The 266904-nt window shown below is 46.9% G+C and overlaps 1 protein-coding gene across 2 annotated transcripts; it reads right to left on the reverse strand.

Moving 5' to 3' along the window:
• Window positions 1–13609: 13609 nt before the first annotated feature.
• On the reverse strand, window positions 13610–211704 carry MICOS10 (mitochondrial contact site and cristae organizing system subunit 10). Of its 2 annotated transcripts, XM_069610385.1 has the most exons (5): window positions 211473–211647; window positions 59030–59116; window positions 39978–40025; window positions 36126–36235; window positions 13610–13807 (listed from the first exon to the last, which is right to left on the reverse strand). In XM_069610385.1, exons 1-5 carry the CDS (start codon window positions 211567–211569, stop codon window positions 13769–13771), a joined length of 381 nt encoding a protein of 126 aa, XP_069466486.1. In that variant the 5' UTR covers window positions 211570–211647; the 3' UTR covers window positions 13610–13768. The 2 variants fall into 2 exon arrangements, with proteins under 2 accessions (XP_069466486.1, XP_069466487.1); XM_069610386.1 differs by lacking the exon at window positions 59030–59116 and having other exon boundaries at window positions 211473–211704.
• Window positions 211705–266904: the final 55200 nt, after the last annotated feature.

Here is a 266904-nt window from a genome sequence, read left to right on the forward strand (position 1 = left end):
ATATATATATATATATATATATATATATATATATATATATATATATATAAAATGTCCTTTGTCAGAATGAGTTCAAATACTTCCCTCGATAAGCGTTTCCCCAAGTTCATTGGTTCATCAGGAGGGTAATCAATTCATTTTATAAACAAGATAGCTTGTTTCAATTGTATTGTTTTTCATACATTTAAACAGATCCCTGTTGAGCATAAAGAAACAAAAAAGTATAAATTCTCCTTAAAATAGGATTGTCAACACATTGGTCGACATAAAGTAAGTCTTGGATGGTTCTTGCACAAAAATTGCTGGCTTGCTTGACAGTGAGAACAAGGCAGTTAATAGTTTATGCTATTGTGTTAGGTCTTCTACATGCACAGCATGTCATTCTTGCCTATGTGTAGTACCACTTTTTAATGTTTGCGTTTGTAAACGGAACGCAGCAAAAGAAACCATTGGTAGCAAATATTGGTGAACAAAGTTTAAGTCTCAATTAGTTTTCACTCAAAAGTTACTGGCTTACTTAACAGTGAGAACAAAGCAGTCTATAGTTTACACTATTGTGGCGAGTTCTTCCAAAATACACAATGAGTCCTTGTGCTTATATTAAATACCACTATTTTGTTTTCTTAAATGAAACAATGAAAAGAAAATAATTCCTGGGCTCACCTTGCTAGTTTGGAAAGTATCCTAAATTTTGTTGATACGGCCCTTCTTGTGCTCAGTGATACCTCGTAAATTTATGGTAATGGTTTGTTGTCTTAACCTTTACACATATGCGCGTCCGGTCGCGCAGAAATCTAAATAAGTGACGGGAAATAATATTTCATGTAGCGTGCTCCCGTTAGTTGCTTATTAAGGTGTTTAATTGGATTCAAAACAGAAAGTTAGGAGTCCTTACCTCTTTGTAGTTAGCGGGCTTCTTTTCCGACAAACGCCAAGTATTCTTTCGGAAAAGGTTTTGCGGGGCCATGACTGACTCTAAAATGGCCGCCTATTTAAATAATTGTATAACATATGTTAATTACGCATTCATTACGTTACATACGTAATGTATCTAGGGCGTTCCAATGGAAAAGTCCTTATACATTGGACGGTTGATAAAAATAAAGGATGACCAAATGATTCAATATAATGAGACAGTTCTCATTTCACAATAGTATTTCGGACTCGAAGAGTCAAAAAGTCCATGTTATTATTTAAAACATTGTTTTGAATTGTTTCTAAAGAATTATGATACAAATCTTACAAAGAAATAATTTTTAGTTAAATCACTTGGTTGAGCATCAGTTAGGTGCATGTTAAGTGGTAGTAACATTATAATAGGTAATTCAAAAATGGCTGCCACTTTTGCTTCAGCATTTCATTCGGTTGAATAGGTTTAGCGTCGGGCTCCATTTTGGATAGGGATAAGTAGAAGCAAAGTATAACGTTACGTGTAGATTAATGTTAAATTAAATATTTCTTAAGTTAGACCATTAATTATGGAAAACAATGTTTATAAAAAACTAAGATCCATACGAGAAAGATGAAATGTATATATTCCAAAAGTAACAATTGAAAATATTGAATGCAAAGCTCAATACTTATCCGTACAGACGGACACTTGATCGGACATAATAGTGCACTTAACATGCACCCAACAACTGATGCTCAACTAAGTGATTTAACTAAACATTCTTCTAGGTTCATTTGAAGAAGACCTCACAAACATCCTATCAAATAATCTAAAGAACTCCTCACAAAGCATCCTATTAGAAGACTTTAACCTTGGCTTTAGTGACCCTTCAGATGACAATGCCATAATAATTAATAACACCTTAGAGGAACTGGGCTTTACCCAGAAGATCACTGAGCCTACTCATACCAAAGTATGAACTCTGGATTGGTTAGCTGTGCATAATTGCCCAGTCCTGATCTCATCTATACTTCCACAACTCTTGACAGACCACTACTTGATCTCACTCACATTAGAGGCGACTCTGGCGCAAACTGATAGTATAGCTCCAGCTGTCCAGACCAGGAACAAAAAGAACACCCCTAATAACTTGATCCCACTGATTGTACCGACCCTGAATGCCATTCCGGATCACACAGATCCATTCACAATGGTAGATCTATATAACAGAATCATGCTCTCATCCCTCGATGACATAGCTTCAATGAAGTTGAAAAAGAGCAAACCTTGAAAACATATCAACTCTTGGTTCTCTCCTCATCTTAAAGCCCTCAGACAGGAAAAGTGACGCTCTGAAAAAACCTGGCAATCACATCCCTCAGAAAAAAATACGAAAAACCTGAGCATACTAGCCTCCCAATATAAAAAAGAAATTATCCTGGCCAAACAAATGTCCTACATCACTCGAATATCACAAGCTAAATCCAACACTAGAGAGCTCTTTACAATTCTAAGAGGTAGAATCTCCTATCCAAGTTCCTGACTCCTGCCTCAAGGATAGAAATTGGTGCACGGGCATTCAAAATGCCTTAGCTAATAAAATCTCTTCTCTCAAGACGAAGATGAGCATTAAAAAAGATTCCCTTCTCTCTTCCACTAAACCTAGCACTCCTTCCACTAAAAAGACTCACCCCACTCGGACACACCCCCATTTTAACTTCCACAAAGTATCTACCAAAGAGGTTGGAAATGTCATTCTCACCCTCAAACCATCGAACTGCCACGGGGATCTATGCCCTGCACAATTGATAAGGGATGCGGCCCGTGATCTCGCACCATTTATTACCAAACTAATAAATGCGTCATTCACATCAGGCACCGTACCTGACAACTTGAAGCAATCATGGGTCCTCCCCCTCTTCAAAAAAGCAAGTCTAGACCCCTCTACTCCCACTAATTACAGCCCCATCACTACAGTACCGTTCCTTCTTAAAATCCTTTATAAAATAGCATACCAACAAATCCAACACTACCTTGAGCATTTACATCTCTTAGGAGTCCGACAATTGGTCTTCAGGCCTCAAAATGGTACCAAAACCGCACTCCTAGATCTTAAGGTACAGCTAGATGAACTGAGAGATCAGGGCAAGACTGCACTACTGCTACTTCTCGATCTTTCAGCTGCCTTCGAGCTGGTCGGCTACGAGATCCTATGGGACGACCTACAAAAAGCAGCCAATTTCTCACAAGAGGCAACTGACTGGATCCAATCCTTTCTAAACAACCACACGATGAGTCTTCTCCCTATCAGCAGCGGCCGAACCAAGGCCCATCACCTGTGGCGTGCCTTTGGGATCTTGCGTCTCCCCCGACCCTGTACAACATTTTCACAAAGCCCTTTTTTGATCTAGATGGTCTGGGTATCACCTACACTAATTATGCCGATGATACCCAGATCCTCAACCCGTTGACGGGGAATTACGACAAGGCCTTCGTCAACAAAGTACCTCATCATCCAGGCATGGATGGCCTCACATGGCCTATGCCTGAATGATGACAAAACATAACTCCCCTTTCTAGGGTCCTCACATAACTAACAAATTAGACCAAAACTACTCCTCCCTCGTAACTGATAACAATAAAATCACGGTAGCCAAGGAAGTCAAAACCCTCGGTTTCTACCTAGACTCTACTATTACCTTCAAAAAACAAGTTAATGCTATGGCATCCGCTACATCCTATACATGCAAGCTCATTAGAGCAGCCAAACCTTTCCTCTCATAATCCAATTGCATCACCCTAGCCAGGGCTCTGATCTTGTCCAAGCTGGACTATTGCAATGCGTTATATGTAGGTTGCAACAAATATATCATGAATAAAATTCAAATCCTACAAAACAAGGCCTTAAGAACGGCACTCAGTATCCCGAAGAAAGCCCACATTTCTGAGACTAGAAGATCCCTCAATTGGCTATCTACTAAAGATAAAATATTCCTCAAATCTGTGTCTTTGATTCACAAATGCCTCCACCAAGCAGCCCCCCCCCCAATATCTTATAACTAGATTTACCAGACCAGCCTATTCTCGCCCCTCTAGAATAGCCAACTCCAATCTCCTCCTGGTGCCTAGATTTAAACATACAATGTCTGGAGGAAACAGCTTTCCTGTAAAAGCAGCACAGTTCTGGAACTCCCTTCCACCTCCTTGCAGGGAGGACCTCCCCTACTGCCAATTCAGAGCTAAAACCATTAATTGGCTGAAGGACCACGATACATAAAGTCCTCCTGCTGCTCCTCACAACGACTGTAAATGTGTACACTTAGGCTGTCAACTGTTCTGTGTAGTTAAATTTCATTAGATAACCTGCATTTTGTATATAGTATTACTTATATTGTATATTTTTATAACCAATTCCTCATTGGCCTTCATTGTTTTCTTGATGCTTCAAGCACTGTAACCACAGCTGGACCTCACTGTTCTGTATTTAACTAAGCTTTGCAATCCTCTTGATGCCTCTGCGCCTCGCTACCCCTGGGTTAGGTGCGCACTACAAATAAAATACAATTAAACACCTTAATAAGCAACTAACAGGAGCATGCTACGTGAAATATTTCCTGTCACTTTTTTAGATTTCTGCGCGACCGGACGCATACAAGTCTAAAGGTTAAGACAACAAACCATAAACATAAATTTACGAGGTATCACTGAGCACAAGAAGGGGCATATCAACAAAACTTAGGATACTTTCCAAACTAGCAAGGTGAGCCCAGGAATGATTTCCTTTTCATCGTTTCATTTAAGAAAACAAAATAGTGATATTTTATATAAGCACAAGGACTCATTGTGTTATTTTAGAAGAACTCCCCACAATAGTGTAAACCATGGATGAACAACATACGGCCCGCGGGCCAGTTGCGGCCCGCCATGCTCTTTTGTCAGGCCTGCGAGGCACAAAGACTTTCCTAATGGAGGGCGGCCCGCAAGCAGCATCAGCCGCCCTCCATTAGGAAAGTCTTTGTTGTCTTCCGGGCTGGACAAAACACTGGCCCTCATTGGCTCAGCACACGTACCACGTCGCTCCCACGAGCCACGTAGTGTGTGTGTGCTGCACCAATGGAGGGCCAGCACTACGGCTGGCGTGGCCAGTAAGGCTTGATGCCGGAAGGCATTTCAGCCTTGCTTGCCACGCCAGCCGTAGTACGATTCCACCTACCTCGCCAGCGTTCCAGCTTACCTGCCTTCCAGCACGTCTCCGGTAAGTGGTCTGTGTGTCGGGTCTGTTCTGCTGTATGTTTGTGTGGTGTATGTTGAGATAGGGGGGTGGTGGGGGGCGTGTCGGATGTATATGAATGTGTGTTTTTGAGTGTTTGTGTTGTGTAGGTTGAGATAGGGGGGTGGTGGGGGGCGTGTCGGATGTGTATGAATGTGCGTTTTTGAGTGTTTGTGTTGTGTATGTTGAGATGGGGGTGGGGGGTGTCGGATGTCCATGAATGTTTGTTTTTGAATGTTCGTGTTGTGTATGTTGAGATGCATGTATGGGTGCATGCTTCAGAGTTTGTGTGCTGAGTTGGGGGTGGGGGGGTTGCGGTCTGTATGGGTTCATGGTGTATGCTTGAGTGTGTGCTGAGTTGGGGGTGGGGGTTCGGGTCTGTATGGGTGCATGTTTCAGAGTGTGCCGATTTGGGGGGTGGGGGGTTCGGGTCTGTATGGGTGCATGTTTCAGAGTGTGCCGATTTGGGGGGTGGGAGGTTCGGGTCTGTATGGGTGCATGTTTCAGAGTGTGCCGATTTGGGGGGTGGGAGGTTCGGGTCTGTATGGGTGCATGTTTGATAGTGTGCTGATTTGGGGGTTCGGGTCTATGGGTGCATGTTTGAGAGAGTGTGCTGAGTTGGGGGTGGGGGTTCGGGTGTGCATGAATGTTTATGTACGTTTGTGTTGTGTATGTTGAGATGCATGTATGGGTGCATGCTTCAGAGTTTGTGTGCTGATTTGGGGGTTCGGGTCTGTATGGGTGCGCGCTTGAGTGTGTTTGGGGCATAGTGTTTGGTTGGGGGTGAGGGGGCCATGGGGCATAGTGTTTGCTTGGGGTGAGGGGGCCATGGGGCATAGTGTTTGCTTGGGGGTGAGGGGGCCATGGGGCATAGTGTTTGCTTGGGGGTGAAGGGGCCATGGGGCATAGTGTTTGCTTGGGGGTGAGGGGGCCATGGGGCATAGTGTTTGCTTGGGGGTGAGGGGGCCATGGGGCATAGTGTTTGCTTGGGGGTGAGGGGGCCATGGGGCATAGTGTTTGCTGGGGGGGGTGAGGGACAGGGGGCATAGTGTTTGCTTGGGGGGTTAGGGACAGGGGGCATAGTGTTTGCTTGGGGGGGTGAGGGACAGGGGGCATAGTGTTTGCTTGGGGGGGTGAGGGACAGGGGGCATAGTGTTTGCTTGGGGGGTGAGGGACAGGGGGCATAGTGTTTGGTTGGGGGGTGAGGGACAGGGGGCATAGTGTTTGGTTGGGTGTTAGGGGGGCCATGGGGCATAGTGTTTGGTTGGGGGCGAGGGGGCCATGGGGCATAGTGTTTGCTCAGGGGGTGAGGGACAGGGGGCATAGTGTTTGCTCGGGGGGGGTGAGGGACAGGGGGCATAATGTTTGGTTGGGGGTGAGGGAGCCATGGGCATAGTGTTTGGTTGGGGATGAGGGGGCCATGGGGCATAGTGTTTGGTTGGGGATGAGGGGGCCATGGGGCATAGTGTTTGGTTGGGGGTGAGGGGGCCATGGGGCATAGTGTTTGCTCGGGGGGTGAGGGACAGGGGGCATAGTGTTTGGTTGGGGGCGAGGGAGCCATGGGCATATTGTTTGGTTGGGAGTGAGGGGGCCATGGGCATAGTGTTTGGTTGGGGGTGAGGGGGCCATGGGGCATATTGTTTGGGGGTGAGGGGGCCATGGGGCATAGTGTTTGGTTGGGGGTGAGGGAGCCATGGGGCATAGTGTTTGGTTGGGGGTGAGGGAGCCATGGGGCATATTGTTTGGTTGGGGGTGAGGGAGCCATGGGGCATATTGTTTGGTTGGGGGTGAGGGAGCCATGGGCATAGTGTTTGGTTGGGGGTGAGGGAGCCATGGGCATAGTGTTTGGTTGGGGATGAGGGGCCATGGGGCATAGTGTTTGGTTGGGGGCCATGGGGCATAGTGTTTGGTTGGGGGTGAGGGGGCCATGGGGCATAATGTTTGCTTGGGGGTGGGAGCCATGGGGGATAGTGTTTGCTTGGGGGTGGGAGCCATGGGGCATAGTGTTTGGTTGGGGGTGGGAGCCATGGGGCATAGTGTTGAACTCCAAGAGTGAAGCCAATAATAAAGCTAAAACAGGCACAGTTAGGAGATGTACATCCTTTGCTTTTTGAGGAAACCCGACTCAATGAAGGCCATACTCCTCTTGGGCAACCCAAACAGCAAACTATAGCAGTCCAAAATAACAATGTCCAATCAAGGGTCAATAAAATATATATAATTTAAACAGATATACAATAACTACATTGAAATAAATGATAATGGAAAATGTGTAGTACAAAATGTAAGTTTGAAATGCAATAAAAATCGTTACCCCTCAAAAACATTCTTTTTCCATGTGTTTATTACAAATTGGGGGTTGAAAAAGCCTCCCGACATGTCCCGCCTACCTCCCCGCCCACTTTTACTTTTCGGACCACTATAGCCCTCATGCAAGGTACTTTCGGCCCTCTGTCAATCAGTTGTGCACCCCTTGTGTAAACTATAGGCTGCTTTGTTCTCACTGTTAAGTAAGCCAGTAACTTTTGAGTGAAAACTAATTGAGGCTTACCCTTTGTTCACCAATATTTGCTACCAATGGTTTATTGCTGCGTTTCGTTTACAAACACAAAAATTAAAAAGTGGTACTACACATAGGCAAGAATGACATACTGTACATGTAGAAGACCTAACACAATAGCATAAACTATTAACTGCCGTGTTCCCACTGTCAAGCAAGCCAGCAATTTTTGTGCAAGAACCATCCAAGACTTACTTTATGTTCACCAATGTGTGTTGACAATCCCATTTTAAGGATAATTTACACTTTTTCTTTATGCTCAACAGGGATCTGTTTAAATGTATGAAAAACAATACAATTGAAACAAGCTATCATGTTTATGAAATGAATGGATTACCCTCCTGATGAACCAATGAACTTGGGGAAACACGTATCGAGGGAAGTATTTGAACTCATTCTGACAAAGGACATTCTATATATATATATAAAAAAAATACTAAAAAATAAAAAGACTAGTGTGTCAAAAACGACTTCGATTCTCAAGTATTTTACTAGGTGCGCAGGCTGAATGGCTAAAAACATTGATTTCTTAATACTGGCATCACGGATTCTGAAATTCATACTCAATCTCACCTGTTATAGGTGTATTCTCAGTAATTATCTATGCTGCTGTAATCTTGATTTCAACCAGCTGACTCTGCTACCCATCTGGGCACCAGTTGTATTCTAGATAAAGCATAGGGAGGGACTATAGATCAATGGACAGTTCTCCAAATTGCATTTTTTTGCATGTCTCTTTGGATTTCCATGTCTCCCATCAATTACCCTTTTGAGTTCCTCAGAGCTACGCTCGTTTCTAAGCTATATCACTCAGTTTTCCACATCCTTCATTATACATTTCTCAGAGATGGTCTTGCCCTCTTGTTTTTAGAAAGCACTCCTTTTATAATTATTTGCTCCATCTCTCAGTCTACGTGTGAATATTGTGCATAATTTAGTTAGCATCCAGACCCCGTTTTCCTTAGATATACAGTTGGCGCCGGCATTGTTCTTCAGACCTTGACTTATGTTCTACCATTATTTGGGAACCAAGATATCCCACCAGGTATCAAGAAAGGTGCTTTTAAGGAACGGAAGGAGGCGGGGTGTCTTAAGAGTCAGGATATGTTTCAGGGCCAGGACCTACCAATGTTTGAGAAATGTATTCGGGAATTTGAGGTGTGGAAAAGAGCTAGATTTAAATATAACCAATTAAAACCCTGGCTAAATGACCAGAGCATTAAAATAGCGGCCACACAGCAACTGACACCCTTTGAACTATATATAGTAACTCGTACAGGAACAAAAATGTTAGTGTCCATACTGTAAGGATTTCTCAACGACAATACCCCCAAGGTGTCAGTGGAGATATATGAAGAAAATGGGAAAAGGCACTGGGGCATGATATCTCAGAAGATCATTGGCCAGGTTTGTGGGGCTTGGTTCAGAGACAAACACGCTAGATCCAACTGAGGGAGATGTGGTACAAAAATCATATTTCAATGTCACTACCCTACAGAATGAATGCATGCAACATATCCCTCAGTGTCATCCCAGTGCTGGAGGCTGTGAGGCAGTAAGAGATTGGGCACATATATGGACTGTCCCGTTCTACAACCTTTTTGAGGAGAATTGAAATCACATGAGGAAAAATGGTTCAGGGGACGGAATTGCTTGGCAAAGAGGTGTGGATGTTTTTTCTGCGAGGGATCGAACAAACCAAACTCACAAAAATTCAGAAAAGAGCTTCATATGATATGACTGATTATTTATAACAAGCATAATACCCAGAGGTTTCGAAGCACAGACCGGGGAATCGAACCTGTATTGCTCCATGTCGTCTTGCTTCCAAGGCGAGCCCATTGCCCCCCGAGCTATCCTCCCTCATGGTCCTTGTAATAGCAGCATGGCTGGCAATCTCACAACAATGGAAACATCGCCAGCCTCCGACAAGTCAGGAGTGGATCTGGTAAGTATTGGACTGGTCTTGTTGGAATGGGTAACATACACGATTCAAGGTACCCAGGAAGCATTCATACAAGACTATAGCATGATACTATTGTATCTGAAGTGACTACATGGTGCAATGATGCCCCATAAGTTAAGGATTCTGGATATTTTGTGAAATTATGAATAGACCTACCAATAATAAGAGGAATGGTATCCCTGGCGGTGAGGTAAGGGGAAGGAGAGTTCAACACTGTTGTATTGTATTCGACTGAAAAATATTAAAATACATATACACATCACGCAGGAGAAGATGAAGCATGCCATTCCTTAGTTGGTAGTAAAGTATCCATTTGTTCCATATTTTGAAAGCGCATACACATCTTGAAGTCCTCTGGGTTTTCTAATTTTGATTCCGACTGGTGCAATAGAATTCAAGACACCCCATTGGGTAAAGTTCTTGAGTTGCAGCCTGACATGGCAAATCGTACATAACCGTGCATACTATAGCTATTCCATTTTCTTCCAATGTCTCTAGTGAGTCTTTCACTTTCTCCCCAGTGACGTTGGAGGAACTCGGATGCTAGCTGTGCTTAAACCTACTGCATTGTAAATGAGACGGCTGTCCAGCAGCAATTGGTAAAGTCTGTGCCCTGCTCTTATACCACTGCTGACCACCTTAGTTAATTCTTCCTTTAGCGCAGCGAATGTCCCATGCTGGATTAAGGGGGCTTGGATAATGCCCTTGAAGAAGCCATCTTTTGAATTCTTCAGTACCTACGAATTAAAAGACCAATACTAGTGTGCCGTTTCTGCTTACGTTCTTGGATAGAGTATCTTATTTGCAGTTACAGAAACACCTGGACAACTGTGGCTTGCTAGGTAAATGACAGTCCAGCTTCAGATCTGCACATGGGCCTGAAACTGCACTGCTAGATTTGAAATCCATCCCACTTAAAATCATGGATAAATGGGGAGTTGCGCCTCTTCTTGACATCTCGGCTGCTTTTCATTTGGTGGATGATTTATTGGTTGAGGCTCTAGAAAGGTGCCAATTTCTCTCCCGAGGCAGCAGCTTGGACTTGTTCCTTCTTTCAGGTCGGTTGGCCAGCGTTTTCAGCAATGAGCGTACTGCGGACCCGGTGAATGGCGATAGAGATATAGGACATCGTCCCGTTTGACCAAACTGGGCCTGGATTAGAAAACATTTGATTGACCTTGCTGGTACTTGCAAATCTAGAAAAACCGGGAGTATACTTTGATGCACATTGGAATATGAAGCATTATTTCCGTAGCATTGTTCACAGCCGCTCATACTATCTTACACTGCTTGGACAGATTTGTCCTTTTCTATCCAAGTAGAGCTGTACCAGGATTGCCCATGCAATTGTCTCTAAAATGGACTATGGTTGTAGCCGTTTGTAAAAAGTCAGTCAAGAAATAGTAACTGGATTGCAGGCCAAAGGAACTGTTCAAGTCATACAGGGACTGGCTCGCAAGGACCATGACTGAGTCACTGAAACTGCTCCATTTGGCTCCTTGTTAGATCTCGTATTCCTTTTTTGATGACTCACAAATGCCTTTATGGTGCCAAAGTACTTGAAGGACATTGTGTGGTGGCTACCAGAACCCAGGACTCTAAAGCGAGGAGCACGCAACTGACAGGAATTATTCGACCTCCGTTTGCAGCAGGTTGCCACATGACCTTTGATTATTCAGCCCTGTCTCTTAAAACGCACCAAATTGCTAGATCAGTTTAAACGCTTGCTGAAAGCACACTTTTTTTCCTAAAGTTCTGTCTTCTTCGGCTGCATATGCTTCGTCCAACTGACCACGGTTGTTCGTCCCGTCTTCATTGAATCAGGTCTTTGTGTTTGTGCGCCCCTATGCTCTGGGCTGTTGGGTGAGTTCTAAATTAAAAAATGGATGTTGTACCTCTGAATCCAACCTTGAAGAAACCCAGATGGGTGATACCAAATCTGCTGTTTAGTTGTCTCAAGGCTGGTCCGGCAGTTGCATTCGATACATCTTGTGCTATAAAATAGTCGATGGCCATTAGATATTAGTTGTTGGACCATCTTTATGCAATATGTACTGGACTGAAGTTGAATACTCCGAAAATAAGCGTTCTGAAGTGACTTAAGGGAGGAAGTCAGGGGTCCAATTCTATGAGCTCTTTGGATATTTAATATTCTAGTTTTAAGCAGTGCTAATAATTTAGGAATCGGATTCTCTAGGAACAAAATCGGATCCTCTCCCTCGGATAAATCGACGTGTAGGTTATTGCGACTTTTCTATTTTACACATTCAGATTGTTATTTTAGAGTTTTTACTGCATTTTCCAATTGAACAACACTATTGGATACATCTTCCTAATTTTCAATTCGCCTTTCAACTTCTTCAATGCTTGATTCAACTGACAACCATCTATTATCTAGCTGTAGAAATTTTTAATTAGTGGTCTCCCTTAAGGGTTTTAGTGCCCTCAATTCTGATCACATGGACTGCATAGTTGCATCAACAGCCACATCTTTGGAGCATGTAGAATCACAGTTTGGTGGCTTATGTGCGTTGGCAGACACCTGTGATGATTCTTTACTAGAGTTCCCCCCTCGAGGAGGCCATAGCATAGCCCCCAGGTCAGCAGAGAAGTCTTTATGATGCAAGTCTATGTGATATGATTAACCTCACGCTTTGATGATCATTATGTTCCAGGCTACAATTAGGTTAGAAAATCTCCCCTATCCTTTAGCATATAATTTCTGCTGGTATTTCATGTAGCACCAAATATGGGAAATATACTAGACAAATGCAGGATTATTAAATGAGCCTTTACAATGTACAACTCCCCCTCTTCAACTTGCGCCAATTTCTAACTCCTTAATCGAGTGTCTTTCCTACATACGTTACGCCACTCATCCCATTCAATTGGTACATGTAGCCTTTCTTACTTCATAAGAAGTATTTGCAGGTTGCATTTAATTGTATAGTCCCACACGCAGGAGTAGATCAGTATTACTGATCTTCGCAGAGGAACGTATGAGAGTGAATGAATGCAGTATTATTAACTGTCACCTGACATTTTGCTCTCCAAATGCAACTTGTGCGCCAATTATCAGTCGACAGTGTGAGAATCTCACAAATGAAAACATGGTACTTCTTAAATGTACTTGATAGAGGCAGTCTCTGACAAGAAGTTCCAGGTAATACTGTCCACATTTAACCAGTTTTCAAAATAATGTAATATAAATGTGGCTAAGGTGCCACATGGTTTAGATATATGAAATTAATGTAGCTTGTTTTTACAAGTCACCTTGTCTTATTTCTTCATTCCTCTTATGGAGCCATCATTTTATATTTACCGGTCCAGAACACCACATGCGGCATGTCTTCTCAGGGGCTGAATGAGCACCACACAGCACGGAGCCCAGCTGAGCATCAAAACTCTTCACACCAGCAAAATGAAATGTTTGGTGGAATCCTCACAAAGCCACTGTTCAAGTACCCTGCCACGGTACATGCAAATATTTCTAATTACTCAAACCTTCTTGTTAGTTTGAAGCAGCGTGTCGAGATTAGGCGGAAATGTGCAATGGTGCCAAGACACACCCCTCACTACTTGCAATTTGTAACGTGACACTATTGTTCACTGTTTCCATTACCTATGCCCATCTCTGCCTAAAGCTACTCTCCCAATCCATTTCCTTCACTCCCATCCCTTCAGGCCTCTGGTGTTCTCCCCCACCCAAAAATGTTTAACCACACCTCTGAACTCAACATCTATCCCTAGCTTTTCACCCCAAACTTCACAGAACCCTCCAATGGCTCAATTCACACTTCGCTGCATGCACTCATTCTAATCCCCCATACTAGCAGCATAATTCCCATCTATCACCATTCACGTCTTTTACGCACTGCTCTTCAGTGTATGTGGAACACAGGCCAGATGCAGACAATGGAATATTGCAGTGTCATTTTTTTTATTTCTTAGCTCTTACATAAAACAAATATTTAACAAAAATGCCAACAGGTGGTCGCCTCCAATGTGATCTTGCTGCAAGACTTATCAGCTCTGGTCAGGTAGTCATCCACTTTATGCCGGGCAGAGAACGAAATCCAGTCAATCTTTGAGGCACTGTTCCTTTTTACAGCACTGTTCCTATAGAGAAAAATGTGGAGATCCAAAAATCAGAATGATTACATTTTATTTCAAAGAGCGTGGAGAGGAGATAGATGGGTGAAAGTGAAGAAAAGCTATGAATGAGGAAAAGGATCATGCATATTTCGAGCAGTGATGAGGGATCCCTCATGGCCCATTGTGCCAGATACAGTAGTATTAGAGGGAGAGGGGAAGGGGATTGGAACGGGTGACCGTGAATAAAAGCGATTCGGACAAGAAGAATGTTAGTAGTATAATTATTTATAAGCGAAGAGGAATGGAGTGAACTGAGCTTGGAAAAGAGAAAGGACAATAAGATCCAAAGAGGAAGCATAGAAGCATGGAGTCAAATGTAAGCAAATTCTTAATGCATTTCCTTTTCATTTCCCTAACAGGAACACATGAAGACCAACATAAGCACCCGAAGGAGAGTGACGGTCCATCAAGAACAGGGAAACATAATGACAACCAATGGAAGGGAGGATCCATCACGAAAGGACAAAAGAGAACACGACACATTCGAACCAACAAGATTAGACAGGAGTGTGCGAGCAAGTACAGCACAAAGATGTGAGAGCAGGGAACACAGTTTATGATTTGTGTAAATATTTCTTTAAATGAAAAACATCATTGAAGAAATAGAACCAGGCGATGAGTAAGCGGATGTTTTTCTGGGACTTGGCTTCTTGGAAGCTAAAGCCCTCGAGGAGGAAGAACATTCTCAAACTATGAATTCCTGCTCCCCTCCCAGCAGCAGCGAGACGCTAATAGTTTCCACACTGCGTACCAGCAGAAATTAAATAATTAGACAGTTAACAGCCCTGCAGCCATTAGCCATGACAACGCATTTGGAGGCAATTACTGAAATTAGGCATTAAAAGGCAGATTCTGGGCCGCTCCCTCCTTGCTGCGCACACATCATAGCCAGTGTTGCTGCCAGTTAAAGCAATGCTACACCAGCACCTTCCTAAGCCCGCTTTTAACCAGTGCCCGCCATGCCAGCTACACAGCAGGGAAAGCTCCAGAGTCTTGAGCTCTAGGCCGGGAGAAGCTTAGACTGCATAAGCATTTACAGGCCACAGTCTCTCCAAGTGAAGGGCAGTGTGTTATGAATGAAAATACACGACGAAGCACTGGGGCCTGGGCCTCAAGTAACAGTGCATGCAAGCTAAATGCCGTAAGGTGGGCCTGTAGCTGGTACTCCAGGAGGTACAGAAAGGGATACGTTCAGCAATTATTTTTTCACCACCTTTAAGGTTAGTACAGTTCCTCAGGATAGGCCCTTCAGGTGAGCCAACTGACTCCATGTTTGCTGCACAGGAAGAAGCGTGCTCAAACATTTGGAAAACGCCAGCAAAAGCAGAAAAGTCACTAGCAAGGGCACAAGCTTCCGAGAGCAGCTTAATAGTTATAGGTAACATTTTCGAACAATCGTAAAATGAAAATGTTGTAAGGCATAGGTTTCCAACAGACCCTTTCATACGAGCAATGAATGGAAACACATTCGACTTTAAAACATACATCGCATATAATTAATGGGCTGTTTCGACCAAAATGAATATAGCGAAATATAAAATTGCACATCAACTCAAAATAGGTCTGCGTACCATACTGCCCCACAATGATTTTTATGGACTATTTAAATTCATGGTCATAACAATACTTCAACACAATGGGTTCCAAAAATCAAACAATGCCTTCTCTTCTAATTTACCATTTGTTTAAGAACAAACCCACTAAAAATGTCTTTGATTGTCATTTTAAACATTGCTGATCGTTGCAAATACTGAAGGGCGAGCCCTGGCCCACTTAAAGCGCTGGGTCAGCCATATGGCACCCTAAAAGGTCAAGCCGTCTCATGTAGTCCCTTGGACGCCAGCAGTTGAAGTTGGGAACAGTTACTGTGTCCTTTAATGGGGGTCTGCATTAAAGGTGTGCAAGTCCACCAGGACCCAGGTGCTGCCCTCCCAGAGGGCAATCAATCCTAGATGTGGTCTTAGATAACAGGCTTGGCTGTCCCCATGACCTTGGATATGAAGGGGGTGGGGGACACAGCAATCCATCATAGACTCACAAAATGATTGTCTTCAACTTGGTTCCTTTGAGGAGAAGAAAATCCTAGCACCAATATGGTGAAGTCAAGTTACACAAGGATAGAGAAAGGTCAGCCAAGGGTGAGGGAGGAGCGATTGTATGGCACACAATTAGTGTTCTAAATCCCTGCACACGACTAACCGCCCAGAAAGCAAGTGGCTACCAGCAGCGTACTCCAACATTAAGTGCCCTGCGTGAAGACCTCATCAGGGGCCGACGCCAATAGGATTTTGATGACAAGGTTTTAAGAGACTAAGAAAAGAGTCCATGTGCAGAAACTCTGAAGGGTCCAGATTAGCACAGCCCATTGGATGGTTCAAGTTACTTACCTGTAACTATTGCTCTCCAGCATTGATTCACATGCTCCTGACTATTTGTCAGGCTGGGATCCTCGGTAAAAGAAAAACCAGTTTCATTAAACTGTATTTCTCCTCTAAACCAATCACTGTCCTCTGGTTCATTCTGCCCCAACCAATGACTGTCCTCTCCCTAAGCCCCTCCTCTGGCAGCCATCTTCAGATTTGCTAAGCACTTAAACTGGCAGCATGAGTATGACCAAGAGGAGCCGCTGAGTGGTAGGAGGGACAGTTCGCATGTGAATCCATGCCACACCTATTCTGGAGAACAATAGTTACAGGTAAGTAACTAGTTCCTTCTCCAGCATGAGGTCTGGCATGGAGTCACATGCTCATGATTAACGAAAACAGCAGTACAACATTACACAACCACAGGAGGTGGCAAGGCTCAACAGAAGCAAATACTCTTACCGCCGGAACAGACTCACCTCAAAAGAAATGGTTGTATAGCACTGCTTGGTCAACTCTCGACTCCTCTCTGGAATCCCTGTCGATGCAGTACAACCTCGAGCGTGTGCGTGTCTCAACGTACCAGCTCTGCAGATGTCCAGCAGGGGCACCTAAGTCAGGAACGCCATCGCAGCGACCGCTCTGGTGGAGGAGGCTCGGACAGCCGAGCAGCAGTCTGTTCGCCAACCGATGACCTTGAAATGGAAGCCTTGGACATGGCCTTCCCATGGTTCACAGGATCAAAGTTCACAAATAGTTGTGAAGTTTTCAGAAAACTTTGTGCATGTCACATAGACCTTCAGGGAATGAGCAACGTCCAGCGAGTGCAATCTGTCGGCGACAAAGGTTTTGGGAAGAAATCAGGTAACAAAGGTTCATTGAGGTGGAATTCTGACAGAACCTTCAGCATGAAAGAGGGGTGCATATGCAGTACCACCCTGGATTTGTGGAAAGTCAGTTATGGTTGCTTGCATGATAAGGCCTGGATCTCACCTACCCTACTGGCAGAGGTGATGGCCACAAGGAAAGCCATTTTCCATGAGAGGAACTGGAGTGGGGCCTGATTCATAGGCTTGAAGCCCCCCCCCCCTCCCTGAGCCTCGTCAGAACCACATTGAGTTCCCACACCAGGGCAAGAGCCTTCACCGGCAGGAAAGATTGAAAAAGTCCTTTAAGAAACTCATTGACGAGACGGTGGGATCAAAGTGAAGATCTTCCAGGAGTCCTGGTGTAGTGAGAGATAGCCGCCAGATGTAACTTGGAGGCACGCGTCATTCCAGCCTTGGCCAAGGATACAAAGTATGGAAGGATCTGCGGGGCTGTGACCCTCAGAGGGAGTTTTGGGGGGGGTAATCTTCGGAGACAGGCACCACGCAACGAAGCGCTTCCACTTGTGACCGTAGCACTTCAAAGTAAACACCCTGGCCATGGCGAGGACCTCCCTGCAGTCCGCATATAACCAATATCCTCCAAGCTCTAGTGCTGTAGGGGCCAAGCCCTCAGGTTCACATATCCTGGGTCGTGAAGGACTGAGCCGCCTCCTGTGGCGAGACAATACAGAACCGGAGGAGACGCCGACAGGCTGAGAAGGTCCGGATACCAGATCTGCCTCAGCCACACCGTGGCGATGGAACAAGTTACTTACCTGTAACTGTTGTTCTCCAGCATGGGTCTGGCATGGATTCACATGCTCATGAATATTCCCCGTCGTCAGGCTGGGAATCCTCGGTAAAGAAAAAACCAGTATCAGTTTCGTTTCTGATCTGTCTTTCGTAGTAATAACCAATCACTGGTCTCTGCGTCATACTGACCACAGCCAATGACTGCCCTCTACCTAAGCACCGCCTCTGGCAGCCATCTTCAGATTTGGAAGCACGTGAAGTGGCAGTATGACCAAGTGAAGAGCCGTAGAGGGGTAGGCGGGAGGGTTTGCATGTGTATCCATGCCAGACCCATGCTGGAGAACAACAGTTACAGGTAAGTAACTTGTTCCTTCTCCAGCATGGGGTCTGGCATGGATTCACATGCTCATGAATAAAGAATACATAGCAGTACACACATGCACAACCACGGGAGGTGGCAAAGGCTCAACATTAAGCATTACATCAAACTCAACATTAAGCATCTTACCTCCTCACCAGGCTCACCTCAGGCGAACAGGTTGCGCAGCACTGCTTGGCCGACCCTGGACTCCTCCCTGGAATCCCGATCGACGCAGTAGAACTTCGTGAAGGTGTGAGTCGACCTCCACGTAGCAGCCCTGCATATGTCCAGCAGGGGCACACCAGAAAGGAACGCCGTGGTAGCTGCGATCGCTCTGGTGGAATGGGCTCTCGGACGGCCAGGCAGCGGTCGGTTTGCCAACCGATGACAGTACATGATACAGCCGGAGAGCCATCTGGAAATGGAAGCCTTCGAGAGAGCCTTCCCCTGATTGACAGGTCCAAAGTTCACAAAGAGTTGTGACGTCTTCCGAAAACACTTTGTGCGGTCCACGTAGAACTTCAGCGCTCTAGCCACATCCAGCGAGTGCAAAGTCCTCTCAGCCGGCGACGAAGGCGACGGGAAGAATACAGGCAACACCAAGGGTTCGTTGAGATGGAAGTCCGACGGTACCTTGGGCATGAAGGAGGGGTGCATCTTGAGCACTACCCTCGTGTCGTTAAAAAGTCAAGTACGGGGCCTTGCAGGAAAGGGCCTGGATCTCTCCCACCCGTCGTGCGGAGGTGATGGCCACAAGAAACGCTGTTTTCCACGACAGAAACTTCAACGGGGCCGAGTGCAGAGGCTCGAACGGAGGTCCCATGAGCTTGGTCAGCACCACGTTGAGCTCCCACGCCGGGGCCGGTGCCTTCACCGGCGGGAACGATCTGAACAGTCCCTTCATGAACTCTTTCACCAGACGATGAGACCACAGGGACGACCGGCCCGTGGTTCTGGTGTATCGGGAGATCGCAGCAAGATGAATCTTGATGGACGCGTGTGCCAGTCCAGCTTTGGCCAGCGTCAGCAGGTACGGCAGTACCTGGGGAGCCGTAATCCGTAGAGGGTTAATCTTCTGTGCGTGGCACCAGACAGAGAACCTCTTCCATTTGTGTCCGTAGCATTTAAGAGTCGAGGACGCCCTGGCCTTTGCAAGAACCTCTCTGCAGTCGGCCGGTATGTCGTATCCTCCAAACTCTAGCGCTGCAGGAGCCAGGCCTGCAAGTTCAGCGATTTCGGGTCGTGGTGGAGGATGGCGCCTCCTTCCCTGGAGAGCAGATCCGCGTCCACCGGCAGCTTGATTGGCGGGGACGCTGACAAGTCCAGAAGGTCCGGGAACCATATCTGCCTCGGCCACGCAGGTGCGACGAGGATCATCCTGCACCGTGACCTCTTGAGCTGGTTGACGAGCCGGATTAGCAGTGGCAGAGGAGGGAACGCGTAGAGGAACAGGCCCTCCCAGGGGAACGAGAAAGCATCGCCCATGCTCCTCGCCTGGGGAAACCTGCTGGCGAACCTCCGGCACTTGGAGTTCGTCGCTGTCGCGAACAGGTCGATCTGGGGTGAGCCCCACCGTCGGAAAAGGCGATCCACTAGATCCTGCCGTAGTTCCCACTCGTGGCACGAGCGCAACTCCCTGCTGAGTGAGTCGGAGATGGTGTTTTTTATCCCTGCCAGATGAAACGGCACCAGAAACATCCCTTGGGCGACTGCCCAATGCCACAGGTCCTGCGCCTCCTTAGACAGTGCTGGGGACCTGGTTCCGCCCTGTTTCCTGATGTAAAACATGGTGGTGGTGTTGTCGGTGAAGATCCTCACCACCTTGCCCTTGAGGGACGGAAGGAAGGACCTGAGGGCCCAAAACACTGCACGGAGCTCCAGGACGTTGATATGTAGGGATTTCTCCGTCGGGAGCCAAAGGCCTCTTGCGTGCAGATTTTCGGTGTGCGCTCCCCACCCTTCCAGGGAGGCATCCGTGGTCACTGTCTCCTGGTGGGCTGGGGTCTGGAAGTCCATGCCCGCCGTCAGATGCGCGCGGGTGCCCCACCACCGGATCGCTCGCCGGAAACTATCGTCGAGTGTGATCCTTTCCTCGAAGCTGCCCGTCGTTTGGATCCAGCGCGCGTCCAGGTCCCAAGTCCGTGAGAAGTTGGACGGTCCTTGCCGTGTGAACCACGGCCAGCTCCCTCGTCTTGGCTCGGATGAGCCAGTCGTCCAGGTAGGGGTAGACGTGAATCCCTTCGCGGCGCAGCTGCGCCGCCACCGGTGCGAGGCACTTGGTGAACACCCTGGGTGCCAACCGTAGTCCGAAGGGGAGGGCTTTGAACTGGTAATGACGCCCTTGGACCACAAACCTGAGGAATTTTCGGTGCCCCTTCAGGATGGGAATATGGAAGTAGGCATCCTCCAAATCCAACGACGACAGGAAGTCTCCTTCCTCCAGCTGACCCAGGACGTGCTGGAGGGTGACCATCCGGAACTTCTGCGCCTTGATGAACTTGTTCAGACGTCGCAGGTCCAGGATGGGGCGCCATCCCCCTGTCTTCTTCTTCACGAGGAAGTATCTCGAGTAAACTCCGGAGCCCCGAAGCCTCTTTGGGACGAGTTCGATGGCGCCCTTCCTGAGCATCGCCTTTACCTCCAGGAGAAGTTGAGGGACGTGAAGTTCTTTCCTGGCCACGGGGGGGGGGGGGACGCGCGGACACTTTCTTTGAAACTCGAGCGCGTGGCCCCGGGCCATGGCGTCCAGCACCCAACGGTCGGTGGAGATGGACTCCCACACGCTGACGAAGCTCGCCAGCCGGCCTCCCACCGGGGTGCTTCGGTGGGGGCCCGACCCCACGGCCGGTTCAATCCTGCTTCGACGAGGCTTTGCCACCTTGACGACGACGGCGGGGTCCGCCAGACTTGCCTCGTCCTCTGTAGGCCTCCTGAGACGACGAGCGGGCCGCTCGACGGTAGGAGGAGAAACCGCCGCCGGAACCTTTGGAGGCGCCCTTGCCTCCGCTGCTCCGAAAGGGCGTCCGTCGTTGTTGCAGAACTCCAAGGGCCCGGGCCGTCTCGGTGTCCGCTTTAATGGCCTGAAGGGAATCGTCCACTGTTTTCCCAAACAGGTTGTTCCCATCGAAGGGCATGTCCAGGACTCTGGTCTGAACGTCTTGACGGAAGTCCGTAGCCTTGAGCCATCCACGCCGCCTAAGGCAAACGCCGTTGCCCAACTGGCGGAACCCAGTGTCGGCGATGTCCGTCGCAACGGTAATGGCGTGGTCCGAAGCCATCTCACCTTCCTGCAGGATCTCCAGGGCCTCTGCCCTCTTGTCGTCCGGCAAGAAGTCCAGCAGGGGAGCCAGTTTGTACCAGAGCTCCCTGTCGTATCGGGCCACGATAGCCAAGGCGTTGGCAGCTTTAATCGTCGTCGCTGCAGACGAGATGACTCTGCGTCCCATAGCGTCCAATTTCTTTCCCTCGCCGTCCGGTGGGGAAGTCGATGTGGAGGCTGCACCCCCCCCCCCCCCCCCGCTTTTTTCCTGGCCGCCGCGGAGACGACGGAGTCCGGGGTAGGCTGCGCCCGGAGGCACAGGGGGGCCGTGTCCGGTACCCGGTACTTTTTCTCGTACCGGTCTCTTCTAGCTGGCGTCGTGGAAGGGTTCTTGAGGAGGGTGAGGCCCTCATCCCAAATGTCGTCCAATAGAGGCACTGCGAGGACCGTCTTCCTCTTGGCCTCGCGCCGCTGATAAAGGAAACCTTCCTTCTCCTCAGGGCAGAGTTGGAAAAGCTCGGATGCCCTGGTGATCATGGAGTGGAACGATCCAATCTCGTCGGGCGGAGAAGCCCTGGTGGGAGGCGACGACGGTACATCCTCGTTGTATACCTAGTCGTCCGTACCCGTCGCTGCCGTGTCAGTCCCCGTATCATCCCTCGGGTGGACGGGGAGGAGGGCTGGAGGGGGTACGACGGCTGAAAAGGAGGCGGAGGGTGGATCCTTCTTTTCTTGGTAGGGGGAACCCCAGAAGGTCCCGGTTCTGGGTCCCCCGACGGGAGAGGTTCCGTCGGCAACGGTAGTCTCGTCCTTATCTCTGAGCATAAGGACTGTATAGCCAACAAAATGGCCGCCGAGTTGTCTCGCGGCGCTGGCAGAGGGGAATCCGACGGGCGATCAGGGGCGTCATCTGCGTCGAGATCCATCCCGACGGGCCGGTCTTCTTCCACGCCGAGGCCGTGGCTTAAGACCTCGACCAGCTCCTCATGAGGCCGAATCTACGACGACGCCCTGCCCCCCCTTTTTCTTCCCCACGGGGGATTTCACGGGGGTCCTATTGATGGGCACAAAAGAGGACTCCCTCCGAGGTGGCAGGGAGACTGAGCCCCGAGGTCGCCACCACTGGTGTAGCCTCCACAGGCTGAGCCAGGGCCGCCGCGACAGTTTCGATAGAGGGCTTGGCCGGATGGATTAAGGCCTTCACCACCTTAGGTGCGCTCACCGCCTTATCCTTGAGGGGGGGCACTGCCTCGCTCCCCCTCCGTCTTCGAGCTCGACCGGGGCCTCTCCAGGAGCTTCGCCGGGTGCTCGGCCTTCCTCTTACCCGACCCAGAGCGTTGGCTCGTGGTTGATGGTGCCGGGGAGGGTGCGCCCTGCCTGGCGCCCGTCGAGCCCGACCGTTCGGCGCTCCCGGTGCCAGCGGACTCGCGGTGCTTGGCCTTATGTTGGACCCCCGTCGCCGGGGCGTCCTCAAAGGTCTTAGAAGACCGCTCGGATTTCTTCCTCTTCTTCTCGCCGGACGGGCTTTTCCCTTCTAGCCAGTTGGCGAGACGTTGATGGCGGTCCTTCATGGTACGCTCCGACATGTTGCCGCAAAACGCACAGTCCTTCTCCACGTGCGTTTTGTCCTCATGTAGGCAGTAAAGACAAAAAGAGTGTTTGTCCTCCTTGAAGACGTTCTGCAGCTGGCATCCAGGGCAGACCCTGAACAGCTTTCCGGGCGTCGAGCTTCCCTTCTCCTGGGCCATGGCCGGGCCTGAGAAAACTTCTGGAGTCCCCCAAAAACGTAGCTCGACAAAATCTTCACCCTTGAGGGGCGCAGACGAATCCGACACGGGTCCCCGTTGATCGAATGGAGAGTCGGTGGAGCTTGAGGCTCTTTTGACCGAAAAAACAAAGTTTTTGAGAAAAAACGTGAAAAAATAGCACTAACGCTCGAGAGCAATAGCACGAGGATCCCAACACATGAACGTGCGGTAAAAATCTGAAGATGGCTGCCAGAGGCGGTGCTTAGGTAGAGGGCAGTCATTGGCTGTGGTCAGTATGACGCAGAGACCAGTGATTGGTTATTACTACGAAAGACAGATCAGAAACGAAACTGATACTGGTTTTTTCTTTACCGAGGATTCCCAGCCTGACGACAGGGAATATTCATGAGCATGTGAATCCATGCCAGACCCCATGCTGGAGAAGATTATCTTGCATGGGCACTGTCAGAGTATGTGGATGACTCTTAGCAGGAGAGGGAACGGAGGCAACACAAACGAACAGCCCTTCCCACGGGAAGGATAACTTCTGGCACTTTTGAGTTTGCCACTGTCGCAAACAGATCTATCTGGGACCTGCCCCATTTGACAAACAGGTGGTCCACCTGATCCAGACGAAGCTCTCACTCGTGGCAGGAGCGAAGTTCCATGCTGAGGGAGCCTGCGATGGTGCTCCACTCCCACCAGGTGGAGAGGGATGAGGCACATCCCCCCTGTCAGAAGGCCCAGCACCACAAGTCCTGCGCTTCTTTGGAGAGCGCTGGGGGAAGAGAGTGCCCCCCCCCGCTTCCTGATGTAGAACATAGCAGTGGTGTGGTCAGTAAAGATACTCCCAACTGTGCCTTTCAGAGACGGTAGGAGGAATGACTTGAGGGCCCAGAATACTGCCCGTAGATCCAGGATGGCGAAATGAATATCCTTCTCCGGCAGCCACAGGCCTCTGGCATGTAGCTATCCATGTGCACTCCCATCGTTCTAAGGCAGCGTCCATGGTGACAGTCTCCTGGTATGGCAGGCTTTGAAATCCTGTGCCTTGGGCAATGTTGGAGCGGTCGCCCCACCATTCTATCGCCCAAACTCTTTGCGAGATCTTGTCCATTAAGCTTCCGGATACCTGTATCCAGCAGGTATCCAGGAATTCCTGAAGGGGTCACATCTGCAACATGCAGAGGGGTAGATGCAGGACGACATGCCCAGTAATGACTTGATGGCCGGCACGGTTGCTGTATTCTCCGTCGACAGCCATTGCATCTTTCCCTAAATGGCTGCTATCCTCTCCTCCGAGGGTGAAGCCAGGCAAGACACTATTGAGTCTGGCGCCTAGGAACCGTGCATTCTGTGATGGCATTAAGCAGGACTTTGGAAAGTTGACAGAGAATCCCAGATCCATAGTTATTTGGACGGGCGACTCCATCGGCCAGCACCCGCAAGCAGACACTAATCTGCCAGTCATCCAGGTATGGGTATATGTGTATGCCCTGTAGACGTAGATGGGCCGCCATGGGTGCCAGGCATTTCATGAACACTCTCGAGGCCGACTTCCAGCCGAAAGGTAGAACCTTGAAATGGTAGTGCTGTCCTTGCATGACGAAATGTAGACATTTCCAATCTTTCTCGTGAATGGAGACGTGGAAGTAGGTGTCCTCCAAGTCCAATAACGTCCATTCTCCTCTTTCCAGTTGGCCGAGCACATGTTGCAACATGACCATCCTGAATTTGTTTTGGAATTTAGCTATTTGTTCAGATATCGTAGGTCCAGGCTGGGCCTCCAGCCCAACCCTAACCGCGCCCCCCCCCCCCCCCCCCCCCCGCCCGTAGGCTTCCTGAGTTGTGGATCTGGAAGGTTGCCGGTACGATGTGGAGAATCCTTTTGGTGACCTGCTGAACTTACCCCCGGAGGAGCGAAAGGAAGAGCTGTGCTGCTGGAGAGTGCCCAGGGATGGGGCCATCTCAGTTTTGATGGCCTGGAGGGACTTGACGACCTTCCAAAATAGGTTCTCTGTCTAATGGCATGTCCGACACCTTTGCTTGGACTACCCAATGGAAATTTGTGGCTTTCATACAACCTTGGTGACGAAGGCAGACATTGTTCCCCATTTACCAGAAGCACATGTCAGCGACGTCCAATGCCAATGTGATGGCGTGATCAAACGCCCCTACCTGGAAGACAGCAATTGCCTCCTTATCGTCGGGGAGGAACTCCAGAATCGGCCCCAGCTTTGATCACAACTACATGTTGTACCTTGCCAGAATCACCAGAGCATTGGCCACCTTGATAGTGGACCCTGTGGTTTAAATCTTCACCTTCGATCCTCTGCGTCAATCCTTTTATGCCCCCACGCCACCCTCCCAGACTCTGTCGCTGTCCAGAGGGACAGAAGGACGACGGGTTGGCTGACCGTTTCCTTGCCTAAGGTCGCCGCCATCGCCAGATTCGGTGGCGACCTTAGGCACTTGGGTGTGGAGTCCAGCACCCTATATTTCTTCTCCAGCCTATCCAGTTTGGCTGGAGCCGTTCATGAGGTCCGTAGTTTGGGCAACGGCCCAGGAGAGCCGTTTCAGGGCCTCCTCACTCCACCTTTTTTCGCCCCGAGGACCTTGAACTGGGGTCTGAGCCAGTTTCTCCCCTTCTGGCATGCCTGCAGACTTTGCCAAAGTCACAGGGTGATTGGGGGGGTGGACCAGAGCTTTGGGGAGGGCGCAGAGGGGCGGGGAACACCCTCACAGGGTCAGAGTCCTTCGCTGTCGTGCCAGTAATCTACCAGGGGGTGTGGGGGGTGTCTGTGCCGATTACTTCCTCCTCGAAGAGGCGCTTGATTGCTGGCAATGAAGGTGGAAGGTGATGTCGATCGTGCCCTATCCACTTTCAGACCAGCTTCCACGGCGCACCTGGTGGACTCGAACGTGCGGCTCTTGACCTCATCTTTGGCCCCCACAGATGAGGTGCCCGCAAAGGACTTAGAAAGCCGGATCCTCAGAACGTCCGGTCCTGGGTGACGCGTGACCCTGCTCGGAGCACGTGTCAGCAGTCCTTGGCGTTAAGCCATGCCGCCAGTCTCCTACACCTGTCCCTCGTCATCTTCTTGGAGAAACTGAGGAAGATCTTGCACTCTACCTCCTTGTGGTCTGGGTGCAGGCAGTAGAGGCCTTGTAGGTGCTTGCCCTCCACTAACATTCCGTAGCCTGCATTTGGTGCAGGGCCTGAAGAGAGACCTTTGCCCTCCGACCATGACAGAGGAGGGAAGTAGGCCCAAGGGTCTTGTAGAATCTTAGACGATCTTCGCCCTTGAGGGGCCGAGCACTTCAACAACGGATCTCTGCTGTCGGCAGATTAAGAAAAGAGCACACTGGCCTCTTTGAAACAAAAATAGAACTTTTCCCATCAAAAACACGAAAAAACTAACAAATAGCTTGGAGAGCAAACTCGAGGACTCTTAACACTGAAGCGTTCGGTAAAAATCTGAAGGTGGCTACCAAGGGAAGGGCTTAAGGAGAGGACGGTCATTGGATGGGGCAGTATGACCCCAGAGGACAGTGATTGGTTTAGAGGAGTAATACAGTTTTGAAGTTAAATTGAAACTTTTTCTATTACCGAGGATTCACAGCCTTGCGACTAGGAATATTCATGAGCATGTGAATCCATGCCAGACCCCATGAATAGTTACAAAACACATCCATTCCATAACCAAGGCAGGACACAAGTACTAAAAACAAGTGAGGGAACTTGACATATTGCATGCACCCCACCACAAGAGGGAAGACATGAAGTGACTGCAAGGCTAAGGCAGGCCTTTTTAGTAAAGGAAGCTGTAACTAGCCCATTGAATTTAATTGACCCGATTGTGGCAGAGGCGAAAGTGTTCTACTCACACAGCATGGAAAGTAATTGCTGAGGTGAAAATGTTAAATTACAATTCAAGTACAAATGCCACCAACTACTGCCTACTTCTCGCTTAATATGTCTGCAATCATACATACAAACATACAGGGCCAGCGTGAAGAGCAACTGTGAACCAGCACACGCACAAAAAAATGTGGCATGTGCAGCACTGGTGTAGGGGACTGGAAAGCAACGCAGGCTTGTACCAGCAGACAGTGCAAGCCCACCTTGCTATTCTCCCAATTGGCTAGCTACACTGCCCTAGGTGCATACAAGTACCCCAACGCAACGTGATAGAACTATAACTTTCAACAGCTTTTTAATATTTAGTTGCTGGCTTCTTCAATGCAGGTAACTATGGAGTCATCAATTGGGGAGCACGTGGGGTTCTCAAAGGCAAAGTGGTAGGACATGCCACATACATATGTGACTCAAAAGAAGCAGCAAGATTCCCAGGTGGCCACCGTTTACCGAGGACACGGCCGTTCGAACTCCGTCCCTCACTGAAGCAGAACCCGGCGGAGAAGCAATAAAACAGAAAAAAGAATTGCACACTCACATGGAGCAAGAGTAAGAGCCTGGAGCGGCTGGGAGAAGCCTCAATCTGCAACGAACACAGAAACAGCGTGGCCAAACAGACCCCGCGGGCCGGGGGTATGGACTGAGGCAGCAGGGGAGTGAGTGACCGGAACGCAGTGCAGCCCAGGGGACACCAGCACAGGGCACTATACGGACACAGCACCCTCCCCCCACCTCCGAGAGCACGATAACCCGCCCCGGCTGAACATAAGGAGCAGACTGCAGTGAGTGATAGCCCCTACCCAACCCTGAGACGCAAATCAAGGCCCAGGGGGCCAATACAGAGGACCGGGAGGGCGTGGACCCAACCTAACAAACAGGCAAGTGCGGCCAGGGGGGCAGTGCCAGTTCTAGGAGCCCCAAGGCAGGTTAAATTAACCCTCACCCCTACACGCTCCAACAGAAGCACCACAACAGAACGGTGGGGGCCACCTGACGCAAGGTCGTCTGAAGAGCAGAATACGCTCATAACCGCCTCTGTACTCCAGAGCCAGGTCCCCGCCTATCCCCTTAACCCACCCAATCACAAAGACATCAAGGCAAAGATTCTGAGGTTGTCTAAACCGGTGGGCCTAGGAGGGAGAAAGGAAGATCAGTATAACCACAGGCCTGGTGGAGGAACCTCCCCGCCACTCCCTATACAAGGTCCTTCTAGCACATCTATCAACCCGGGCTCTGGAAAATCCTAAATCCTCTCGGAACCCCAGGCAGACTCAACACACAGGTCTATTGACTCCCTCTCCCACTCCCTCCCCCTCCCTCCCTCCCCCTCCCTCCCTCCCCCTCCCTCGGGTCATACAACCTAGGGAAGCACCCAATCGTCAACAGCATCATGGTGGACCGGTGACTAAAATAACGCAGCATGAACACACACCCATAAGGGCCAACAGGGACCTCCCAAGCAAAGTCTACAGTCAATGCCAGGCACCAAAGGGAGGAAACCGACGCGCAAGACTATGCAACAGAATACCTCCGAAGACAATCCAATCTGCAGCTGCTGGCTACGGTCTGAGATGGCACGGTCAGAGTACACAACATCCCCTTTGAGTCTACAACAAGCACTACAGATAACGCAATGGCAGCCTCTAGGAATCGGCGTTCTGTCTTCTTTAGAGTACCAGGAGAAATTTACCACCTCCCTTCAGGCTCAATTCAATACCTTTACCGCAAAATTTAAATCTGCATTAAGCTAAATAAGGAAAGATGTAGTATCTCAAGGCAAGGACTGACACAAATGAAAAAGCATTACAAGATCTGGCAGCAGATAATATGAAAGTGGACGAGCTGCTAGGACAGCTGGCCACAACTACACACATCGAAATACAATGTGAAGACCTGGAAAACAGGACGAGGAGAACCAATATCCGCCCCAGGAATATGCCAGAGTCAGTTCTAGACAAAGACTTGAAAGAAGTATCCGGCATCTTCAGAGACCTTATCAATGCAAAAGGAGAGGTGGAGATCCCAACTGACAGGATCCACAGAGCAGGCTTGAAAAATCACAACAAGATACCCGCCCATGCAACATCTTGGCGGCATTGCCAATATACCCACAAATGTATCACATACAGCGGCAAAGAAATTCAATTCTTCCAAGATCTCTCTAAATGTACGCTTCAGAAAATAAGGCATGCATGAGCTACTTGATCACTTAAAACCAAGAATTTTACTTCGAGGGACCTTCCCCTTCGGCCTCTGTTCAGTTGGGAGGGCAAACAATACAGGGTAACGCCCAAAGAGGGGGTGTGGGGGGGCCGGACTCTGCGTATTGACTTGGACAACCACACAGAAACCAACAAAAACTGGCAGCGCGCTCCAAGGGGACTCCAATCTTGGAAATGGACAGGTCGAAAGTGGTCGTAAGAGGAACCTTGATGGGCTCCCTACGTGGTGCTGCCCTGCACACAGAGAAAGCTGGTTTATCTACCGAGAAGGACTGATGCGGCTAAAGCAGGTAATAAATCGCTGCGCTGAGAACCGGACAGAGGATTAACTATGCTAAGGCGGCGCTCACCTTGGAATCCATAGAGGACCTTAGTGGGGGTTTTAGGATACCCCGCACTTACCCCTGGTAATATTTGTTGCCAAATGGAGGTTGAGCACTTGGCAGGAAAAGCAAGGGTGGTCTACGCCAGGGGGAAGAGAGGAGGAGAGATGTTAAGTTGGGAGAGGGAAAGTAAGTAGGGGTTGGGGAGGGAGTTGCGGCTTCAAGGGAGGGGGGGGGGAACAGTAAAATACACAGGAAAATGCACATAGTATCCATAGTGAACCTGGGTCAGTCAGAGAAAGTCTCAAGCTAGAATCCCACACCAAAGCAACGCCTTCGGATGCCCAACCCTTAATATCAAGGGGCTGAATACCCTGGCTAATAGAAGGAAACTAGAACGCCTCCTCACAGCGCATCAAGACGACCTTATCGCCCCACAAGAAACACATTTGGCTCCAACACATAGTTAAGCTGAAAATCAGACAGACAATCCAAAAAATACAAGCCAACACCAACGGGAAAAAGATGGGCGTTCTCATTGCATTTAAAGCAGGCACCCAAATGACAATTTCACACAAACTTTAATATGGGTCGCTATCTATTTATAGTCATACATATGGGCAGGAAGACCCTAATGGTAGCTGCAATATACGCTCCAAATACTGGCTATGAGGGGTCCTGAAAACAGTCCTCACCGAATTAGAACAATTTAGCGTAGGGGAAACTCTTCTGATGGGGGACCTACACATCGTGTGGGACCCGCTCCGAGAAAGAAGCTCTAGAACCAAATATATCCAACCTTCTCCCTCATGCTCTTAAATCAAAATTTGAGCTACTTACACAGATGTGTAGACAACCCTCAAAAGGCAAAGAAACAGCGTATACACACTACTCCCATGTGCCCAGGTCTTTCTCCAGAAGAGAAGATATATGGAGCACATCCACACTAAAAGGAAGAGTATTGCATATAGAAACACTATTGCGATCTCGGACCACGCTCCAATAACCATCGATATTGACCTCCCCAGTGCACAGCCCAAACTTTAAGGCTGAAAATTCTGGATCGCACAGATATCAGACCCGGTGCGTTGAGACGACAAAATACAAAAGCAAGGAATACTTTGAGTTAAACATAAATGTGGAAACAGACAGGACGTGATACGGGATGCCTGCAAGGCAAATCTGCCAGGGGCAGGGGGGAATCATTGCAGCAGAAGCACACAGGGCTGGACTCAAAAAGGAAATAGAACCGGACCTAGAAGCAGAATCGAAGGACTAACTGAAAAGGTTGGAAACAGACAGTAGCCCAAAGCTCCATAGGGCTTACAGAAACGCAAAAGGTAAATTAGACCTCATACACACTAAACAAGCCGAAAAAGCCTGATCTACATGAGAAAAGTATTGTTAAAGCCAATACGGCCAACAGACTTCTGGCGAGACAGTTGCGACAACAGAATGCAGCCCAACTATATTAGGGGTAGAAGACCAAACTGAGAATAAGGTGACGACTGACGATATCACTACAATTGCATACTTTTTATGTAACCCTATACAAGTCAGACAATCCAGACCAAGAGGCCCAGCACAATTACCTACAGACAACCCCACTAAACAAAATTACCATCCACGATAGGGTTAAATAAGAAAGCAACATGACTCGGGAGGAGGTCCTTCATGTGATAAAGACTGCCAGTGAATAAATCAGACCAGATGGCTACCCCAACATTGTATAAAAAATGCTGTACGACCCAAGCTCCCAAGTTAACATTTATTTAACCTATGTGCCTGCTTCAATGCCAGAAGCCAAAATTTCCCAAATTGGAGGGGAAGGATCAAGAGAACTGTGGATCTGACAGATAGCCCTCAACAACTTATACACGAAGATCTACGCAAAGATCCTCGCAAATTGACTAGAGAATCTGATGCCCATGCTAATTCACCCCGACCAAACTGGGTTCATAAAAAACCGCCAAACCCATGACTATTTAAGAAGAGTATGCCACCTTCTGGAAAAAGTAGCCACAAAAGGGGACGCTGCAGTAATGGTCTCGCTAGATGCAGAAGAAGCGTTTGACAGTCGGATGGACATCGACACCTTGTGCACAATGGGCTTCGGTCCGAAAATCACCATGATCCAAGCGAACTACAACAATCCCACAGCCACACAACCCCAAAGCCAGACTACTAATAAACGGGTGCCTGTCACCCCTGCTGTCGCTACAAAGGGGCACAGAACAGGGCTGTCCACTTTCTCCGCTCCAATACGCATTACATCTGGAGCCGCTACCATCCCAAATTCACCAAGCGGACACAATTAAGGGCATTACATTTGGGGGCGACACCCATAAGGTAATGGCATGTGGAGACGACATGCTTCTCACAATCTCGCACCCAGTTACCATGCTTCCTGCAGCACTACAGGAACTTGAAAGATTCGGCAAGGTGGCAGGCTTAAAAATTAATATTGTTAAATCTGAATTCCTGAACGTATCTCTAAAACAGGCCGATTTGACAAGAGCGAAAGAAGCAACTCAATTTCACCGAGTGACCAAAGGACTCAGTCCTTGGGGTGACGATCACATGTCCCATCCGCCTTCTTTTGCACCCTTCATAAGACTATCTTTAACTTAATTTGGAAATGCAAACCCCTCGCACTCAAAATCTTAATGCTTGCTACACACAGAGGGGGTTGGGACTCCCAAACTTTTGAGAGTACTATGGAGCTGGAAAAATGCAAGTAATAAAAGAATGGTTTGGGGAAAACACTGAAAGGAAATCGGGGCAGATGGAAAAAGCAATAGTGGGTCCAAGAATGGGAAAAAAAAGCTCTGGCTGCCAAAAGCAGATCACCCACGAAACATACATCCAAGTCAGATTACGAAACTAGTCGAGGACGTGTGGGACCAGGCAGTACAAAGGCATAAATTCACGACGTTTCCATCCCCCTTTACAACACTATTCACCAAACCGGCAATTCACACTGGGCCTAGACCCCAATTCATTCTCACATTGGAAAAGGGTGTGCGGTACAAAATACAGAGATGTTCCAAGGCCAATCTATTAAACCTTCACTACCTGTAAGCAGCAGCTGGGCCTACAGGAAAACCAAAGATTCCAATATTTCCAGGTGTGACATTGGTTGATGGCCCCACCCAATAGATCTGCAGCACTGGGACCCCCTTACACCATGTAAGAAATTTCTTACCACCAACCCGGGAGATAGACAACTGATATCACAGCTATACACATTTCTAACAGACGAACCTTCACTGAAACAACTACCATACCAAACTAGATGAGAAACCATTAGGGACAATGCCATCAGAGGAAGCCAGGGTAAACCTGTGATCGGACCCCCCCCCCCCCGTATGACTAGATCGATACAGATCAAGGAATTCTGGCTTAAAGTAATGTTGCAGTGGCATTATACCGCAAAACACCTACACAGGGTAGTAGACCAGATACATGTTAGAGTGTGGCGGGAAGGGGTATTGGCTACATATCTGGTGGTCCTGTCAATCTCCAATCCTTCGCGGATGAGGTCAAAAGTAATATGAAAACAATGTTGGAGGTATTGGGAGGAGAGATCGCTGGAGGAGCGTCTTCTGGGCATGGCAGAACAAGACGACAGTGGCCAAAACAAGAAAAGCATATATCATTCAGATGGCGGCACTATGTGTGGTGGCAGAAATGGAAAACCAGAGACCTCCCCCCACACACCAAGGAATGATTCTATAAACTATGGACTTTTGTCTCCTTGGAATGGGTCACATACGCAATTCAGGAGGATGGGTCGAAATTCTCTACAGAATGGGCAGCAATCCTTGACTTCCATCATGGAGCATACTACTAAATTTTACCCACAAAACCTTCGGATACTTGATATATGTTGAAACCCACAAAAGCGGACAAAGATAACAGTGTATGGGTTGGGGGGTAATAAATGTTTGGCTGGGTTATCTTGTACTGTACTTGAAAAACAAACTTTTTTTTTTAAACACAAGCAGAAACAGGGTAACTAGTTGGATCCCAGCACGAGACACTGCTGGGGTGATTCCACTACACAGGCTCACTCATGCATGACTATGCAAATGGGAGGAGCATACTCGTCCTCAGCATAACAGTCCAGCAGTTAAGGAGTTAAAAGGGGACAACATCCCTTCCTCCCTCAGTGAGCATAAAGTGGTCCTAGTTCTGCAAAAATAGTGGGCAGGAGAGATTTACCTCGACATCTACCCTGCATCTAGGATACTGGCTCATGTTTGCTACTAATAAACAATTGAATATAATTAATCGAGTCAGTCATTCACAGAGATGAGTAAGGGAATAGTTTCTTACCTGTAACTCTATTTCTCCAGCATTGGTATCTTTCATGGATTCACATGCTTAGAATATTCCCCCTCATCAGACTGGGAACCCTCGGTTGAGGGTTCCCATTCTGACGACTGGGAATATTCTAAGCATGTGAATCCATGAAAGATACCAATGCTGGAGAAATAGGGTGAATTACTCGCGTGACATACATCCCAGATTTGGGCTAACTAACTATTCCAGGCTACTGAAGCTAATGTGCAATTAAGCAAAACATGCACATCCCAATTTTAAAGAGAGATTCGACAAACATATGCAGCAGGCTTTAAATACTGCGCATGCTCACACTTCAATTGGATGGCCGAGTCTCGTGATGTTCTCATAACCAAAGCATTATTTAAACTAACAACTTCAGAGCTGTGTCACTTAACAGGCAGGCACTAGACTCGGTTGTCAGGAGAGGCCTGCTGTGGAAGCTCGAGAGGGATTCTGACACGAAGCTACTCAGGAGAAGGATCTTACATAACTTTGCTGTTAAAAGCTCCGAGGTTGTCCCAGGGACTCCAAACAGGACTGGTGTATTTTTGGGACTGTGGTACTGATAGTTTTGTGTTCTCCATTTGAAAGTCTTGACAGTATCAGAACGCAAATTAAAAACAGGTCAGGGTGCGCTAGTCACATAAGCAGTGATAACTTGAGAGCTGTTGTCAGATGGAGCTCAAAAGACTGTGCTCCTGGGAGGTGATATCAACAGGCATGCACTAATGGGTTTTGCCTGGGCTCAAGCCAGGGGCGTGTATGAAGTACGCAATGGGAAGCGAGGTCACAATAAATGAACATATCCTAAAGTGAAATATGCAAATTACATTTGTCTTTCCCACTTTAAGAAAGCACAGAACAAAAAAATAAGCATTTGCCAAGAGAACCGAATCCCTTGCAATATTGCTGGCCAAGTATACAAGGCGCACACCCCTTTATATATAACAATCTGCAGCAACATCAAAAATATCCTTTATGTCGTTACATTTTACAACTTCCTAATTAGAGATTCCTTTGGTCAAGTGGTTTAATGTCTGCGCTCAAAGCCGCAAGACCTGGGTACAAATCCCAGCCGGGGCACTGTTTACATCAAGTGCACACAGCAAATTATCTTTTGAATTCCTTTAACACACACACAGGCTGGGGCTGGGGGCTTTGCCTGCTCTGCATGTTCCCAGCTTGTGCTCCTGGTGCTGCTGTTTTTTAAATTTTTGCCATGTACATACAGTACTCGAAAATGAAACCTCCTGGGGTATGAGCCGAGGGGCAGCACAGCATTGAACCAAGGCTTTGGCCTGGCGATTTGCATAAAAGTTAAGAGCTGTTGGGAACCTAAGAATGACTACAATTTTTTATTTGAAACCATTCTGATCGTGATTTAGGAAGAAACCCTTTTGAGCAAGTAATGAAAGTTGGACTCTGCTCTTTTCAATGGTCACAAGACTCACCGCAACAACAAAAAAAGTCTAAATTGGAAGACATACCAAGCTGGACAGCTTAACAGGATGTAAGGCCTTGGCCGTTTCTGTATTCAATCTCCCATGCAGAGTCTTCTGAAGCAACGGCTGCCTGTGCACGAGAGCTCAGCATGGGAACAGATCAGGGGGGTGGTTTCCTAGGTCAGCATCTGGACCTCGGCAGAAGGCCTGCAAGACCAAACTTTGCAGCAGCACTGCTCAGTCTTGTTCCAGCCCAATTCCTACCCGGTGTACATGGTAGGTCCGAAATCAGTCCTACTTCAATTCCAGCGGCCACATGTCCTTGTTTTTAGTTTACAAAATCTGGTCACCACGGGTCACGGTTCTGCTACCTGCGTCTCCCCAGATGCCTTTCACCAAGACCACCACGATTCCTCACCATTGACTTTCTTGGCTAAAACGGAAGGTGAATTTTAGTCAAAAACTTCCATAGAGGCAAAGCTTGCAGAGCCCTCCGGTAGATGTAGACAGCTTAAGCAAGCTTTCCAATGCCTGGGCGTTTAGATCGATTGGCCTGCGCAGAACTGACCTTTTGTCTGCGTCCCCCTATTCCCCCCTCACCCACCCCTGCCATACGTGCCATGCATCCACAAGAAAGTGAGGAAGGTGGAGCAGCATAGTGGTAAACAATACTTACTTTCACAAACTTTCCATGGAGCAGGTAAGGAGCCTTGAAATCATTCTGACAGTTGGAATATGCCATGCCTAATCCAATCCCTGAGGCAAAGACAACAGGCCAAGTCTTCCCTGCAAGTATGGTGGGAGAAAAAAAAAGTTACTGAGAAAAATGTTTAGAAAAGGTGCTAGAGCATCAGGAGCATAAGGGAGTGCAAACAATGCCTTCCTCGGTAACTTACACACAAATCCGCTCCTCCATGTGCATGAATAACCAAGCTCCGCCCCCATTCCTCTACCCTAATGCACTACACAGAAATATCGGGGATCATGTCAGTAAGGGAGCAGACTCCCATTGCAAATAAACTGGAGTCAGAAGGAGCATATATAACTTTAGGAATACAGGTGAAGACAAGGAAGCCAGGGAGAAGGTGGTGAGAGACTAAGCGCAGACGAGAGGGACGAGGCGTTTTAAAGATGCCAGTAAATAAAAAGCCACAGCAGCTCAGGAAAAGGCTAGGAGTTAAGAAGTTAATACAGGAGGAAGGATTGTGCTTGCATCTCTAGGTTGACTAAAAGGACTCTTGACAGTGCAGTCAAATGGAAAGGTGTACAGACCCATGAATATTGATTTGTATCACCTTTGTCTATTAAAGCATGGTGAGGCAATGAAGGGTGGGGGTGTTCGCAAAATTTAAAATAAACATTTCACATACACATTTTGAAAAACAGTGGCAAACCAATCCATGTCCTCAACAGGGATTTTGCGCAAAATCGAAGAATTTTCCTAAAAAAAAGTGCCAAAAAACAGTGACACTGTGCTGTTGTCCCTCAAACAGTTACATTGTTTTCTTCTTCTAAACGTTTAAAGTCTTTATAACTTAATGGCATTAAACCACAAAAAATAAAATAAAATAGAAAATAAGGCAAGAAACTTAGTATCCTGAACTTTGAACTAATTTGGGGGATGTCCTAGTCCTTTAATTAGAAAGGACAGGAACATGGTGGCACTACTGTGCTGCATGACGTTTCTGCAAGTCTATGTTCTTGCAGCAGTCCACACCAGAAGCCAAAATTGGCAGAATGGCTATCTTTTCAACAGATTGGCCTAACTGATCCACCATACAATAGATCTAAATGTCAGCCACCTCCTCACTAGTATGCAGCAGGAATCTGCATGTTTCCTGGAAATTCACACCTTTCGCAGAACTCGACGCACAAAGAACACTACCCCCAGGAACACCAAAAAACCCTATCTCCATATGTTTTTCTCATCACTACCTACTGTTAACTGTGAAATACAAATAACTGATGCTGGATTGCAAGAGACATCCACAGACCATTTGGAATGACGTATATGCATACCACAGGCATGTTTATACTATTGCACACCCAGTACAGCACAGTCTCCGATCCATGCTATACAAGAGCCAACATAACATGTACTCATGCACATGGTCATGTGTCACTTCAAACAATGTTTAGCAGTGTTATGGGGTGCTATGTTGTACTGTGACCCAGTGTGAGATGTGTCCCTATTGTGTTTTTAAAAACAAACCTTGTACCCTAACCGACACCTGCCGAGACACTGAACCGCTTAAACTTTTTTTGTTGTTAATAGTTAATCAAGTTTACGTCCTTGTCCTTCACACTACATGTTGACCAACACCCCAAAGGCTAACCATGCAGCTCGCGATCTCTCCGGCAGCTTAATGGCATCATGCATCCAGACAGCCTGGCGATTTAACACGTCAACACAAATAGCAAAGCATTTTTCTTGAATCAGAGTTGAATCACTGACACTTAGCAAAAACAGCCATGCACGCCCACTATTATCAAGTCACCATACCACTCGCTCTCTTACTTAACTCAAAGACCCAATAATTCATGAAAATATCAGACGACAAATGTAGATCTTGTAGCACATGTGAAGATAGCCACAGGTAATGTCGATATCAAACACAACGGAGAGCAGTGGCTCTGCATGGACCACTGTATACCCCACTCAACCATATTGGTGGAATCAGAAAAAGGTCAGAAGCCGTAAGGGTCAGCATCCTATGGTGCACATCAATGACGGCGTTCCACACAAGGGCCTACCTAAAGCGGGAGACTGGTCTGTAAAGCTCCCAATCACCTGCTGTAAAATCTTCTGTCTCTAAAGCTCTACCACCATTGAAAGGTTATCCCTAGTCAAATGTACAGCAGAAATATGATAAAAATTGAAAATTTGAAGGGGATGGTAGCTTTGAGCAAAACGGCAGCAGGTCAAGGGGATAGCAAGGCTTCAAAAATGTATGTTGCATGCCAGAGACATTTTTTCAAATATGTTAAGACATATAGCCCCCTCCTCCCACGCACTACAAGCAGCACCTTTGCGGACAAACTCTGGCTGCTGTCCACCCAAAGGGCCTAGTCATTAACTGGTAGTGTGTCTGGTCTAGCACAAAGGACAAGCATCTTATGCACTGGGATATGGATATGATCCTCCAAGGACCCCAACAAACGCTCTTCCTCTATGGCGGTGTCAGGTATCTGGGCGATTGGGACCACTTTGAATTTTTGCTTTCAGAAAGCTTTGCCCAGACAGTAATAGGATGGGCCTTGCTCTGATGCTACCCTTTAATTTCCTGGAGACTAAGTATCGCCCGAAATACCATGCATAACCCCCACCTTAAAGAGACAAGTACCTTTACAAATAGGTTGAAGCAATTGGACACCAAAGGCATTTAGCCCTCATAAAAAACCTTAAGTAAAAGGTTTTTTAAAAAAAATACAGCTTCATTGGCCATAAGTTGGGTAACCTCACCACGGTTGTGGGTGTCGCGGTGGGGATGAGGGAGAGGGGATGTTTGTCCAGAAGAGGTAACAGGGGTGAATTGAAAAGGGACGCTCTGCAGAAACTGAAGTTAATGGCCAGGGGAGAGTATCTGCAAAAAAGGGTTGTTCCACTTCTCCCACTTCAGTTTTCGACAGTGGACAAATTGAAATGTTTCGGTGCAGGTATGGAAGAGGTATAGTAGGTAGGCTCTTCCACTCACTGAGCCCTTGCCTCTGGAAGTTTCAAAGTACCGGCAAACATGAAGTTGGTCTTTACTAGAATGGAGTTCTGGCTCTATGCTGCCGACCTGCAAAGCGGTAAGGGCAAAAGGAGTTCACGTTCCGATAGAAATAGGCAAAAGGGGAGGGGTTTTAATTAACTTTCTCAGATCCCGGAAACTTCCTGCTTGGAGTGAAAAAGTATACCGTAGCTAGTTACTGGGAACCAAGATGATATTCTCCCTTACTTGCGGACTCTGCAGTGGTACGAAAGTCAAACTACCTACAGTAAATACTCGAGTTTGGAAAGACTAGAACATCCGTGGGTTCCATGTGTTAAAATCGCAGCAAAAAGGCTGTGGTTTTGCTGCTGCAATCCATGTAAAGGATGCAGGGGTCATCCCCGCAACCCCAAGACCCATTACATCATTTAAGGGGGGCAGGGAACACCCCCCTGCTCCCCTTACATGGTATAATGGTTTACACCTTTAACGGGTCAAACCACAGCATTTTTCTGCTATTATTTTGTACTGCTGACATTTCTGCCATGATTTTATCACTGCGTACCCATCTGTGGCCATATTGCGGCTTAGTGGACTTCTGCAGATTCTGACACTAGCGAGACTCACTTCTCCATGGGCGTAGATTCTGAAACCAGAGTGGACGCATGCCTCTGCCAACAGCCGAACCAAGGGAAAAAGTAATGTGCTCCTACTGGAGCCAGATTGAATAACAATGGGGATACACTAAAGGCTGGCAAGATGACACCTTTGCTGAAGAGGTGGGCTTACATCGAAGGTATGAGGTTAAATAATTGAGCATTGATTGTACTTACTTTTAAAGAAGATAACTGAAAACACTACTCCCAATCCAAGGCCAGCACCTGTAAAGAAAGGAAAGACTGGTCACAAAACAGCTACAAACATTTTGCTTACCTTTCATGAGCAGAAACTATAACGTTACTATTTGTACAAAGCTACATTTCAACAAGCCCCCGATCAGTATTAATAGACCATTCCAGAAATCCTTGAACATTTGGTATCTCCCAACTAGTCACTAGTGGCGGCATGGAATTTAAAGTCTGACCAAACGATGGCATAGTGGTTAAAGGCTTAATTTTCTTGTGAATAAACCCATCCATCTCTAACTGGAGGTGGTTTCCCTACCTCAGACTAAAATCTCAGGCAGCCCGGAAGTCTAGTCCAAATCAAATGTTCACCGTCCTAGTCCAAACTCCTAGTCTATCCTCCAGTTGGGGCTAGAAGAATAACTCCCTTCTCCTGGCATACTCACCAGGGCTTCTCAACGGAGTCTTTGCTTGCCGGGTTCTCCTGTCAGATTCAGAACAAAGTCCTTCTTTGCGGTTTCGTTTAAATAGCTGGGACTGCCCCAGCGTATGTCAGTTCGATGGTCGAGCAGTATTCCTACTCGATTGTAACATGCTAGAGTTCTTCTTCCCTGTACTCATTACAGCGAGATGGTCTGACAATTTACAATAAAACATGGTTTCAAACTGTAGCCTAGGACGTTATTACCCTGTGGGGTCGGCATTTTTAAAGGGCACCAGCTGACCAGGTATGGAATCCTATCTTTACACAGATTCTAAAGGAGAATGGATAAATGTGAAAATGTACCAATCTTCAACAATAGGTGTGTGTATTTGCAGTTGCAATGCTCCCTTTGCTGGCAGGCAGTGGCAACATTCAGAAACCATCACTAACAGTTTTCTGAAAAGTGACAATAGCAATCAGAAATGTTGGTTGGGACTAGATGTTTCAAAGATCCCATAAATACTTTCTTCCTAGCATCTCCAGTTCAGTTTAGATTTTTTTTTTTTTTAAGTAGGAATGCGTTATGTATCCATAGTATTTTACAGTGGTCCCCATGGGATACCAGATAGGCATTATTGAAAATATGGCTCTGCCCAATAAGCTTTACAGGAGTGCAAGTAGAATTACACACCATAGTTACAAGAGTAAGGCAGACACTGAGAAATGTTCATAAGCAGATTTGGGAGGTCAACTTTACGCCATGATGGTTATATTTAAAAAGGCTTGGGTGCAATACTTAAGGATTTCAAGAAAAGCCCCTTTGAAAATCAGTGACTCGTCAACTGAAGGATCATGTAGAATTCTTACTGTACAATAATCACAACAAGAAATGCAAACTTCCGTGTGAAATTAAACATTTGTTATGTTTTCATGGGTCAAAAGCAGTAACCATCAGTTGAGTCTGAGCCAGATGGCGTGCAAACAGTCAATTGGTCTCGGATCTATCCCGCCCCTTTGAAATAATCATTGGCTCATACAGCCTTTTCGCGTAAGCAGTGATGCACCTGATGTGTGTTGCAATGGTACAGCGTGACAACTGCTCAACATAGCGGTAACAGCAGAGCTATTTGGATGGATACATAGGGATACCATACATGGCTCTTAACACGAGCCTGTGCCCCCAATTCTGTCTCCAAACATGGTGCGGTTCTGTACATGGCACTTCTTTAGCAGTGCTAAGGTGCCATGCCTCATGTTACCAGAGCACAGGGCTGAAAGATGTTAGACGAGTCACCCTGCGCGACCTACGAAGCGGCAGAGGCCTGCGTTCTCGTAATGGCTACCTCGGAGGTACAGGCCACTCACTTAGCCACCCGGCAACCCCCTTCCCCCACCACAAACACCCGGTGTTCCAGAACTGCGATTTCTGAAACAGAGCACTCGGTACACACATCTTTGCAAAGGATTCTTTTGGGAAGGATACATACAGATGTATTTACTTATGAAGCGGTTCATTTGATCCAGCACATATTTCAGAACTTAAATCTATGTCAGACTTTCCACTGAAATGTTTATCTCTTGCTCAGTGTTTACATCCCCTCATATCCTGAGTCAAATCCATTACAAGCAAATTGTTTAAATGAGAAACCTGGGTGGTGACCTTGGACGCCAGAAGACGATTCCACGGGATCTTGGCAGCGGGTGTTGACCCCCGGAAGCGCCTGCTGAAGTCGGTGACTGTAAAGCGGGTCCGAAGAACTAGGATTGTAGTGCACATGAGGAGAACACGGGTGTCAAAAGGCTCCCAGCAAAAGTCAGGCGAGTTTATAAACACTTGTAAAGGAAAGCTAAGTAGTGTGCTTCCTAACCCAACACTGAGGACTCTCCATGACCTCACAGCCTAATCCCACAAAGCTGAGTTTTCGATCCCATAAGCAGTAGGGGATACTCCTGGGGTCTGAGCCCAGCAAGATCACGACAAAGTAAAGTTGGGACCAGTTCCCACTCTTCCCCACCCTCCTCAAATACGTAATCTGTTGAATTTTGCAGAAAAATATTCAGAGTTTGGTGACAAAATTCTGCAGGTCATATTTGTGGTGGCAGCCAGTCCCATACCCCCACTACTCCATAAAAACCAAAGAATATTTGACACTTTCCAGCGCTCCACTCCAATGCACGATCCCTGTATTGCAGCGGCACTTGGAGGGCCTTGTGCAGGGCAGCGTGGGCGGAGTAGCATGCACCTTCTTCTAATTCCAGATCCATCATTATTCACTGAATGCCCATTGAGACCAATTAGGAGCATGTTAGTGTATATAAACAATCTATTTTACAGAATCTTCACAACGAAGGGCTCAAATTAGTGTAGATGCCCCTTAACCTTGGTACCAATTTGGTCTGGCAAAAGGGTTATGCTGTAACGCGAAATACATATGTCAGAAACACTAGGTTTAGCATTACTTGGATCACTTTACAGCCATCCCTGAGGTAAGCCATATTCCAGTAAACCACTTCAGACTCAGACGGATTATGGCTTAATACCAGCAGTGGAATTCCAAACATGTAACTAGTACCTTTACAATCAAACTACAGTTTCTTAGGATATCACACACTGAAAAATACTTGTTACCATAAGCAAGCCAAAGGATGTAGTAAACAAAAAAATGCAACTAAAAATCACCACTGGTCATGAAAAGGGAGGGGGGTAAAGCCAGGAGTCTGCAGTGTACACAGGACAGGGGAGCCAGCAATTAACTCTACCCATTAAACTGTCCAACCCATCTACATGAGACTATCAAATTGGTGGGTCTTGCTATGTACATAGGGTCCCATAGCCATATCCTACATCTAGGCAGCTTGTGCCCCTTATATTGTGCCATATCTTGCATCCAGACAGACTGTTAGGCTAGCCAAAAAAAAGGTAAAAAAAATAAAACCCACCTGCTAACCCAATTCTAAAACCTCAACTTTCCGCATACACCGATACAGAAACTCACAACCACCACTCTGCACAGCAATCTGCACGTATTTCACCATGTTGCAACAGACTACAGGTACTTCTTGTGCTTGGGATGGATCGGCACATGGAAGTAAGCATCCTTGAGGTCGAGAGACACCAACCAGTCCTGAAGCTGAAGGGCCTGGAGGACTTGAGAGAGAGTAACCATCTTGAACTTGTCCTTCCTGAGGAGTTTGTTCAAACCGCGCAAGTCCATGATGGTTCTCAATCTCCCGTCTTTCTTCGAAATCAACAAGTAAGGGGAATACCATCCCTTGTTCTTCTCCGCTACAGGCAACAGTTCTATGGCGCCTTTCTCCAGCAGGGCTTGAATTTCCTGCGCAAGGAGCGGATCCGGACTCTGCAAAGAGGTTCCCCGGTGGATTGTCGCGAGGCCTGTGCCGAAAGGGAAGACAGTAGCCGTGGGTTATGATCTCCAGAACCCACACATCTGAAGTAATGGCTTGCCACTCTACAAGATGCTGCGCCAGCCTTCCCCCAACAGGCGAACCATGGGACATGGCCTCATGACTGAGTGGGAGCGGCTGCGGCGTTACCTGAGGGCAAAGAGGCAATTGCCTGAGCCGCCTTGGCACCACGGGTACCCTGTCGTCCACCTCTGGTACCCCTGCGTTGGCCTCTTTGACTGCCAGCTCCTCTCGCTTTACTGAAGGACGAGTAATAGCGAAAGGAACCACCCCTCCACTGCTGTCCCCTAGGACGAAAAGGCAGAGGTTGGCGAACTGCAGCGCCCAACGACTTTGCTGCAGCTTTTGAGGTCTGCAACCTCTCAAGGCTCTCGTCAGCCTTGCTGCCAAAAAGGTGTTCACAGTCAAAGGGCATGTTGAGAAGCCGGGACTGCACATCAGGAGCAAACCCCGACTTCCGCAACCAGGCAAACCTGCGTATCACGGTGCTCGCCGCCATGGACCTACTGACGCATTCAGCTAAGTCCAAACCCGACTGAACGGACTCACATGGCATCCTTACCATCCTGGACCATACCAAGGAAACCATCCCGTTCGCCCCCTTCGGGAATATGTTCAGCCGCTAACGCAACACAGTTCCACAGAGTGCGTGAAACGAGACAAGGCACAAATGGAGTTGGCCGCCTGAAGCGCCATACCACCAGAAGAAAACACTTTCTTCGCCCAGCCATCAAAACGTTTGTCGTCCCCATCAGGAGGGATGGTAGGGTACGACGCCTGCTTTGCCGGGGCCGTGGCCACCTGCACCACCAAACTCTCCGGAGTGGGGTGCCTGGTCAAGTAGCAGGGGTCGCTACTGGCTGGACAGTATTTTCGCAACAAGGATCTGCCCACCGCCGGGAGACTCTCCGGAGCAGTCCAAGCCGCCGCCACCCTTCTCTGTAAAGCCATATGGAACGGCAGTACCGGGTCAGATGGGGGACCAACATCAAGGATGTACGTTAGATCATCCTGCACAAACTCCCCTGGGGGAGCAGACCATCCCAAGTACTCAAACCCTAGCCATAAGGCGCCTGTACGAGGAATCGGCATGAGAGCCAGGCTCAGGCCTGCAAAACTCCACCTCCGGAGAGGTGTCCAGTCCACTGGCATCATGCAGTGACTGCCTCAAATCGTCAAACTGACTATGGCCCGAGACAATTTCATCTGGAACCTGACTAGGAACCAGGCCATCAGAATCCTCATCCGCCTCTGAAATATATTCCAGTTGGCGAAAAGAAGGCAACCGAGAGTGTTTGCTCTTAACCAGAGCCTTCCTAGGGGGTTCTCCCGTGCCATGGGGTACCTCCGACACGAAAGGCGTCGAGCGAATCGGCGTCGAGGAAATCGGCGTCGAGGAAATCGGCGTCGAGGAAATCGGCGTCGAGGAAATCGGCGTCGAGGAAATCGGCGTCGAGGAAATCGGCGTCGAGGAAATCGGCGTCGAGGAAATCGGCGTCGAGGAAATCGGCGTCGAGGAAATCGGCGTCGAGGAAATCGGCGTCGAGGAAATCGGCGTCGAGGAAATCGGCGTCGACGTCAGATGCAGCGCCTCCAGCATCGGCGGCGTCGACACAGCCCTCTAAGCCGGAGCCCCGAGCGTGTCCCTCGACGACCTGAGCGTCGACGGCCTCGACGACTTCCTCGGAGCCGGAGCCTCGAGAAAGCCCGTCGACTCCCTCGACCCCTCAGACGTCGATGTCTTCCTCGAAGACCTCACAGGTGCACACGGTCTCGAACGCGTCGAGGACCTGGACCTGGAACGGGTACGTCGAGAACGAGTCTCCTTGTCCGAACGGGACCTCTCCCGTGACTCGTGCCGACCACTCTTGCGAGCGGTGTCTCTCGACCTCTCACGGCCAACCCCACTCGGGGGCGCGGACGGCTTAGTACCCTGCGACTCGAGAATCGCCAGCATTTTCTTCCCGAAGGAAGCCCATTCCTCCGGCGTCGCACGGTTGGTGGGGTAAGCGACGTGCCGGGCAGAGTCCTCCGAAGAGGACCTGGAAGACAACCGGTGTCGGCGCTTCCGAGAATGCCTCGAAGAGGCGGAGGAGTGGCGAGACCGACTCCTAGAAGGAGACCCACGAGACTTCCGACGATGACGCGGAGAGTCACCCCTCGAATCATCCGTCGAAAGCCCCACAGACTTCGACTTCCGGGGCTTGGACACCCGACCTACCGACAACTTCTTACGTTCGCGTAAGGCTTTGGACGTGAGCGACTGGCAGTCGATACAGTCATCCGTGTATTGGGCCTCCCCGAGGCACCAGAGGCAGGCGTAGTGCGAGTCCGTCACCGACATCTTGGACCCACACTCCCCGCACTTCTTGAAGCCCGGACGCGGGGTCGAAGACGAAGTAGAAGACATCTTCACACAAAGGATTTTCACAAAAACGAACAGGTTCGAAGAACCGAGAAGAACATAACTCCAAAGAGTCGAGGCGTTAACCGAGAATCACGAAGCAACACGTTCGCGGAAAAACGGAACTGAGGCTACGGGCGTCGTGCGTCCTACTTATCACCTCGGATGACGTCGGACGAGGTCCTCGACGACGGCGCATCGACGCAGGAAAAAGTTTCCGAAGCATCACAGCTGTGGTGATTACATGTCATAGATATGGAATATGTCGGAGAACCCAATCCCCTCGAATTCTTTTTTTATTTTCATAGTTTCCCCTCTGCCAGAACAAACACGGCAAAATGACCTGCTCTTTGGGAAGGTACCCATTCGAGAATCTGCAGCCACACTTCAGCTCACTGTACCTTTCACAGAAGGGAAATATCCATTTGCATATCAGTCTGTGTCCTGCCCACATGGGCAGTCCAGCACCGAAATGCTATGGCAATTCTCTTCTGAAAAACAGTACCAACAGCAACCAGACACGTGTTTAAGCCTTGCTGCACCCCATCATTGCGGTGGAGCCGAGCATCTCTGGGAACAGTGTGCAAGGAAATTTTGTCACCAGCAGGATATTGAAATATGAATATTCTGACGAGCGCTTAACGATGGTTAGTGCCGGCAAATAGCCCTTAATTGAACCAACCTGGAGTCCCCGATTAGCTAAGGATAGTAGAAAAGAACACTTCAGGTGTGCGGCATAGAAAAGGGTCTACATTCTTGCCCTTGCACCAGCTTCAGAATGTGTTCCAATGACAACAGTACAAGGACGTTGTGGCTGGCCTTCTGGCCGAACACAAAATCTCCATTACGTCATCCGGGAAGGCCCCGATTCTTGCATCTCAGCCTCTTAGAAACCATGCATGATGGAGGAGTGTCTTGACCTCTGGATGGAGAACCCGACCCTGTCGCAAGAGAAGGTCCTCTTAGTGAAATACGTCCATCCGGCAGATAGACCTGTCCAGAAGGTCTGGGTAACACGTCCTGCTGGCCCCAATCCAGGGCAATTAGGGTCATGTGTTCCCCGAACTTTCTCAACCTCCTGATCACGCCAGTACAGGAGTGGAAACTCCCAGTCCACCACAAATGCATCCCCTAGAGCTCCTCTTGGAGGAAATTCCCTGGAGCAGTACAGTTCGCACTTCCGGTTGACAATGGTTGTGAAGAGATCCACTTGAGGGGTTCCCCAAAGGGTGACAATCTCTTTAAGGACTTCCTGAGATAGTTCCCACTCATGGGTGACTCTGCTCTGCCTGCCCAGAGCGGTCGTGTTCTCTCCGGCTAGGTGAACTGCTGATCAAGATATTCCTTCTTGAATTGCCAATTACCAGAGCTGCATTGCCTCTCTGCACAGTATTAGTGACCCCCTAAACCACCTCTTGTTGAGGTAGTACATGGCTACTGTGTTGTCGGTCATTATCAGGACATTCTTTCCCCGTACAGAGGGCAGAAAAGCCTTCCACGCAAGTCAGATTGCCCTCAGCTCCAAAATATTGATGTGTAGTTTGGACTCCGATGGAGACCAACGTCCGCAGATTATCAGATCATTGGAGTGGGCGCCCCACCCAACAAGTGAGGCGTCCATCATTACGGTTATCTCCAGCCATGGTTGCCAAAAAAGTTCTCCCTTCAGAATGCAGTCCTCGCATGCCCACCACAGGCGATCCTGTGTGACCCTGCTTGGAACCTGAAGAAGGTCCGACATGTTTCCTGAGAACTGGGACCATTGTGTCCCGATGGCCCATTGAGAGATCTCATTCTCAGGCGAACCTCTGGCACCAGAAAAATGCAGGAAGCCATGAGGCAGAGCAACCTAAAAAAAACCTACGGCCGGGAGACAGTGGGCACACTGAAATTTAGAGACCATCTGTAGAATGTCTTCAGCCTTCACCTCGGGTGGCACGCTCTTTCCCCAAGGATGTATCCAGTACTGCCCCGATGAATTGGAGCTCCTTGTAATTGAGGGAGAAGCCCAGTCTGAAAAGAGTGGCAGGTTCTTTGAGATGATCGAGAATATATGTTCGGGAGAATGCGCCCTGATCAGCCAATCGTCCAGGTAGGGGTAGACATGAATCATCCTCCCCCTGCTCCCCCTCTCCTGAGACTCGCTGCCACCATGGACATCTGTTTGGTGAAAATCTTTGGGGCGCAGGTCATCCTGAATGGCAGAAATCAGAACTGATCATGAGAACCACCAACGGCAAACTTCAGGTATTCTCTGTGCTCAAGATGGATTGGCACATGAAACAAAGCATCCTGAAGGTCCAATGACACCATCCAATCCTGGAGTTGGAGGGCCTGAAGGAGCCGAGAAAGTGTAACCATCTTGAATTTGTCCTTCCTGAGGAACTTGTTCAAGTATCTCAAATCCAAGATGGGCCTCAGTCCTCTGTCCTTTTTGGAAATTAGGAAATAAGCAGAATGATTCGGAGGAATTTATTACATGCACCAGACAGATTAAACCATATTCAGGCGCAGATTACCACTAACCGCGAGACCATAAGGAAAAGCAGGAGTCTAAGGTGAGAAATTCAATTTACTTAAACGTTTTCAACCTCTTCCTAAAGAGGTCCAGTGTCACACATTCTAATCTCCAGTGGAAGTTTATTCCAGACCTTGGACCCAAAGACAACAAATCTCTCCCCTCTGGAGACACATTTGGTTCGTGAACACAGGTCAAGAGTTTAACTTCCAAACGCCAATTTCTTCTTAGGTGGTATAGCCTGATCTTCTCGGCGAGGTAGTCCGTTCAAGCCCTCTCAGGCATTCTACCTAGACAGGCCATTTTAAATTTAATTCTCTCCTCCACCCTCGACCAGTGGCGGAATCTCTGCACTGATGACACATGGTCCAGTTTCCTGAGCTGTTTTATAACTGACTGCTGCGTTCTAAGCTCTCTGGAGTCTAGCCACTTGTTTTAATGGGATTCCTGCTAGCAAGCTGTTACAGTAATCCAAGTGGGGGTTGATCATTGCCCCACCACTACTGCCCAGTCTTCCATTGGAATCAACGCGAGCACATATTCTAGAGAACGCACCTTTGCCTCCACCAGGAAATCCCTTTACAGGTGAAAATTTTTTTTAAAAAAAGTACTGCAGTTGTTCCACCAAAATCAATTGTGGGAGCTTTATTGCTAACAATTTGTCCTTTGGGCCGATCAGTACAATCTGTGTCTTGGCAGCATTCAACTGTAGATTGTCGGCCATCCACTTATTAAGCTCTTCCATACACAGATTAACTCAGACATCCTCAATGTTCTGGATCTCGATGTAGAACTGCTTATCATCTGCGTATGAATGGAATCGCAGGCCATACACTTCTCAAATATCGTAAAGACTGGGCGAAAGTACAGATTGAAGAACAGGGAGGGGGGGGACAAGGCAGAGCCCTGGGGCACCCCACATTACAGCTCCAACATTTCTGAGATGAAACCATCCAGTATTGCCATCTGAAATCTGTCTAAGGAAAGATTCGAACCATTTTACCACCTGCTCAATGCTTTTCCAACGTGCCAAATACATTGTAACGTAATCCACAAACTGGATCAAATCTTTCCTCGCAGAGATGACCTCAAGGGTGGCCATAGGTAAAAAAGCAGCCGATACCCTTCCAGTCCCGTAAGGCGTCCCATAAGGCTCCTGCCTATCCCTCACCCTTTACAATGCCTACACCAAGTTACTCTTTGCAGCACTGGACGCTATAGGGGTCAGCTACACCAATTTCGCAGATGGCACGCAGATCCTTATCCCCCTAACAGGGATTCATGAGCAGGACACTCATTAATAAAATCTACTCACTAATACAAAACTGGATGGCCAAAAATAGCCTTGTCTCAACGATGACAAAACAGTTACTCATACTAGGTTCTGCATCCAAAATCACCTCCCTACAGCAGGTCTACTCATCCCTTATCATTGATGGTACCACAATCCCAGTACTTAAACAAGTGAAGACACTGTATACCTAGATGCCACCTTAACCATGACCAAACTAATCAACACCCTAGCCTCCTCCACCTCATATATAGCCAAACTCGCCTCCCTCAGCTGTAAATTCCTCTCTGCCAATAACTATCACACTAGCAAGAGCACTCCTACTCAAAACTGGACTACTGTAACATCCTCTTCCTAGGCACATCCAATACCAATCTAGCCAAACTCCAACTTATGCAGAACAAAGCCCTTCGAGCGGCATTAGGTATAAAAAAAAACTCTGATCACATTACTAATATCAGGAGAACTAATAACTGGATCCCCATTCAAGCCAGAAAATGGTTCAAACCCCTTAGCATCACCCACAAATTTATCACCAACAAAGTACCAAAATATCTCCTTAACGCAGTTACCAAGAAACACCACACCAGACTCCCCAGATCGAACTATAAGCGAAAATATTGACATCCACGAAACAAAAAAAAAAAGCAGGTGGAATCCACTTCAAATTTCTCGCCCCCAGGCACTGGAATGCCCTTCCCACTAATATCAAGAATGAAACCTCCTACCCACTATTCAAATAGTCACTAAAAACTGGCTTTTCAATCAATTCTTACTACATGAATACAGAACCTAACTAGCTCAAATGCCATGTGTATATAACCGTTATAAAGTGTCCTGTATTTCCGTATTCTAAGCTTGTATATTGCCATGGTCTAACTACGCTGTGCTACCTCAGCGTCTGGGCATATAACAAATGTAATAAAGAAAATAATAAATAAATCGGGTGGTTAAGTGCTAAAGGCTGTGAATAGGTCCAGCATCAACAAAATGGTTGATCCTCCCCTATCCGCAGCCTCTAGCAGGTCGTGTACAGCCAGGAGGGCTGTCTCCGTACCATGATAGGGACGGAACCCCAACTGTAAGCTGTCCAGTCTGTCCATGAACACCTCAAATTGATTACACACGACCTTTGCTAAAATTTGAGTCGGCCATATTAAATTAGCCACCGGCTGGTAATTCTTCATTCCTTCCGAATCCAAGTAAAATTTCTTAAGCAGTGGCTTCACCAACGCTTTTTTTCTTTAGAGCTCTAGAGACTTGACACTTGTAGTCACTTATTCACAAAGGTGGTAATAAATGATGAAGTTACTTTCTTACCTGGTAACGTTCTTTCGATGGGATGGTCCGACGACGTATTCCATATCTATGACAGGTAATGTCCACAGCTGTGCTGCTTCGGAAAATCTTTGGCGTCTGCACCTGCGTCGATGACGTCGATGCGCCGTCCCCGAGGACCTCCGACGTCACCCGATGTGATAAGTAGGACGCACGACGCCCATACCCTCTGTTAGTTTTTTCCCCAGAACGTGTGCCACCAGTTTTCTGCCAGTCAGACACACAAGGCCTTGCGGAACGCAAGCTGCAATCGCAAAAGAAATTCTGCAGCGGGGAAGGCAGGGAGGGAGCGATATGGAATAAGTTGTCGGACCATCCCATCCAAAGAACGTTACCAGGTAAGAAAGTAACTTGTTCTTCGAGGGGATTGGGTCCTCCGACGTATTCCATATCTATGACAGACTCCCAAAGCAGTACCAAGCAAGGAGGTGGGAAAGAATTTAGAATACAAATTTAGCATGCCCAATCAAATTGCGGAATAGAGAACTGCCTTGCCAAAGGCCAGATCTTGCCCTCTGATAGAATCGAGGGAATAGTGACGTACAAAAGTATGTACTGAAGCCCAGGTGGCTGCATCACAGATGTGACTAATAGGAACTCCCCTCTGCAGGGCAGTAGACGCAGCCACTACTCTGGTAGAATGGGCCCGCAAGCCAGCTGGAGGGTCCTTACCCGCTAAGCGGTAACACTCGGAGATAGCTAAAATAATCTTACGAGACAGTCTGTTTCGTCACAGCTTGTCCCAAACGCTTTCCAGCGTAACCAATGAAAAGTTGATTGTCCACTCTGACCCGGGACATGCGCGAAATATAAAAGCTCAACGCTCTCCGAGGATCAAGCCTATGGAGACTCTCCTCTTCCTTACCAGGATGTGGAGGAGGATAGAACGCTGGAAGAACAACCTTCTGGCTCAAATGAAATTCCGAAACCAACCTTCGGAAGAAAAGAAGGACGAACTCTAAGGGCAACCCTGTCCTTATGAAACAGTGAATGGTGGCTTAACTGAAAGTGCCTGTAACTCACTCAGCGAGCGGAAGTAACCGCAACCAAAAACAGTTTTCAGAGTTAACAGCCTCAAGGGGCAAGAATGTAAAGGCTCAAACGGAGCACCCATAAGAAACTTAAGAATAAGGTTCAAATCCCAGCCTGGCACCAGAAAAGGTGACAGAGGGAACACATTAGTGAGTCTTTTCAAAAACTGCGAAATTAAAGGAATTTTTTTGAAATAGGAACACTCTTCAGACGAGTGCTTAAATATGGACATGGATAAAAGCAGTGGCTGCGAACTCTCAAGTGGTTAATAACCACTGAACAGGTTATCAAGTCTGTTCTTTCGAGAGAGGGGCGCCCGCTACCTTTGTAGAACCATGGGAATGTCACATTGAAAAGGATCCACATTCTGAACTTTGCACCAGTCGCAGAACTTTCTCCAACGGTACAGAGACTTTGTTTCCGGCTGCCTGGCCGAGAGCAACACCTCCATCACGTCTTCAGGGAGGTCCCAATCCTTATACCTCAACCTTTCAGAAGCCAAGCGTGAAGATTGAGGGATCTGACCTCTGGATGGAGAACCTGAACCCCCCCCCCCTCCCGTGAGAGCAGATCGTCTTGGTAGGGAAGACGACGTGGAGGGCAGATGGACAAGTCGAGAAGGTCCGGGTACCACGTCCTCCAGGCCCACGCCGGAGCAATGAGGATCATCCGGGAACCGAACCTCCATAACCTCCGCAGCACTTGCGGGATGACGGGGACTATAGGAAACGCGTACAGCAGTGGGAACGACCACTCCACCACGAACGCGTCTCCTAAGGCTCCTTTTGGAGGAAATTCCCGCGAGCAAAACCTTTCGCACTTCCGGTTGACACTGAAGGCGAAGAGATCGACTTGAGGGGTCCCCCAAAGGGCGAAGATCTCCAGGAGAATCTCCTGAGCCAGCTCCCACTCGTGAGAGATCATGCTCTGCCTGCTCAGAGCGTCCGCCGTCTCGTTGTCGTCTCCGGCCAGATGAACAGCCGAGATCGAAACTTCCTGCTGGATGACGCAGAACTCGAGCTGCATCGCCTCCCTGCACAGCGGAAGTGACCCTGCCCCCCCCTTTTTGTTGAGGTAGTGCATGGCCACCGTGTTGTCCGTTAGAATCAGGACACTCTTTCCACGCACAGTCGGCAGAAAAGCCTTCAGGGCTAGCCTGATGGCCCTCGGCTCCAACAGATTGATCGAGTCTGGACTCTCGCTGACTGTCAACTCGTTGGCATGAGCTCCCCATCCCGTGAGGGATGCGTCCGTCACGATCGTCACCTCCGGCCAGGGCAGCCAAAATGGGGCCCCCCTTCATCAGATTGCCCTCGACGGCCCACCAAAGAAGGTCGCGGGCTACCGAGGACGGCACCTGAACAGGGTCCGACAGCCTGCCGGAGGACTGAGACCACTGGAGCTTGAGTGCCCACTGCAAAGATCTCATCCGCAGATGAGCCTCTGGCACCAGAAAAATGCAGGATGCCATGAGGCCGAGCAGTCTCAAGAACTCGGACGCTGGGAGATTCTGGGCAAACTGAAACTTTTGCACCATCTGCTGAATGTGAAGAGCCCTCACCCGAGGAGGAAAACACTGCCCCAGGGACGTGTCGAGCACTGCTCCGATGTACTGGAGCCTCTGCGTTGGTGTCAAATGGGACTTCTTTAAATTGAGGGAGAAGCCCAGCCTGTGAAGGGAGTGGCAGGTGACAGACAGATGATCCAGGACTTGCTCGGGAGAGCTCCCCCTGATCAACCAATCGTCCAGGTAGGGGTAGACGTGAATCCCCCTTTCCTGAGATGTGCTGCCACCACCACGAGCTTGGCGAGAACCCTCGGGGCAGAGGTCAATCCGAACGGCAGGACCCGAAACTGAAAGTGCGAGTCGCCAACCGCGAACCTCAGGTACTTCTTGTGCTTGGGATGGATCAGCACATGAAAGTAAGCATCCTTGAGGTCGAGAGACACCAACCAGTCCTGAAGTTGAAGGGCCTGGAGGACTTGAGAAAGAGTCACCATCTTGAACTTGTCCTTCCTGAGGAGTTTGTTCAAACCGCGCAAGTCCATGATGGGTCTCAATCCCCCGCCTTTCTTCGATATCAAAAAATAAGGGGAATACCATCCTTTGTTCCTCTCCGCTACAGGCACCAGTTCTATGGCGCCTTTCTCCAGCAGGGCTTGAATTTCCTGCGCAAGGAGCGGATCCGAACTCTGCAAAGAGAGGTTCCCTGGTGGATTGTCGTGAGGCCTCTGCCGAAAAGGAAGACAGTAGCCGTGGGTTATGATCTCCAGAACCCACACATCCGAATTAATGGCTTCCCACTCTACAAGATGCTGCGCCAGCCTTCCCCCAACCAGCAAACCATGGGACCTGGCCTCATGACTGAGTGGTAGCGGCTGGGACGTAGCCTGAGGGCAAAGAGGCAACTGCCCGAGCGGCCTTGGCACCTCGAGTACCTTTGTTTCCACCTCTGGCACTCTTACGATGGCCTCTGACTGCTAGCTCCTCTCGCTTTACTGAAGGACGAGTAATAGCGAAAGTAACCTCCCCTCCATTGTTGTCCCCTAGGACGAAAAGGCGGAGGTTGGCGAACTGCAGCGCCCAACGACTTCGCTGCAGCTTTGGAAGTCTGCAACCTCTCAAGGCTCTCGTAAACCTTGCTGCCAAAAAGGTGTTCACCGTCAAAGGGCATGTTGAGGAGCCGGGACTGCACATCAGGAGCGGACCCAGACTTCTGCAACCACGCAAACCTGCGCATTATGGTGCTCGCCGCCATGGACCGGCTGACACAATCCGCCAAGTCCAAACCCGACTGAACGGCATCCTTGCCATCCTGAACCATAGCAAGGAAACCATCACGTTCATCCCCTTCGGGAAGATGTTCAGCCGCTAATGCAACAGTTCCACAGATTGTGTGTGAAATGAGACAAGGCACATATGGAGTTGGCCGCCTGAAGCGCCATACCCCCAGAAGAAAACACTTTCTTCGCCCAGCCGTCAAAACGTTTGTCGTCCGTATCCAGAGGGATGGTAGGATACGACGCCTGCTTTGCCGGGGCCGTAGCCGCCTGCACCACCAAACTCTCCGGAGTGGGGTGCCTAGACAAGTAGCAGGGGTCGCTAATGGCTGGACGGTATTTACGCGACAAAGACTAGCCCACTGCCGGGAGACTCTCCGGAGCAGTCCAAGCCGCCGCCACCCTTCTCTGCAGAGCCATATGAAAAGGCAAAACCGGGTCAGTGGGTGGACCGAGATCAAGGATGTCTGAGATCATCCTGAACGAACTCCCTGGGGGAGCTGACCAACCCAAGTACTCTGTAACCCGAGACATAAGGCGCCGATATGAAGATTCCGCATGAGTGCCAGGCTCCGGCCGACAAAACTCCACCTCCGGAGAGGTGTCCAGACAACTGGCATCATGCAGCGACTGCCTCAGGTCATCAAACTGGCTATGGCCCGAGATAAGGTAATCTGGAACCGTAACCGGAACCAGGCCACCATCAGAGCCTTCATCACCCTCTTAAATGTACTCCAGGCGAGGAGAGGAAGACCTCTGTGGACCCAAGCAGTGCCGGACCTTAGCCATAGCCTTTTTAGGGGCAAACCCCGTGCCACGGGGCCCCTCCGACACCACCGCCTCTAAAGGCAGTCGAGGGCGCTGAACGAAACGGCACCGGCAGCAAAGGCGTCGAGCGAATCGGCATCGACATCAGCTGCAGCGCCACCAGCATCGGAGGTGTCGACACAGTCCTCTAAGCCGGAGCTCCGAGCGCGTCTCTCAACAACCTAGGCACAGACGGCATCGACCCCCCCCCCCCCTCGGAGGCAAAGCCTCGAGAGAAATCGTCAACAACCTCGGCGCCACAGGCGTAGACGCCTTCTTTGAAGACGGCACAGGATCACACGGTCTCGAGCGCGTCGAGGACCGGGACCTGGCACGGGCATGGCGAGAACAGCTACCCTTGTCCGAGCGGGACCTCTCCCGCGAACCGTGCCGACCACTCGTGCCCAAAGGCGTACAAGCGGAGTCTCTCGACCGGTGCCGACCGACCCCACTTGGAGTCGGAGACAGACCGGTGCCGTGCGATTCCAGAATCGCTAGCATCTGCTTCCCGAAGGAAGCACATTCCTCCAGTGTCGCTTGCAAGGAGGGATAAGCGACCCGCCGACGGGCGGAGTCCTCGGAAGAGGACGGGGAAGGCGACCTATGCCGGCACTTCCTGAAATGCCTCGAAGAGGCGGAGGAATGGCGAGAGACTCCTGGAAGGAGACCCACCGGACTTCCGACACGGAGAGTCACCCCTCGAGACATCTGTCGAAAGCCCCGCAGACCTCGACTTCCGGGGCTTAGACACCCGGCCTACCGACCGCTGCTTCTTCTTGCATTCCCGCAAGGCCTTTGCAGTGAGCGACTGGCAGTCGACAGTCATCCGTATCGTGGGCCTCCCCAAGGCACCAGAGGCAGGCGTCGTGCGACTCCGTGACCGACATCTTGGACCCACAGTCCCCGCAGTTCTTGAAGCCCGGACGCGGGGTTGAAGACGAGAAAGATATTGCCACGAACAGGTCTTCACAACAAACGGAACAGGCTCAACGAACCGAGAATAGAGAACAGCAAACTCCAACGAGTCGAGGCGTACCAAGATTCACGAAGCGAACACGTTCGCGGAAAAAACGGAACTGAGGCTATGGGCGTCGTGCGTCCTACTTATCACATCGGGTGACGTCGGCCGAGGTCCTCAGGGACGGCGCATCGACGCAGGCGCCAAAGATTTTCCGAAGCAGCACAGCTGTGGACATTACCTGTCAGATATGGAATACGTCGGAGGACCCAATCCCCTCGAAAAAAATATTACTCGCCAGACGTTTGGCTGTACATGAGTACCATCCCTTGTTCCTTTCTGCTGCAGGCACTGGTTCTATAGCGCCTTTCTCTAGCAGGGTCAACATTTCCGGCACAAGGAGAAGATTTGGAACCTTCAAAGAGTGGCTCCCCGGTGGATGGTTCTGAGGTCTCTGAATGAAAGGAAGGCAGGCAGTAACTGTGGGCTATGGTTTCCAATGCCCAAGCATCCGAAGTAATGTCTGGCCATTCTTTCAGATGCTGGAACAGCCTGCCTCCCACTGGTGTTTTGGGACTCAAGACCTCGGAGGTTTTAAAGCGGCTGATGGTAAGGATGCCCCTTGCTTGAGCTGGCTTCGCACCTCTGCCTCATCCACCACGAGGGAATCTACTTTGGCCTCTTTGACCAGACATTCCTCTCACTCTTCCAACTGAGGAGTAGCGGAAAGATCTACCCCTCCAAGGCGGTCCAGTGAGGTGAAAATGCTGAGGCTGTCTAATAGCACCACCAAGGATTTGGCTGCCGCCTTTGAGGTCTGCAACTTCAAGGCTCTCGTCAGCCTTGTTGCCAAAAAGGTGAGACCAGTCAAAACAGCATATTGAGGAGTCTGGATTGTACATCCAGCGCAAATCCAGACAACCACGCAAATCTGCATATTACGGTTTTCCAAAAAGTTCTTGGCTATGGCGGTTGGGTCTAACTTGGCGACATTTTTCTAATAGTTGTATCCTTATATTCAAAGGCAGTTATGTTGTATACCAACGGTCGCGTCTCACTGGGTAACATAATCTCACCAGGAAAGAACAAGAAGCCCTACGCAAATTGGAGACCGACCACTCCATAGTAATCAAAGAAGCGGATAAGGGGGGCAATATTGTTATTATGGATAGAGAACATTACATTAATATGGCTATGAAACACCTAAATATCCCGGGTTGCTATGAAATACTGTCTGGAAATCCGATTAAAGAAATTACACAGAATTTGGAATTGAAAATCTATGATTGGCACCGTAAAGGTCTTCTTACGGATAATGAAAGGAGCTATCTCCTAGTCAAAAACCCTACCACACCAATTATGTATTTCTTACCGAAGGTTCATAAGGATTACGACCTTATACCGGAAGGCAGACCGATCCTTAATGGAATTGGCTGGGCAACGGAAAACATTTCACAATATTTAGATAACATCCTAAGACCGAGAGCCATGAAATTGAAAGCGTATCTTAAGGATACAACTGATGTACTCATCAAGCTTAAATCTTGGAGTTGGGAAAAGGATTGTCTACTAGCAACATTGGATGTAAAGGCACTGTACACATCGATTCAACACACATGGGCACTAAAAGCAATTGACCATACCTTTAAGGAGGACTCTGCATCAATGTATCACCAGATTCAAATGTTAAAGGAAATGTTGAAATCTTCTTTTGAATACAATATCTTCAACTTTAATAATACATACTTTAAACAAATAAAGGGAGTTGCAATGGGCACCAAATATGCCCCTGCCCTAGCTAACATTTTTATGGGCTTCTTTGAAGATACAATTATCTATCAGGACAAAGCATACCGAAGAGAACTTGTGCATTGGTTCAGATATATAGATGATGTTCTAATATTATGGAAAGGAACAGAAGTGTTGTTCAGAGAATTCCTGAACAGGATCAACCACAACGATATGGGAATTGAATTTACAGGTGCATGTGATGCAAAAAGTATTAACTTTCTAGACCTTACAATCTATATAGAACAAAACCAAATCAGAACATGTACATACAGGAAGCCCACGGAAGTGAACTCCACGTTACACGCAGCAAGCTGCCACCATAGACCGACCATCCGGAATATACCGTCAGGGGAATTCCTAAGAGCAAGAAGAAATTGTCAAAAAAATGAACACTTTGAAGAAGAATGTAAGTTACTAAAAGCAAGATTCTTGGATAGAGGATATTCGGAGCAATGTGTCAGTAAAGCCCTGAACAAAAGCTTATCGATAACACAAGAGCAAACGCTACTACCAAAGAACAAGGAACCAGACCAATCTACCATTGCATTTATAACTAAATACAGTAGTGACCAAAGGACCTTAAAAAGAATTCTGGCCAAACATTGGTATCTTCTAAAATTGGATGACAATATTGCTAACTATGTGGATGATAAACCTAGGATCATTTTCAAAAGAGCGCAAACTTTGAAAAATAAATTAAGCCCTTCAAACTTACCGGAAAAACCAGATAGGGAGGGAACATCCAATTGGATGAAAATAACAACTAACGGTTTCAGAAAATGTGGGACATGCACAATGTGCAAATATGCACACCCAAAAACGGATGAATTTTGCAGCACCAACAATAAGACCTTGAAGATAAGACAATCCATCAATTGTAGGACAAAATATGTGGTCTATGGTATCATTTGTGTGTGTAATTTGATCTACATTGGAAGCACGATCAGAGAACTTAGAACCCGAATTAGAGAACACCTGGCGAAGATTGGGAGTCAAGATCCAAAACTACCGTTGGCATGTCATTGGCAAGAGAAGCATCAAATGGACAATAAAGCAGACATCAAGTTTATTGGTCTACAAAAAGTGACACTAGGAAGACGAGGAGGAGACAGGGAGAAGAAACTAAGACAAACAGAGGCAAAAATAATTTGCAAACTGAATACCACGAACTTTGGTCTTAACACAGACAATGAAATGGTGTCTTTTCTGTAGTAACTTGTCTCACTTTGTACATGCAGATATGATTTGAAACTATGACATTGTTATCGTGAACATTATCAAAGGAAAAAAGGATTAGAGATTTGCCCACTATATAATGTTAGTTGCCATTAGCATACACTACAGAAAGGGAAATAGTAACTGGGAAGGAATAAGGTCCCAGACCCGCCCTTTAATATTGGGCATTACTAATCATAATAGCCTCCAGACTGTGGTTGAACAAGCATTAGAAATACTAAGCACAATAATATATTAAAACTGAAATAACACTAAGAAGGCAATCATGTATGCTGATAATACATCCGGCCTCCTCACAAATCAAGTGTAATATGCCTAAGGAAACAGGCATGGAGGCTTGACAATCTATTTTGAAGTACGCATAATAGAAGCGAAGTACTTATCTTTTACTTCGAACTTTTCTTAAAAAAATAAAAAAATATTATAAGACGTTTAACTTATTTTTGAGATAAAATGTACATTTAGTGCCAATAACCTCAAATAAGAGAAGTGAACAGTGTAAACTGTGCTAGAATTCATGGTTAGTGGGGAAGGACATTACCATAGGTCAGCTACCATAGCAACACTGGGCTAATTACTATATACAGAGAGGACGCCAACATGGCGCCCCCTCGAGATTTTTTGCAGACGCGATCAGACGCGGAGACTGAGCCAAGGTAAGAGACCATCTAAAAATTCAAGATTTATATAAGAACAAGTTAAAACGGGTACGCGATACGGGTACACGCACAGCTGTCATCTGGAGGAGTCCGCACTCCGATATGACGCATTTTTGAAAACCGATTATATTGGTAGTGACAATAATACGTAACAGTTTACCTAGGTACAGAAGTATCTTCGACGTATTATTACATTCCACAGTCTGATGGGATAAATGTGATGATAACATATATATTGTCTTGAATTCATGAATGGGTCAAAGGAATGACACTTAGAAAAATTTTTCTCCTATTCATAGGGATCTAACCCATCAAAATGATACAGGGGCATTATAGAACTCTGAAGGTAAAATACTTAACATTACCTATGGCCTTAATGGATGCATAATAATTAGCACAATTCTAACTAACTGTTTACGTATATTTTTGTATTCCTTACTTATCCATCCCCTATCCCCACCCTCTTTGTGTCTGGCTTTTTATTTCTATTTTTTATTTCTATTTTTTTCTTTTATTTAAATCCGATTAACTTCAAAATGGATTGTATTTGAAATATAAAAATGTGAACTTTTGTATATAATGTTTTTTCATATATATTTTTCATATATATTTATCTATTTTTATTAACATATGGTGCTATGATAGGATAATAGCCCTGATTTGAAAAAGGTCTGAAGGCAGACCGAAACACGTGTCATCTTTAAAGGGCACTCTGTACGAAAATAAATATATTTCAGTATTGAATATTGGGCGCAGTCTCCTTCTGGGTTACCTTACCTTACCTGCATATTACGGTGCTAGTTGCCAATGCTCTGCTGATGCGGTCAGCAGAATCCAGACCCGATTGAAGACTCACATGGCTTCCTTGTAATAGCCAAGAACCAGGGTCTTTCCTCCCCCTCGGGAATAGGCTCTGCCGCCATCAAAATACAGTCCCATAGAGAATAAGAATTTTGCTAGGGCACATGTGGAGTTGCCTCAAGAGTCATGCTCCCTGCAGAAATGAAATTCCTTGCCAATGCATCTACTCTGTCGTCATCCCCATCTGGAGGGATAGCTGGATAAACTGCCAGCTTGGAATTAGCCAGTTGCCTGTACCACCAAACTCTCTGTAGTGGGGTGTTTTGATAACTAGTCGGGGTCACTACTGGAAGGGCAGTATTTTTTTGGTCAGGTTTCCGTTTATTGCCGGATTAGTCTCAGACGTCTCCCAATTTGCTGCCACCCTTTTTTGGAGAGCGATATGAAATGGTAAAATAGGATCCATTTGCAGACCCTCATCAAGGATGTCCGTCAGATCATCCTGTTCAATGGGGAGGGTAGGCCTACCCCAACCCATAACTTTAGACATTAGTGGTCTATATGAAGCATGTGCATGCTCACCAGCTTCAGTTCTACCAAAATTCAGCTCTGGTGAGGGGTCTATGATAATTTACAATTGGCCAATGGGGTAAACACCTTTCAAACTAGAATCTTCCGAAATAAGCCTGTACCAAATCAAAAGGTGCATAATTGTCTGATGGCTCATTTTTCTCAATTTGAGGTGAGATTTGAAATACTCTTTCCTTGGTAAAGGGATATACGTCTTGTCTGTGATAGGCATCGATGGCTTAAGAAGCTGAACTTGGCGGTCTAAGTGTCGTCAAAACGTTTTTCAGCTTCAATGACGTGGAGGTCGACAACCTCCACTCATGTTTGGATTTATGGCTCGAAAGATCCTTCGGTAACTTGTCGAGGCCTCAGCAGCTATCGTGAGGATCTGGCCTTTGTCCCTCCCGGGCATGCAGGATTTGGTTTGATCCCTTTCCTTAACGGCTTCTTTGGAAGTCGCAGTAAGAGCATGACTTGCCAAGGGTTGTTGCTTTTCAAATATTTTTAGCAGTTCAGATCTAAATGCTTCCCATTCGGCAGGTGTGGAGCTTTTCATGGGACAAGATACCCTCTCTGGGGAGGTGTCAGATGACGAAATAAGCAACCTGTGGGGCCCCTCTTTCCAGGAGTGGTCGTAGCCACTCCTCAACCTTGATCTTTCAACCTTTTTTCAGGGAGACTCGGCTCATCGGACAAAGTTTTTGTCAACAGGGTAGTTGATGGGGATTTCTACCTACCACAAATTTCCCCTTTTGCTCCTTCAGAGCCTTTCCTGTCATTGATGGCATTTGGAGCAGGCACAGGTCCTATGCTCCACCCTGAGACACCACAGACAAACTGTGGGTCGGTTAACGACATCTTAGAATCGCAGTCCAGGCACTTCTAAGCCGGTCTTCGGGGTATTAGGGGTTGAGGAAGAAGACATTGTGAAGATTTTTAGAACAAACAAGCATGCCGTAGTTTCCAAGAGGTTGCTTACTCGGATAAACTGAAGCCAACGGGCGCTGCGCGTGCCATATATACCTTTGATGTCATTGTACACGAGACAGAGGCCCTCAAGGGACATTGAGTCGACCGCATCAATGCACAGCGCCCTCTGCCGAAATTCTTTTCCCAAGCAGCTGAAGCTGGATATCGATTATCAAAGATGAGGAATATATGTGGGAGGACACTCCATTCGAAGGGGTGGGCTGAGGGTCTGTTTGGGGGGGTGGGGGGGGTCACCTGTGCTTATAATTGCTCTCACAATTTACTGTGCTTGGTCCTGTGCACTTGTCAATATGTTGGTAGTGCATGCCCACACTAGGATATTACATGGATGGGCATATGAAACATTGCATAAGGCTGGAACTGAGCATGGGAAGGTTGTACTGGTGTGCATCTGGTGGCAGCACTCGGCACAGGAATTTGTAGCTCAGTTTATGCCACTTGCTGGGTGAAGGGTTGAGGTTACTTACAACCATATAACGACCGAGAATAGTCCAATGGTGCTGCTGAGCCCTCCAGTTTACTAAATACAGTGATGGGTACAAGTGGTCCGCCTGTGCAGATATGACAAAAAAACAAGATAGCCAGACGAGTGGAAGTATTAGGTCACCTCAGAGGACGTACCTCTTGACTACCCTTCCCAGTTCGCAATGGGTCCCGATTTGTTTTCAGGGTAATTACGTATCCCTTTGGTGTCAGGCTAGTAACAGCACAGGCAGCTAAATCGAACTCTTAACTAGGACCTGCACGGGCAAGGCCCCGAAGGTAGAGGTCACTGAGCCATAGGCAGGGAAGTGGCCATGCAGCAAAAAAATATCCTTCCCCACAACAAAGAAAAGGGTGCTAACAGATGCAACCATTTCCTTCACACCAACACATGCAGGGAGGTGGCTAGGCTGGTACAAAGGAGGCAGCAGACTTCCAGGCACCCGGACCTGGATTGGTTAGGAAGTACCTGTCGGATGGTAATATGTACACAGGGAGACCCAAGCATGGCCACCAACTGTAGAGGTTGGGGGCCTCCGGTCACCAAAAGGTAACACATGAGGTGTCTTCCTGCCCTCAGGGATCATTTTGCCTATAAGAATGGCAGACAAGATGCAGCCTCAGCATATTGCTCCTGCCTCTCAGCACTGAGTGGTAAAGCATGGAAGAATAGGGCAAAAACACCCACCCGACCAAGTCACCAGATAGTTACAATAAAAACAAAGGGAATTAGGAAGGACCTCTGAATATTGACTGGTTTTCAAGTTTAATGGGAAAAAAATGGAACATTGCTCAACCTGTGTACAGCTGTTGTAAGCCAAAAGAACGGCATCAGCCTCCAGTTGGCCCTGCGCTGAAGTAGGGCCCATGCTCACCTGATCTCTTGATGGCCAAAAAGCATTCATTTATTATGTTCTTATAGATAGGATCACTTGGGTTTGTTTGGTATAATAAAGCTTACGGCCTATATTTTCACACTGCATCTGCTTTCAGTATTCTTGCTAACTTAAAACATAACATGTTCGTTTATGAGAGTTATCATGCACCAGCACAATACATTTCCCCGTCACTTCCAGGCTTACGGCAATACGCGAAAACAGGCAAAGCGGTTTCAATAAACAGAATAGGAAAAAGTGTAGGCGCGGTCACTGACAGTAACAAGGGGGGTTGGGGGGGGCAATACTAAACCGAGCAGGAGTAGACTTCGCAAAGTGCTGAAATAAATCGGAGAAAGGCAGAATCCCAAGATTGACCTCGACAGAAGTTACACACTGGTAATTGTGACTGCGCTTAGCAGAAGCTATTTTGCTTATTGAGTAGGGCGAATCTGCTTTAGGTCCAATTTTTCGACTAACTAGGTCAGGCTGCTCACTCGTATGCAATGAAATGCAGAGGCGGCTATAAAATACCTTGCATGCACCGCTTAAAGGAATTATTTCGCCTTACTGATAATATTAAAAGGTTTGAAAATAAACGGGTAATTAAGTTGCGTTTAAAAAAATTACCTGGGCATAGTACCAAACAATGAAAGATATGGCATTACTAGGTCGGGCAATATGGCAACCTGTCTAGTCTACTAGCTTTACAATTCCCCCCCCCCCCCATTAGCTTTCATGCTCCCCGCCCGCTTCACATCCACCGGCCTGAAAGCCAATAAGGGAAAATGGTACAGGTAGACTAGAAAAGTTATCAAATGGCCCAATACTGTGGCTCGAAGTCGGTCGAGTCAACAGAGGCAGCTTGCTCATCGTACACTCGGTGCAGACTATTAAAAAAAAAAATTAAAAATTATACGAGCGAAATGCTCTTCCTCTAAAAGAAATACGTACAGAGAAGGCAGGCTGAGAAAATCATCTCTAAAGATAATATTCAATAGTGCCCGTACGTAATTACAAGTACTGTGGTAATATCAGTGACACGGATCAAGTAAAAAAGAACCCCAGTGCACGTATGTGCATCAAGTACAAAACAATGAATTTTATAGTTAAAAAAATTATACTTGTTTTCAAATATGAAAGGGAAATAGTTATGTAAAGAATGTTAAATGTTTAAAATGTTTGTTATCGTACAAGTCCATAAATCAAAGAAGGCAGAAGAAAGATGAAAGGAGGGTCTGGGGGGGAGAGACGGGGGGGGGCTGGCAGGGCTACTCCAAGGTAGAAGTTCAAGAATGCCAGGGCTAGTCTGGTGTACATGCACTAGAATAGTAGGCGAACGGAGAAGGGCTGATCTGACGGGATGTACTAGCCCTCCACATGTTCAAGTTCTTGCACGCTCAATTTGCTTTTAAAAAAGGAACACGTTCCTTCAAAGAGCTGCATGATGCCGTGGAGCCCCCGGGCCAAGCTTAACTTCAGACCATAAAAAACATGAAAGGCTCAACTCCAATGAAAGCAAGAAGCCTGGCGAGAACAGTACACAGTACAGAGTATAGGGAAGCAAAGACCGTCACACGGGGAGGGTGGGGGCGATAGAGGGTGGAGGGTTGAGCGGGAGGATAGCTCAGAGGCAACGCGCTCGCCTTGGAAGCAAGACGACGTGTAGCAACAGGTTTGATCCCGGGTCCGTGCTTAGAAACCTCTGGGTATTAAGCAAGTCATAAATGACAAATTACAATTACCCATGGAAGGATAAAAGGGGGAGCACAATGAGGCGTACCATGAGAGGGAGAGCATCGGGTAGATATGAAGAGCACTCAAGGGGCAAAAATGGATACAACCAGGCAGGAGAACAGAGGGGGTTGGGGGGGGGGGGTTCGTCGGGAGAAACAGTAATACAACAATACAGGAGAGGGAGAGAGAGTGCAATGGGGCTGCTGGCTGAGAAGGGGAATTGGAAGTGTGATGTATGCGACAGAATGGAGTAAGCTGCCGGTCACGTGACCAGGTCCTGCCACTCAGTTGCTCCACCCACCACCTATTTAATCAGTCCTCCTTAGGCATCCTCAGCAAAGGAAATGCGAAGACAAGGACCTCACCTTTTGGTGCCGAGCCTGATGGGGCCAAGGGCCTGACCTGCTATCCTGCATTTCACCTACAAACTATTTGCTACTACAGCTACTCACTGAAAGACATCACCATGCGTCTCCTGCCTCCACAGCCCATCCCCACTCTCACTAGGGTTCGAATGTCCAAGTACCCTAAGCCAGACCTTCCAGGATTTTGCAGCATGAAATTGCATATTCTGCAGCATGAAATGGCAAATTTTGCAACTCACACCTTGATTTATTGTGGCATTTTTTAGGGACATTTTGTATTAACTGGAGGGTGCAAGATTGCCACATTGTAGAGACGAGGCAGTGTGCGAGGCTACAAGAGAGCCAAAGTGTCAATTATGTATCTTTTGTATTAATTTAATAGGAAGCGTCCCAGATGTCTGGCAGAACAGTTTTTGTTTTGGCTACATTTTTGTCTTAATGTGCATGCCTATTTAATAGTATAAGCTATATTGATCTATCAGTTGTAATGCTGCAACTATTCCCCTTCTATGTTATCCAACCCCCCAAACACCTCTCACCAACACACATCTCCCCATTACAACTTGCATTCCTGATTCTCACTCTGGCAGGGTCGGAGGAGTGCCAATTGTGACTTGACAGTGTGACATAGCACGCAAGTATTTGTATGACAAACTCCAAATCATACTGCTAACTCACACTCTACAATTCCTCCCGCAATATATAGTCCTTCATTCTTTTGTGCTGCTTCGGCATCTTGTATTCTTTCTTCCATGCTATCGCACTCTTCACTCGTCCTCCCCCCCCCCCAATCTGCAGCTCACTGCCTCTTACCTGCCAACCGCTTCCTCCCCCTAAAACGCTACCTTTGCTTTCTGTACCTCTGCTCGCTCTGATTTCTGGCCCATCGCATCACTGCTTCCTCTGCTCTTGTACACCGCTTCTTCCCATGACCCACTTCTCTCCCTCTACTTTCTTGCCTATCACGTCACATCTCAACCATCACTCTCCCTCTCTAATTTACCTCTCATAGTGTGACCATTTTAAAAAAAATGTAGATTTTGACCATGATCCTCAAAAAAATTGGGCATTTAAAAATAATACCGAGGATATGCTATTTTTAGATAACCCATTTTTTGGAAATGAGCAGGTCATATTCTCAAAGGTGACCTGTGCATTTCCTCGGGGCTGAGCTGTAGTGCAAATTGTGTGCTGGCCAGCTGCCTTGAATAGGGTTCTGGGTTGTTTGACCGAAGTGTAATTATTTGCGGCAGAATTGACCGTAGTCAATTTTGCCGTGAATAGATTTGTACAGCCAAACAACCCAAAATGTACCTTACCCCACCCCACCTCCAACATAACCCCCTCCCCTACTTAACTGCTTGGTCGCTAACCGCTTCCCCTGCAACCCTGCTGTGTCAGATCCATCCCTCTAACACAGGTCGGATCCGATGCTGCATGGTCCCTATTTAGGTTTTTGTTTGCGGACCCCCACCTCCAATTTTGAGACACCCCTGCAACCCCCAAGCCCAAAAATACTGAACATGGTGAGCTGGTGACACCCCCGCAAACCCCCTCCTCCACATGTTCGGTATTTATAAAAATGGAATGGTACTGGCGAAATAAGTCAAATTGTACCATTCGATCGATTTTTGGCAATCAATAGAAGCGCCCCCCGACAGTGTTCTGCAAGCACCCATCGCCTTTCGCAGTGACAGACCCTTCAGGGGCCTGCCATTGTAAAATGCGACCCATAAAACGTATTTCTATCCTGTTTGAGGAACAGAAATGCAAGCGACATAGCAGCGGTGCATACCTTAAATAAAATGCGTGACAGGGTTAAGAAAGACCCTGTCATGCAGTGGCACCTCCACCTCCCGTGTGTGTAGGGTTGCCAACAATTTCTGCACATTTAAAAGTGCATCTTACTTGGAAATTTAGGATGCGCTTTTAAATTTGCATAAACTCCCCTCCCCCAATTTGCTCAATGAGGCGAAAAAGGCCACGTGCATGGGCGCGAATATAAAATCCACAAGACACACCCGAATGGGCACATTTTAATAAAATATGCCCATTCAGGTGTCCCTTGTGGATTGGGCTGCTCTTTTTTTGGGCGCAAGTGATGAGATGTGTTGGCACATTTAATTTCTTGCTTTAACATTTTTTGAGAATCTGGCGCCCTGATTTATTTATTTTGAAACAGTAGTTTTTGGCCATTTTTTGTGCAGTTTGTGGCATTTTGCGCAAAACTGCTGTTTTCGCTGCATTTTGCGGGACTGCAAAATCGCTATAAGCTGGAGGGTCTACTAAGCAGCCCCAGCAAGCTACCCTACTGAACTGCATCAAAATTGCCCTTACCCCAATCCAACACACACACACCCACACACACCCCCCCCTCATGTTGATCAATGCTCGCTCAAGTAGCAGAGATCACTGACCTTATCGCATACAACAACCTTGATGCCCTGATCATCACTCAAACAAGGCTAACCCCAACCTTCCCACGTTTTTGACGTCCTCATACACCAAGGCTACTGCATCAAAGCCAACCATCCAGGTAGGGCAGGAGGCAGAGTGACAATCACCCACTGGAGCGATTGGCCATGCGCCATCATCCCATCTACCAGAACAAGCTCATTTGAATCACTGGCCTGCTGGATCCCTATATTGAACAAGCAATTCGTCACCTTCCACCTCACAGGAGTGACTCCATTGCAGACATCTCCAACTTACTCTCCTCTACCAAATGTGCACATTCCAATAATGTCCAATTTTAACGTCCTGCAGTCACTGGCCGACAACCACACTCAAAGCACGCTTTTCGCACTGAACGCTTCCATGGAACTTAAGCAAAATGTGCTAATGCAATGCACAAAGGCAACCTCCCCCCTTCACATCACGCCCCTGCATCACCTGATCAGACCTTATTCCACTTCACTGATCCCACCATGCAGTCATCCCATTACCAATCACCCACGACTACAGCTCAAAGGTCAGGCTAAAGGCCCCCTCGCTCAACGCTGCCCATTCAAAACATTGCCTTTCAATGAGCAAGAAGCAAGCTTTGCACACTTGCATGCCACAGAGAATGCCTTGGGCCACCTAGAATTATTCAGCAACTCTTATGAAATGAGTGGACACTCATGCCGCCTAAAATCCAGCTGGGCTAAGACCAAACCATCCGCCCCATGGTACATCCCCGAGCAAGCCTCCAAACAAACATTGGAATCAGAGCTCTAGAGAAAATGGCAGAAGCAACTAACTCTGGAGAATTCACCAAACTTAAGTCTCTGAACAAACCATAAGATTCAGATTGCTGAAGCCCAAGCTGCTTACTACTCCACCACTATTGCAGCAGCCACTAACAGGAACAAAGACATCTTTGAAGTAATACGCATTGTACCAAACCCTCACACAACTGAGGTACCAGCAACTCAGGAAAAATGTAACAATGAACACATTTTTTTATTGAAATAGACAAAGACAGATCAAAGCAACCTCTCACAGCATTAGCACCCCCTGCAACCTGGCACTTACACTGCCCCTCTGAACCAAATTCACACCTCTTTTCCCCCCAGATCCCCTAAAAAGGATTGCCTCCTTCAAACCTACTTCTTACTCGGACCATATAATTCCAGCCTCCATCATTAAACTATTTACAGCCTGGTGCTCAATGCGCTCCTAAGCATCATCAATGTCTATCGCAGAAGGATAATTCCTGGTCACCCTCAAGACTGGTCTTATACGACCTCTAAAAAAAAAAAAAGAAAAAAAAACTAGATCCAGATGACCTGGCCAACTACAGGCCCATTACCAACCTCCCATTTATTGGCAAAATCTTGGGGAAAGTATTTGCTACACAACTACTCGCCAAAATAAAACATCCACCTCCTAAATGACTATCACTCACGGATGGGGCCAAAGTGTAGCATCTAGATAGCCCCCATCCAGGTAGTGGATGCTCTCCATCATGGATAAGGAGAACACATGGCTCCTCGTTCTCCTTGACCACTCAGCTGCTTTTGACACAGTCACCAACTGCATTCCTACTCTCCCTCCTTGCTGACTGGATAGGATTCTCTGGCGCTGTCCTGAAATGGTTTACCTCCTACATCTCAGGCAGACACCAGGCTGTCTAAATGAACACGTGTTCTAACAGAGCACAGCTCTCCTGCGGAATCCCAAGGGTCCATCCTCTCACCAATCCTTTTTAACCTTTACATGGAGCCGCTGGGCACTTTCCTCCAAGAGCCCAACATAACCACCCACCAATACGCAGACAATACTCAATTGTACGCAGAGTAAATGGCACTCATGACATAATAAGTCTATATTACCTAGTCATCATCCAGTCCTGGATGTTGGCTGCTTACCTCAAACGAAGACTGAATTAGTCCCGATTTGTTCACCTGCTAAACAATGGCTGAATGCAATAGAAGAATTTGATCCACAACTCTTAAGACTCGGCAACATCCTTAGGCTTCACCATTGACAGAAATCGGTCCCCTAAAAGCAGTACAGCACGTCTTATTATGGGAGCATGGAAATGTTACCAAATTACTCCATCTTACGCAAACTACATTGGCTTCCACTCCAAGCCAGGATACGGTTCAAGACTGTATGCATCATCTGCAAAGCAGTCACGAGTAGCAGCATACCTGGCAGCTAAACTCCACATATCAAGCGGCACACGCTCATGGCACAGCTAATCTACCAACCATCTTGAATCACAACTCGTCCGCAAAGAGGACACACAATCAACCCTGTCATGCACCCACATTCTGAAACTAGCCTAGTGTCGAATCAGCATGCACCCGCAACTCTCCAATTTTCGCAAATCTCTCAAATCATTAGTCTTTCAACACCCGAGCAAGGACTAATTCCAAAGGACGCACAGGCACAGACCTCACTACTGCGCTGTTAAAAGATGCCAGCCCAAATGCCAGCTACCCACACACTGTACAATGCTCTGCTGCTCTTGAGCTAGGTCCACGCTTTAAAACAATATGTTTTAAATATAGCATGCACTGGAAAGTGCATGACGGTGAGGGGAGAAACGGGACACAGAATCGAATGTTAGGGGAGGGGGGGCATGTCACATGAGACACGGGTTAGGGAGGAGAAGGGGGTCGGGGGGTTGAGAGGGGCTCAAAACCCAGAAGCTAGGGAAGCAAGGGAAAATGACGCCAGGAAAGGAGTGCGAGATGAAAATGTGACACCTAAAAGGGAGAAGGAAATTGAGGCATATAGAATTTTTTTTCTCTTCAGGAGGAAGAAGTAAAGTTATAAGTAAAGGGGACACCTAGGAGGGAGGATGTGTGACCATGCCATCTGGTGAGAGCAGGATAGCCTGAGCTTTACTTTTAAAAATAAAATGTTTACCATTCTTCTTCTGAAAGGAGGCCTACTTATCGGGCCCACATTTCAATGCTCGAGGCCAATAGAATAGTGCACTCATGTGCTGTGGCAGTTTCTTCCTACAGTGGCTGCATGGCAGGTCCCAAGCTCACACGTGCATTCTTAATTATTGCTGGGAGAGGTACATTGTGAACCATGTGCACCACTGATTCAAAAAATTATATTTGTGCACCCCAGTCATCCTGGTGGCACGTTTAACTGTAAATAGAGGCCATGCCATTTTGTGACATGGTGGCTACTGTGGTCACACAATCATACAGCCACATCGTTTGGACATCATACTGTGTTAAGCCTGGTGTGCATTGCACCAGTTATCACAGGGCTGGAGTGTATTAGCTGTCTGGCCTGGGTGTCTCCAAAACAGGCATGTGGGACCCTGCCCCTGGAAGCTGCTCTTGATTTCCCCGGAGGAAGGGGTCACTATCCGTCAGGACACAGGCATACTCCCTGGGAAAGAGTGCTTCAAAGACAGACATGACAAAGCCACATGCATATCAGGGTGCTGGTAACTTGGTTCCCATTTAAGTAGGCAGAAATGGGAAGGGGTGGAATTAGAGTAATCCGGAGGAAAGGTGTGGGCCATCCAATTCCAGGCATGCAAACCGGACAGTTTTCAGGATATTCATGATGCACATTTACATACATTTAGAGTCACTGTATGCAAATGTATCGCATGAATATTGAGGGATAACCAGAAAATCTGAAGGCACGTGAGGGTTTCTGCTATCTTGTTAACTTGCTATCTAACTTACTGTTTACTCTCATTCCTTGCAGGTAACTCACTCTTGATAGGACATTAAAAAGGCAAAGCACACTTGTTACAGCTGCCTGGATTGGACCCCTCACGACATAACAGACTTGCTTTTGACCAATCCACGTTTAGCAGTTTGCCTTTAGAAGGGGAAAAAATATTCACCTGGAACTTGGTGGGGAATACAATCTATTCCAAAAATCCCCTGTCCGAGACGACAGAACGCTCCAAGACAAAGGCAAGCTCAACTAGTTCACCATCTCAAGCGCACATTTGGGGGTGACCAGCTGGCGGGACCAGGCCTACTGCAACAGAGACATTGGTACCCAGGATCCTGATCACTGAAGGTGGCAGAACCACAGCCGGAAATTGTATAAAGAAAGGACTCGCCTGGCCTGTGTAGGTCATAGATTGGGTCTCCAACAACTAAAAGTTAAAGATCAGCTCTACATCCAGTTTCCCTGTATCTATCCATTTGAGCTGACTTGGCAATTTTAAGATACTTTGAGCTACCATGAGCAACAGGTGCTACTTTCCACACTGACCACTTTATGATTGGATGTCTATCTGCTGACTAAACCATTTTGATGCCTGCGCTCCAGCACCTTGGAGTAGTTTGCCACCGAAGTATTGCAACTTGTGGTTGGACCTCAGGCTGACTGTTTAATGGAAAACACCAACTCAACCCATCACTGACCTGTGCTCTGCCTGGTAGAGCTGATCATCGCTGTAGAGACCGCACTGCACAAAGGCTTCAAGCCCACGGCCGCAATCTACTGGGAACAACCACTTCGAAATGGCTCAAAGCCTGCTCAACTCAATGAAAGGACCAAGAAGCTTGGCGCTCTAGAACCCCAATGACAAGAAACACAAGATATTTGAAGAGGCCCGGAACCTTGGCCCACCTAACCTAAAGGAGCGACAACGGTATGGCGACAATATTATGCCCATCGGGCTATGTCTTAATGATTGGAAGCACTGCTGTTTTGTAGTAGTGTGCGCCAAACAGGCCTTTTAGCCACTACTCATCCTTGTACTCCTGCAGAGCAGTATTTCGTCAGAGCAGTGGGGTGAAATTGGACACATGGTTACAAGTAGGGAAATTGGGACACCTGGATGCTGCTATTCAAAAGGGAGAAAGAGGGCGATTAAATGCGATACCAAGGAGGTAGAATAAGTCCGGGGAAAATGTGACACCTGAGGGGAAGGGAGTAGGGTTTGGCGGGCAGAGTATGGGACACTAGGAGGACAAGGAAAGAGGAGGTTAACTGGACACCAGGGAGGGTTGGTCATCCAAGAGGTAGAAGGCAGAGGGGCAAATGGGACACCAAGAGGTAGAATGATAGTTAGGGTGAAATAAGACACCTGGGAGGGAGACAGAATAATAAAATAAATCAAAAATAAAAAATAAATCTTCCAAAAGCACATGAGTCCTTTGTTGGACAGAGGGGGGCTGAGATAGCCAGGAGGGAAGGGAGTCAGGGAAATGGATGTCAAGAAGGGGGAGTGAAGGGGAGGGACAAAAGTAGGACAGAACATGGGGCAGAGGGAGCAACATGGGACACCCAGGAGTGAAGGGATTCAGAAGGGAAGACTGGAGTTTGGGGGGAGGGATGGGACACCCAAGAGGGAAAGGAATGGGGACACCAAAGAGGAATAAATAACTTTGGGGGAAATGGGACATCAAAGGAGGGAGACGGGGGGGGCAATTGTACATCGAGGGACAAGGAAGGTGATAGGACATGGGGGAATGTGGACATGACAGTTGAAAGGGGGAAATGGGACACCCCGGAGGGAAAAGAGTTGGGAGATTAGACATCCAGGAGGGATAACAGAAAACTGGGAAAGGGGACACCAAATATTTAGAAGCAAAGGTAGGAGGAAATTGGATGCCCAGAAAAAAGTGAGTGGGGAGATGGACATGGGGTTCAAGAGAAGTCTGGGCAGAGGGTTGGAGATCACAGGGTTGGAGTGTACAGAGATGAATGAGCAGAGATAAGGAAGGGGGGCACATGAAGGGATACAAGGGGAATGTAGAAAGTGGGAGAGGAGGCAAAATAAGACGACCAAATAAGAAGCTCAAGAGGAAAACTAGGATTAGCAGTGGTACAGTGTGATCTGGAGAGAAGAGCTTAGAGAAAGAAAGATTAAGGAGATTTGGTAAGGTGGCTAATTTGCTAATGTTAGAACCCATTTGTTTGGGCTTGAATACTCTCTTTGGCACGTGATCACATTTGAATAATTCCAGGCAAATCACTTCATGTCACTGTTGCTAAATTGTACACGCCTGCAATATAATACTAAGGCATTGCATACAAAGCTCTTTGTTCCGTCATTAACATGGTTATATATAGACATGCAAATGATCACCAACTCGTCCCTACCACTCATTTACTTTCTCGCCTGTACTAATCATCCATGTGGATTTAACCCTTCTAACCGCTGCTCCCCTTTTTTATTCTCACAAACCAAGTATTGGATATCCCCACCAAGGACACAATGTGGCCAAGCTGTACTGCTTTTAAACCACTACCTTTGTTGAATGCAGCAGTATAAAATCCTATTAACGTTAGAACTGCAACAATTACTGGGCCATTAACCTACTCTCCAGCCTACAGGAAAATTATTTTGGCCAATTGTTAACCTGAACCCATATTGCTCCGTATGCAGCCACGTTTTCAAAGCTGTTGCAACAAAGCATATGGTAACACAACCTGCTACCTCTTGAAGTCAACTATATGTAAAGCCCATCAGTGCTAAGTACAGCACATCTCCATTTCTACTGTTGTACCCTTAACTAAGCCATGCAGCAACGCCACGTTTAGGCATCAGGTAGGGCAGTCTGGATGAATGGTGCCTTTGATGCAGATTTCAGATGTGTGGAGATAAGCAGGAGTCAGTAGGGTCTTCCTAATTAGTTCTATAAGCTTATGATTGGGACGAGACCAAACCTTGGCATGGCACTGAAGTTAATCAGGGGTATAGTGACGGGCATAGTTCATCAGCCCATGGCTTAAATTGGCTGCGCTAGGGCAAGAAAGGCTGGCAGTGTGTTCTCAGACTGGCATGGCTCTGCACTTTCGCAGGAAGGTGTGTGGTCCCCGTTGGGTTTGATAAGGCAAACTTATGCTTTAAATACCTTGCCAGCAAAAAGAAGTTGGGCAACATGGCAACCAATGCGACCCGGGAACTTAATCTTCCACAGAACAGTGGAGCAAACCAAATCCAACAAAGCAGCTGAAAAAGGCAGAACACAACTAACATCATATTGGGTAACCACAGAACCACACGGCAAAAACCGGACAAAGCATAGTGCCCAAAAGAACAACGTAACCTAGCCTATCATTAATGCACAAGTAGCCAGCAATAAAAGCCCAGCAAAAAATGTATTCCCAAAACAAGTGTGGGAATTCCCAGAACAGTACCAAACATTCTTTAACAATAGCATTCCTGTCCCCAGCCCAAACCACCAGCCTCCATGTTTCCCCTTTAAGCCCACACCAGTCAAGCATACCAAGAACACCCTCCCAATTCTATTTTTGAGGTCTGTTTCCCGGCAGTTAGTCTGTCAAAATGGCAAACTAAATAAATTAATGTAAGCCAAGAGAAGCTTGGAGCAAAGTGCAAAGGTCTATTAACCACAGCATATATCGGGGTTGGGGAGAATAAAAGGTGGGTATTTAAAGGGGACCCCCCCCCCCCAATACTTCCCCCCCATGCCTGTCTTTATAACATAACCGCCAGAAACCCCTGTATATCCTTGGGTGAGATTTGGTGACTGTGGGGCATGACTGTTCCTTGTGCCCTTCGAGCCAAATTAAATTCGGGGGCCGGGGGGGGGGGTGTTCGCCTTGCTGAATTTGATGACTGCAGGGTTATCACTCTATTCACCCTTTGAGCCAAATGCAATCTTTGAAGACGGTATATGACAAATGGTAGGGTGTCTGAACCTTTGAGCATTTTATTATACTCTGTACAGAATCGGAAATGTTGTCACTTAATGACCTTGACCATACACACTGGCCCAAGAAGCCAATCAGCGGGTGCAGAGGGAGAAAGGAAAGGCCTACTCCACCAAGAAACTGTTGCAGCAATTCTGCATAATCGAGGCTACAGTGGCTCAGGATGCATGTCAAACTACCCAAGAGCGGTCTAGTAAATTGAGACCTAAAGTGGGAAAAAAGGCGTTATATCTAATAGGCTATCCGTTAAATTCATTAGGTCACCAATAACTGGTCACAAAATTACTGACCTCTTTGTGAAATCGATGGTTACTAGCACAGAGATTAGATCCATTGTACCCTTCAGAGGAATAGCTAGGTTTGACCACTCGCAAATGAATGAAGTAAATGATTTCAGTATTATAGAACATGCAGACACTGCTTTGGTGGACACAGAAGGTGGCGTCCCAGATAATGGAGTCCCGGAAAGTATCCTACCACAAATTTGTGACTCTTCATTTACAGTATCTCAAACAGATTTGACTGATCTTATTGGAGATCGATTTGGTAACTTCTCCCCGAGGGCTTTTGAATTTAATGAAGGCCATGTTCACACTGAGGGAGGTCGATGAAAATTTGCTTGACCTCCACAGTTTCTGCTTTGAACATGATCCTCTGTTCTTTTGTAAACCTAAGGAAACACTTGGAGTGAGGTTAAGGCTCATTCTAGGATTGTAAGCTCTAAAAATATTAAAATTTAAGACATGGATCTCAATATAGAGAAATTGGTTAAGGATTCTCAAAAACCTAAAATCATGTTTAACACCTGTCTTAATTTCTCCAATTGTAATAAATGACTTGATGGTTGAAATTAATATAATACCACCAAGCAATATTTGTAAAAATGCTGGTGTGGTTGGTGAAGACTAATGCTGTGGCTGGGAATATACTTGTTCAATCTATACTGTCTGCTGAGGGAGCAAAGGGGAGCTGGTGTATTGAGAATGTTTCACCTGACCCTGCTAATAAGCCAAAGAAAAAAAGTCTAAAAATCACAAATTGATTAAAAAAAGGAATGTGTCCTTCCTTAAATTCATAAGAAATCTTATGATTACAGATGCAATGAACAGAGTTAACTAATGGAGACCACGGAGCCCTCGCCAGAAGGTGGAGGATGTGAGCGCCCCAGCCCCTGAGGCACGCTTCCATGAGTAACTTGTGGTCAAAGCTGAAACCATAAAACCTAGCCAGCCCAGAAAAACAGAGGCTGTAACTGGTCTGTGGCTGGAAAACTTGGACCACCTTGTAGAGGTTAGTCACTTGTCCTCAGGCGGTTATCCGTGGCCTAGGCGAATATCCAAGACCACGCTGCTAAAACTGAGGAACTGGGACAGCAAAATCAGAGACTTAAAGTACAGGGAGAAGCCCAGGCTGCACGTCCAGGTTTACTGATGTTAGTACCTGGGAGCAGGCTCAGACGAGCCAGTCGTCCAGATGGGAAGAAACATCAATGCCTTCCCTTCTGAGACGAGCCACCACCACTGCCAGCACCTTGGCAGGTCAAAGAAAGTACAAAAGGTAGGACCTTGAAATTGTAGTGACCGTTCCCTACTTTGAATCACAGGTACATCTTGCGTTTCTTGCGGATGCCACATGGAATTAAGCATCCTGAAGATCCAGGGAGACTAGCCAGTCGTTCACATCCAGGGCCTGGAGGATCTGAGCTAGAGTGACCATATTGAATTTGTCCTTGTGCAAGTACAAGTCCAGAAGCTGCAGATCCAGGCTGGGTCTCAGACTGCAGTTCTTCAGCATAATAAAAATTGGTAGAAAACCAACCCCTGCCTCATTTTTACCACGGTACCAATTCTACTGCCGCTTTTGCCAGAGGGGGACACATCTCCTACAGCAGGAGCGGTTGCAGCGGCAAGCATTGGTGGCATGGGGGAATGGTCTGGAGGGTAAAACATTTTTTACAAAAATAAGTCAAAAAGGGAGGCATTATACTGGCTGTATGGCCTGGAAGGCCCAGGCATTGGAGGTTGTGTCTCCATTCCGCCCCAAACATGGATAGCCTGTCTCCCACAGACTGATGGTGAAGTCCATTTCATAGAGGCTACGTGCCAGGGGCTGCAGTGGGCATGTCCCCTTTATGCACATTCAGGGCGTGCCCCTCCCATGCCCCTCCCAAATCTGTAGGGACAATGCTGCCCAAGCTTGCCGATGGGACTTCGCCTATATCACTGTGGACCTAAGTGGCAAACCACTGCACCCCCCGCCCCACCCACCCCCTTGCCACTGGGCTAGTGAACCGATGTTGCTGGACTGAGTCCTAGCGACTGTGTGGTCACCTTTGAGGCCTGAAACTTCTACAGAGACGGATAGAACTTAAAGCCAAACACATTCATGCCATCAGAGCAAATGTCTGCAGCAAAACTCGACGTACTAAGCCATGGGAATTTGTACAAGACAGCCCTCGTAGCCATTGTTCTTGCAATGTAGTCTTCACAAAACAGACTGTAGGATCGGTCAGAAGACTTACTTGCAGTTCCTGATCAGGGCTTCAAAACCTCCACACATCACCCTCCCCTACCCCCACGCATCAAGCCCCCCTTGCCACTAAAAAATGTAATAATTAAAAAAAAAAAAACCCTTAGCTTACCTTACCCCGCACAAGTCCCCCCTCATCACTTCTTTCAAGTTGTCAACAAAATGCTCTGTCCCGTTTCCGACCGCTTTAGCCCCTTAGCTTTGATCCTCATCCGACTTTGCTGACTTTTTCATCTCTAAAGTAGCTACCCTACAGGCATCCCTTTCCCCCTCTAGCTCTGGTCCCCCCACCTACCCATCACAGAGCTGGATACTGCCTCATTCCTTGCCAGTGCCCATCACACAGCTTCCCCTCTTGATCCTCTGCCCTTCTTATACCCATGGTCTACCCTTCGATTATTCCGAGACATCTTTCTTCAATCTGTCGCCATCCTCTGACTTTCCCTCCATTTTAAAGAAGCTTTGGTTACCCCCCCCCCCCATTGTATTAAAAACAAACCTTCTCTTAACCCATCTTCACTATGCAACTAGTGCCCCATCTCCCTTCACCCCTTTCTTTCTAAGCCTCTGGAATATGTTACATACTCACAGATCTCCTTCCTTACTCTTCTTCCCCCTACCGAATCGGGTTTCAATCTTCACACTCAATGCAAACATGGCTTCTCCATGTCACCAACTCACTTATTGCAGCACCTCACAACTAATCTTCCTCTAGTCTCGTTCTGCTTCATTTATCTACATTGTTTTACATGGTTGATCACTCTACTTTTTACTCTCCTCGTTTGTGTTCTCCAGCACAGATTGGTTCCATCATCATTGATCCCTCCTGGACTCGTCACACAACCTCTTCTATACGGGTCCCCAAGGCTCGGTTCCTGGACCCCCTACTCTTCTCCATCTATACAATTCCTCAATTTTCCATGTACAAATGTCCTATTTTCCATTATCGAATCATTCGGAGAATCGTCAGCATAAAAGTGAGAAGGCTGATCATTTCCTTCTCTACATTCTCTGACTCTCCATGCCACACTGGCACATCTCTGCTGCTGTCCAGGACTGGATGCAGTCCCACTTCTTTCACCTTAAACTATCAAAAATCCAGATCCTTTACTTTTGCCCACTTCCCTTCTGGTGCCTCTCCCCTTTTCCTCTTCTGCTCACAATCCTGGAGTCATATTTGACCCTTCACCATCTTTTTACTTACACATTGCCAGTACTGCTTGCACCCAAGAATTTCTTCTGTTCAATAATCATAACATACATCCTATCCTTTCTGGAGCTCAAATGGATCACCTTAGCTATCCTCCGTCTGGACTACTGCTCTGCACGTATTAGACTCCCCTCTTCCCTTCCACCATTTACCTCATTTATTCAACTTGGGTATAGAACTTCTCTTCTCCCTCCCTCCCTCCCTCCCTCCATCTCTCCCCTCACTACTTCACATTTCTCTTCTCCCCCATTACTCCAGGCTTGTCTACTTCCTTTGTATGGTCTTCAAGTGTTACCATGGCCTTGCTCATCTTGCTTCCACGATCTCCCTCTACACTCCCCCACATCCTCTCCGCTCACTGCATCTTCTTTGTACCTCCTAATCCTTCCAGTGCCCTTGTATTTTTCTTCCTCTACTCGCCCCTAAATTGTGAATTGCCCTTCCACCAGATATCTGTGCCTCCACCGACTCCATATTTTTTGTTTGCCTTAAAGTACATTTTGGCCTCTTAGTCCATCTACATCATTTGTCATCCATCCCCATTTAAGATATTGTTATACCATTTTATTTTCATTGATGTACAGCACTTTGACAAAAGCACTATAATAAAATACAAAATAACAGTCCCAAGGGGGTCAACTAACTTTTCCATAAGGCGCTGGAAAGTTGCCTGTGATTTGGCCAGAGCAGCAGCAGGGATGTTTACCTCTGGTGAGGTGTCTATCTCACTCAACTCCTGCAAGTCGGCTGCAAGGTCCAAGTTCCATTGTTCCCCATAAAATTCCTCTGGGAAGTCCCCGAATTACATAGGGTGGAGGGGCGTAAATCTAAAGGGTCCCTCTCCTCATTATAAATGTCTTATTATGCTATTCTGGGCAGTGGGAGAAATTCCTTCATTACTGTTGGTCAGCGAAGTGCGAGAGGGACCAGAGATCAGATGACCGACATCCCAAGACGTCACTTGAAGTATGAAGCATGGCAGTGAACTTGTGGCGCCTGCTTGCAGATTCCATGCTGGCTCACCAGAGCATGGTGGGATCCGTCAGCTTGGCCAAAGCCAGCAGGCCATTGGAGCATCTTCTTAATGAATTTGTCCCATTCGTCAGGTGTAGCAGACTGGATGGGAAAAGGTACCTGCAGGGCTTCTTCCTCCTGGACATCTTTAGAGTGGTGGCTCTTCTTCAAAGAAGAAGTGTGATGCCTCGAAGAACCTCCAGGCGAGTTTAAACTCTTGAAGTGTCCTTCTTGTCCTTTCAGACATGGGACAGATCCTCTGTACCACATTCCATGCCCGGCAGCCTCAAATGGGTCAGTTTATACCGTCCTCCATGAGGAGAGCAGTGATAAAGTGTTGCCTCTCGTTCTTGAAACACCTTGCGATGCATCGATTGGCACGATGCACACTCCTGTGTGTCGTGGCCTTCACAGACAGTAAAGACAAATAAGGTGTGGGTCCAAACCTAGCATTTAAAAAAGGCACAGTCCACGCAGGGTTTAAACCAGAAGACTAACAAGATTAAGTTCTGAATTCAGCAGTGCAAAAAACTGTAGTTTGGCTGAGGTCCTTTGGTTGTGCTGCAATTAGCAAGTCAAATATTTTCAATACATTTCATCAAAGTGTTTCAGGGAGTAAACAGTGGTTAGAAAAATCGAACCAAAGCAAATAGCAATTATTTTAGAGAAAAGTTTCATGCTCAAACTGTCCCAAAAAAAGTAAGGATGAAAAGCTGTGGAACATCAGTAACTGACTTTCAAACATGGCAATCCATATCGAGCAAGTAGTTTAATTCTGTTCAATTGTTTTTCTAACAATTCCTATAGCTAATCACATTTTCACAATGAATTGCAAAACTAAGCGTTGATAACCTAGTGTTGCCAGTATCGAACCTTTGAACTCTGGAATTGTCTACAGAGTACATTTGCAATCAAGTGTTTCGGATGAACACCACAAAAGTGTAAACTAGTCAGTATGGTTTGTAAATCAGTGACGCAACAATCTTGCAGCAGGGTTCAAAATTGCCGGGAGCCATTTAGCTCCAGAATAGGACCCAAAAGAGCACCAACAGCTTGACACCAGGAGCAACTCTTACCTCCCCGGTCCAAATTGTGCCACATAAATCCAACCATTTGACATTAAGTGTATGTTTGTGATTTATTTTACTAATCCTCTATAAGGTATGTAATACATGATTGCTTCTATGTACTGGCCACAAAGTTACTGTTGCATATCATTTGGAAGTTAAGAGTTGGCGCTTACTATTGCAAGGAAGTCATGGTATCAACAGTAAGACAGACAAGTGACCACAGTTCAAGCGCGTTTATTGAACTTCTTAAAGGGTTTGAAAAACGTGCATCTAATCCTAAATCTACAGATGGGAGCAAGCTAAGACCATCAAATAATAGAGCAGTCCTAGTGGTGTCTTGTCAAAATAAAAGGCCTATACTAATAAACCCATTGCCAATCCTTACCTCTAAATACAAATAGTGTGGGAAACAGTGTCACGAAAAAAGAAGAACAAGTTACTTTCCCCTGGTAACGTTCTTTCGACTGGATGTTCCTCCAACGTATTCCACATCTTTGATATTCGATATCCAACTTCAGCTACTTTGGAAAAAAGTTTCAGCAGAGGGTACTGTGCTTCTATGCAGTCGACTCAATGTCCGTTGCGGGCCTCCGTCTCGAGGATATCATCAAAAGGTATATATAGCACATGCAGGCCCCGTTGGCTTCAGTTCTGTTTTTCATACAGTAGAAACTACCTGCATAACAGGTTTGACCGTACTAAGCTTGGAAGGAGCTAAAGCTGTAATAGCATGGGAAATTTAGTGAGGTAGGATGGGAGAGCAGTCGGCATATGTGGGAGGAACATCCAGTCAGGAGAACGTTACCAGGGGTAAGTAATTTGTTCTTCGAATGGATTGTGTGCTCCCATGTATTCCTCATCTTTGATAGACTCCCAAAGCAGCGTTTGTTTTGGTGGTGTAGTAAGAATGTAGTTATTAATTGTTTCCATGAACCGAATGGAGAACAGCTTTTCCAAAGCCTCCATCCTGACCAAAGGAAGACTCAAGTCAGTAGTGCTTTGTTAACGTGTATATAGTAGACCACATAGCTGCCTCAAGTGTTTTTGATTGGGAAACCACTTCGCACAGCTGTAGCGGTAACCATGCCCCTGGCGGAATGGGCCCTTAATCCTTCTTGGGGGTCCTTGTCCACCAGCCTGTGGCATTCTGAAATTGCCAAAATGGTCCACCCGGATAAGGTTGTTTAGTCACAGCCTGACCCAGTTTGTGACCTTATAGCCTATAAAATGCTGATCATCAATACGAGTGAATAATCTAGATTCGTAGAAGAACTCTACATGGATCCAATCTCTGTAATCCTTCCTCTTTGCCAGGGTGAGGTGGAGTGTAGAAAGTGAATACTATTTTTTGTCCTACATGAAAATTTGAAATGATTTAGGTAAAAATGAAGGCTTAACCCTCAGGACCACCTTGTCCTTGTGGAAAATAATAAAGGGTGGCTTTGATGATAGTGCCTGCAATCCACTCACTATGGGCTGAATTTAATGCCACCAAGAGGATAGTTTTAAATCCTAGCAATCTTATCGGACACGAACGGAGGGGTTCAAAAAATAAGCACACATGAGAACTCCAGATTAAGGCCCCAAATTGGAACCTGAAAAGGAGATGGGTGAAACACATTGGTGAATGCCTTTAGAAATGTAGTCACCAGTGGGATCTTGAAACATGAAGATTCCTCCGAGCGCTTAAATATTGATAGCGCCAATAAACCACCCATAATCGTTACAACCTGGGGCCCCAGATTGGCTAGGTATAGCAGAAAAGACAACACTTCTGGTGTCTTACATAGTAAAGGGTCTACATTCCTGTCCTTGCACCAGCTGCAGAATTTATTCCAACGGCAGCGGTACAATGACTTAGTTGCTGGCCTTCTGGCCGAAAGCAAAATATCCATTACGACATCCAGGCGGTCCAAATCCTTGCATCTTAACCGCTCGGAAACCATGCGTGACGGCTGAGTGTCTTGGCCTCTGGATGGAGAACCCGAGAGAAGGTGCTCTTAGTGGAAGACGTATTGGAAGGCAGAGGGACATGTCCAGAGGTTTCGAGTACCAAGTCCTCCTGGCCCAATCCGGGGCAATCAGGATCATGCACTTACCTGGACTTTCTCAACCTCCTGATCACGCAAGGAATGATGGCGACTGGAGGAAAAGCGTACAGGAATGGAAATTCCCAGTCCACCACAAACATGTCTCCTTGGTGGAAATTCCCTGGAGCAGTACAGTTTGCACTTCTGGTTGACACTTGTGAACAGATCCACTTGCGGGAATTCCCCAAAAGGTGAAGATCTCTAGAATGACTTCCTGAGCTAGCTCCCACTCGTGGGAGACTCCTTTGCCTGCTAAGAGTGTCGGCCGCTGCAATCTCCTCTCCGTCTAGGTGAACTGCCGATAAGAGATTCCTTCTTGAATTGCTCAGTACCAGAGCTGCATTGCCTCTGCACAGTAGTAGTGACCCTACACCATCTCTTGGAGGTAGTACATGGCCACTATGTTGTCCGTCATTATCAGGACATTCTTTTCCCATACAGAGGGCAGAAAGGCCTTCAACACTAGTCTGATTGCACTCAGCTCCAAAGGATTGATGTGTAGTTTGGACTCCGATGGAGAACAACAAACGCCAATTGTCAGATCTTTGGTGTGGGCTCCCCACCCCGTGAGTGAGAGGTCTGTCACTACTTTTATCCCCAGCCATGGTTGCAAAAAAAAAAAAGTTCTCCTTCAGAATGTTGTCCTTGCACCCCACCACAGAAGATCCAGTGGGAACCTGCTTGGAACCTGAAGTAGGTCTGAGATGTTGCCCAAGAATCGAGACCTTTGTGTCCCGAGAGCCCATTGAAGGGATCTCATTCTCAGGCAAGCCTCTGGCACGAGAAAAACACAGGATGCCATGAAGCCAAACAACCTAAAAAAAGGTCAGGTCAGCCCGAACAGCTGAACTCTAAACCAATAGTGATAACCGCCAACGGCAAACCTCAGGGACTATGTGCTCGAGATGGATTGTCACATGACAATAAGCATCCTGAAGTTCCAAGGACACCATCCAATCCTGGATTTGGAGGGCCTGAAGGATCTGAGAAAGTGTGACCATCTTGAATTGTTCCTTCCAGAGGAACTTGTTCAAGTATCTCAAGTCCACGATGCGTCTCAGTCCCAAGTCCTTCTTGGGGATTAGGAAATATGGAGAAACCCGTCCCTTGTTCCCCTCGCTACAGGATCAAAATTTCCTGCACAAGGAAACGGACCTGGAACCTTCACAGAGTGGCTACCCGGTGGATGGTTCTGAGGTCTTTGAACGAAGTGAAGACAGTAACCTTGGGCTATGTTTTCCAATACCCAAGCATCCAAAGTAATGTTTTGCCATTCTTTCAGATGCTGAGACAGCCTACCTCCCACTGGCGTTTTGTGACTCAAGACCTCAGGTTTTGAGGAGACTTAAGGATGCCCCTGCTTGAGCAGGCTTAGCAACTCTCCCTCATCCACCACGAGGGACCCTTCTTTGGCCTCTTTGATCAGCCATTCCTCTCGCTCTTCCAACTGCCCAATAGCAGTACCTAAGGATTTGGCTGCCACCATCGAGGACTGCAACTTCAAGGCTTTAATCCGCCTTGTTGCCAAAAAGGCAAGACCCGTCAAAGGGCATGTTAAGGAGTCTGGCCTGCACAAATCCTGACTAGCTCAATCACACAAGTCTGCGTATTAAGGTGCTAGTTGCCATGGCTCTGCTGATGCCGTCAGCAGAATCCAGACTCGACTGAAGAGACTTGCACATGGCTTCTTTTCCATCACTAACCATAGCCAAGAATCCATCTCTTTCCTCCCCCTTGTGGATGTGCTCTGCCACCATGGAAATATCAGTCCCACAGATTGAATGAGAATGTTGCTAAGGCACATGTGGAGTTGGCTGATTTAAGAGCCATACTCCATGCAGAAAATCCCTTCAGCCTGCTTTCAAGTTGCCGTAGCTGCCTGTACAACCAGACTTTCTGGATTGAGGTGTTCCGCTAGGTAGCTGAGGGTCACCACTGGATGGGCGTTACCTTCTAGTCAGGTTTTTTTTACTGCCAGATTGGACTCCGGCATTTCCCAATTTGCTGCTACCCTTTTTTGGAGAGCGATGTGAAATGTTAAAATGGGATCCATTTGCAAACCCTTATCAAGGATGTCCGTCAGATCATCGTGCTCAAAGGGGAGAGTGGGCCTACTCCACCCAAAGTAGTCTCCAACCTTAGCCAACTGTCTATATGAATCATCTGCATGCTCACTAGCATTGTGCCGAACAATGTCAAGCTCTGGTGAAGTGTCTACCCCACTGGCTGTTAGTAGGTTTTCAGATATTTTAATCTAGATTCTTTGTTAATAAAACTCGGGCACATTAGGTGTACCATATTGAAGCCCAAAAGGCGCATCAGTATACAATGGCTAATTCCTTATAAAATCTAGGTTAGTGATTTCAAGAAATCTTTCCTTAGTAAAAGGAATATAGGTCTTATCCGGTATGGGCATTACAGGTTTCAGAAATTAAAAACTCGATTCGAGGAGTCGTCGATATTTTTACTGAAGTCGACTTTGACGGCGTCAAAGGTGCCATGGGTGTAGAAGGCACAGCCAGCTTCGAGGGCGCAGAAAGCACAGCAGGCATAGACTAACTCTACTTTTGCTTCGACCTTTGGCTTGAAGGAACCTTTGATGATTTCTCATGTCGATGAGGATCTGGCCTTCATCCCAGGCTCAAGGGATTTGGCTTTGGCACTTTTCTTACCGGCTTCTTTGGAAGGCGCGGTAGGAGTATGGCTTACTGAGGGATTTTACCTCAAATATTTTCTGCATTTCTGACCAAAATGCTTCTCCTTTGACCAGTGTGGAGGCTTTTGTGGGACAAGATACCCTCTCAGGCGATGTTTTCTGACGAAGTCCAAGAAGGCAACCTGTGGTGCCTCTCGATTTCCTAGACTACGATGAGGGGTGGTGGGAGATGCTCCTCGATCTGTATCTTGTAACCTTCCTTCGAGTCGCCGCCTCTCGGCTCGTCCAAAGGTTTCTACTACGGGGGAAGTCAATGGGGATTTTTTTGGGGGGTTTTTACCTACCGCCAATTTGCCCTTTCGTTCCTTCAGAGCCTTTCCAGTCAGACTAGCATTTGGAGCAGGCAGAGGTCTTATGCTCCAAACCCAGACACCACAGACACACAATGTGGGTCAGTTATCGATATTTGTGAGTCGCAGTCTCGACGCTTCTTGAACCAGGTCTTCGGGGTAGTAGGTGTCGAGGAAGAAGACATTTTTGCAAATAACAAAAGAAGTGCACAGTGTTTCTCGAAGCGTACGTATACTTGGAAAAACTGAACTGAAGCCAACGGGCGCTGCACATGCTATATTCACACTGAAGTGACTAGCTTACTCCTAGTCCATAGTCTCCTTTCCTCCATATTTAAGGGACATTACATCCTAGGGACAGGGCCGAGGCACTTTAAATCACCAAAAATGTACTTTGTCCTTTTATTTTTACACTGGGCCACTGCACGTGACCGAAGCCCTCTGCCCCCTTCAGTCCCTTTCCATCGTCAGGTCTAAGACCGATTAGCAACAATAGAGGATACTTATTAGAGGGGTCGGTGGGCGAGCATATGGAGGAAAGGGGACTATGGACTAGGAGTAAGGTAGTCACTACGGTGACTGTCATACTCCTAAGTCCCGTCCCCTTTCCTCCATACTTGTGGGAGATTGCCAAGCACCGACCATAGGTATTATGGGTTGATCCCTTATTGGAACAAATTCTTAAGAACCGCCTGGCCAAATTGGGCATCAGTCTGTGAGCTCAGGTGAAGACAGTAATATCTGCAAAAAGCCGAAGGGGAGGCCCACGTAGCCGACCTGGCAATGGACTCCCAAGAGAAGTATTTTTGGAAATCAACAGCAGCCACTTTGCCACAGACAAGATGTGCATGAATGTACTTTGGAGGTTGAAGGTCTTGAACCTTGTACGCTTCAGAAACACATGAAGCTATCCCCGGGAGATGTATGCTTTTGAGGCTGGTTTCTCCTTTGGGTCACCAAACATAAAAGTTGTGAAAAGCTTCTGAGTTCACTCATTCTATCGGGGTAGAACTTCAGAGCTCATCTGACGTCTAGATTGTGTAGAACCCTCTCAGCATCAGAGACTGGAGTCAGGAAGAAGACCAGTAAAAATATTGACTGGTTCAAATAGAAATCAGAAACCACTTTAAGAAGGAAGGACGAGTGCGAAGCACAATCTTATCCTTATGGAAAGTTAGGAACGGATGTTCCACCGAAAGAGCTTGAAGCACACTTATCCGCCTTGCAGATGTTAACACAATCACAAAGGCCACCTCCCAAGAAAGGTACTTGAGTTCGGTAGTGGCAAAGGGTTCAAAAGGCTTAGGACAAGCCGGACGCATGAGGGAGCAAGATTGCATGCAGCAGCAGAGTCCAAGCACACCAATCCATCGGAGGGCAGAACTGGTTCTTATCCACAAAACGTGGAAAAGTCTGCTCTGCCACAAAAAACAGGCCCCTCAGCACCAGCCGTGGTGAACGTTGCTGTAAGAGGTAGTCCAAATGGCTGCTGTGGACCGCGGGGGTTGGACCACTATTATGTCAACGCCTGAGATGAACTGCTTCACAGGTGTAAGTGACGCCATGCTTATGTTCCATTATAGACTTGAGACAAGGAACCTCAGCTGAGCCGGTGCCACTAGATCTAGATTGTCTGAGACACCTTAGGTACTGCTGACGAATTAGCCCCAAGTGAGGGAACCTCGGTGGAGCCGGTAGTAGAAGACTTATGGGACTTTACCGGCTTCTTTTCCCCCTCAGGATTAGTTCCACCACAGGTCTGAGTGTGGGAAGGCTTAGTCCACCCACCCCCCGGAAACCAGAGCCCACAAAGGCAGCCCCCTCAATCTTGCTGGTCTCAGATTATAGCCCCATGAAGGGGAAACTCAGGGACAACCCTGGTACGTTTAGTCATCTTGACGGGGACCTCGAGCAGAGACTAGGAACACTTGGTGCTAGATGTGGAAACCTCAGGGCTGACCCCGGTGACAACAGCCCCAGAAGTACTGGGATTAGCTTTCACCCCTAAAAGGGGAACCTCTGAAGATCTGGTTTTGGCAGCTCCTTTGCAGGGGGTCCTCGGAAGAAACTCTGAAGTGCCGGTTCGATTCCTTTCAGGACACCACCGGGAGATCACTGGTAAAAGGGCCGCTTCAGCGCCTTCCGGACCCAGAAGGCACTGGGAAGGAGTTCCCCCCTCCCCCACCCCCAACTGGGGTGCCCTGAAAAGGAACGAACTTACTGAACGTTTCTTTTTCTATTCAATGAACTGCTGTGAAGTGTGGTGGAGGAATGTGTGGAAACACGTCCTCCCACCTGACAAGCAGATACTGGAATGCCCGGACGGAGAGGGATTCGCAGAAGCACAAGTCCCAACGGTGTTCTGGGCCTAACCACTCCAGGCAAAGAGTGGGATCCGCCATCTCAAAACATTTGCAGGATGAACAGGACACCAATTCAAGACAATGGCATGGACAGAGGAAAAGAGGACAGCGGAACCGGAGAAGGAATGAGGGATAAGGGAACAACCAAAAAAATATTCCCTGTGATGCAAGTGCGTTCGACCCGGACCGCGCGGAGAAAAGGACTGAAGGGCGATGCAGAGCTCAGGAAGGCAGGGCTTTGGTCACATGCAGTGGCCTCGGGTAAAAATAAAAAGGACAAAAAGTAAATGTTTGTTGCTTTAAAGTGCTCCGGTCCCATCCCAAAGGACAGAATGTCCCAAAAGTATGGAGGAAAGGGGACAGGATGTATGAGTAATACCTTTGATGACATCCTGAAGACGGAGGCCCCTGAGGGACATCGAGACGACTGCATCAAAGCACAGCACCCTTTGCTGAAAAAACATTCCTAAGCAGCTGAAGCTGGATGGACTATCAAAGTTGAGTAATACATGGGAAGGCACAATCCATTTGAAAGAGGTTTTCACAAAATATGTCTGGATGTTCAGGCCGTTGGCTAGGGGGTGTCACGATAACCATTATATATATACACACCATCATTTGGCAAGGTTATCGCGGTATAGCATGTGTAGTTAACTAATCTTAATATTTTCTTAAAAAGGTCATAAATGGTCAGATTTATCAACAAACAAAAGCAGGCACCCAGGGCCAGAATTGGGCTTTACAACATACTTTCCACTGAAATGCCATCCCTTGCTTCCCAACAATAAACGTGTGGAGAGGAGGGGGGGGGGGGCCCTGCTGCGACTGGCAAAGCAAACTTAATAGCTTGTTTTAAGTGGTCATTTAGCCTTTAGCTCCCACAGTGGCTACTGGTGAACATGAACATGTTGCCATCTTGATAATCTGCATGCCACAGAACGCACTCTCACCCTTTAGCACTATTTATTCTTCCTATTGCTAACATATTGATTTTGTGTCAGGCGCGTGTGGTTTACAGAATGGAATTATAAATTGCTCAAACTGAAACTACTTCTACCCAAAAAAATTTTTTTTTTTTTTTACATTGCCTTTTTGCATTTGAAGTTCATTGACTTTTCTTTAAGTCAATGGTTTTTAGTTAACTTAAGAATACGCAGGCAGGATTTTACAGCTGTAGCAAGGTAGCATTTTGAAACTGGTCTCTGCACAAATTTACCTGATCCACTAGGAATCTAGGGCGGCAGCAGAATTGGTCTTTCTGGCGCTCACTTGTTGATCGCCTTGAATGAAAGTGACTAGAGGAAGTGTTATAATGCACATTTTGAGCAATGCGCTTGCTGCTCAGTCACAGGTCATCGCTTTGAAAATTGGCCTTGACTTGCATTTTTTGGAAACCACATGGCATGGGCATCATTACCCCTCACTGCGACAAAAAGTTTGTTTTGACAACTCTTTATCCCATTAAAGGGAGAGCAGTCACCCATGTGCGGTCTGAAAGCCCAGGTCATTGTGTTTCTTTTCTCAAAATGTCATAGCCAACACAGACACACCAAAAGGTTGCATAGAGATCTAATCACTATAGCTTGTTTACCATCTGCCTGGTGTATTATGAAGTTCTGATGAGTCACCACTGACCATGTAATCCCAAAGGGACAGCGTTCAGTGGGCACCGTTAATCTCCTTGATTCTTGCAATACATGTTCATTTACCTTCTTAAAAATAGTGGCAAAAAACAAACACTGAAAATGACAAAGTTAAAATACATATCGGCACAAATCTGGCCTAGACCACCACCTCACCACAGCCCCATCATTACAGTTTTCCCCAGGCCTGAGTGCATTAGGACCCTTACGATGGTAGTTTAGAGGGAGGAATGCTTTCAAGGGTGTTGTCACAAATTGAGAATAGACCCAAGAAATATTTCACCCCCATTGCTCTGGATACTTCAAATTGAATGTAGAATCTCTCCTGCCTACACGACTCCAATGCCATATGCAGAAGGCAGGTAGGTAGGTGAAGGATCAAGCGAAGCAACAAGTCTATTGTCAATCTGCAAATATACACAGAGGCCAGTGGGGTGCTGAAAGCAGAAAGCACCAATAGGCTCAATTTTCACACAGTCTACAGCATGGTCGGACTGGGGCATAAACTTGTCTCGGGCACCAACATAAAAGTGGCCCACAGTTGCAAATGGGAATTCATTCCTTTTGGAACACTGTTCGAATAGTACCCAAGGGGGAGATTGATAAAATGTGATGCAAATTGTACATTTAAAAGAATATTTATTCAGCAACAGTGGTCAAAACTATTGGCCGCATAGTGAAGTCACTCAAACTGGCCCACTTTGGCCAAAAAAGTGCCCCACTTTGACCCAAGAAACTGGTCCACACAAGCATTTTGCGTTTCTGGTTCGGCCATGGGCCGATTGCCCCAAAGGCCAGTCCATGCCTGGTCTACAGAGCTAAAGTTGTTTGTGGACATGCATCAGAAGGGCATCCAGTTCATTCCCCCCACCCTTTGAATTTTGGGATGTAGTTACCCATCTTTCAAATTGGTGGGAAAACTATAAATCCCAGAAATCTAAGCTAAAAAAATGGCTATCCGATCCATGACCATGAGAAACTTAAAATCCTTGAATCTAAACCTTGTGGAGAGTAATTAGATATGCATGACTTGACTGGCCGTCCTTTATTTTTATATACAATTTGCAAAGCCAGAGCAAGAGCTGTTCCAATGTGTGTTTAATCAGTGCAGTAGGCCCTTAACTTACTGAACGAATGGCACATGATGCCGGGCCAGGCTAAAGCGATACATTTCTGCTGCTGTGGCTGAGTAGTTGCTAAGCAAAGTGCTCCTGGGTCCACTTTTTTGCAAGTCACTGAAAGTTTTATTGCATTTGTTTACATACCAACAAAAAGAAAAAGAAAATGCTCACTTTCAGTTGAGGCCCTCAGCTCACCCTTGGGATGTCCCTGTGGTCTTGCTAATTGCAAATTGAAAATCGGGACAATCACCATAGATCTGACGTGTAGCGCAGAGCAGCACGACTGAAAACGTTTCAAATCTGTATGCTGCCTTTCAAATAAATAATGCCTGAAACCTAATAACTGTTCTAGCTTGCCCATGAAATCCAGGTCTGGTAGAGTCTGAATTGAAGTCTCTGGTATGCTTATAGAGCCAGTCAGTCAGCTCACTGTTACCAGCTTTGCAAGGGGAACACAAAGGTTCAGGCACTGGGCAGCTTTCAACACAATTTGCGCAAAGTCAGCTGATCTTTGACCCGACTGATCACAGAGCACAAGCGGTCACAGCAGCAAAGCTGCATCTACTAATGTGGCCTCACTTTCCTTATGCTCTTGTCTGCCAAACAGGGCCCCCTTGGCAGACAGCACATCCAACAGTGCAAGATCAAGAATGCACAGCACTTGCTTACTGCAGCCTTTCCAAATCAGATTGAAAAGCACTCTTACGGTATAACCAGTATAAACAACATGATGGTTATTGTTCAATAAGTTGTTCAGGGTATCTTTAACGGTACACTGTTATATCCCTACCGTTGGCCTCTCCCTCACGTTTTCAGCACGGGACAAGGCAGCACACTCGAGTTTAGCACAGTCTCTGGCTTCTATAGCACAACGCTAAAGTTCAATCATTAGCATCAGGGCCTTCCACGCCCAAGTCTCTTCGCCTTTCAAAGTCTTCTTTCTCAGGGCCTGGTGCGACCAACAAAAAGTTATTTTCCTCTTAAGATTTCACAAGTACTCAATTTCTCAAGTGATTCACTATTCACCATGGATCCCCCTCCGCAAGGCTCAGACCAATTTGAATTTAACTTTTGAACACAAACTTGCTTTAACCAAAAGCTCTCAGCTGATTTCCCTCTGCCGGGCTCAGACCAGCTTCATCTAGTTTGTCAATTTTCTTTACACTATTAACATCGAATACTTTCAATTGTGCACAGGATTTTGCTTTACCCGTTCCAGGACAACTTAGATTCACAATTCTTTGTCACTTTTGCCACCACAGAGACTTTCGAGCGCGCATGTAGGCAGTGCCAGACCAGTCTAAGGTTTCGTATCTTGGCTTCAAATTTCAATCACTCATCCGTTCAATTTTACTCGCATTGATCATCACATACGCTTCATACACTATTCTCTTCAGCGTTCATTATACAATGTTGCCACTTGCAACCTTAGCTTCAACACAGACCGGTCTGGTATCAGTCCCCCAAGCCACCGGCTGTGCAGACTTCACTGGCGCGGCTTTGTTGTAGGAGCCAAGGACAGTAACAGTGGCAAATGTTTCTCTGTGCCTGGACTATCAACGCAGGAGAGCTTCGGGTACCTCAGACAATGCAGGATTATTCAGCCTTCTTTCCTGGACTTACTTTCATGAACCTTCAAAAATAGAAAAAACGTAATGGTTCCTTGTTGCCTCCTTGCGATACCCTTCTGTTTTACCGTTTTTCACCTTGCATTAAACTGCCATCTTGGAACTGCTGCTTCGTGTGCTTTGCCTCGCTCAGAGCGTGCTCCGCCTTTTATCCGTGTGGGGGGGGGGGGATTGTGATGAAGTCAGGTGTGCTTGATGGTCAATTGCCCGACCATTGACCCAATTACAGCGTTTATAATTCAAACTCAGAAAAGGACCAGTCAGACAGTCTTCATTGGAGTTATTCTAGGTACTTGGGACTGAACATTGATTTTGTGCCTGTGGTTTCTCCCTTCAATCCTGCGAGTCTTGAAGAGGAAGATAAACAGAAGTACTTTTATGTACTCAATATCACATAAGGTACCTTTTCTGGAATTCTAAAAATAGCAGAACAAGTGTCTGTGCCTTCTACCTCTTGTAAGGTCAGAAATGGAGCAAAGTTTAGCTACAGCATGTTGGCAACTTGTATACTATGTTGTTTTAAGTGATTTGCGAATGTATAGCGCTAAATTGCCCTTCAAGAATATTTTAACAATGCTCGCTAAAATGCATTTTCAAACCTTGATTTAAACACTGACATTTCCTCTGCCAGCATGCAAAGTTACTTAGATCGTCCCTCAAGAGTAAGATTTGATCTAGGGAACCTTTAAGGAAATAGTGCCACTAAGAAATTCCTAATACAGGCTGCATAGTCTAAGATTAAAAGGAATCTTCAAGGTGCAAAATGTGCACTCAACTGACTAGATGGAGTAAAAAAAAAAATGGTGTATGTGTAGAACTGAGGTGGCAAGTGACTGTACAGCTGTCTAGTAGCTTGCAACTACATTTTACCCAGATTCTTAACCGTCTTGAAATGCATGCAGCCCGGTAATATTGTCTGAACATAACAGCATGTAGCTCATCTTTTATTTATTTTCCCCAAGTTATCTAATTGTTTCAGGGCCAGTTACGGATCGTTTTCGGGTGAAAGGTTTTTCTGGTAGTAGTAATTTGGTAATAGATGGGGCTTCAGTTTACAGCTTTTCTTCTGGTCTACTTAAGTCGCATGGGCCAGCTCACTGTTCTGAACATTCACTAATGAAAACGTGTTGTCCCCCCCAATTAAGTGCTTGCCTGGTAGATAACCTTCCCTACCACCATTTATACAAAAAGGTCAATTTGGACAAACAATGTCCAGTGCTTAAATGAGAAAAACGTTCTCAAAAAGATACAAAAAAGTGTAAGAACAATTTGAAACCGTGTACCACCCAACATTTAAGTGAAAACTATCATTGAGGGATCATTGACAGATGGAGCAGTGGCATTACAAGTTGTCTCCTCTATGGGGTGGGGTACTCCAGGGACAAGCGATTCATACCATCAATTCCCAATGGAGAAACTCACATCATCCTAGGATTACAAATGTCAAGAAAACAGATTAGCACTACATCCCCAAGATAGTATATTAAATAAGGAATCCTTGAAGGATACCCATTTCATTAGTTGAACCCTTGAGACACCTAGCAGGTTCAGATAGGTCACTGCAAACAAACATGTACAGGTTTTCTAAAACTCTGGACATCCTGTCCCCTCCTTCCTCTCCCTCTACTCCCTGCTCCTCCTCTGGCCCTTCTTCGGCCACCTCTCCTCCCTCCTTCTCTGCCTTTCCCCTGTTCTCCACAGACGAGGTTTCCAGACAAGTCTGATCTATGGAAGTCATCAAAACAGGTGGTTTCCCCCCCCCCCCTGTTCCTCCAAAACCATCAAGGACCACATGGACACCCTGGCTCCTGCTCTGGCTGATTTCTCCAACCACTCCTCCGCCATTGGAGTCTTCCCCTCCCCCTGAAACACTCCCTTGTGCACCGTCTTCTTAAGAAACCCTCTGCCGACCCTTCCTGCCCGGCTAACTATTGTCCAATCTCCATCACTCCTTTCCTGGGCAAACTCCTGGAAAAGCTGGCCATCTCCAAGCTAATCTTCCCACTGAATCTGTTGGTTGTCTCCTTGACCATCAGTATGGCTTCAGAGCTGCCAGAAGCACAGAAATTGCTCTCCTGAACATCTGTGAAGACCTGCTCTCCAACCACGATTCCAACAGCCCGTGTCCTCATCTTACTTGATCTCTATTCTGCCTTTGACACGGTCAACCATGCCATCCTGCACAACAGTCTCTGTGATAACCTGGTAATCAACCATCAGGCCCTGCCTTGGCTGACAACCTTCCTCTCCCATCAACTTTTCCAGGTCCAACTTGGGTCTTTCCTCTCCATCTCTACCCGTGGTGTTCCCCAGGGGTCTAACCTCTCTCCCTGGCTGTTCACCCAATAGCTGGCACTTCTTGCCCACCTCGGCAGGGGGGGGGGTGGATCACTGTGCTCCCCCCCTGCTCTTGTATCTCAGGGCAATTGGGCACTGTTACACTCCTAAATTACTATACTATGGGCACACTAACATAAGTAAAGAAAACACATGAATCGATTCAACAATAGAAACACTTATTCATACACAGCAATACATGATGCAAACACTACTATAATGCAAATCTCGAATTTGCACCTTTTATGCTCTGGGTGCAAATCTACTAGCATCTGATCCAGTCCTGCTGGATCTATCTGGTGCAAATCTACAATGCAATTCAATAACTAGAAGCCTTACAGGCTTCTAATGCAAGCAAATAGCAACTCCAATCCACACCACACTTCATGCTCTCTCCAAGACAATCCCTGTCTGATTACCCCATCTATCATGTGACCCAAAGCTCTGTGTGAGTGTCTGTCCTAATTCCCCATGCACGTGTCTTATTCAGATCAATACTCCGCTCTTGCCAGGTCTCTCCTCTCCAGCTAACTCTGCAACCAGCCAGTCAGGAACAGGCCTCTCATCTCAGTGGTCTGGTCTTCCTGCCAACTCTCTCTGCCAGTCTCCCTGCCAGATCGATCTCATCAGCTCTCATCAGAATGCTTCCCCAATGCTTCCTCTCAGTCATCTCCATCTAAAACCCCTCTCCTATGCCACCGCCAAACACTTCTCTTCCATCTTAGAGCATCTCCATCTAGAACTAGAAACTACCAAAGCCTCACCTCTCATTACACTATTCAATGACAGACATACATACATACATACATATCTATCCATGGTTACATGTCTCTCTAAGCTAAAATGCCTGTGATGCAGGTCTTGTACTTTTCAATTACTGCGTGTTCTTGTCATCGTGACATTTCAGCCAATCTTGTTCATGCTATCAGTGTTACGTATTACCATACCATCCCAACCATCATATTCCTCTATTCACTCCACTGAAATCCCCCTCTTCTGCATGCCTCTTCGTGAGGCAAAGCACTCTCTGCATGGCCCCCACCATCTTTGGCTACGAACAACAGCCAGGCAGGCCTGATGATACCATGCCCTCCTCCGCTCTCTAAGGCAAAGGCGACCTCTAAACTCTGTCTGAACAACTAAACTGTTTACGCACTCCAACCTTTCTTCCAATCTTTCACAGTGTACCATAACAACTTTGCACAGAACCAAGTGGCGCTTGTCTTTTGTCTCAATGGAATGGCTTCAAAACCATAGGCCTCATGCTTTCTAGAGTTTACTCTCTCGCAAACCCAAGCACTATACATACATAATGCAGACTCAATGCATACAATATATAACAGCTCTACATGTGTCTACATGTCTCTACAAATATAACATGCGTCTCTACATGGCACTGCAAATATAACAGGCCTCACTATAGCAAATGCAAATGGCTACATAATAGGTGGATATCTAATATCAGTACTAATCAGAATAAATGATTGATAATTCCCTAAATGGGTAATTATTCTCCAATGATAAACCAGGCTTCTCCATACTATCTGGTTTCACACCCCAACTTTCAGTGCAATGCGGAGGCCACAACTCTTCCTGCTCCCACCTGTGAGGCTGTAAACCTCAGGGTCATCTTCGACTCCACACTGCTCACATCTGACGTCTCTAGGAAGTCACACTACCAGCTGCACCTCCTCAGAGGTATTCTTCCTTTCCTCTCCTTTCCCCAGAAGCTCACTGTTTCCAGAACTCTGGTTCTCTCTAGGCTGAACTACTGCAACAGCCTCTTTCTAAATCTGCCTGCCTCTACTCTCCGCCCTCTGCAACTCATCCAAAACAGGACTGCAAGACTTGTCCTTGGCCTTAAGCCCAGGGATCGTATCTCTCCAGGAATTAAATCTCAACACAGACTCCCAGTGGTAGCGAGGATTCAAGGATTAAGTTCAAAACCCTCTGCATTGTCCACAAGGCCTTCTGGGGCCTCAATACCTTCAACTCTTTCTTCCTAAATATCTTCCTTCTTGAGCTCATCGCTCATCCGCCTCCAACTACCTCAGGGTTAGTCACTTCTCCAAGCAGCGAGTTGGTGGTAGAACTTCTGCTGGGACCTCCCTCTGGAACAGCCTCTCTGAAACTTGAGAAGAACCATCTCCAGAAGCACCTCAAGACCCTTTTCTTTGCTTCTGCTTGCTCTCCTCCTCTCCCCTGGCTGAATCTGAAACTGCACTGGTTACCTGGCTACCCTCTGATCTCAGGCCCAAGTCCCCTCCCCGCCAGTTGCACACCTGCACTGCCCACATGGCAACCCTTGCACTCAGGGACTGTTTCTGTATCCCTACAGCCCCTACTAGCACTTGACACTTAGCCACCAGCTGGCTGCACTTGTTTGTCTTTATTTATTTTACTGTTCTCCTATGTACTGCACTGCGCCCCCCCCTGCCCATTTCCCCCTGCGCACTTGCCCCCCGCCCCCAGCCCCTGCCCTGCACGCGCAATCTCATTGTCACCTGGCCTAGTAGGATCGTTCTCAGTCTTACCCTCCATTCCCACTCCCACTCCCTTGCCTCGTTGCGCCTTTGAACACTTGTGTATAGGAGTGTTATAAATGCCATCTCATAACAAGTCCTTTGGTTACCCTGTGACACTATTTCACAGATCTATGCCATGACATCCCTGCCATTGTCCAGTACATCAGCAAGGTCTCAAGACAGGTCACAGCCCAAGAGCACGCCTGGTCAATTTCAGCAGTGCATTTATGTTGTGTTCTGTAACATGGGATTTTATCAACTACTACTGGTGTTAGAATCCCCTTTCCAAACAAAGTTTCACATGATCTGAAAATCTGTAGTCTTCAGGGAGCAGTGCTAAGGATATAAAACGGGTAACAAACATGGGTCTGTACTACTATGCAGACTGCCACCTGCAAAACGTACTGCAGCATGTGTGCGTTTACAAATAACTGCAGCTGTTTAACTGCCCAGGTCCACAGACAACACCGACCTACAAACTTGCCATTGCGCCCCATCGTGTCCTGCTGATGAAAGCAGCTCACCATAACTGCTCCTCCAAACAGTTTCGGCATGCGCCATCTACACAGCACCATCTGCATGCTGCACCACCCTCCTGTGCTCAAGGTCCACATGCCCAACACCTACACCGGTGCACACCACACCCTTGTTTAGAAAATGCGCGGCACCACACCCTTGTTTAGAAAATGCGAGGTTTTCCAATAACACGACACACTTTACCATGCCTCTTCCTAAAAACCCTTTGCGCACAATGTTCAGCCCTTACATGCACACTCGCATTCCGCAGGCACAAAGCAGCACCCCGGATATAAACAATCATGCTCACCGGATCTAAATTAGTGGGCCAATGCACAAGGCACAACATTTGATCAGAAAACACCGAAATGCAGACATAGTCACAAAGCATCCACATGCATGCTGCACCCACCTCAAGGAAGATCATACACACTCACCCCTTATACACGCAGAGACCGTCATAATGTGCCATTCTACGGGCAAACAAGCGGGCACAGCAACCACCACAACTTAATGTACAACATCTACAATAAAAAGAATTTTTTTTTTTTTAAAAAAACGCATTTCTCCCCCGCCATTTATTCAACAATAACGCATAGCCCGCTGGCCCAAGCACACACCCTGCACATACACACGCGCATACATTGCACACAGCAGCTGTTCTAACGGTTCCCAATTATTCCAAGAAATATTATCCCTAGTTTTATCTTATGCGCTTGCAGCGCCAGCATTTAACTTCAAACGAAGGAATGTTGGCCAGCCGCGAGCTGCGTGATTAGATGAGCCGATCGGACCGGAGCCCGGGCTGAAATGTGCGTGTGCTGGAGACAGGTCCTGATCTGCGAGCCAATAATTAGACGAAACTATTTAAGTCTTTAGGCAAAAACGGAATTAGGAAGACGCACGCTCGTACAGATGCAGCAAGCCCTCCGTCGTGTTTAGCCTGGGTGAATGAGAGAGCACGGCCATCTTATCGTGCGCATGTCTGAGGTACGCATGCAAAATTACTAGCAAAACATAGACCGAGAATCTCTTTACTTTTTGGCGAACGAAGTATTCAGGTCTACAATGTGCAAGCCATTTCATTTTTTGGGGAAGTTTAAGTTCAGTGCTCAAAATGTTACAAGCAAATTACTTGCTTCCACAAAAAGAATGAAGACAACATGCGAGAATTGAGGCAGGATCCTTCCACCTTCAAAATGTTAAAATAAAAATGAATACAAAAGCGCTAATGCGGCGTTAGCCACAAGGGGCCGCAGCGATGTGCTAGTTAATCTGAGTTGCTCCCCTACAGCAGGGCATAAACAGGCGAAGAGTCTCCCCCCCAAAATAGCATACTTGCCAACCCTACTGATTTAGGCAGTAGGCTACTGCTTTTTAAGCAGTCCTAGCGCCTACAGATTTGGGCGACAGATCCTACTTGCATTTTACAGTGGCAGGTAATTTATGTGACTCTAAGGCAATTAATCTGTCTGTGGTAGGCTGGTAAATGATTAATTTGAGTGATGGGCTCAGATCAATCCACTGACCTGACAACTACATGACTCTGCCCTGCACTCTTGCCAGGGTAGACCTTAGATGAACCACCAGTGAAGGCAAGTGGCAGAGCGTACCACCATCACGCAATGCCTGGGCTGCTGCTACAGAGCAGTGCAAACGTTGCCTACCAGCTCTGATTATTTTCTCTGAAGTTAGGTAATTGAATTTAGTGTTAACTTACCATTCACAAAATTATACCTTTTAAACATTTGAGCATCTTTCCATGTTGCGTCGTTTGATGGGTTGTGCATTTTTGAATGATCCAGTGGTGCCAACAATGTATGTTTTGTGTAATTTCAAGTGATGTCATTGTTATGTTGGGCATTATTTTTGAAATTTGAAAAATCCTACATCTTTTTGGTCACAGAATGTTGGCAAGTATGAAATGGCACCCAGAATTGTACTTCACCGCCCCCATCCCGCTGCGACCCAGCTAAGACCAAGGGGAAAGGGACCAAGGGGAAAGCGAGGGTGAAGCGACGGACCGGGAGACTAATGGAATCCAATAGAAACACCGCAGAGAAGCTGAGGGGTTAAAAAAATAAATATATAAACATTCTCCGAGCCGCCTCACGGCGTCAAACGATATATACGCAAGCCCGCGGCTGCTAAAAGGTACCACCAGCAGTGAATCCTGCATGAAAGCTCAAGCACCCCGCAGGAGCTCCCACAGTACATCCGTCGCCGCTCCCCAATTAGTGACAACTGGTATTCGGCGAGGGGAGAGCCCACACCGTGACGCAAAGCACACGTGGCTGGGGCGAGTAATATAGCCCCTAACATGGCGTGGTTTGCGAGATCAGAGGCCCTAGGGTGGGATCCGAATTAACCCGTACACAGTCAAATGGCCCAGTGCCGGAGAGGAAAGGGAAACACCCAGTCATCCGCGACCTCAAATGTCCACAACAGCAGAGAGGGCTCCTGCCCACCACCTACCCATGCAGAGCCACCACATCACCAGATCACGCATGGGTATCAAAAAACCCAAATAGTGCTGGAAACGGAATGCCCCTAAAAAAGTCCAGGACACTCCAACCTGCAACACCAGCACAGCGCAGGCCAGGGAAACACAAGGTCTGAGGCGTTTGGACCACCCCTGTGCCTGGTGGTTGGGGGGGGGGGGGTGGTAAAAATTCTGGTATAGGCCTTTGGTTTCTTGAGTCCCCGGACCAGGGGTGGCGTGGTGCCCCCTAGCCTAAATAACTCAGAACAGAGCTCAAGAAAGAGCGGACTTGGGAGAGGGCTGGAGCCAGAGGCCCCCCCAGAACTGCTAGCGGTCAGCTACCTGTGAAGCAGACCTACCTACAGATTCATGAGCTGGGTAGCCCCGCTCCAGAAAGTCTATTTCTACCCAGGCCTACGGTGGCGCAGTCAGCCCCATTGGACAGCCATGGCGGACACCGTTGGCTCAATGAGGAGGGACATGGCGGGAATCTTGGACGAACTCAAAGGTTTCAGGTCCAACATCACATATTAGATGGACTGGATAAGAAGGTGGACAACATGGAAGAGAAAATCCAGGGGCTCGAGACCAACTAGTCCTGAGTATATGTCCTGGAAACCCAATTCGATATGCAGATTTCAGAACTAGAAGGAAGGGAAGAAGAATGTGCCCTAAAAAATGATTTTGAGAACCAGGAGCGGTGAAAGAACCTGCATTTCTTTGGATTTCCTGAAAAAGAAGCAGACAACGAGACATCGTCCAGGCAATCAAGGAAGTCATCAAAACATGAACACCACAGAACCCACCATCGATCGAGCCCAAAGAGCGGGTTGAGGAACCAGAGGCAGACGCTCTGTACTGGCAAGGTTCCATTACTACCCAGAGAAAACCAAAATTCTAGAAAATGCCATCGCAATGGGCACAATAGAAGGAGATAATCCTGGGTCACCACCTACCAGCACTTCTCATTCAATCTCTCGAGACGACACCTCTGTGCCCCCTTAACGAAATGGCTCAACACAAAAGGCGCCCACTATAGAGGGGTATTACCCTTCTCCCTGAACTTTGAGTTTGAAGTATACAAGTACAACCTGATAACGGAAGATGACCATTGGCAGGGTGTCACGAAAAAATAATGGGAGAGTCACCACAAAAGGATGTGCACATGGAGGTGGAGGAGATATGGGGAAAGAACCCAAAGACAAAGACCCAACAACAGGCAACAAATTAGGGGAATACCACAAGTTCAAGTAGTTAAATCCACCATCCCCAGCACAAGTTTGAAGCGTGCATCTAGGGTCCTTTAAGTGCCACCTGAGAATATCCATCCCCCATGCACAGCTGTTTGAGCAACAAACAATACAAGGCGGTAAGGGACAAAGACCGACCAGCAGAACTCTCAACCAGCGGGTATTGGAGGCTTGACCAAAAAACACACCAAGGAGGTTGAAGGGACGCAGAGCCCTCCTCTAACCAACTCTCATAGATACATAACCTTTAGAAACGGACAACAAAGGGTAAGGGGGGCAACATGCTCTATTGCAGCAGAATAAATGCCAAAGAGAAACCAGTTATGCAAAGGAAGATATGCTTCTAATGAATTAAATTGTGAAGCATAAAATTTTAGCAAAAAATAAACCATTTTATTGAGTTATAAAAAAAAGCACCAACAGCAATGGTTAAAAATTAGAATAAATTACAGGGTAAAATGCAATTGAAGTACAAGGAAATATGTTAGTGCAACTGAGTAGAATACTCAAAGCTATACAGGGCAAAAGGTATCTCAGACAGCAAATTATTTGGTTATGGGCTTCTAATGGGCAGCCCTATAATGTCAGTAGTGTCAAAGTGCCTTGTGCTGTGTAAATACGCAATTCAACCGTATCCAACACTCCATTCATTCTCATCATCACTCACTCATACACATACTATCAACAGATTCATCCAACATGTTTCTTTCCATCTGAAAAATTTACAAAATGTAAAGGGAAATTCGTCAGGGACTGTCTGGGATTAGTTCTGTGCACTGCATTAGACAATATTAGCAATACAACAGTGTAAAGAAAGTTTTGATACGCATTAGCCAAACAATCTGACTAAACAGCACTGAAATTGTGCTTTCGAGACACTTTATACAACTCAAAAATGATATTGGAGGTTAAGTGGGTGTCCGTAATTCAACGATGGTAACATAAGGAATCACCATTCAATTATGGGGGAAAAAAATCCAGATGGGTTCAGTGGATTAGCTCGGGAAGATCGAATATTATCATCCTGCAGTCACTGAGACGCTTGATTAAAGTGGTGTTCCCAGCTTGTTGTGGGCAGCCGGATGAGAGAGTGTCTTGGTGGAGATAGATATTTATGCATAGTCTAATCGCAGCTTCGGAGAGCGGCTGGAAAGTGCGCTCGTCAGTAAGGCATCACTGTAAGCCGTCTGCGTTCAAAATCGCAGTGGCGTCACCATCGGCGGGTTGGAGCGGGTGGGTTGGCATATTGCCGGCAATGCTGTTAATTGTTCCGTGCTGCATATAATCCGGCTCCTGAAGCGTCTGGGTCCGGAAGTGTGGAAGGCTTGATACCCAAGGAGAGTACGGGGAAACCTGAGAGTTATCCAAATGTAGAGGTAGATGCAGGAGGGGGTTTGGGGTGGGTGTAGCACACAAACTATAAAGTGTTAGTATTGTTGGGGGGGGAGGGGGGCTCAATGGAACACTATTAAAAAGGGAATAATTTTGCCTGGTGGAGGCCAGTCTGATGTCGGGAGCAATGGTGGCATACATCTCCCTGGAGGCTCAGAGGTGGCCAAAAAGGGTGTGTGGGGTCGAGTTTTGTGGTGATTTTGGGGTGGGGGGAATCAATAAAATTCATACTATGATGCAACACAGGGGGATAACAAAACACCAGGCTAAACAAGGGCGGGAGACACCCTGGCCTGTACCCAGGGAACCATTGGGACAGCGATGTAACTTAATAGTAAAAGATTTCCCAAATGGCCGATCTAAACACAGATAAGGCTCACTGAACATGAGGTCTCCATTTCCCATTGAAAAGATACTCAACAATCCGAGAATTTAATTTCCTGAAGAATTTAATTTCCTGAACCTTGACGTTATGTTCTTGCAAGAGACCCACCGGAGAAAGGGAGGGGTGGGGGAGGAGGCGGCAGCAATGAAAGCAAGGGCTATTAAAAGAAAATTCCACGCCTCGTGGGAAACCAAAAAGGGGGTTAGGGGTTGTCATAGCTAGGGCTTTACAGAGATTGCCACCCTTCCAGATCCGATTCTACATATTGGTTAAAGGGTGGATAAAAGGACAAATTGTCTTTTGCCTCAGTCTCCTGCCCAAATGAGAGACAGGTCCAGCACTAGGACAAAGTAAAAAAGATAAACATTTGTGGAGGGTTTTTTACTCATAGGTGGCGATTTAAGCAGGCAATCCAGTCAAGAGGAACCTACGGCCAGCGAAAGATGGCTCGTCACTTTGCCCAAATAAATAAACTGAGGGTGGTAGAAGCTCTAGCCCAATAGGGTAAAGCCGTCCCATCATAGACATTCCACTCAAAGGTCCATCACACCTATTCAAGGATAGACTATGTCCTCTTAGATTCCGACCCAACACATAGGGTAGCGAAATCAACCACAGAACCTGTTCCCTGGTCGGACCATGACTTGGTCAGAGTAGAATTGGGAAATTGGTCTTCACAGCAGAGAAATGAGATGGATGTGCAATTATCTTCTGTTGACAGTCTGGGAGGCATTTAAAGACACAATAAGGGGAATTAATCCGACTGGGAGCTAAAAAGAAGAGTAAAAGCAAGAAAGGAGCGGGATCTGAGGAGTAGAATAGACACTAAAACCCAAGGGTACGCTTCAAACCCAAATCGCCCCAGATAAACTGGCAAAAGTGCAAAAGTATAGAGCACATTTTAGGGACCTACTCCTGCATCAGACAGAGGAAGCTTGCATTCCTCAAGCAAAAATATATGGAGAAGGGCGAGCATGCAGATAAAATACTAGACTGGAAACTGCGTGCCTAGAGAAATTCCAAGAGTGTAGGGTCCATACGCCAAGCAGGCTCAGAAAGGCTATATAGAGACACATCAAGGAGTTCCACAAATACTATGAGGGCCTTTATACGACTCAATACAAGGGTGATGGAGTCCAGATGGACAAATTCCTCGACACCCTCCCGATACCACAAAAGGCAGCAAGACACCCCATTCACGGCTGCCAAAATAATCACGATCATGAAAATGAAATTGGGAACCTCTCCAGGGGAAGACTGCTTCTCCATCAGTTTTTTCAAAACATAGCACTCCACTCTAGCACCCTTCCTGGCTAGACTTTTTAACCAGGCAATGTTATGTTTATTGAATTTATATAGCGCTTTAAGTCAAAGCGCTTTACAATATAAACAGGTACAAAAGTGAGAGAAGCATATTTACATACATGAACAGGTCATTAGAACAATAAGTAGAGCTACGGGGGGGGTAGAGGAGGGGTTAGGCGAAGGGAGTTACGGATGTACGATTTGTGGAGGGGAAGGGAAGGGGGGTGATCTGGTGTCCTCCTTGCCCTTTAGTATTTGGATGGAAACCGGTGTTTCCATCCATTGTTTCCATCCAACAAATGATTGTTGGATGGAAACAATGGAAACAGGTGTCCTGCCTGACTCACTCCTGGGGCCCTGATAATAGTAATTCCAAAGGAAGGCAGGTACCCGACACAATGACAGTCATTCAGACTGATCTCCCTGTTAAATGCAGATACAAAGATCTTCGCAAAGTCATTTGGCATCAGACTCGAGACACTCATGCCCTCACCAGTCCATGGCGAGCAGGTCTGTTTTATCACAGGGCGCGTATAATATCTGGAAAACAATTTACTTAATGCACCCAACTCAAGAGCAGAACCTAGACAATTGCCTGTCTCCATCGACAAGCTTTCGGCAGGGTAAAGTGGGGGCACATGAGGAAGGTACTTGAGAAAATTGGGTTCGGCCCCAACTTCCGCAGATGAATTTCAGCTCTGTATAGGGACCAGGCGGCCAAGGTTCTAATGACACAATGTCTGTCCTTTCACTTAACCAAGTGAACAAGACAGGGCTACTCTTTGCCCCCCCCACTACTATATGCCCTCACCATGGACTCTCTCGCGATGGCCATTAGGAACTCAGCGACAGTTAAAACTCCACTACACCATATCCCTCTGATGTCTGTTTGCAGATGACATTTTATGTTACCTCACTGATGCACAACACCCTCTGCCAAGACTACTAAACCAAATTATCACCTTTGAGGCATTCTCTTGCCTAAAAATTAACAGTGGCGTGTAATGCCACTACAGTTAGAGCATCCGCACCATCTCCTCCCCCCAGGTTAGCTTCAGCTCCAGATTTATTTGGCAAGGGAAAATCCTCCTCCTCCTCCTGCTCCTCCTGCTGCTCCTCCTCCTGCTGCTCCTCCTCCTGCTGCTCCTCCTCCTCCTGTCCCCCAATAGATCTATGTAAAAGGGGATTTAAAAGGGCACAAATGTGATCTGATAGAGGCCTAGCGAGGCAGGACAACTCTTCCAAGAGGGTCGTTTTAAGGAAATGAAGACAGTGAGGGAGATGCTGAGGAGGGGATATCAGCATTTGACTATTTGCGGATAAAGGGCATATGCAGAGACCCCCGGATCCTACCGAAATTCAATCAACCGCTAACAGCCTTTAATAAATCATTAACAAGGCCACCTCCAGGTAAGGGATCGTAGCCAAGATGTACAGAGCTGCCGTTATGGCAAACTTGGAAAGGAGACAACATTTTAAGCAATTCTGGGAGGCATAGACCAAGAGGGGAAATAGCAAAGGAGACATGGGAACAAGTATATCATGTTTCATGGGAAATCTCATCACAGCAACAATGGAACATAACTTTAAAATGTCAAAAATGTCTGCCGGAGTGACTCCTTCTGCCCCAGGGAATGTGATATGCTAGCGATATCCGATCACATATGGTGGTCTTGTCCAAAAATTCAGGTATACTGGGCAGAGGTCCTTATAACTGGATGAACCATGTGGTGGGCATAGACTTGTCCCTGAACCCGCAAATGCTACTGGCAGTGCCGGAGAAGGATAGAGAGGGTAGCCAGTTGCCAAGAATATGGGAGGCAATGCTAAGAGGAGCGCGGATAGCAATAGCGCAAAGATGGAAAAGTAGCTCCACCCCCTCAAAAGCAGACTGGACTAACAAACTTTGGGCCATTTACATACTGGAAAAACTCACTGCAATGGCATATGATAAAACGGAAGCGTTCCACATCCATTGGGGTATGTTTATATTGAAGTGGGGCGATTGTAAACCATAATATCTCAGCAAGAACCGACTGGCTCACGGAAGACAAACCTTGAGTCTGCCAGTGTGGAGCCTTCTATGGGGTAAGAAAAAGAAAAGAAAAATTAAAGAGCCTAAACGATCACACATTTGAGGCTCCCAGGCTCCTCGGTCAAAGGCCGTAACAAGTGTTAATATGAGTAAGCAAATGCTGTAACCCTGTGTTGTTCAAGTTGGATGGGGAGGGAGTTTGGGTGACCGGGGAGGTGGGGACGAAAGGGAAACTCACGCTGTTGGAAACATGTAAGGTTTAGTAACTGTTACTCGTGCTATAAAATGAACAAACATTAAAAAAAATAAAGCGCATGCAGGGTAGCCAATCCGATTTCTAAGAGCGCCAAACATTAAAAAAAATAAAGCGCATGCAGGGTAGCCAATCCGATTTCTAAGAGCGCCGACTTACTCACAGGGTGTGGTGGTAGGGACGAACTACAGGAGACCGCAGTGCAGCCCCCATCTTTCTACCTGTGGCTATCATTATGGGAATGCCGTTTGGAATAGTGGCAACTCGCATGGTTTGCGTTGCAATCGCTCTGGTTCTTCAGCATCAATAAATAGCAAGGCTGTTATGAGATGATAATCATTTTGTCTCAAGTATTTAGAAAGCCTTCTCAGTGTGCGGACTAGCGCTTCATCACATTGCTTAGTTATATTACGTAGTCTAGTAAGGATTGGTGGCGTCTTTCAAATGCGTAGACAGATTCTCTGGGATACTTTGAGCGAATTTGAGATGTTTCAGTGCACTATACTGGAACTCAGTAAATTGGAACTTAGTGGGGTTAACTGAGAACAAGTAATACCATATTGTGATATGTCCAAAGAGCAGAATTGGTGCATTAATCCATTGTAAACAAAGGGTGACCAACTCCTAGACACATCAGGAAAACCGACCACACGCAGGGAGATTTCAGTCCGATTCCACGACAAGAACAAGGTTGTCAGACGAGTGCGAAGTACGCAAGAGTTCCTCACGCCCCTAAGGCCACACCAACTTGTACATTTAAAAATATAGATTATGTTTACACACACAAAACGCTCAAGAAGCAGCGTTCTCCACTGTTAGGAAAGATTTCGTAATTGCAAGTAATTTTCCTTCCATGTGGCAACCCCTAAACTTTTTGCTGTTGTTTTACACCTTGTTCTTGACTTTGCCAGAGAAGTGCAGCCTTCTGCCGCACTCCTCTGGGCTTTCGCTCCTTTTCTTACGGGGAAACTGACATGCCCTTAAGACAGTCAGTACCGGGGAACGCTGTTTCCCATAGTTTCTTTTATCGTGTTGCGGCTTTAGTGCAACATGACGCAAGAGGGCACTGTAAGCTAAGTTACAGCTCTCTTGGGTCTCTAGCCTTCTACAGGCCCTAGATACTCTTTTAGGATGGTATTTTGATCGGTGAAAGTCATTCAGGGACTGGAATGGTGGCAGCGATCGTTGTGTATTTTGAGCTCCTTTTGGCGTTCTGAGCACGTTTTTCGCACTGAACCCAAAATGGTGGCCTGGCTCCCAAAATGGCCAGACCACGAGGCTCCTTTGTCATGTCCACTGACCGTTTTGCTCCCTTCACCTTCCCCAGGTCGGGCGACCCTGGGCCTTCCTTATTTGGGCATGTACTTTCCCGCGAAACGTGGTTGCTTTCGCGGGCTTCTACATGTCGTTTGTGTGCCTCCAGGGTGTGGGCTGGGATGTCTGGTCCCAATACACATCCTGGGTGCCAGAGAGTCTAGGGTGGTGTGAATGCCTGGGACCACCGTGGTCCGTGATTGGTCCACGTATGGTATGTGTGTTGATGAGCGGATCTCCCATTGGCTCCCCTCCGTTTTGGCGCGAAGGGAACCGTGGATAAGAGGGGGCTGGAAACACCACTACCATGTCGATCTCCTGAGTTCTCACGAACGAAGGAATACAGGAGCCAAGTATCCTGCAACCAAGAGGCTGGACCGAGGAATCGCTGGTGACCCGCTGAAGGAATCCTCCTTTGCACTGCCGTCGTCCTGTGAAACCCTTTCCTCCTTGGATCGAACCAGAAAGCCTGTACTGGTGCTTCGACCTTTGGAATAGCAGGAACAGCTATTCCCGGCGACTTCATCCTCTCCTGCCAAGTAAGCCTTGGGAAGTGTCTCTGGGCCATCCAGTTGACTGACCAGTTTACAAGGGAGTCCTGCTCTGTAACCGCCGCCAGGTTGTGTTGTATTTCGAGTCCTTGTCACTCTCCCACGCTTCGTACACTTGGCGTTCCCAAGTCTGAAGGGAGGAGTGTACATTTGGCTTGAATACACACGGCCGCTCTGTTGTCCTGCTGCGGCAACAAACTGTGCTGGTTTCGTCGATTGGGACGTCTTTTTGCTCTACACGACTACGAGGCGTTCCTGCTCTTCTGAACCTGCCAGCTGCTGAAACTAACGTGGAGAAGCCTGGGTCTGCTTGCTTCGGGGACCGGTGAGTAGTTTAGCTAGGATCTGGTCGCCCTCCTGCAGTATCCCATTGCTTTTCCCTGCTGTGTAAAAACAGCACCCTTTTGGCCGTACTCGCGCTCTGCTTCTGCCCGCTGTGGAGGCTGCGCTTGAGTTGCGGAACCTGTTCTCCTTCTGCTGTGCACTAACCCGAACTGCCTGACTTCCTCCGAAGAGCTTCCCCTTTTGCCCGTTGGCACCGGCGTGGCAGGTACTTTGAGCACAAGGCTCCACTCTTCGCAGGGCTCGGACTTCCATCTAGTTAGGTGCCTCTGAAGGCGAACTGAGTCTAAAGCGTTATCGCACTGCCTGTTTTCCTTCCCTTTCAGGTGGACTACATAATTCATGCTTTAAACGCTTGGAACTGTGTATTTGTATATATATTGTGTTGATATGGTATGTGTTGGTTTAATATTGTGATATTGTGATTTTCTCGCTACGGTCATTATTTTAAAGGCCTTAAAATAAATGTGTATATATTTTTGATATAACACCTGTTTGGAGTAGTTTGTAAGCGCTCTTGCTTTGTGTGCTCATTGCGGGCTTTCAGTCACCCTCACCCCTCTTGAGACCTAGTCTTGACCGCCGCGATCGCTACCTTGATTGGTCTGGCTTGTCCAGAGGTTACCCTGTTCCAAGTAATTAGGTTGGCCTTCTGAACTTCTGCGCCACCAGGACAGAGTTCAGAAATCCGTCTTAACATCCACCTAGGCGGCACAAAACAGCTCAACTTCCAACACCACAGTGTCTGGCCACAGGAATCGTGGTGGGCCTGGCTCGGACTACTCACTACAGCCGCAAACGGAGTGGAAGTGCGGAAGACAACTTCCTGCTAGGGCCATGCTTGTGTAGTTGCAACGGTTCCTTGGCTTCAGTGGGATGGATGGCGGACTGGTGAGACGGCCAACTGTAGTGATGATGTGAATGTTGTAGGTGTTGTGCTGGTCTGCAGGAGAACAGGATGCATCCTGAGGAAGTGTTAGTTTAGGAGGACCAGCCAGGGCGCGCGCGCACAAAAAAAAAAGTTGGGGCGGCGCGCACACCAGATAACTGCAGATCCATGCACATTCATTCTAATGTGAATGGCTATGAACTGAGACTGCAGTGCAGGAAGTGGCTTATCTACAAATAATCCCAGAGTTCGTACATACTTCTCCAAGAGGCCAACAGAAAAGCACACAATTCCAGATAGGGAAAAAATAAAAAGCCTCAATAGCGAGCAACGGTTACACTTAAATCACACAAAGTTGAAGTCCCCAAACTGGCACCGCTAGGAGCGGGATTGCACGAAAAGATTATATCTAAAAAGCTGAATGCACGTTTGGAGCGCATTCGGCATAGTAGATCATAATACCCATAATATCTAACTGGGTGTACAAGGGTGTCACCCGCACCTCCAGTTCGGTATTCTGGGCGGCAGGTGTGTCCCTGTCTACATTATAGGCAGTGTGGGGGCCAAACTGCCAAAAAAACGAATTACAAAATGTGGGCTAGTGGGATCCGGGATTTTGCAATTCGGTTTTTCGGGATACGATATAACGTACATCCCTAGGAGCGCTGCTGGCTGGGTCCTCTATGTGCAAAATGGCTCAATTTATGATATGCTCCTCCATGCATGCAAAGAGATTGACAGGATGCCAACATTCACGGCGTCTCACGGTATATCGAAACAAAAAAAAGTAAAGTGCAGTATGAAGTTAAAATGGACTACAGGGAATGGTCAGAAATTAAATAAATATACACATATACATATATACACACACAAGCAGCAGGACTGCTGTGAAACACGTTGTACCGTGTTGAACTCTTTTCTGACTACATGAATAAAACTGTATACTTCAAGGAATTGATCTTTCGTTTGGCAACATTACATTGGCCAGAGCCCTGATCCTTTTAAGATTGGACTTCTGCAATGCCCTATATCTGGGTGCCAGCAAACAAATTAATAAAATTCAAATACTACAAAATAATGTCCTCAGAGCGGCATTGGGTATCTCTAAAAAAGTTCATATTTCTGAGACAAGGAGACTGAACAATTGGCTCACTACTAATGACAAAATCCATCTGAAGACTGCCTCACTTTCACACAAATGTTTCAACGCCACCCATGCTACCTCACAGAAAGATTCACAAGACAATCCTCCAACTGCCCTTCAAGGCTGGCCAACACAAACCTCTTAACTGTACCCAGATTTAAACTAGCCAAAACAGAAGGGTGAAGCTTCCCAGTTAAAGCAGCCCAGCAGTGGACCTCACCGCCAGCCCTAAGAACAAACCACACCTACCCTCACTTCCGACGGAATATCATAAATTGGTTCAAAGTAAATGACCACCAACTTTAATGATCCACCACGGACACCCATGACCCGTCCACACTGTATATAGTCTGCCTTTGCTTGCACATCTCTTTAGGCCTCAAATGTAGTATATTATCTCCATCTGTATATTATTTGTGTACGTTATTTCCACCTTTATATCTTGTTCCTTGTTGACTATACCGCACACTTATGCTCCACCGCCCTTTTGTATATATTTGTACAGCACTGTAACCAAGCTGAGAGTTTTTGTGCCTGTTCCGCGCCCGGATACCCTTGGGTCTGGCGCATGCTATAAATAAAACAAACATTATTTAAGGAGCGTTTTCTGGCGTTCAATCTTCTGTGTGTGCCACCCCCTGGGAGGAACTTTAGGCAGTCCGCTGGGTCCTCAATAATGCAGAAAGGCAAAGGAGTTCTGAAGTCTGAACAGTTCTTTGAAGACACTGCTGCAGAGTACTCGCTTAGCGATGAGATCCAGGAACACTATGGTGGACCACAAATAGGAGCAAAGCGGCCATGGATCCCAGTCTCCCACACTACATGTATTGAGCCTCGTACAAAAGGGCCAGTCATCGCGGCCTAGTATTCGCCATTAATCTGCCCAGCCCCAAAGACGGTGCGATATCAGATCTATGTATAACTACTTTCATTTACATACAGACAAATTCTCAAAGTCAGACTTTCAGATTCTGGGCCACCAACATAATCTATCTTGAAGAGATAAATTGCCACTTTATGGCGAGTAAATCAAAAACAGATGCTCAGCTTTTGCATCGTTTCGAATGTACTTTTACAGCCAATTTGAGCGCCAAAGGTGAGCATCCACGTTTCTTGCTTAAAATTAGCAATTTTCAGGGTAGTTGAAAATGTAAAAGATATGGACACTACACAGGTTCTAGAAAGTTGAACTCAAAAGTACAAAACATTAAATGTCTTGCACACAACTAATGCGCAATAAAGAAGAAAACAATTGATCAGATACCAGAACAAGGAACGGCTATACGTCTATAACCAACACTAAACATGCCACTGTATCCGAGTCTTACTCTTGATCCCTTACAGTAGCAATAACCAGTGCAGGAGCATAGATAGGGGCACAACTGATCTCACACGCAGGTCACTGCCACAATCTGGAACATCAGATGGCTGAAAAAATGCAATTAAAGCCAAGAAATGAGTGTCGTTCAAAAGGCTTTAGCTCAAACTGGCAAAGCTCCAGGAAACACTTGGCCAAGGGCTTCCGACACACTTTTGGCAAACGGTGGTGAAAAAAGAGATGGTTTGCCAAATGCACTTCAAACGCATGTGGAGTCGCCATCCTTCAACACCATAGTCCCCACTTTGCATGCAAGAGATGACCCAGGGGTGAAGTACACCCGGTACTGGGTACATGGGCGTTGCTCACCACCTATGCTTCTAATATCAACAGTTCTGACAACTCCAAGAACCTCTGCAATGCATGGACTTTGCCATCATGATGGGTGGTGGCTTTAATACTATATTCAACATAAACCTAGACTGATCCACTGATCGCCATAAGACTCTGGGACTGGCATCCAAAGATTTGAAATCGTTGAAGCGAATGGGCAGACAATTTTGACAGTTTATGCGAATTCAAAGGAAGGCAAACTAGTCAGCCGATGCTTCTCAATCTACAATTAACAGGTCGCTCCTCACGTGACAGCTTTTTGGGAGAGAGGAAATGATTCCCCCTCCCCCCCTCCTCCCTCTGCCCGAGCATTCCCTGTCCTGTTGTGCTTAGACGAGGACCTGCAAACTGAGGGGTGGGGTTATGGGCATATGTGGTGGTTTACAGCGATGTGCTGACAGACTGCATAAAAGATTGAGCCGAGCAAATCCCGATTTACACTTTTTTAAATTTAAAATGGGGCACCGTGGGGGTGTGGACATGGAGTCTGCATCGCCATGAAATAAGGCGCCACAAGTGGGGTGTAGGTCCAAACGCAAAAAAAAAAGTTTGGAAAATCAATACACGAACACTGGGAAAGCCTCAACATTAGAAGCGATAAAAAGGAAGCTCGATACGTTTAGGGACCTGGCAGAGAGAAATGAAGTACATGAGGAAAAATGTCATGGCCAGGGAAGTTGGAATGTTAGACCAGGCTGCACGCGCGTGTATGACCAAGAGCGAGAGGCTGAATAGCTAGTGGGATGAAATCAAATGGCAGAAGGCTATGTCCAGAACCTCATTGGAGGTCGCCATCTGCTTTTCAGAATATTATGCTAACCTTTACACTATTCGGGTTGAATACCAACACAATGATCCAAGTGACTTCTTGGATGAAGTGGCGCTCTGGCCTGGATTGTTGCCCAGCAGAGAGGTTTCACATGTGACCGGTCACTGTGGCCAAAAGCAACAGGGCCATATCTAAACTGTCAGCCAGCGATGCCCTGAACAAATTAACCGCTCAATACTACAAAGAGTATCCTGGGGGCAATCCTCCTTGAGTTCCATGAGAAGCACTAGAGAAATGGGCTATCCAGTAGACGCAGAGGGCAGCTTCAATAGTAGTGTTGCCCAAGTACGGTAAGGTGAGAACTGAGTGTACCTCTTAAGACCATCTATTCCTTATTGAACTAAATCTTAGCTGAATAGTTGGCTTAGACAAGAATCTCTCATGGATTAAGTGGTCAGGTCCACTGGCCACAACTTGGATGCGCTTCTTCGCAGTTATATTGGTCCTAGGCCAAGATACAAGAGCAGTGGGAATGGTGCTTGTTATGGAAAAGGCATTAGATTTATTGAAGTGGTAGTTTGGTTCACGATGAGGCAGCGAATGGTTGCGCTAGTACACACAGCCCAAGGCAAGAGTACTGCTGAATGGTTGCACATCTGTGCCCTGGCTGCTAGAGAGTGGTACCAGGCAGGGTTGCCGGCTCCCTAGTCTTCTCGTTGCTGTAGCAATTGAGCAGTTGGCCTCCTACCTGATGAAGTGTCACAGTTGCAGGGGCATTAGTCTATTCACCCAGCGCATATTTATCTCCATTTTTGCTGACTACCTCCTACTTTATGTAAGCGAAACAGACAAATATTGGTCCCATTATAAAGACATCCAATCAATTTTGCTGTAGGATCATGGTTAAAAATTAACTGGCCCAAATCCGAATGCCTACGCTCAACACCTGCGACAGCCCATACATGCAAATAAATGGGGGTTTAGATGATGCCGTAAGGAAGTAAAGTACCTGGGAATCCACTAATGTGCTAACCCTTCACCAACATAACTACACCTTGATGCTCTGACCACAATGGGTGACAAAGTGCAAAAGTAGCTCTCATTGCTGCCCTCAGTGACCAAGATGTTCTTTCTCCCCATGTTACTCCAACTGTGTAAATTTACTATTTTGGTTCGCCAATCTTTGACCGATTAAGGTCAATCCTGTTAAGACATATGGGTGGTGGCCGTCCTCGCAGGTCTTGGACAACAATAATGCTTCAAATGGAGAAGGGGTGGAGTTGTGTGTTCCGGACATGGAGCACTATTAAGATACTGCCCTGGCCAGCCATTTCGCACCACGGTATGGAGAAGCACTACATGTGCAGCAGTTGCAATTGGCAGAGCAGTGGCTGCACCAGTAAGTCTGAAAGGGGATCGGCATGTAAACACTGATCTCTACTCAAAGCTATCACACAGAACAGGGCACGACCCCTCTGGCGCGCAACATTTTTATTGATAGCATATGGAGAGTAGATCCATCGTTCGAAGGGGGATAAGCCTAGGGCTAGTGCAATTATGCGATTTATCTCAGGAAGGGAGTCGCTAACCTACAAGATGTTATACTACAGGCTAAGGGGACAGTTGAAGAAAACAATACCAATGTTCCCAAGCAGATGTTTCTTAGCACAAACTGATAATGCCGTTGGGAGGTTCCACCTTTTGCATTATATGGCATACAATAAGTGTGGCAGGGTCAACGTCCTGACACGGTCAGGGGAAGTAGGGTGGGCTATGGGGGAGAACAGGGACATACACCCCCACTAGCCTGAGAAAGGCATCCTACCAGGACGTATGCCAGAACCGGTCCATCCCTAGAAGTGGGTTGAGAGAGTTAGGCAGGACCAAGTCTCTAAACCCCCCTACTCTTAATGTGCCTTGAGTGTGAAGACCTGTACCCTTTCAATCACCCAATGCCAAACATCCATCATTCTGGCTAAAGTTTCCTTTACTTTCTGGATTTCCAAGTCCAACATTCACTGCCATACTGAATGAGGCCAGACCACTACCAGAAAGAGCAGACATACTGAGCCGGATGTTCCTGCACCTACCCGAAGGAAACATTACTCACCACAGCATGGATCAAGAGATACAGCAGACCCAACATCCGGAGAGGAATAAACTGCTCAAATTGCCACCCCCCAAAAAAGGGGCAGTGTGAAAAGGGGCTCACCCGCCGATGAAATACATTGCAGAGGAACAGAGAATTTTAGGTCGGGCCCCAGAGTCAGGTGAAATGGCAACCTATTTTGAGGGGTGGGTGGGAAGTAGGTTCAAGGCAGGAAGTCACTGGTATAAAAGCCCTATTGGAGACACCAAAAGTGAGGGGTGTTCGTGTGAGTTCAGGAAATGGGAAGGTGGACCAAGAGGACGGAATGTGGAGCGGATTGCTGAAGAGTCTGGCGGAGTTGGATAGGAGTGCAGGGGACAGAATGGCACCCCTGTAGAAAGTGAAGAATTGAGTGGGGGGGGGGGGGGGGGGGGTTGCAAGAGGAAGGAACGAGGTAGAGCATGAGAACGAAAGTTGGGAGGGTGGAGAGTGGTAACTGCAGGCACAGCAAGAGACACCCTGGAGGGTCAAGGAAGACAGCGGAGTAGATGGAGAGTAGGAGTGGGAAAGCCTGAGGGAGTAGGAATTGGTCGGAGTGTATGAGGGAGTAAGAGGAGAAAGGGGAGAAGAGTAAAGATGCATACGACCAAGGAAATGAGTGAGAGGGAGAGAAGGCGAGTCTAGGGAAACAGACACCATCTAAAAACCATCCTTAAGACCATCATTGTGAGGACTTTAGAGTAGGGAACCATTTGAAAGTCCCCGCGGGAGGGAGTAAGGTGAGGCCCGGACCCTAAGGCCTCCCATGGTAGAGATGTTGCAGTAGATGGTAAGGGTCACCAATTGTTAGCACTCATACTGAAATTGGAGGATACAGAAGCCTCGGTTAGAGTGCTCCTAGGAAATGGAGAGAATATTCTCGGACCTCAACTCCCCACTCTCCCCCCCCGCCCCACAACTTAGAATGTAAAGAGTGGGTTAAAAAAAAACCTTAAACAGTCTATTGGATTGCTGAGTTTAAGGCCACCTGTGACACCAGGTCCAAACAGAATTTGACGAAAGGTGAGTTGGAACAGGGCAGTGATGTTGCATTCCACACAGCTGTATGTCAGTACGGTGTCCCAACTCTCCTCCAGCCCTTTCTTGCTTGGTTCCTCACAAAGACAGCAGCCAAGGACATCGATGTAGCAAGCCATGAAAATGCCATTCACACTTCTTTCCAACACAAGAGGACAAGCATGGGGCAAGGCCGGTCAGGTTAGGGCAGAGGGACCAGTAGGTTAGGAAATCAGTTTCCCTGCCGACATCTGCGACTGGGAAATATGTGTTCTAGTGACCGAGTTGGTGACTGCTCTCAATTGATCTGGTTTCTGGTCCTGGCGTCCCACTGGACTGCATTTTCAAAACTTGGAACCATCTTGCTACCTCCCTGCACCCAAACTCTTATCTGCGAAAATTGAGAACACTTGTAAATAAGTTAAATGTCGGTTTAGAACCATAAGAAAAACTATTGAGAAAACTAGTGCATAATTATGTAATTAGAGAAAAAAACAAACAAGCAATTGCTTTATGTATAAAGCCAATGTTCTGCATAGTGCCTTCATTCTAAGCAGCACAGTGCTACATGGCAACACTAAAACTAAAGTAAAATGTATTAATACTCAAGTAAGGCTTGTGGACATTAGTATTCACTGAACTCTCAATAAGATTTCACTTTTTTTGGCCCAAGCTAAATGACACAAGAAGGCTGACAGACACCAGTGATCCAGTGTGGAACCCACCATGGACATCACAGATAACAGGTCTCCAAACCCTACTTCATCTCAGCAATCTTCATAATTCAGAACATAAATCCTCAATTAACATCATCGGTACATGACAGGGCCTTATGGACAGGATCTAAGTTTCCCATGCCATTTCAACCACCAACACTAACTTTGAAAGGTTTGCTCTAGATTGGAGCAGGTCGGGTCACCAGCAAACATCTTTTTAAATTGCCCCCGTCCAGTGATGATTAAATAATGTACGAAATGAAGTTAAGTGGGTACACTCAGACCTACATGGCAAAGATGCACAGATCATGCACAATGTTACACAAATGTCCTCAATCATTTTGGTCTTCGAGCTGCTTAGGGAATGCTTTGCCCTAACCCAATCCTTGATTTCAAGGAACTACCTCAAGCATAATCCAGCAAAAATAAATGTTCAGCCCAATCGACCCCAGTGAAACCCATGGCCAGTAATGGCACTCTGACATGAAGTTAAACTGAGTCCCAAACCGACATGAAGGACATCAAATAACTTAATTCATAGACCAGGGGATGATGTTCAAGACCCAAACAGTCAGGAAGAGCCAAAACAGCTGAAAACACGCAAATAAGAACTTGCACCTCCTTGAAGCAGACCTCAGAACCATTGTGCAGGCACTAGCCCATGCCACCCATTTAGGGCAAACCCCCACAGAATAACCAACACTTCTGCCAGATTCCAGGGCCCAAAACATCCTCCACGTATACCCACATCGATGGGCGAGCAGTGGCTCTCTCTACAAGTCTGGATTATCTTCAAGATTTTCACCATCAGCTATATAAACACCTTCAAAGAACCATCCTGCGTGGGAGAAAAAAAATGAATTTCAGGGGGCCAAGCCACCAAACTAGGCTGAAAATCAAAAAGCAATGAAGAAAATAAGCTCTTTAGAAGCTGTTAAAATATCTAGAATAACACCCCCCTCGCCCCTCCTCCTGCCACTCCCCAGATAAGGCTTGCAACAGCACCACTAATCTAACCCTACACTGGAAAATACATCAAGTCACAAGCCTTGTTGGGCCTCATCTTTGAGAAATGGAACAGTGGGGAGAGAATAAATATGCAATCTATTCTACCAGACCCTTATTTGCCACAGAATCCTCTTGGTGCCTTGTATCCAATATTATATAACATCCCTCCTCCTCCCAAATCCCTCCATGTTCAATATCGTCCACTGCATCCTTGCTAGGTTCGGCCTTTATCAACATACAAGTTCAGTCAGCGTGCAGCCAAACGTAATACGAACACAAATACTTTACTGCCATTAGATCAAACTCAATGAACGGACAAAGTAGGCCTGTTGGTTAAAAGCCAAAAGGATCTCCCTCCCCCAGCAACCCCCCCCCCACCCCAAAGAGTCAGTCAAATGGTGACCAAAGAGATTAAACAAAACAAAATTAGGCAGACCCTAAAATGTGCACTAGCCACTGGCAACTGAGAATTGACGCTTGGCAAGGAAGAAATGATGTGCTGTGTGCAAGTGACGCATGGAGGGGGCGAGGGACTTGCCTGGCTAGTAGTTTGCAAATGGAAATTCTGGCCCCTGCTTTTGCCATTCTATCAAACCCTGTACTCTGACGTAAAGGTCAAAAGGAAGAGCCAAATCCAGAGACAAGAGTACCAAACTAAAGAGTGCCAAATAACCAGGATTTGGATGCCCCCAATAAAAGCATCAAATAAAGCGATACAAAAACTTCTGGTAGATAAAATAGTAAGACCGGACCAGGCCACATGTTGATTCTAAACAAGTTTGAGACTGCCCTAAGGAGGAAAGGAACGCCAAGGCAATTGGAATACCCCATTAGGTCACCTAGGAAGTCACTGAGTGAGTTGGATAAGGCTATAGCCTTTACACCTCCCCATAAGAGCTAGCCTCTAAAGGCAGCGGGGGAGAAATCACATGCTTTTACAATCTGTGCAGTCACCAGACCGGTTTGAGTAGGGAGCATGGGCTCCCTTCATGGAAAAGGCATTTTTGTATTTTTTTTTAATAATAAAAATTGATCTAACAAGTCACGTAGCTTATTGAAAACCTGGACACATTACCCACTGTAGACTCATAAAAGCTCATAGATTAATGTATGAGGTTAGATTGATGTAACTATACACAGAGACAAAATGATATGGAAGGGTTGAAAAAGAAATTGAGAAAAATTACGAAGAGGTATGGGCCTGGTTGGCAAGAGCAACTACCTGCATAAAAATGCAAATTAAGAGTTTACTGCGAAAATCAGTTTCAATGTCCAGTTACCGTTTCCAATCCCAGCAGAGACTACTCTGTCCTTCATCCTTCACTTCAGGGGGTTGATCAACAGAGTTCCACATTTGGGTAAAAAGAACTAAGCAGCACAAAAACACAAAGCAGTATAGCCTATAAATGCTGCAGAAAATAGTGATGGAAAGACTGGCATTCAGTGCGCATGCACGTTATTAAGTGTTCACTAAAGGAGCTGGTGAGTGCTATAAAGGCTACCCACTGTCCAAAGAGCCTATCCATTAGATAAGCCATCAATGTAAAAAAATAATTGCTGATGCACCTCCACTTGAAGGAGAATTTGTAAAGTGCAGCAGTGTACAAGTTATGCCTCTTGGCAGAGCTCAATGTGCACTTCGCAAAAGCCATTTGCAGTAGGAATTGACTTGTCGAGTGAGAAATTGGGTGCTGTGTGTATGTGTAGAATTGAGGTGGCAAGTGACTTTATGGCTAGGTAGTAGATTGCAACACGAAAATGTTTCCCCCATCTCTTGGTGCTAGCAGCTACTGCCCTCACCAAGAGAAACGTTTGAAGTGGTAAGCTTTAAAGCAAGCTATTTAGCACAAATGATTAGGCTCAGGTGAAGGCGATTTGGTTTCCAGACAGTGACACGGCAGTTGCCATATTGGACACTAGACCCCGTTAGAAGACAAGAAAATATAAGATTTTAGTTTGTTTGATTCACTTTTTATGCGCGCCAAACCCAAGGGTAGCAGGGCGCAGTGGCAAGGAAATGCAAAATTTACAGGTTACATCATAGCATAACGTACAGTAGAGAATACAATAGATCTCTGGAACACAAATAATTACAAAATATACAAAGTTCAAGTAAGGTCAATCAGAGTTGCAGATGTATAGAGTCAAGAATTAGTGCAAGTAATTCCAGTAGGAGGTAGGTGACACAGGTCAACTGAGGTCAGTCGAGGTGAGGAGTTGAATGACATTTTTTCTGAAACGAAGATAGGGCAAGTCCACTCTCAAGTCTTGTGGTAGTGAGTCCCAGGTTTTTGCAGCTTTTACCAGGAAGCTATTAGGTGAACTAGGGAGGGTGTAATATGTATTAATTTTCTTATAAATATTAGTAAAACATCCAGAGAGATTTGCAGGGCTAACGAGTCAGAGAACACTGTTTAATCTTCAACCTACTCACTGATTTCCCCCAAAAATTGTTTGCCATGGACGTTTGGTTTTTAACAGAAAAAAAGAGAAGAAATCCGTTTTCCTAGGTTTTAACCCACCACTCAAAACCCCTTCCCTGCCAGTTTTAACCCCGTATCCCCGCCATATATATTCTTTTTCTGATGGGTTAAACAATCCATCGGGAAAAAAAAACTCAGTAAAATCACTGGATAACGTCACCCAAAGTAGCAATCTGCAGCAACACAACCAATTAGCATATTCCATTTTGAATAACCTTAAGGTACTACGTAGATCGAAGAAAACCAACTAATGTAGCCTAGTTGAGAGTTCACCATCGTACCAAATCTCTGAAGCAACAAGGTGGGTGTGCGGAGGAGTGGGGTCTCAAACATGAGCAAAAACAAACATTACCAACCATGGTCGCCATTTTTGTTCAATTTATCTTTGGAGCCACTGGCAGTTTATAGAAGACAGTGTGTGCTGTAATTAAGGGAGTCATTGGTGGAAATACTGAGGTTAAGGTCTTAAATTCTGCAGATGGCATGTTGATTTTTATTTCAAATCCTGGGGTGTGTGGACCATTGTCAAAACAAATGTTTGAGGAAGTTGATAGGTTACCAGGACAGAAGGTGAATTGGAATTAAACTGAAATCTTTCCTTTATCTGAGGCATGTAATAGGAATGCACTAAATTCTTGGAATTGCAAATGGTCTCCCAATGGAGTAAAATATCTAGGTATCCATATCATTAGAGATTTAAAGAAAATTGCACAATATAACATTGATTAAATAATAGAAAAATAATGGTGACTATTAAAAAGAAATTGGGAAAGGCATCATTTGAATTTGTGGGCAAATGTTAAAACAATAAAAATGGTTTTATTACCGAAAATACTATACAGTTGCTGCCTTTATTAATTTCAAATAGATTGTTGCATAAAGTTGATAACATGTTTCAATCTTTCCTGTGAGGCATTGTTTTTTATTTTATTACATTTGTTACTCGGCCAGACTATTGGGTATCAAAGCGAGGTTACAGACAGCTTAAAAATGCTTACATTAAAGAGGCCGGAGTGGCGCAGATATATTGGCAAAAATGCAAAATAATGAAGCAAAGAATACATTAACAGTTGTTAACCAGAATATAAGTATATACCTAAGAGAAAGCAGAATACATATTTACAGTGTTGTGCTGCCTAATCTTTTAAGTATTGGTTGAAAAGCCAAGTTTTCAACAGTTTTTTTAAAGCCCTTGAGGATTTCCTCATTTTTAAATGGAAAGGGTAAGGGAATTCCAGTGTTTTGGGGCTAGGTATTAGAAGCTAGTGCCCCCTGCTCTGGTCTTATTAAAGATAGGCAGTGCCAGTAGAGAATGGTTGTTGGATTTTAGAAGGTCTGGTGTTTTTTTTTTAATATTATCGGATTAAGTATGGGGGCGTTTTCATGGAGGCATTTGTAGGTGATGCACAACGTTTTGAAGAGGATTCTGGCTTTGATAGGTAGCCAGTGGTACTCTCTTCTGGTATTGGATATGTGATCGGATTTTCTTATGCAAAGGGCAGCCCTCAGGGCTTTATTTTCTATCAGCTGCAATTTGAGGTTGGTGGTGGATGTGTCTAAAAGTAATATATTGCAATAATCAAGTCTAGAAAGGATCAGTGATGCAGTTGGCGGGTGTCAACAATTGAGGACAGAGAGATAAGTTTAGAGGTGTAGGATGTGGAAGATGAGTGTGCCGATATGTTTGGTCAATGAGAGGTTGACCAATAATATTTTTATATGTTTAATGGCATGGTTGATGGCTGTGTAGTCTGGGTGAACAGCATTTATTTTGGATTGGGAGCCTACGATAAGAATCTGTCTCTTCGTCATTAAGGCATAGGCTGTTTAAAGCCATCCAGTTTTGGATTATGGAATAAGTTTTATGGTCAATGTGGTTTGGAGGTAGTTGGAGGTAGTTGGAGGTAGTTCCCTGTTAAGGGGAGACAGATCTGGGTGTCATCTGCAAAGTTATTGCAGATGACACCCATATCATCCAGCGCTGAGTAAATAAGCTTGGTGTAAGCGTTGTAGAGTGTAGGTGATAAACAGGATCCTTGAGGGACAACTATGGGGGCTGGTATGGGATCTACAGCAAAGGAGGTTTGGCAAGGAGATAATTATAGCGATCTACAGAGTTAGTTTTGTTAATGAGTCAAAGAATGGGTTAGAAGGCAGGCCAGAGATCTGTGAACTGTTAGTTTGGCGCGAATATAATGTGCGTACTTATGTGCGCTTTATGCCTAGGGGGTTGGAATATATAGGGACGTGCACTAAACTAAAAGATACTAGGTCCAAGGATATTAATAGTGAATATATCAGAAGAAGAATGGAGAGATCTTAAGGGTTGGAGTGAGTACAAGAGTGGACATAATCTTACGTTTGAGAAGGCAAAAAGTTATCGGGCAAATTTATTGGACACCTGTGAAGATGTTGAAGCTGAAGTTGAGGATAGATGAGATATGATGGAGCTATGATGGTGATAAGGGAGCCCTGTTGCATCTACTATGTAGTTGTAGAGTTTCTCGAACAACCAAAGGTGCAGGTCTCTGGAAAACTTGAATAGCAACCCAAACAAAGAATAACAGTCCAAAATAAAAGGATTGGCCAAACAAGGATACGCACACACACTTTGAACGCCATGTACAATAACAAAACTACACAAAACACCATCTCTGATTAAAGAACACTGAATAAGCAAAAGCATCAAGATTCAGTAAAGAATCAGAGGCATAAACCAAGTAATAACCACAATGTTGTTGAACAGAATATATGCTCTTGGATGCAAGGATTCATGTAACCTTGCCAGTCTCTAAAGCCCAAAGATGGACCAGGGGCCTAGTTCGCAGTCAATGCCTCACTTGGTGGTATGGCAGCACCAAATCAGACTTGCTGTGTGGGCGATTTGAAGATTGGGAAGAGTGCAAAAGTCAGTACTGGAAGTGTTTCAGTCCTTGGAACATAGCTCCAAGCAGTTCAGCAGTGAAAAGAAAAAGAAAAAAAAAAAGAAACCCAGCCCTCTTGGCTCTCATGGTGCTGTGGGTCCCATTCCAGGGTCTATGGGACAAGAAGTCCTTTGCTGGCACACAAATGCAGAGGGTTCTTTAACAAGGTGAGGTACTAGGTACTGTGACTGTCAGAGAGGCAGGTCTTGCTCCAGCAGCAGGTCACCCCCAATGTTCCCTCTGATGGTTCAGGTGAAGAGCTTGGTCGCCATTAGTCCACCCGTCTTCTCCTCACAAATGGATGCCTTTGGAAAGTACTACTCTGCCAGCAGGGTCCAAACGCATCCGACACGTAATCCCTTCATAGCTGAGCTAGGCTCACTGGAAGGACGTGTGATATCAAATTTCTATGGCTGTAATAATTGAGAAATACCATCAACCATACACAAACTCAGCTGCAACTTCTATTTAAAGATCATTCTTCCACTAAGACAATCCTCATAATTATGGAGTTTTGGCACAAGGGTGCATATCGTGAAATGTAGCCGTTGCGCTGCAGAGACATGGCTGTCACTGTAGCCGTCAAAGGGGCACCTGCGACCACTGAACCTGATCTGCATCACTGGAGAGCCGATAGCACTACTGATGCAGCAGAGCACAAGTGTACACTATGCGTTTGGCATGGAGCTTGTGAAAGGGAGATTTGATTGCCAGATTACCCCCTTCAGAGATGGAATTACATGCATCATTTTAATTTTAAAAACATCCAGGGCTTTTACACTCATTGCCAGATGATAATTCCTCAATATGTTAATGTTTTATTTGGTGAATTTTATATAGCTCAACCTTTGCCATTTTCATGGCTTCTTGACATGGCTCCTAGTCTCTGGACAGGAAAGTTCCATCGAGCTGGTTGAGTTTGGATTAACTTATGGTAAAGGGTGATCTGGCTTTGGGCCTTCCACAGCCACCCAGTATGTTCACATGCACATTACAAGGAAGTGTCCTTCAGTCACAGGGCCTGTGATTGGGCGTGGGTCTTCAATTCCAGCATGGAGAAAGGAAAAACGGAGAAGGCGTGATTTGAAGTATTTGACTTTGGATGTGGGCTTGTGTTGCAGAACTATCAAAAGCTCCTGGTTTTAAGCCTGCCAAGTCTGATGGGTAGTCACCAGCATTGTAAGGGAGCGGAGAAACAGTGGGGTGCGGGCCAAAGGATTAATAGAGAAGTAGAAGCATAGGAAGCTTCAGTGAGTGTGATTTTATCATACATGTTAAGGTCCGACAGGGAAAGGTTAGTGGGAGTTTGGGTGTTATTAGTGGATGGTTGTCTATAAATAGCCCTTCAGAATTTTCAGGCTAAAAAGTCAGGAGGGAATTGACAGTTTGGTGTAGAGAGGATGGCCGCTTAGGAAATGACCAAATGCTGAAGGTTGAGACAATAGTAGTGTGGCAGAGGATACCTTCAGTGGGAGTTACTGGTGGGATTAGGGCATAGTGCAAGTTGAAGCATGCAACCCGACAGCAGTGGATAAGGTGGGGACTGCTTTGAACAAAATTATAAAGGTGAAGTGTGAAAAGATGTGGAAGGATGGTGAATGTTGGTGCATGGTATTCTAGTGGAGGAGCAGGCGAAGAAATGGCAAAGTTACTCACTGTAGTGATTACCTTACTCCTAGTCCCCCTCCTCCCTCCATACTTGTGACATTCCGCCCATCGGGACGGGACCGGAGCACTTTTATAGCACCAAAAAAAAAAAAAAAAAAAAAAAAAAAAAAAAAAAAAACACGTTTGGTCCTTTATTTTTATGCGGGGCCACCGCACGTTACTGTAGCCCCGCCTACCTGACATCCACTTATCGCCCTTCAGTCCTTTGCCATCGCCAGGTACATCACCATTTAGCAACAATAGAGGATACTTCGAGGGGATGGCAGGCGGGCATATGGAGGAAAGGGGACTTTGTGCTAGGAGTAAGGTAGTCACTACAGTGAGTAACTGTCATACTCCTACGCCCCGTCCCCATTGTGGGATATTCCCAAGCACGGACCATAAGTAATAAGGGATTTTCCATCCACCCGTATTGGAACACATTCTTAACTGCCTGACCAAATTGGGCACCAGCCCAGGTCAAGACAGTCTGCAAAAAGCTGATGTGGAAGCCTATGTAGCAGTCTTGGTTATGGACTCCCAAGGGATGTATTTTTGGAAGGCAACAGCAGCCGCTTTGCCACAGACCAGATGTGTATGAATGCACATTGGGGGTTGACGGCCTTGAATTTTGAATGCCTCAAATACACAAAGCTATCCAACGAGAGATGGTAACTTGGAGGCTGGTTTCCCTTTCGAGTCACCAAAATTAACAAAGATGTGAAGAACTTTTAAGTTCACTTGTTCCGTCGAGTTAAAACTTCAGAGCACGTCTAACGTCAAGATTGCGTAAAACCCTCTCGGCATCGGAGACCGGGTTCGGGAAGAAGACTGGAAAAGATATGGACTGGCTGAAGTGGAAATCGGAAACCACTTGGTAGGAAAGAAGGGAGAGTGCGAAGCACATCCTTATGGAAAGTTAGGAATGGATTTTTAGACAGAGCTTGAAGCTCGCTTATTCGTCTTGCAGATGTTACCGCAATCAAAAAGGCCACCTTCCAAGCAAGGTGCTTTTTAGCTTGGTAGTGGCCATAGGTTCAAAAAGCTTATGATGAAGACCTGCAAAATGTCGCTTGATGACTGGGTTAGCCAGTGAAAAAGAGCAACAGTCTGTAGACAGATAAGCCGCAGTGGCGGCCAAGTATGTCCTACATATCACATGGATGCCAGAGGCTGCAAGGTCAGATACAAAATACAGGCTTCTATGGACTGCCCTATCTGGGATCAAGCTCTTTGGCTATACACCAATGGCAAAATTGGAGCCACTTGCTATTGTATTGAGCTCTCGTAGAGGGCTTGCATGACGCTTGAATTATACGCATGTTAGCCTAAGAGAGGATAAACTGCACTAATGATCAGAACTCAGCCACCAGGCAGCCAAGCTGAAGTATTGTGGGGAGAGGTGTCACAACTGGTAATTTCTCTGGTGCAGAAGGTCGAGAATCGGCAGAAAACTGATCGTGGAGCAACCCTACAGGTGCTGCAGTTCAGAAAACCAGAACCTGGCTGGCCACCAAGGAGCTATGAAGAGGAGAGTGCAGTTAGTGGCACTCCCGAGTGACCAATGAAGTTGCAGCAAAGGAGGAAAAGCGTAAGCTTTCATTTTGTCCTACTGGATCTCAAGAGCGTCCCCCACGGAAGACAGTACGTCCCTGGAAGCATAAAGAGGAAGTTTCCGGTACAATAAGCTCAAAAAGAGGTCCACCGCTTCAGAACCCCATTGCTGGAAGATCTTGGTGAGAACATCTGTGTTCATCTCCCACTCATAACTCGCAGCAGATTGGTGGCTGAGGGAGTCTGCAGCCACATTGATGTAACCTGAATGTGCACAGCTTTAAGCCAGACATTGTGCATTTGGCTAGCAAGGTCCACCAGAGGAGGAGACTCTGTGCACCTCTTTGTTGATTTACAACATGACTACGGTCTATGCAAATTCGAACCACACTGTTAGTGATAGAGGGTTGAAAAGCTTGGAGTTCCAGAAAAACTACCATGATCTCTAGGTAGTTGATATCGAGCCGCCTGTCCCGAGACATCCACAAATCTTACACCTCTACGTGACGCAGTGTCGCTCCCCCACCAAAGAAGGGAGGAGTCTGTAGTAACTGTTGCTTGTGGGCAGGGCTCCGGGAAGGAGGTCACCACTGAAAGTTTGCTGGCAGAGATCCGCTGTCATGCAGGATGGGACTGGAATAATCTTGGAATCCGGTTCCATAGGCTGGGACCAGCAGCTCCAAAGAGCAAGCCGAGTGCACCTCATTTTCAGTCGTGCAAGAGGTACAGCTAACACGCAAGAAGCCATGAGGCCCAAGAGTCTCTGGGACCACCAGGCCGACATGTGGGAGGACTGCAGGAAGAGCTTGCACGTGGCTGAAAGGTCTGGAATCCGGTCCTCCATCAGGAACACTCTCGTGCTGACTGCATCCCAATGCAAACCCAGAAAGATCATGTCTTGAGCAAAAATCCAGTTCACAGACAGCCCAAAATGGAACAGGAGCTGAAGGAGTGACTTAAGATTTCCTGCAACGGCCTGTGGGCAACGACTGTGCAGAAGAAGCCAATCATCCAAGTATGGATATACATTAACTCCCTGCAGTCTGAGGAATGCTGTGATAGCCGCCATCATCTTCGTAAAAACACACGGTGCCGAGCTGAGACCAAACGGAAGCACACGATACTGGAAGTGTTCGGTTCCCACAGAGAACCGCAGATATTTTCGATGCGTGCTCCAGATCAGGATATGCATGTAGGCATCCTGAAGGTCTATCACGCAGAGCCAATTGGGCTTCCGGTATGAGGACTTCATCTGACTGGGCGTAATCATCTTGAATTTCTCTTGGGGTAGGTAGAGGATAGTGCGCAGGCCAGCCTGGTTGGGTTTGGGCACTGTAAACAGACAGGAGTAATAACCTTGCTCCCTCAAGGGAACAGCTTCCACTGCTCTGAGGTCTAGAAGTTTCCTTACCTAGGCTCCGTGCGAGGGCGACCCAGTCTGCCAGAGAGGGATGGTTTGGGGGCAAGCGGAAGCCCGGCAGGTCGACAGACAAACAAAACGCATCCGTCTTCTATGATGGTCTGCCAAGCCTCTAGATGAGACAAAATTTGTCCTCTGTACAGAGTCTCGTGCGACGGATTTAAAAAAATAAAAATAAATCAATAAATTAAAAAAAACAGTTCGATGTATCAGCGGGGAGACCACCCGGTGCTGAACAGGAGGCTGTTTACAGAGAGAAAAAGGGACCACTCTGCCTTTGCTGCTTACAGCGAGGGCCACCAGCGGAAGCCTCTGCCCAAAGGTCCGGAAAGCCTCTGAAACCCGAGAAGGACCTCGTTTGAGATCCCGACCCTCTTTGTGCAAGGTGCCTTTGCTGGCGTTTTGGCAAGGACCGACATTGACTTGGCAGTTTGAGTGCTTGCCTTGGTTTTTGTGAGTTCCTAATCAGTGGAGCAGTGAAACAGTTCCTTACCCTGGAAGGGGAGATCAAGCACTTTGTCCGGAACTTCCTTTGAAAAGTTTGTAGGGAGATGTCTACTCTGACCATAAGGCCTCGAGCAGAGGAGTCTACATGATGGGCCGCAGCCTCCAGTAGATCCTGCTCCAGAACTCTAGCATCGGATAAGCCGCCCTTAGGTCTTTGAGCCTATCAGGAGGAATACATTACTGAAACTCAGCAAGCTCCTGCCAAAGCTTGACATTAGCAGCCGTCAAGATAAGCTTGGTATAAGCCCGACACAGCTGAAGAGCCAAATTGGAACAGACCTACCCCCAGTCACCCGCAATGGCATCGGGATGCTTGTCCTCCTTGGAAAGGATCTGAGATGCTGCACTTGAGGACATAGAGGCCAGCTTCAACTGGCGCATAGCTGCTGACACCGTCAATGAGGGGAGGGGACATGCCGACAAGGATGTGTCTTCAGATGCGTGTAGCAAGCGTCAATTTTCTCGTTTAGATGTTGCACAGAATTAGGTTGCTCCCAGACCTTGAGGACTTCAGCCAGTATATCCTTTTGAAGGAAAAGAACAGTGTGCTCTCGAGTCGACAGAGTAAAGGCACCTGAAAATACCCCTTCTTGTGGAGCCAGAGGCTCAGGTATTGGATGTCTAGCAACGCATCATATCCACAACATGGTTATGAAAGTTACTAATAGAGCGGGGCGTCACTGTATTGGTCCACTTGATCCTCATCCAGTGAGGCAGTAGCAGAAGCATGATCCGCTGCACGTGGTGCCTCAAGGGGAGTCATTGCCACAGGAGAAAGTGGAAGAGGTGGCCCCACAGGCAGTGGTGGAGGCTGCGGCACTAACGGGACCAGCAGAGGGATTGTTACAGCAGGGGGGCAGTTCACGCGGTTTATGATACATTTCCTTAAATAAATCCTTCAAGTACGCCTTCATGAGGTCAGAATGCATAAGCGTCTGAAACTTGCCGAAAAACCCATCCTCAGGAGGAAGGTCTAGGCGCTGGAGTGGGTAGAGGCCGCTCTGAAGGGGCATAGCCCCAGTATCGCAAAGAGGATGGTTGGCAGGATGGTCCTCCACCAACTGAGTGGCCGTAAGACGCAGCGAGACTGTGCAGCAGCGGAGTCCGAGCACACCAATCTGTTGGAGGGCGGAACGGGTTCTTGTTATCCACAAAACGTGGAAAAGGCTGCTCAGCACCAAAGACAGGCCCCTCAGTACCAGCCGTTGTGAACGTTGGTGTGAGGTAGATCAAATGGCCGTCGTGGAGCGACTGAGTTGGACCGCCATTTTGTTAATGCCCGAGGTGAACTGCAGCACAGGTGTCAGTGAGGCTGTGGTCACCACAGGGGGAATCGGGGGACTTCTGTTCAATTTAGCTTTGTGACAAGGAACCTTGACAGAGCTGGTGCTAGCAGACCTAGAGTGTTTTTGCGACCCCTTAGATACTGCTCATAAATTAGACCCCAGTGAGGAAAGCTCTGCAGACCCGGTACTCTAAGACTTACTGTGTTTAAACCCGCTTCTTTGCCCCTTCAGCAAGATTGGTTAGACCACAGGCCTGAGTGTGGAAAGGCTTAGAGTCACCCCCTGAAGCCAAAGCCCTTGAAGCCCCCCCCCCCCTTCAATCTTGCTGGTCTTAGATATAGCCCCAAGATGGGGAACCTCAGGGGTAACCCGGTACTTTTAGTCACCTTAACAGGCACCTCAAGACGTGTCTCGATGCACTTAGTTCCAGATGTGGAAACCTCATGAACAACCCTGGTGACAAAACCCCCAGAAATACTGGGCTTAACTTTAACCTCGAAAAGGGGAACCTCGGATGAAGACCCGGTCCCGGCAGTCCTCTTGCAGGGAAACTCGGAGGAAATTCTGGAGTGCCATGTAGATCCCTTTCAGGAGACCTCAAGGAGATCCCTGGTAGCAGAGTCACTTGATCCCCTCCCTGACCCCCCTGGCTGAGGTGCCCTGAAAAGGAACAAACTTACTGGCCGTTTCTTTTTTTCCTTCAATGAACTGCTGTAAATGTGGAGGAGGAATCCGCTGGAACGCATCCCACCTGACAAGCAGACGCTGGAGTGCTCGGACAGAGAGGGAGTCGCAATAGAATCACGAGTCCCACTGGTGTTCCGGGCCCAAGCACTCCAGACAGAGTGGGGATCTGCCCTCAGGAAACAATATTTGCATGAAGAACAGGACACGAATGCCAGAAGCTCCTGCATAGACGGAAAAAGAGCACCGTGGAACCTGAGCAGGAAAATGAAGGGCAAGGGACTACAGTCACATGCAGTGGCCCCACATAAATATAAAAAGAAAAAAGTACATTTTGTGATGCTTTAAAAGTGCTTTGGTTCCATCCCGATGGACAGCATGTCCCACAAGTATGGAGGAAAGGGGACGGGACGTCGGAGTAATGGAGGTTAATGGTGGGTGGAGGTTAATGGTGGGTTTACCTTGAAAGCATGATGGACAGTATTCGTATCAAAAGAAAGTTTAATTGATACCAGTGAGCTTTTGAAATGGTGTACTGACGGGAATCGTGGCTTGGGGGTTGGAGCCAGAGTATGAAGATACTAATTATGGTGTGTGTTCTACAAAATGACAAAATTAATGAATGAATGATGTGCAGAAAACGACAAAAGGTGAAGTGCAAGCCATGATCATGCAACAAAGAAGGTGGAGTGGGGGGGAGGGGGAAGATGGGTTGGAGCCAATGCAAAAGGGAAACGGACAAGCTTGTCCAGAGGGGGGTATTAGAAAGGGCCACTGTGGCACTAGGAAGGACTCAGCAGTGGCATATGTACTGGTGAAGCTGATTCGAGTTGTGGTATTATGGACTGTGAAAAGGTGTGGTGCCACGCTGGCTTTATGAGGAGAACTGTAGGTGGTGGTGATACCATGGGCAACTGTTTGCAGAATGAGGTGAAATGGCGATGCAGAAGGCTGAATGTGCAGCGCTTGGCATGTTGTCCTGCACTCTTAACATCTGACACTTGATTGACCTCCTGGCACAAAGTCTGATAAGAGAGAGGAGAAAAGAGGGGTTGGTTGGCGGTAGGAGAGTAAAGTTGCTTTGCTAAAGTCGTGATGGGCGACAGCTTGGAGGAAGAGTATCCTGCAGCAGCTAAGCATCGGGTAATGTCCCAGCTATGTAGCATAGCACAACAATGGCCTCACTCTGGCTTTTTTGTTGAGCCAGAGCGGGATTGAGCTGTCTCCCATAGCCCTGTGTGGCTTGCTGTGAGGCTGCCTTCCAGGCCCCGCTGGGCTTCAGTTAAGTTTGAGGCACTGTTTTTGGGGCTGCATGTGCGTTGTCCTGCCTCCTCCCTCCACCTCACTTCCTGGTCCTCCTCTCCCCTCCCGCAAATACCCTCGTCCCCTTCCTCTCCTCCTGCCTTAAATCCCACCCCCCTGGCTAAGGGAGGCTTCTATGGCTGCGGCTCCCTATGTCTGCAGGGGACGCCAGGCGCTGGTCCCCCATTCTATCTGGTCAGCTCCACCTGCTCGCCCAGCCCACCAACACCTTTCCACTTCATTCACTTGGTTCTACACTTCACTGTGTACCGCTAATTGTGGTGGTCTCTCTCTCTCCCTCTCTCTCCCTCTCTCTCTCTCCCTCCCTCCCTCTCCCTCCCTCTCCCTCCCCCCCTCTCTCTCCCTCTCTCTCCCTCTCTCTCCCTCTCTCTCCCTCTCTCTCCCTCTCTCCAACTCTTTCTTGGAGACTTCAATATCCACCTTGATGCCTCCTGTCCTCCCTCTGGACTCTTTTGCGACCTCTGCAACTCTCACTCTCTATTCTCGCATCTGGGCTGACCCATTCTGCAGGGCACACTCTTGATGCTCCGATCTCTTCTGGCCTTCCCCTCTCTGTCCCTCTCTCCACTCCTCCTCTCTCCTGGAGCAATCACTTTCTCCTATCCTCCCACCTCGCCGTCCCTTCCCCCACAGGCAAAGTGACCCTCATCACTGCCACCCACCTTCGCGGTCATCCGACCCATGAAGCGCGTGTCAGTTGAGGCTTTCGCTACCACCTTCTTGCCCCCAATCCCACTTCGGCTGACTCCCACCCTGACACAGCCCTCTCCACGCTGCTATATCTGATACCCTTGATATCCCTGCCCCTTTCATGAGAATCCGCCTGAAGCCCAAAGCCAAATGTAACTCATGGTATGACTCGGATCTCGTCACCCTTAAACACAGGTGCAGGGTAGCAGAGGAAATGGCATGCTTCATGTTCATCCTCTGACAAACTGGCCTGCCACCTGCTCCAAAGGCAATACCGGCTCTCCGTTCTCACCAAGAAGAGAGCCCTTATCCAAGCCGGCATCTAACAATTCGGCCGAACTCTTTAAAATCTGCAAGGAGCTGGCCAACCCTGCTGCAGTCTCTACCGCTCCTGTCCCCTCCCAGGCCCTCTGGACGGCACTGGCCTATCACTTCATTTCAAAAACTCAGGACATCCTGTCCTCACTCTCCTCCTATCACCTCCTCCCCTCTATTCCCTGCTCTTCCTCTGGCCCTTCTGCAGCCACCCCTCCTCCTCTCTCCTCCTCCTCCTCCTTCGCCTCTGCCTCTGCCTCTGCCTCTGCCTCTGCCCTTTTTTCTGCTGACGAGGTTTCGAGACAAGTCCGATCAATGAAAGTCTCGTCAAAACAGGTCCACCCCTGTTCCTCCAAAACTATCAAGGACCACATCGACTCCTTGGCTCCTGCCCTGGCAGACTTCTGCAATCACTCCTTCGCCTCTGGAGTCTTCCCATCCCCCCTCAAGCACTCCCTTGTGCACCCCCTTAAGAAACCCTCTTCCGACCCCTCCTGCCAAGCCAACTATCGGTCAATCTCTATCACTCCCTTCCTGGGCAAGCTCCTGGAGAAACTGGCCATCTCCCAGCTTAATCTCCACGCTGAATCTGTTGGTAGTCTACATGACCATCAGTCTGGCTTCAGAGCTGCCAGAAGCACGGAAACTGCTCTCCTGAACATCCGTGAGGACCGGCTCTCAAACCTGGACTCCAACATTCCTTGTGTTCTCATTTTGCTCGACCTCTCTTCTGCCTTTGACACGGTCAACCACACCATCCTGCTAAACCGTCTCCGTGATAACCTGGGTATCACTGGTCAGGCTCTGGCGTGGCTGACCTCCTTCCTCTCCAATCGACCCTCCCAGGTCCAACTGGGTTCCTTCCTCTCCGACATCTTTTTCTCTACCTGTGGTGTCCCCCAGGGATATAACCTCTCCCCCTAGTTGTTCAACCAGTATCTGGCACTTCTTGCTCACCGCATCGCCGCTCTCTGTCCCAACTTTCAGTGCTACGCGGATGATACCCAGCTCATTTTCAGCCTACCATCGGCCTCCTCTTCCCCTTCCCTCATCTCTGACTCTCTGCTATCCAGGAATGGTGTACCGCCAACGGCCTCTGCCTTAATGCCAGTACGACTAAGATTCTACTCATCGGCACACCCACTCCCTCCTTCCCTGCAGCTCTCTGGCAGGCCTCCCTTGGCCCTCTTCCTACCTGCAAGGCAAAAAACCTCGGGGTCATCTTCGACTCCACACTCTCCTCATATATCTGACGTCTATAAGAAGTCACACTACCAGCTACACCTCCTCAGAGGTATCCTTCCTTTCCTCCCCTTCCCCCAGAAGCTCACCATCTCCAGAGCCCTGGTTCTCTCGAAGCTGGACTACTGCATCAGCCTCTATTCTAAATCTTCCTGCCTCTACTCTCTGCCCTTTGCAACTCATCCAGAACAGGACTGCGAGACGTGTCCTTGGCCTCAAGCCCAGGGACCGTATCGCTCCAGGACTGAAATCACTACACTGGCTCCCAGTGGCTGCGAGGATGAAGTTCAAAACCCTCTGCATGGTCCACAAAGGCCTTCTGGGGCCTTGGGCCAAAATACCTTCAACACTCTCTTCCTAAATATCTTCCTTCTCGAGCTCTTCGCTCATCCATTTTGATCTGAATTACACATAGGGCAATATAGAGGAAAGATTAGTGAGCCAGGGGATGTTTGGGAGTGACACCAAGTCAGCTCTGCCGTCATCCTTCGCAGGGCCATAAATGAACTTCATTGCACTGGTTTCAATCTGCAGAGTACAAGTTGGAGCAGGCCTCACATCCTGTGAAATTCAAGCAAGATTGCTGGGCCAAACGGACAGTATGTTCCAAAAGTGGGGGAGAACGTGGCAGGCGATGAAGACTGTAGTTGCAGACAGTTCACTCAGGTACTCACTGGGCGTCTAGATGGAAACACTATTTTTGTTACTACACTTTACAGGAGAGTAGTCCGATTTGTTTTATTGACCTTAACATACATCGTATACATTCCAACTAATATTTTGACTAACACCAATCCAAACTCAATGACACTAAAGGTATATACAAATAAATGGTTTAATCATATGTCACTTCCATTCAAGCATGCAGGCCAATATTCATTCAATAGACCATCAGAGCACTTGCAAGAGCATGAAGTAAACCAATATAAGATTTAATTTAAAATGGAGTGCTCCATCTGAGGATTTTTGGCAGCATTCAAAAATCCCAATCAGTATGTATGCATAGTGGCTATAATTCCCAATTCGTGCAAATTTACAATACATAGCACTCCAGTTGTATAGGTCTCCAACTTTCAGAGTGGATCTCTACGCTCTTCTAAGAGGTTGCTCCAAGTTACATGCCTCTTAGTTTTGGATCTATGTGGTGCTAAAGTGCCACGTATAAACCCAAACGATTGCATTGGAGTAGAGCTAAAAGGGACATTGGATGTGCGGAGGGACACAGTTTGAGGGTGATTGGTCATTTACCTCACCTATTGCCTCCCCATGGCCATGTTAATCACTATGTCCATTCCCACCCACTACCTGCCCCAAACATATCCTCCTAGGATTTCAGCGCTTAAATACATAAGAGTAGTCCTTCTACTGTGTTGACAGTCAGCAAAACACCACAGCCACGCATGTGACACCAACAGCAGACATCTTGCAGTGAAATAAGATATCTAGTAAGATAAAACAAACATGCCGGATTATAAAAATTACAGCAGAAGTCTGCCATAGCATAAACAAAATTCAAACTGGTGCGGCAATAGGGTAAAAACGTAGGAAAAGAGGAAAGGAAGGACGTATTAGGTTGACCAGAAGCAACCCGCAGTGGGTGCACTCACTACGGACGCTGTAAGTCTCCATAGAGTGCAAAAGCAAGTCAGTACAGCCATGGAGAACCTATAAAGTTTAAATGCAAATGGCATATCAAGAATATTAATGTAGCATAAAACCATACTTGATGCAAGATGAAAATAAAATGCCAATGCTAGCAACTATGATACATGTGAAAACCAACAATACTATACGATGTACAGTAAACTAGCTTAAGTGCCAACGTACATTTCAAATGCAGTATGGATGCCCCCATATATAATTTGGCCACAAAGGCCAGAGTTACAAATACATGTAAGGGAGGAATGGTCGTTTTGCCCTCCCCCCCCCTTTACATTCGGTACAAAGAACAACTGCTCATGCAATAGTGGGGAGACGTCCTCCATTGCCCTTCCCTGGTGACAGTGGAAGCGGGGCTATTGCACGACACATTTGGACTCCGTTATGCGTCTCTCCCGACTCCATTTGGACTAGGCCACACTCCGATCGTTGCGAAGCCTCCTCTCCCCTGTCCAGTGCTGCTCACATCTAATATGGACAGCCCCCACCACCACCTCCCGTGCCTTTCTTGTCCATGCCCATTTCTCACGGATGCTCTGGTGCGAATAGTTACAAGTTTGGATCGTTTTCCTTTTCCTTTCCTCCGAGCTCATTGCCCTGTGTATGACCAGAGTGAATCTCGCCATGTGGCCCATTCGTCTCCACAAATCTGCTCTTGCTCCTCTCACCACCACCTTTGGCAGTTATTGCCTGCAGAACCTTTTTCCCCCTCCATTATCCCTTTGATGTAACAGAAGTGTGACTCTTCCCCCCACTGACCACTCCTGAGTGCTTTCCCCCCCATATCACTGGTTTCATGTCATCCTATTACACTTAAAACCAACACCTATCAATCAGAGCTCTGTGGCACCTTGACCAATAAATCCCAGATCAAACGCTCTGATAACACACCTGGAGGGCAAGACCCTCGTGCACCTATTACTTCTGCAAAGGCCTGGAGCAGAAGAACAAGTTACTTACCAATCGGTAACGTTCTTTCGATTGGATGGTCCTCCAACGTATTCCACATCTTTGACATGTAAAGTCCACAACTGTGTACTTCGGAAACTTTTTCGGCAGAGGGCGTCCTCTGTCGGGTCCACGTCCCTCGAAGGCCTCCGTCGAGGGCAAGATCACTTATAAATAGGGTGCACCGCGCCCGCAGCTTCAGTTTATGTTTTTTCCTCCATAACGTGTGACATGCAGATATCCAATGCCTGCTTGCCTACACATAGCCTTGCGGAAAGGCAAGCTCCAATTGCATAAGAAATTCGTCAGAGGGTCAGGCTGGGAGGGCGATGTGGAATACATTGGAGGAACATCCAATCGAAAGAACATTACCAGTTAAGAAACTTGTTCTTCAAATGGATCGTGTCCTCCAAGGTATTCCACATCTTTGACAGACTCCCACAGCAGTATCAGAAAATGGAGGAGGGAAAAGAATTTAAGTACCCAATCAGATGGCAGAATAAAGATCCACCTTACCAAAAGCCATATCTTGAGCATGGATTATCTCCAGGGAGATATGTTGAACAAAGGTGTGGATAGAAACCCATGTGGCTGCATCACAAATATTCTTTATAGGAACTTCCCGCTGCAGGGCTGTGGAAGTAGCCACACCCCTAGTGGAATGAGCTCACAAAGCTTCCTGAGGGTCATTGCCAACCTAACGGTAACATTCAGTAATAGCAAGGATAATCCACCTGGACAAGTTCAGTTTTGTCATAGCCTGTCCCAATCGGCGACCAGCATACACCACAAAGAGTCGATCGTCAACTCAGACCCTGAACATCCTGCAAATATAAAAGCTTCGAGCTCTCCTATTGTCCAACATATGGAGTCACTCCTCTTCCTTACCTGGATGAGGAGGAGGAAAGAAAGGATGTACCCTCAGTACAACCCTGTCCTTGTGGAACACAGTAAAGGGTGGCTTAGATTAAAGTGCCTGCAATTCACTCACTCCGCGAACGGAAGTAACCGCAACCGAGAATACAGTCTTGAAGGACAATCTCAAAGGACAAGAGTGCAAAGGTTCAAACGGAGCACCCATAAGAAGCTTCAAAACCAAATCCCAGACCGGCATCTGGACACAGTGAGGCGTTTAAGAAATTGGGAAATCAAAAAGAATCTTAAAGTAAGAACATTTTTCAAACGAGCGCTTGAAGATAGACCGCACCAACAGGTAACCCTTATTGGTATCCACTTGAAGGCCCCTGTGGGCCAAAGAAGATGATCATCCTCTTCCTGGTGATCCTCTTCCTCCTCCAATGAGGAGGATGTGGGATCCACATCTCCATAACACTTGAGGAATGACGGGGACTGGCAGAAACATAAGCAGTGGGAATGACCAGTCCACTATGAATGCGTCTAAGGCTCCTCTCGGAGGAAATTCCCTTGATGTTACTCACCACACCAAGGATCGGAAGATTGGAACTGGACCTCGAAAACAGAAGTGGTGGAATTCTCGGAGCAACCAGTCTCAACCTCATCTACCCTGATTTCAGGGCATCAAGCTTCCTCAAGAAGAGGGGCTCTTTTCTATGATGTATCCCTCTGCTGTGTTGATAAGACAGACAGAGGTATCAATCATATAAAAGAGCGGGGTAAACACACCGCTAGACCAACAGCTGAAAAGAAACCACAGAAAGGGTTATACGCGGTGCAGATAAGAATAGCAATTGTAGGACAATCAACAATTCATGAATACCTGAACAACAAGTTGGTTGGAGTAGCAGAGTATGTACAGAGCCTTGAAGGACAATGCAAAAGACAATAAGGAACTAGCTTAACTGACTTAAGGACTCCCCTTGAACCCTAGAGAGTGCACAACTAACCTGGAAGGAGATGGTTAAGGAGCAAAAAGAGAAATCCTGTTGTAAAGGACACGACAGGAGAAAATAATAAACAGGGAAGTTAGTGAGGGAGGATACACCCGAACGGCACGAGGGACGCACGGGTTGGTGCAAGTAACTGGAAAGCGTCCTGAACTGCACTTGTAAGATAAGAGTACAAATCCAGCACAATGTCCAAGGTAACATGTAGTTTTCTTCACAGCGAGGGTAGGCAGTGTTTATCCAAGAACAAACAATCACAGGAAGCAATGAGCACAGTTTGAAATGAAGGAACACTTACTGAAGGCAGTTATTGCCAGGGGTGACCGCTCTGATACAGCCCTTGCGGAAGGAACCAAATAGCTACAGAGCGTGGGAAAACAACTTCTGACAGGAAGCCGCCAACAATCCAGGAAACGTTCCGAGTCATAACAGCGTGTAGAACCAAAGACAACAGGGCAATCCGTAAGCAGTCCGAGTGGAAGGCAAAGTCGAAAACCAGGGAAAACAGGTTGGAAGGTTGAAGGAAATAAGCTTGGGGGCTAAACACGTAAGGGTACGTGTATACTACAATTAGCAGCACCGAGCCCCGAGAGGAACCGGGTTAAGAAGGCAAGGGGCGGAGCATCGGTGTACGCGTTGTGCATAATGAGCGTGTCAGCTGACACGGCCGATACCGATGCCGGCGTCCATACAGTCTCCATGGAAACCGATAACGCTGCCACACCGATGTCTTTCCCCTGACTGTGTGAGCCGGTGTAAATGCTGAGGGAGATTGGCGAGAGCAGCACTGCAAAGCGTAACACGAGCAGAATCTCTCGCATTTCCAGTTGGCAAAGATCCACTTGTGGGGTTCCCCAAAGAGCGAAGATCTCCAGAAGGACTTCCTGAGCCAACTCCCACTCATGAGAGATCGTGCTCTGCCAGAGTGTCCACCATTTTCCTCTGCAGCCAGATGAGCTGACGAGAGCGAAATTTACTGCTGGGTTGCCCAGCACCAGAGTTGCATTACCTCTGCACAAAAGGAGTGACCCCTACCCTCCCCTTTTTTGTTGAGGTAATGCATGGCCACTGTTAGTCATGATTAGGACACTTTTCCCACAGACTGCAGAAAAGCCTTCAGGGCCAGCGTGATGGCCTCCAGCTCTAACAGGTTGATCTGGAGTTTGGACTCCAACACGAGACCAACGACCGCTGGCGGTCAAGTCTGTGGCATGAGCTCCGCATCCTGTGAGGGGGAGCGTCCGTCACCACAGTTCCCTCTGGCCATGGTTGCCAAAACGGCTCCCCCTTCATCAGGTTCCCCTCGTTGGCCCACCACAAAAGATCCTGGGAGACCGAGAGTGGAATCTGAACAGGATCCAACATCTTGCCTGATAACTGCGACCACTGCATCTTGAGAACCCATTGCAGGTATCTCATCCGCAGCCTGGCCTCTGGCACCAGAAAAATGCAGGATGCCAGGAGGCCAACCAACCTTAAGAATTCGAAAGCCAGGAGACTCTGGGCATGTTGAAACTTGTCCACCATCTGCACAATCTGACAAGCCCTCACCTTGGGAGGCGAGAACTTCCCCAAGGACGTGTCCATCACAGCCCCAATGTACTGGAGCTGTTGGGAAGGTGTTGGATGCGACTTCTTGAAATTGAGAGAGAAGCCCAGCCTGAGGGAGTGGAAGGTGAGACACATGATCCAGAGCTTGCTCGGGAGAATGTGCTCGGATCAGCCAGTCGTCCAGGTAGGGGGTAGACGTGAATCCCCCCCCACACATTCCTTCACCTGAGATACGCTGCCACAACCACCATTAGCTTGGTGAAGACCCTCGGGCGGAGGTTAATCCGAACGGCAGGATCCAAAACTGAAAGCGCGGGTCGCCAGCCGCAAACCTCAGGTACTTTCTGTGCTTGGGATGAATCGGCACATGAAAGTAAGCATCCTGTAGCTCCAGAGACACCAACCAATCCTGAAGTTGAAAGACCTGGAGGACTTGAGAAAGAGTGACCATCTTGAGCTCCTTCCTGAGAAGTTTGTTCAGCCAATGCCAAGCCCAGGATGGGTATCAATACCCAGTCTTTCTTTCGGATCAAAAAATAAGGGTAATACTATCCCTTGTTCCTCTCCGCTACAGGCACCAGTTCTATAGCGCCTTTCTCTAGCAGGGTCAAGATTTCCTGCACAAGGAGCGGATCTGAAAGCTTCAAAGAGATTCCGTGGTGGATTGTCGTGAGGCCGCTTGACGAAAGGAAGGCAGCAGCCGTGGGGGATTGTATCCAGAACCCACGCATCCGAAGTAATGGCTCGCCATTCTTCGAGATGCTGAGACAGTCTGTCCCCAACCAGCGAATCATGGGACATGGCCTCATGACTTGTGGAGCGGCTGCGGCAGTGCCTCAAGGCAAAGATGCAGCTGCCTGAGCGGCTTTGGCACCCCTTTCCCCAACCACCACGGGTACTTTTACGCTGACCCCTTTGACTGGCAACTCTTCTCTTTCTACCAAAGGAGGAGTAGTAACGAAAAGAGCCTCCCCTCCACTGCTGTCCCCTAGATGAAAAGGGCGAGGTTGACGCACAGCTGCGCTTAAGATTTCGCCACAGCTTTTGAGGTCTGCAACCTCTCAAGGCTCTCATCAGCCTTGCTGCCAAACAAATGCATGCCATCAAAGGGCATGTTCAGAAGACGGGCTTGCACATCCAGAGCAAAACCAGACTTCCACAACCACGCAAATCTGTGTATAAATGGTGCTCTAAACCATGAACCAGCTAACACGGTCGGCTGTGTCCAAACCCGACTGAAGGGATTCACACATGGCATCCCTGCCATCCTATACAAGAGCAAGGAACCCATCCCCTTCGGGAATATGCTCACCCGCAAGAGAAACAGTTCCACAGAGTGTGAAAATCTTGCCAGGGCACAAGTGGAGTTGGCTGATTTTAGCGCCATACTCCCCACAGAAACACCTTGCATGCCCAACCATCGAAGCGTTTGTTGTCCCCATCAGGAGGGATGGTAGCGTACGCCGCCTGAACCACTAAACTCTCAGGAGTGGGGTGAGATGAAAGGTAGCTGGGGTCATTCATGGAAGGGCGGTATTTCTTAGTTAACGATTTGTTAACTGCCGGAAGAGATTCCGGAGCCTGCCTGCCACCTTTTTCTGCAAGGTCAAATGAAATGGCAACAACGGGTCAGAGGACGGACCTTGATCCAAAATGTCCGTTAATTCATCCTAAATAAAAGCTTCAGGAGGACTGAACCAACCAAGGTATTCAGTTACTCTAGCCATAATGAACCCCCGGCTCAGGCCTGCCAAATCCCATCTCCGTTTAAGTGTCCAGGCCACTAACGTCATGAAGAGATTGTCTCAAGTCTTCCATTTGGCTATCCCCTGAAAAGACAGGAGCCACATCAGGCTCAACAGGGTCACGATCTAAATCAGACCTCTCCTACTCCACATAGATGTCATCCAGAGGGACGTAAAGTCCTGTCTCGGAACAGCAGAGGGTCTGAAGTCCATAACAGGCCTTACAGACTTAGAAGTAGCCTTCCTTGGAGGAGCCACAGTACCAGGGATCTCCGATGGTAAAAGTCGGCCAAAAAGCCCCGAAGGCATTGAGGGCGACAATGGTTTCAGCGTCGGTCGAAAAGGGTGCTGATGGCTGATACGAAGGCTAACCTTCGACATCCGTATCCGACGGAGTCGACACCGACCTCGAGCCCTTAGCAGGTTTCTCCGGTCTTGCTGGTGATGAGGACCGAGAGCTGGAAGAACGTCTTACGACCATCCCGAGCCTTGTCGAAACGGGACCTCAAAGGTTCCCGATGAGGATCGCGCGAGGACTCAAGCCGAAAGGCGCACGAGCCACGGATCGAGACCGTTCCTTGCCAGCTTCATTAGAAGGCATGGCCGGAACTGAGCCCTGCGATTTAAATACTGCTATCTGCTACCTGAAGGCAGCCCATTCCTCCGGAGTCGAGGACTTAGTTGGACAAGCCACCTTTCTGGCAGCCCCATCCTCCAAGGAGGACAGGGAAGGCGACCGGTGACGGTGCTTCCTAGAATGCCGAGATGAGGACGAATGGCAGGAACCCCTCTGGGACAAAGATCCCCAGCCTCCTTCCGATACGGAGAGTCGCCCCTTGAATCGTCAATGGACATACCCTTGGACTTACATTTACAGGACTTACTGGGTTCAGAATCCTGACCTATCTGAAGCTTTCCCTTACGCTCCCGCAAGGCCTTAGCAGTTAGCGACTGGAATTTGGAACAGTGTGTCGCGACTCTCATCAAAGCACCACACACAAATGCGATGCGGCTCGGTAATCGACATCTTTGACTTGCAGTCCTGGCAAGTCTTGAAGCCAGACAGCGGAGTTGGAGCGGTTGAAGAAGACATTCACGAGGAATACATGAGGTGTGCAGACTCTCCGAAACAAACATGTTTGTGGAAAAAACAGAACTGAGGCTACGGGCGCCATGCGTCCCATTTATAACATCCGATGACGTCGCCCTCCGCGGAGGCCTTCGAGGGACATTGACGTGATGCCATCGACGCAGGACGCCCTCTGCCGAAAAAGTTTCTGAAGTACACAGCTGTGGACATTACATGTCAAAGATGTGGAATACGTTGGAGGACACAATCCATTCGAAATAGATTTATAGATGTCTACAAAAGTGTTGACACATTCTAAGTGCTGTTTTATGTTTTTATTATTCTCATATATGTCAGGAGATGTTATGTAGCTTAGTTCGGTAGAATGACCCCCCCCGCCTTTCCGTGGAGCCAATCTGACCTTCACACCGCCCAGATGAGCCCAGCCGACCCACATGAAGCAACAGTTCCAAATCAACCTATCCTGTGAAGCCAGCCCATATACTTGATATAGAGGTGCCATAGAGGTGCCACTCTAACTATGGCTACTCTCCTCCCTCTGTTCCAGAATATCTCACTTCAGAACTGTGCCTACACAACCACACCACTTTACCCAGACTTACTATCTCCAGCGGACTGGATAAACAGATTCGCCAGCCCACCTACACCCTTAATACCCTGTCCCACACCTCTTAGAAATACAAGATTAGCTTCTCGCCTTGTTGTATCCTCTACCACCTTCTTGAACGCAGCCCCACTGACCATGATTAGAAACGCTAGACTCAGCCATCGCACTAATCCTGATGTAAAACTCACCAGAATGCTCACTAATCAGGCTAGGACTCTCACGCAGCCCACCTCACTTACTGACCCTCCACCGAGTCACAAGCCTGTAACACCTCACCCACCACCACCACCACCACCACCACCACCACCACCACCACCACCACCACCACCACCACCACCACCACCACTCACGAAAGTCAACCTTCCGCTGACCTCCATCAAGGGAGCTCTCATCAACGCACGCTCATTGGTAGCCCACGCTACTGATGTCGCCGACTATCATCTCCACCAACCACCTAGACTTTATCGCTATCACAGAGACATGGCTCCACCTAGCAGCCGGTCCCACAATAGCTCTAGCTACCCCGGATAACTACACCATCATCAGAGCTGACAGAAAAAATGGAATAGGAGGAGGAATAGCAATTATTGCAAAATCCACCCTAAACATCAGAGCAGTAACTAGCACAACCCTACTGTCAGCCGAACTCCTATCCGTCAAACTCCCATTATCTGACACCCAAACTATCCTTCTCCACATTATATACAGACCTCCAGGACCTCCCCCTCCACCTTTGAAGAAGATCTCTCTTACTACCAACCTGAAGCCTAAATCTCAATCATTATGGGCGACTTCAACTTGGGACTTAATGACCCCAATGACAATCAGGCCACCTCCATTAATGACACCATTACTCATCTAGGCCTCACCCAACACATAAACCTACACATACAAAAGGAAGATCCTTGGACTGGCTTGCAGACGCCAACTACAACCTCTCACTGACCGACATCACTCCATGTGCTTGGACTGACCACCACCTTATTACCTTCTCTCTACCCAGATCCATACCATCTACCACACTACCCACTAGGTTACCTCAAAAAATCTCCAGAAATAACCGCAACATCACTATAGAGAACCTTAGACCTCTTCTCGTGCCTATCAGTAAAACTAATCTACCTACGCAAAATGACAACCCATCAGCCATTGTAGACATATACAACAATACCCTAGAACTAGCTCTCAACCAGATAGCTCCTCTTAAACAACGAAAAGCCAAACCCATTGCCCACTCCAACAAATGGTTCTCAGCAGAATTAAAGGCTCTCCGCAATATCAAAAGAACTGCAGAAACTAGCTGGAGAAAAGCCCCTTCTCTTTAAACTTAAGATAAGTTCGCCCCAGCAGCCTCCACCCACAAATCCGCCATCTTAAATGCTAAAAATGATCTATAACATGAGAATACAAAACACCAAAACTGGCACTAAAGAACTATTCTCTATACTAAGGGAACTCGAATCACCACTGCCTCCTTCAGAGGACTGCATTAAAGACAAGGCCTGGTGCAATAATATCCAGCTGGCCCTCGCTAATACAATTGCCCTCCTACAAACTAAGATAGAAGCAAAAAAAGTCAACCTTGCCTCCAAACAGAATTCCATCAGCATAATAAACCACACCACCCCCCAATTGCCCTTCCTTCCACTTCTCACCAGTCACAGAAGAGGAAGTAATCAAGATAATCGCCAGTCTCAAACCATCCAACTGCAAAGGTGACATTTCTCCCGCCTCAGTCATCAAAGACGGGGCTAATGAGTTAGCCCCTATCATCACCTCCTTGATCAACTCTTCCTTCAAAAACTCAGTGGTCCCCAATAACCTTAAAGAAGCGTGGGTCCTAGCCCTGCTCAAAAAACCCAACCTAGACCCCAACGTCCCCACAAATTACAGGCCCATCACCACAGTCCCATTTCTCCTCAAAATCTTAGACACGGTAGCCTACCTCAAAATACAACAACATTTGGAAGACAACCTACTAGGCCTGCGACAATCCGGCTTTAGACCAAGGCACGGGACTGAAACTGCCCTCTTGGATCTAAAAATCCAAATGGATGATGCCAAAGATAAGGGCAAACTGGCCATTTTGCTCTTGTTGGATCCATCTGCTGCTTTCAATCTGGTTGACCACCAGATCCTCACTCAACACCTCCTCGGCTGCTGCATTCTCTCAGAATGCCACTAAGTGGATCCAGTCATTTTTGTCTGACAGGTCGACTGGGGTCTTCGCCCCCACTGCGGCTGCGGACCCTATCCCAATCACATGTGGAGTGCCCCAAGGCTCCTGCATTTCCCCCACACTTTACAATATCTTCGCAAAGCTCCTCTTTGACCGTCTTGACGATCTGGGTGTCAGCTACATTAATTATGCAGACACCCAGGTCCTCATCACTCTCACTGGCAGCTATGAAGAGGATGCTGCAAAGCTTAATGAAATCGACTTAGAAATCCAAGCCTGGATGGCCACACGGTCTTTGCCTCAACGACGAGAAGACAGAACTGATTATCGTAGGCTCCCAGGCTCGCCTCAACAAAACTAGACCAAAAGGAATCAATCCTTTACCATTGACTGCAACATCATAAAAGTCTCCAAAGAGGTCAAAACACTAGGTGTGTACCTCGACTCCACCTCGTCACTAAAAAAAAAAAACTAATAAACTCCACCATGTCAGCCACCACCTACACCAATAAATTGATCAATGCCTGTAGGCCTTTTCTCTCCACCTCTGGTTGCCTCACCTTAACTAGAGCGTTGATATAGTCTAAATTAGACTATTGCAACACACTCTACCTAGGCACTACCACAAAAAACTTGAACAGGCTCCAGATCCTGCAAAATGATGCACTACGATGTGCCCTTAACATCCCGGGCAAGGCTCACATATCCACAGCCAGCAAAGAAGTCCACTGGCTCCCGATCCGCGACAGAATCAAGCCAAGAACCCTGGTCATCACCCATAAGTGCCTGTCACACACCGCCCCTCGCTACCTCTGAGACAAATTCGCTAGACATTGCTCCACTAGACCCACCAGAACCCCTTACCTGCACCAACTAAAGATCCCCAACTATAACCTAAAAACAGCAGGAGGTTCAAGCTTCCCAGTGCTCGCAGCACAATGCTGGAATACCCTCCCTCTTGCAATTAGATCGGAAGCCGCATTCTGGCCATTCAGAGCCATGGTGAAATCATGGTTACTAGCCTAAACATCCAATCTCTCAATGACACGTTCGGCCAGCTGCCGTTCGCCACCATGTAGTAATGTTCACCCTGGCTTTATCCGATTCAGGACCACCCTGAAAACCCGGTCCTCACTCTCCACTGTAACTATCTTGTACACTGTTCACCCTGGCTTTATCCGATTCAGGACCACCCTGAAAACCCGGTCCTCACTCTCCACTGTAACTATCTTGTACACTGTTCTCTGTATACTTTATTCTTGTATGTAACTATTCAGAGCCTGGACTAATGTATGCTCTGACTGGTGTATTAAGGTGTTTGTGTAACGATATGTAACTCAGCTGTGCACATGATTATGCGCCCAGCTACCTGAGGGTTCGGACGCGCTTTATAAAAAAACAAACTAAACTACTGTATTGTAACTTCCACCAATCCCGATGTAGTATGATGCACCTATAGGGAAACATCACTAGTGGCGGTTGCAAAGCTTCCAATGTATCATGCTTGTTCTGTTTGGCATAGCGCTCTCAGGCAGAAGAGTCCTCTGCATGCAATTATCTTTATAAAGAACTTTGTCTTGCTCAAAACCTCTTGGTCGCATTCGCTACTGGGGTTTGTCCTTTAATATTATAAGTTTTATAATTAGTAAAAACATGCATAATACAGGATGCAATAAGGTGCCAGTGCTTGCAGCTATAAAGAACACATATGCGAATCCATCCACAATGGTATGGAAGGTTGTGCAAAGCAGCATGGTAAAGGGCAAATGCATCAATGATATTGCATAATGGAACCACATGAATTTCAAATGCAGCTAACCAGTAAAGGGAGGTAAAGTCACATGATGTACTAATGCACAATCCACAGTGGAATATATAGAAGCCAAACAACCAGCCACATACATGTCACAACCCAAATATTGAACTCCCCCTCCCCCCTATAGAACCAGTGTAAAAAAAAGTACTGTCAAAACAAACGAGTATGCAAAACCGTATGTCCTCTGCCATACACAGACATACGGCTGCCAACACACAACAGTGGACAGCCAACGGAAGCAAATATCAAAAAGCAGTGAGCAGAAAAAAAAAGTTTAAAATATAGCCTAACCAAAATATAGCATGCCGGCAAAAGGAAAACGACAAAACATTCAATACGGGTAATAAGCATTTAAACAAAAAAAGTTATTTTTTTTAAACCACTCATACCAGCATGGCATGCAGTACACAATCCGATTTACACCAGTAGGAGGGGATGTTTGCCCTACCTAGCTTGATACTATGTTGCAGCAAGTGCTCAGGTCGGAACTGAATGTTTGCGTAGTATACCCAATTACCAAATTGGGTGACAGTATCACTTACTCTGAAACAGGAAGGTAGATGACAATAACATTTAGAATGGAAGGTTCTAGCTCAAGTGCAAACATTTTCTTCGGCAGGCCAGATTCTTCTGTGAAATCAATGCATTTCTAAGGAGTAGGCTTGGGTGCGTTCAGGTTAGAGAGGTGGCAGTGAAGGTTTCTGTGAAGTGACGAGGCCTGGAGAGAAAAAAGGCAAGCAAAAATAAAGGCTATAAAGGGGAAGAGTTTTAAAAAATCCGGATGCCAGGGCTGAGGAGCAGGACATGCAGGTGGCCGACAATGGTGGAGCCAGGAGGCTTGAAACAGGGAAAGACCACCAGGCCTGGGTGGCATCAGTGAGAAGAAATGCATGCATCAGTGGGTGGGGGCATATCTCTGATGCAGAGTGGGACACATTTAGTAAGATCTATGAATCAACAGGCCATGACAGAAGGAATTGGTACAATGTGTCAAACATTCATCTTAAAAGAGGGACCAAGCTGCGCCAAAGGGCCCAAAACAGAAGGTAATAAGCTTGCCAATAAGCAAGTGGATACCAAGTGTGCTTGTTTGGAACCATGAGGATCACAAATACTGTAGAACACAGTTGTGGATGAGAACATGGGCTTGCAACATTGAAAATGGAGTCCGCTCCACACTAGCTTCAAGCAGTGATGACCTGCAGAGATTAGCATCACCAGTGCATTCGGGGGCACTATGAAGCAGAAGTCTCTGCTGCCCTCTCCAAGCTCAAGGCCAGGATACATCTGAGAAGGAGAACAAAACTGAGCAGTCTGTGAGAACCGGTGATGGGCACTTATGCGATAAGCAGGGTGAGGGTACGGCCACGTTATGAAGGGTGACACCTCAGGAGGTATGTAAAGCCTTAGGCCAGTGCTTAGAAGGGTCAAAAGACCAGTGCCTGTGCTTTGTCTGTGCACCCGACTCAGGATGCAGATATGAGGTTTTTCAACATCTTGGCGATGCAAGCTTCCCAATAGAATCACTGTGCACAGAAGTAAACTTTTGGCCGGAGCTGCACAACTGCTATAATTAGTCCTCTCCTGTGGGCCAGGTAAGGGGACCAAATGCTACTTTGTTTTGTTTCCCTACCCACTGGGAAGGGTCGGCAGATAGATAACTAGTGACTGGTAGACCATGAGCCAGAAAAGTTGTACCATGGCAAAGAACCATCAGGCCTAAGTGCTGGTGAAGATTGACATTTATCTGGAAGAATTTTGCGTTTTGGGAGGGGGCCTTCTGGAATAGTCTTCCACCACCAAAACCACACCTCGAGGGATCAGAAGGAAAAATAGAGACTGAACAAGAATGGTACAGTCCCAAGCAATCCAAATTAGATTCAGATACCCAGTATAGGTATGCAGAGGACCAACAGTGCTTGCATCCGACCCAGGGGAGCAGAAGTGAGGCTCAAGTCCAATACCCAGGAGGTAAGAGGTGTACGTTAAAGAAAAAGCTATGTATAGCTTTTGCATCGAAGTCGGAAAATAGCTAGCAGGATGTAGCCGGAGAGCACATGAGTTTTAGAAGCCACGCAAGTTCATCTGGACATGGGCCACAGCAACAAACACACATGCTAGCAATAACTAGGAAATGAGAACCAAAATTAACTACAGACTATGGCCGAGATACAGGATTCAATTGGGATCAATAACTGCTTAACCCACATTTAAAATACTAAAAGGTCAAATTATAGTGATCAATTTTAAACTCTACTTCAGTTTAAAAGGATTGCTGCATGTAGATCGAATATAAACATCTATATATTTGTACCTATATAGCCACATTTTTTATTCTTGAAAAGCTGTGATAATTAGCTAGTGCTAAAATCATGAGTAGGCGGTAAGTAGAGAAATACATATTCTAGATGGTAATTATTCCAAAAATAAACACATCTTCCCTCATGTTTCCAACCATGAATATTAGTACCTCCTACCATCAAGTTGACTTTTTGGCTAATTCAGCATAATTGGTTTCAATTTAGGAGCACCAGTGCCCATTAGACAGGGATACAAAAAAAATATAAAAAAGAAATAAGTCTATAGTATGTTAAAAACGGTTGTTACGTTTAACTCATCTGATTCGGGACAATAGTGCCTACAATTTTAGATACTTTTAATTCTGCATCAAATGCTCAAATTTCCAGTGCTATGCGGACGACACCAAACTCATTTTCGGGCTTCCTTCAGCCACCTCCTCTCCTTCCCTCATCACCATTCAAAATTGGTGTGCTGCCAATGATCTTTGTGTAAATGCCAACAAGACAGATCCTCCTCATTGGTACACCGTCTCCATCCTTTCACCTCACTCTCTGGCCGGCCTGCCTTGGCCCTCCTCATGCCCCTACCTTTGAAGCCAACAACCTCAGGGCCATCTTTGACTCCACTTTCCTTATCTACACACATTTCTGACGTCTCCAAAAAGTCAAACTACTTACTGCACCTCCTTAGTTTAGTTTAGTTTATTTATTTGTACCGCGCACCGAACCCTGGGGTAGCTGGGCGCCGGAGACTTAAAAACAGTTACAGCATGGCAAAAATATACAGTACAGATTGTGATAAAACAACAACGGTGTAGTAGACCGGGTTACAGGTGGTCAACAGAGGCAAGCAGAGAGGAAGTGCATTAAGCGGCGTTTTTGTTGGAAAGCCATGTTTTTGTTTTGGCTCTAAAAGTCCAAAATGAGGGTTCTGCTCTAAGGTGTGGTGGCAAAGCGTTCCATAGTTTGGCAGCTAGGACCGGGAAGCTGGCGCCGCCTGCTTTTTTTAGAGAGAATTTGGGAACGGAGAGGCAGTGTGCGTATGGTGTTCTAGTTGGTCTAGTTGAGGTGTGATTGTGGAACTTGTCTGCCAGGTATTTGGGTGCGTCGTTAGAGCGGCATTTATGGACGATGACGAGGGATCTGAGGGAGATTCTGTCTCGTACTGGGAGCCAGTGAGCATCTTGTCTGAAGCTGGAGATGTGGGCGTTTCGTGGGATACTGCGGGCTGCTCTGATGGCATTATTTTGCAGTACCTGTAGTTTGTTCAGGTTGTGTTCTGATGAGCCAAGAAAGAGGGTGTTGCAGTAGTCAATTTTTGAGAGCACTAACGCTCTGGCTAGTGTAATGCAGCTAGAGGGTGATAGGAAAGGTTTGCAGGCGTTGATGAGCTTATTGGTGTAAGCTGTTGAAGAGGCAGTTGCGTTCACCTGTCTTTTGAGTGAGAGAGTGGAGTCTAGATAAACCCCGAGGGTTTTAATTTCTTTGGCTACTGTGATTAGGTTACCGTCAATGTTGATGGACGCGTAACGGGGGTCTAGTTTGTTTAGCCGCGGTTGGGAGCCGACAATGAGGAGCTCAGTTTTCTCATCGTTGAGGCATAGGCCGTGCTCTGCCATCCAGGCTTGGATCTCTAAATAAAGGTTGTTGATTTTGGTGGAGTCCTCGTCGTAGCACCCTGATAGGGTGATGAGAACCTGGGTATCGTCAGCATAGTTTGTGTAAGTGACACCTAGATTATCTAGGCGGTCAAACAATAGCTTTGTGAAGATATTGTATAGAGTCGGCGAGACGCACGAGCCTTGAGGAACGCCGCAGGTGATGGGGACAGGGAGTGCTGATGCCCCTGGGGAGAAGACCCGGGTGGTTCGGTTGGTTAGGAAGGACTGGATCCAGGCAGTCGCCTGGTTAGAGAAGGCCGCTGAGGTCCTCAGATGTTCTGTGAGGATCTGATGGTCGACGAGGTCGAAGGCAGCTGATAGATCTAGCAGTAGGAGAATGGCTAGATTACCCTTGTCCTTTGCCTCGTCCATCTGGATTTTTAGGTCCAGTAGGGCTGACTCTGTTCCATGCCTTGGCCTGAAGCCGGATTGTCTGAGACCCAGGAGATTGTTGTCTTCCAGGTGCTTCTGTATTTGCAGGTAGGCCACTCTGTCTAGGATCTTCAGGATGTAGGGAACGGTGGTGATTGGCCTGTAATTAGTTGGGTTATTGGGGTCTAGATTAGGTTTTTTTAGAAGTGGCATGACCCAGGCCTCCTTGAGGCTACTGGGCACTGAGCTTGATTTGAAGGATGCATTGATGAGGGCTGTTATGAAGGGGGCCAGAGTGTTGGCGCCTTCTTGGATGATGGGGGCTGGGCATGAGTCCCCTTGGCATCTAGAGGGCTTGAGGCCCTTAATGATGCTTTCTACTTCTTTAGTGGAAACTGGTGAGAAGGAGAAGGGGGGGCAGGTAGGTGTTTTGGGGGTGGTGGGCGGAGGGCGGTTTGTTTTTTTGGATAGGCTGAGCTTTTTCTGTTCGATTTTGGATTGTAACATGGTGATTTTGTCTGCAAGGGCTTTTTGAATCCTCTCACACCAGTCTGCATCTTTCACGCAGGTTTCAGCCAGAGTGGGGGGGGATTCGAGTTCCCTAAGGATATTGAAGAGCTCTTTTGTTTTAGATTTGGCGTTCTCAATTCTGTTATCGTATGTCTCTTTTTTGGCCTTAAGGATAGCAGTTTTGTAGGTGGTGGCTGCTATCGAGAGTTGAGTTTTGTTGGAAAGGTTGGGCGTTTTTCTCCAGGTGGCTTCTGCGGCTCGTTTGGAGTTTCGGAGGATTTTTAGCTCTGGTGTGAACCATTTGTTCATATGGGCTGCCGGTTTGGCTTTGGTGAGTTTGAGTGGGGCGATGGCGTCTATTGCTGATTCTAACGTTTTGTTGTAGAGGTCAGCGAGTTTCTCTGCATCTAGGTTGGCGTAGTTTGTAGGGGTACAGATATTGTCTATAAGTGGGCAGAGGTTTTGTAAAGTAATGTTGCGGTTGTTTCTGGTGAGGGTTTGGGGGATGGTAGGGGTTGGAAAGTTTGGTTGTGATTTCCCTTGAATGGAGAAGGAGATGGCGTGGTGGTCAGACCAAGCAGTTTGTTCGTTTTTTGTAATGGTCGTAGGGCAGTTGAGATCCGCTAGCCAGTCCAGGGTCCTGCCTTTGTTGTGGGTAGGGTCTGTGATTCTGAGCTTGAACCCTAGTTGGGAGATGGTGCTTTCCAGGGAGAGCGCATTGGTATCGTTTGGGTCGCCGAGACCGAGGTTGAGGTCGCCAAGAATGATAATTTGAGATCCTGTTTTGGTGTTGGTGGTCAAGAGGTCAGATATCTCTTCCTCAAATGTGGTGATGGGGCCTGGAGGTCTGTAAAGGAGGTGTAATAGTATGGTTTGTGTGGCAGAGAGTTGGAGCTTAGCTGACAGAAGTTCTGCAGATCGGAAGCTAGGCGGCGGGATTAATCTAAGTCCAAGGGATGTTTTAGCGATGAAGGCTACTCCTCCTCCTTTGCCTGTGTCCCGGTCTTTCCTTAGTATTGAATAACCTTCTGGGATGGCGAGGGATAAGGCTGGGCCTGCTGCTTGGTGCAGCCAAGTTTCCGTGATAGCCAGGAAGTGTAGATTGTTGACAGAGATGAAGTCTGCGATATCTAGCGCATGGGCGACCAGGGAGCGGGCATTGATAAGGGCGCCCTTGATTAGTGGTTGTTCAGATGTACTCAAGGAGGCTGATTGGGTGATGTTCAAAGTTTGAGTGGAGTTTGCTTGACTGTGTGCGGGATGAGAGGAGAGTTTTTTGGCGAGTTAAAAAGGTACTCTTCATTTCCTCAGAAGCTCACTGTCTCCCAAGCTCTGATTCTCTCTAGGTTGGACTACTGTAACAGCCTCTTTGCAAATCTACCTGCCTCCACTCTCCGCCCTTTACAACTAATCCAGAACAGGACTGCAACACTTGTCCTTGGCCTCAAGCCCTTGGATCATCTCTCTCCAGCTCTGAAATCCCTTCATTGGCTCCCTGTGGTTGCAAGAATTACATTCTAAACGCTTTGCATTGTCCACAAGGCTTTCTGGGGCCTGGGCCCAAAAATACCTTCAACTATCCCTCCGTAAATAAGAAACAAGCTGGTGGTAGATCTCAGTCTTCGGCTGGGGCCTCCCTTTGTAACTGCCTTTTCCTGTCATCTTGAAATGAGGAGAAACATCTACGGTTCCGGAAGCTACTCAAGACCTTCTACGCCTCTGCCTTTGCCCCTCTTCTCCTGCTGATCTGCTTTCTCTCTGCACTTATGCAAATGGCCACCCTCAGCCCTTCGGGCCCAGGTACCCGATCACCCACACCCACCCACCCCCCCCCCCCGCACTGCCTCCTGACCACCCCTTGCACTGGGGCCTGTATCTGTACCCATACAGGCCCCTCACCCCCCACTCGTTCTGCACTTCACAGATAGAACCCATCTGACTAGCCTTGCACTTGGCCACTCACAGGCTGCACTACCACTGTTTTTGATCACCTTATTTTTTTTATCATTTTATTTACTTATTTATCTTGTCCTCTCCTATGCTCTGCACTTTCCAATGTCTCCCCCCCTCCAATGCACTCCCCCCCCCCCCTTTTCCCTTCCCCATGCACTTGCGCGTTCTCAATGTCACTGGGCCTAGTAAGATCGTTGTTTGTTTTCTCCCTGTTACGCTCCCTTTGCCTGGTCGCAATGTGAAACACCTGTGTACGAGCGCGATATTAATAAAATACATAATATCTCGTACGATACTTTATTCCAACTCTGTTTTAGGGAGGGATGGCAGGATTTTTGGGCCTCGTCAGTTGAGATGTAAATCTAGTACTGGTTTTTAGCAACACATTACTTTGGGCTAAAAGTACCAGACTGCAGTGTGATGGAGAGAACAGACCTGAGGCACTGAACAAATCCATGTTTCATGGTTGGCGAGAGCCATTCAGCCCGTTTGTGGCCTAGATAAACAAAGCTGGATTGACAAACAGCTACCAGGAGCTACGTTTGACTCCTCAAGCCAACTGGTGCCATACAAGCACAGATGTGGCATGAAGTGGGTTTGTAAGAGTTTAATACAAGGGGGATTAGGACCCGCCCAAGAGGCATCAAAGCATCAAGATAATGTAGAATTACAAAAAAGGTACAATTTGCATCTTGAGTTGAAGTTATATTTACAGTACTCTCCATTAGCTTCTCGTTCCCCATACGTAATCCTGCTTCACATACCAAGGAGCTGATTTTTCGCTCCTGTTCAAATGTTTCTCGTTCCCTGGACTAAAAGGAAATTAAATGCCAGGAGCTGCAGAGAATCTCCGACCCGTGAAAGGACACCTTCAGAGATTTGCTTATACATATTTTTGAAAAATGTGTGAAAATACACGTATGCTCAGCGTCTTCATACTTCGTCCCCTCCACTATTTAGCCTATTAGGACTTTTGGGACTGACAGGATGGAGGGCAATGCACCTTTTTTGTGCAGTCTAAAAATGCCCGTTTTTTGGTCATCCACACTTCCAACTTCTAGTCCTCACGTGCACCAACTTGAATGAGGCAGGTTGTCCCTTTCCTGTGACATTCTTCCTGGTTGGGTCAAAGCATGAACCTTAAAAATGCCATCCAACAAAAGAAAACGTGGAAGGTGAAGCCCAGGCGCATGGTACTAGTTTGCTCTTCTTGGCAACTACACAAAACATTGTTTATTGATGCACATCTAAAAGATGCAAAGGCCCTGAAACCTAAAGAATGTGTAACCCGTATAAATTGTCCCTAAAGCTCAGCCTCCCACCCTCACCAATATATGATTATGTGCAAAGAACTACTTAAACAGAATTCATTTTCCGTGAATGCCAAAATTGTAAATCTCTCACTTGCCGATCCCAGAAACTGTTTGGTGCCTCAAAGAATTCAATGGGACGCCCATGGACTTGGTCCCTATAAGGACTCTGTTGGATCCTTTCAAGAGTTCAGCATTGTTCCTGCATGTGTAGAAGCTCAATAAGATTCCGGTAGGAGTTCAAAGTGGTGCCTTCAGCAGGTTAATGCTGTCACTGCAGGAGCTCTATTGGAGGCTGTCAGAAGTTCATCTTGCACTTGTCCCCTCTAATAGATTGCTGCAAATGCGAAATGCTGCATGGAGGATCCGCAGCATAATCAATAAGACGCCTACAGGATCGAGTTTTGGTGACTTGAATATGGGTTAGTAAGTTACGGGCACTCAATGGGTTGCCTACAGAAGTGGGTTTGGACGCCAGCAGGAGCTTGGTGAGCAGCTGCAGGAGCAAAATGATGGCACCTTGAGGCAGGTACATTTTTCACAATTTAAGCTAAAGAAAAAAAAATTACAAAAAAAGAATTGAGCTACATTAACACGGGAAGGATTAACAAAGTCGATAACACCATTTCCACTACATTTGGCAATTTTGAAACTGCTTCTTTGAAGAAAAAAAAAGTCTGTTTTTGGTGAGGGGGAGGTTCTCAACATTAATCCCTGGTTGCCAAGTTACTTGGAAACGGCGGTCCCTGCCATGCTCCTATAACATTAGCACACAAGACTGCACAAACCAATTCACCGGAAAACTGACCTCCATACCACCATTGGCACCAACGTTAACAGTGAACTGAACCGACGCCTTTCAGAGTTGATGGCGTGTCAGAAAATAGCTGCATTGTTGTGCCGAGAAGCGTGTGCACCGACGACCTCTACTGTCCGTATACAAAAAAAATTCAGCTTAATTGCATTGATCATAGAAGCATAAACTGACCGTTTGTTAGATTTCAGGCAAGCAAGGCCATTGGTGAAACCAGAGCAGTGTTAGAACGAGTCCGGTTTGGGAAGAAAACCTAAAAATGACAAGAAGCCAGAAACTTGACATGTTCTTTAACGTGAAACCGTGTCGAACATTAATATTTTAAAACGATCATGGGAAATGCGTTTGCAAGCACACCAATGATAAGGGCCACTGGTCGTCTCCATGCAGTTCCAAACCCTAGGTTTAGAATACAAATAAAAAAAAAAATCGGTGGAGCTGGTGCTTGCTATCACGATTCTTGCCATTTTAAGACGTTATAAATACATAGCTGCCAAATGACCAGAGGAATTGACCCTCAATTGAAAACCCGCGCGCAGGCTGTGAAATAATACCACCGGGTTACTTAAATGACGACATTTTTAGAACCAATGCGAGCCTTTCTTCACCTTGCTTTGGGGTACTGCTCATCTCCAAAATACCTTTTGTGATGTCTCGAGTTTTAAAAACCAAACCACTGGCAGTGCCTTGCTGCATGCAGCTCACTTAAAGTGAAAGCGCAGATTTCAAAATAATATAAAGAAACCTGCTTTCGGGGACAGGAAATTGTTTGCAAATCGTTTATTTTGCAAGTCCCGATAATGGTCTGCTCCATTAATAAAATACATTAACAACGACTCCAGAAAGACATATTAAAAACAAAACTGAGCGGAACGTGCTGCCCAAGATCACAAAGCAATGCTATCCACACTCGTTTCTAGTGCCGCTAGCGTTCTTCCTTCAAGCTTACCAACCACATCTTACCATCCGCAGTTTCTATCACACAAGATCCAGAGTAACTCCGAAGCACAATTCAGTGCAGACGTCCATCCACTCCATATGACAAGTACGTGCCCACCAGATGGCAAATCAGGGTTAACTAAGGAACTGTCTCTAAGCAAACACTATTTTGATTTACCCTTAAGTTTAACTTCGAACTGGTTGCGCTTTTATTTCAGTTGCTCTCAATGTCGGGGCCTTACAGTGGTTTGTGTCCTTGGGTTGGGGCTATGCGCATTAGCAAAATATGTACATGTTTGGAGCACAAGTGATGAATGTGTGGGCAAAGCCACAGTGGTGACCCTCGAACCCACTGAAAAGTTGGCATCTAAATGATACATCTAATATAATTGGCATCGATGTATGGACATCGGAGGGATGAAAAGCAGAGGAGAGGTGGGTCTGTTGGATATCCTTACCAACAGCCTGCAGGCTAAGAGTAGCCCTCAAAACAAAAGCGAAAATTAGGCCGTTTGGCCGGCTAGAGTTACTTTGAATAAAAATATATGTTGATAAAGACTTTAACCCAAAATTTTGTTGCACTTTTTGAACACCTTTTTTCCTGGGCACAGACGCCAATACATATTGGAGGATGTGCAAAATATAACTTAACAGGGGGAAGTTAAAGGGGAAACCAAAAGCTTGAGAAAAGAAAAATAAAAATAAATCAAATGAAAGCAGTCGCTTGGGCTCAAAAGCAAAAAGGGGTGAAAGGCGAATGTCACCCCATTATGGGCATTAGGAGAAAAGGTGGCAAGTTTGACACGCAAGACTCGGGACATGCAAAGATTAAAAACTATGCAAAAACGTTTGAGCAACACAGCAAAGAACAAAAGACGGACAGGAGGTCTCACCATGTGTCAATTAGAAAGAAAAAAAAAAAAGTCATCTACATGAAGAGAGCACATTGAAACTACACTATCGGTCCCGGGAGTGGACTGCTCCAAAGGGGTTGGCTGTGAATTAGCTTGTGTCAATAGAATAAATAAGCCACCTACGCCCAAATCCTGATTGGGCAAGCAAGGTGAACTTAAGGGGAAAGGGCAGGATGAAACATTTTCCGTGATACTTCACGCCGCTGCTGCCAAAAAATAACCCAAGGAAGGTTTTAAAGCAAAGGCTACAACCAGGGTCATGGCTTCGGTGGTATGGACGTTTATGGAGTGCTCCTCCCGTGGGTTTATGGGTGTTCCCCTTTCCGATTCACTCGGTTCCAGTTATTGAATTTAGAGAGTCCAGTCATGATGCATTGGGAGTCGCCATATCTGCCTTCAGTGTGGCTGTCAATTACACTTTAATTCTGAGCTGTGAGGTACGGTCCTTTTGTTAGCCAAGGTTTGCCCGGCAGGAAGCAATTAGTGGTAAATAGGTCAAGGGAGCAAATTAGTCTTCAGTGAACCGGTCATATGCAAAATTCCAATTATATGATGTTGGGTTAGTGAACTGTGATGGGACAGACTGAAGTGATAAAGCAGAACGGAGTTGGTTTCGCCTACCTCGTTTCTCAATGATCACGGGCTCTGCGACTCCGCTACAGTCACACTCACACGAAACAGATCGGTCTGGTTGTGTAAAACTGCTTTTGTGACGAATCAACTTCCGGGGTACCAGTGGTCCGTGGTGAATATCGGTTTCTAACCCATCAATCAGCCCCACAACTCTAATACACCAACAGGGTTCCGAAAAAGATTGAAAACACAAACACATTATAAACCTACTTGGCCAGTGTTAAAGGGACTGTGCAGTCAAGGTTGTATCAAAAATTTCTACTTTATTTATATCACAATAGACAGTTCTAGTAACACTACAGAATACAGCCCACCCTGTGTCTGAATGCAGAGGACAGACGGCTTCAAAGAAGGAAAGAAGATGCACTCTGGATACTGACGGTAGTCGGCATGGTTAATAACCACAACAGTTTAAGGTTTCTTGGCTTCAACACAAAGGGAGCAAAAAATGTCTCTATGGGCCTTCTGGGAAGGACAAGGGGGACAGACCACAATGTTCCTTGTGCTGTAGATGTTTTTGGTGCTCGACAGGGTAGAGTGGGCTTCAGTGCACTTTGCAGGCTTCGGTGACAGTTCAAGACAGGAGTCAGCTGCCGATATCAGGCGGCAAGATGGTTCAGCGGGCGAAGCTGGACCAACAGCTGCAGGCTGGCCTACACAGCAGCTATGGGCCATGTGTCGTCTCAGTGCTGTTCGATGGGTCTGAAACACTGGTCAAGCCGTCTCCGATATAAGCATTTAAAAAAAAGGTAGCAGGCGCTCCTCTCCAGAAAGAACATGGCATGATAACCTATTCTGAGATGATAGTTTGCAGCACACGCTATTCTCCGATATAAGCAACTGGCTTGACAACGGTCAGCATTCTGTTGCGGCTCGAGGAACTCTACTGGCTGAAAAATGTCCATTAAAGCGTACGCCGGTAGAGGCGCTTCTCCCAGGCTTCTTCAATGGGCTTGTGCCCTTTAAGGCCGACGGCCCAAAGCCCAGGCGTGTGTTACAGGCTGTTGTAGGTTTAAGACCTTGTGGCACTTCCTACCAAAGAAGCTTGCTGCAGAGCCTAGCAGGTCACGCTGTGTGCTGGCCGAGTACCGGTTCTGGAGCGGCTGGAGGGTCCTCTGGACTTAGTATCTCCCTCCGGTCCCTGGGAGATGTTTAGGGGAGGGATCTTGCTTCCATCTTTAGAAATCCTGGCCTTCCTTCACTGGCAGAATATGCAAGGCAGACTGTACCTTCGGTCAGGGTTCAATGAGGAGCTCTTCTTGCTACTCCTTGCAAAGTCTTCAGATCTGCCAAAACAAGGGCTGAGTCCTTTTTTAAAGCAAAATGGGCCCCAGTGATTGGTGTAGGCTAAGCCTACCTTAATGAATCTGTACCAACAATCTTGTGTTTGCATGAGTTCATAACCAGAGTGCTTTGCAACAGGAAAGGTAAAGGGGTGAAGACATGTAATACTAAGTCCCACTCATCTTCCTGTCTGTTGATCAAACAGTCTCCCTGGTGACTGGATCTCTGGTTCCTATTTAAAGCAGCAGGTCTGCCTTGAAGCTGCAGCGAGACTAGAGTCTCTGGCTTCTGCAAACCACATTCTTTTACCCGATGAATGGGGTGCCCGTACCGGGGAGGCTTACTGTGACCACGCAGTGCCGGACAGGACAGATCTGTCAATGACACCGAGGGTGGGGGCTGGCTTCAGATTGACACCATTTCATATGAAAGGTTGTTGGGGTTTCCGGTCTCTGTTAGCCTCTGCAGTCGGGCCCAGTGGGCCCGTTTGAAGTACACTCCATTAGTATGGTAATCGATGCCACCAGCTGCAGTGCTGAACAAAAGCAGGGCAGATCCATGGAGCCTTTGTTAGTCAATCAGGCTGGCCATGGCAGGGGGACTCTTGGTCCCGCCCTTCCTGCAGAGTACATAGTGTACTCCTGGCTGTCACATTCCAACTAAATAGTACAGGGCAGAATGTGCATGTAGGATGTGTCCACCCAGAGTACACGGGTCTATGCGTTTGTCGTGGTGCGAGCATAGGGAACTGTGTGTGGATTAGCCCCACACTTTCGTGAGTTTATTCTACCATCATTCCATTTACTTAAATATTTTTTTTTTTTTAAAGCGCAGGCGAGTGCCCACCCACCATGTGGGATTGTCGAATTCCTCACAGCACTACAGGTGTAATCGGTCATATGTACAAATGGTGATTTCTGATTTTAAAAAAGGTATATACCGGTCACCACTGACGGAAACCGGTAAATTGGGGTGGGTGAAAGATGGCAGGGCAGGAAAGCAGCCTACAGGTTGCTCCGAATGCTGGCTTGGGTTGTGGGATTCAGCATGCAATCCAAGCAACCCAATTAGGTATCTTCCCCACATATCTATGCCAATATACGATTTAAACTAAAATATTTTGTATTTGTCAGAGAAGTATGTGAATCCCAAACAAAGACCCTTACTTTTCGCAGACAAAATACAAAATTTCAAATTCATGATTAAAAAAGTTGGAGATGGTATAGCTGTAATCTATAAATCTGACTTAACTGTACTGTTTATACGTACTTCTGTCATGGCCACAGGCCCCAGAACACAAAAACCACACCATCTAGTGATGGGGGCAATGGGTCACTTGACTCACTTCTGTCCCTTTGGGACCCAGAAACACAGGGGCCCTGGCTGGACTCAGTCCTGGCGCCTGGCTCATAAAGAGATGTGAGCAGGAACACTTTATTTCAGTACAGTAGCGCTTTTATTTTACAAGAACTTTCCAGGAGCTGAAAGCCTTTATTCCAGAGAACATCCTCATGTGCCGACTCATCAGGTGTGGCAGGCAGGCTGAACCTGGTGGGTGTGGCTTCAGAAGCTCAGCTATATAAGCTGCTCCATCCTTAAGGCTGGTGCTTCGCGTTACTGTGCACTCGTGTGCAACGTGACATTCACCGTCACTTGGACCAGTTTACTTACGGTTGAAACCAGGCGTTCTCCTGCATACTCACCTCCAGGAAATTGGTGCTTCATAGCTTCATCTGCAGACTCATCTCCCGACATCCAGTGATCTTAATGCCGACGCCGCAACACTGCACTCCGCATCCACGAATTCGGACGCTGTGAAGAAGAAGAAAGAAGGTTATAACATCCGTTTTAGGGCCGCGCCGCATTTGAACCCCCGCGCGCCCCCTAGTTAACAATTTAACAGCTACTGTACCGCTGCAGCTTCGTTCCTCATTCCCTCGGGCTGCCGCTTAGAGCTCTGCAGCTTCTGCCGGGCCGGCACCATCACCTGCAAGGGAAGAAAGCAAAAGAGCAAACATCAAAAGTGGAACGGACAGCAATGTAAGACAACAAGCATTACAACACAACAAAAACAGACGAGGAAAGACAAAGGCAAACGGGAACACTTACCTGAAGTATAGTGGCTTAGTCGCAGCAGGACTGGACTACCACATGCAAGGGACCAGTGAAGGAACTCGGTCCAGATCATACAAGCGCCCCTACCAGAAGCAGCAGGACACAGTGCTCGCCAAAACTAATCAAAAGGTGAGCTTTCCAGGGACAGCACATCCCACGGGTACCCCGGTTTAGGAGAAGGGGATCAGGCGCACAAGCTTGCATACTCACGCCCCCCCCATTCTCCAAGCAGGAGCAGTCCCGAGCAGCATCACCTATTACCACCAGTCACCACATTAGTGGTGAGGGCGAAGTCGGACCCGAGAGACTTCACCCCCCGGGAGGGCTGCAACCGTGCCCCAATGCCTCCGCAGAGACCAGGTAAGTAACAACTTCCTTATCTGCATATTCCTTGGCTTTTAAATTGCAGGTCAGAAACACCAACAATCTATTATTGGGGTATTTATTGAGCGCAGACCTAGCTTTGTAAAGCAACAGTGCTGTACAATAGTAAGGGAAACCCAGTGAGGGAAGCAGAGAAACAAGGAAGCAAGAGCGAATATGGGACAAGGAGGGCGAGTTATTTAGCAGCAAGGAATCTACAAGCAATCAAAAAACAAATCACCCAGTTTCAGGTAGGGTGGGGAGTAGAGATGGTGTGGGCCTAGGCGTTAGAAGGTGCCACTCCAATTCCTCCCTAAAATGTTGAAGCGAGGGATTGAGCCTGAGCTTGATTGGGAGGAGGTACCAAAGTCTTGGGGCAGACAGAGGAGTGTCTTTTGGTTCTTTCCTACCTGCGCCAGCTAATTTAAAGTCTGCACATGTCCTCACCTATGGTGGATCGCTGGCCTCTGGAGATGCAGAGTGTCAGTGAGGTAGCTTAACGACTTCAGGGTGACAGCTGTCGATGTTATTTGACTTTTATACTGTGCCAGTCATGACCACAGTGGTCTTAAAGCGCAGAGTCCTTGTCTGTAGGTGAGTGAATTGTGACCCTACATACCGGACTATAGTCTACTGGAGGATCAGAGGAGGGGAGAAGATGGGTGAAGAGTGTTACTGGGCAAAAAGTGTGATCCAGCGTAAACTGTTTTAACAAATCAACAGAGCAAGACAAACCAGATATAATGAGCCTATGAACCAGGATGTAGGTTGGCGATATATGGCAGTTTGTTAGGAAAAGGAGAGGTACATCAGAAGAGAGATGCTTAACCCACTATTAGAAGAGTCTTTTCTCAGAAGACCACTGGAGCATAAGGTTGATTTGTACCATGACAATAGTCTGCTTTGGACCCCATTTCGCCACGCAATCTTAAACTATCAGACGTCAGTACAACAATCTAGCAACTGACAGCATTCCATCAAATCTCTGTGTGGCTAAACGTCAAGTATAAAAGAAAAGGGCTCGAGTCTGGCCTTGGACACAAAACCCAGTGGGTTAATGCTCAGGCTAAATACAAACTAGCTTTTGTTTCATACAAGGAGTGTTACAACAAAATTCTTTCAGCAAAAAACTCCACAGAAGAGCTTTTTGGTTAACTACGTACCCTTGAGACTGGTCATGACAATTTCAAGTGCAACTGCTTCGGAGGGACTGGTGTAATAAGCTCATGACTCATCTTGATCAGATAATCATCAAGATTGAAGAATATTAAAATTAGAGAATATTAGAACCAAACTGTCGATAGGCAGTCCCTTGGTGACCGTTCCAATCTCTTGGAGCCTGTTGCCGGGCCAATGTGAGATTCAAACAGTGCCTCAGTTCAATGTGTGTACTGATGTCCTAAAACTAATCTACGAGCTCAAAGCTACCAATTGTACCAATGACACGTGTCACGGCCAAGTTCTCAAAGAATGTGCTCCACTCCTGGCAAAGGCCATCACCTCCACTGTTAATGAGACATTCTCAACTGGCCTTATACCCAGACTCACTGACAAAGACCTATTTAGCTCCTATTCTAATCAAAGAACTCCCTGGAGCCTTTGGACCCTGGGAATTATTACCCATTTACAATTGCATCATTTTACGCAATTTGTTGGGCACTCACCAGCCAGTTTCCGACTTGCACACAGTTCAGAAACCTCATCGCTGGACATCCAGTCCAGAATATTTGACATCCTGGATGGAGGACAAAGCCAGCCTACTCAGGTTCCCAGATCAGCGAATTTCGACTTGCTCGATCATGACATTTTATCACAACTTCACCTCAATTTGAACCATCTTGCCAGCAGCTGGATTAGTTCCTTCTTGCAGGGACAGTCTGCCTCAGTGGTACTGAGACAGCATTCATCCTACTCTACGCTGATAATGCACAAGTTCCTCAAGGAGCATGTATGTCTTCTCTTAATCTTTACATAAAACCCCTCCATGATCTTCTACACGACAAAGTCCAGTTCCAAAACGAGGTTTGCGTTATCGGGAGATATTGCTAAATATACAGATCTTTAATCTCGTCAGCTCATGAACGAGCATTAACTGGCTTTGCTCGAATGCTCAAAGAACTGATTTACTTCTATTGGCGGCTCCCAACATCTCCAAAAACATTGGCAATGCCTATGTCATTACATCAGACTTCCACTCTATCCCTATACTAAAGTAAGCCAAATCTTTAGGCATTCATCTCAACACAGATGAATATGGAACCCCCCCCCCCCCCAGCCTCATTTCAGCCATTATTTTCCCCCCTTCCTTCATCAGATTAGACCTTTCATCTGAGGTAAATTCGGTTACCGTCACCAGAGCAATCACTTGATCACGACAATGGTTGGTTAGCTGGAGCAACTATGAGGTCACTAGGCTCCGGTTTATACAACAGTTGCTCGAATCATGACCGATAATCCCAGAAGATTCCACATTACACTAGAGCTTAAACATCTGCACTGACTTTCCATTGCCAAAAGAATAAAGTTTAAGACGTTGTCCTTTGCTCACAAATATGTACATGGCAACAAAGGCACGATACACCCCTAAAACCTCTCTTGCCGCTCCAGCACACAATTGCTTTTAACCAACAAAAGGTTCAAGCGCAATCGTGCCGGTGGCAGTTCTTTTCAGAATGCAGCCTCGACTTGGTGTAATGCTCTGCCACAGTTTGCGCATGGAAGCAAGTTTTGTCTCTTTTACAAAGCACCTGAAAACATTAAATGTTCAAAGAGCGCTTTACTTAATTTGTCATGACCGTCTTTGGACTGATCCTGTATGACTGGCTGTTTCTTCTGGTCTGTCTTACTAAAGGCTAAATACCCCCTTGGATATCACCTCACTCACAAGGTCAGAGGCAGACCATAAATATTCGTACACTTAAGAGAAGGTTCCAAAAATTGAATTTCACAGAAAAACTCATCTATATTGATCCGGTGATTTATTACCTCCTATACCCTACAATCCTGAAAAAAATTGACTACGTACACAACATATACACAATTTTAACTTTTAATTAATTTTCCAATCAATAAAAAAACGTATACATTTTCTAAAAAAATAAATACTTGACCTGAAATAAAACCCACATGGTGAATATAAAATAAACCTATTCAATGACATTATACAAACCACATTTAATAATTTCGTACACACAAATGACTAACACCCAGTACACTCTACAAGTGTTATAATTCAAAACATATATATCCCGACATGTTTCAGTTCTTCTTGGCTATAGATGCATGAACTTTCTTCAGGGGACTCTCGATTATCTTTGTCACCACCATGCAATCCAGTGTCACACAGAAGTTTCCAAATTCAATGAAGGGGTTACCTAAGAAAGGACGGTAATATACACCACCGTAAGCTATCAAATATAGTAAGTAATGCTCTAGAAGTAGCTATACAATCCTGCCCATATGACTATGAGGATTAGGTCCAAAGGTCAACATGAACCCCACCTACATATTTTCAAAAAACTACATACCTCCAAGTCTGATATTAGTAGTGCTAGTGTCCAAGTCCACCAGATTTAGCTTCAATCAAGTCTGATTTTCAATTTTATCTACTGCTCATTAATAACCAAAGGTCCAAAGCATTGCAAACAAACATGAAACAACAACCATGGAGACAAAACAAGGTCTTCTATCATGAAGGTACAAAATCCAGGGAAAAATATATCCCATCACCTATATTCCACCACCACTCATGGAATACCTTTGAGAAAAACATCTGCTCCGCAAGGAGAAAATAAGTTTAAGATGTCAAACCGTTAAAATGCGGTCACAAGATGCTGTAGACTTTCCACAAAGCAAAGTACTATAATGCAAGCACAAAAACATTCACATGCGTGTTTTAAACGCTAGGTCCAGCTTTTCAACAACCACAGGATCAAATAAAGCGTCTTCTGAGCGCGCCACATAATTTCCAAATACCTGTTCGTGTGGGGTAAAATCAATGCTGTAAAGTTTTTAGCGAGTCATTCGAATCCGACACCGCCGTCTGAATTGTACACTTGTAGAGTGTACTGGGTGTTAGTCATTTGCGTGTACAAAATTGTTAAATGTGGTCAATTGTATGTTATGTCATTGAATAGGTTTATTTTATATCCACCATGTGGGTTTTATTTTGGGTAATTTTTTTTACAACATTTTAATACTTTTTTTATTGATTGGAAAATGGAAAATTAATTAAGATTGTTAAAATTATATGACTTGTATACCTAGTCCATTTTTTCAGGATTTACCAGGTTACTCACCGTAGTGACCACCTTACTCCTAGTCCATAGTCCCCTTTCCTCCATACTTATGGGGCATCTCTCTGTCCTGTGGGACGGGACCGGAGCACTTTTGTAAAAAGCATCCAAATTTCTTTAAAAAATGTGTCCCTCTCTTTCCTGCGTGGGGCCCGGCACGCGGCCGTAACCCCGCCCATCAGTCCTTTTCTATTGCAGGGTCCAAGACCCATTAGCAATAACAAATGAACCTTATTAGAGGGGACGGCAAGCGGGCGTATGGAGGAAAGGGGACTAAGGACTAGGAGTAAGGTGGTCACTACGGTGAGTAACCTGGTAATACTCCTACGTCCCACCCCCTTTCCTCCATACTTATGGGAGATTCCCAAGCACTCCTTACAGGCACTATGGGTGGATGGAAATACCCCCTTACTGAAACAGGTTCTTCAGCACACGCTGGCCGAACTGAGCGTCAGCCCTAGAGCTCATATCGAGGCAGTAATGCTTACAGAAAGCAGATGGGGAGGCCCAAGTAGCCGCTGTAGCGATGGACTCCCAGGGAACTTACTTCTGAAAAGCAACCGCAGCTGCCTTGCCTCACACCTGATGTGCATGGATACCCTTGGGAGGTTCCAGCTTTTGGACGGTGAAAGATTCCGTGATACAGGCAACAATCCATCTGGAAATGGATGCCTTAGACGCCGGCCTGCCCTGGGGTTTACCGAAGGTCACAAACAGTTGGGAAGAGCTCCGAAGCTCGGCAGTCCTGTCCAGGTAGAACTTGAGAGCTCTTCGGACATCCAGGCAGTGTAGAAACCTTTCTGCCTCCGAGGCAGGGTTCGGAAAAAAGACTGGAAGGGAAATCGACTGGTTCAGATGGAATTCGGTCACTACCTTTGGTAGGAAAGCTGGGTTGGTCCGAAGGACTACCTTGTCCTTGTGAAAGACCAAGAAAGGATGCTCCACCGACAATGCCTGGAGCTCACTCACTCTCCTTGCTGACGTAACGGCTACCAGAAAGGACACTTTCCAGGACACGTACTTGAGGTCAACCGTAGCCATTGGCTCAAAAGGTTTATGGCACAGCGCCGTCCGGACTACATTTAGGTCCCAGGGAGGGTGCAGATTACGAACCGGAGGGTAGATGTGCGTCAAACCAGCAAAATGTCTTCACCACCGGGTTAGTAAACGAATAAGAACACCCGTCTGTAGAGAGGTAGGCGGAGATCGCCGAGAGATAAGTCCTGCAGGACAAGACATGAACCCCTGCCTCTGCTAGGGAGGAGACGAAGGACAGCACCGTGTCAATCATCGCCACCCTCGGGTCCAATTCTTTCTCCAAACACCAATGACAGAACCGGAGCCATTTACTCTTGTATTGAGATCTGGTCGAGGGTTTTCTGGCTGCCTTGATAATGCACAGACAAACCCAAATGCTCTAGAGCCGTGAACTCCGGCACCATGCCGCCAAGCTGAGAGATTGTGGGGAGGGGTGCCACATCTGCTGTTCCCCTTGGTGATGAAGATCAGGAGTTACTGGTAATCTGATCGGCGGACACCGACAGGTGTTGAAATGAGAACCAAAACCTGGCCGGCCACCACAGAGCTATCAGTAGAAGAAAACAGTTGACAGAGCTCTTAAACTTCCAAATTGCTCGATGAACCAGAGGACGAGGCGGGAAAGCATAAGCTCTCATGTTGTGCCATGGGATCTCGTGTGCGTCCCCCCCCCCACCCCCCCCCCCCCCCGAGAGGAGGCTCCCAGCCCCCCTCTGGAGGCATACTGAGGAAGCTTCTCGTTTACCGCCGTGGCGAAGAGGTCCACCTCCGGTGTGCCCCAACGCGAGAAAATCCATAAGAGGATCTCTGCCTTCAACTCCCACTTGTAGCTGACCACTGTCCGCCGGCTGAGGGCCTCCGCGGTGACATTCAGCCGGCCTGGGATGTGCACTGCAAGCAGCCAGACCCCATGAAGCACGGCCCACTCCCAAATCTGGATGGACAGATCCACGAGAGAGGGAGACTTTGTTCCCCCTTGCTTGTTTATGTAGTACATTGGCACCACATTGTCCGTTCTTATGCGGACCACCTTGTTGACAATGAGAGGTCTGAACACCTTGAGCGCCAGAAAAATCGCCAGAAGCTCCAATTTATTTATGTGCAGGAGCTTGTCCTGAGGTGACCAGAGGTCCGAGACCTGAAGAAGATCTAACGTCGCGCCCCACCCAAAAAGGGAGGAGTCTGTCGTGATAGTCACCATGGGGGCTGGGTCCTGGAACCCCCACGCCCACTGACAGGTTGCTGAGAGATGACCACCAGTCCAGGTCCACTGTCATGGAATCCGGAATCATTATCCGTTTGGAATCCGGGTCCACAGCCTGACGCCAGGAACTCCGAAGAGCCATCTGGGTCCGTCTCATTTTGAGAGGAGCAAGAGGAAGAGCCAGTACACACGATGCCATGAGGCCCAGAAGCCTCTGGACCCACCAGGCCGACATGCTCTCCAACTGCGTAAACATCTGACACGTGGCCAACAGATGCGCCATTCTGTCCCGGGTCAGATACACTTGGCAGTCTATCGTGTTCCAACGAAAACCCAGTCCTGTGAGACCGTCATGGAGGATTTCCGCCAGTTCACCGACAGCCCAAGATGGAACAGGAGCTGAAGGAGAGACTGGAGGTTGCCCGCTGCTGCCAACGGACAAGGGCAGAGTAGGAGCCAGTCGTCCAAATAGGGATACACATGGATACCGTGGAGACGAAGATAGGCTGCAATCACCGACATCTTCGTGAAGACACGTGGCGCCGAACTGAGGCCAAAAGGAAGCACTCGAAACTGGAAGTGCTCCTCTCCCAAAGAGAAACAGAGGTATCTCCTGTGTGGGTTCCAAATCAGGATATGCATGTACGCATCCTGAAGATCCACCACGCTGAGCCAATCGCCCGCCTGCAACGAGGAGCGAATCTGGCTGGGCGTGATCATCTTGAATTTCTCTTGGGGTAGGGAAAGACTGAACTGGGAAAGGTCTAGGATGGTGCACAGGCCAGCCTGGTGTAGAAGCCCTCCCCGCGCTCCCCAAGGGGAACGGGTTCCACAGCCCTGAGGAGCATACGTTTCTGAACCTCTGCCTTGAGGGAGGGTGAGCCCGACAGCTGAAAAGGAGGGTTGCGTGGTGGGGTAAGGGGTAAAGGTAAGCGGAAGCCCGCTCGAGCGACTGACAAGACCCATCTGTCTTCTGTGATGGTCTGCCACGCCTCCCAATGAGACGCAATGCGTCCTCCCACCGGGGTCTCGTGCGAGTGCGGAAATCCCTCATTTGGCAGGTTTATTGGTGGCGGTGCCACCTGAACCTGATGAGGAAGCTGAAGAGCGGGAGAAATACAGCGTACGCTGTTGTCTACGGCGGTTATTCCCTGCAGGAGTATCCACTGCGATTTTTGCGGTCGAGGAAGCCCCTAAAACCAGAGGAAGGTCGACCTTGCGGCAAGTCTTGAAGGGAGCTTTGACCAGAAAAGACAATGATTTGGCCGTCTGAGTGCTGTCTTTGGTTTTGGTGAGTTCTACATCAGTAAAAGTGAAAAAGCTCCTTACCATCAAATGGAAGGTCCAAAATCTTGTCTTGCAACTCCTTCGAGAACTTAGTGGCATGTAACCTGCTTGCCGCGAGGTGATCAACCCCAAGCATCAGACCCCGAGCCGAGGTGTCTACGTGATGAGCCGCAGCCTCCAGGAGATCCTGGGCCAAGACCCTGGCATCGGAAAGGCATCCTCCGAAATCCTCCAGCTTCTCAACCGGACTGTGCTCCTCAAACTCCGACAGACCTCTCCACATCCGCATGTTAGCTCGCGCCAAAATCAATTCTGCATTGGCCTGCCTGAGCTGCAAGGCTGAATTGGCAAAGATTTTCCTCCCTAGGGAGTCCAGGAGCTTGTCCTCCTTTCCCAAGACTTGAGTAGCCGTCGCGGAGGAGGATGCTGCAGGTCTGGATTGCAACGTGGCCGCAGCCACCACTGTGGAGGAACGAGGCAGACCGGACAAGGTCACTTCTTCCGAGGAATGTAGCCTGTACCTCGCGTCAATCTTTTTATTGACAAAAAGTCCCAAGTGTGGCTTTTCCCAAACTCTTCGGACCTCGGCCAAAAAGTCCTTCTGCAAGAACAGGCCGGTACGCTCCAAAGAAGACAAGGTGAACGCCCCAGAAAGCACGCCCTCCTGCGGAGCAGGTGCCTCGGGCACTGAACATCTAAGAAGCTCATCATGTCCAGTACCCGGTCATGGAAAGCTCTGGTAGAGCGGGGCAGGTCCTCGTTGTCCTGATTGCCTTGAGGGTCATCTGACAGGTCAGGATCCTGCTTAACCGTGTCAGGCACTGCCTTGTCCACTGGGGACAAGCGCAGGTGGAGGCACCACGGGCAAGGGAGTCGCCGGCGGAACCACCGTCGGAACGGGCAGAGCCGGAGGCGCGGGTGGACACATCTCCTTGAAAAGCCTTTTGAAATATTCCCTCATGGGGTCGGTGCGCATAAGCGCTTGAAATTTACCGAAAAAAGCGTCCTCAGGAGATTGTTTCAGAACCTGAGGAGGTCTCATCAGATGGACAAATCCAGGGACGTAACAGGGAAGGGTGCCACACCAGCCCCTCCGCCGACGGATCCACATAAATCAAGGGAGCCGCCCCCACGGGCAACGAAACATTGTGCGGAAGAGGCATCCGGGCGTTCCAATCATAAACCGGCCGATAAGGATGCGCACAAGGGACCTTGGGTTCACCCGAAGGACCGAACCCTACACCAGGGGCCGATGGCGTAGTTGTACGGTAGTACCTCAAATGGCCACCGTGGTCGTGGCGGGAACGGCCGCCATTTTGTCCTCATATTAGGGGAACTGCGGCACGTGAGGAAGTGAGGCAGGGGTCCCCGTCGATGGATCAGGGGTCTTAATTTTAGCCTTAACGTAAGGAACCTGAGCAGAGCCGGTACTACGAGGCCTGGAATGTTTGAGACATACCAACCGCCAACTGAGCCTTCGAAGGAAGAGCCTCGGCACTGCCGGTAAAAGAAGAAACTTTCTTTGTTGCCCCCTCAACAGATCTGGTGTCACCACAAGAGCGGGAACTGTGCGCCGTCACGGACAGGGCCTTGCCCGGCCCCTCAGAACTGTTGGTTTCCTTAGCCTCTGTACGAGGGACCTCGGACCTATGCCCGGTATAAGCCTTATCGGCACGGGCCTCGAACATCCATTCGGTAACCTCAAGCCCAGCCAAGACCTCGGGGCATCCCCTGATTTTGTTTTTGAGGGAAGCCGAAACAGCGGCCTCAGAGCAAGCTCTGGTACCCCACAACTCAGTAGCACTGGGTCTTCAAACAGCCCCCACAAGAGGGGCCTCGGAGCGTACTCCGGTGTTCATAGGCCCCTTACGGAGACCCTCAGAGAAAACTCCGGTAGAATTATTAGGCCCGACAGGCACCTCAGGGTGAGCCCCGGTAACAGAGCGATCAACGCCCCTCCCGGCTCGAGCGGAACCCGGGAAGGTATCCCCCCCAGCCAGGGTGCTCTGAAAATTAAAGAACTTATCGGGTGTTTTTTCTTCTTGTTGATGAACGCCTGAAAATGCGAAGGAGGAGTCCGTCCGAACACCACCTCCCACCGCTCCAACCGACATTGAAGTACCCGGACTGAAAAGGAGTCACAGTAAAAAAACAGGAGTCCCAACAGTGTTCCGGACGCAGACCTTACAAAGAGGATGGGGATCCGCCCTCGCGAAGCGACGGTGACACGATGAACAGTCTGGAAAATCTAGTTTAAAAGACATAGACAGACTAGTAAACGAACGCTAGCGAGAGCCAGAGAGGGGAAAAAGGGAAGAAAATCTTCGGAGGATGCAAGTGCGTCCAGCCCCGATCATGCAGAGAAAAGGACTGATGGGCAATGCGGAGCCAAGGTGGGCAGGGTTAAGGCCGCGTGCCGGGCCCCGCGCAGGAAAGAGAGGAGGGACACATTTTTGAAAAAAATTTGGATGCTTTTTACAAAAGTGCTCCGGTCCAGTCCCACAGGACGGAGAGATGTCCCATAAGTATGGAGGGACGGGACGTAGGAGTATGTAGGGTATGGGAGGTAATACATCACTGGATCAATATAGACAAGTTATTCTGTGGAATTCGATTTTTGGAACCTTCTCTTGTGTACAAATATTTATGGTCTGCCTCCTACCGTGTGAGTGTGGTACAATACATATTAATGTTACAAAATGACTAGAAAAACACATCACGGTCCAATCCTGTATATATCATGGATCGCAAATGTTGAAACACAGAAAATGGAGTGGAGGACCCCTGTGAAAAATAACTATTTCCCTTTTGATATTGCTTACCCTTTCCAAGATGGTGTCTTTCTGGACCTTTTTGGCCTTTTTTTATGTCCATGGCACGGACTTGGCTGGTTGGTAGGATTTTCTGAATTTGACTTTCCAGATTCAGAGTTGCCCATAATTACTGTCCTCCTATTATATTTCCATCTTGAGGTTAAAAAAGGTTAGGAAAGAACAAATACAACCTAGTTGGGTTTACAGGCACTGATGCCCTGTCAGCTTGTATTGTGGTATTAGTCCGTCTTTTGTGTCTGGTTGCCAGAAGATGGCTGGTTTCAAAGAGAACACACGGTCTCACTGCAATGTTTCGGAGGTGTCGGATTCGAATTTGCTAAAAACTTTACAGCAGTGATCTTGCCCCACACAGAGGTATTTGGAAATTATGTGGCATACTCAGAAGGCGCTTTATTTGATCTTTAGGTTGTTGAAAAGCTGGAACTAGCGTTTAAAACATGCACATTAATGTTTTTGTGCTTGCATTATAGTACTTTGCCTTGTGGGAAGTCTTCAGCATCTTGTAACTGCATTTTAATGGTTTGATGACATCGTAAGCTTATTTTCACCTCACGGAGCATATGTTTTTCTCATAGGTATGCCACGAGTGGCGGTGGAATAGTGAGGATAGGATAGATTTTTACCTGGATTTTGTAACTTAATGATAGACCTGGTTTTTTGTCTCCATGGTTTTTGTTTCACATTTGTTGCAGTGCTCTGGACCTTTGGCTATTAATGAGCAGTAGATAAAATGGAAAAATCAGACTTGATTGAAGCTAAATCTGGTGGACTTGGACACCATCACTACTAATATCAGACTTGGAGGTATGTAGTTTTTTGAGAATATGTAGGTGGAGTTCATGTTGACCTTTGGACCTAATCCTCTTTATTACATTTATAGTCATATGGGCAGGATTGTATAGCTACTTCTAGAGCATTACTTACTATATTTGATAGCTTAAGGTGGTGTATATTACTGTCCTTTCTTAGGTAACACCTTCATTGAATTTGGAAACTTGTGTGACACTGGATTGCATGGTGGTGACAAAGATAATCGAGATTCCCCTGAAGAAAGTTCATGCATCTATAGCCAAGAAGAACTGAAACATGTTGGGATATACATGTTTTGAATTATAACACTTGTAGAGTGTCCTGGGTGTTAGACATTTGTGTGTATGAAATTGTTAAATGTGGTTTGTATGTTATGTCATTGAATAGGTTTATCTTATATCCACCATGTGGGTTTTATTTCAGGTCATTTTTCTTAGAACATTTTTATACCTTTATTGATTGGAAAAATTAAAATTATGAAAATTGTGTATATGTTGTGTACCTAGTCAATTTTTTTCCGGGACTGTAGGGTATAGAAGGGAATACATCACCGGATCAATATAGATGAGTTATTCTGTGGCATTCAATTCTTGGAACCTTCTCTTGTGTACGAATATTCTTCTGGTCTGGTTTCCCTCTATGTATAGCGCTTTGACGCCACCAACATTAAGTGCTTTATAAATAAAATACAGGGATTAAACCTTCATGGCAACCTCATTTAAGGAGGTTAGGTATAACGTGGGTGTTTTGAACATTTATCAAGAATAGTTATGGACGCATGATTAGCTCGAGATTTGCTCAAGAGTTCCATAGATGATGCAGCCGGATTTGGAAGACAAGGGCACAATAGAGACGAGAATCGGGTTGATGTGGTCAAATTTGCAGAGTACTTTTGCAAGTCATACTGCAGCATCTCTCAGGTAACAGGGTACTCGCCGGACGGCCTTCCAAAATGGCACTGCCACTATCCAGGTGGGAGAGGACCAAGGCTTGGGCAGCAGATCTGAAGTGGTTTTCTGGGATGAAGGGCTTGATTTTCCACAGGAGAGAGTTTGCACCAAAGCCACGTGTGTCTTACTTGCTGTGTGCTGTTTGAGGCAGAGGTGTCAGTTTAGGTGGAACCCAAGGGCTTGAGTTCAACATCGACAGACACCTGTCCTAAACTGCTCGTCACCAACTTCCTCTCCTGTAGAAAAAGGCCAGGTAGCCAGCTAGGGAGTGTAGACTTGGAGGTGCATAGTAAAGAGCCAGGGCTGGATGTCTGAGTGTTCAGCGCTGTTGGTCAATAGTAGGAATTCAGTCCTGGAGGGGTTGAGCTTCAGGTAAGCACTGGGTATCTACAACAGGACCAATGCAAGGTCTTCGAAGGAGGACATCTTGAAGTAGGGGGTCATCTGCAGATTGGTGGATGTTGCGTGGAGGGAGGAGTGTTCCAAGGGCTACCATGTAAACACTGGAAAATCACGCAGGAGAGGATGGATCCTTGTGGAACTTGGTGATCTGGGGTATAATTCTCTCTCTCTCCAGCTTGTCTGTGCTTGCAGGCGTTTTCCTTCCAACCTCACCATGACCACAAGGCAACATCCCATGGACCTCCCAGCACTGCTATGTAACAATGGGCTCGGCTGCGCTATATTGCAATTTTGTATGTGCACCCTACACCGAGCGCACACGTGGCCCTAATTTTCCCATCTGGGCTTTACTTTTAATTTGTGTGCATGAAACTGTATACAGTGATTTTAAGAAATTAAATTACACAGAATGGTGTAATAAGGAACATAACAAAAGATTGATTTTATTTGTTTATAATGTATATGGGGTAGGTGTAAAAGCATATTTTTCATTATTAATTTAATTAGTTAAAATCACGTTTAAGAAAAAGTGAAAGGCGTGCACTCTGCTGCCAATCAAGTTTGCCTGCATTGACTTCTCCAAACGAACAATTAAACTGGTATATTTTTTGAACATCTTGTGGGATCCAACCCTGTTACCACTCACATTTGGGATTTAAACCTGTTATTTTTTAACATTGCTGGGATCAAACCCCGTTATTACTAGTTTAAGGATTAAAATGACTGGGAACTAGAGTGCACGCACGCCTGACCTTTTCTTTTTTACTTTATGTTGCAGGAAGCAGCACCGGGGGTTGTCATGCCCTCACTTGGAGAGCCATAATCATGTTTTTCCCCGCCTCCCCCAATTTTGGGTAAGATGTGTGTTTGGAGGGGAGATAGTTCCTGGTCTCCTGAACAAAACATTGTGCCATCACTACAATGACCAGAATTCCTTGAGACTGTAATTAAAAAACTAATTGGCAACTTTGAGGAGCAGAACTATTGTGCATTTGAACTTGCAGTTGGGATTTAACCCTGGTATATTGTTTGAACATTTGTGGGATCCAACCCCGTTAGCACTCACATTTGGGATTTAACCCTGTTATGACTAGTTAATTTAATTAAAATGACGAACTAGAGTGCGCGCCTCACCTTTTCTTTTTTAGTTAAAATCACATGTAACTGCATCAAACATCTTCTGGGAGTCGGCGCTACAGTATTTTACATGCATTTGCCCAGTGGGGATGTTTCTTCCACTGACGCCCTCGTGTAAATAGGGCTGATGCCATTGCAATCCTCCCAGGCGCCAATGTGCCTCATCAACCACCCTCTGTGGCTTGATCTGCTGCCCGTAGCCAATCAGTGAGCTAGCAGGTGAGAGCCGGCCCACCTACCAAGGCCCTCTCCTAAGGCCCCTAGAGCCTCGTCCGGCACTGGAAGGAGCCCTGTGCCTCTTTGCCACCAACCCCTCTCTCCCAAAACGAAAACAAGGACTGAATCCACTGCACACCTTTATGGACAATCAAAATCCGACTACGAGCACCTTGCTTTGCATTGGCCTGGACCACCACCCCGCCACCTTTTGACTTTGAATGCTTCCTGCTCCTCTCCCACCTGCCCAACTATAACCATTCACTGCATCATATGTAATACACATGCTTCGTAGTGCTCTCTGGCAAATTCGAATCTGGGTGTGCCTTCTCCAACTGTGCATCTACCATTTGGTACTGCTTGTGAATTCTGTTGCATAGTGCCTCTATATCTAACCCCGGATATCCTATTTCAAGGCATAAAATAGGAAGCGTCGCATAGCAATTTGCTATGTACGTTTGTATGTTTGCTAATAAATAGGCACTTGTGTAGCAAAGCTGGCCATTTAAGTTGACCCGTTGAATGAAAGCACAGCCCGCCCCACATTCTGCCCTTACCTTCAGAGCTCTCTCTCCACTCTTTTCTCTGCAAGTTCAAAGGGACTAATGGAGCGAGAGAGTGCAGGAGCCTACAATCTTATCTTAAGTGCCAAAGGCCTGTGTGGGAGTGCTAGACAAGAATGTTTTATTTTTCAAATAATTGCAAACCAGAAATAATCGGAATGATACTTTATTAAGCCAACTATATTCTGTAATGCAAAGACAGGCATGTGTTAACTTGTTTTTTAAAAGACAGTCATGCAATTCCATTCCTAAAAATCCAAGTTGTTACATAATGCATAATGACAGTATTGCTATTGTAAATCACTGAATCGTCTCAAAGCTTTACAGGAACTTTTAGGTTTGTGTATCCAAATCTGTGAAAACTGCATTTCAATTTGTTGGGGGAAGATGCATCATACAGACAAGTGAATAATGTACATGATATCACAGCCAAATGCATTAGATGGCAAACCAAATTCTGTGACCTGCTGGTTACATCGTGCAACAGGTGCCCATGAGTTGAGTCCATACTCCTTAACATTCTAGTTCATCAACCGGTTGCTTGATACCTGCTACCCTGAAAGTGAGATGGCCGCAAGCTACAATATTCCACCTAGTTTGTGCAGTTCTCTGCCTGCCATGCCATCCAATCTGCTTCGTCTCTTACTTTCTTTCCTCTTACATCATTAATACATAAGCTCACTAGAGGTTTGCGCAAAGTAGCGATCAATAGTTCCATCCAGTCTGTATATCTACTGCACTAGCAAACACTGTAGTTAGCCTCCAGTGCTTGCTTTGCTCTATGATTAGGATTGCATTATCCCTCAAGGGCTACAATTGGTGGCAAGCTATGTCTCAACCTGCTGGGCCATGGCAGGTGTGAACGGTTTACAAATAGAAGAAAAACATGTAATGGTCTTCCCAACACAGCCACTACATGCGCTGTTCACACTGAATTAGGGATGCAACATTGAAGATGAGCCATAGAGAAGCAGTAAACAGTGGTTTATAGTTTGGCTGAGCACAAAAGCTAGCCTGACTCGTTTACTCTTAAACCATATCTTTCAGTCTGAGGGGAAACGACCCGTCAATTCCCTGCATTTCTTATTTTCTTAAGTTAAGGAGGTGCTTATTGAAGTAAATGCAATGATTTATTGGTTAATCGTTCTGTTCTCACTGTTGTGTACAAAAAGTAGCTCCGCAGAACCTCAATGTTCATTTGAAGGGTTAGCGTGAAAAAAAAAATAAAAAGCGCAAAACAATTAATAAATAAATACAATTCCAACCGTTCACATCTTTTTCTAGGTCCACCATTTCTGAATATCTGTGTGACAAAGTTGAAAAAGGACTGAAAACCGATTACCCGGGCTAGGCATAATCTTTTGTCTTAGGGTCGTTAGCTAGGTGGCCAAGAACAAATGTCAACGTCTAATGAATCAAGCTGTCTTATGTGATACTGATGCATATCTTATGCAAAGCAAAATTCAAGCCCCACAAGCTGATTTTGGGGTAGAATAATAAAACCGTTTACATAATTTTAACTTTAAATAGTGTAGGCCAGCTATGATTTTTATTGCATCTGCCAGTGGTGGCCTGGAACACGCTTCACTTGCAATGTGCCAGAAAATAACAATTCCATACTTACATTGAGACACGAGACATTTAAAGCTGCCGCCCATGAGCACCCGCCTACATTAATGACTATATTGCATTGGTTAACGTGTCACAGCATGCTACCCCATTCCTGCTTGTATGCCTTCTCCAAATGATATCCTGCCACATTGAACAAGCTACCTATGCTGTTGCTTCTTGTCCCTACCCTCCTTGGGTTACGCGCTGGTAATACTGAGCTTCTAGTACAACCTAACACCCCCTTGTACTACTCTATCATATTGAATACTTGTTGCTCTCCGTCTAATTATATATGTACACACTGATAAATAGCCATCTGCACGTATGTACTGCCTACCCACCACCTAGACTGAAATTGCCGCGCTTGTGATCTTTGCTCCTCGGCCCTGAATTGCACTCTGTCTGACACAGCGCCTCAGCCTAGTTTTCCATTTCTGCCTGACCACTGTGCCTTAGCCCCAACTCACATTTTTGCCCGACTACTGCGCCATAGCCTACAGTTACATCCTGCCTGACCATTGCATAGGAGCATAAAGTTCACGAAGCTTCAGTATGCTCATTAAAGACATCAAACAACTTATATTCTTTTCATTATCCATATTGAGTCTCACACTTTGCCTTGGTATACGCCACATACAGGCCCTTGGTGACTTACCCACTACAACACCCGACCTGTCCAGCACTACAACAACCAAACAACCTCTAGCCATGGACAACGCTTTACTCCAAATCACAAGTAAACCCTGCTCAACAGAATCTAGGAATACTCGCCTCAGAGCTAGACTAGCCAAAATATATGAGCCAATCAGAAGCTCGCTACCCATCCCTACAGGGAAAAGGACACCTAAAAATCTGCTGGCAACTACCGAGTCAGCAAACAACCACCTTCCCAAGTCAAAAAGCCGCACATCCCAACATTTAAAATTCTAAAGACCAACTAGACTCTCACCCTGTAAATTCAACCCCCACTAGCCCACCTATTAAAGGATCACTGAAACTCTAGATCTCCAGTAGCCCACGCCACAGAGATTGCCGACCTGATTCTTAGGGAGAACCTAGACTCTCGCCATCTCCGATACATGGTTACACACCGCAGCAGGCCCTATGCTTACGCTAGCAGTCCCAGATGACTATACCATCTTAAGACAAGACAGACAAGGTACTAGGAGGAGGCGGAGGAGGTATTGCCATCATCTATAAATGTAGCCTCGCCATGAGACTAGCCCCCCTTACGACATCCAATCATGTGAAGCACTGTCAGTCAAAGTACCGCTGATTCACTCACAAACCCTTAATATACACCTGATATACCGCCCCCGGGCCAAATCAGGACATTCGAGAATGACATTACCATCATCCTGGCTAACAACCTTAAAAGCTCAAGCCAAGCATTACTATTAGGTGACCTTAATCTGGGTTTCAACGACCCCTCGGATCAGTCTGCCCTTACAACAGCTAATACACTAGTAGAATTAGGCTTCACCCAAAGAAGTACTATACCTACCCACAACAAAGGTAGAATACTAGATTGGGTCACAGACCATAACTGCCATACCAACATCCTTTCTATCTCACCGTTAGCCTGGACCGACCACTGCCTACTGTCATATACACTCTCCACCAATAGACCCCTCCATGGCTCCTCCCACTCTTACCAGAAATAAAAAGAGCATCACAGCGGATAGACGTATCCCTGCCTTACTCCCCATACTCCATGCACTTCCTGAAAACGCTGACCCAGAAAGCTTGGTTGAGGAGTTCAACAAAATGATGGCCTCTTCCTTGGACCAGATAGCCCCTCTTAAACTTAGACCTAGTAAACCAAAAAGCCATCTGAACAAAATGGTTAACACCTTTTCTAAAAAAAAGGCAACAAAAAAAAATTGTGAGGCTGCTTGGAAACTAACATATTAAAGCTCACTAAACTTTCATCCCTCTACAAAAAAGAAATCTGCTTAGCAAAGCAGGCCTTCTACGACACTTGGATCTCTCAAGCCAACTTCAATATCAAAGAACTATTCACTATTCTCAAAGAATTAGGAACCCCCATCACTATATCAGACACATGTAACAAAGATAAAAAATGGTGCTAAAAGATCCAATACGAACTGGCCAGTAAAGTATCTACTTGACAAAATAAAATCTCCAAAAAAAAAAAAATGCTTAATGAACCCACCACCGCCCAAAACAACAGAGAATACAGCTGAAGCCCAACCTACCCGATTCAACTTCTCCAAAGTATCCATCCTCGAGGTGGAAATAATCATTCTATCCCTCAAACCATCCAATTGTCAGGGCGATCTTTGCCCAGAACAGCTCATCGAGGATGCAGCGCGAGACTTATCACCCTTCACATACAAGCTTATTAACGCCTCTTACCACCGGCACCATACGCAATAACCTCAAACAATCTTGGGTTCTTCCACTCAAAAAAAAAAAAAAGCTAGATCCCTCAACACCCACCAACTACAGGCCTTTTACAACAGTCCCTTTTCTTCTATATAAAAAAAGATAAGGTGGCCTACACGCAAATTCAAAGAATTACACCACTTACTAGAAGCCTGAATGATAAAACAGAAATCATCCTAGGTACCCGTTTCAACTTAAAAAAACTGGGACCCAACTACTCTTCATTCATAATTGACGGAAACCGTATCAAGGTAGCACAGGAGGTAAAAAATTTGGTTTTTATCTAGACTCTACTCTCTCATTCTCCAAACGGGTAACACGCTAGCGTCCTCCACAGCCTACACGTGCAAACTTATAAGAACAGCCAAGCCATTTCTCTCCAACAACAGTTGGATCATCCTGGCCAGAGCACTAATCCTGTCCCCACCTGGATTACTGCAACACCCTGTACATAGGTTCCAACAAATACATCATTGAAAAAATTCAAACTTTACAAAACAAACAATGCCCTTAGAGCAGCACTAGGCATCTCCAAAAGAAACCACATTTCTGAGAATAGACAGAATAATTGGCTCCGAACCAATGACAAAAACCTTCTAAAAACCTTGTCACTCACAAATCTCTCAATAACGCCGCCCCATCTACCTCTGAGAGATTCCAAACACAAACTTCCATAAGACCCACCAGATCAACAAATGGTGACCGTTTGTCCATCCCTAAATTCAAATTTACCACGATCGGAGGGAATTGTTTCCCCGTTAAAGCCGCCAAACTTTGGAACTCCCTGCCGCCTACACTGAGAATAGACCAACCCTATCTCAACTTCAGAACCAAAGGCATCCTATGGCTGAAAGCCAACGACTACTAATTCACATGACGTCCACTGAACTGTAACCAATGCCTACTACTAGCTGCAACCCCTACCGAGCGCTCTCAGCGCATAACCGTTGTAAATATTTGTACATTTTGCCATTGTAAGAATTTGTATTGCACTTTGGTGATTCAACATATGTTACCCCGTGGGGACTACTACTACATTCTTGTATATAATGCCTATAACATCTCTAAATAGCAATTTATCCTGCTCTGTATTCATGCATCACATTTTTGACTCCCTGTAACTAAGCTTCGCATTATCCTGTAACTGTTGTGCCCCGTTACCCCTGGGTCTTGCACACATTATAAATAATAAACAAACATACTTGCAATATGGCCATTTTATTTACTGGGTCTTTTTACCTGTATAACATGTTACGATCGCGTTTATATATTCGTGCATCCAACAATAATTGTTTGTACTTTGGTTTGTTTTTCAAAACCAAATAAAGGCTTCTTCTCCCACTGAAAAATGGCTTAAAGACAGTGCATTTTAAAGTACAACTGAATTGAAAAATTGGGTGAAAAGCTGGACAGTTTGCAATTTGTTTTGTAAGTGAACTCAACTCATCCAATAGATGCAAGTCCTCAACAGTGCACAGGAGTATTTCCCCCAATGTGTTTTCAAGCTGCCTTTGCTAACAAGATGTGCAGTATAAAAACATTTAAACAATGGTTGTGCCTATACATTTCCATGCTGGCTGAAATAATACGGGCCAATATTACCCATACAAGCAAATTTGTTCTGCGCATGATTCCAGTTATATTAGATGAAAGAAGTGTACACGCAGGTTCAATGTGTCAGTATACCCACATAAGAGCATAGTCCTGTTGGTTTTGCCATTAAAATGCCAAGACACAAAATGAAAACGTGTCCAAACTGGCTGCACCAAAAAAGCCAGTCGAGCCACAACATCATGCTTGCTGTATCATAGATACTCAGTAGAAAAAGCCATACCCAAAAAAATAAAAGAAAAAAAAAAAAAAAAAAAACATAGCTGAACAGGCTGCACCAAAAACAAACAAAAACGGGGGTGTCCCAAACTTCAATCTTTCCGTCAGCATAAACATACAATCTCGGTTTATATAAAACAAAAAAAGTGCTCCTATACAATTCCACACTCTTCCACCAAATCTTGTATAGTTAGCGGTTAGGACCCCCTGGACATTACTGGCTACATGACATTTGGAAACCCCACCTCTCCCCAGATTTCATCCCCTTGACACATGAAAGTTGCCTGAAATAGACGAAACATGAAAGTGGTTGTAGAAAGACTGGATAAAGAAGCTTGTGTTAAATGTCTCGACGCGAAGGCATTAAACTTAGGACGCACTGTTTCCAAGACATTTGCACTGCAGCACACTGTCGCACCAGGGTGAGAGACAGGTGGGAAGAGTGCACAGAAGGTTCTAGTACGCTGAACCATGCCAACTATTGCCTCCCCGCCACGTCTGCTCCAGGGTATATCAGCCAGCCAGTCATGCCCATTCTCAGTGCAGTTTCCTTCATAGTGCAAAGCACAGCAAGCAATAAGTGATTCGGCACAGCGACCTACAGGATCATTTATTTTCAACAGGGTGACTGTCATGTCCATCTACAGAACCTGTGCGGAGTAAGAATACTTTGCTAGTTTTACAAACAAGGACCCCAGATTATTCAACACATTTGGACACATCACAATCAATGGAGAAAAATCCACAAGCAATGAAACCAAGTTCAGAAAAATATTTATTCAGTCAGTCAATTTATCGCAGTTCTCAATTCATAGGGAAATAATTCATATTGGCAAGGGCGATACAAATTTAAATTGACTTGGTCCTCAGAACAACAGGGTACACAAAATCACCAATAGAGAACCCGTCACCATACAATATCCAAACAGAAAAAACATTTTTCAATACTTTTGAGCAAAGAATTTACTAGTAGCACCTCTCGGTGCAACCTATGCATAATCAATCATTACCTCAATATGCATTTTGGAGTAGGGCAACAGAAGCACATAGCAACCCTTTGGAAATATTATGCAAGAAATCTTTTTGGTTTAGTATATTCCCATTTCAAGCAAAAGCCAACCAAGTTTCGGCAAAAGACACTAGCTTAATTCGGCTCATCCTTCATCAGGGATTTGTGTACCCAAGAAAAGGAGAACTATACATAAATAATTACCTGTGTTATTGCCTAGTATAATAAACGAAATGCTAGTTAAAAATTAAGGGGGCGGGGGGGGGGGGGGGGGAGTCATCACTGGAAATTCAATCGAAAATCCTAAGGAGTTCACGTGCATACATGTATGCACAACCGGTGTAGCAAACTCAGCACTAGATCCACGTATGCCACCAACCTATGTATTAAGCCATTAGATGTCAAACCAATTTTCCGCCACCAAGGACTACAAAAGATGAAGGCGCAGTTCCTTGTTGTGTTCATGGGAGAAAAGGAACAAGAACTGCTCGATCATCGCATTAAGTTCTCCCACCACAAGCAGGGTTTGAAATTGTGATTCATCAAGCAGGAGCTAAAACCAGCTCCCGAGTGACGGGATTCACCCATTAAGCAAGAGCTACCACAGGGGAACCAGAAGGCACCAAAGATACTGCTTTAACCTTTGTCCATTTTGTATGAACCTGTTTTTAAATATGTATTAGATGTGATCTAATTTGTCATTAACATTCTCCAAATACTCAAAGTTACTGTCACATTGAAATGTTTGAAAAGCACTCATTGGCCGTAGGAGGCAGTGGTCTGTTTCACGCTAACCAGGCTCTACGAAGCAAGCGCTAAATAGCTCCCAGCTCCCCTCAATTTCGAACCCTGCACAGGTATGTACTCAACAACCAGTGGATAGTTAGTTCCCTATAAAGCTTGGTGTTATGTTATTGAGCATTCGTATAGCGCGTTTTTACCATTGGTATAATCTCAAAGCGCTGTGGGATGAACGCCCTATGGGACCGTAGTCCCAGACAGTGGAGAGAGTAGGGTAGTAAATAGTGCTTATGAACTACAAATACCAACAGTCAACAATGGGATGCCCTTGAGATCTGTAAGGGCGTCGAAGGAGAAAGCCGACATTAAACATGGCGGAATATATATATATATATATATATATATATATATATATATATATATATATAGGGAAAATAAAGAACCTCACTATCCCCATCATCAAAGAGGGGTTTCCCTGACTCAAACTAATAAAGGATCCGTCACAATGTCCATCAAACTACACAGTCCTGTGTCACAACCTACTTCGATCGCCGACACTAGAATTCAGGACGGATACATAGCAACACAGTTCCTTCCCAAAGAGAATCACTCCCTTCTCCTAGTATTCAAGTGGTGTTCAAAAGGTTGCCAGCGGGGAAAGGCTCCCTTTCCCAGACTGGGGGGTTCCACACAATTTTTGTACAACTCCACATTCTGGACCAGGAGAATGACTTCCCTTCACCTGGTACAGGTTTGTACAATTCACAATAAGGCCAGGGGGAATGACCCCCCCCCCTTCCCCAGACCCTTCTCTGGTGGTCAGAGGACTTACAGTGGTCACTGCAACGAGGAAGTTCGCCTCGGTTGCTTGGTTCAGTCTTTCAGTTTCCAGTAGCTGTTCAGTTACTACTAGGACGAGTGAGATCCTCCCCATTGCACTCTGCACAGTTCCGTTCCCCAATAGCCCTATAGCTTCTGCCCTCAGAGGTTGGAGCAGGAGCTCCCTCTTCCATCCAGCTGCTGGAGCAGCCTCATGCAGCCCCAAACACTGGTTGCCCTTAAGGCAAGCCTGGAGGCTTCACCATTGTTTATTCCACTGCCTTAGCACTGCCTGCAAAAATCGTAATTCCCATGTGCTATTAAGGCTTTTGAATAGTGCTGCCTCTCTGCCCTTTCCTAGCCCCCGTGTTGTCTGGGCAAGGAAACCAAGTGCATTTTCACCTTGATTCGGTTTGGCAAAAACACGAGGTTTTTGCCGTTCCAAGATGGCCACCGCCGCTTCATTGCTTGGATTCAAAGCCCTCCGATGTCCCTTTACCCTCCGATTGGCTGCCTGTGCTTTGATAGCCTATGGGGAGGCTCCGGCAGGCGTAAGACTGCCCCTGACAGACAACTGAATAAGGCTCCACCTGACTGAGCCTGACCGAGCATTGACAGTGCTCAGCGTGCCCCAGCGCCAGAGATACTCAGGTGAGACGCCCGTTACCCTCTCCACTCACTTACTCGATAAACTCCCCCCTACCTGCAAGCCACCATCCAGTGTGCGTTGATCGCCGCCCACCCCCCTTCTCCTGCAAAGCTCCGCCTTCGCATGAACACGCACACCAGCCACGCGACTTGCACCTACGAATAACATTTCCTGCAAAGCTGTTCGCAAGCCTGTTAAAACACAGGTTCGGTCACAGCACCCGCTAAGGGTTATCTACGAACAATTAACACATTGCCCGTGCAACTCGAAACTCTCCTATCACTTTACTGTTACCATGGCATAGAATTGTAGCCACATCTTGCTAGGACTTTAACGTCATCCTATACACTGCACATGTAATCCTGCTTTAACATATGCTAATCTGGCGTATCTGCCGATATAGTGTTAACGACAGTATTGCCGTGACTACATGCTTCCACTCTTGTTTTGTTATTTACATGTCAGTGATCAGATATTTCACCTAATGTATGCGCCATTTTAGCCAACTCCCCCTATCGCTATTGTTTACTCGCCTGCACTATGCCATTATTAGAAGTTCAGTTCACTGTCCTCTTCATGGGACGGCAGGTCGCATTTAAATATTTGAAAAGCCAATGTCTCCCCATGTCTGATTAGAACGTTTACCTTCATAAGTAACAATTACCTGTATCCGATTTGCGTGCTGCCTATGTCATGGTTTACCTGCCATCAATGTACGTGAATAGTAGGACCACGTCCTTCGTGTCCACTATCTACAGATGCCACTCCTTTACCAGCATAGCACTGTATGACCAGGCCCTTATGTAGGCCTGCCTTATGGTTACTACTTGTGCCATTAGCTGACACCACTAGGGTACGGACCTTGAGGCCTTATGCCGGATTCATTTGATTATGAACAGTGCCTTCCTTGCCTTACACTACGCTTGTCTGCTGCCTCTGTCCGGTCAAATTTGATCGCTACTTAACTGCTTGAAGCACTATTGCCAGCACCACTCACCTATACTCCGCACCCCACCTCTTAAGGAACTCTCATTTCCCACGGAGTGCCTAATTTAGGATCGCCCTAGGCCTGAGTATCTAACCTAAGGCCTGAGTAACCTAAGTGCTAGGCCAACTTTCCTGACCTCTTAACACACCTACTTAATTACTTAGTATGTTCCGCTTGGCCACCATTCAGGTCGCCTGCCTCTTGCTTCTCATAAACTACATCACACTACTTAGTATGTCACCACATTCACCTACCACCATGCATTCCTCTACACAGGATAATAAGTCTCCTAACATCTCATCTCACTTCTAGGCACAAACAACCCACAACCGACTTCATACTTATTTCCCCTGTCCCACCATTGACAGGAATTTAAGACTCGGAGCTAGATTAGGCAAAATCCATGAGCCTCTCGCCCGTTCTATGCCTCTGAACCAAAGACTCAGAACCACGTTACCAGGGATTCGCCCAACTATCCTAAAACCCAATTTGCCGCTGAATTCCGACCCTAATCCTCCACACAGTCCCACTATTCAGAGCAAAATTGAAACAACTGAAGACTACCACCCGAGGACAGCTACCACTAGTCCCCAGATCAAGGGAGCCCTAAACAACGTTAGGTCGTTAGTAGCACGTGCAACTGAAATTGCAGACTTGATCCTCTAAGAAGACCTTGCCTTCCTTGCTGTCACGGAGACTTGGTTACATCCGGCAGCAGGCACTATGCTCATGCTGCCAGTCCCAAATAATTATTCCATCCTGAGACATGATAGCAACACCCCCTCCTCTGGAATTGCGTCCATCATCCACAAATATAGTCTCACCATGAGACTAGTAGCCCCCATTAACGTCCCCTCTTGTGAAATACTCTGTTAAAGTTCCACTTACTAATACCCAAACTCTCAATATTCATGTGATCTATCGCCCGCCAGGCCCAATAGGCACATTTGATGAGGACATTAATACCATCTTAGCCAGTAACCTTAAAAGCTCGACTCAAATACTCACCCTTGGGGACTTCAATATGGGCTTTAATGACCCTACAGACCAACATGCCACTACCACGCTCAATACCCTTTCTGATCTAGGTTTTACCCAAAGATGCATGGAACCCACACATGCCCAAAGGTAGAATACTTGACTGGGTGGCTGACTACAACTGCCTAGCTAACATCTCACCTTTGGCCTGGACCGACCACCACTAGGTCTTCATGTTGTCCACCAGCCGGCCCTTACCCTTGCCAATTAGCAGGGTTCCACCTACACTCACAATAAAAAATATCACTGTGGACTGTGGAGAGACTTATACCGAACTTACTCCCCACATTTAACACACTCCCTGACAATTCTGGTCGAAGAATGCAATAAAATTATGTCCACCTCACTGGACCTAATCGCCCCCATCAAACTCAGACCAAGCAAGCCTAGAAAGCACCTGAATAAATGGTATACCCCATTTCTTAAAAACTTGAGGCAACAAAAAAGAAACTGCGACACTACTTGGAGAAAACTCCCTTCAGCAGCGAATAAACTCAAACTCTCCAGACTTGCAGCCCTCTACAAAAAAGAAATCTGCCTAGCAAAACATACATCCTATGACGCCCGTATAACCCAAGCTAAATCAAACATGAAGGAATTATTCTCTATCCTCAAAGAATTAGAGACCCCTTTAACACCACCCGATACCTGCACTAAAGATAAAAACTGGTGCTCAGATCCAAAATGCTTTAGCTGACAAGATTGCCAACCTACAAAACAACATTTCCTGTAAAAAAAGCCTCCATGATTGACCCTCCCCATTCCAAACCGACTGAGAAGCCCATTTTATTGGAAACCACCTGCTTTAACTTCTCCAAAGTCACCACTATGTAGAAAAAAATATTTTGTCCCTGAAACTTTCCAACTGTCAGGGAGACCTATGCCCGGCACAGCTCATTAAGGATGCTGCCCGCAAACTCTCCCCTTTCATCACAAAGTTTATCAATGCCTCCTTCTCCACCGGCTCTATCCCCACTAATTTAAAACAATCTTGGGTACTCCAGTTACTAAAAAAAAAAAAAACCTACACTTTACCCAGCCACGCCAACTAACTACAGACCGATCATGACTGTACCCTTTCTTCTAAAAATCCTAGATAAGGTTGCCTACATACAAATACAAAAGTACTTAGAGAACACATACTAGGAGCAAGACAATCAGGCTTCCGTCCCCAACACAGGACTGAGACTGCCCTTATTGACCTGAAAAAACAAATTGATGAGCTAAGAGATAATGGCGAAGCCGCCTTACTCCTCCTCTTAGACCTCTCTGCAGCATTTGACCTGGTCGACCATTCTGTCCTATGTACCCACCTCAACACATCGGCTTACTTCTCCGCTGAGGCCATCACTTGGATTAGATAATTCCTAAACGGCAGAACTATGAGGGTCTTCTCACCCTCAGCAGCAGCAGACCCCATACCCATCATCTGCAGTGTGTCACTGTTAAATGACTTCAATTTAACACTCCCACTAAGTCAACGCCTTTCTCTGGGATGCCCAAAGGAAGCCCTTATTTAAATATTTTTATGACGAGTTATAATCTGGATGATAAACCCTTATATAAACACACCTCTTTGAATCCCCCTGACCTCACTGAGCCAAGAAGTAGGTTTGTTTTGCAATTTAAAAGATTTATTGAAAATTAAACAATATATATATAACACTTTTATAATAAATTAATATTTGATATCACACTTAAGAATATGATGTTGATCAACAATGGATAATCTTACACTAGCACACTTATTTTATTACTTAGGAGTTGGTATGGAAAGGATACGGTAGCAGAGAATACTTTTATGGTTTCAAGGCATGCAGCACAGGAATAAACTGATATGGGTTCAACAAAAGGTAATATTTTCACTTTTCCCCTTGTGGCAATTCACTCCCCTCCTTTATGCAATATAAGGAGATGGAAGTAAAGCACACAGTTTTCAGGAATACAATCAACATGCAATTCAGTTCCCGTTCCCCCCAGCAAGATTAGAGAAACGGGGATGATTTTAAACACAGGCAAAAGTACTTTAAATGTGGTAGGCAAAGAAGGGAAAAATATGCTAAAAATGATTTTAATTCCCTATAAGAGATTCAGGGTGGGCGATAGCTACTTTAAATTAGTTCAGGATCACTTTAGCAATGCTCTATGAATGATTGTCAGGTTGCAAACGAATTTCAGCAAAGGAAAGCAAGAAGCTGCTATTTTGACAAGTGAAGAAATTTGAGCAAAATCGCAAATCGCAGCACATTTTCCGAGTGCGTCGAGCGCGATTACGAAAAAGTATAATGAATAGAAAGTCGGTTCTTGGTTCGTTGGAAAGCCTAGAAAACTCGCTCCTAGCACATACGGTTCAAGAGATACGGACGATTTTGTAAAGGTAGATTTTCAGCACATGAAATTACAGTTTCAGAATGACAGATGACAGTTTTGCAGCTGTGAACTCACAGAATAGACACTTGATTCCTTATGATGCAGTTCTAATAGTTTAAAATCTAATTCAAACTATTTTAACCTAAAAGATTGGTTTTGCACAGTTCTGGCTGGGTACTCAACACTATAAATTTGAAATAGGCCGTCAGGGTCTGGTCAGGTTGGGACTGGATTCCAGGCGGTTGGTTCTGAAGTCACAGCTATCTGGGTCAGCTCTGCTCGTCTGGTCTGGATCTCTGGTTCTGCTCACAGCGATCTGGTCTGGTCTCTCTGGATACAGCACTGCTTTCTGGGTCTGCTACTGGTTCTGGCAAAAGTTCTTGGCAAAGAACCCAACAGCTCGCCCGGCGGTAGAATAGTTTGGTTGGATTGCTGGATTCTGAAGGCCTGCTGAAAAAGGATTTAGCTGGTGGTCCAAGCCCCTCTGCTTTAAGTTCTGGAGTGAAGTTCTGGATCTCTGGATGTAAAGTCTGGAATCTGGATGTGAAGTCGTCCGTCAAAATGCTCCGCAAGAAAGTGGAAAGTGAAGCTTGTCCAAGCAGTCTCTTTTTATGTGTTTTGAAAGTGGGTGGGTCGGCTCATTCTGCATGCCCAACCCTCATGATTTGATAGGTCAAGGATTCTCTTTGACCTGATTTGAGAAGGGATAGTGTGTCAGAGTGAGTCAGTCTTACAGTCTATTGAAGAAACACCCCTTTGCTTTTACTTAGAAAATGAATTTTTCATAACTAACAGGTTTCCCAGATCCACACGTCGTTGAAATTACATACACATTTCACAGATTCATTTAAGATACACTCTCGCCCAACTCTGATCCCCCTCAGAGCCTGGGTTCACAAATGGCAACATTTTGTGCTTTAGGGACTTTCGCCATATTGGTTTTTCCTCAAAATTTACACAGACCTGCACCTCTTCCCTGAGCATATTACTGGAAATTACTATGTCTCTATCCTAAACACAGTGTCTGCAATATTAGTAAATAGCGGGGGGTTCGGTCCCAGAACACCGTACAAAGTGGAATTTGGGCTCAAATCGTGAGGGCATTTTTCATTTTCAGGATCCCCAAATTGTACATTTCTGTGAGCTTAATACAAGATTTTAGAAGCTTTTAACTTAAACATATTTGCTGCAACATGAATCCACAGTCCTGTCTGGCCCGCCCCTAGGAACTGGGGGAGTCAGGGATCGCATGTCTCTCCTTTCAGGCAGAGCTCCGTTTACAGTCCACACCCAAATCAGCATACTCCCATTCAATTGAAAGGGTCTATTGTGTTGGGGCCAGCAGGCTGCAGGGAAGTCCCCTCCCTCTCAATCAACAGGGCCAGGTTATATCCTGCCTCCTGGTGCGGGTCTCTGGGGTGTTAAGAGTTCTCAGGAAAGGCATGTCTTTTGAACTTTTAATTCCTAAGACCCCCTTCTGTTCACTGCACAGTTCTGCAAGACAGCTCTCCTGTCAGGATATATAGAGTGCCAGCACTGGTCAGTGTCCAATGCTGGTACTGCACCCATTTTTTACAGCTGTCTTGAATTAATACATTTCAAAAGGAAAGGATTTTACTTGATAGTATATGATCCTTGCTTGACATGGCATTGATGTTGATCTGTAATAGAGTAAAGTAAAACACTCAACCATAGTTGGATTTTTGTTTGGTGGTTCCGGGCCCATGATCTTAGCAATTTTTGACATTAATAAAAACGGGTTTTGAACAGAACCATCTTTTTTTGCCCTGGTGGGTGGCAGGTCAGGGGACCATTTTGGTGTGTGCAAAACTGCACGGTTCTCCTGGATTGTGGCGCAAATGTGGGCTTTTCCGCCCTCTTGGATTTCCTAAGCCCACAGCACCAAATGTTGCAGCATAATAGTCCAAACGTGGGTCAGGACACCCAACACCACAGGATTCTTGTGTTCGCCCACACTGTACAATACCAAGCCCCTTTTCGATGATCTGGATCATCTCGGTATCACCTACACCAATTATGCAGAGGATACCCAGACCCTCCTTCCACTTACTGGGGATTATGGCAAGGATTTGGAATAGGGTGTACATCATCCAGGCATGGATGGCCACACATGGACTATGCCTGAATGATGATACAACTGAACTCATCATCCTGGGCACCACCTCTAGTCTAAAGAAACTGGGCCCTGTCTACTCTTCTTTCACAATTGATGGCAATAGCATCAAAGTAGGACAAGAGGTTAAAACGCTAGGTTTTTACCTCAACTCCAACCTCTCTTTCAACAGACAGGTGAATTCCCTAGCTTCATCCACGGCTTACAAGTGTAAATTGATTTGTGGAGTCAAATCTTTTCTGTCCGACACTAGCTGCCTGACTCTCGCAAGAGCCCTCATACTGTCCCGCCTGGACTATTGCAATGCTTTTTATCTTGGGGCTGCCAAAGCTACCACCAGTAAACTACAAACTCTCAATGCTCTTAGAGCGGCATTGGGTAACTCTAGAAGAGATCATAGCACGACACATAGCCAACAGAACTCGCTCTGTATAAAAAACAAAATTCAGCTAAAAACTCTGTCACTCACTCAAATCCCTTAACAATGCTGCACCAACTTACTTGATCGACAGATTTCAGACAGACTTCCTCGAGACCCACAAGAACAATCTACAAAGACTGCCTCTCTGTCCCTAACTTTAAATGCTCCACCATAGGGGGCAATAGCTTCCCAGTGAAAGCAGCTAAATTATGGAACTCTCTACCACCGACTCTCAGAACGGACTTGCTGAAAACGTAAACCTTCAATCACTCCTAGGTGTTATTTCCTGGACACCCTTTCCCTGTACATATTGTTTCCTCACGTGTTTATTTTTGTATATATATATATATATATATATATATATATATATATATATATATTTTCTGTGCTGTAACCAAGTTTCGCATATACCTGTAACCGTTGCGCCCTGTTAGCTTAGGGTATGTTTGCGCATTACAAATAATAAAAACAAACATCGCTGCCACTGGGGTGAGGAAAATGATGGTGTCCCCCTCTTTGCCTCTCCCTTATCCATACTGGGTCTCCCATGCCTCTTTACCTTATCGTGGGATGTGGCACATCACCAGTCCTTGCTGGGTTGGGGTTTCTTGTTGGTGGCTCCCGCTACTCTTCCAGCCTGTTTCAGCAGTCCTGGTGTACCTTCGTGGTCCTCCGCTAGATCCGGTCTTGGCTCTGTTCCAGGACCAGAGTGTGCACGTCAAACCATCACTCCTTCGCACTCGCAGTTGGGTCTGCTCCTCGGATACCCACAATGGACTCTTGCAGCTTACCGCCAGCGCCTTGCTTCCAGCCCTCAGTCTGAGCTTGCCGGCACCAGGCTGCGACCGCAGCCCCCAGGTTGCCCCCCCCCCCCCCGCGACCGCAACCCCCAGGCACCAGGCTGCCCCCACAACCGCCACTCCCAGGCACCAGGCGTCCCGTTGTAAAGGGGGGGTGGGGAGGTATCTGTACTCCTGCTCCCTATATGGCAGAGTAGAAGTGCAGAGCAACCTAGCCAAGGTTCTCTATTCGGTAGCTGTGGACGAACCACCAAGGCTTAAGCTCAGGAGGTGATGCAGGCTGGTTTTTAAGTACAATGTAGTCCCCAAGCACCCACAAAGAAATGTCCACACACTATGTTAGGGAAAACACAGTTCTATATATAAATAGGCTCAAGTTAAGTACACAATAACACACTGTGCTCAAGTTCATCTAAAATGGTAAATATATACAGTCTGTGGTACCACAATTACTCCGATTCCATTAAAATGCATCAACTGTACTCAGTTAAAATGTCATACAAATCATTTAATAAAGTGAACAATAGACATAAGAGGAAAGCAGGTTGTTTAAAATAGGCAGAATACTGGCCCCTACCAATAGACAGTTGTGTGAGGATTTCCGCCCTCCCCCCCGGGCAACCTGTAAAATAAGGATATAAAACAAGCCCTGTCCATATATTGTTTCTATGAGTTTCCTTCTCAATAGTTCTGCCACCCCAAATGTACCTGGAATAGCAGAGTTCTTCGATGAGGCGTCGATGGATCCTTCTTGAGTGGCCCCCTTTAAAGCAGGAGCCACGGATCGTCGATAGACCTCGAAGAAGGTGAACCTTGGCATCGAGAGTCACCGAGGAAGAAGTTTGATGCGTTGAGGCAGCAGCTTCTGTCCTGGCGGTGCTCGTCGACGATCGGTTGTGAACGTCCTGCAAAGACGAGGCGTGCGGTGCACCTCGACGATGGTTTGTTGCTGCAAAGAGTCTTTGGCCCAGCAAGGGCGTCGAGTCATCTGGCGTCTCTGCAGTCTTCGGGTGGCAGGAACCCACTGGCGGATGCTCATTGGCCCGTCAGCAGCCTCTAATTTCTCTGGTGGGACAAAGAGGTCGACGGTGCAGGCGAGGGAGTGCTTGGATTCAAAATGTCTTAATCAGGTGGAGCGTTGCAGCTCTGGTCGTCGGCACGGCATGAATCGGTCCCCGCTTCTGGGCAACATAGCTTCAACGGGCCTCCAGCGGTTACAGCAAACCTGCGAACCCTGGTCGACGACGGTCAACGGAATGTTCAGTGCTTCAGTTTGTTCTCGGTGGTCCCGGTCTCCGGTCGGCAGCCTGTGTCGAGGGTCTGACTTCCAGGGAGCTTCGGCAAAGGTTAGCAGTGCACGATGTTCCCTCATAGCTCGGGAAGAGGTCTCTCGGATCAATCCTCGACAAACTCGACAGCTTTCGGATCGGGTCGAAGCAAATGCAGCAGCAAGTCGTCTTCTAGCTGGGCTTCAAGGATAAGCATCAAGTTTTAACTGCTGAACAATTGCTAGCAGTGAGAGGCCCCCCAGATATACTGTTTGGAGTCTCATTCATTCTGCTGGGTCACATCAGGCAACCAATCACTCAGAAGGGCATTCAAGTAGTCAGTCAGCCAATCAGGCTCATAGTGCATTCAGGCCATTCTCCTCCCTCAGACACTCGCAACAAGAAATGTGTATTGGGACAAGTACCCAGCCATTCAGCACTCCTCAGGAAGTGCTAGCTCAGTCCTTGTGTCACATACCAGAAGCTAGACACCCATAAGTGCATATTGGTCATAACCTCCATTCATCCAAGTCCCACCCCAAAGGGGTGGGCACAACATACAGTCACTGGGAAGGCTCCAGCCAGTCTGGCTTGGACTTCTCTGGAGTATCCACCTAGCAGCCAGTCAGGGGGAAGGAACAGTCAGGGCTTCCCAATACTTTGGGAAAAACAAGTTAACGGGCAATAGAAAGCAAGAGGCCACAAGGGCCATCTTGTCTCCCATCAGGAATCAACTGGTTCCAATGGCAGGTCCTGGGTATCCCCGCCAAGGCACCTCCCAGGCTTCTCTCCTACCTCCCCCATGCAATCGCACCTCCCAGGCACCAGGCTCCCCCCACGCAATGGCACCTCCCACGCGATATGCCCTACGATTGCCCCCCCCCCCCCAAGCCCTCTGGTTACAAAATGATCACTATAGTTGGGGTTTCTGGTTTGCTCCCAGCCAATAGGGTCTAAGCTCATAGGGACCCTATGGGAAGTAGACCCGGTCACTTGGGGAAGAGGGACAGGGTAAGGCTTCACACCACTGGTTATGCATACTGGAAAATAGGGGAGATGGTAGCTGGATAAATCCACCTTTTTCTTAATTTGTTTAATTTCTTCCGTCAAATCCCTCCCCTATCTGGCAATTGATTTTGGGAACGGCAAGGATTACCTCAACCTTCTTAGGCGGCATTGTGCCATCACTGCGCACATCAGTACAGGACTAGAACCTGCGTCATGAGGTGACTTAACACTCACATGTTTCATCCCACCCAGTTCCCCCTGCCCACTGGCTACATCCCAGCTTGTTTGAACCTTCCTTTACGGGTCGCAGTTTTCCACTGGTGCTCTGCTGGTGGTTTGGGCGGGGAAATCTGACACGCAGAACACCAGATGAACAGTGAGAAATAACAGCAGGAGAATGGGGCGCCCTGCTTGTGACCACCTGAAGTGTAGTGAATCATTTGGTAGAGAATAAGTTAATTGGGGGGTGGCCATTAGGCTGGGGGAGGCGGTGGGCTTTTGGTCATGTCTGGATTCTGGGTGGACTTAAAAACACCCACCAAATATAACTCCAACCAAAAAAAAAAAAAATATATGTTTCTTCACCAGTCTGACCAGGTTTTTGGGCAATTTCAAAGGACCCCAAAATACCTTCCTTCGAAATGTGGGGCCCTGTGCTCTTACGTGGACTAATGCTTTTTGGGGGTGGGACATAATCGTCACAAAAAGTAATCAGATACCCAATATTCTCCTCAGCCACACAGATCATCTTCATATCGATACCTTGAGTTTGGGAGGGAGTCGTTCTGCTGGTGGACCAAACGTCCCACTGTGCCCGTTCCATCAATGGCTGACAATAGTCCCTTGATTTTGGAAATCAGTAAATTGACATCCTTAATTGACTTGGACAGCTTCAAGATTTTGCATTGGCTGTCCCTGGGGGAGTTTGATCCCTCAGCCTCTGTTTTCACCATTGTGTATGTTGGTAGAGGAGATAAAAACAAAAACAGGGCCGCAATCTAAGAAAGTAGGTATATAGAATGGAAGGTGGCACTGCTTCACTAGGTGACGGATTGGCGGAACAGCAGATCTTTTATAAACTCCAAAACTTGAAAAGCTCCAAACGTCACTGGTACAGCTTCAGCTCCCCTCACTCCCTTTAGATCGGAGCACACTCCCTCGGTGCCGGCAATCAGGGAAGTTCCAAGTGACAGATAGCACAGGCCCTTTGGAGCGTGCAGTAGAACCTGCAATCCCATCAAGAGACGAATGACAATATGGATTTATTGGGCGATGTCAACACAGGTTAGGAGCGGCCTCCAAACGGTCCGAAGAAATTAACATTGTTGACAACAAGAACTTTGCTGAAAAAACAACCTCTCGCACAGCTAGAACAGACTAACGAGCCGGTGAGAGGAATTACAATTTCATGCTTCCAAACAGGCTTACCACTACAGCTATAGGAGGTCAGAAGGGGCCCGCTGTGTCAAAAAGCCAGCGGCTCACAACAGCCGCCCTTTACTGCCAGGCCTCATCGCTCTGGATCGCAGTCAGTTCTTAAAGGCAAGAGGGCATAGCCAGAGATGTGGCTCGATAACTTCCTGGGTAGCTTCCTGGTAACAGCCCGCGGCTTACAACAGCCGCATTTTACTGCCGGAGTGCCACATAAATTAGGTTGAGCAATCATGGTCGCAACTGTATCGAGTAAGGAGACACTTCCATTAAAGATTTCAGTACCAGCCCTTTCCCCCCCCCAATGTGAACCTCACAGAGCTCCAATTACTCCATACACAGTTTTCAGTCAGACTGTCAGAATAATCCCTGCATTTAACAAGGTGCTCGGAGTGGGTTTGAAACACACCTTGGCTATCAAAATACCAGTTTAGCCACTTAACATGCCTGCTTTATCAAAAATGGGCAGTAAAAATGATGCATTTTCGTATGCACAGTGATCACACAGATCCGTTCGTGGTCACCCCCAGATTGCAGAAGTGCAATGACACGATCAGTGCTATGTGGCATGTAACGATCTGGCTTAAAAGTATATGGGGCTCATAGGACTAGATAAGAGGTGTAGGTGCCCATCTCTGGCCTCCCTAATGAATTGGGGGAAAGGAAGCATTTGAATATATGGTTTAAAGGAAAATGTTCCAACAATGTTGGTTTCACTGTGGACATCCATTAGCTCATTGTAGATGTATTCATTCCATTTTAATCAACGCTCAGTGTTGAAATTCATTTTGAAGATGAAGCCTTCATTAGTTGGGTTGTCACCCTGGGGTAGTCCTTTAGGAAGTATCTTTCGGCCGCTTCTTTCTGTCATAATAAAGTTCGCATATGCCGATATCCATGAGGCGAGCATACATTCTTGCAGCAATTATACCATTCCTTTTATTCATACCACGATTTAGCTCGGTTACCATAGTGTACTCCCTTCTATTTTGTTAACCACAAGCAAGTGGTGCAGTTCCATTGAGCTTTTAGATGCACTTATATCAATGTTAATGTAATTTTATTATCACTGGGAACAATATAGGTTTATATTTAGTTACAAGTCCCCAAGTAAAGCACTTCGGACACAAGCTACTCAAACAGGATTATCTTTGTTCCAATGGGCAGAAGAAATTACATTGGTTTCTTAAAGGTGCCAGTGTGGTATGCTTAATAGTAGGGAATTGAGCTAAGGAGAAATCAAACACGTTATTCCGAAATGTAAACACATGATCTGATTCTGTATCAAATACAGGAAGGTTCTTTTCTCACTTCACAATAACTATGTAGTTACACTACTGCAGCACATCATTTCCCTTGCATTCCATACAAAAAGACCAATTTGGGAGGGGCGGGGGGGGGGGCGTGTGGAATGCCACACAGTATAAACATTTGTTTTTAAAACCACACCATCAATAGTTCACATCTCCCCTCTAAATGTACAGATTAATAGGAAGACAATGTAGTCTTGTGTTGCTAGCTGAGGATTTGACAAACATGAACAGAGTTAAATAGACATCGATTTTGATTCGCGTTAAGAATATTGCAATTCTTGATTCACATATTTTACCAATGTCTACTCCTTTTCTTGTTTCTGGATCTTGTCGATTTTTTACACTTCATTATCTATTTCGAAGATAAGGGATAAGTTAGCATTGTGTAGAACCGCACAATGGCAGTACTTGATTGCCATTGCTAGCAAGGGGGGGGGGGGGCGGCTCATGTACGTTTTCTAAGTTGCAGAGGGCTTTCAATTCCACCATTACCGCCCGGGAGGTGTGTATTATTGGGCAATCTGAGTGGGCGAACCACATTAGTAATAATTTGTATGATCCTGCAGTGCCTAGCTGGAATTCAAAGCCAGTAGAAGGTGGTTTCTTCATCTGGTTCTCCCGCAAAGAAATCATGGTCAGAAATGACCTCCCTAAAGGACTCGAGCCCAAGGTCCGAATGGGCTCCCAAATGTTAAAAAAAGAAGCTCCTTTTGGTAGGGGGTCGGGGTGGAATCATGTTACACCTATTTAACAGAGTGAGTCAGGTAGGACTGGTCCCTATACACAAGAAGGGACCTAGAACCTGCCCCGAGAACTTTAGGCTTCTAGCAATGCCGAATACCAAATTTGTATCCCCCTATTGCTGGAAAGACTTGTAATCTGGGTGGAATCTAATCGCATACTTAGTGACCTCCAAATGGGTTTTCGTGCTGGTTCTGGCACCTCCCAATGTTTGTGGCCGTTTGACAAAGGCGGCCAAGTTTAAAGGGCATTCAGGTCTGTATGTGGCAATAATGGACTTCAAAGCCGCCTTTTGATACGGTCAACAGGGGAAAACAATGAAGCGACATGGCTGCCCAAGGGATTTACTCCTGGCTATTAGGGGCCTGCATGAGAACACCTCTGTCCAAGTCAGGTAGGACAATGTGGGTACCATATCATCCCCTATAAGCACTAATCTGGGCGTAAAACAGGGCTGCTCCTTTGCACCGGTTATTTTCAATATCCATCTTTCTGAACTCATTAAGGAATTTAAGGGGCAAATACGTGCCCACCCAAGTACATGGCGGTCAGTGTACCATGTCTATCTTACGCTGACTACCTCATTATTTTTCGATCACACTTTCGCTGGTTTAAAGAGCCTAGGGAGTGGTCCTGAAGTTTGCCCAGGCACATGATCTAGAGCTGAATTATAAGACAAGGTTATGCACTTCTCACACAAACGGGTGGATATCCCCACATTGGTATTGGATGGGAAAGTCAGAAGGTGCATAGCTACAAATATTTGTGGGTGGAATTTTCCACCAAGACAGACAACCTCGCATTGAGAGGTGAGAAAATGCGAGCGAAACTGAATAGTATACTTCTGAGGAGTACGGGCGGCGTCAGGTTTTTCCCCTTCAAGGTATCCTGACTCTGTATCAGCAATGTGTGTGCACCTCTTTTGTATGGTCTGGAGGCACTCAGCATGAAGGAGGCTGAAAGCCTTGGAGGGTAGATTCTGGCAGAAAATGCTGGGGTTGGGCCCTACTATTCCAATTGAAATCATTCACCTAGAGCTGGGCCCTACTTCTCTCTCTCTGCTATGGTCATTAAAAAAAGATGTGCACTGTATCTGAAGTCACATAAGTCTCATAGTCGTCCACCGTTTAATTTATTGGGCAGACAGCCCCCCTCCACTAACCCTGAAAACCTATCTTTGGTATGCCTAGATCTTGCAGCTGCTTGTCTGAAGCCTATTTTGGAGGAGAGTCTAGCTGAGCAGACCAGGATAACCATGTAAATGAAAAAAATAAAAACAATGGGACTGATGTAACAATGATGGCCATTTAGCTATTCTCATTAGCTACAGTACCATTCTTGTGCAATTGGCTCACAGCTATAAGGCCATCGGGGCTGCTTATTGCCATGCTCTTCTCCAGAGTTGCACAGATTCCTGTTACTCTTAACAATCGGCAAACTGCTGGTGCTGTCTGTACTTGACAGAGAGGAAGGCATCACTAGAGAGGCTAGGTATTGTCGTTCCTGTGGACTGTGAGCAATTTGGAAACGGACCAACATGTACTAACTGAGTGCAGGGAACATGGCCCGTTATACACAAGTAAGCTTGGGGCCCAAGTGTTTGACCCAAACGGTATCAAGACAGAGTATTTTTGGTACTATTGTCTAAACTCTGGCCACAGATCTGTGCACATTGCCCTCTAATATTTGGAGGGAACTTTTGAAGAGGGGAAAGGTGGGGATACTTTCAAATTCCTCTCAAGTCCTTGAACTGTTCCCTGCCGACAATGAATTATGAACCAATAGGTGGTTGTACCTGCTCTGCATAACCCTGTACTACTTGGGGGTGGCATTTCTGTTATATGTTATTTGCTGAAATTACGACTGCTTCAAGGACTTTGTAGTAACCCTACAAATGTTCAATTCAACAGATTTTATTTTATTGGCGTTGTCATTTTACTGTTTTAAAGGACTCTGTAGTATCCCACAGAATCAACTGTCAGATTACGGACTATTGATTGTATGGGACTTATAAATTGTTACGACTCATGTCTCGTACGTTGTAAGCTCTTTGTGTTTTGTGGAATTTGTTTGTACGATATTATAATAAAGCCCTTTGAGCTATAACCATAATTAAAAGAAATAAAATCGATTTCTTCTGTCTCTACTCTTTCAGTCTACTCATCAGACCATTATCTTTTATTTTTTGTTACACATCTTTATGCCGAAAGCTTGATTGAATGCCCATATAGTGAATATTACAACAAAACAGTGAATCCACTTCTTGGGGGTTGGAGGGGGGTTCCTCAAACCAGTTTCCCATCCCCCAAAAAACCCACCCGACCATTTCCAAATAGATTTAACCCTTCACCCCACCCCTAAATGCATTCACTATAAAAGTTTGTGATAAAATATTCGATATATGGGCATTCAATATAAAGGATTCGGTAAACACTGTATAACTTATTCTCTCTATTCTTCCCCATCAATCATTATTGCGCGGGTCATCTCGACCCTCTTGCTCTCCAACGTATTCTCGTCGTGGTCTTTGCACCTTGAATGCGCCTTTGTCTAGTCTTGCATCTCTGGCCTGCCCTCTCATCCATCCTTTGTTGCTCTTTCAGCAGAAGATGCAGACTCCATTTTCTCTTCTCATCATGTTTCTTCCTTTTTACCTTTGTGGAAATCCCTACAGCCTTGGCTTACGCCAAAGCCACATTCAAAGCAGTGAGCTCTTACTTGCCTCGAGCATTGCTGGTGCAAATCTCACTCTTTCTTCGTACCATACACTTTGAGGTTCTTCTCTCAAGTACACGTTTTCCATTTTGACCTTCCCCATTCTCAATCTTCTCACCCATCGTCTTCTTTACCCTCCTTCTCCCAATCACACTAATCCTACACTTCTTGCTCTGATTTTGCTTCTTACTTCTCTTCAAAGTGGCCACTCTTCTGCCAGCCATTGTTCTTTCTTGCTCTTCTTATTTTCCGGTTCTGTCACCTTTTTCCTCTGATTTCAACGTCTGATACTACGTCTTTGCGGGCTCGTGATCATTCTATGGTTGCTCCTTCTGACCCTTTCCCTTCTTCACTTAGACCTAAAGTCTATCCTTTGGTTTCGTATCTTACCTCTCCTTTCTTTGGCCTTTCCTTCAAGCATGCTTCTATTCTTTCCATTTCTGAAAAACCCTTCTCTGGAATCTACGCTTCCTTCAAATTTTAGACCTCCCACTCCTTCCTTAGCTTTTTGAACTTTTATTCACAATTTTCCTCTTGTGTCTGATTTAATTTTGAATCTGGATTTCCGGATATGCACTCTAATGAAACTGCTCTTTCACTTTCCTCTTTTGGGTGCTCGGTCTAATTCTCTCCTGGTTTCGTACCATACTTAATTTGCATCTTGGGCTAGGACTTCTTCTGATACTTTGCCTCTTTTACATAGTGTTCCTCAAGGTCCCGTTCTGGGTCCTTTCCTTTTTTCTCTACACTTCTCTTGAATCTATTATTTCCTCATTCGAAATAACTATCACGCCTTTACTTCTTCCAACTAGGCTACTCCATTCTTGGCTATAAAATCTGGGATGACTGACAACTTTGTCTTGAATTCTGTTCAAACTATACTTTTTTTCCCCCAACTACTATTATTCCTCTTCCTTTTACCCCTGCCTTAATTTCTTGTCCTCCTTCGCCACTTCTCATTTCTTGCACTGCTCGTAATCCTTGCCTTTATTTTACTCTGATCTTTCCTTTTCTCGTCAAATTTCCTTTCTTTCACCCTCATGTCGTTTTCATCTCTTTAATATTTGAAAGGCAAGGAATTATCTTACCTTTGAAGCAATTCAACTGATTCTGCTCTCGTTTTTTCTCGTCTTTTACTGTGCACTCTTTTTGGACTCCCTGCTTCACGTTTAGCTCCTCATTTTTTTGTTTATAATGCGTGCTTCTGCCTTGCAACTATTTTGCTTTCACTTAGATTGCTGTCCTTCCATTCGCTTCTCAAAATAAACTTTCTTTCCATGCTATTTAAATCTCCTTATGGTCTATCTTTTAGTATCCTTTTAATCTTCCATCCCTTAGCACTCTAAATCACTCTTAGCTGTTCCTCCCCCTCCTTGTACTCAGTCCTGCTTCCATTCCTTTGCCTACCTCACTCCCGAACGCCCTCCCACTTGCTCAGTCTTCCCATCCAATGTTCAGCTCTACTCTCAAGAACCATTGGCTCCACTCTTAATCATAGTTCCTTTGACTTTATAATGTTCATTTTAATTGTACTGTAAAGTGATGTTGTGCAGCGCTTTGGTGCAAAGTGCTAAATAAATTAAAAAAAAAAAATACAATCATGCCGTCTTGCGCACAAATTGATGCCACGGACATTTCCAGTGTCACGGAAGCAAACGTGTGAGTACAACACGCTCATTTTAGTCCTTGGAGGCCCACGCCACACCACAGATCTGCTCTCCTCTTCACTTTCCTGAACAGTTCCTCGGCTGCATAATGGTCCTGCCCTCCATACTTATCGGTACTTACTCCTCTGATGCATCCCAGACACAGTGACCGATCCAACATACGCAGTCCACGATGCAGCTGCCCCCTGCACTACTCCTACTTACCTTTTTTCCACTCCTCTTCATAGGTGGCCCCTACAGGCATACGTGGCCACCATGCTAGGCAGTGCACAGCTCTGTTGTGTTCCACTCCAGTTGGCAGCTGCTTCAGACATGCGCAGCCGCAGCTCTATCTTCCAACAGAATTGCTGGAGGGATTGCAATGGACTCCCATTACTGGCATATGTGGTGCGGTGTCCCTTGGTACAGCATTACTGGAACAAGGTTCTAGCATGTATTGGGGACCTAGATGGCATTGACAGGGATCCAAGACCCCTGTTGGTATTGTTTGGTGTGGAACATCAAGGAAATGGTCATGCCGAGAAATCTGATGATGCCGGCTAAGAGCTTGCCTTACTATTTGTTGGAAGAGGAGCCACCTTACAACAAGAAAGTGGGTCGATAAAGCATGCACACTGTATGAGATGGATGGAAAGTCTAACTGCCATTTTGCATGAACCCCACTCACATATTGACAGAGTGGCTTCCCTTCCTAGAAAGGCATACATTCCGAGCGACACTGAGATTTGGAATATCGTTTTAGTCAATGGATAGGCCGCCATTGGTCTCAAAAGAAATGTGGTAATACACCCAATTGTAATCCCAAGGCAGTTTGAGATGGTTAACATTTGGTTTAGGAGGTTTCACCAGAAAGATTAAGCTCCAGGGGGAATGATCCCATAGCTATACGTTACCTCCATAAGATAGGGAAGGGGGAAGAACGGCAGTGGCACTGTAGCCGCTTTGGGTTAATGTACTTCATTGTTTTCTCATTTGGTTGTCTATGTTACGCTGAATAGGCATTCATCAGTTGCAATCAAGTGTTTCAAAGTATGTATTCTTCCTGTAAAAAGATCAATACAATTAAAAGTGGGGGGGGGGTACTATCAAGCAGCTCAGTTATGTGCGATGGAAAATACCTGTGGTAAACCAGAACCAAGAGTCAAAATCATCCAAAACCTACACTGTCCCCATCTAAAGAAAAGAAAGGAGTACTGGTCAACGCTGTCCTACAAATAAGGTAAAGTCCACCATCCATAAAAGTGCTCTACCAATATTGCTGCCCCCAACACTATGAACAAAAGAACCTAACTGAACTTGGGAAAGTATGGTAGCTGGTTTCATTATAAAAACAAAAGGGCTTCTTGCCCTGTGACATACTTCAAAATAAAAGGCCCATGGTCTCTTCAAACCTCTTCTCCTTGAGGTTGCTTGTCAGTCTTCGATCAAACAGACAGACTCCTTGACCCCTGGCACAGTGCAAATTAAGAGAACAAATGTCTGTGTTCAGGTCTCTCCCCGCAATGAGGGCCATCTGTTCTCACCCCTTCCGGGTCTCCCTACCAGGGTCTTAGCGAGGTAACCGTGGAAGGCAGGGGTGGGGCATCTGGCAACAAACATTGCGTTATGTTAATTAATACCGTGCAACATTACCAACCAGGGGCAGTCTCCAGGCGTTATTAGAATGGTTTCCCTGTGTACTAGTATTTCACTTGTGGAATCAGGCACTACACAGGGAAAGGTGACCAAGGATGGACAACCAGGATATAGTTCATGTAATTAAAAAGGGAACAGCCTCCTGAGAGTGCCAACATTGTTACTCCTTAGAACAAACACTGAAGCTTGAACTAGGCACATCAATGGGGGGCTAGGGGAGGACTAATTATCTGATGTCATGTCATTTTCAGTGGACAAAATTGAGGCAGCTGCTAAACCTGGCAAACAAACAGATGAGGCACTACAAGTGATTCAGGAACGTTCCTGAAGGTCCCGTACAAGATGGTCCAACAAAGACAGGCTGCTTCAATTCAAGTAAGAAATGTAGAGGTTGGGCGTTTGCCAATAACCAATCCAAAAGCTTGATAGCAATAGCACAATACATCAAACTGGAGGACAAGGACTCTAAGCCATTATGTAAATATTGCCATGAAAACGGACCCTTCCCATGCTATTGAAGTTATTTTCAATAAGTGCCAAAGGCCTGTGTGGCATTGCTAGACTATTTTTTATTTTTATAATAATTGCAAACTACAAGTAAACAGGATGATACTTTTATTAAGCCAACTATAGCCTGTCGGGCAAACAATAATATGTGATAACTAAGACTGTCATGCAATTCCATGCCTAAAAATATAAGTAGTTACATAAGGCATACTTGCAGTATTGCTACTGTAAAACACTGCATTGTGTCCACACTTCACAGTCAAGTTTAGGGGTCCAAGCTTTACAGCAAAGTTTAGGTTAATGCATCTAAATCTTATAGTGTTCACTAGATTTCATTATGAAGACGAAGGGGCATCATATTGATGAATGAACACTTTTGAAAATGTACATGATCCCACAGCCAAATGCTTTTGCTAGCAAACCTAGTTCTGAGACCCGCTGGTTGCATTCTTTTGTTGACCCCATACGCCTTGACATTTTATCTTATCCTGTTGCTTTATACCAGAAAACCTGAAAACGAAATGGCCACAAACTATACTATTCCACCTAGTTTGCCCAGTGCTCTGCTTGCTACACCATCCACTCTGCTCACGGTCTTGCCTTTTACATAATGAATAAACAAAGCCAACTAGATGTTTCTGCAAAGTAGAGATCAATTGTTTAATTCGGTCTATACTTCTACAGATCCTACTGTAAGGCCATACACTGTAGGTAGCCAGCTTTGCTCTACGATTACAATTGCATTATCTATTAACTCCTGTTAGAGATGGCCAGACTGCTTTCAGATGCTTTTTATCAGATCTATTTATTTGTGTGTGTCCATTCAAGTAGCTAAACTTTCACATTTGACAGACACTCCTCCAGAGCTGGCAAAGTCTTTTTTCGCCCACTTGTATAGTCAAGTAGATTGAAGCTTTTTTTAACATTTACTTTAAAATTACTTTTAATAAGGAATTACGAGTGAGGAAGAAAGCCTAAATGTTTCAAAAAGAGATGTACTAATTGAAAACATTTCACCACCATGTCAACCCCTCATTGTCCCCACACACCCCCTCATAGTATGTCTCCACGCAGTCAGAAAGGAACACAGGTGGTTGACAACGCTAACATGTGAAGGGTCAAAAGGAGAATGGAAGCTTGTGAAAGGAAGGGTAAAATGACATAGCACAACTCAAGAAATGGTTGGTGGTGCCACTTGAGCATTCAGCCGGAAGAAATAAAGTCTAGGATCACATACCTTACAAAGACACAGACATGCTGTTAAATTTGCTACAGTCAATGAGGGGTTAGTTGTGAAGCACTGCTGACGCTTTATGCAGCACAGAACTAATTTGGTCAGACATTGTGCCCAGATGCAACAATTCCACAGGTTGTATAGAAGCCAAGAAAGAAATCAAACAGGCTGTCCGTGTGTTGGCATTTAAGATTCTCCCGCTTGAGGCATGTATTATAACTTATATGAAGGAAGTAAAGGGGGGGGGTGACACCCCTCGCCAAGGACCTCCTGTATCCAAACGGCAAGGGTCTGTTTCTGCTGTATCCTGTTACATGTTTGCGTACCTAGAATGTGAGGACCACATGGAGCCGGGTGTAATGTTGAGTGGTTGGCTGCATGAATGTGCCAAGAGAGTAAGCTGGGACCAAGGAGTTTAATGTGATGGTGACCCTGGCATGTCCCCTCCAATTAACCTTGCACTATTCTGAACTTGTGACTTGTACTGGGAGTAACTTGCGAGAAGCAGCATGGGACTCATGTAATTTGTCCCCTACATTGGAGGACTAGGATGGGATCCGATCCCAGTTACGCTTTGCTTGAACACAGTTCAAAATTTTAAATAAACCTACAGCCTTTTAACATACCAAAAATGGTGACCTTCGTATTTAGCTGCAAGTGTATAATATTTACACGCATACATACAGAGATCAACGGGAAGTAACCGCTGCGCGGTGGCCTTCTAGAGGTTACACCAAGGGTGTTTATACATGTTCCAAAACAGAGTTGATGTCACATAATTATGTTTGCGTGGCACCAGTTGGCTTTGGGAGCTTAAAGTAGTGCATGGTAGCCTTTGATGTCAAACTAATCAGGCTTTTCGAGGCTAGGAGCAGAAGATAAACAGCTTCCAGTAAAGCCGAACCCCGATACTGCACACAATCAAAGCGACACGTTTAGCTCGGGGTAACGGCACAAATGTACCCCCAACTAGCAATAACGTTGAGCATATTTAAGGCTAGACAAAGTCTGACACGCACCCTAAGTAGCATACATCGGCTTGCAGCGTCTGCCGCCCCGCTTTATCACGATTCCCATTACACATCTGTGAACGCACGCTCGTTCGGACTAAAAAGGTGTACAGGAAATTCTTAAAACGCAGCTCCTGTATTTCCCATTAGTGCCAGAAGAGAGTGGCTTAACCGTAGACCGTTCCTCTTTAATCCTAAACATTACAAACCAATGCCACCACTCTCGGTAATCTGGCATACATTAGTAGCGTCCCCTGAAAGAGAAATAAGGTACCCTCGAAATTCACGGCGAGGATACCAAAACAAACCTACGCTACACCGTGGTGCTTGCTCCTCTTGTGAACAGTGCTCACTCACCCAGCTTCACTGCGGTGTCCCCTAAACACCTGTCCCATTTTTTCCCAAGTTCAGTCTCCGCCATCTGTCCGCTCGGACTCAGGATCAGTTCACTCATTATCACTTAATCTCGCGAGGTCGGTGTTTCTTCACAGAACAGAATACGAAATATCGCGATACTTCAAAAATGTATGTAGTCCAGCGGAGACCAAGGTTACAGAGAGGTACGTCCGTCCGTTTTGCGTTCCAAACCTCGCTCTGTTTATCCTGCTCGATCAGTCTGCTCCGGGAAGTTCAAATTTGTCATGGAGATTCAATGCCGAATTCTAAGAAAGAACTAGAGAGTTAGCTTCTTTCATGGCATCTGCTGACAGTAAACACCATGTTAGTGGATAATACTGATTTTCCATACTAACCTTATAGAAAGCCAAGATTCTATTAAAGACAAATTGGCAAAGGCTTATGCTTTCTCTCTTTACTGAAAACTCGTGCAGCGGTAAAAACCATTACAAATCATATAAAAAAAACTACACATTAAAAACTACATTTCCCAGGTATAGTCTTTTTGTGTGTAGTCCATTTTTGATATATCCACTAAACCATGTGATATTTTAAACCAATCTCATGGCACTATTCCCCTTATCCTCCTCTACATTCCTCTGTGCTTCCTCTTTATTTGTCTCCAACTTTAACTTATGCGCCCCAACCGCTGCATTCAACCTTGGAATCAAACAATAAGCTGAGGCTAGCTTTGAAAGGGTGGATAATCGTTATGCATAGCGCTCAACTCATATGCTTTTGGTGGATGTCACCATAGCTCTCAACCATTTGCCTCACAAAGGCGGGTGAAATCACCCGATTTTATTTTTGGCGGGTGAGACGCCCATTAGAATGAATGGGAGTGCAGGAGGTTTGGCGGGTGAGTCAGCCCTTTGCAAGGCGGGTGACACCCGCCAAAAGCGGGTGAGTTGAGAGCTATGTGTCACCCACCTTGTAAACAGCTGATTCACCCGCCAAGCCTCCAGCACGCCCATTCACTTCAGTGGGCTCTCACCCGCCAAAAACAAAATCAGGTGTTTTTCACCCGCCTTTGCAACACAAATGGTTGAGAGCCATGCGTTATGTCACCACAAAACTGCACCACTTTAGTATCGCTTAAGTCATATGCATTACATGTTTGTCACAAATTCTCTATAAGAAATACGCATCACCTGTCACCAATTCTATATACCAAATATGCATTATATTTCTGCGCCACATTCCATACAATGATTGCTCGGGTGGGATAATCCTTCGCCTCTGTGTCTTTAATAGAATCTTGACTGTCTGTAACGTTAGTATGGAAAATTAGAATTCTATGTCAAGACCGGAATCGGATTATGCTTTTTCAAAGCTTACCTACCACCAACGCAGACATCTCCTCTGTTGGTTTGAAATAAAATTGTTTAAACATTGACTCCCTAGACCAGTCTGCTGCCTTTAAGATGTCCTCCAACCTAGCTCCTGCGTTATATGCCTTAGACACCATAGCTCCTCTAATAGAATGTGCCCCGTAAATTCTAATGTCAATGCCTGCCTGCAGCATACACCATCTCACCCTTCTGTCTAGGGCTACCCAGGCTACGTCCTTGAATGGTTTCCTTAGTGAGATAAACAATTGTGTTATTCCCGCAGCCCTAAGAGTACTCATCATCTCCCTGTACCTTTTCAGGCACCGGACTGGACATAATTTAAGTTGGTCTGGGAAACCTGAGTAGGAAATGGTTCTGATACTAGTCTTAGTTCTCTTGTTAATGTGAAACATGACTCCTGAAGGGTTAAAAGACCTCTTGTCTTTTTTGAGTGCTCTTACATCTGACACTCTTTTGCAAGAAATGAGGCAGTGAGCTTTGCCGATATTGCTTTTCTTGTCAAGTGCTCATTGTCTGGCCAGTTATTAAACATAGTCAGGACTGTGTTCACGTCCCATGTCTGTGAGTATTTGGGTAACAGTGGTCTTAGAAGTCTCACTCCCCTGAGGACTCTACATACAAGTGGGTGTTCCCCTACCGCCACGTTCTCTATCTTAGGGTGGCCGCCAGATATGACTGATCTACATGTGTTTACCGTTCGGTATGCTTTGCCTTGAGCTGCTAAGAAATTTACTATCTGTGTTACATCTGCTCTAGTGGGATGTATATGCCGTTCCACACACCAGCTACTCCACCTTGCCCAGGCCAATCTGTAGGCCTTTCTGGTACCTGGGACCCACGCTTCCTCAATTAATTTCTCGCAAAAGTCCTGGCTTTTACCAGGCTGCCCGGAAATGCCCCACGCAATCAGTCTCAATTCAGCCTTCCTGACTCAGTGAGTGATTCTCCCCTACTGGATTCTGAAGCAGTTCCTTGAACTGGGGTAACACCAGAGGTTTGTCGATAGACAGTTCAAGAAGGTCCGGAAACCATACCTGACTCCTCCAGTCTGGCATTACTAAAATTATTGTCACCCGCTGTCTCCTGACTTGTGCTACCACTCCCGGAATCATTGCAAATGGGGGCAGGGGGGCACGTATTCCTTGTCTTGTCCCCATGCCTGCAGAAATGCATCTGTTGCCTCCGCTGCTGGATCCTGCCTCCAGCTGAAGAATCGCTTCGCAAAAGCCAGGACTTTCGGGAGACGCTGAAAAATCCATCGAGGAAGCGTGGGCCCCAGTTACCAGAAACGCCTACAGATTGGCCTGGGCAAGTGTTCAGCCTGGATGCAAACAGATGTCTTGCATGGTCCTCTCATTTCCATTAAGGATGCAAATACTGTCCTTTCCAGTTGCCAATCGCTGGCATCTCTCAGGTGTCTCGAATTCCAGTCTGCCACTTCGTTCTGCAGACCTGGGAGATACTCTGCTGTAATGCTGATCCTGTTCTCTAGGCACATGTGACAGAAATCATTTGACAGCTCTGCTAGTATCCTGGACTTCTTCCCGCCTAGCCTGTTTATATATCGTACTGCTGAGACGTTGTCTATCTTTACCTTATCCTGGGACAAGCATCTCACTGCAAAGGATCCCGCCATTAGCTTGAGACAGTTGATATGGAGCTCCAGTTCCTTCCCTGACTAGCTGCTTCCCACTGTCATCAATCCGCAAAGAGCCCCCGAACCCCAGCGGTTGGCATCCGATTCTATGATGAGGTCCGGGGATGAGTCAAATATCACTCTCCCATTACAGGTCTTCATGTGTCTGAACCATAGTTCCGTCCTCGCCTCGGAGGAGATTGGTACTCTCTGGTCATATGATAACCCTTTTCTCAGGTGTTGGATCTTCAGGTGTTGAAGAGCTCTGTAGTGTAGCGGCCCCGTAAAGATCACCTGAATGGATGGTGCTACTCTCCCTACCAGTCTGGCTAGCTCCCTGAGTGATATGTCTTTTTTTGTTATTATTGAGCCAATCTCTTTCTTGATCGCATTCACTTTCTCTATCGGTAGGCGAGCTTGTCTGTCTTCCTGTCTATTATGAAGCCCAGGAACTCTATTGTCTGTGCCGGTTCTAACAAGGATTTCTCCCAATTTATTAGGAAGCCCAGCTCCTGTAATAGTTGGATTGTCTTCTCTGATTGTTCTACCAGTCGCCTCTTGTCTTGTCCCATCAGACAAAAAATCGTCTAAATATACTATCAGTCTGATGCCTTGTTCTCTGAGGTGACCCACTACTGTCCGCATTAACTCCGTAAAGGCCCATGGCGCTGATGCTAGCCCAAATGGGAGGCATGTGAATTCCCACTTCTGGCCTCCCCACCAAAATTGAAGGCATCTCCAGTGGTCGAGGTGAGCAGGACAGGTGGGGAGCGGTGCTCCTCTACTTTTTAAAATTAAGTTTGACTGTTCCTATACTTTTATTTTAAAAAGAAACTGTTCCGGAATGGTTTCGTTTTAAAAATAAAAGTGTATGAAGCAGTTGAAACTTGCACTTTCAGTGCACTGCACTGAACATTCCCACAAACAGCAGGTACATGTGTTTGGGGGTTTGTATTGTGTGTGGGAGGGGGCGTTGTGATGGGGTTTGTGGGGAGTGGGGGCAGGTCAGCAGGGGACATAGTTCCACTACTTCTTATCGTACAATTCGACCACTGGGCATCTCCGATCTTCCTTCGCTATTGGGATCATCATATATGCATCCTTGAGGCCTATCCTAACTAACTAGTCTTCCCTCTGCAACACGTCCCTTAAAAGATGGATGCCCTCCATCTTGTAATGCCTGTATACTATGAATGCGTTCAAATTTCTCAAGTTTATCACTGGTCTCTGTTTCTTTTTGCCTTTGACCAAGAACATATTGCTCACAACCCTGTTCGAGGACTCAGACACTAAAGCAATGGCACCTTTCTTTTCTAGTTCCACTATTTCCTTTCCTAGTGACTCTTCGTCTTCTTCGGTGAAATTTATAGCCCTCGGGTATTCTGTTTGTACTGGTTGCTGCCAGAATTCTAGGTCAAACCCTGTACTGTTTGTTCGACCCATGTATCTACTGATACCTCTCTCCATTGTTCTAAGAACTGTGCTGTTCACCCCCCTAACGTTTGGGCCCTTGCTACCACCGGGTGCTTGTGTAAGTCTGTACCCAGTCTCACCTGTGTTTGCCTGTTGGCCTCTGTTATTGCCTCTCCAGCCTCTGCCTCTACCCATTCCTCTCGACTGAAAGAAGGGGTTGGGTTGGCGCTCTTCTTGATTTCTCTAGTCATTTCTGGTATTGTAGTTGGGCATGTATGAGGAGAACCGGCTGGCTAAGCGGCCCCTTCCTCTGCCCGCCCTTCCGAAAACTTTATGGCCAAGGACTCTCTTCAATGATGCCTGTGCCTTATCTATCGTGGTGTAAGTATTTGCAAACTTTGCCATTTCCTTAATAAACGCATCCTCAAACAGTTTTCCTCTACTGCTGGATGTTGATTCAGCTGTAGCTAGTTCGCTCATTGTGGAGTCTATCTTGACAAGAATGGACCCCTGTTGTTCAGTTGTCGGGGCGTTGTTAGCATTGCTGAGCAGGCATATCGCTCTCTGCGCCCAGCCCACTAGTATTTCCGGGTCTATATTTTGTTCCGGCTGTCTTGCCTCTTCTGCCATCTGCCAGATTTTTTTTTCAGACCTAGGAAATCTAGGAGTTTATCCTGCCACGATTTCCAGGTTCTTGGGCCTGTACCCATCTCAAATCTGCAGTTTATGTGGGTGTAGGTTACTTCACTGCACCAGTTTATCATGGGTCTGCACCCGTAATCTGTGCTCAGCACTTTTCAGTATGAAAGCTGCTGCATTCTTTGCCAGAAAGTAAGAGAATTCTTGGACTTGATTCTCTTCTGCAACTTAATTGGCCACCAGGTGACGCTCTGAGCTATTTCTGCTAACTCTCCATGTCAGCCTATGAGCGGATCTCGTTCCGTTACGCTGTCATGCGTTTGTGCTCGTTATATTTAAAATAATGATTTATGCTCCGAAGCGTTGTGTCCTCACTCCCCTCAACAGTCTGGAATGTGATCACTGAGCGCTGGAACCTATTTGATCTTGTCGCAATCAGGATCACTTCCGTGACAGTAGTGCCCCCTCTCAATGACCGTGGAAATGTTGCACCCGCCGGAGCTGTCAGTCCTGTCGCAAACTTCCACTCACCGTAACCTAATACTCCCCTTTAGTATATGTGGATATGCTCCGCCAATCCTCTACGCGTCGTGCTGAATTTTATACAGTAATCCCTCTAAGCCTTTTCTCTGTCATCATCCCGAATAATCATCATAAATAAATGGAGTCACTTAGCTGGCTACCCAAGCAGCAAAGAAAGAGGAAAGACAGAGGAATGTAAGGGGTATAGTGAGAGGAGATTGGTTTAAAATGTCACATGGTTTAGTGGACATATCAAAAATGAACTACACACAAAAAGACTATGGGCCTCATTACGAGTAGCATGGTAAAAACGGGGTTATTACCGGCATGGAGGTACGAGCGGGTCCGTGCTCGTATGACGCCGCTAATAGCAGGTGATTACAAGTGCGCGGGCCCGCGCGAACCCCCATGCCGGTAATGGCCATACCGACATGCCGCTAAAGGCCCTCCAACCCCCCGATAGCACCATCACGGGACACGCCAATACCGCCTCTGCCTAGGAGGAACCCCTAATACCAACCCGGTAATAACAACATGCTAATGCTGGGCTTGTAATACCGGACCCGGAAGTAACGTCATCGCGTCGGAACGGGAAATTCGCCGGCGGCCATCTTTAAAAACACAATCCATTGCAATCCTCCCAAACCAACAGTTGTTTACAGGAGAGAGCAGTGGCAATACATACACCATGTCGAAGGCAACCCGAAAGACTACCCCCCGCCTGTGGAAAAAGCGCTTTTCTGATGCAGATTTGAACATGCTTGCGGACCCCCATGCCACACATGCTGATGTGATAAAAGATCAGAACCTGAAGCGTGAGGTGCAGCAGCGCAAGAAGGAGATCTGGCAGGAGGTAGCCCGCAAGGTCTCTGCTGTTGGAACTACCCCACGGACAGTGAGGGATTGCAAGAAGAAGTGGGATGACCTCCGCCTCAGGGTCCGTAACATCCTCGCAAGCAACAGGAGGGAGGCCATGGCTACAGGCGGGGGTCCCCACTCTCTTGCCAAATTGACCACCTGGGAAGAGACGGCATGCACCTTCATCAATCTGGAGACCATCGAGGGATTTGGGGAGATGGAGACGGGTGGGCAACATCAGCAGATGGAGGTGAGTGACCCTGCAAATCCCTGTAGGGGAAAACATGACGTAGCACAAGTGATGTGGAAGAGAGTTTAGGCAAGGCAATGCATGTCCCAACACACACATGAACATATTCTTGTCCAGATGAAGGGCCAAACCCTGCCACACTGAAATGCATGCTGAGTGCCAATCCCATTACCAACACACAGCCAACACACACGTACCGTGCCCATGTAATACATCACACAAACCCCAATACAACGGCATGCCACCTGCCATGCAGCAAATGGCAAAATGCCCCCTCATACTACCCTGTGTGACACACCTGTAAGACATGAATGCATGATTAATGAAATACTCCGCAGCACCATAGAATGCATCTGGCATGTAACACCATCACTCATGCCCTGCATCTCTTCAAACCCCCCCAGGCACCGATGGTGAAGATGGCAGCCAGGATACCACCACAAGGGCATCCACATCCCGACAACAGAAAACGGCAACCGACACCACCACCTCCGGGGCAGCCTCGCAGCCCACACCAACACCCAGTGTTCCTGACACTGTTGTCACCCATCTGCCCACACCTACACCAGTGGAAGGCGAGGCCCTACAACCACTGGCCACCACCGAAGATGACGTGGAGGAGTCTGTGGACCAGGAAGGAGTGACGCGTGTGGCATGTCAACACACCCCAAGCCTCGTGTCCACGCCCCCGCCCCAAACTCAGCCCTCACCCACCTACAGCAGTGCCGATACCTGCCTGCACGATTCCGACGTGAGCCCCATCCCCGAGGACAGCACTGATAATGCAGGCCCCGTGACAGCACCCTCAAAGACTGCTGCTCCCACCAACAGCCTTGAAGTACGGGTGGCGAAGGTGGAGGCCAGGCAGGAGTCAATGTTGGTCCTGCTGCGCCAATATATCGCGGATGGCGAGGACACCAGGCGGGAGATAGCCACAGCCATAGCGGGGACCACAGCCGCCATAACGGCCAACACAGCCGCAGTCAATGCCTTGCCATCGCTGATGAGAGACTGTCTGGGGGCCATCACACAGGTCCTGACATCCATCCTGCTGCACATGCGGCGGCCACGACTTGCAGCAGGCGTGAAAATCCCCACCGACTCCTCACCATCCACCATACCTGCTTCCACTGTCCCCACTTCCTCTGGACCCCCCAGCCCTGTGCATCCTACGAGAAGGAGTGCGAGGCACACTGAAATGCTGCCCCCGGACAGCAAGAAGTCCCGCAAATAGTGGGGGATTTTGGGAGTTTACTTTGGGAGTTTACTGGGGGGTTTTGGGAGTTCACTGGTGGTTTGGGGGGGTTGTCACTTTTTTGCAGTTTGAATCAATACACCCGTTGTGTGTAAAAACATTCACTGCCTGGAAATTATTCATTTCGTGTGTATCCATTTAATGTATGACGGTGTTCAGTGTCCAACTCCCATCACAAAATTGTGTCCCCACAGGGAATAAAGTAATGGTGATGCAGCATATCCATTACCGATGCTCACCTTATTTTCTCTAACCTCAGTTTGTGTGTTAAACTGTTTTAAGCAAGGGTTACCACAGACTAAATCTATTGCTCCTAAGTTATGTGTGTTTAACCTCTTCTTTGCATATAATTATGTCATTAATGTTATCAGAAACTCATTGCTTTGAAGATATAGATTTGACAAAATGCAGAATCTTGATCATACAAAAATTAGTATTTCTCGTTATTTTAATGAAAAACATAAAACAATCTTTTGTGCATGAGCCTCAATGTCATTTAACAAAATATTATCTGGAAGCAGGTTCAATTTTGAATACATACATATTATAATCATGTTAACGGCATCAGAGTAAATCATGCACCGTAAAAAAACAATAATAATTGGAAACAGGTAAAGTAAAGAAAATATACAAAAAATTAAACAATTCAAAAGGACAGACCACTGAAAAAAAGACTTTACATTTAAACAAAACAATTCTAATTATCACAGGACATGAATTCTATCCTTATAGGCAGAAAAATATTATAAAGTTGTTTAGTTTTCACCCTGTTTTATTTATGGGAGTCCACCTGTGTACATTCCAAGGAAAACCAAGGAACGAAAGAAACAATTATAATTCCTAGTGGGGTGTGGAGATGTATGGCTAGTGTAAGCTTGGTTTATACATTCACACTTGCCAACCGCTTCTTACAGTGCTGCTCAGTGTCCAACTCCCAACATTCCCTGTGTGCATGTCCAGATGGACCCAGTGTGTCACTGACACATATCTTTCAAAGTCCCTGTGGTTCAGATGTATTCGTGAATCAGTGATTGGCGTACTGCACGGCCATCCTGTGCATCACGTACTGGCAGGGGTGCTGCTTCACCTCCATCCTCATCATCCTCACCCGGTGCATGCATGTCAATGTCAGGTGGCAGTGGTACATTTCTCCGGACGCACATGTTGTGCAGCATGACACAGGCCATGGTGATCTTTGCCACCTTCTCAGGCCTATAAAGGAGTGTCCCACCAGACCTGCTTAGGCAGCGGAACCGCGCCTTCAACAGGCCAAAGGTCTGCTCAATCACAACACTGGTACGGGTGTGAACCCGATTGTACTCCTCTTCATGGCTGTTCCGCAGGTTCCGCACAGGGGTAAGTAGCCACGGCTTCAAGGGATATCCTCCATCACTTGCAAGCAAATACAAATAGGTGTGTGTCACTCTGAGCTGCCACCTTCAGGATTCACAGTCATGCCCGCAGCCATTTGCTGTGGACATGCACATGTCCCTGTACATATGCACAAATATTATGTAGAAGCATTCTATACTGCTATAAGGTGTGGCAGTCTGGATGGCGTTGAATAGATGATGCAGGGTGAAATAATGCATGCTGAGGCAGATATACTGTGGTTGTACGACAATGTTTACCCTCCAATTTATGCTGTGTATACTACACTGTGCATGGTCACACTAGCCACATTGGCACAGTTGCGATCCTGTTCAGTCATGCATTGCTTGGCATACACATGGTGGCCAGGTTGTGCGTCTTACATGTGGTCATTGATATACGTAAATGGTTAGATGTGTGCCAATGATGTGTCATGTTGGGGTTGGGAGGTTCAGATTAGGAGTCATGAGCTCTGCATGCATTCTCCACTCACCGTCCATTCCCACCCAGGTGGAGTATGCATCCCCGCCCAATTCCCACCCAGGTGGAGTATGCATCCCCCCATTCCCACCCAGGTGGGGTATGCATCCCAATACATCACTACCCCGATGCACTGCCATGGGACAGTCAGGCAACTCACCAAGCAGCCAGGCACGTGGTCCAGCATGTCGCTCCATGTGACGGGGTAGCGTGGAGTTACGCAGCACCATGGCATCATGTGTTGATCTGGAAAATCGGGCGCAGCAATGTGTGATGATCTTGATGGAGTCACATACCATCTGCACATTGATGGAGTGGTATTGCTTGCAATTGCGGTACACCGACTCTACGACATGGGGGACTACCAATTCTACATGGGTGCAGTCCAGGGCACAAACACAATTGGGCATGCCTGCCAGTGCATGGAAGCCTCCTTTGGTGTCGGCTATCTCCTGGTCAGTCCGTGGTAGGGATATGTGGGTGCTAGCGTGCTTCAGGAGGGCATCCAGCACTTGGGTCAGCATGCTTGAAAATAGTGGTTGTAAAATGCCATGCAGCTGTCCCACTGTGTGCTGGTAGGTGCCTGTGTCCAGGAAGTGGAGCACAGACACCACCTTTAGCAGCGGGGGGATGGCAGTGCGTATTTGTATGAGGCTGACAATGTCGTTGCCTATCAGGTCCACTATGGTTGTGATGGTGTCCTGGTCCAACCGGTACAGGGTGTGGATCTGCTCAGGGGTTAGATTGAATGGACTGGGTCTGATGCAAGGGATTGGCGGCTGCCTACGAGGTACTACTGTCTGCACTGGTGGTAATTTCTGGGCCTGTCTCACCCTCCTTCTCCTCCTGCGTCTCCTCTGTGCTGCCTGTTGTTGCTGCTGTAGTTGTTGTTGTAGTTGCTCTTGTTGCTGTAGTTGTAGCAGTAGAGGCATGTCCTGCAGCGCCATGATTGCAACAGCTAGTGGTATCATTTTGGTGTAGGAATGGGTGTGGTGTGTGGGTGTACTCCTTTTATACTGGGACAGACTCCATTGAGTCCACCTGTGGTGATTGTGTGCACCTGTGGCAGTTGGCTTGATTGCTGATTGCTGTTTATGGGTAGTCCGCGATGCCTGTATGGCCGCCATCGTGCAGCCCCTGATTACTGCCTTCGGGATGCCGGTATTTGCATGCCCGCGTGGGTTGTGATGTCCTCCTATTACCGGCATGCCGGTATTTGCTCCCCGAAGGTATGTTAACGGTATGAGGGGGCACGGTACGGGCGGTGCCGGTATTGGCGGGTTGTCGGGTCGTAATGACCCAGACCCGTTAACAATGCCGCTATTACCATTCTGCCTTCCCTTTCTCATTACCTCCATTCTCGTAATGAAGCCCAATATCTGGGAAATGTAGTTTTCAATGTGTCATTTTTTATGAGTTGTAATTGTTTTCAGTGCTGCTCGAGTTTTAAGTAAATAGAGAAAGCATAATCCTTTGCCTTCCTATCTTGACATAGAATTGCGTTTTAATGAACAGTTAGAAACACAGTTTTTTTTTTTTACCAGGTTAGTTATATGGATTTATAGTGTCTTACAGTCTACATGCATTATTTATTCTGAAGAAACTATCACCTGCCACACCCTTTACTGGAATTAATCTCCAGTTCAGAGCCTTGTGGGTATGCAAATGAGTCCATCTGCAAGTCCGCGCTACAAAAATGTCTTTGTCTACCAGGGCAGTGTCATTTTATAGAAAGCTTCTTTAACCCAATGCAGATGTTTTCAAGGCTACAGAGAGTTGAATAAATGGTTCATTCACCCTTCTGAACCATCAATCTAATATAGCTTGAAAGCATTAGGGGCTTTTCTGGGAAACTTCAGAAAACATGCATCCAAGAAGTTTGACAGTATTGTGTTTGGAGCACTGGGGTAAATGTAGCCCTCCAGATTGGATTTGGAAGTGGGGGTATTTTACTCCTTGTTTTTGAAAGTTGGGAGTAAAATAATTTTTTAAGGAGTAAAAAAGCAAGCCCCATTCTCAATGGGAGTATTTTATAAGCAAGTAAACATATGTTTGCCTGTAAAACAAAATGTGTTTGTAATATTTCTTTGTTCCTAGTTATTCATGCATATTAAAATATAAATGTTTACTTCTTTGGCCCAGGCAGTAATAATAATAGTTTCTGCCTGTGGCGCGATATGCACTACTGGTGCAAACATACCCATGGAACTGTGTAGGAGAGCAGGAACAAAAGCTCTGATGTCGGTTCCCTTTTTTTGGTCGGAGTATTTGTATTCCCAATATTCATTTCTTTGGGAGTATTTGCCTATTTTGTATGAGTAAAAGTGTCTGATAAACCCCTCATCTGTAGGGCTGGGTACACGTACCAAACAGCAGCAAAGTTATGGTGGATTTACAAAAAAGACTTGGGGATGGTGGCACCCTTCCTTCTGAAATTTGAAAGTGGATTAAGCCATTGCAGATAAGTAATATGTGCCACAGCTACAGCCTGTGTTAATCTCTAGCAGTTCACCTCCATTTCAGAGCCACCTCAGCAAAGCATTGTGGTTATGAAAATTATCCAAAATGCTAGACTCTTTCTTTTCAAATGTGCAGCACTTTAATAGTTTTTTTTAACTCATAACCAAAATAGGTTGTTTTGGTACCTTGGCGTGTCCTTCAGCAGATATCTGCATCATAACGGCAATGATGCGGGAGGGGGGTCAAAGTATGCCTGCTTGAATGGATTAAAGGAACATGCCCATCCAAACAGGCGTGGGGACTGTAGGGAAGGCATGGTATCATAAGTATGATACTGACACAAAGGATACAATTTGTAAAACCTTTATTGAAAATGTCGGGGTCAGAGAAACTCCTATGTTGCCCTATAACTAAGATGGGAGTAGTCTCGACCATCAAACGATAAACAAAACAGTCCTAGTGGAGTCTGTCAAATCTAAATGGCTTATGCTAACAAAACCTAATGCCTGTCCTATCTCTTGTACAAAAAGTGTAAAAAGGAGAAATGTATGCAAAGGAAAAATCAGTGTTCAAAAGAATAAAGGTAGTTGAGCAGCTCTCCTAACATTAAACCTCACAGAGTAATGCTGTCCTTATAGGCAGGATGACACACTCTTGCTCGATTTCTGACACTCTAAGCAGTTCCAAACCGTGGATTGATGCCCGCCTGGGCTTCCACGTTAAAGTCTCTTTCTTGGCTTTCAGAATTGTATTTCAACGTAAAGTTCACAAAGGTCCCTCTCTGCTGGGCAAAGACCTTACAGCACACAGTTCACATATGTCCCCCTCTGTCAAGCTCAGACCTCGCATGTCACAGTTCAACACAAACTTGCCGGGGGCTCCCTTCTCCAAGCTTATTGTACTTCGGGTCTCCCTCAATTGGGCTCGGCCCCATTTACGATGTCAAAGACTTTCGAATTTACATGGCTCTCTTTACAGACCACTGCAGGACCACTTCAACTTTAAGTGCATGGTTACTCTGGCTTAATTCACTCTTGCTGTTTGTTCACTTTATAGCTTCAAACAATGTACCTTTCACAGGGACTTTCGAATGGGCTACTTCCTTTTGCCGGACCACTCCGTTACTTAGAATCGCTGATCTCACAGCTGCCTTTTACTTCTAAATTCATCCACAGATCTGCCTTTCTTTGCGTCTCGGAAAGAGGTGAGTGTGGAGGTGCACTCAAGTTTAGGTCAATGCGTTCACACAGCTTTAGTCCTGGCAAAATATCAATAAAGTTCAAGGTCCTCCCGGTTAGTAAAGTGCTCCCTTTACTGAAACAGATACTGATCTACGGGTTCACCATCACACAAACGGGGAACAAACTGGGGCACAGCAATTAGCAAAACCAACTTTTTTTGCTAATCAGTTCAGACACATCAATTATAATAATTGTATTCATTCGAGTCAAGAAATACCATTCTTTCATTATGATTCTTAAGTGTATTTTCTGTAATCATACACATGTATCAATCATAGATAATTTCAACGAAACATTCAAAAATCATATATCTTAAATACAGAATTACATAATAATAGTGTTCAATCTGAAGTAAGAAAAGAGTCCTGTCGACATATTAACATCATATGTAGAGATTTTTCAATTTCTCATAAATTGGTGTCCCAATATCTTGATAGGAGTCAGTCAATCTTTTCATATGGCTGATTAGGGATGTTGTATCCTATCTCTAACTACATGTTTCGGGCACTTTTCGCCCTTCTTCAGGTTTATATATTGGGCTTGTGTTTTCTGATTTCTGCAAATAATAATAATATATATACTAAATTATAATCCACTGTCTTCTGTTATAATCTCATAGAATCACATAATTAATTCACTCGTGCGTTGTACAACTAACCTTGTGATTGGTCTTGGATCTCTGAAGCGAGGCTTCAGTGGTTAAGACGCGAATTGGCAACTGAAAAATATATTAAAATATGGACTAAAACTTACATGATATTTGATAGCAGTATACAGAGGGAATAGGCGCTATATATATCACTGGGTCCCCCTATATGTCGTCTTAATTTTTGGAGCTTGTGGTGAGGTGGTGAGTACTGAATACTTACCTCAATTGTTGAGGTATTGTATCAAAAGCCGTTGTGGTCATGCATCAGTAGAGACTTGCTTGCGTGGGTATATGGATGTGTCCTGAGAAATTGGAACAATGACCATATTAATTACGGGTCTAGCCGTGATCAAACTGAGGATAACAATATAAACTAGCATGGTGTTCCTACCTTAATCGCGACCATACGAGGATCTCTGCTGTGAAGTCTCCGTTAGCATGATAATGCAGGGCATTTCTCTGGCGTCACGTGTGTCAGGCTGACCAGCTGTGGGGATATACTTCCGTCCTCGCACTGTAAAAGTGTGGCGAATGAGTGGGTGAGATGTAACTGGGTAGGGGCTAGTGTCAAATTGAGAGTAGGGGTGATGGAGTATCAGATTGCCTGGATAGAGGCCGCACTAGGAGAACCGTGTTGGACACCGCTTCCACGTTCTTCGTGCTGTATGCCTGTTGCTAGGCAACCGGATAGCTCTACCTTCTAATGTTCATTTTCTATTTTGACTAACTTTAAACCTGGGTGCCATTTTGGAACGATCTAAAAGTGCTGAATACACCATAATTCGTCAGGAAAATAGCTCAATCAGAGCCACATAATAGGAAGCGGGTTCTGGAAATATCAAACAACGGCATCAAGTTCGAATACTCTAAGCTTTTGCCAATGCGCTCAGTGTGAAGTGTATTTACTGAGACCTGAACTTTATCAGACATTCTTGTGGTGACTGTCTGATAAAGAAAAAGGCATCTACAATTAATTGCTACCCCGTTCACACTATATATAAATTGGTACATGTAGGTTATACGACACATCAGGTATCACAAATACCTTCGAGTTATGTTTGTTAAAATCATGCATGCATCACAATTTAATATACAGTTTTGCTGAGTCTCCTCACTGCAAGAATGTTTCGAGCTCTTGTAGGATTAGACGACACCATACCACTGTTGTTGAGGGTTCACTATGCACTTTACAGAGTGTGATCAAACAACAAAAACAATGCCATTATACAAACTCCTATGTTCAGGATCTTTTAGAATACATCATGTCACATGTCAATAAGATAAATCCAATCACAAATAGCAATTTAAATCCCAATCAATTTTCATCCCACTGGGGTGCATTGTGTCTAATGTTTCAATCCAGTAAACTTCTCTCTGTTGCAATAAACTCACAAGATTCCCTCCCCTCCTCGGTAGTCTGACTGCTTCTAAAATCACAAACTGGATCTGAGCAATAGTATGTCTCTGTGTGTTGAAATGTTGGGCTACTGGAGATTTGGCTGAGAGATTGCGTATGCTGGATTTATGCTCTCCCCATCATACTTTGGCTTTCCTACTTGTTAGCCCAACGTAGTATAGGCCGCATGGGCACTTTATGCCATATATAACATTCATTGGGCCTCATTACAACCCTGGCGTTAAGGGGTTAACGGCGCCGTAAAAGGCTGTGGCGCCGTTAAACCCTTAACGCCCGATTCACACTTTAACGCCTGCTTTTTGCAGGCGTTAAAGTCCAACCCGCTAAGGGACCTTGGTGCTAATTACGGCACCGTAATTTATGGTCCCGTAATTAGCGCCTTCCCCATTCCCATTGTGCCCTATGGGCCAAAAATGGGAATGGGGAAGGGCCCATGGTGAATGGGGATTTACCGCCCCACCAACCTTGTAATGGGGCGGTAATTCCGCCATCCCCCATGGCGGAATCCGGCATGGACCATGGTGCTAATAGCACCATGGTCCAACGCCAGGGTCGTAATGAGGCCAATTGTATCACACGTAGAGGTGTGCATTAGTGGAATCTTCTGTCCATTGTAAGGATGGTATATGAAGTTACCTTTTAACACATTGTTGCAACAATTGCAGTTGTTGCACGGTAGGGTACCTGTATGTTGTTTCTTTGTTTTTTGTTTTTTAATGAAGTCTGATTTAATCAAATGTTCTTTCAACGATCTGCTTTTGCTATAAGCAAACAAGGGCGGTGTCAGGAAAAAAATTAGCAAGGGTGGGATTGAGAGATAAGACTCCGCAGTTTCTTCACAATTTGTTTAATTTTACTGCTTTGTTTCGAGAAGGTGGTGACATAAACCAGATCTGTATCAGTCCTTTTATCTTTAGGTTTTAAGGCTTCAGTTCTCAGAGTGTTTCACACTTTTGTCAAATGTTGAGATAAGATTTCTTGACTATATCCCCTTTGAGGTATCTATCCTTGAGTTCTGTGCATTTCTTCAAGTATTCGTCCACTTCCGAAATGATCCGTCTATACCTCAGAAACTGACTCAAAGGGATACTTGATATTGTTTTTCTTGGGTGGAAACTGTTCGCAAGCAGCAAACTATTCCTGTCAGTGTCTTTCATGAAGATTTTTGTTTCCAATTTTGTTGACTTCCAATATATTTGGACATCTAAAAACTCAATACTAGTTTTGCAATATTTTTGTGTAAATTTGATGCGTACTGCCAAGTTACTCATAAAACAAAAACATTCTTTCAGCTCATCTTCAGCGCCTGTCTAGACTCCAAACAAGTCATCGATAAATCTTGTAAGACACTTAAGTTTGTTGTTCCATCTGAGATCTGGAATGACTTTCATCTCTTCTAAATATGCCATGTATATATTGGCGTAGCTGGGGGCCATCACGGCCCCCATTGATGTTCCCGATATCTGTACGAAATATCGATCTTGGAACGAAAAGAAGTTATTGTTTAAGACAATACTGTAACGCTCACCTGGTATCCACAGGGACGTCACTCAGCCTGTTCTGGCCTCTTACGACCTCGAACCCTTCCCTGGAGGCTATTCGACTGGAGACTGGGCCTGAAACACAGGATTGGTAGAGTAGAGTTTAAATCCCTACTGTCTCTGTGTGCCTGAACCCCTTCTTCCCCGGGGTCCAACCCTTCCCTTTGATCCACAGCTCACCTTGTTTTCTTGGATAGTGTGCTCTCCGTCCTGCTTTCAGCGCAGGGGCGCATTGATTGATGCGGGCTCGTTGCTGCCTAGTTACTTCACTGGCAAGAGTCCGACAGGTAAGTATAATGAGTCTTTTGAACAGTTCTCTAACTTCGTTCCTTTCCTTCCTTAGATGATGGCCGCGTCCAGGGATGGCGGCGTGCTGCTGAGATGAGTAGCGCTGAAGGTGAGTGAGACCGCAATGTGCGATGCACCCCTTTCGTATTTGTATTGAACTGAGTTATTTTCCTGTGTCTTTTAGGTGCTGCAACGTTTTCCAGCGTGGATGCCGGTTATGAAGAACAAATGCGGTGAGTAAGCGCGGTATGCAGCGCCTCTAGATGTTTCCACGCTAACCTGGAGTGTCTTTTCCCTCTTGCAGATGGATGAGAAGTTCCGGAGACAGAGTTCCCCCAGAGCAGCTGGGATTCAGTTAAGCGTTTGAAGCTTGTACAGTATTTAAAAACAAGAGAAGATTTGCAGAATGCTTACTAATGCCTTTTTTCTGTTCTTTTCCCTTTTCCTTAGGAAGCGGCGTGCCGGGATGGGAATGACACCGCCGAAGATGCCCGCAGAACAGAAGGAGCGATGAATGATGGGCAGAAGCGCCGCAAGGTAAGGCTGTTCCTAACGGTGTTCTTGTTCTTGCAGGAGCTGAGCGCAGAAGAAAGATGCAGGCCTACTGGAGACCGATCCAAACACGGTGAGTGTCACGCTGCAGGTGCAGAAAACACAAAGCATGTTTCTCAGCCTGGGTGTGGCTTAAATAGTCTCTGGGTTTCCCAGTTGTCGCTGGGCTGAACCACACCCAAAAGACTAGACTGCACATGCAGTTCTGGGAACCGAAATATGTGGGGGCATCCATCTTGTCCCCATCAATGCACTACAAGTCCAATTCCCAATGTTATCCTATGGGAATGAGTGAGTCTGGTGCCACAAGCGCCAAGTCTGACTCCAAGTGGGTCTTTGGAGGGATGGAGAGGCCCATGAGGGCCATGTAGGTGATCGTGGTCTGGCTCCAGCCTGACATCTTGGAGGGCTGGGGACATGAGGGGCAGGAATCATGACATCACTCCCCCCCAAGGCCCCTCTCAAGGTGGCTCTTCTGTCTGGTCCTGGTTTGGTTGGATGGTTTTGATTAAGTCGTCTAAGCAAGCGAGGTGCATGGATGTACTCACAAGGCTCCCATGTCCTGTTTTGTGGACCATACCCCTTCCAGTCTACTAAGTAGTATAATTTGGATCTGACGTACTTTGAATCTAGGATGTCCTTGACTTCGAATTCTGGCTCACCGGCGACTACTACTGGCTGTGGTGGCGTTGCTACCCGAGTCCCAGGTTGAACAGGTTTAAGGAGAGAAGCGTGGAACACAGGATGTATCTGCATGTTTGACGGCAAAGCTAGTCTGACCGCCACAGAATTTATCACGGAGTGACGGTGAATGGACCCAGGTATCTTGGACGGAAAGTTCGGGTTCCTTTAATGGACACGTGTTTAAATGCCAGCCAGACTTTGTCTCCAACTTGGTAGTGGGGGCCTTTGCTCGGTGTTGATCAGCAAACTTCTTTTGCCGATTCTTAGCTTGAAGTAGGTGTTCAGCTGCCCTTTTAAAGGTTTGAGAAATGGTCGTGTGCAAGGTTTTGACTGCTGGCATTTCCAGGGTTGTAGGAACGTCCAACTCAGAAGTACGAGGGTGCCTGCCATATATGGTATAAAAGGATGTCTGCCTAGTGCTGGTGTGTAGGGAATTATTATCAGCATATTCAGCTATCCATAATAGGTCGAACCAGCTTTCTTCAGCTTGGTGTAACATGCAACCAGATACTGCTCGAGCGTCTGATTTGTCCTCTTAGTTTGACCATCCGTTTGGGGTTGGTGACTGGTGGATAGCCGGATGTCGATCTGGGCCATAGAGCAGCATTTTCTCCAGAAGTTAGATATGAATTGAGTACCTCGGCCTGAGACCAAAACTGAAGGAAACCCATGGAGCCGTACGATGCCTTCAAGAAATACCTTTGCCAGAGTGGAAGCATTTGGGAGCCCCTTAAGAGGAATGAAATGTGCCATTTTTGAAAATAGGTCCACGACCACAAGAATAGTGTTAAACCCTTGACTGAGTGGTAAATCAGTAATAAAATCGAGGGACAACGTGTGCCAGGGTGCTGGTGGGATTTCCAATGGTTGTAATAGCCCAGCCTGTTTCTGCTTGGATGACTTGTTTTGAGCACACACTCCACAAGATAGGATGAATTGGATAATGTCTTTACGCCATGTGGGCCACCAATAATTTCATTTTACCTTGGCTAGGGTTTTAGCGATTTCGGGGCGATTCCGATTCCATCAGGTTTTGGATTTCTTCATGTAATTCTTTCTGAGTTATGGTTGCTGTGAATCCTACGAGCTTGTCACTCGGTGTAACGCTCACCTGAATCCCTCGGAGGCGCAGGTCTCGAATGCCACCCTGGAAAGGCCCTCTCCTCACTGAGATCTTGATCTGAAGGGTGAGGTGTCTGCAATTATGAGAGCAAGGGGTTAATAAGGATATATAAGCCTGACTGGGCAAGCTGACTCCCCTTCCTGGTACTCCCCCCAAGTAGTTCGTAGGCCAAATGTGCTCACCTTATGTAGGTGAAAGCGGAGCTCTCCATCCTGCGTCTGTGCAGGGGCGCCGAAGCCAGTTACTTCACTGGTTAATTGTCCAGCCTCTTGGTCGCAGAGGATGAAGATTTGGAGCTAGGCCGTCGTTAGCAGCATGAACGGCGGTTGCTTGAATATGGAGGTCCGGAGAGCGATGGAATGGCGAAGGTATTGCAGGCAAGTAAGTAGAAAATGCCAATTCGAAGTTAAAAGCACTTCTTAATGGGCCTCATTACGACCCAGGCGGTAAGTTACCGCCTGGGCCGTGACTTTACCACCATGGCGTAAACTACGTTTACGCCATGGTGGTTGGCGGACTTACCGCCCCATTCCGAGGTCGGCGGGGCGGTAAGTCCCCAATCCCCATTTACCCTTCCCCATTCCCATTTTTGCCCCATAGGGCATAATGGGAGTGGGGAAGGCGTTAATTACGCCACCGTAAATTACGGTGGCGTAATTAACATCAAGTTCCCTTACCGCCATGGTTTTTTACACCCGCTAGAAGCAGGTGTAAAATCCGCCATGGCGGAAAGGGAACTCGTGATTGGCGGTAAGGGGTCGGCGCAGCTAACGATGGCGCTAACCCCTTACCGCCAGGGTCGTTCCTTTTTCAGGTTGCAGAAGCAGCTGGGTAGAAAAATAGATGTCGAGGAATGCACCGAGGAGTGAGAAAGATGAGAGCTGCCCAAAACACGTGCGTATAGATGGAGTCTTGTATTTCTTAATGATGTCCTTTTGTTTTGCAGAAGCGAGTAGCAGCGTCGGCGGAGGCGAGAAGAATGCAGCACAGGAAAGGAAAGTTTCACGGAGGTTTACTAACCAATGTCCTTGCTTCCACAGGGTGCCAAAAAATGGAAAGCTGCAGCCCGTGGCTTGAGATGCACCGATGGACTGGGTAAGTGCTGCGCTGGTTTTTATCTCGTGCTAACCTGGTGTTCTTTTCCCTTCTCAGATGCTGCAGAAGACGAAGATGGTATTTCAGAAGGTAAGATTACGGATTTCTCTTCCCTAGATGCAGAAGTTGCAGATTCTCAGGAGCTGACACGGTGAGCGTCCTGCTGCTATTGCAGAATAACGCGAAGCACGTTGCTCTGATCGGGCGTGGTTTAAATAGCCTACTGGAGTGCTTAGGTGTCTCCTTCCACAGCAGCCTCGCCCAGGTAAGAAGTCCCAGCTTCCAGAATAGTTCCAGTATCCATTCCCAGGGAGTGGTGCTGGCCAAACCCAGAAGGTAAAGTAGTTCCAGCCATGGATGGATGAGGATTTCATCCTGCAGGTGAGTGAGCAGCATGGTCTGCAGCAGGTAGGTCCACCCAAGCACCATTCCTTACATCATGAACCCGGCACGTCCTGTGCCGGGACTGGGTCCCCTTATGAGCCTGGCGCCACTGGCGCCAGGACAAGGTCCATAAGGCCCCTATGGGATCCGATGGGTGCCTGGAAATGAAGTTGTGACCCAGCTTCCGATGCAGTTGGGCTAAACCTGACTCCTTGGAGGCTGCGGTCATGACAGCACCCCCCCTCAAGGCCCCTCCCAAGCTAGTCTTTTCCGGAGGTTTTGGCTTGCTGGGAAAAGCCCGATGAAATTTTCGGACTAGACGAGGTGCATGTACATATTCTGAGGGTTCCCAAGATCTCTCCTGGGGTCCATATCCCTTCCAATCAATCAGGTAGTATAGTTTTGATTTGGAAATTTTGGAGTCCAAGATGTCTCGAATTTCAAATTCGGATTCTCCGTCAACTTGGATTGGCTCAGGAGGTTTAGTCAAACGGGTTCCCGGTTGCACAGGTTTTAGGAGAGAAACATGGAAGACAGGATGTATCTTCATTCGAGTAGGTAATTCTAGTTTGACAGCCACTGGGTTAATCACGGCCGTGATTGAGTAGGGTCCTAAATATCTTGGGTTGAAGGTGCGTGGCCCTTTTAAAGATAAATGTTTAGTGGACAGCCAGACTTGATCTCCTTTTTGATATTGAGGAGCCTCTTTTCGATGTTAGTCTGCTCCTTTTTTGTATGATTCTTTAGCTCGTTGAAGATGAGCTGTGGCTTCTTTAAATGCTTGAGTTATCGTCGAATGCAGATGGTCAACAGCAGGTGTTCCGAGAGCTTGAGGTGGGTCCAGATTTGAGGTTCGAGGATGACTTCCATACAGCAGGAAAAAAGGGGTTTTTCCCGTCCCAGAATGGATTGAATTATTGTAAGCGTATTCAGCAATCCAAAGGACATCCTTCCAAGTACCCTCGGATTGGTGCAACATGCAGCGCAGATATTGTTCTAGAGTTTGGTTAGTTCTCTCAGTCTGCCCATCGGTTTGAGGATGATGGCTGGTGGAAAGTCGTACATCAATTTGTGCTAAACGACAACAACTCCGCCAAAAATGGGAAATAAATTGGCTCCCTCGGTCAGAGATTAGTACTGAAGGGAAACCGTGTAACCGGACAATGTTTTCAAGAAATCCTCGGGCTAGAATGGAAGCTGTAGGTAAACCCTTCAGTGGGATAAAATGAGCCATTTTTGAAAAAAGGTCCACGATCACTAGAATTGTGTTGTATCCGGAGCAAGGGGGTAAATCCGTGATAAAATCCATCAAGAGTGTGTGCCAAGGGCCTGGTGGAATGTCTATTGGACGTAATAATCCTGCTGGTTTTTCCTTCTGACTCTTGTTTTGTGCGCAGATACCACAAGAAGCCACAAACTCCTTAACATCTTTCCTCCAAGATGGCCACCAAAAATGTCTTTTAATTTTCTCTGAGGTTTTGGCAACTCCAGGATGTCCTTCCATTAGAGAATCATGGTAGCAGGTGATGACCTGTTTTTGTAAGTCAGCGCAGGGTAAGAATAGTCTTCCTTGGAAATACAATAGGTTCTGATCTATTGTAAAATCCTTTCCTTTCAATTGCCAATTCGATGAATCTTCGGGAGTTATGAGCTGATTGACCCTTGCTTTAATCTCTTCGAGGGATAAGGTGTTGATTACTCCTAGTATCTTTTGTTCAGGAATTATTGGCACCGGCTCCGGATTAGCTGTAAGTTCGTCTACTCCTATCCGGGAAAGGGCGTCTGCTTTTCCATTCCTAACGCCTGGTCGAAATGTGATTACAGAATTGAATTCTGCGAAGAATAAAGCCCAGCGTAGTCGAAGATTGAGCTTTAGCTGACTTCAGGTACTGGAGGTTACGGTGATCCGTGATTACAGTTACTGTGTGCCGGGCTCCCAAAAGATAATGCTGCCAGGCCTTAAAGGCGGACTTAATTGCCAAGAGTTCTTTGTCCGTAATTGTGTAGTTGATTTCAGGAGCCGAAAATTTGCGAGACCAAAAGGCTACAGGGTGTAACTGGTGCGTTTCGGGGTCTCTTTGTGACAGCACCGCCCCCATTGCAAGACTGGAAGCATCTGTCTCGACGATGTAGGGAAGTTCTGGACGGGGATGCCTTAAGACTGGAGCAGAGATAAATTTGGCTTTTAATTCTTGGAAGGCTTGTTCGGCTTCTGGAGTCCACTCGAATTTTTTATTCTTTTTCAGAAGAGCCGTGATAGGTTGGACTACCCGAGAGAATTCAGGAATGAACCTTCGGTAAAAATTAGCGAAGCCCAGCATGCTCTGCACACCTTTCACGGAAGTTGGGGAAGGCCATTTGGTGATAGCATCCACTTTTCTTGAGTCCATGTGAACTCCGTTGGGTGATAAGATGAACCCTAAAAATTCCACTTCCTTTGCGTGAAAGGTGCACTTCTCCAGTTTAGCAAACAAGCGGTGTTGGCGAAGTCTCTGTAAAACCGCTGTGACGTGTCTCCGATGATCAGTTTCTGAGGCTGAGTATACCAGGATGTCGTCAATATAAACGACTACGCACACATCAATAAGTTCTCTGAGGACATCATTCATGAAAAACTGGAAAGCGGCCGGTGCGTTACATAGTCCGAAGGGCATTACTTGATACTCAAATAATCCATATTTAGTGCGAAAGGCCGTCTTCCATTCGTCGCCCTCCTTAATGCGTACCAAATGGTAAGCTCCTCTGAGGTCTAACTTTGTGTATATGCAGGCGCCTTTTACCTGGTCCAATAATTCAGGAATCAATGGCATAGGGTATCGGTTTTTGACTGTAATCTGGTTCAGGGCGCGATAATCGATACACGTTCTTAGGTCACCTTCCTTTTTCGGGACGAAGAACAAAGCTGAGGAAGCCGGGGATTTCGAGGGGCGGATGAATCCGTTAGCCAAGTACTGGTCCAAGTATTGCCTGAGATGGAGGTTTTCTGGTTCAGTGAGGGCATATATTCTACTGCACGGAGGGGTGGACCCAGGTATCAGGTCTATCTGGCAGTCGTATGACCGATGCAGAGGCAGGGTGTTAGCTTGATCTTTCTGAAAGACGTCGCTGAACTCTTGGTATTCCAGAGGTAATCGGGGGTCCTCGGAAGTGATGGCTGCTAGCTTGATTTCGGGCTGAGGATAACAGGTTGAAGCGCATTCTGGAAACCGAATTACCTTGGCTCGCCAGTTTATCTGAGGATTGTGCTTTTCCAACCAAGGCATTCCCAGAATCACCTGAAACTGCGGGGCCTTGATTACATCAAACACGATCTTCTCCCGATGTCCGCCTTGACATAACAACGTTACCTCCATGGTGGTATGAGAAACTGGTCCGGAAGCTATTTCAGTACCATCCACTGTAGTGATTACGTCCTTTACCATCTTGGGACATAGGGGAAGACCCATCCTGGTAGCCAAGTCGTGGTCCACATAATTACCGATTGCTCCGCTATCAATGTATACTTTGATAGCATGCATGCAATCTGGTCTATTGGGACTTATGAGGACCATAGGCATAACCAAATGCGAGGTCAAGGAACTGGTTTTAACGCTCGGCAAGCGGACCTCTACGCTTGTCGGGCACGGTCGTTTCCCGATTCCAGTTTCTCAGCATTTTTATCAGAAGATCCTACGGTCTTCTTGACCGGTTTCACTGAGCAATCACGAAGGAAATGTCCAGAATTCCCACAGTATAGGCACAGCTGTAATTGCCTTCTTCTTTCCCGTTCTTTCTGAGTTAATGGTCCTTTTACTACTCCTATTTGCATTGGTTCCACGGAGTCATTCCCTTTAGCGGAGCTCTGAGGTCTTGAAAGTACCCGGGTTTCAAATCTGGATCGATCGGACTTCCTGTTCTGTAGCCGATGATCTAATTGGACCACTAGGTCGATATAATCTGAACAGTCTTGCGGCGGATTAACCACCTGTGCTAAAACGTCTTTAAGTTCCCCACGTAGGCCTCTGTAGAAGAGCGTGATTCTCTTATCTTCAGGCCACCTGGTCTCAACCACCAGTCTATTAAAGGACGCTATGTAAGCCAGGAGATCCTGATTACCTTGTCTGAGTGACAGGAGTTCATTGTCCAAGGCCTGCCCCTGTGAATGTCTTGCGAACAACTTTTCCATACTGGTCTGAAAGTCTTGAAAGTTATAGAGGAGCGGGTCATCCTGTGTCACGAGAGGAATGGACCAATCTGCAGCACTACCGCTAAGATAGGAAAATACAAACGCTACCTTGGCTTGGTCCGTTGGGAATGCGGCGGGTCTACACAGAAAGTGCAAGCGGCATTGATTGATGAATACTGCATATCGCTTTGGATCACCGGAAAAACGTTCGGGCGGGGCCAAAGGCACATTCCCTGGCAGATTAATTTGCACCGGATTACTTGAGGTTGTAGGAGTGCCGCCCCCTCCATAGGGGGGCAGTGGCGTCTGTCCCGCTTGAGCCTGTAGCAACTGTCTGGCCAGATCATCCGTCCGTTCCTTGGCAATGATCAACTCCCTTCATAAAGCGTTTGTTTCTTGGCGAGATGCTTGTACTTCTGCCCTTAGTTCCCCAAGCAATTGAGCCAGTTGATCTGTGTCCGAGGTTTCCATTGCGCCTGGGTGGGAATATTGCGGTAGGCTTCGCGTTCTGTAACGCTCACCTGAATCCCTCGGAGGCGCAGGTCTGGGCTGGGGGTTCTCGGAGTCTTCTAGGGTCACGCGCAGGCCTCGAATGCCACCCTGGAAAGGCCCTCTCCTCACTGAGATCTTGATCTGAAGGGTGAGGTGTCTGCAATTATGAGAGCAAGGGGTTAATAAGGATATATAAGCCTGACTGGGCAAGCTGACTCCCCTTCCTGGTACTCCCCAAGTAGTTCGTAGGCCAAATGTGCTCACCTTATGTAGGTGAAAGCTGAGCTCTCCATCCTGCGTCTGTGCAGGGGCGCCGAAGCCAGTTACTTCACTGGTTAATTGTCCAGCCTCTTGGTCGCAGAGGATGAAGATTTGGAGCTAGGCCGTCGTTAGCAGCACGAACGGGGGTTGCTTGAATATGGAGGTCCGGAGAGCGATGGAATGGCAAAGGTATTGCAGACAAGTAAGTAGAAAATGTCAATTCGAAGTTAAAAGCACTTCTTAATGTCTCTTTCCTTTTTCAGGTTGCAGAAGCAGCTGGGTAGAAAAATAGATGTCGAGGAATGTGCCGAGGAGTGAGAAAGATGAGAGCTGCCCAAAACACGTGCGTATAGATGGAGTCTTGTATTTCTTAATGATGTCCTTTTGTTTTGCAGAAGCGAGTAGCAGCGTCGGCGGAGGCGAGAAGAATGCAGCGCAGGAAAGGAAAGTTTCACGGAGGTTTACTAACCAATGTCCTTGCTTCCACAGGGTGCCAAAAAATGGAAAGCTGCAGCCCGTGGCTTGAGATGCACCGATGGACTGGGTAAGTGCTGCGCTGGTTTTTATCTCGTGCTAACCTGGTGTTCTTTTCCCTTCTCAGATGCTGCAGAAGACGAAGATGGTATTTCAGAAGGTAAGATTACGGATTTCTCTTCCCTAGATGCAGAAGTTGCAGATTCTCTGGAGCTGACACGGTGAGCGTCCTGCTGCTATTGCAGAATAACGCGAAGCACGTTGCTCTGATCGGGCGTGGTTTAAATAGCCTACTGGAGTGCTTAGGTGTCTCCTTCCACAGCAGCCTCGCCCAGGTAAGAAGTCCCAGCTTCCAGAATAGTTCCAGTATCCAGTCCCAGGGAGTGGTGCTGGCCACACCCAGAAGGTAAAGTAGTTCCAGCCATGGATGGATGAGGATTTCATCCTGCAGGTGAGTGTGCAGCATGGTCTGCAGCAGGTAGGTCCACCCAAGCACCATTCCTTACATCATGATCCCGGCACGTCCTGTGCCGGGACTGGGTCCCCTTATGAGCCTGGCGCCACTGGCGCCAGGACAAGGTCCATAAGGCCCCTATGGGAGCCGATGGGTGCCTGGAAATGAAGTTGTGACCCAGCTTCCGAGGCAGTTGAGCTAAACCTGACTCCTTGGAGGCTGCGGTTATGACACTCGGGATGTTTGCTATTGGGTCAGGGGTCTGATACCCTTGCTCTTCCACCCCCATACGGGAAAGGGCATCAGCCTTCCCGTTTTTCACCCCTGGTCGAAATGTAATCGCATAGTCATATTCAGCAAAAAAAGAGCCCAACGTAGTTGTCGTGAGGATTGGGCCTTTGCCGTTTTTAGGTACTGGAGGTTCCGGTGGTCAGTTATTACGGTGATTGTGTGCCTGGCGCCCAAGAGGTAGTGCCGCCATGCCTTAAAGGCTGACTTAATGGCCAGGAGTTCTTTGTCTGTGATAGCGTAATTGAGTTCAGGGGGTGTGAATTTACGCGACCAGAAGGCAACAGGGTGTAACTGGCCCGTTTCGGGGTCCTTTTGTGAGAGGACAGCTCCCATAGCCATGCTTGAGGTGTCCGTTTCCACCAGGTGTCGGAGATCAGGGCGAAGGTGGCGTAAGATTGGTGGCGTAAGAGGGTGGCGTAAGATTCAGATGTGAATCTTGCTTTGAGTTCCTGGAAAGCCTCCTCGGCTTCTGTTGTCCACTGGAACACTTTGCTGCTTTTCCTTAGTAATGACGTGATGGGATGCACGATTTGTGAAAATCCTGGGATGAACCGGCAGTAGAAGTTTGCAAAACCCAGCATCCTTTGCACCCCCTTGAATGAATTTGGGGATGGCCAGTTCAGGATAGCATCTACCTTGTGTACATCCATTCGGATTCCATTCAGGCTGAGAATAAAGCCCAGGAATTCCACCTCGGAGACGTGGAATGAGCACTTTTCGAGCTTGGCGTAGAGCTGGTGTTGACAGAGTTTCTCCAATACGGATCGGACGTGTTTAACGTGGTCCTGCTTTGATGCGGAATATACTAGGATATCGTCGATGTACACTAGAGCACAGACATAAAACAATTCCCGTAGGACATCGTTCATGAAGTATTGAAATGCAACAGGCGCATGCAAAGGCCAAAGGGCATTACTTGATATTCGTACAAGCCGTATTTGGTGCGAAAAGCGGTTTTCCATTTGTCCCCCTGTTTTACGCGAACAAGGTGATATGCCCCTCTCAGGTCTAGTTCTGTGTAGATTTGGGCATCCTTGACTTGATCAAGCAATTCAGGGATCAGTGGCAGGGGGTAGCGTTTTTTTACGGTAATCTGGTTCAGTGCGCGATAGTCGATGCACGTTCTCAAGTCCCCCTCCTTTTTCGGTACGAAGAATAGAGGACTGGCTGCTGGAGACTTCGAGGGACGGATGAACCCGTTGGCTAGGTATTGGTCAAGATAGGCCTTCAGGTGCTGGTTTTCTGGTTCCGTGAGTGCGTAAATTCGTCCACAAGGGATTTGTGCGCCGGGTATCAGGTCGATTTGGTAATCGTATGGTCTATGCGGTGGCAGGGTATTAGTCTGTTCTTTCTGAAAGACATCTTGAAAGTCGTGGTATTTACTTGGTAGGGTGCCGATTACCACAGTCGCAATGTGGAGGTTCTGGTGTCTATTGGTTGTTTCTCTTGGCGATAGACCATACGACCATACGATTACCAAATGTGTGGGCGCAAGTCTCGGGAAAGGCCAATTCTTTTGCTCGCCAATCAATTTGAGGATTGTGAGCTACCAACCATGGCATTCACAAAATCAACCGGAAATGTGGTGCCTTAATGAGGCCGAAAATGGTAGATTCTTGGTGTCCATCCAGGCACAGAAGGGTTAAAGCTGCAGTGCATTGGGATACTGGACCAGAATCTATTTCCGGGCCATCGACAGTGGTAACAGTGTCAGTGGTTGATTTAGGGCGTAACGGAAGCCCCATCTTTGCCGCAAGATCCTGGTCGATGTAATTCCCAACGGCTCCACTGTCTATGTACGCGCTTACTGTGTGCATCCGAGATGGTTGTTGTTGATTGATCAAGACCACAGATAGTGCAAAATGGGAGGTCTGTAGTTCACTTTCGTCGCTCGACAAGTGGACCCCTACACTTCCCGGGCTGAGGAGTTTTCCGATTCCTTGATTATATCTTCCTTGTCCTTGGCCCCTACTGTCCTCCTCGGTGGCTTCACAGGGCACTCTTTAAGGAAATGACCTAACCTTCCACAGTACAGACATAACTGCTGCTGTCTCCTTTATCCCTTTCCGCTTTAGTCAAGGGGGATCTGACTCCCTCGATTTGCATTGGTTCTCCTGAACCTTCCGTTGTTCGGGCAGTATTGTCCTTTGAACGCACATACCTAGGGCGAGGGTCCGGTCTGGTTCGATCTGCTCTTCGGACCTGCAACCTATGATCTAGTTGAACAACAAGGCCAATGAATTCTGAGCAGTCTTTCGGGGGGTTCACTACTTGTGCGAGAACATCCTTGAGCTCCCCCCGCAACCCCCAATGAAATAACGTGGTTCTATTCTCCACTGGCCATTCTGCTTCAATTACGAGTCTATTGAACGTGGCTATGTATGTTAATAGGTCTTGATTCCCTTGGCGTAGGGACAGAAGTTCATTGTCTAATGCCTGCCCATGAGTACGACAGGCGAACAGCTTTTGCATCTCCTGTTGAAAGCCCCTGAAGTCATGCAAAAAAGGATCGTCTTGGGCCACAAAGGGTACAGACCATTCCGTGGCGCTACCACTCAGGTAGGATAGCACAAAAGCGACCCGTGATTGGTCATTCGGAAAGGCCCCTGGCCTACAAAGGAAGTGCAGGCGGCACTGGTTCATGAACGTTGCAAACTTCTTGGGATCCCCTGTAAATCGTTTGGGCGGGGCCAAGGGAACTGCCCCAGGAAGGGTTATCTGAACAGGATTGGCTGATGGCGCTGGCAGCAAGGGCACGCTTCCCGGCAATGGTGCATGCCCTGCTTGTGACTGGAGAAGTTGCCGGCTTAAATCATCATTGCGTTCTTTGGCTACTATCAGCTCTCTCCTCAGGGTGTTGGTCTCCTACCTGGCCGCATGTACTTCGGAACGTAGCTCCCCCAATATGTGGGCTAGCTGGTCGGTTTCTGACGTTTCCATGACACCCAGGTGGATTTTGATGTGAGGCTTTGTGTTCTGTAACGCTCCCCTGGTATCCACAGGGACGTCACTCAGCCTGTTCTGGCCTCTTACAACCTCGAATCCTTCCCTGGAGGCTATTCGACTGGAGACTGGGCCTGAAACACAGGATTGGTAGAGTTTAACTCCCTATTGTCTCTGTGTGCTTGAACCCTTCTTCCCCGGGGTCCAACCCTTCCCTTTGATCCACAGCTCACCTTGTTTTCTTGGTTAGTGTGCTCTCCGTCCTGCTTTCAGTGCAGGGGCGTGTTGATTGATGCAGGCTCGTTGCTGCCTAGTTACTTCACTGGCAAGAGTCCGACAGGTAAGTATAATGAGTCTTTTGAACAGTTCTCTATCTTCGTTCCTTTCCTTCCTTAGATGATGGCCGGCGCCCGGGGATGCCGGTGTGCTGCTGAGATGAGTAACGCTGAAGGTGAGTGAGAGCGCGATGCACCCCTTTCGTATTTGTATTGAACTGAGTTATTTTCCTGTGATTTTTAGGTGCCGCAACGTTTTCCAGCGTGGATGCCGGTTATGAAGAACAAATGCAGTGAGTAAGCGCGGTATGCGGCGCCTCTAGATGTTTCCACGCTAACCTGGAGTGTCTTTTCCCTCTTGCAGATGGATGAAAAGTTCCGGAGACAGAGTTCCCCCAGAGCGGCTGGGATTCAGGTAATTTGCAGAATGCTTACTAATGCCTTTTTTCTGTTCTTTTCCCTTTTCCTTAGGAAGCGGTGTGCCGGGATGGGAATGACACCGCCGAAGATGCCCACAGAACAGAAGGAGCGATGAACGATGGGCAGAAGCGCCGCAAGGTAAGGCTGTTCCTAATGGTGTTCTTGTTCTTGCAGGAGCTGAGCGCAGAAGAAAGATGCAGGCCTACTGGAGACCGATCCAAACAGAGTGTCACGCTGCAGGTGCAGAAAACACAAAGCATGTTTCTCAGCCTGGGCGTGGCTTAAAAAGTCTCTGGGTATCCCAGGTGTCTCTGGGCTGAATCACACCCAAAAGACTAGACCGCACATGCAGTTCTGGGAACCGAAATATGTGGGGGCATCCATCTTGTCCCCATCAATGCACTACAAGTCCAATCCCCAATGTTATCCTATGGGAGTGAGTGAGTCTGGTGCCACAAGCGCCAAGTCTGACTCCAAGTGGTTCTTTGGAGGGATGGAGAGGCCCTTGAGGGCCATGTAGGTGATCGTGGCCTGGCTCCAGCCTGACAACTTGGAGGGCTGAGGACATGAGGGGCAGGAATCATGACAAATACCTAGGAGCTTCATGATGAAGAGATGATCACTTTTCACTGTTTCCTCGGTATTCAATAGCATCCATTCCATAGCTTCTAGGCCGGCATGATGGGTAATGTTGGTATACAAGCTTGTGACGTCCATGGTGAACAGAAAATCAGTATCTGAGTTGAAATTAATGTTCTCCAATCTTCTCAGGAAGTTATTATTGTCTTTTATATATGTTGTACATTTGTGTGTGAGTGGTTGAATAACTTTATCTATATATTGAGCAATGGGTTCCAATAGGCTGTTGTTTGCCGCTTTTATGGGCCTTCCTGGTGGTTCAGTCAAGTTCTTGTGGATCTTGGGTAACACGTATATAACCGGCATCAGTGGGTGTAAATTGGTCAAAAATGCCTTGGTTTTATGGGTGATAATTTCAGCGTCTTCTGCTTCATCCAATACCTGTTTGATGACACATAGAACTTGTTCTGTTTTGTCTTGAAAAATGTCTAAATAAGTGTCTTGGTCATTAAGTTGTCTCATTATTCGTCCTTGTACTTCACTGTGTCCATTATTACCAGGGCACCCCCTTTATCTGCCGGTTTAAGGAAGATATCTGGATTCTGCCACAATCACTCAAGTATTTGCTTGTCTCCGTGAGTCAAATTCCCTCTTGTTTTATTTCGAAATTTGATTTTCTGAAGATCTTTCAAAACCAGTTTTTGGAATGTGTCCAATGTAGAATTCTGCACCAGTGGGGAAAATGTACATTTTGGTTTCATCTCAAGAAATTCAGGTTGTTGTGTCCTTTCTGGTATGTCAATCGTGTCAAAAAAGAGTTTTAATTTAATTTTCCTTGTCAACTTGAAGAATGCTATTTTCTCCTTGAGGAGTGTGGTGTTATATTGTGGAACAAATGAGATTCCTTTCTTCAATGTTTGGCATTCAAATTTGGATAGTTTTTAATTAGAGATGTTAACCACTAGGTTTTCTATGGGGGGTAGTTTACTTTCCTTGTTGGTTTTTTTCTTTTGCCCTCATTGTGTCTTATTCTGTCTAAATAAGATTAAGTAGTTGTTGTGGTTTCTGTTGATGTTTTCGAGGTACCAGGCACCTGACTACTCCCTCTTACTTCACTCCTTTCTTCTGGTTCTACTTCAGTAGTGGTTTCCGTATTGTCGATCTCTCCGCTGGAAGCGTCTGATGATGTAGGTGCTGAGTTTGGGGTTTTCATGTTTCTATTAAAGAATGGTCTGCTGCCTTTTTGAATATCCTTCTGTTGGTAATACTCTTTCCATGTATACACGATGTCTAGTTTATAGTCCAAAGTGTCTCTCCTGAACTTTCTGATTTTGTTAGAGTCATGATGCGAGGACAGTGGCGGCTGTGGAGGACATGGAAGGTACGCTGACGGCCGCCGCAGGAACAACAGTGACGGTCTAGTCTTCCTTGTTGTTGCTGTGCGTCATCGCACCGGCCCTACTTGGACTCCTCCCTGGCGGCGTACCGACGCGTTGCAACCCTCGTTCACTTCGGGTCCTAACGCTGACGCCGCCGATCCAGTCGTTTGGTGCTCTCGGCGTTTTTCCTGCTTCACCCCTTCCATTCTCCCCGTTCTCCCTCTCTCTCCATTTTCCCCGTTCCAGCCTGTGTGCTTTCCCTGCTTCATGTTGGCTTCCCCCCACCTTGTTTGCTTACCTTCTTGCTTCCTGGCGTTCACCTCAGTGCCTGCACTTCCTGCCAGCCCCCTTCTCCACAGAGCCATTACTTATGTTACACACCTCGTCAGTTTTTCGTGAATCTTCAGCTCCTGTTCATCGATCAGCTGGCTCAACCTTTCATCCGGCAACTGATTATCCTTTGATGGTCCTTACCATTACGGAGCAGCTATCACCACCGCACTCAAGCTGCACCAGGGTTTTTTAGCTTGGCTTTTCCCTGGTAATTGGGTTTGCTCCCTGGGGGTCCTTCTGCCAAGCAGTTGATCTATTGGCAAGGTGGCCTCCAGACAAGCTCGCCCTAAGAGCTGCACAAAAAAGCCAGAAACCGGTTGGAGGGAACGAAGAGCCATATCTTCAGAGGACTCATCGGAGGACTTTCATACAGGTGAGAAGGAGGAGGAGGGTTTTCCGTGCATTGAGTTAGGGGTCCCTTCTGGTAGTCCGGGGGGATCATCCTTGAATCCTGAGAGTTTGCAACGCCAAAAGATGGCCAGCTTAGAACAGTATCAAGAGCTGGTCAAGGCCATTCAGGGCATAACGGCTGAATTACAGTCCATGAAAGCGGAAAACAATGCACTCAGAGCTGATAATGCCGGTTTACAGCAACAGATTACCCAGAGAGAAGAAAACCGTGGCGACCTTCCGCCAATGCCTTTACCCTGTGGCAAATTTGATGGGAACCCAAAAAGAATAAAAGAATTTGAAGTGGAAAGAGCCAGGGTGGGGTTTCTAATCTCTAATTTGGCAGGTAACGCCCTTGCCTGGGCAACCCCAATGGTAACCAACTCTGACCCTGCCTTGAGTAACTATGGTACCTTCGTACAAAGATTCCGCGAGAGATTTGAAAGACCAGTAGTCCTGCATTCTTGTTATGAGAGTCTGTTGGACACTAAACAGGGCACCCTTGATGTCCAAACCTACATATCCCATTTTCAACGTGTTGCGGAGGAAACAGGCTGGCCCGACTCCGCCAAACAGACACTCTTTCGGAGAGGTCTTCATGAGGACATAAAGGTTGAATTATCCCGGGTATCTCGACCAGCATCCTTTCAAGAATTGGTGGCTCTGGCTCTCCAAATCGAGTACCGACTCTCAGAACGTAGAGCTGAAAGGAGGAGACCTCGATCTTATGCCTCCACTCCTGCCTCCTTCCAACCTGTTACTTCTGAAAAGTCTTCGCCTCAAGGGGAGGAACCCATGCAGATAGGAATGGCCTGGGGTCCTTTGACAGCAGCGGCAAAAAAAAGACGAAAGGATCTCTGTCTGTGCATGTATTGCGGCTCGGAGAAGCATCTCCTTAGAGATTGTCCGGAAGTATCTCCTCGTAAGGGGGGAAAAGACAGACCCCGACCCTGAGCAGGGACAGGCAAGGGGTTTCCTTGGCTAGTCCCTGTGTAACCACTCCATCAGCCATACCGGATCCATCCCTTCAACTAATGGTCTTTAAGGTGGTCCTTGAAGTCACGAAAGAACGCGGGTAGAGTGTTTGGCTATGTTAGACTGTGGCGCAGCGGGATGTTTCATGGATGATCGCTGGGCTGATATACATGTGGTCCCTAGAAGAAATAAACCCCAACCCATTCCGGTGGAGGGCGTGGATGGCACCCCACTATCGTCAGGTTTGATTACACAAGAAACACAGGAGGTTCCGGTAACGATACAGTCACATCAAGAAAGGATAGTCTTCGACTTGATCAAAGCCGCCCATTTTCCAGTGATACTGGGAATCCCCTGGTTGAGGAAACAAAATCCTCACATAGATTGGAGGAATAACAGGGTGGTATTTAACTCTGACCTATGTCTTCAATCCTGTATCAATCAGAACGAGAATCAATTCAATCAAGGAAATACCATGCCTACAAGGAGCATAAATTCCATCCCTTTGGTTTATCAGGAATTTGCAGACGTGTTTACAGACACTCAGCCCTGTTCTTTACCTCCGCATCGAGCAGAAGACTGCAAGATAGACCTTGTACCGGGGGCAGAAGTTCCCTTTGGGAGAATGTTTCCGTTGTCGCTCCCAGAAAAAGCTGCTCTACGGGAATATTTGTCGGTTAACCTGCAAAATGGTCTTATTCAAGAATCCTCCTATTCAGCTGGGGCATCTCTCTTCTTCATCCCTAAGAAAGACACCAACGAACATATATAAAAGACAATAATAACTTCCTGAGAAGATTGGAGAACATTAATTTCAACTCAGATACTGATTTTCTGTTCACCATGGACGTCACAAGCTTGTATACCAACATTACCCATCATGCCGGCCTAGAAGCTATGGAATGGATGCTATTGAATACCGAGGAAACAGTGAAAAGTGATCATCTCTTCATCATGAAGCTCCTAGGTATTTGTCATGATTCCTGCCCCTCATGTCCTCAGCCCTCCAAGTTGTCAGGCTGGAGCCAGGCCACGATCACCTACATGGCCCTCAAGGGCCTCTCCATCCCTCCAAAGAACCACTTGGAGTCAGACTTGGCGCTTGTGGCACCAGACTCACTCACTCCCATAGGATAACATTGGGGATTGGACTTGTAGTGCATTGATGGGGACAAGATGGATGCCCCCACATATTTCGGTTCCCAGAACTGCATGTGCGGTCTACTCTTTTGGGTGTGATTCAGCCCAGAGACACCTGGGATACCCAGAGACTTTTTAAGCCACGCCCAGGCTGAGAAACATGCTTTGTGTTTTCTGCACCTGCAGCGTGACACTCTGTTTGGATCGGTCTCCAGTAGGCCTGCATCTTTCTTCTGCGCTCAGCTCCTGCAAGAACAAGAACACCATTAGGAACAGCCTTACCTTGCGGCGCTTCTGCCCATCGTTCATCGCTCCTTCTGTTCTGTTCCCATGCACCTGATAAGAGACATTCTGGAGGTAGTCCAAGGGGCAAGGTGTTTTACCAAGTTGGACCTCAGGGGGGGCATATCACCTACTACGAATTAAGAAAAGGGATGAGTGGAAAACGACCTTCCGTACACCCCTGGGTCATTTTGAATACAAGGTGATGCCGTTTGGGTTGGTAAATGCACCTGCCCAATTCCAGAGATTCATGGACAAGATCTTCAGCGACCTTCTTTTTCATCAGTTGTGGTCTACCTGGATGATATGCTGATTTTTTCTTCATCCCTAGAGCTTCATCGACGCCAGGTTAAGGAGGTACTCAGACGTCTCAGACACCATAACCTACTGGCCAAGCCCAAAAAGTGTACTTTCGACGCTTCTTCGGTTTCCTATTTGGGCTTTATCTTGTCAGAGGGTAAAGTAGAAATGGACCCTACAAAAACCAATGCTATCACCGATTGGCCTACCCCATAATCTGTGAAGGATATACAAAGGTTTCTAGGGATGGCCAATTTTTACCGAAAGTTAATTTCCAAATTTTCCAACCATGTGCTTTGCATAACTGCACTATTAAAGAAAGAGAGGAAGTTTGAATGGAATCAAGAGGCAGATCTTGCATTTAGACAATTGAAGGAGGCCTTTACCAACACTCCTATTCTACGACAGCCAGACCAAGCTCTGCCCTTCATAGTCGTCACCAACGCCTCTTACAGAGCCATTGGAGCAGTACTTTTGCAAAGAAAAGAAGACCAACTAGAGCCTCCCATCGCCTACTACTCTAGAACCCTTACTTCCAGTGAAAAGAACTACTCTGTTATCGAGAAGGAGCTCTTGGCCATCCGCCAGGCCTGCGAGGAATGGCGACATCTATTGCAGGGAGCCGCACACCCTTTTAAGGTTCGAACAGATCATCGGAACCTCAGCTTGTTACAGCAGATGGAGTGTAGAAACTTTCGTCATGCCAGATGGGCTTTTTTCTTTTCCCAGTTTGATTTTGAGTTAACCTACCTCCCTGGGAAGGAGAATGGTTTAGCGGATACCCTGTCATGGAGCTTGGGAGAAGAAGCCGGGAAATACACAGGTCAGGAAACGCTTTGTCAACACCATCAATACTTTCCTCCATCAAGTACTGGAAGAACAGAAAGAGGCTACAGACATCTCAAAGGCATTGCTAGTCCAGAAGGGGAAATACTGCTTCCTGGGTAACGCAGTATATTTACCAACTCGAGCGCTTCAGTCACAAGCCCTTCATTGGAGTCATGATATCCCCACAGCTGGACATAAGGGAAGGGCTGCCACGCTAGAGCTGGTAAGAAGACATTTTTGGTGGCCAACCATTGTACAGGATTCACATGAGTATGTTTCTTCATGTCCGGTGTGCGCCCAAAATAAATACTGCCCTTCCAAGCCGCTAGGACTACTCCAACAAGAAGACGTTCCCGTAGGATCTTGACAACATATCTCGATGAATTTCATAGTAGTGCTCCCAGCTTCAGAAGGTTATACAGCTATAATGGTGGTTGTCGACACTTTTAGCAAGCTGGCTCATTTCTCCCCTCTAAAGGGTATTCCATCAGCCTCTTTGACGGCAGAAGTGTTCCTCAGAGATATCGTCCGACTCCATGGACTTCCACAGACCATAGTCTCTGACAGAGGAACACAATTCACTTCCAAGTTCAGGTCCTGTTTGTGTAAGCAGTTGCAGATCCATAGGGCCTTGTCTTCCGGTTTTCATCCTGAGAGCAATGGCCAAACGGAAAGGTTAAACGCTACGCTTGAGCAATACATTAGATGCTTTTGCAACCAGGCACAAGATAACTGGCATTCACTCATCCCAGTAGCAGAATTCTCGTATAATAACACCAAGCACACAGCCATTGGGACAAGCCCTTTTCAGTGTACATATGGATACGACCCTAGACACATACCTCTATCCACGAGACAGTCTACCAACATACCCACCATCGATATCCTTTTGGAAACCCTGGAGCAAACTCATAAACAAGCCCAAGAGACTCTCTCCGAAAGTCGACAAGCATATAAGAAATGGGCAGATAGAAAGAGAAGGAACTGTCCGAATTGGCAAGTAGGGGATAAGGTATGGTTGTCAACTAAATATCTACCCAAGAGGATCCACATGCGGAAGTTCGCTCCTAGATACATAGGTCCTTTTACCATTTGTCGACACATAAATCCAGTCGCATTCCACCTTGATTTGCCAAAATCTCTCCGAAAGATAAACCCAGTCTTTCACGTCTCTCTCTTTAAGGAATTCCAACCAGACCCTCACAACAGACGGAAGAAAAAGGAAACAAACCTAACAGACGGTTCTCAGGAGTATGAGGTCTCCCGGATATTAGACTCCCGCTACAAGCATGGAATACTTCAATACCTAATCCTCTGGAAAGGGTACCCTTGGACGGAAAGGTCCTGGGAGCCAATAAGAAATCTCAACGCACCCAAGTTGTTACAACAGTTTCACCGAAATCATCCGGGGAAACCCAGAGGGGCTGCTTTGAGAAGGGGTCATACTGTCATGACGCGAGGACAGTGGTGGCTGTGGAGGACATGGAAGGTACGCTGACGGCCGCCGCGGAAACAACAGCGACCGTCTAGTCTTCCTTGTTGTTGCTGTGCATCATCGCGCCGGCCCTACTTGGACTCCTCCCTGGCGGCGTACCGACGCGTTGCAACCCTCGTTCACTTCGGTTCCTAATGCTGACGCCGCCGTTCCAGTTGTTTGGTGCTCTCGGCGTTTTTCCTGCTTCACCTCTTCCATTCTCCCCGTTCTCCCTCTCTCTCCTTTTTCCCCGTTCCAGCCTGTGTGCTTTCCCTGCTTCATGTTGGCTTCCCCCTGCCTTGTTTGCTTACCTTGTTGCTTCCTGGGGTTCACCTCAGTGCCTGCACTTCCTGGCAGCCCCCTTCTCCACAGAGCCATTACTTATGTTACACACCTCATCAGTTTTTCGTGAATCTTCAGCTCCTCTTCATCGATCAGCTTGCTCAACCTTTCATCCGGCAACTGATTATCCTTTGACGGTCCTTACCATTACGGAGCAGCTATCACCACCGCACTCAAGCTGCACCAGAGTTTTTTTAGCTTGGCTTTTCCCTGGTAATTGGGTTTCTCCCTGGGGGTCCCTCTGCCAAGCAGTTGATCTATTGGCAAGGCGGCCTCCAGACGAGCTCGCCCTCAGAGCTGCACAAAAAAGCCAGAAACCACTTGGAGGGAACGATGAGCCATATCTTTGGAGGACTCATCGGAGGACTTTCATACAGGTGAGGAGGAGGAGGAGGAGGAGGGTTTTCCGTGCATTGAGTTAGGGGTCCCTTCTGGAAGTCCAGGGGAATCATCATTGATTCCTGAGAGTTAGATTCAAGTTCCCTTTGGTAGACTTCCAATTTGGTATCTACTTCTGCTAGTAGAGATGGCAATTCTTCTTTTGTCATGAATGAAGCTAAAGATTTTTTTGTGTTGTCTAAATCTACTTCTATAGAGGTCAATGATTTGGATAATTCCTCGATAGTAAGGATTATGAGGTCTAGTTAGCACTTATTTAGAATGAGTCTCCATCTCTTCACAAATTCGGGATCTTCCTTTCAAGAGTTGATTCCAAGTCAATGCTTAAGCCTCTGTGGATACGTTCGGATTTATAGTATTGTGACAGTGTTGTGGGGTGTAGCCTTTGGCTAATTTCACGTCTAATTAATCTTTCTAATTGATAGACCAATTCTTCAGGTTTAGTAGAGGAGCCGAGTTCTTGGTCAGTACTTTTAATTAATTTGAGGATCCTTGTAGCTTCTTCTTCCGTAAACGCAAATGTTTCTGCTTTGTTTGTTGTAAGAGAACCAATTTTCGAAAATTACATACTGTGGATTAATTAGGTGCAACCTCCCGAGTCGTTGTAGCAACAGTGGGTGAAACAGAAAGAGGTGGGTGTGGAGGTGCACTCAAGTTTAGGTCAATGGGTTCAAATAGCTTTGGTCCTGGCAAAATATCATTAAAGTTCAAGGTGCTGCCGGTTAGTAAAGTGCTACCTTTACTGAAACAGATACTGATCTACGGGGTTCACCATCACACAAACGGGGAACAAACTGGGGCAAAGCAATAAGCAAAAACAACTTTTTTTGCCAATCTGTTCAGACACATCAATTAAAATAATTGTATTCATTCGAGTCAAGAAATACCATTCCTTTCATTGTGATTCTTAAGTGTATTTTCTGTAATCATACACATGTATCAATCATAGATAATTTCAACGAAACATTAAAAAATCTTATATCTTAAATACATAATTACATAATAATAGTGTTCAATCTGAAGTAAGAAAAGAGTCCTGTCAACATATTAACATCATATGTAGAGATTTTTCAATTTCTCATAAATTGTTGTCCCAATATCTTGATAGGAGTCAGTCAATCTTTTCATAGGTCTGATTAGGGATGTTGTGTCCTATCTCTAACTACGTGTTTTGGGCGCTTTCCCCCCTTCTTCAGGTTTATATATTGGGCTTGTGTTTTCTGATTTCTGCAACAACAAAAAAATATATATACTAAATTATAATCCAGTGCCTTCTGTTATAATCTCATAGAATCACGTCATTAATTCACTTGTGTGTTGTACAACTAACCTTGTGATTTGTCTTGAATCTCTGAAGTGAGGCCTCAGTGGTTAAGACGCGAATTGGCAACTGAAAAAAATATTCAAATATGGACTTAATCTTACATGATATATGATGGCGGCATACAGAGGGAATAGGCGCTACACATAGCGCTGGGTCCCCCTGTATGTCGTCTAAATTTTTGGAGCTTGTGGTGAGGTAGGTGGTTAAGTACTGAATCGTTACCTCAATTGTTGAGGTATTGTATCAAAAGCCGTTGTGGTCATGCATCAGTAGAGACTTGCTCGCGTGGGTATATGGGTGTGTCCTGCAAAATTGGAATAATTACCGTATTAATTACAGGTCTAGCCGTGATCAAACTGAGGATAACAATATAAACTAGCATGGTGTTCCTACCTTACTTGCGACCTCTGCTGTGAAGTCTCCATTAGCGCGATAATGCAGGGCATTTCCCTGGCATCACACGTGTCAGGCTGGCTAGCTGTGGGGATATACTTCCGTCCTCGCACTGTCAAAGTGTGGAGAATGAGTGGGTGAGATGTAACTGGGTAGGGGCTAGTGTCAAATTGAGAGTAGGGGTGATGGAGTATCAGAGTACCTGGATGGAATCCGCACTGGGAGAACCATGTCGGACACCGCTTCCGCGTTCTTCGTGCTGTATGCCTGTTGCTAGGCAACCATATAGCTCTACCTTCTAATGAAAGTTTTCTATTTCGACTGACTTTAATCATTGTGTCTCATCCAGTCATGTGCAGCCTTCACTTGTGATGTAATGTTGCTACTTCATTTGCTTTAACACACACCAGTCTCTCAGGTCACTTGTCAATTCACCGGCTGTGCGTGCTTCTTTCTTGTTTTGCTATTTCCAATTCACGAGTCAAGGTTAGTAGCATACGCTTGGCCTCGCCTCGCCAACTCTGCCATTCACCCAGGAGGGTCACTGGCATCCATGAAACAGAATGCAATCTTCACTTGTGGGATCTGGCCTTCTATATGTGTCTTTCGCGGTCTATCAGAGGCAACGACCTCTAGTAGGGAATCCTTGTGGTTTTCGGCCAGCTGCTATCGTCCCTTGGTCCGTTGCTCTGCTCCAGTAGGTATGCCTTCATCCAGAAGTTCTGCTCATACTCGTGTTCTGCCTTGCTCAGAGTGTGTCTTTAGGTGTTGCCTTTTATTCGTGTGAGGAAAGCTAACTGGTATCAGGTGTATAAAATGGATTAAAAAAAAACTTTAAAAAAACAAAATGCTAAATAAATACAAAAATAAAATGTAAAGCCAAGAAGCCATTTTTCACAAGTGCCTGACTTTGCTTGACCCGATTAACGGGACATGTCCAGTACAATGTGAGAGAGTTAGTCTGGTGACTCTCAGTTACCCTCTTCCTCGGCACAGTGTTTCTGTAAAAATGTTGGTGTAGTTTGGATTTCGGAAAATCGTACAAAATAGGATGGGGTAGATAAACAAAAAAGGGGGGAATACCACATCTCACTATCGGCTGTCTCACCCCCACTCCCCGAAGACCCCTCAGCCAGGTGATCCTCTCTCATTGGTCCACCCCCAGGAACTGGATCCAAAAGTGATGGCCATGTCCTGGCCACCTGGATGACAAGTCCCTGAGGACTAGCAGGTGAGACACCCTTTAGTTTCTCACTGGACTTAAAGGCCATATACAGCATTGCTCCTTGCTTACTCTGGATTGCACATATTAGTTGTGCTTAATCACGCTGTTGTGTCTGTTATTAATAAAGGACTTCTGCATCCACTTTCTTGGGTATGCGGTCTCATTGTGTACCATAACACTATATCCTTACTGGAGTAAGACCTGGGCATACCACATTGGGCATGACCAGTGGAACACAAAAAAATCCATCCACCACTCAAGGAGCCACACCACCTCCCCAGTTCCTGCCCTCCCCAAGTAAACCCACCGTCCCAGGAGCTCAATGAATCCAGGTCTGTGAAAAGTACATTGAATCAGTCTGTGGTGCTGGCTACGCTGGCAGGAAGAACGCCTTATTCATAAATGACTTGGGAATCAGGGCTAACAAATCTTTGGTGGTTTGCAACCTGACCCTCTCTCATGCCCAGCTGAAGAAGACAATGCAGATGATATCTTCAAGGAAGCAATGAGAAGTATGAGGGGTCAGAAATGTGAGGCGGACAACTTGGTAAAGTTTTTTCACAAGAAACCATTTTATTAAGTAATAAAGTTTTGATAAATGGCTCACTATCCCGTACCTACATTCCCTAGGAATTCCCTACCTACAAATAAACAAAATGAAAACATTCTAAAAGGAATCTGTCCCTCACACTTGTACATATATCAAACCCATAAAGGTAATACATGTCAATTCAATTATAACAGAAATAACAGTTATATTCAACCAAAATCTAATAACTCTGTATCCTTGTAACCTGTTTCAAAATATACTCTGAAGACTTGTTAAGACACATGCCGATTCTTCACGCTAATAATAGCAAGGACCAAGAGAGATTCATCCAGGTATAATACCTCTCATTGGACAAAGACCACCCCCAGAAAAAAGAACTCAACAAGCAACTCCCTCTCAGAGGTACATACCATGGATATGCCAGAATGAAGCACAAGTGGGACAGACCTTCACTGAATGGCGCGACACAACACAGCGGAACCCAGTCATGCCGCAGGTGTGGCAATGGAAACCACACTGGGGGAAACTCAAGATGCCTTGCCTGACCGAAAGAGTGCTCCAGTTGCAAGAAAGTCCAGCACTACATGAAGGTATGATGACAGAGACATCATAGCATGGTTGCCACAATGTCTGGCAATGACCACAGCAACAGTTTGTTTACCAGCAGTGACAATAGAAAAAGGTTGGGGTCACTGCTAGGTAATTGGGGTGCTACATTTATAATTAATCGTGAAACACGTTAGTTGAAACAGCTGCAGAACCTTGCAACAAATGGGCTACTCCTGCCTATGGCCATAAATAGTTATAAACAAATGTACAAAGCTCAATGCGCTCGTTCCAATTCTTCAATCAACAAAGTACTTGTTTTAAGTAAAGATAACTTGTTTAATTTGGACAGCAAAAGGTAGTATTCAAGAAGATGTTTTCTCCAATATCTCTTAATGCATTCTTTTCACTTCAACAAATAATAGTCCTCTACAAATGTCTATCTACGGGTGGCACTGTTGCGCGTTGGCCGTGATGGCGGCTTTCAGGTGAGCTCTGCTTCGGAGGGAGAAAGACCACGTAAAAAGAAGCCTACATAGAAGCTCTCCCGCTGAAGGCTATATCAATCATTACATGAGGAGTGGGAGCACTTTTGGAGTGAGGCATATGTTGTAAGGAGAAAGGTCCTGGTTACCTTGCAGTTAGAAAAAGTATTTCACCCTTGTAGATAACCCGTAGACCAGGCAACATCCTTAGGACCTCCATCAAGGATCTTAGAAATTGCCACGCTGTATTTTTGAACAACTTGGGAATCCTCCCATATATCAAAACTACCTGCCTTGATAAAGACCCTCCGGGGTTTAAACACATGTCAGCTGACCATCCTCTCTAGACCAAGTGTCTATAACATGGATAATAAAACCATACAATGAAGCACAGCAATCTGGGGGAGATCCTTTTTTATCTACAAGGGTCAAATACTTTCTCTAACTGCAAGGTAACCAGGACCTTTCTGCAAAAGTTTCTGTAAGAAGCATTGGGTTTGCTTCTTCCACCCTATGACCTTGCAAAAGACCAATTGAAAACATCCTAGAAATACACAGAGCTCAGCTCAGGAGTGTTCAGGTTCCAGAACCCACTCTTTACCCCCATGTGAAGTAAGGAGTCCCGGGCGCCATAACAATGAGAGCCAGCACGCCGCGTGCCTCGCAGCTGCTGACCGGTCGAAGAAGATCTGATAGGCTGGCCAGGCGGCTCCTGCTCCTTCAGGTCTGAATATCCCAGTTCAAGCAAGGCACCCAGTGGACAAGTTATTGCCCGCTAAATAAGAGGAGGAGCTCGGAGAGACCCTACGACTTGTCCCGCAGTCGGGACCTGCTCCGCAGCCTTCACTGGCTCGGCGCGAGACCCAGCAGCTCCGGAGTGCCTGGAGGGGGCGCGGCTCGAGCGGGAACCATAAAATCTGCTTAGACTCCAGGAGAGACTCTACTGCGAGGGAAACACTGCACAGGGCAGTGCTACGGACCGGCTTGGGCGCCTCATGATACAATAGTGCACGTGGCAGCGGGTCGTGTGTAGATGCTACGGCGGAAGACACCGGTGGTCGGATGTACTCATTACACTGCGAAAATGGAAGCCTTAATTCACAGACATGGTACAGAGAGCAAGGGAGCATTGTGGTTAAGTGCAGAGCCACCAGGATAGGGAGCGGGTCCACCCTGCACGCTCCTTGTGCTTGTTGGGCTGTTGGGAGCGGGTGAGATCCGGGACGGCCCTGATCTGTCCCCCATATGGACATACACACCGGCTCGTACCCTCTGGAGGGAAGCCTTGGGAACGCGATGCCTGATGGGTTGCAGTGTGCAGCAGGACAGCCAAGCAGGTACTTCATTATACTGCGGCCTTATAGCTGACAGGCAGCTGGTAAGAAGAACCCTCCTGCAACTCACAATGAGACATATAATAGACTTCATTTACAGTGCTTTGCTTGCTATATGGTGAATTGAAACACTACGTACACAAAGGCAGCTTAGCAGCTGGCATTAAAATAATGTAGGACAGCCTGTCTTGCTGGCACCAGTTGTTTAAATACTGAGATTGTGGGTCGTGCAGACTACTTGTATGCTATAATAATAATGGGTGGCCCGCTGCTGGCGGCATCAGTTATCTTTCATAGTACAAACAGCTCAGGAGGTGGCGGGGTGGTGACATAACTGGAGCAGGGCCTGGCGGTCGGCACCTTGAACACCCGCCAGTGCGTCACAGTGTATGCACGCTGACACACTATACCTAAGGGTGCTGGCCCTAAGAAAGTGGCACCATAGATAAATTCACAAAACTAGTGCCGAAGATGGCAGAGATGGCAGGAGAAAGCACCACCGATCCAATGCAGGCTGAAGGAGTCCAAGAAACACCATCTATTGACCTCCATGGGGTGATGGCCCTGATGCAGCAAGGGTTCACCTCCATCAATGACAAAATGGATGGCATCACAGTAAATGTCTCGACGATAAGCACCAATTTGGAGAAGGCGACACAGCGTATCACAGAGGCAGAAACACGTATCAGTGGTACGGAAGATGCCATCACAGCGTTGCAGAGCAACGTCACGTGTTTCGCGAAGTCCTTGGGCAATATCAAAGCTAAGTGTGAAGATTTGGAGGCAAGGTCGAGATGTAATAATATTCAAATTATAGGCATACCATAGGACGCTTTGAAAGGTGCTATGGAAATGGCAGTGGAGGGATTACTGAAAGATCTGCTGGGGGAATCCCAGGTGGTCCCCGTTGTTTGCAGTGGAGCGGCCGCATAGAGCATTGATGGTGAAGCCAAGACCTGGGGGGTTCCCCAGGCCTATAATCGCCCGCCTAATGAACTATAGGGACAGAGACCTTGGGCCTCATTACGAGGTTGGAGGTAAGGGAAAAACTATGCCGGTAAAGGATTACCGGCATCGCTTACCGCCCCAGTCTATTATGACCCGGCAACCCGCTATTAGCGGCACTCTAAATAACGGTGCCTTTAATAGCGGCATGGGTGTGTACATGCGCCCCCTCCGGGAGCAAATACCGGCATGCCGGTAATAGGAGGACACCACAAACAACGCAGACATGCAAATACCGGCATCCCAAAGTCGGTAATCAGGGGCTTCACGATGCCGGCCATACAGGCATCGCGGACCACCCGCAAACAGCAATCAGCAATCAAGCCAACTGCCACAGGTGCACACAATCCCCACAGGTGGACTGAATGGAGGCTGGGCCAGTATAAAATGAGTACACCCACACACCACACCCCTTCCTACACCAAAATGCTACCACTAGCTGTTGCAATCATGGCGCTGGAGGACATGCCTATGCTGCTACAACTACAGCAACAACACCAACTACAACAACAACTACAGCAGCAACCATAGGCAGCACAGAGGAGACGCAGGAAGAGAAGGAGGGCAAGACAGAGCCAGCAATTACCACCAGCACAGCCAGCAGTGCCTCGTAGGCAGCCACCAATCCCTCGCATCAGACCCAGTCCATTCAATCTAACCCCTGAGCAGATCCACACCCTGTATCGGTTGGACCGGGACACCATCACCACCATAGTGGACATGATACACAATGAGATTGGCAGCCTCATAGAAATACGCACTGCCATCCCCCCCGCCATTAAAGGTGGTGTCTGTGCTCCACTTCCTGGCCACAGGCACCTACCAGCACACAGTGGGGCAGCTGCATGGCATTTCGCAACCACTATTTTCATGAATGCTGAACCAAGTGCTGGATGCCCTCCTGAAGCACGCAAGCACCCACATATCCCTACCACGGACTGACCAGGAGATAGCCGTCACCAAAGTAGCTTTCCATGCACTGACAGGCATGCCCAATTGCGTTGGTGTCCTGGACTGCACCCATGTGGAATTGGTAGTCCCCCATGCCATAGAGGTGGTGTACCGCAATTGCAAGCAATACCATTCCATCAATGTGCAAATGGCATGTGACTCCGGCAAGATCATCACACAATGCTCCGCCCGATTTCCCGGATCAACACATGATGCCATAGTGCTGCATAACTCCACGCTACCCCGTCACATGGGGCAACATGCTGGACCACGTGCCTGGCTGCTTGGTGAGTTGCCTGAGTGGGCCATGGCAGTGCAATGGGCTACTGACGTGTAGGGATGCATACTCCACCTGGTTGGGAAAGGTGGGGGTATGCATACTCTACCAGGGTGGGAAAGGGGGGGGGGTGCATACTCCACCTGGTTGGGAAAGGGGATCGATGCATACTCCACCAGGGTGGGAAAGGGGGGTGCATACACCACCAGGGTGGGAAAGGGGGGAGATTGCATACTCCACCAGGGTGGGAAAGGGGGGATGCATACTCCACCAGGGTGGCAATTGACGGTGATTGGAGAATGCATGCAGAGCTAGACACACCTGACCTGAATCTCCCAAACCCAAAATGACATATCACTGGCAAACATTTGACCAATTATGCATATCGATGACAACAAGTAAGAGGCACAACCACGCCACCATGGGTATGTCAAGCAATGCATGACTGAACAGGATTGCAACTGTGGCAATGTGGCTGGTGTGACCATGCACAGTGTATAATACACAGCATAAATGGGAGGCTAAACATCGTTGTACAACCACAGTACATCCGCCTCAGCATGCATTACTTCACCCTTCATCATCTATGGAACGCCATCCAGACTACCACACCTCATAGCAGTATAGTATGCATGTAGGAACATTCTTTCATACGTACAGGGACATGTGCATGTCCACACCAAATAGCTGTGGCCATGACTGTGCCTCCTGAAGGTGGCAGCTCAGAGTGACACACACCTATTTGTATTCGCTTTCAAGTGATGGAGGATATCCCTTGAGGCCGTGGCTACTTAGCCCTGTGCGGAACCCGCAGAACAGCCATGAAAAGGAGTACAATCGCGTTCACACCCGTACCCCTGTTGTGATTGAGCAGACCTTTGGCCTGTTGAAGGCGCGTTTCCATGCCTAAGCAGGTCTGATGGGGCACTGCTTAATAGGCCTGCAAAGGTTGCAAAGATCACCATGGCCTGTGTCATGCTGCACAACATGTGCGTCTGGAGAAATGTACCACTGCCACCTGACATTGAAATGCATGCACCGGGTGAGGATGATGAGGATGGAGACGGAGGTCGAAGTAGCCCCTCTGCCAGTACGTGTTGCATGGGATGGCCATGCAGTACACCAAGCACTGATTCACGAATACCTCTGAACCACAGAGACTATGATAGACATGTGTCAGTGACACACTGGGTCCATGTGGACATGCACACAGGGATTGTTGGGAGTTGGCCATTGAACACTGTCACACATTAAATGGATGCACACAAAATGAACAATGTCCAGCCATTGGCCCTCATTACGACTCTGGCGGAAAGCAACTGACCTGAGCGCCATAGCGTAAATAGCGTTTCCGCCATGGCACGACAGAGTAAAGTGCGGCTAATTCTGACCCATCGGGCACGAGCACTACGCCTTGGCGGAAGTGCAAAGTCCGCGATGGCGGAAATGTCCCCAAAACGCCCCTCACCGCCGTCGTACGGCGACCTAGGTGCAATTCCGCCACCGGACATAGCGGTCACCGTAGAGAGCGGCAATCGGAAAATACGGTGACCGTAAATATACGGAAACGGAAGCAAAAACATGGTCCCGGAACGGGAAACAGCACGCCGTACACCTATAAAATCAGAACATTCACACAACCATTAAAAACACTACCCTGAGAGACATCCCAACCCGTCATCCACCCTAGTGAAACCAAAACAATGGGAAAAGTAGCGAAAAAAGCGTGCGATCGCAAGCGGCAGGTCCACTTCTCACGTGAGGAACTCACGGTGCTCACAGAGACCCTCCAGGAGAATGCTGCCGTCGTCTTCTCGACGCAAATGACCAGGACGGCACTTGCGAACAAGAAGGACATATGGGCCCTGGTGGCACAGCGGGTAAGTGCGGTGGGGACCGCACCCCCGCAACCCACAGCAATGCAGAAAGCGATGGGACGACTTGCGGATACGCGTACGGAGCATACTATCCGCCAACCGTAACATTGCCACAGCTACCGGGGGAGGATCGGAATCACCCATCAAGCTGACCCCCTGGGAAGAAATCTGTGCCTCCACCATTGGAATGGAGACCATAGAGGGAGTCGGAGGGATGGAGAAAGGAGTGCAGACATCCAAAGAATCAGGTAGGTGGCCCAAATAAAACTATGCTAAAACCACAATGCCCAATCATGTGAAGTACCATGTGTCCACATAGTGCAACAGAAACACATGTCCAGGAGAACGTCCACTCACATTGGCCTGATAGCGGACATTAAAAGTCAAATTAAATAAATAAATAATTAAAAATCCTAAAAACACCCTCTACACGTGCAGCAGGCACCCCCTAACTGCAGGCTGCAATACAACTGCACCCTCAATCCACACAAAAATGAAACCACCTCCAAGGCCCTGACCCAAATCACCCTCAGGTACCACCCCAATGCATGTGATACATTGCCATTCCAATTTCCACAGACCCATTAATAACGCTCGCCCTCCTTTACTCCACCACAGGGTCCGATTCAAACGACGAGCTCCAGGACACCCCTACCAGCACACCTGCAAAGAGGGCCAAGACCAACGGCCAAAGACCCTCCACCTCAGCTGCACGCATCAAGACACGGCAGCAGCACAAATCAAGTGGCAGCACACAGGAGGGGACTTCAACAGGCACCCCAGCAGCCAGCATGGCCACAACACCACCACCACCACAGGCCCCCCCAATGGATGCCACAGAAGGCACTGCTTCTGGTGGCAGCAGCACCATAGGTGACACTGCATTAATGGCAGCATGCTCCGACACAGAAAACGGTGATGTCGATGTACGATCCATCCATGACCTGTCTCAATCCCCCTGTTTGTTTCATCCCGTACAACATGAGGATACCACGCAGGGGCACTCACAAGACGACGACTGGCCATCCCCCACAAGCCCTGTGTCAAGGCAACATGAGGTGATCAGCCCCTCTGTGACACCACCGCAAATGGCCATGGCCCAGCAGAGGCAACAGTCCCTCGACCAGGTGATCGTGCAACAGCAGCAACTGGCCACGCTCCTCAAGGACCATGCTGATGAATGTGGGGGTACCAAGGCAGCCATAGAAACATGTACAGAGACATTAAGGGCAGAAATGGAGAGAAGCACCGAGAGCCTGAGAGAACAAATGGAGAGAAGCACCGAGAGCCGAGAGTACAAATGGAGAGAAGCACCGAGAGCCTGAGGGGGGAACTGCATGCGATGTCCAAAGACGTATGTGCTGAACTTGCCGCTGTGCGCCGTGTGCTCACTGAGCTCTCACAAACCCTTAGGGACATGCATGGACGTGAGCAGGCAGAGACATCATCCGTTGCAAGTTCCGTCCAGGGCAGCCCCCAACGTAGATCTGGGAGGAACCTGCGCTCCACAGGCAGGGGTGCCCCTGATACCCGGAGAGGGGGCTTGCAATAGCGTCTGCCCACTGACAATGAGCATCCTTGGACACTGGTGTTCGGGGGGAGGTAGGAGGGTGGAGGGGGTGTGTTGGGCTTACTTGGGTGGCGGGTCGATGGGGTGTGTAACACAATTTCACATTTGCTATAAACGTTTCACAATCATCCAATGAGATGTCTGGACATTGATCTTTGTGTACGAGGCCATCATAGGCATACAGTTCATATTGTGCATGTTCCAGACACACACAGTGCCACAACTCCCGTGTCCATGTATCAACCACCAGGCGTGAGTGCTAGAAGCATGAATCTATGATAATCTGACGAATTTCACGGCCCTCCTGTGCCTCGCGGACTCCTTCAGGTTCTGCCACATCCCCACCCACATCATGACCATATTCTGGTGCTTGCAGTTCTGCGTCAGGGGGCATGGGCACATTTCTACGTATGCACATGTAGTGTAGCATGACACATGCCATGACCATCTTAGCAACCTTCTCATGGCGGTACAGGAGTGCCCCGCCAGACCTGCTGAGGCAGCAGAAACGACCCTTCAGTAGGCCGAATGCCTGTTCTATGACTACACGGGTACGTGAGTGGGCATGGTTGTAGTCCTCCTCATGCTGGTCCTGTGGGTTCCGGAGTGGTGTAAGGAGCCATCTCTTCAGTGGATACCCGGCATCACCTGTATGTGGACAATAAAGGATGTTTGAGGAATGACATTGCTACGTAAGCACCCCCCCCCTTCCTGGCAGGTCATTGCCGCATCACATACCCCACATTATCATGCATGAAATGAGACTCACCGAGTAGCCAGGATCTGTTCCCTGCATGTCGCTCCATGTAGCGTGGTATTGTAGAGTTCCGTAAGACCATGGAATCATGGGTTGATCCAGGAAATCGGGCACAACAATGTGTAATGATCCTGTTTGAGTCACACACCATTTGTACATTAAGAGAATGATATTGTTTTCGGTTGCGGTACTGGGCCTCCATGGCATGTGGGACAACCAATTCCACATGGGTGCAGTCGATGGCACCAATGCAACCCGGTATGCCGGCAAGTGCATGGAATCCCACTTTTGTGTTCGTAATTTCCTGCTCCGAGCGTGGTAGAGAGATGTAGTCGTCTGCGTGCTTCAGGAGGGCATCGAGCACTTGCAATAGTGTCCGTGACAACAGTGGCTGTGAAATGCCATGCAACTGTCCGACTGTGTGCTGGTAGGTGCCTGTGGCCAGGAAGTGGAGTACAGACACCACCTTCAGTAGGGGTGGGATGGCGGTTGGGCTATCTATCATGCTGACAAGGTCAGCGTGTGTCATGTCCACAATGGCGGTTATGGTGTCCCGGTCCAAACGGTAGAGGGTGTGGATCTGCTCATCAGTGAGGTTGAACGGATGTGCTCGGAGGCGTGGGATTGCGGGCTGCCTGCGTGGTGGTAGTGGCTGTGCTGGTGGGCCTTGCTGGCCCTGCCTTGCCCTCCTCCTCCTCCTGCGTCTCCTCTGTGCGGCCGGTTGTTGTAGTAGTTGGTGTTCGTCTTCTTCTTGTAGTTGGAGTACTTGCAGTGCTATCAGGTCCCCCAGGGCCAACATCGCAAGTCCTGCCGGTAGCATTTTGGAGTGGGTGTGGTTGTGGGAGGGGGTTGGGTGTGCAATTTATGTGTTTCCAAGCTGTATAGCCTCCACCTGTGGTGATTCATTCCACCTGTGCAAGCTGCAATCCCCTTTGGGCGAGCACGTCCCGCACACAACGCTGCAAATCGACGCATGGCATCTTGCTATTACAATCATGTATTTCATCCCGATGGCAGTGAGATCTTGCTTCATATGTTAAATCTGCTATACTCCCATTGTTTCACATACTATCTTTGCAGTCGGGAACATACTTGTGAAGGGTCCGTGGAATGTAGTACTCGATTAACGGTGGACCCTCATGCAGCGCTGTACCGCGGTTCACCGAAGGGCGGGGCGTCCCATTTGTGAGTGTAGCCAGTTGCCATTTTCACACACTGCCGCACTAAATGGATGGATTTGTGATTTCAAGCGGTCACAGATGCCTTTTCGACGTGATGTTGCAAATGAGGAATTCGAAGGACAGCGCTTTCGGTTTCCAGCTAGCGGCGAGGAGACGCCCACAGGTCTGACTGCAGATAGAAAGTTCTATTGTTTAATGTCCTTGGGACAGGGGCCATGCCGAGAATGCAATGATTGATATGAATAGTATGGGATGCGCAATAGCGTAGTGGAGGATAAGGCAGGACGTTCCCAAATACATGTTACTTCACAACACTAGAATTCCGGCCTGGAGCACAGTGGATTTTGCAGACTGCATTTAGCACAGATTCAATGGAAATTTCTAATGTGATGTGAGTAAATAATCAGGCGTTTTTATACCGGGATGAGGGAATGATGTATGGATGCATGGACAGATGATTTAATAGAGAGTCTGCCATGTACATGGCTTTTTGGAATCTATCAACTTCCTCTGCGCTATGTGATGCAGGGCTGCCATAGTGGGACCATCGTCTATCTGCCCTTGTTGAACCCTCCCTGTCTCGACGCGCCTTCAAACACTTGTGTCTATGCACGTTACTAATCCCATCTAATGGATTCTGTTTTAACAGACGCATGCACACAAACACTCGTTTGTAATAGTGTTTTCACCTCGATTTATATGGTTATGATTCGCAAGTGATTATTGGGTGCGAATAATCCTTTTGAGTGGGCTAGCATGCATATGGCTGTGGATTTAGTGTGATCTTTGAAGTGAGTAATTCAAATGGAGTTCAGATGCCCATACTATTCTTTTTCGTTTCATTTGGGTGACAGGTATCTCCTCCCCTTTTGCCGCTGCCATCTGTATGCCACTCCTGCAGATGGCTTTTACTCCCGACACCTGCTGCTTCGTGTTAATCAGTGGAGCACCATTACGATCTTATGGGACGATCGCCAATGGCCCACATGCCCTTACGCAGTACTAGTGGCTAGGAGCAACATTTCGAGCTTTCAGCTGGACTAGTGCCTACCTAATGGGACGGCCCTGCGGTTCTAGGCGCTTCCATGTTGCCTTTTTGAACGTGGATGTAGCCCCTGTGTACCATGGAGGAACAGGGCGTCACACAAGGAGAAGCTGGTCATTTATTGCGGATGCAGCCCACAATTATGAGATATGATTTGGAGTTCATGACCTAATAGCTGTATGGCCCGGGTGATTTTGTTGTGCATTAAATTTTGATTATGATATTGACCTTGTAGCGTTATTCTTTGCAAGTTATGTAGCATATTCCTATTTGTGGAGCGATGTATTGTGAGGAGATCTGCTTTGGGTTCGGCCTTCTGAGCATAGTTGCGTGGTACTGTACTGGGCGCGTTTGCCTACGAAGGCCAGTGAGGTCAGGGATAGGGGCTGCCATTATGACTGTTTTAATGATGTCATGCTCATGGGAGGGGGACTGGCTTTTGTGTAACAGATGCCGGTCAGCCAGGTGGATTGGTGGAATGATGTGATTTTCTGAATATGGCTGGTCACAGGTGCCTGTGTTTGCGTGCGTTTCTTTGAGGGAGACTGAGGTCATGTCCATTGGAATGGCTTCTGTATTCGTGCCATCTGTGCCCTGCTGCTCCCATTGGCCCCTCTTGAGATGTGCCTGGCTGCTCAGTCACTCTGCCAACTTGTGTGGTACATGCTTATGCTGCTGGTTGGTTTGTTTACTGGCAGGAGTACAGGGCTGGTGCAGTCTCACTCAGGATACTGCTTTGTATGTTGCCTTGCACTGGTGTCAAGCGATGGGGGGCCTGTTTTTGTTTGTCTCAGTTTTCAGTTCATGTTGCTGTACTTGGAGCTTCACATGCCTGTGCTGCATCAGTACGGCAATGGTGCCATGGCTAATATGGATGGCCACTCACAAGGCACTTGGAGCCCCTACATTCATTTGTTCGTTGGCATGCATGGGTGACTTGTACATTTCACTGGTTGCATTGTTTCACTTCATTGCACCTACGAGGAGTTGTGCAATGTGGCCAGGGAGTGGTGTACAGGCACTCAGTAAGGCCTTTTACGGTTGGTTTGCGATGCCGTACTTCTCGCCATGGCGGAATGGTACTTTCCGCCATGCTTGATGGCGTTAGGTACATGTCCGCTAGGGTCAGAATTCCCGTACCGTTGCGCCATGGTGGTAATTACGGTTTCGCAGTGCGCGCGTGCGCAAACTTGGTGCAGTTAGCGTTGGCGTTCGCTACGGTGTCGCTAATGGCATCGTACTTTACGGTGACGGGTCATAATCGCAACGGCGGTATTCGATGGCGGTATTGCATTTCCGCCATCGTTTTTCGATTTCCGCCAGGGTCGTAATGAGGGCCATTGAATGTTTTTTCACACAACAGGTGTATTAGTTCTAACAGCAGAAATGTGACCACTCTCCCCCAACCCCCAGTGAACTCCCAAACCCACCCCACAAACCCCAAAAACCCCCAGTGAACTCCCAAAC

This window comes from Ambystoma mexicanum, chromosome 8 (assembly GCF_040938575.1).
Source record: "Ambystoma mexicanum isolate Mex_15411 chromosome 8, UKY_AmexF1_1, whole genome shotgun sequence".
Classification (NCBI taxonomy): domain Eukaryota; kingdom Metazoa; phylum Chordata; class Amphibia; order Caudata; family Ambystomatidae; genus Ambystoma; species Ambystoma mexicanum.

Bases quoted from the DNA above. Each gene is read 5' to 3' on its own strand.
- MICOS10 (XM_069610385.1), bottom strand. From the start codon at position 211,569: ATGAGTGAACTGATCCTGAGTCCGAGCGGACAGATGGCGGAGACTGAA. The intron at 59,117-211,472 runs GTGAGTGAGCAC...TCTTGCTCTTAG, and splicing joins GGACACCGCAGTGAAGCTGG to GAATTCCCCTGACGGTATAT. The intron at 40,026-59,029 runs GTATGTACATGT...CTTTCTTTACAG, and splicing joins TTCACTTCCGTGGGCTTCCT to GTGCTGGCCTTGGATTGGGA.